A 223,729-nucleotide genomic window follows, 5' to 3' on the forward strand; every position below is an offset into this window, starting at 1 on the left:
AATCGTTCGCTTGGTCCTTCATTTCGCTCCATTTTGTTTTCTTTTCGTCGTGCTCCATTTAAACTTTCCCCCCCCCCCCCCCCCGGGAACCCAACACGCAGTGGCAGTAACGAGGAGTAACCCGCGCGGTAGAAGGTATTTAAGGTCATTTAGTTTAATTTATCGTGACAATGGAAGACAGTTTCCTACCGGGACAAGATTTATAGTGACATCAGTTAAAGCGCCACTTGCTGGCTTGGTTTGCTCGCCAGGAGCACACATTCCCACACACACAAGTGCACTGGGCACCGGGCACGAGCGGTATCTACATGACCGGTGAACAGAAGACTCGTGTCGTCCTGCAAAGCTGCACCGTCAAACTAATCCCGTACGGAATGGGTAAGAAAGTAGAGTTCCACCATGCATTCCTCGCTTGGTGCCCGCTCGAAGCCATTTTCTGCAGTGTGCGGACCGAGAGTTGCAGTAGGCACAAAATAGGGCCCCCACCGATTGGTGCGGCGATCGGCTTTCATGCGCGACATGTTGGCTGAAAATTGATTTCATCGATTTCCCTCGCCATTGTCGTTCGCCATCGATTCCCCGGCCCATTCGGCAGGCGGACAGAGAATAATCTACGGCCGGAAAAAGGTTTCGTCCAATCTATTCCGACGTTTCTTCCGCACCAGGAAGTGGGCTGAAATCGATTGATTTATTGAACCACACCGGACCAAACAAAGTCCAGGCTAATCGAACGAAATCTAGCGCTCATCTAGCGCACGTTGGGCTTGAGATAGTTTTCATTCTGCACGAAGTAAATCTACCCATGGATCATATCCACCTGTCGTTTCAAGAGGCACATCCTTAAGCATTCGTCGTACATTGCTCGTAAAACCTGTGCGCGGTTTTGTCATAACTGTGCTTCCGAATCAATCGACCGGGGCCCGGTAATTGGTGAGTGATTTGTTTTCCGATTGCCGTTAAACTGATTAAAATTTCCCACCAAACACCCTGCAACCGGTGCAATCGTTTATGCAAATGGACACGAGGTGTCCCGATTGGATTAATCTCGGTGTGGCACTGTTGCTTTTGAGTCAACCGTTGGGGAAATAGGATTTAAAATAGAATTATGGTTGATTTGAGCTTAATTGCGTGATGATTAAAAAAGATTGTTGCTGTTTCGGAAATGCTTTGAGGCGTAAATGATACATTTGAGGAATGTCTTGGAGTTCTTGAAGTTACTAAAGTATAAATTAACTTAATATCCCTAAAAATACAATCCTTATTTGTTAAATATTAAAAAAACAGAACCTAAAACGACGAAATCAAACATTGTGTTGTGCGTATTGCATACCTTCAGGCGTTTATCTCAAAGGAATCCAATCAACCAAAATATTAGCGCGGAAAAATGTCACATTAAAGTAAATGTTGAAGATAAAAGCCACAATGATTGTTGATTAAAGCATAAAGCTTTTGTTTGTCGATATTAATGCTGCAACAAAAAAAAAGATAATAAAATGAAAGCTACCGAGCGATTGTTCCAGCTATGAAGAATCATTCATTAATTCTCTGCAAGCATTTCCTTCCTTCTTTGTCATTCACAGCAAAAGGCAAAGCAAAAAACACACAGCCCGGCATCACCATTAAGCCCGGAAACGACCTCAAAATCCTCTCAATCAATCAATTGAATTTTCTACATCCGTTGAATTGGAGCCTTTTGCTTCTGGCGGTGTTGCGTCTGCTTAGCAATTCCACTCAAGCTTTGGTTCGCCGGTTTGATTCGAGTTCACGTTTCTTTCGTGCTTCGCCCATTCCGTTGCCTTCGTGTGCACTGCAGCCTTTGCCGCAGCTATTGCAAAATGCAAAAATAGTGAGATCCTTCCTAGGATCTCGGTCCGGCAATGGCGTACCACCGCGTTCATCAAGACAATGGCAAACCGGGGTGGTGAACATTGGCGGACTCCAGGCACGGTTGATGGCGGTCGGCCCTCGACTCGGCATGCGTTGATTTGAATTCCATCGCTTCGATTGGTACGCCGTCTTAATGCGTCCCACTTCTTGGACCCGTTTCGGAGACCCAAAACCCATGTTCAACCGTGGTCGCATCCATCCACGACACTCGGGACACGGAGACTCATTTTCGAATTTAATTTTCCGATCTGACATGCTTTCAATCAGCGGAAGCGCCCCGGTGGCACGGTGTGGCTCGGTTGGGTTGGGTTCAAGAAAAGCCTTTATTTCATCGAGAGTGAATTCGATCGCAGGACGCAAAACCCAGTGCCGGGAAGCGAAAAGAAAGTACACCGATTTAGCATTCGTCATTTGGACGAACCGCAAACGAACCATTATTCCGTCCGTGTCCGGAACGCTGGCAGCTGTGGAGCATTCGCAAAAGGCGTGAATTCGATTTGCGGGTCGATAATTCACCAGAGCTGACGAATCGAATTACGTCGGGGTGACAATTTTTCTTCCCCACCGTGTGACAGCTAAAGAAGTGAAGATTTATCTCCAGTGACTGACAGGTACGATCGGGTTTTTTTGTTGTTGAGTGGCAATGGCACGGGATTGAGTGTGGGTCGTGGGATGGAATGGGATTGAATGGTTGAATGAGAAACTTTAAGCTCGTTGTCGTTAGATGGAAGAGTCCTATGACAATGTACTTAGGTGCCACTAGCTCTCAATAAGCACAATATATATTATTTGAATGTTAAACCGGTTTCGAATAGTTTAGTTACTATTTGCATTACATAAGGAAAATAAACAAACTAATATCGTCTCAGAACTCAATAGTTTCTTGGTTATCAACGTCATCGCAATAAAGGTAGATCCATTTTTTGTTTAAAAGTGCTTAAGTTATTCATGAAAAATATATTAAAATTGGTGACTTTGGAATAATCTTATAACATAAGTAGGGTACACCGTAATTATTAACTTTTTAATAAATAGTTTGATAGTCAAGTTCCAGCAGGACGGTGGGCATGTTATGGCAAATTTTACCCAAACCAGATTTCAGAACAATTTAACTCACTTCTTGGACAAAATTTTGTGGTAGGCCAGGTTCCAGATTTTGACTCCTTTTGATTTTTTATTTGTTTGTATGTCGTGTCGATTCTCCGCGAATGGAAGGTCATTGATTCAAGATTCAAGAGGGTATTATGGCAAAGGCAGTTATATAGTGTTGGGGATTTCTAATTATATCTATATTGCTTTTGTAAACTTATAGATCACGGGATTCATAGTAAATGTAAAATAGCTAACAGGTGTGACACTGGCATCCTTGACAGCAGAAACTTCAAACTCCTGATCTGTAATGAAACATGAAGCTTAAGAGTCGTAATAGTCTTCTGCAGACTTGCACTTTACAGTAGAACTTGCAGATACCAGAAGAAATGTCGAGACCATCAGATCTTCACCCAGTACATAACGATCGTCTTCATAAGAACTAGGGCAAACCATCCAGCAGAACAGATTTCCTGGGAAGCTAATGCGACCGTTGAGAACCACTAAGGATGGAATGCAGTGCAAGATGAAAGTCTGAAGTTGTCAGAAACTTTCGAATAACTATGGAGTTTGTAGACATATTAGTGTACGAATTACACACGATCCTTTCTATTGCTTGCTTCGTCATAGACATCAATCAGATAGACATCAATAGACATACCTCTGAGGATGATTATCGCCAGATTAGGTAGCTGAGTACCACATGACGGTGAATATCTTAATATCCATCTCAAGCTTCTCGCTCTCTCTTGGGAGAACTATTCTAAACTGAGGGCTCCTAACGCTCATCACTAAACTAGAAAGTTCAAATAAGACATGAAATACCAAATAAGCTATGATTAATCTGACTCTTTCGGAGATTTATATGTAGGCATAAGAAAGCCCTGTGCAGATATCCTGATGATGGTGAATATCGGAAGGATAAGAGTGTTATGAATTCCAGTCTGATACCCTACCAGGACAGCACTCGTCAATGCTCCGTTAGAAATAAAAGAAACTAAAAAGCAGTGAGCTCGTAAGCTTTATCTGTTGGAACTCCACCTGTCTGTCTGTTGTGTATCATACCCAACTTTGATTGAAGAACTTTAGTGTTAAATAAATTATACTTTTTGGACATTATTATTTGAGATCACAACTGTACGTCTGCTAAACATCTCATGTTGTTTATGCCAATCACCACAATCACAATCATTTCTAGACTGCTTCCAAGAATTGTAACTTCTTTCGTATCGTACTCTGTATTACATCAACCAAACCAGTAATCTTCATGTTGTTTCAGGAAGAACAAACAATACTTTCGTGGAATCCCATAATACCAAATCGGCTGTACCAAATACGTGTGGTACTATTCTCTTTAAGATACTGCATGTGTCAGCACACCTCAATTTCTTCTCCCACATCGCACATTTCCTTCCAATACGGCAGGACCACACGTGCCACAGCTCGTCGTCCGTTTTAATACCTGCCACGGAGTGAAAGAAAGAAAATGTCATCCCATATTAACGTTACTGGCACGTCCAAACTATAACAATAATCTAATAGCTAATGGGGACATTTGCTTGTACTGCGGGCATCGAGTCATATTCCGTTCAGCTCCTGCCCGCTGGTGTCGTCTCTCGTTTGTTACGTGACCGACAACTGGTACGCTTTGCACCTTTTGATCCTGGGGACCTTCCTTCGGCAATTGCAACTAGCAAAAAGGAATCCATCTTCAACCCGTGTCGAAGGGCAACTGGTTTTGGGGAAAGCGAACGAAACGAGGTTTCTTTTTTTTCGTTTTTGCTTCTTTGTCGCCCTTCACGCTTGCTTCGAATGTCCAACAAGAAGTTAGTTGGTCATCCGATTGAAGAGACCGGAAGAGAAGACTTGGTGGGTTTTTTTTTCTTTTTGCTTTCTTATTGCGTTCCCTCAATCATCGTCCTGGAGCTTGGTCCTGGGCGCAGTCTTTTGTTGCGTTAGTTTCATTCCGCCTGTCACATGTCTTTGGCAATCGTCGTTCGGTTAGCGTTTAGTTTCCTTTATATCAGTAAACATTCATCTTCTGCACGTCGGGCACAAACGAGTGTCATGACGACATGGGGGGGAGGTTTTGGAGAAGGTGGAGGCAGTAATTTTCCCTCCGCCAACAATCCCACCCTCTCCCTTCGTTTTGTGTGGGGAAAAGATTTCCCATTCAACGCAAAGCGAAGGAAGTGTTATCACGTGGAAAGTTCAAAGCTATGACAATCCTGCCAAGGGCGACAATCTTCCCGCAGCGACACAGGCGGTGGTGGGGAAGAAACTTTTCCTCGCCAGCGCGCGTCTTGGCCGCCTTCTTTGGGAACGGAATTGTACACTGCGGCAAAAGCTGGTGCAGCAGCAGGCATTGTCGAGGGAAAAAGCGTTACAATTTATTATGTACTTGGAATTCATGGTGAGCACAAAGCGAACGCGCGTACACCCTTCCCGGGTGGCGAAAGATGGCGAAAACCCGGGCGGAACACCAATGCGACATATGTTTAATGGAGCTCGTTTAACAACGCTTCAGCCACCTTTTGCGACCGTCTTCGATTGCGCAACGGTTTCGGGGGGGGACCAGTGTAACGATAGTTTTGCTCGGTTTGCAGACACGTGAGGAATTTGCACGTTTTCTTTACCCTGCGAGTGTAGTAGAAGTAGTAGCAGTGGCAGCGCTTTTCACCGAGAGCTTTCCGTTCCCCGGAGTACGGTGTGATTAAATAAATATTTACCACGAAGGGTTCGGATCCGCTTTTGGGAGAAGCGTAAGAGCACTAGACACGGTATCCTTACTCAACCCAACCGGTATCAAGCTTTAGACAAGGATAATAGTTTCAGTAAGATGTTTCGGTCCGAACGATGTACGATCCGGTGCACTGTCGGGTTGGGCAACTTACTCTTCAAGGAGTTGGCCGGCGGGTTCTTCTGAGTAGTTCCGAGCGAAAACTTTACCAAGACCCGTCTCATGGTATGGAGCGTTTTTTAGGGTTTGTTAAACTCAAACGCAAGGAAAAGCTCACCATTAGGCAAACAAAACCCGAACGTCCGCCGTTGCCGCCAGCCTGGCAAAGCTTCCGCACTCCCGGGGCCAGATTGCCGACGTCCAATTAGAAAATGACCAAAGACGTTCGTGGGAGTGGATCTGTTAAGTTAGATCCACTTATCGCTTACGGTAGCGAATATACGAGAAGGAATTTAATTAGAGTACACAATCTGGTCCACTGTGTTACGTAGAGCACGCTTCGGAGGTAATTAAACGGTATCACAGGTATATTTGCGAACACTGGCGCACGTGGTACGAGACTATGCAGGACAGTTTACTGAGCTTTACGTAATGCAAACGAACGTTAGGAGCACGGTGTAATGTCGTTTGAAAGAAGCTAAATTGATGGTTTGTTTAGTGCTGTTTCAATTTAATTTGATTATCCGTTTGTTTTAATTTGGTGCGGTGCTAGTATTTTTGTTTCATGAGTCAAACAAGTGATTAAATAAAGATGCATTCAGTATTTAATAAAATTCTCCCCCTTTCAAATAGGAACCGCAAAGAGAGATAAGTTAATAGAAATATTTTATTGTAATGGTTGTAGAGTTTTAAAGCTCAAGCTAATTTCAAGGAGCTATAGAGATGGATGTTAGTACGGTGAAATATAACTATGGTTGTAGGCCAGGACAGATAGGGTTTGACAGCTGTTTGAAAATACTTTTAAAAAACCGATCAGAAGTTGTCGATTCTTTTCATCACGAATATGATGCATTCAGTCATACGTTGTTGATGTCTACCAAAAGGCCAAAATTAACCCAAGAGCTTTGCTCTTTTAATAATGATCCAGTAGCCTTTATCAGTTCATTTTTTGAAAGGTACATTTGACAGTAGATGGAACAGGCTGTAACTTGTTTGAGTGCAGTCTAAAAATCGATTTAAAAATTATAATCTAGAAGTTGTCGGTTCCTTTCGGGGAATGCATACGGCATGAGCCTAAGCTGAACTAAATCATGCACATAATGCAATAATCCATAAGTTTGTTGATGTTTTTATATTTATTTTAAAAAATAATTTAATCTTTATATTTTCCCAAGATAGAAAAAAACTTTATAAGACTCTCATCATTGAGGTTGAGAAACGTGCTAGGGTACTGACTACCGATGAACTTCTCCGTCCTACTGAGAATTCTTGCTAGGATCCGTTGTTCACGTCATGAGAATGACACCGGACGACCCAGCGCGTAAAGTCCTTTTAGGTCGTCCACATTGACAGAGGAGGCTTGGTAGGCCCAAACTGAGATGGAGTGATGGCGTTGATGCGTCCGCCAGAAATTCCGGAATAATGAATCAGCAGACGATGGCACTTGGCAATCATTTTGGGACGCAAAGCATAACTTAGGATTATTTTCTACTTTTGTGGTGACCTAAAACCTGTTAAGTGAAATTGTCCTGCAATTGCTCTCTCACTTGAACTTTATTTATTCGTATAGGACTCGTACTTACTCGTGCATAGGAAGTCTTGCATATAGAGGGCTATCCCAAATTGGATTTTATACCGGTCCTGTTTTGTTTAGATTAGTGATATGCACAACGATTCAGGATGAATGAATGATTCAAATCTCGTGAGAGTGTGTTTATTAAATTTCCCAGAAGAGTATTTATTATTTGCGCTTCAACTCAATCACAGTGAAAATTAAATCATTCAACAAAATTTTACAATTAACTCTTCACGGCGACTTTTAAATTATTATTTAAGTCCTGAGTTAGCTAATGTGTTAGATAACTCAGGACAAACATCATTTCAAACCTTTACGAAAACGAAACAATAATAAATTATCTAAAGCAGCTAAAGCCAAGTAAAATCAAAGTCAAGTCAAATACTATAAACAAAAATGAAATAAAGAGGTAAAAAATACATTTTATCTTTATTTTAACGACGAATACTTTGATTAAAATAAGTAAAAACTAAAAACAAATGAATTAACAACATTGTCTAATGTTTTCGGCATAAGATCTGCCCGTGCGTTTTCCAGCTTAGGGCCACCGCAAGTTTTAATCCACCACGAGATACGATTGTATTTTTTTAAATTTTGAATTAATTTTCATTAGATCATTAATGCCTGTGTGAGGTGTTGCTAATGTTATTTAAAATGAGGTATAACAAATTCCAAGTAGTTCGGAAGGTTCAACAGAAACTCCACCATACCTTAAGGATACTTAAACAAGACATCTCTGCAAGAAAGAAACTACCTACTCACCTGAAAAAAGTAAAAGATATTGATCAGAATATAAGACATCCTTGGGCAGAACTGGTAAAATGTGACTTTTTTGTCTAAAATAAGACGTATTAGTTAAAATTTAGTCTGCCCTGGGGATGTTTCAAGATTGTTTTTACCAGTTTTACTACTTTTTTCTAAACTTTAAACAGTCTTCAGGTATTTGAGTTTGGTTAGGATATCAGTAAACATTGCCTGCATAACTCTGTAACTCTCTAATGTAATTGATCGATATAACCTATTGGCGAGTTCAGCCTTAGTTATACCAAGGACTTTAAAACCGTATAATGGTATAACTTCTTATAAGACTCGGGTCGTTGTTTAGTGAAGTCAAAAGATTTACCTTATCGCAAATTCAACACCCCCAATAAACGATTTTTCTCACGAGACGAATGTTTACCCCGCCTTTTCCACGATTGCGAGCTAAAAAATCAAACTGGAATCATTCTCCTTCACTTCCGTGATAAAGCTCTACCGTGGTGCCCGAACGATACCACTCTGGTTCTGGTTCTCAGCCGTAGTCTCAGTTAGACACACAAACAGAAAGCAACATCCCGTCAGTGCACGATGGTAGCGGAAGGACTATGTTTTCCCCGTTCACAATAAAATAGCAAGAATAAATGCGGCGATGCGCTTTCGGTGTGCAATCTTCCCCAATGGCTTCCGGCGCAACATCACCCGGGAAGGTGATTCAGCGGGCATCCTTTCCCTACCTGGCCAGAATGGTTAACAAAAAGCGCGGGGGAACAAATGGTACAAACTTGCGGAAAAGGAATAAAACGCTACTTCTGCATTGTTTTTACACGGTAGCTTTTTTATATTTTCGAACGGATTGCGAACGAAATGAAGGTTTTCCTTCGGGAGGGTTTCGACATTCAATAAATTATACAAACACAATGTGCGCACTCTGCCCGAGCTTTTGGCTACCCGGACGTACGTACACATTCCCTGTGTGCATTTGGTGGAAAAATGGACGGGTGTGGAGTTTTGGACATACACCACCCAGTTTTCCCGGACACTCTCGGGAAAGTCGTTAAGCTTTCATTGGGAGTTGTTTTTGTGTTTGAAAAAAAAACAAACCTTAGGGAACGAGAGAAAGAAATCGCTCCGAACGAATGGTGATCGAGACTTGGGCGAAAAAAAAAGCACACTTCCAGTTCAATTATATACCGGCGTGGAACATCGTTCTTTGTTTGGAGTCTGTTATCCCCGCCACATGGATGGAAAAAGTGGACAGTGGTTGATTTTTTCGCGAAAATTTTGTTCAGATATGAAGTTAAAATGTGTGGCTGTCGAAAGCTTTAATGGAACATTACTGCTTTGGATGTTTAAACTCAAGAAGGACGTACTGCAAACTGTATACAATTCGAACAACTCTCCAAAACATTAATTCTAGAATGATTATATATTCCGGCCAGTCATGCTTATCGCTTCCGTTTTCCCATAAATATTTGTTTTCCTCTCTCATGTCCGGTAGTGTCCAGGAACGGTTCCAGAAAAGTTGTTCGTTCGAAACAAGTTGTTAAATGGCTCGTTAGAAGTTTGCCAGCGATTTATTTCCCCGGAGAGTGTGCGAGAAAGGTCCAGCTTAACAAAAGGGTCAATATCGCCATTTCTGGCGCGGCGAGCATATTCTACAAGCAATCGTATAGTTTCGCAACTTTTTGGGTAGAACGGCATTACGTTCGCCCTGCTCAGAACCAATCAGGGACCAATCGAGTTTAAGCAAGACCTTAGCGACGATGAAACGTGTACTTAATACTTAAAATTGTTTAAGATATTGAGTGCCATATACGGAACATTGAGTAAGTAGCTCATAACTTTGTAATATACAAACTTTATTAGGATAAATGTAGGGAAAAATATTATCTACTTCAGAAACTTTTCTGCTAACTCAAATAAACGGTTTTTACGCTAGGATCTCTTGCTATTTTCGACAACCGCTATGAAAAATCCATTTCCGAGCCTTAGCAACCAAATGCTTCAGCTTCCGTCATGTGATAATATATTTCAGGCGCATAATGTGCTTTAGGTGGTTTTCGGAGGCTGTACCGAGCCACACCATGTATACGGGAACATCCTTCCACACACACACACACAGACACACACCAGCACCGCTTTACTAATGCGCTGATGATGATTGCATTTTAATACAACACATGCCTGCTCGGATCCCTGGAACGACGTCTGGTGAGATTGTGTAACGAGGTTGAGTTGCTCCGAAAATGGAAGTGCCAACCAAATCCATCCACATTTCCTTTTTTGGCACGTGAAACACAAAAAAGTGCACAAACGATAGATACCACGTGGCATGTACACGGGGTACGGTTTTCGCTTAAATTAGGAATTTTTTTTTGTCCTACTATTCATACGTAATCGGAAATGTGGCGCCAAAGATGCTGCAAATTTTCGCATTTAGGTCATGAAGAAGGCATTGCGTTTTGTTAAGAGAAAACGCCCAAAATATTACGCCTGCATATAGAATTTAATGATTTTCTAAATTTTCCATCTTACAAAAAACTAGTTGCAAGGTATTTAATAAGAAAAATTTAAATACTAGAGATCATGCATAGAATTATGTCTAATATGGTCATGTTTTCAAAACACAGAGTGTTGAATAGTGGCCAGAAAAATTTATTCAATATTGAGCTCAAATCTCAGAAGTCATTGATCTTCAACCATAATAACGTCGTAGAGTCCAATGAGAAGAAGTGGAAATCTTTACTGGCCGAACATCACACACCTACAGGTCTAGTGGGGAAAAATGTTTCATTAAAATATTGTAGCTTTCGCTTCCATTTTAATATTCAACCATTTGCCACCATTTTACCATTTTTTTATTATTACATTTGCCCGGTACGACCTGCCCCGGATGCCCAGAAGGGTCCTAAACGCAGAAAAGGTTTCGCACCGCGGAAACCCGTTTAAACAGTGCCGTGTAAAATGTTACATTTTTTAGCTATTATTCATCCCGCCCGAGACGCGTTCCAGCCGGTTGACATTTTGCGCGAAGGCAAGTGTAGACATTGCTCCCACCGAGTCCGGGCGGGATGGTATAATTTTTAATAAGCTCCTTCCGTAAGATTGTGACAAACGGTAGCTTTTTCATGGTCCAATGAAAGTAAACGTGCGTCAACGATTTCTCGAGGTCGACAAACGAAACCAGAAAAAAGAAGCACAAGCCGCCTGCCTCTTTGAAACATTTCCGTGCCAGTTTTGCTCGTGTGTCATCCCCACCAGACATCAACTGCTTGACAAGGGAACGACTTTTGCTGTCGTAAATCTGCCCGGGAAGCTGTAAATCTGCTGTTCTGCACTCCCGTGATGGAATTACCCGTCACAAAGCCTCCCATTTCCCAATACACAAAACCCACCGTGCCATACTGTTCCCAAACCCACGGAAAACATAGAACCATTCCTTTGCGGGACATCCTTGAAGAGCGTCCTCTTTTATGCCGCCTTTTGTGGAATATCAATAAGACAGGTGTAGGAACATGCGGCTTGCAATGTCAATGATAGCAACGGTTTTTGAGCGATACGGAAGCCTTGTAAGAGGCAGGCTCATAAAATTTCAATTTCGCAATACACGGGCAATACCGTAACGTACGCTGTTCACGCTTAGTGGGACGCATTTTTCACACCAGCCATTAATGGGTAGATAAATAGAACCGCTCATAAATTATGATGATTCTTCTTTAGGCAGGCATGTCTACACATTACACCTGAGCACGGGTTTTACACTAATCAGTATTTTCCTGGTAACAAATTACTTCCTTCAAACATTTAAAAGAAATATCGTCAGAGACAATCGCCATGGCCTCACTCATATGCGGCAGCCATTGTAAGATTAATTTACCGGTTATTTTTACTATTTTAAGTATATTAATAAACTTCATCACCGACTAATTGGATCTCAAGATAAAAACCTTCCTACAACCATTGCAAATCAACACAATGACCGCTGGTGGGTCGCTTCTTCACACATGAATATCTTATATAATGTTTGGGGATTTAAAACTCATTGGATACATAACGATGACCAACAGCAAATATTAGTTATACAGAAGCTTGAAGTTGCAAATACTGAACCAACCATGTATTAAACCATCCTGTTTCAATCGATTTGTTTTTTGCCGGCCATTTTGTATAGACCAAGATAGCTAAAACTGGGTAAGTTGTAATAAAACTTAAGTCGATCAGCAACCACCAGAGTGTGCAGGCTCAATACCCTGTATAAGCTACATAAACTTATGTACGTCTCAGATAAATGGGCACAACAACTTGAAAACTTCATCAACTTCGTGTGTAATTGAAGTTCTGATGAACCATCCGGTTAAGAATTGATTAGCAGTTCAAAATGATACTGGACGACTCTGTCCGTTAAGTATCCAGATAGTTCATATGGAAGAAAGGGATAGTTCTATCATACAATATGGCAGCTATATCTATAGCCAAAGGAACCTTCGATACCTTCGTAAATGGAAAACCTATCCTCGCTCATCGTTTTGTCAGACAGAATAATCTCGGATAATCGGATTTTTCTAATCCATCCTGGACTTTGGTACTCCGATACTCTAAAGACCAGAATTCAAATTTATACTAATGATCAAAACTTTTTGGAAAATGCCTATTAACTACAACTTGCTGGGAGGACTGAGTACTACATCGTAGATCGGCATCACGCTAACTGCAATAGTAATAACTATTTCTCATAATGTTCTACCTAAAGTGTTAACCTTTATTCGATATCGACGCTATCACCATTACTAGCTCACAGGTAATGATCCATTCACCCTGCATTCACTCTTCCGCATGCAACTCCTCGTAGCCCTCGATCGTGTCAGTTATCCAGCAAGCAAACTTCGCCACGTCCACATAAACTCCCGGCGCATCAGGTTTGCCACAATCCAACCCCCACGAGGTAATGCCTGCCAAAACATAAGACCCATCTTCCTTCGGGCAAGCCATCGGTGTACCGCCATCCTTATCACACGTATCCTGCAGGTCTGCCGCACGCGCACACATAGAACTACGATGCAACCGGAAGGAACTGTCGGCGTCTGCCACCTGATACAACGTCTGACAAAGTGCCCGTGGTACAACGATCAGCTCGATCCGTTTCATTATAGGTGCTGGCTGCTTGGTTCGTACGTCCAATCCCCACCCGGTCGCGATGCAACGCTGACCATCGAATACATCTTGTGGGCTTGGAAGACACAACGGTCGAATGTGTGGCGTGTAGATCACGCTTTGCTTCAATACGGCTAGAGCTATATCGTTCTCGGGAGTGCAGAGATCGTGGAAGGAAGGGTGCAGGATGTGCTCCTGTATTCCGATGTCCTTTAATCGCAAAGAGAAAGATATGTGCCTCAAGGATGCGTTTTCAACACTCAACGGCCTGACTTACCTGCGCTGGATAGATTTCCGCGTCAGACTTTATATTCCACTCACCAAACCGAGCTACATATCGATGCGGTTTCTTCAGCGTGTGAGCTGCCGTCACGACAAACTTCGGATGTATAAGAGTGCCTCCGCCTACGTATGTCAGCACCATATTTTTCAATGAGAAAGATATTTGGAAAATAGCAACAGTCCAAAGAAACTCGGCATACTTCGCGTACGTAAGATTCGATTCCACGTTGTAAACCAATCCCTGAGGGTTGGACATTCCACACTCCTGATCAGCTTTCGGTACAGCGTCATTTGGCACTGGGGTCTAAAATGATAATGATCTCTCAAGTTTTTTGTCGCTTTAAAGCATCCGAGTGAAAACATTTCAATTCCTTTACCGATGTGCTATTAGCAAGGGATGATGCTGAGCAGCAGATCTTCATGAAATCTCCACACTCACTCTCTTCATCAACCCGTAGTGTAATCGAATCGCTTTGTCCAAGGGTTGGGGCATCTTCCACACTACCGGTAGGACAGAGATGCTTCGGCAAACAGTAGCCACTGTCACACTGCTGAGTAAAATCGTTAAAACAACGCAAATCAGATGAAGGAATCTCATTTTTAATTACATAACTATACTTCTGGCTGCCTTACGATGTTTGCTCCTGTATTGTGTATAGCGAGGCACAGCAGAACGATTGCACTTGGAAGATACATTCCTGGGCCACAGTACTTGATACGATGCCTGCTCAAGTAAAACTGGAGGTGCTCCGAAAGGCTAGCAAGACTACATTACAGCGGTTTGTTGGCTAAATTGATAACACACAGGAAAGTCAGTGGAACACAGTTCCACACAGTGTGGAAGTCTCGTGTGCGATTATTGCTGTTTATTTACAATTAATCGTGCCATGCGCGTATCACCTCACGGTTAAGATCACAAGAAAGATCATGCGAGATCGATAGCGCTACTGCAACCTTTATATGTATATGGGTGTGTTTCTGTAGTGTATTTGCAACGAAAGGAAAAAATGGTAGTAGTGATCATGATTCAAACGCTACGCACGGTAAAATGATGATACGAGTAATTGTGTGTCAATTTTAAATATTTGTATTCCTTCGGGTTTTTTGACACACACATGAGACAATATTAAAACATACTCGATGCTGTATCTTTTTTTCAAACACTTTGTAGTATCAACAAATTAATCAATATGACATTTTCTACTGTTGTTGAATATTATTCAACGGTTGATTCGTTCGGCTTCGGGCGTTTGACAGTAGAGGGCGCTGCATCGAGAGGCGAAATCGATCGAGCCGAGGATACCCGAGCAGAGAGCGAACAAAGCGGACTCGATACGATCTTACAAGGCGAACAAGGACGTTAGTTTTTAGCTCCTCTAAGTAGTCAAATCTGAGGCATCCGATTTGTTGGATGCTAGAATAGCTAAAAGTCCTTCAGTGTATTTTTATTATGTTCGTGTAGTTGGTGTTATAATGTAATATTAAAAACGCTGTTGCAACAACTGTATGGTTAACAGTTTCGACGCACCGTACTCGGTGACATCTCTTGCTATGGAATGCTTTATTCGCAATATTTCATGTAAGTGTATAACTGTGTATTAATTAAATCTATCACATTGGCACTTGTATATGAAAGTGCCAGTTCGAACTATTCTTACAGCCACTCTTCGTATTGGCTGATCGAGGTCTGAAGCCAACCAGCAAATTTCGCCACATTCACAAACACTGCGGGATCATCTGATTGATCACAATCCAACTGCCGAAGAGCTAGTCCCGCCAATACGTAAGACCCATCGTCTCTTTGGCAAATCAAAGGTGTACCGTCCTCTTTCATACACGCGTTTTGATCCACTTCTGCGATCGCACACATCACATTGGGTTCCTGCGGTATTGCTATATCTAGCTGCTGATACAACATTTGGCAACGTCTACGGTGAACTACTTTCAACTCCATGCGCTTCATGATGGATGCCGACTGCCCGGTTCGTGCGTCCCATCCCCATCCAGCAGCAATGCATCGATTACCAACGAAAACGTCTTGTTCGCTTGGAATACAGATCGGTCGAATGTGTTCCGTGTAGGTGACAGCTTCTTTCAGAAATGCAAGAGCTATATCGTACACGTGTCTAAATTTTCCTCCATACCCCGGGTAAAGGCAATGTACCTCTACTTCAATATCCTTTGTGGTGAAGAGATCGAACGAGTTATAACATTTATAGGGTACTTTCGATTTAATCCTTACAGCGTTAAGGAACTTCACTCACCTGTGTCGGATAGATCTCCGCGTCTGACTGAATGTTCCACTCTCCAAACCGAGCTACATAATGATGCGAGTCCTTCAACGTATGAGCTGCCGTCACGACAAACTTCGGATGTATAAGAGTGCCTACTCCTACGTATGTCAGTTCACGTTGTTCTGATGAGGAAGTTGTTTCTACTATTGCTACAGTCCAAGGAAACTCCGCGTATTTGGCGTAAGTCAGGTTCGACCTCACTTGGTACACTAATCCTTCCGGATTGGAAATTCCACACTTGAAATCAGTCGTATTCTAGATTGTAAATGAATTCATCCTTCTCAGAATTGGAAAAATCAACAAACGAGAATAAGTAAACTGATTTACCGTATTGGTATACGACTCCTTGCAGCATATCTTCATGAAATCTCCACATTCGTTGTCTCCGTCGACCTCCAACGCTATTACACCATTTAATCCAAGATTTGCTACATGATTAGCCCTCCCCTGTGGACACAAATGTTTAGGCACACAATATCCGCCAACACATGTCTACAGACGAAATATAATAAAATGTTAAATGAATCTCACTCGCTTATTTTACTAATAGCGCTTGCCTGATTTACTTCAGGTATCTGAATAATAGTTTTCGATTCTGCACTGAGCACGGCTGCGAACAGAAGTATGATTATATTTGGGAAATTCATCGTTTTTGACTGCAGCGCAACACTTCACACAATGCCGACTCAAGTGATACTAAAATTATAGTTACTTGGCAATATTGATTCTTACGAGATCACATGAGTTTATTTGTAATCATTAACCAACACATCTTTCACTATTCCGCACGAGAAAAGCTAATCAAACCATTGATTGCAGTCAAACGAAAATATGAAGTTGAGCAAAATAGAACTGATAGTAACGATCCTCATCAAACTGCGAAATAATGTACCTGGAAATGTAGTTGCCCAGCTCAAAGTATCTAGCAAAAACAACTAACAACAACAGCCTGTTCCTGGAAAACTTAAATCAAAGCACATGCGGAAGGCATTCTGATAATCATAACATCTCTTGTGTGAGTGAGTGTGAGTGAGAGGTGTGACAAGCATGAAATTTAGTACTTCAACTTCGGTCGTTCCGTTCATACGAGCAGCTCCAGCTTTTGGCGTCTTTTCCGATCGTCCGATTAACAGTTAAACAGCATAACATTCTGCGTTCCTACAACGAAGATTGGGATGTTTCCGAATATACCATCCATTAAGTTTAAGTAATATAAAAATAATATAAAAATCAATCTTAGAAAAAACATAAAACACAGTTTTAAAATTCCACATACGACCACAATTTACATTTCTTTCTTTCGATCGTAATGCGATAAAAGCATCAAAAAGCAACTATCGCAACTCTACTTTCTGGGAAGAATAACGCATGCAGCGCTGCTTTATTTTAAACACGATCACTGTCATTTCTCACTAGCAACGTTCTATGTTTCCATCCAACAAACTGGACCGCTCTTGCATGGCCTACTACTCGAGAAATCTATTCCTGCCAAAACGTACGACCCATCGTGCCTTTGGCAAGATAAAGACCCTCCATCTTTGGTGGACATGTGTTGGCCTTTCGATGCCCTTACACTACAAAGCATCCTTCAGATATCATTCTCAATCCCCGAACAACATATTACATATAACCTGCAGTGCAACTTTCAACTCCATCCGCTTCATGATCCAGGCTATCCAGTTCGTGTGTCCCATCCCGATCCAGTTTCGATGCACTGATGATCATCGAATACATCACGTGTGCTTGAAAGAAGCTCCGATAACTGATAAGTAGATGACCGTTTCTTGCAATAAAGCAAGAGCTATATCAGATTCCAGTGTTTATGTTTCTTCATCCAAAGGAAGGGCAGCGGATATGTTCCTCTAATTAAATGTCCTTATGCGTGAACCTAGAACCGAAAGAGTTTATGCATTTGTGCCGCGTGATTGAACTCTTATACTTAAATATGACTCCAGTCCAGATATATCCAATGTTGGACAGATCTTCGGTTCTTAATTAATGCGCACTCTGCAACGTACAAGCTGCCTTCAGGATAAACTTCGAATGTATAGGAGTTCCTCTGCATATGTGGGTCCGCCTACTTGTAGCATTATTATGTCATTTTGTTCCAGAGTTTTCAAATCATTATTACTACCCGTTGGGCATAAATGTTTCGGCACATAATATCCACCATCACCTGTAGCCATGTGATCGACAATATCGAAAAATTGTAAGTATCGCACTTCCTCCTTCATTAATATAACCATACTTTATAAAGCTGCTAGATAATCTTGAACATTAAACAGGGTTGAGAACAACAGAAAGATTAGAATTGCGAAATACATCGCTAAAGAATGGAGCACAGTTCTTATCACGATGCCAGCACAAATGAAACTAAAATTAGAATTGCTCGAGTGTGAGATGGAATGTGGTTATTAGTGTTCAATAAAAGATGCATCGATCACGGTTAGGTACAAAGATAGAAACACATAACATTGACTGTTCCATTTGCTTTATTTCATTTCAACCGTTCAACGTGTAAGGAAATATGAAGCAGCTACTGATAGCAGCGACTGGAGAAGTGCGTTAGGTCAGTTTAGTCCAAAGCGTCAGAGAATAAAGCTACAGCCACAGTCAAACAACACCCTGGAATGTAGCAAAGCTGGAAATCTCAATCAATTCTGAACACTTGCACATAGTGATAACTTCATTTCTCCGAACCAAGTGATGAGCAGATTGAACGCAGCGATTGAAGCATTCAAATGGAGTGCTTTGGCTGTTGGTTGACTACTACTATAGACGTTCATTCATAGACCTAGACCAAGGTCTGTGTAGGATAGAGGTCGAGTAATATAGAGCAATTTGACAAGTAGCCAAAAGTTCGTTACACGTGATTTGACGTTTGGACGCCCTTTTCCATTCAAATGTTTTGTGTGTAGTTGTATTGATTAATCGGGCCGGTCATAGCAACAAGATTTTTATTGTTTTAGATTTGGTTGGAAATTTGTGTCGCTGTTTTTCGATTTTAGTCCGGAATAATATCTGCGGATCTTATTGGCGATTGGTGTTAGGTATGATAGATGTTCAAAGCAGGTGAAAAGGCAGGGAATCGGATTTTGTAAAACGATCATTTGGCAACGAGTAGGTGAGGCTCATCATATCTTCCGGTTCACAGTGCGACGTGAAAGTCAGGTACCGTGTGATCAACCCTTGGTTCAGAACACTAGTAGGTCATGACCACACACCACTTTATAAAACCATCAACAGTTTGCTGTTTTAACTAAAGGCATACAAAACGAAGGAAAACTTTAACGACCAGGCTAACAGGCAAAGAATCTTACACGGGCGACCAAACGCCAAATGAAATCCAAAATGGCGAACCTCTATCTTGACTATTACTCGACCTCTATCCTACACAGACGTTGGGCCTAGACAATAAACTATTTTGCATTTTCTATTTTTTAAGTTTTTTTTTTATTTTTGTTAGTTATTTTTACAACTGACAGAATCGGCATTGATTCCATACCCTTTTTTCCGTTATTAGTTATATGACGATACAACTGAAACTACGTTTCATTGACTGTCAAAAAAAAATTTCATAACAAATCGATTCAATCAAGAAACTTGTCTTATTACGCGATTGTGTTCCGAATCCAAGTAATATACTTCGTCAAATCCACATAAACACCCGGTATATTAGTTCGACCACAATCTTTTCCCCCGGAAGCTATTCCTGCCAAAACGTAAGACCCATCGTTTCTTTGGCAAGCTAAAGGTGACCCTCCGTCTTTTTGACAAATGTTTTGAGCCCCGTTCGCACAAATGTTTTTGTGATACTCGCCCAGCCCCGGATACCACATGCAACAAATCAAACGAGATGTGATTTTCTGCTTCATCCGCTTCATATAGAGTGCTGGATCTCCAGTTCGTACATCCGTTCCCCATCCGGTGGCGATGCACTGCTTACCAACGAATGAGTCCAATGCGTGTGGAAGGCAGATCGGTCGAATATGATCCGAGTAGGTGACCTTTTTTTTCAGCATTGCAAGTGCAATGTTGTCATCGGCAGAATATACGTCTCCATACATTGGGAGTATGACGTCCTCTATTGCAATATCCTTATGCGATGCAGAAGAATAGAGAGAATTGGTTTACTTGTGGTGTAACAATTTCAAACTTATACTTCAGGACTTGTGACTCACCTTGTGTGGGTAGATCTCCGCGTCTGACTGAATGCTCCACTCACCGAAACGAGCTACATATTGATGCTCACCCTGCACCGTATGAGTTGCCGTCAGGATAAACTGTGGATGTATAAGAGCTCCTCCGCCTACGTGTACACCTTTGTTCGACGAAGTACGTTTGAAAATGGCAACAGTCCAAGGAAACTCGCCATACTTCGCGTATGCAAAATTTGGTTCCACTTCGTACATCAATCCTTGGGGATTGGAAATTCCACACGTTTCGGTCACGCTCTAAACAGTAAATGAATTCCGTCGTTTAAACAATGCAAAGATGTAAAGATGAAAAAGATGAGATAAGTAAACTATTTTACCGAACTTGCGCTGGACCCCATGCAGCATAACGTCATGAAATTTCCACAGTTGCCGTTATCCTCATCTTGTATGAGGCCATTGAGGCCCAGGTACAGTGCACCATTGGGTCTCTTTGTGGGACACATCCCTTTCGGCACACAGAATCCACCATCACAACCCTGTAAAATATATTACAAACGTCAAATGAATCACACCTTCGTCACTTTACTAGCTCTGGTTTCTAATTTACCCAATTTGCTTCTATAGCGTGCAAGGCTACGAGCAGTAGAACGATTACGCTTGAGAAATACATCGCTTGTCACCGAAGCACAGTACTTCACACGATGACGGCTCGAGTGATACTTATTCCATAATCGCTTTGAACAAACTATTTATTTCTTTTTACGATCAAATATTGTCAAACGATCATACTTCATCGTACTACTGAACAATCACGGTGCTGGAAATCTTAATCAATACTACATCAGAAAACTTCCAGTTAATCGTAACTGCTCTTCCCAGAATCAAGTGATTAAGTGTTTACGCGCAACAGTTCAAACATTAAACAAAACTGATAGGGCCGTTTTGCAAGTGAACCACTAGAAATATGTTACTCCGTGCTTTCTTAGAATGCTAGGTCGTATGCTTCATGAAAATATTACTTATAATCTTCTATGTAGCATTAACAGTATCTTAGTACAGAAGTTACGATCGATGGTTGTTCCCTTTAAGATATTTCATTCTGCTGTTTACTTGAAGTATATCCGTTAAATGAGCTAAATCTTTAAAGATCTTACATTTACGATCCGGTTCGCAGAATTTCATGAAACCCTTTCAAACTGCCAATGAAATCCTTTAGACGCTACCAATATACAATTTAAAAGATATTGGTTGCTGAGGTGATGTCACCTGTTGTCACCGAGGTGATCGTCTATGCCAGTTTATATCCAAGACGTAAATACCCGAAGTATTTAGTTATTTTTGTTTATTCGGAACAGACGGCCAGGACTATAAGTTTAGATATATTGCGGAAAAAATGTTCGTTTTAGACGAAAGAATTCGATTTGCTTGTTTTAAAACAAAAAGTTTCCCTCGGCATGTATTGGACATTCAATCCATACGATTTTCACAGATATTGTAAAATTTCATAGACCTCCATCCAACTTGAGTAGAGCTCGACATTCCCAAAACTACACATCAAAATTTTATAAATGCGAAGTTCCCACAGCTTATTCATATATTCATAACACAAGACAATAAACAGTTTTGCATTTTCTATCCTTTGATTTTTATTATTTTATTTTTATTAGTTGCTTTTAATAGCTGAAAGAATCGGCAAAATTATATCGTATAGCTCGATTGTTTGACGAATCCATGTAATATACTTCGCCACATCCGCATAAACTGCCGGTACATGAGTTCGACTACAGTCTATTCCCCCGGAAGCTATTCCTGCCAAAACGTAAGACCCATCGTTTCTTTGGCAAGCTAAAGGTGACCCTCCGTCTTTGTAACAAATGTTGTGTTTCCGAGCCGCAGTCGCACACATGTAATTAGGAAGCTCCTCCAGCCCCTGATAGCACATATTACAAATCAAACGAGAAGTGATTGTCTGCTCCATGCGCTTCATATAGAGTGCTGGATCTCCAGTTCGTACATCCGTTCCCCATCCGGTGGCGATGCACTGCTTACCAACGAATACGTCTTGTGCACTTGGAAGGCAGATCGGTCGAATGTGATCCGAGTAGGTGACCTTTTCTTTCAGCACTGCAATAGCAATGTCGTTCTCGGGAGAAAATGTTCCTCCATAAATGAAGACGTCATCTATTGCAATATCCTTATGCGATGCAGAAGAATAGAGAGAATTGGTTTACTTGTGCTGTAACAATTTAAAACTTATACTTCAGGACTTGTGACTCACCTTGGATGGGTAGATCTCCGCGTCTGACTGAATGCTCCACTCACCGAAACGAGCCACATATTGATGCTCATCATCCACCGTATGAGCTCCCGTCAGGATCAACTTTGGATGTATAAGAGCTCCTCCGCCAACGTGTTCATTATTGTTCGAGGAAGAACATTTGAAAATGGCAACAGTCCAAGGAAACTCACCATACTTCGCGTATGCAAAATTTGGTTCCACTTTGTACACCAATCCTTGAGGATTGGAAATTCCACACTTGTCGGTCACACGCTAAACAGTAAATGAATTCCGTTGTTTAAAATTTGGAAAGATGTAATGCTGAGAAAGATGAAATAAGTAAACTATTTTACCGAAATTGCGCTGGACCCTATGCAGCATAACGGTAGGAAATTTTCACATTTGTCATTTTCCTCATCTTCTATCGGTATGAGGCCATTGAGGCCCAGGTGTAGTGCATAATTGTGTCTCTTTGTGGGACACAACTTTCTCGGCACACAGGATCCACAACCCTGTAAAATATATCACAAACATTAAATGAACCATACCTTCGTCACTTTACTAGCTCTGGTTTCTAATTTACACTATTTGCTTCTATAGCGTGTAGGGCTACGAGCAGTAGAATGATTACACTTGGGATATACATCGTTTCTGACTGGAACACAGTTGCACAGCACTCGATGCTGGTTCAAGTGATACTTGCACTAAAATGGCTTGGCATATATTAATTTATGGGCAATCAAATGATTTCATTTGTAATCAAGATTGCATGCATCTCTGATAAGCGATGATTCGAACATCTCTTCTCAGAATCAAGAAAGAGAGATTCATTATAGAAGCGTGAAACGGAATCACTTAGTTTTCTAGGAAAGACATCAAACTGTAAGCAAAACGTTTTGCGTGTTCGGGTAGTATGGCGATTTTGTTGGCTGGTACATAAGTTTGGTACATAACTAGTAAATGTGTATTTCATAGGTTCAATACCGCATCCACTCGAGCGGCTCGGAAATATTTTATTTCGATTTTATTTTTTGAAAACTTTTTTTTTTGCGCGTACCATTGAAGAATTACTGAAGATTATATTTGACCTATTAGTGAAAAATAAGTTGCTGATAGTTTACATAATAAACTTTTAAGTAATGTACATCTATGCCTTAAAGACCATAACGAACAGTATAGTTGTGATACGAAGGGATATCTGAAGGATGGATTTTTATTTATCAAAAACTTATTTGAACACATAAATTATTCCATTCATAGTCCAGTGCTTCATACAAATTTGTTAGAAGCGTTAAAACTAACATAGATGTGTAAAATTAGTATTGCTAATATTATGAACCATTGTTACTATATAGGTAAACCTAACTGTAATGTTTGGATTAAAATAAGTTTGGGGTGGCCCAATGGTAAAATTGGTAATTGCCGTCGATCTTCACACGAAAGGACCTTTACAAAATCTCATACATCTCTGTAAAAAAGTCAAAGAAATCCAGAAATAGCAGTTTTGCCTGTCGAGACTGTTGCGTTAGTAAAGGAGAAAGAAGAAAACCTATTTTTTAATGAGGTCTTTTAATATATCTTCTAAATTGCCTATATTTAAATTAATATAAAATTGAAGACAGTTAACTACATTAGGCTAAGTAATATAGCATATTTTGAAGGTTCTCATTTCTATGGAAAATTAAATGAAACTTAATAACACTTAAGTCTTTTAATTATTTATTTTCGAATATTGCTGGTATTAGATTGTTTATATTATGGGAAACGCGAACTCCATTCGGTACCACCGCTTGGGGCCCCAGGGCCACTCCACCTCTTCATTCGAGCATAACATTTTATCGTTTGATCATATTTATTGTATATCTTTCGAACAAATTCAAGGCATGCTGTCAGAATCTACAGAAACTCTAAACTTAATAACAAAAATCGTAAATAAAGGCACAAAAAACACTCGTAGAAAGTGATGTATACGAGTATAGAAGTATTTAAACATCTTGCGGATGGCCAAACCACCTCAGGCAGATGATTTTGAATGCTCGGCCATATGTTGCTACTGCAATAAAAAACTATTTGGATAATAAAATATAATATTATTAATAATCTACTGTCTCATTATCCAAACTAGTCGCGCTTCATCTACCATTTGTTTGGATCAATTCAGAGAACCCTCTACGGTAGTTTGGCCAATATAATCACAAATAAGCTCGATTCGTTCATTGAATAGACGACAATTTGTTTCAAATGAAAATGTTCAAGTTAATTGCAAGTAAAGAAAAAGGTTCTTGATGGACAACTTTTTTCATTATGAACTGTGTTAGATTGTATAAAATCATCTATCAAATTTTCTAAATCAAAACTACTGGAAATTCACGTGTACACAAAATTCCGTTGACCCAACATTATTCAAATAAGGTTATACATATAATTCTATAAACCGAAATGAATAAACAATTCCCCAAACTCTACGTTTTTGCTGCTATTTTATTAAACCCTATTTATGTACAACTTTTCAGATTGAAGGATAGCTTACAGTACGATATGATCATCTAAAATTAAAGGCATTTTTTCTATGCTTTCTGGCGTGTTGCTATGAATTAAACTACCTTCTGTTTGCTTTCTGCACTGCAGTTGATTTTTATGTTCTGCTTGCAATTAGTCAAGTTCGTCGATTATGTCCTTTATCCAGTGAGAGTACTTCGCTACATCGACATAAGCTGCCGGTAAACTCGGTGAACGATAGTACACAACCCACGAAGATATTCCAGCCAACGCGTAAGACCCATCGTCCCGTTGGCATGCCAAAGGAGCACCGCCATCTTCCATACACGTGTTCTGGTATTCATTCGTGTTTGCACATATTAAACGATCCTTCGGTAGAAACGAAATCCTCATCTTCGTAAAGAAAAGCTCACAGTCGTATTGTGACTGAACGTTCATTTCAATCCGCTTCATGACGGACGGTGGCTGCTCCGTTCGTATGTCCAAACCCCATCCGGTGGCAATGCACCGCTTTCCAACGAACACGTCTTGTGCGCTTGGAAGACACAGGGGTCGAATATGATCCGAGTAGATGACCGTTTCTTGCAGTATGGCAAGAGCTAAATCATTCTTGGGTGGTATTTCATCCAAGTAGTCAGGGTGTAAGATGTGTGCTTCTATTTCAATATCCTTCGTGATAAAGAGGGAGAGACAAAGTTAAAGTATAGCATCGTAACAATTAAACGCCGAGTATGTAGTGGTACGAAACAAGATGGCACATTAACAGTTTTAAGCTTAATGATCTGACTCACCTGCGATGGATAGATCTCCGCATCTGAATTCATGTTCCACTCACCAAACCGAGCTACATATCGATGCGGTTTAGTCAACGTATGAGCGGCCATTAGGACACACTTCGGATGAATGAGAGTACCTGCTCCGACGAGTGTCAGTTCGGAATGGTCCGAGGAGGAAGATTTTTGCAATATAGCAACAGTCCAAGGAAACTCCGCATATTTCGCGTACGTGAGATTCGATTCCAGATTGTACACCAATCCTTCAGGGTTGGAAATTCCACACTTCAGATTTTCCACCTTTCCTGTGACATTTGTCTGAAATAATAATGGCCCTCACGATTACTGGTTTTAAGCTGCATCATGTGACAAACTCTTACCAACTTTTTAGCTGACTCCTTGCAGCATCCTTTCATGAAATCTGCACATGCATTGTCTTCGCCAATTCGGAGCGTTGGAATACCATCATCTCCCTCGATTCCTGTAGAGCAGAGATGCTTCGGCAAACAATGGCATTCCTACAAATCAAATGGAAAAAGCAGTTCACTTATCACACTTTCGCCTCTTATTTCACTGACAGCAGTATACCTCTGGATCCTGATTTATACTGTGCGATTCCCCATTGGCCAGCGCTACGAACAGCACGATTACAATTGGGAAATACATCGCTTGTGACTAAAACACAGCACTTCACACAATGCCCGCTCGAGTGAGACTGCTCTATCTTTTAAAGAAAGAGGAATACGGCTTCGAACGTTTCGATTTGCTATTTACATTGAATGGTTTGAAAGTGTTTATATTTACGTGTTATTTACGAACTTAATATAGGTGCATTTCACATGAGGCATAGCAAAACTGATAGTAGCGATGATGTTTTACCCAGAGCGTTCTTGGAAATGAAGATCTCGATCAGCGTTGAGTGATCAATCAAAGATGTTCAGATAAGAAGATGTTTGAGGATTTATTCTCAGAATCAGTAACAACTGTCGATGTCGTATCTCCTGCATCATCGTATAGATCTGATATAGAACGTACAACTTTTCTTCTGGGCGTACTACTCCTGTTGACTTTGGGTGAATTTCAAATCCAGAAAGGTTTTTAAGGAGTATTTGGTTTTGCTACAGTATATTGTAACACCTTCGCTACTCACTACTGTTGACGATTACGTTACTCTTGATGGTCTCGATCGTGATGTGCACCGGTTGTTAAAAGCCTTCATAACCTGTGCTGAATAAACCTCTGCCTCCAACCATTCCATGCTCCAATTCGAATGAATCCAAGTCAGCCCAACATTGGCTGCAATGGCATAGGGTAAAATGGCCACAATTCAAGGATAATCAGTATGCTTCGCGAGCGACTACCATTGAAGTTTTTGATGTGCCGCTAACGTCTAACTCACTGATTTATACTGGACTGTGTTGCATACATTTCTTCTCCGAACGAATATGCAATTCAAAATCTCATCTTCATCTCTTTCAATACGCTTAAGAGTATTCTATATTGTGTTGCTATAAACATTCTAGCCACAAAAAATAACAGAACTTTCGACTTATAAGAACTTACGAATGTGAAGATATATTGGATAAGGCACTTCAGAGATCGTCATGGTGATCTTAAAGAAGCCGTATTTCGTAAATAGTTATGTTGTGTGAAATTCGACTTATCCATAACGACACGATCATAACATGCACTGTTGAATGGCAACATTCTTCTTTTGGTCTGAATATGTGTTTGTCTATTCAAGATTTCAAGTGCTATATTTTAAAAACTGTTTTTCAAGCATTGCGAAACTTATTTAGCGTGACAGGATCCATGATTTATTAAAGAAATTTTTTCCTGTGCTCGGTAATGCTCGCGATAAGATTAGAACTAACCCTTATTGTTTTTGTTACTTAAGTATGCATATAGCTTCACTTCATCATCCACACTTAAAGCATTGATTTCATATGATTCATCTGAATCATTCTGTGCGTCGATAATTTCATTTATCCAGCTACTAAACTGCGCCACATCCACTTGAGCTCCTGGAATTTCCGATCGACCACAATCCAACACCCAGGATGTTATTCCTGCCATCACGTAAGATCCATCTTCCCTTTGGCAAGCTAACGGTGACCCTCCATCCTTGAAACACGAGTTCTGCTCCCCGGCCGGTTCCACACACATAAAACTGCTGTGGAGTTCGAATTTAAAGCCCTGGTTCCAAAACATCGTACGACAATGTTCACGTGGGATAACGTTCAGCTCCATCCGCTTCATAATGGGTGCTGGTTGCTCTGTTCTTATGTCCAATCCCCATCCGGTCGCGATGCACCGCTTACCATCGAATGAGTCCAATGCGTTTGGCAGACACAGGGGTCGAATGTGCTCTGAGTACAAGACCGTATCTTTCAGAACTACAAGAGCTATATCGTTCTCTGTTGTTAGCGCTTCCCGATAGGATGGATGGAGAATTCGTTTCTCAATATCAATATCCTTTTGCAAAAATAAAGTAACATGTTGAGTCAGCAGTTTAGGTAACGATTGAATCTTTACAGAACCTGACTTACCTGCGATGGATAGATCTCTGCGTCCGATTTCATGTTCCACTCTCCAAACCGAGCCATATATTTTCCTATTTTCGCCACGGTATGAGCAGTCGTCAGGGCATACTTCGGATGTATAAGAGTTCCTCCGCCTACGTGCGTCAGTTTGAGATTTCTGGATATGTAGTACTTTACAAAAATGGCTACAGTCCAAGGAAACTCGGCATATTTTGCGTACGTTAGATTCGATTCCACGTTGTACACTAAACCTTCCGGATTGGAAATTCCGCACTTATCAGTCACGCTCTGAAAATGTTAACGAAATCTTCAGCTAAAGTTTGTAAAAGATGCTTCTAACGAGAGCAGGATACCTGGTTTTCCGAATCAGTGTTGGACACCTTGCAGCATATCTTCATGAAATCTCCACATTCGTTCTCCTCGTCAACTCGTAGCGTTGTAAGCCTATTTTCTCCTAGGATTGGTTCATCATTAAATCGTCCCGTTGGGCACAAATGCTTCGGTAAGCAATATCCTCCTTCACACGTCTACATATTAAAAATATTGAAAAGTTATTAATTATTAGTATCACACTTTTCCTACTTATTTCACAAAATTTATTATACTTCAAGTTTCTGCTTTATAACGTTCGCCTCGGTATTGAGCAAAGCCACGAACAGTAGCACGGTTAAGGTTTGGAAGTACATCACTTATTCCTGAAGCACACTTCTTGATGAGCTACCAGCTTAAGTAAAACTGAATTTAAAGTGAAACATCCTACCTTTTTTATATGGAAACAAGCGTTATGGAATACTCTCGTGCGATTATTCATGTTTATTTACATCTCGCAATCAATGCATTTATATTGGGTCAAGTTCTTCGCCAAAGCCTGACGCCTAATAGATGGCCGTGAGCGAAATCACCAGCTGCTTGTACGTGTGCATTGTTAATGAGAAACAGTGCAAAATAGAAGTGATCGTAGTGATCAGTGTCGCAGTATGACCATTGGTTAAATATAGTCGGTTGTCTTGGCTTCACTGTCATCTCTAGCTACTGCTAAAGTATACGAGGCATTTTCCAGCAATCAAAGGTCCGCAGGTCAAAGCCTGATCGTATCACCTAGTTCATGAAAGATCACCAATATTGATCACCTAAATCAGTATCAATGTGCAGTGTCTAGTATCTCTCTGTTAGCTACGCATTCCGAGCTTTGCACCGCAAGAATTATACTCATTCGTTCAAAGGGCCACCTGGTATAATGGGTCCAGGTAATGGATATACCAGGATCACCAGGTTTTCAGTTTATGATAAATTTATGCAATTCTCGACTATCACAAAACGATTTGTAGTTCCGGATATTTAAAACAGCACCAATTTAGCTAAAGTGGTGTGAGTATTTTTTTTTATTCTTATACATTAGTTCTTAGACACCTTTTTGAGGACATCGGATTCGTTCCCAGAAAAAAAATCCTTTGATTCTAAATGCTTTAGCAAGAATACTATAACCACTAAGGGGCAGGGCCATGAGAGTTGACAAAATGCTGACAAAATGCTGACAAATTTGCTGAAAGTGACAAAATCAGCTTGTCAACTGCGAAACACCTCTATACCGTTGCCGCGCACACAATTGCACTCTTTGACAAAGTAAATTGACAAGAATATCCACATGATCGAAGCAGCTGTCGACAATTGTTACCAAAAAATAACAGATTTCATATTTTTATTTTTTGTGTAAATATTAAGAAATTTGAGGAATAATGATAAAATATAATTTATAGTTTATTCAAAAATCAAGCTTATGTATTTTAAATGCAAACGAAAATTTAATTTTCCGATAAAAAATAAATTATTTATAATATATTAAAAATGCTGCTGTGTGCAGCAGCCCTGCACCTATTTGTAATAAACATACAGTATGAAAATATCAGCAGACATTATAAGATTTGTTTGAATAATTAGTCAATGGACCACATTTCCATTAAATTTCTTCGTCTGATTTTGAATGCTCCTCCTGTTGATCGATCCTTTTCTGTAATCAGTTAACAAACTGCATCACGTTCATATAACCACCGAAATATCTTCTTAGCGTAACTACCTTCTAAAGTCATGCCTGCCATTTCTGGCTAACTAGATTTAATTTTACCACGTAGCCGAATAATCAAGTTCTTGCTACGGTGAATTGCTCAAGACGGAATTATATCCCAGTCCCGTCGTGTGCAGACCTACGCTACACTACACTACGGTCGCTTTCGGTGGTGCAGGTGGTCGTAGAAGTTTCTATTTAAAGAAGAAACCACACACATCGACGGATATTTCCCTGCGACACAGCATAAGACACAACTAAAGCATACACTATTCTTCGACCATTTGCCATTGTCCATTGGCCCTACACGTATGCTAACGAGCATAATTTATCATGCCGTACTGAGCCATTGCCCGAATTAGACTGAATTAAAATGACATAAATCGTGCTGCTACTAAATGATGCTGAACATAAGCGGTCACAGTACGCTCTAGCACATCGCGTCTGAAGAAACCGAAGCAGAATTGCTAAAGATCTTCCACGTGCCAATCGTTTGGTTTGGCTTTATTTATGCTTCCACTCGATACGACGGGCTGGTGAATTTTCCGTTTTTTCGGTAGAAGCATTATCGGAGAGCTGCTCGCCTTAAAGAGGCTTAGCACAGCGGGCCACTTCAAGTCTGTTTTATTATTTTTGCAAATGTTCTTCTCTTGTTATTATTTTTCATCGCACAATCAGCGAAATTAAATTGCACAGCAATTAAGACGAACCTTCCACCCGGTTTGCCACAATTGCATTCCGTTCGGTTGGCGTTTAATGATTCATTAAACAATTACCCAAAAACGAAGCCTTCTTGTTTGTGATCGCGAGCATATTGACGGTGCACTCCAGTCTGCCGGTTGTTTTGGCCACTAATTCACCAAACACCAAAGTGTCGCTCATCACAACACCTCAGCTACTGTACAACGTTCAATTTTGTTAATTGATTTATCATTCCTCGTCTATCTAATGCCGAACGCACACGGCATCCCATCGCTCACGCGCTGCTCACCGTACAAGCAAAGTGTCGCGCTACTTCCGACAAGCACCGACAAACGTCGGATGCGGTCGAATGCGGCCTAAAAACTTGTAATTAAATTAAGAATACCAGACACTGCTCATCTCACCTCACGCACGGCACGTCCCTGTCCAACCCCCGTCACGGCAGCCGGGGCGTTAAAAGCAAACCCGAATAAATTCCAATTAAGCAGCATCCCGGTACCGCGTCGAAAGTAGTCAATTTATCGATGGTGTCGATAAGCGTATCGAAACCGTCCTAACTCTCTCCCACACCCGCACATTGGCGAGCGATCTTTCGGCGGCACGGACGTTTCGTATGGAAATTAAATTGTTGCTGCGGGAAAACTGTGTTGCCCATCGCGCGCGTGTTGGGAGTACGTGTCGTACAACATTACGCAGCAACAACAAGCGAGCATTATCCTTGACGCTACCGGCGCTGGATTAAACACGACCAGCTCATCAGTTTCGTTCTCCCCAGATGCGAATTGATGATAAATGATCAATTTCCACACCTTGGTGCGCGTTCGTTCCGTTACAAACGCGCTTGGTACGGTTGTAAAATGTAATGCGCTAAATAATGGAGTGTTGCTAGCATTATCGAGTAACGGTATACTAATTCTCCAAAGAGGAAAATTATTTCAATATGAAGATGTAACGAATTTTCTTGTGAAATGATGCCATTATCAAGATTTAAGGAGTGAATACCTGTACAAGCATTAAAAACTCATTTATTCGAATACTTTGTGTAAAATTTAATTGTACAAAAAATGGAATTGAAATTGAATGCACTCAAGTTCATTAATTACTAATAAACGGGAATAATTAAGGGTGGGTTGCACGAATAGAGAAACTATGTTACAGGAGAAGTATAACGTCAGATTTCTCCTCGAAATAATTCCTTAACTAACAGATAAATAAAGTCAAATAAAGCCAGAAACAACAGATTTAGGATTGAAACTAGACCTTAAAGTAGTAGAGTCACTAAAGAAGAGATCTCCTCATTTACCCTTGCATTCTACTGGACCTCAATCAACTATGATTCAAAGCTCCTCCAAGGATAATAGAGATTTAGAGAGACCTTGCAAGCAACCATCAACATTATCGTATTGGGTCGAAAATGAATCCGAACGGGGAAGCATACGATGGTTAGGATACAAACATTAACCTTGGGATCATTTTCTTTTGTAACAGGTGGGCTGATGATTGTTTGGCCTATGACAGTAAAACACTGTTTTTTTTTGCAAAATTATTTTTTTATTCAACGTACATACCTTCAAGGGTGATATACCGATTTTAGCGGTCTTTAAATTTTTCGATACCTTTTTTTGTAGTAGTATTTCCCCTTGCCTCAAAAAAGGCCTCAGTTTCGGCGAACACCTCTTTATCCGACGAAAATTTCTTCTCAGAGGACATGCTTCTGAGGACATGCGATCTGAGGAATGGAAATAGTCATTGGGAGTCAGATCTGGGCGATACGGTGGGTGGGTAAGCAATTCGTGGCCTAATTCATGAATTTTTGCCATTGTTTTCACTGATTTGTGGCACGGTACGTTGTCCTGATGAAACAGAACTTTGTTTTCGTCCTTCAAACGCTCCAATAACTGGATATAGTAGTCGCTGTTAATGGTCTTTCCTTTTTCAAGATAATCGATGAAGATTATTCCTTGTGAATCCCAAAAACCTGATGCAATAACCTTTGCCAACCGATTGTTGCGTTTTCCCCTTGCTTTGGTGCAAGTTCTTCGCGTCCAGTCCACTCGGATGACTGTCTTTTGGACTCTGGAGTGGCGTGGACAAGCCAAGATTTATCCATGGTAAAATATTGACGCAAAAACTCGGATTTATTTCACTCAAACAGCCCCAAACACTGCTCCGAATCATCAATTCGTTGTTGTTTTTGGTCAAATGTGAGCTCCCGCGGCAGCCATTTTGCACAGAGCTTTCTCATATCCAAATACTCGTGAAAGATATGTCCAACACGTTCCTTAGACATCTTTAGAGTGTCAGCTATCTCGATCAACTTTACATTTCGGTTGCTTTTACTAAATTTGTGAATTTTTTAAAAGTTTTACTCAGTAACCACCTCTTTTGGGCGTCCACTGTGTTCACCGTCCTCAGGGCTCATTTCACCACTTTTAAATTTAGCATTCCAATATTTGATGGTTGATTTTAGTGGAGCAGTGTCCAAAAACTATTCATCAAGCCAATTTTTGGCTTCAACTGTATTTTTTCCCTTCAAAAACCAATATTTTATCATCACGCGAAATTCCTTCTTTTCCATGATTACTCAAAACACTAAATGCCCTAGCCTACTAGGTTATTGTCCGATAGCTGTCACATTTTGACAGATCTCGTTTGAAGGTTGGTACAAACGAAATATGATATGGATATAAATCTTCTAGCGCGATCTATGTGTTAGGCCAAACAATTATTAGCTGTTACGTTGCAAAAGGAAGTCAAATTCAGTCTTACAAATAGTGTTCTAAGAGCATCACAAAAAACACCTTACATAAGCCGCAAGAAATGCCTTTTCTCCATTTAAAAGCTCAAGTCGGCTGCAAATAAGATGTGGAATTTTTATCAATTTGACGTACTGTTGGGAACCATTTAACATTCGAATTTACCAAGGTCCACAGGCCATTAACAATGTACAACCTAGCATCATCATCATCTTACATACTAGTATCAACATAATTTAACAAAATTATTCGAAAAGAACGAAAAGACACTACCATTTCTCAGATTGTTTTGTTTGAATTTGCTGATAGAGGTGGCGGTAAACTTAATTGATTGTAAACACTAATCTAAAACAAAGCCTTACGTATTTTCCAAATATAGACGGGAAATATAAAAAAAAAACAACAGATTGGTCAATCTTTTAATTCTCGCTCCTGTAAGCTAAACTAATTAAAAAATCTTCATAAGGCACAAAACAAAAGCAAAATATTCAATTAAAATGACCAGCAACAAAACTGAGAAAATCCTGCCTTGCGATCATTTATTCATGCAAAGCGCTGCCCGTATCGGTACGTTGTAAAAATTTAATTAAAACCCATCACACTTTTGACGCGCTCGTGCGGTCCATCGAGAACATGATTAATAATAGAACTGTGCATTGAAAATGGGCAAAGTTTTTCCAGCAACAACGCAATCGTCGCGTCACTCAACATCGGTTTACTAAACATTGGACGCTACAAGGACTGGGCGTACGCACCCAACATCAGGAAATGAGTTCATCCGCCACAGCCGTTCGATTGAACCATTCCGGCAGCTCCGGGGATCACGTGTTGGTAACTTTGGGTTTTGCCGAATCCGGCTGAACGGGAAATCAAGTAAAACATAAATTCGTTGCCGTCAGCAGGTTTTGATTTTGTCACACAGATTCCAAGCACCTCCTTGGCAGGAATGGGCTTTTTTTTGTTGCTGTTCTTCTTTCGCTTGGTTCGGTAGAAACGTTCATGGCAGCACACGTCCCGCACACACACACACACTCCCACTCCCGCTGCTTTGGGGAACCGAACCCAAAATCCAATGGGGCTGATAAATTATTCAGCACTTTCACGTTTCCGCTTCCGTTATTCATGAGTCTGTCATTTTTCTGCCACTGATTAATGAGCCTCCCTATCGGTTTTTGGGGCTCTCGGCGGCAACAAAATGTTGCCCTGGTGCGCCTTCGTGAGCCCCTTTGTTGGATTGTGGTGTGTTCGCCTTGGGTGTTGGAAAATTCGGAAAACATCGTATTGGATGTGAATTTTAGCGTCATCATCTAGAGAACCTTCTATTTGCTGTATCCTTGAAGGGAAACAACTTTTTTGTTCCAAAAGATAAGGAACACGGAAACACACAATACGATACAATAAAGCATGCTATAATAATATAGATTTAAAGAAAAATGTTCATTACTCAAACGTTTTGCAGCGCCGCCATTTATGTATTATGCAACAACATTCCAGCAATTATCCCGTTGCGCTTCGTTTGACAGGGTCATAAAGAATGGAACAACGGCGAACGCATACATCACGCGCACCAATCATAACGTGGATGGCATGGTTTCGTGTTGCATTTTCATCCCCTTTTGTCCAACCCCCTGTAGCCAATCTCGTTTCAATCAACTAGACCCCGGACGAAGGTGTTAATTCATCCGTCCCGTGCCTGGAACGGGCCAACTCGCATGCATCGACTCGAAATGTGCTTCCGATACATTTATAAACCGGTGTGCGCTATCACTCATTATCATTAACGACATTCTGACAATTTTCATAATTGAAAAATGGAGAGGAAAAGCGGAAAATTTATTGTCTTCAATGCGTTGGTTGGTTTTTTTATTATTTCGCTTCCGGTCTACATGAAATTGATTAAAGTGGTGTTGGAAAGAATTTTTAATTACATTTCAGCATTCCAAGCAGCTCAACTAAAAGTATACAAAAATTGTCACAATATTGTTGGAAAAGTAAAATTTTTTGAGTTTAATAAACAATAATGTTTAAAGAGAGTTACTTTAATTTAAAAATTCTACAGTGAGTTGCTTTTATGAGTTCTTATATAGTTATATTTATGGAATCAATCAAATAAGTTTTTAGCGTTTACTTATTAAGTAGGAACAGAATCTTACTGCTGAAGGATGATTATAGACTAATAAGGAATAACTTTGGTTAAACTTAATAATTTCAACTAGATTTTATAATGTTTTATTTAAAGAACTTTTTCAAATAAATCTAGGGATTAATGGAAAAAGTGCATAATAATATCTAAAACCACGGAGAAACTATAACGAACAACAAACTTTCACATCGTGGACATGGAAATTTTCAAACCCTAAGGAAGAGGACAGTGTAGTAGTACTTGTAACTGGCAAATAACCCCAAAGAAACTTTTAATATTTGGATAACAAAGAATTTAAACCAACTACGCTCTACGAGCTTTACGACGAATTCACTGTCGCACAGCGGATTAGACTCGCCAGGCTTCGTTGGGCTATTCACGTCATGAGAATGACTCCGGACGACCCATCCTGTGAAATCTTTTCCAAAACTGTTTAATACTGTCGTACACTTTATTCACAAGTGTTTCTCACTAGCCACGAAGAGGCTCGAATGAACGCCGACACGTGCTTTTATGCTCTCGGTCGTCAACCCAGCCTCTCCGGTGCAGCGATGCTCCAACGCTGCTTCAGGCTTCTTCGGGATCTACGAGTCGACGGCCGCGCTCTCTTTTGAGAAACACCGCAATCTCGATCGGCTGGGTATAATTAATTAATTGATTGATTTATTTTTTTATTTATTTTTTTACTATTTATGTCAGTTTATTTATGTATATGTCAGTTAATATGTTATATGTCAGTTTATTTATGTATTTATTTATTTATTCATTTATTTATTTATTTATTTATTTATTTATTTATTTATTTATTTATTTATTTATTTATTTATTTATTTATTTATTTATTTATTTATTTATTTATTTATTTATTTATTTATTAATTTTTTTATTTATTTAGTTATTTATTAAATTATTAAAATACTAACTGTATTTTTTTGTAACTGCCGAGGCTGAAACGAAACCCCAATACTGACGAAACCCGCGTTCGAGAGGAAGATGCTCAGAATGATTATTGGCGCCGTATGTGTGGAAGGACAATGAAAGAGCCGCTACAATGATGAGCTCTAGGAGCTCTACGACGAATTCACTGTCGCACAGCGGATTAGACTCGCCAGGCTTCGGTGGGCTATTCACGTCATGAAAATAACACCGGACGACCCAACCCTTAAAATTTTTTTAGATCGTCCACATGGACCTTAAAGGCGTAATAGGTTCAAATTAAGATGAAATAATGGTGTTCATGCGGCTGCCAGAAAGGCCGGGATAATAGATTGGCAGACGACGGCGGTCGGCCGGTTGTAGCGTCGGATAAGTAAATAAGTAAAGATATGTCTAATGTTGGAAACATTACATTACACAGTAAAAAGTGCTAACAAGTGTCCGAAATCTTAACAATTTAAAGTCTTGACCTATGTCTGAACATATACCTCTCCTCAAAAATCGAGTTCCTGCCCAACTTCCCTTAAATAAGAACAAACATAAATGCGAAAAGTATCGATTAATGGTTGACGCAGTAGATGAGCTACCATTTCTAGCCACCAGAGAGCTGTCATTTAATTGTAGATACGATAAAGGAGACATAAGTATATTTTATGTATTATATCTATCGTACACCTTCCAAACTTGAGGGAATTCAACTCTCTATCGCCATGTCAGGATTTGCTTGATATAAAAAAACGTCTTCACAAGTCAATGGCTTGCACCTCGAGGCCTTTTGCCTGAAGTAATGGATTGTTTATGCTAATTAATTAGTATTGATTTGTACGCACTAACATTCCACCAAACCTGGTATCTTGGCCACGCTTGCGATACGCTAACCGGCAACTAGTTAACCCCGATCGGCTTCCGTATAATTAGCGCACACCCGGCAAAACACTATCGAAAACCGAAGCGAACCAAACAAACAACAGCTCAGAATTAAGCTTCTTTTTTTCGCAATTTACCAAGCACAGATAGAGAGCGACAATGAGGAAACAAAAAACAAAACTACAAGAGCATAAATTTTATTCCCGCTGTTAATTAATAGGAATCATTACTTACCCAAACCCCGTTAGCGGAATGCTCCGGTTTGGGATTATGCTAATGATTTTGGGTGATTTTTTTTTTCGTTCCTACTGAATTCTCTCCTTACCCAGATTTATTCCCCAAGCGGGCGAAGGTTTCATTGGCCCTGTCGATTCCGGGTGGATGCCCGGTGAGACGAATAAAGACATTTATCTTTTTGCGATTCGTAATCGTAATTTTCACGTTTAAAACAACCGTAAAGCTTGCTATTTCGGAAAGGTTCCGCTGAGGATTCTGCTCGAATGTGATAAAGTGGCCATTTGTTTTTTTCTGTTCCATACTGTTCGGTTCAGTTCATTCTGCTTGCTGGACGAGTTTTGTTTGATTTCGTAACTAGTTCGTAACCTTACACTGGGCAAATATTAGCATCATCATAACGCTACGTGGATGCGGAAAGGTCCCAGGTGGTCGTCAATATTGGAACAGTCCACACAGTCGTACGTTCGTTTGCTTTCCATTCTTTGGAACAGGGAAAGATTGTTTGCCGTGCCAACCGAGCCATTTTCAACGCCCTAGCAAGGTAGTTCGATTTTTAACTTCGTTTGAATGTTCGTGACCTGTTACAATGTTTAGGACTTAGCTGAAAAAAAATGAAAATAAATGATGCATTCTAACTTGATAATATGATTCAAATTGTGTTAATTCCCTATATTTTTTTTAATCATTTGTTTGTACAGCATCCGACATTATCAGGTAGTTGAACATTCACCAACATGTTTCCTAGTTCCTAATGCTGATGAATGACCAGCAGCAACCTCCCCGTTCCCGACAAACATGGTACAAGAGATTAGCCTTTTCTAAATACGGTGCTTAAGCGGGACCCGTTTCAACAGATTAGCACCCTAATGAATTCGAGCTGAGCTTTTTCGTTGAGCAGGGATGAGTAAAAGTTTTGGCTGGTATTGACAATTATTCTACTGCTGCTGTGTGTGTATGTGTGCTCATTGGTGATAAAACTTTTACACACGCAAATCATTTCGCTTAGGATAATCCTTTTCGATCAAAGTTTGCTGATAGAATTTATTTGCGTTTGCTGAAGGATATTTTCGGCAACATTTAGCTAACTAAAGATTGATAAAAAGATGGTAAACGTTCGTCATAATCGTCGAGAGAAATAGTAACGTGATTTATTTGAAGACATTTACAAAACAAACATTTTAAAAACATTAAAAGATAAAGTTTTTTCTATACCCTTATAAATATAAAAACTTTATAGCGCTATAACTTAATGTTTTAGTCAAAAGGTTTGGCTGCTCACTTAAATTGGAAGATGATTTATATTATACATCTAATAGCAATTTTTCAAATTTTAAAGCTAAATGGAAAAAGAGCATCAAAATATGTTATTTAAAGCTTTGTTTAGAACCTTTACTACCTTTTATATATGTATAGACAGTCCCTGAGATACGCGGATTCGGAGATACGCGGTTTTTGAAAATTTGACAGCTGAACAGGTTTATAGCACAAAATCTAAGCAAAAAGGTTAAAAAATTGGTCTAAAATACCTGTTTTTGTCATATAAAACAATTCTTTCTAACGTATTTTAATGTATTCTTTATAAAAATCACCTGATTCGCTGAATAATTCAAGTACAGAGAAGGAAACCGACTCTGTGACTTTGAAGTATAAACGAAATTTCACCAGGATTCGAGTTACGCGGATTTTTCCCAGATTATAGCGGTCCGCTATAATAGCACATCTCGGAGACTGCCTGTATATTCTGTTTGGTATAAAACTGAACGCAATTAATTAAACAGTATTTTCAATTTTTAGTAATTTATCGTTTTTTTTTTATTCTATACTAAACATAATGCCTTTGTGCGCAAAGCTATAAGTACAAAGAACTGAAACATGTTTAATTAATTACTTTCATTCCCATCTGTACCACAAATCTGCACCGACTCCACCGCATTGTACGCTTATCATCTGCCAGATAAGCACTTTGCACGTGGCACAAGCATTTAATGCCTCCAACAAACAGTGTGAAAATTTTGAAAATTTACATTCTAATAAGCTTTCCTTACCCATTCGTTACAGAATCCAATCATTTCCATCCAATCTTTGCTATCGATAGCACGCAAAAATTCGCTTTTCCCGCTTTCCATCAATTAGCCAAAACATTGCCATCAATCACAATCTGCTTAATTAAGCAACGCACCACACGATTCCAGCGACGGTACCAACGCTAACGCACCACTCCAAAGCTTAGCGCGTGCGGCAAAAACTTTCCGAGCCTTTTCCCGGTATCAGTGGAAATCAGTGCTGGAATTACTACGGCACCATTTTCCCTGCAAACAGCGCGAGCCGTACGCGAGACGCGTGGTATTTACAACCCGTGCACCAGCCGATTCAGGCCGGAAAAATGAAGTTCGTTAATCAAAAGCAAACATAATTATCGGTATCCGGAAACAAAACGAACTTTCGATCCTTCACAAACAGCGTATTGCTTTGCGTTTGATTTGTGGAACAGTGGGCACATTAGGAGGCATAAATTAGATTTATTAACTCAATATGCAGCAAGCAACAGCAAAGGAAGTAACAGTTTAGTAGTTGGTCTTTTTAGAAAAAAAAGATATTTTTAACATGGAAATGAAACAAATTATGTGTAAATTAATTTTTTGTCTTAATGATTATAACAAGAAAAGTTTGATAAAGAGCAGCAGTTATTTAAATAACAAGAAAAAATATTTTGTACTTAAACGTTTGTTCCGAAATCCTTACCATAATTCTCATCTAAACTGGATGTAATATTATAGGATAAAGTTTATCAAATTTAATCAAAAACGATTGCTATAATTTAGAAAAATTTCTTTCTGGTTACAAATTGCTGAGTTGTTTAATTCTTGTAATAAAACTAATTGAATTTAGTGCATTCAAAATAAAACCTTTATTCAATACATTTTATATCAAAAATAAAACAAAATTCTCAAGAAAGTTTCATTTTCTATAACAATTTAAAATCAACACTACGCGTATAAATCGAGTGTCATTCATGTTTTCTAAAGCATATTGAAAATAGTTTTTTAATACAATGTATGATTTAACGAAAATAAAAATGGTTTTACATTTAAACGTTGCGTCAATGAATTAAATTATTTTTCCTGAGTGATCCTGGAGAACTGAAACAAAGATAGTGGATAGTTTTTCATTATTTCTGTACATATTCCCAAAAGAAGGTAATTCATTACTTAAAATTCGATAAAAACCAATCATTCTCACCTTCCACACCGAACTATTCCAACTCCAAGAAAGATACTTATTTATTCGCTTCACATCCACTGCAGACACCACCATGGCGAGGCGTTTATGAACTAATTTTCCATTCAAAACGGCAATCATCTAACATTTCCACACTTTCCACACAGGAAATCTCCCGTTTTCACTTTTGCTTCACCCGCATCATATCGGTGCATTGTCCTCGAACGACCCGGTACATTTCAAGCGGAAGAATTTTCCCGGAGAATGTTTCAATGCTTGTGTGAGTTGCGGATCCACACGTCGCTACACAGATTGGGCAACCAGCATAATGGTACCGTGCCAGTTGCATCCACATCCGGAAAATCAGCTCTACCTTCCCGGCTTATTCCCGGTGGGAGTAGAAAGAAATTGTGTTGTTTCAGAGCGAGAAAACTTTGCTTTTGCGTATGAGCTTAACCGAGCACGGAACCTTGTGGGGTGAAGGGATATTATTAAATTACAAAATCTTTTCCACCTTCTCGCAGTGTACAATTCGTGTTGTGTGCCTGTTTGATTTGCAGTGTGATGTTGTTGTGGTAACTAAAGCAATTTATTGCTCTCGTTTTGGAATTTCGGGAAAAGGATGCATCTAGCAGGCACAATAAGGGTTGATTTTCAAAATTCTAACTGACAGTTGGATGTCATGTTTGGTAGTGTGGCTGTCATAATTTATTACTGTTTGTTAACTTGTTACTATTATCAGACCATTCCTTATACTGTAAGGACTATATTTTTCCACAACTCGTTCTGCTCTACCGCATAGACCCATAAATCTACCATAAAGTATTTTCACATACATATATTTAGAAGATAAAAATTCGGGACCCCATTCCGAGACTATATTCGACCGAATGAACGTTCGATAATTTTTAATTTCTGCTGATGGAGAAAATAATTGTTGCAAACGGTTGCGCACTCAATCTACCAAACCCATAAATTGAAGTACCTTTATCGCCCCGTCGGTAGCTTACCGGAGATGCATCTCCACCCGCGCTCCAGTGCGCAACCGAAAGGGAGCACGATCCGGGAGCAATATTACATTCCACCTCAAAACTTCCCTTAGACACGGTTTAAAACCGAGCATTATATAGCATGCGGGAAGTGTTTGGGCCAACGAAGAAGAAAAAAAAAACACACACGAAAGCACTGCCAATGGGGAAAAACTACGGAACCGTGAGATTGGCAATAAATTACCTGAACACAATTAGCTCCCGCATTCACGTCAGCCGAGTAGAATTCATTTCACTTATATTCTCAGTTCGTTACTGAGGTTTTCGTGTATGGCGAAAGCGTGTATGGGGAGGATGTGCTGGGCTGTTTTTTTGCTGCTGCTGCTGCATTCATTTTACACAATTTAAGATTTAAACACTCCATTTTCGGTAATGCCTCGCGGGAGCGCTAGAACCAGAATTCATAGCGACGTGCCGCAATAGATCACTCCGCTACCGCGACGGTGCAATCTGTAACGTGCTGTCAGGTAATGTGCAACTTTAAAGCACAGGGTGCAATCAAGCGCAATGAGTTGGTTGGAATAATGGGAATGTGTTTTCTTTTTGTGTATTTGGAAATTGCATCTTGCTTCAAAGCTGCTACATTCGATTAAAATAGTAACAGAAAACAATCAAAAAGCATTTGCATTTGGACTAATGAAAAAGGTCCTTTCATTTGGTGAAATAGGTTCTAACGATATATTATATTTTTATTTTAATATTAGATTAATTAAACATTAACCCAACTACATGAGGACAACCGATTGAAAAAGGAGCGAGACATTGAGATTGATAGAGCTATTAGTCAAAAAATATTCACAGCCTCAACTGAAGAAGTTTTCAGTTAATATGTCAGGACATTATAGTATTAGGTAATAGCTTTTCTTATTTTGCAAAAAAATTGTCATTGCTGAACCGAAAGAATAGTATTATTCTTCCTTTTTTAAGTTTATGCTGAAAGTTACAGCTCTACGCAGCACTTCTTTGTAAAGAACATTTTAAACGCCTAAAGGTATGCAATGTTATGTAACGTGAACGCTAGATACGTATCCAACCGTTTTACGCGTTTTTTTATTTTATTTGTTCATATATTTACTTTATAAATAATTTTGAAACACTGAAAATAATGTTTCTGTAGTTTTCGGAGTCCTTACAGTACAATAGATCAGAACATTATATAACGGCAGAATAATTTAACTCCAAAAATTGATGTGAATAAAATACAGCGTTCAAGCCAAAATGGTCGGTCCAACAGTTCTAGAGTGAAATATTCAACTTTATGCATAACAACGGGGTTGTCAACCGAGATCTAAAACTAAAGCCCTGTCCAATTATCCTTAAGCTCTCCTAATTAGCAAAACCGCACAGCCGTCATCCACGAATTACATAAAAGCAATCATATTCATGGTGATTGCATACTGTCAGGCGTTGTCATAACGACGTGTAGACTGATACACTTGCGTCCTATCTGCTTCAACAAATTATTTGACGCAGGTGTGTAATTTAGCCACTTTAAACACGTACAAAAGAAATATGTAAACATATCACACCATTTGATGTTTTAATGATGTTAAAAAATAATATGCTAATTCAGCAAATCGGATGACACGTTAGTGTGGTAAAAATCAATAATTTATTCCACTTTTCTCAAAGGATTCGGGAAAACCATTCCTCAAAACAGCTGATATGCCACTCCTAATCCATTTCGCACAAGTCACGAACACTAACTATTGTTAGTTTGGGCCATAGTGAAGTCACCATGCTCTACGACCCGGTCAGTTTGGTGTGAAAGTTGCACGTGAGCACTACAAATTTCCCGGCCCCGAAAATGTCAATTCGGGCAAAGGTAATGTCTGCCAAAGTTGGCGCATTGTTTGAAGAATACTGTTCCGAAAGTTCGGTCCATGGTGTGCGGTTTTTTGTTGGCAACCAGAGAAGTGCCTGTGTTAAGTAAGTTGAGACAAGCCACGGGTAGGGACAGTTTCGAATGATTATTGGTAACATTTTGTGTACTCCACGCTTGTGTATTCTGCAGACTAACTTGGTTGGGTGTGTTCATTCTCTCGCTCGTCGGATGTGGCGTAATGATACAGCAAGCGTACAATAAATGGGACCGCACACCGGTCATCGTGACGCTCTCGGAAGTGCCAACGCCCGTGTGGGACATGACCTTTCCCGCCGTTACAATCTGCCCGGAGATAAAGGTGCTGAACACACAGTACAACTATACGCGTGAATTTGAAACCCTGCAAAGCGAGTGGTACCGAAACAAAGGCAAGCAGAACAGGACGTATACGGTAACCGAGGAAAGGTGCGTATTTTTCTTCGCCTGCATAAACAGCCGAAAAACTAATCATGAGATTGCTTCGGTAAAAATAAAAACAAATCAGTATCGGAAAGATGAAAGCCATCATCCATCACTGTTCGGGCATTTACAAGAACGAGAAGAACTTCATATTTAACTTCAACCACGTGCCCGAACCGCAGCTGGTGGACTTTCTGAAGAATGTTTCGCTCGGCCGCCGGAGCGTGTTCACCATGTGCAGTTCGACCAGCGATGCCCGATGCACTAGCTACATGCAGGTGACAGTCACGAACGAAGGCATTTGCTACTCCTTCAACATGATCTCGCAGCAGCAAATGTTTCACCCGGAGGTCCTGCACAACGAGTACAAATATTTGGACCGATGGGAGGACGAAGCGTTGGGTGGTGAAGGCCCAGCCGAACCACTTCTAAAAGTGGCCGGTTCCGGCCTGGATGCTGCCATTGGCTTCAACCTAATCCATTATCCGCTCAAAATTGATACCTCTTGTGTGGTAAGTAATATCGCGCAACTATTTCTCGGGCGGCGTGTGCGTTTACAACCTCCTTGCCATCTTCCCTTCTCGGCAAAGCGTGGCCGTGGCTACAAAGTCCTCATCCACGAGCCGACCGTGTATCCCGATCTGTCCAAGCGCAACATACGACTGTCGGTTTCGCAAACGCTTACCGTCGTGCTGAAGCCCAACATTATGATGACCGCACCGGAGCTGTCGAGGTACAGCGCCCAGAAGCGCCAGTGTTACTTCGCACACGAGCATCCGTTGCAATTCTTTCGCCATTACAACCAGGACAACTGCGAGCTGGAGTGCTTAACGAATTACACACTGCGGCGGTGTGGTTGCGTCCATTTCTCCATGCCACACGCAAACGGAACGCGCGTGTGCAAGTTGGAGGAAGCGCACTGCCCGGCCGATGCACGCGGCGTGCTCTTTATACGCAAACAGCATCGCAACGGTACGGAAGATTACTTGCAGCAGTGCGACTGCCTGCCGGCCTGTTCCTCCGTACGGTACGATCTGCAGATTACGCAGGATTCCCACACGGAGGAGCGGGAAGTGCGTACCTCCATCGAGACGGAGGTGGAACTGCAGGCAAGGCTTCAACTGTAAGTAAATTAATCATTCTATGGCTCTTGAACTATTTCGGGGTGGTTTGGGTGTAACCATCGAAGCTCTGAAAGAGCTTATCATCAAATATTTGTCATGTTTTAACCGGCGCTATAAAACGATAAATTTGAGGAAATTAAAATAATGTCTAAATTGGACTTGGACATTGAGTCGGGTTGGTACTTAATGCATACAGGCAGTTCCCGAAATACATACTTACCGATTTATTAGGCGCTAAATCGCTACACGGTCTAGCGCTGTCTTCTGCCAACCCATTATCCCGTACGCATTTACGCCATCTTTTCATCTCAATTTGGGTCTACCACGCCTGCACTGTCCATTTAGAAGACCTAAAAGGACCTTACGTGTTGGGTCGTCAGGTGTCATTTTCATTTGGCTTGGATTGGACAAAGCCCATGTCAGTCCATCAGTTTTGGACAAAGTCCATGTCTCAGAACTACATACAAATCTTACAAATCTCTAAATCTCAATGGAACTATGACTAAGTCTCCGAGATACACTATTATAGCGGACCGCTCTAATCAAGGAAAGATCCGCATATGTCTAATCGTGGTGCAACATCATTTATACTTCAAAGTTGCAGAGTCGACTTCCTTCTCTGCTCTTTATTCGGTAAAGTGTTTGACAAAGGAAGGCATTTTCAATCAATTTTTCACATGTTTGCCTAGATTTGGTGCTATAAACTAATTCAGCTGTCAAATCTACAAATCTAGAATACGTTAAAATTATTTTAAAACAAATGTTTTATAAAACAAAACATGGTTATTTCCACCAAATTTTCATTTTTCTACTTAGATTATGAGCTATAAACCTGGTCAGCTGTTAAATTTTCAAAAACCTTGTATCTCCGTATCCGCGTATCTCAGGGACTGCCTGAAAATTTGACAGCTGAACTAGTTTATAGCACAAAATCTAAGCAGAAAGGAGAAAAATTGGTCGAAAATACTAATACCTGTATCTCTGAATCTGTATCGTGAATTTGAATCTGAAGAAGTTTCGTGTGTCTCGGGGACTTAATCAGCATTTCAGACATATTATCCTAATCCGTTTTATTATGCAGTGCTATAAAATAGTACCACTCATAACAAAGTGCAGTGTTCAGTAAATTCTAGTAAAAATTCAAATTTGCTAATAGCTTTAAAATATATTAACAAATGACAATACATAATTAAATACAAAGAATTAATATATCGAGACAAAAAAACACCTGATTGTTCTGTCTTTTCAGCCCAGTGTACTCAGTGCTTCAGGTGTACTATCAAGACACTCACTTCATACCGGCACAACGGTCCGAGCTGCACGGACTAGTAGACTTCTTGGCAAACTGTGGTGGTCTGTTGGGGCTGTTTATCGGCGTCAGCTTGCTGAGCATAGTGGAAGCAATCTACTACATTGTAGTGCGTCCAATATCGTTTCGAAAGCGTAAAACAGACAACGGGGAAGGCAACGAAATTTGCTGAGGGAAATGAAGGAGAAGCATTAATCACTTGCACTTTATCAAACGATAATTCGTATAAAAACAGTAAGCAGTAATAGTAATTTCCATTTAACGTCCGAAGGGACCTTAAAAACTCCCAGTAGTTGGAGAATATGCAAAATTTTCTGAATCGTTTTATTGTTCTGAATAAAAACAAAACCAATGGTGATTGCATTTAACGGAACGCACTTTCATTGATCCGTTAATTAAATGGAAATATCGTTCATGGTGTACCTGCTTGTTAATAGTTTATATGCAAATTTTATGCAAACACAATCATCAACTACAGTTTCCTTCTGCCTCGGTGGTAGTTACATATCTGTTTTTGCCGGTACGAACAGCTTATTACGTTCCCCGCATCGTGTAGCTGCTGTAACAAAAATAATTGCTACCTGGTAAGGACATTCCAGGGAACGCGCATAAGGACATCATGATATGTAGAAACATGAACTTGCAGGTATTTACACCAGATAGGTTCCTTGGACGGATTCTCGTGATTAGTCCGTTGGTTGCCGCCATCCGAGTGCGAGTGCATTCGTGTGTTCCGTGTCCATATGCGAACCTTTCGCCGAAGGTTGCGCCGCTCGGTCAGGGCGGAGGTGTTTCAAGAGTACTGTGCCAACAGTTCCATCCACGGTGTGCGTTACTTCGATCGAGATGAGCGAACTACCTGTGAAAGGTAGGCGATTCCAATGAGAAGTACCCATTGCCAACGTCTTTACCGTGTGCTCCGTGCCGTTTCCGTTCCCCTTTCTCACAGATTCTGGTGGCTGGTGGTCTTTCTGCTCTCGATGGCCGGATGTGGCGTAATGATTTACAAGACGTACGTGAAATGGAACCAGGTTCCAATCATTGTTACCTTTTCGGAGAAAACCACACCGGTGTGGGAGATGCATTTTCCCGCTATTACCATCTGTCCCGAGACGAAGATATCGATTGCAAAGCTCAACTTTACGGCCGAAGTTAACGAGCTGAAGGGAATGTTGCATTCTGAAAACAGTACAACAAGTGAAGATTTGTAAGCATTGAGTGCGAACAGTGTTTTTGAACAGGTTTGAAACACTTATACCTCTTATTCATTAGAGTCGGACAAATTAAAGCTGTGTCGCAGCTGTGCAACATTTTTTTCCATGACATCAACAACTGGATAAAGTACATCAACGGCACGGATGATAATGTGGTTGGTATATTAAAAAATTTATCTCTGACGCGAAGGGAAACGGTCGTACTTTGCCTTTATGGGGATCAGTACACGTATTGTCTAGATTATATAACCGAAACAATTACGGAAGAGGGCATTTGCTACACCTTCAATATGCGGCCGGAAAGTGAGATATTGCGCAAAAGCTCCCTACATGCCGAGTACAACTATACGGAGGATTGGGACTATTATTTGCAGTATATAGAACGCGACGAACCGCTGCCACTGTACGCCCGAGGTGCCGGATTGCATGCTGGGCTTGTACTGTTTCTAAGGCATTCTAAGCAGAACACCGACTATATGTGCACGGTATGTACGAACAGTCGTTTGGCCGACGTGCGGTTTTGCCTTACGGCAACCTTCTTGGCACCTCTCTTCACAGGGATTCTCGCAAGGATACAAGCTGATGATACACGACCCGGACGAATATCCGCAGGTGTCGATGCGCAACATGCGCATACCACTCGGCAACGAGATCTCGATCGCGCTGAAGCCGCAGATGATCGTCACCTCGCAGTCAGCCGCTGACTACAGCTGGGAGAAGCGGCAGTGCTTCTTCAACCATGAGCGCCACCTGCGCTTCTTTCAGATCTACAATCAGCCAAACTGCGAACTGGAATGTTTGACGAACGTGACCCTCGAACTGTGCGGATGCGTACGCTTTTCCATGCCGCGTGCTAACGACACGAAGGTGTGTCCACTGTCGTTGTGGCGTTGTATGAACAGTGCGAAATGGTTCATGCGACCGGTGAATCAAGAGACACGGCCACCCCATAATCCAATCACAGACATGGTCGAGAGATGCAACTGTCTGCCGGCCTGCAGCTCGGTGCATTACGATGTGGAGGTTACGCAAACGTTGCTCGATATGGAAAATTTCTTGCGAGCAAACAAACACCTAAAACAGGACATGTTCGACGAGTATGCACGATTAACCCTAGCGTCCGGTGTGCGTCAGTAAATGTAACAAAACTGTACATCTTTCCGTTGCAGATTCATGCTAACCACGGTGGCAATCTACTTCAAGGAGTCGTACTTCATCACATCGAAACGGTCGGAGCTTTATGGTTGGGTTGACTTTCTTGCAAACTGTGGCGGACTGTTGGGACTGTTTATGGGAGTGAGCATTCTGAGCCTGCTGGAGATATTTTACTTCCTCACAATACGCCCATTTTCGGCACGCAAGAAAATTCACGCTACTGAGCAGCGAAAGCCGAATGAGGTCCACAACTCCTTGCTTGCCGTTGTGACGAAAATAGATTAGGACGAGAAAGTGTGTTAATTTAGTGTGCATTTTAGTACTTACTACTATATTTCACTGCACTTGAAATGAACTGCAATAGCCTCATCAGTAGCCTCACATTACAAATATTGAATTATTAAAGCTCCGTAAAGATTCATACTCCAATTCGAGTCGGAAGAAAATTTCTTGAAAGTTCATGGCTTTAGATAGTCTAATAATTCACAATTTTTGAGGTTTTTACAACAAAATGGCTTAATAATTGCCTCGCCATTTTCCTTGTTAAGCTGATGTACTACAACTTTACGATAAATAAAAAGATACCACAATAGCAGCTGTCGGATATTTCTGGTTTGTTATCAAGTATCAAGTCAAGATTCCAAATTCCAGTAAGGAAACTACAGGATCTCCGGTGTAGTTTTAATAATATGTCCATGCCGAAGGCGTATGGATAATACTGAGAATTCAAAAGTCGAAAGTCAACAATCTAAGACATTTTCTATGATTGTGGAGATTGCCTTTGATGGTGATAGAAAGGAAGCTACGGGCTAGGATGTCTGATGTAGTTCTCATAATATGTCTGTTCCAACGGCGTATGGACGATATTGAGATTCTGAAGTCTAAGAAATTTTTGTTGATGCTTGTCGAAGTTTTCTTTATTGAGCTCCTTCATTATCTTCCTCAAAAAGATTGTTTAGACATAAAATCCTCCAGAGCAAAACTTGTGTGATTATGTACGTGTTGGATTCAATGAACAGAATATAGTTGAAACAACTATACCAAGAGTTTGATGTTGAACTACATCAAAGCTCCGGTACCATCATTTTCAGTTTGGAGATAGATCTATGATCTCAAAAAAGTTGTAAACCAATATATTGTGAATGTGCCTTAGATTCCATGTCGTCAAGGATTTCTTACCTTTTCGTTAGATTTGCTTGATTATTGGGATCTTTATGACAGGTAGAACACCTAAGTACTCCAGTTCCTCAGAATTACTGTGACGATACAGTATTTTGGACTATCCTGCTCTCCTCTATTGACTTCTTCGTTTGAGCAATGTTTGCCATCTTTTAAAACAGAAAAAAAGATTGTTCATTACCAAACATTTCGGAAAAGTACCGAAGAAAGTTTCAAAAACAAATTCGATCATCCCAAGATGAATTTGAAGTGTAATATTTTGTTACAAACGTTTATTTCCAAGGGCAATCAAAAACTACAGAGTTTAATCTACCAATATGACTAGCTTATCAACTGTACTGCCTTTCGTTATCGCTTCTCAAACACAATTCGCAACCCATCTTTGGGTTGGTAAACGAACGAACGCGGATCAATAACTATTGGTTTATCGTTCGGACCAACCGTAACACGATAGTGTAACAGCAACTTCACCATTGCCAGCTTCACCTGCGTCTGGGCAAACCGCATTCCCACGCACATCCTAGGCCCTTCGCCGAAGGGCATATATATTGCACCCGAATGCATCATTTTCCGCTCCGGGCTGAAACGTTCCGGGTCGAACTTTTGCGGTTCTGGATAGTACTTGGGATCCCTGAAAGAAAGTTTCATAGGAGCAGTTTTGTAATGATTTCATAAAAAGGAAACTCCAAAAAAGCGCTCACATGTGTATTGCCAGTACGGGTATTAGGATTGGTGTTCCCTCGCGCACATATATGCTCATATCGTTCCCATTCTCGTCCCGAAATCCTTTGCGCATGATGTACTTCTTGGTGCAAACTTTATGCATCGTTGTTGCTGGTGGGTACATCCGTAACGTTTCCAGCAGTACCCAGTCCAAGTACTCCATCTGCTGCACCACATCAAAGTCCAGCTTGCCATCATTGGCCGCGATATGTTTTCCTATCTCGTCGTACAGCTTTTGCTGCGCCTCAGGATGTTTGGCAAGCTAAAACATTCACAAACACCTCGATAATGTTCAAGCTTAAGCTCTAAGCGATTGTGACCTACACTGTGCAGGGCAAATCCTAACGCCGCGCTGGAGGTTTCAAAGCCCTCGATAAAAGCAGTTAACGCTTGGGCAGTAATTTCCGTTTGGTTGGTGTCTAAAATAAATGCGAATAATAAATATAAATTCACAATATGACCAACTAAACTATTCCAGACTCACTATTTTTCTCTCTATTCTTGAGGAACGACTGCATCAAGTCTTCCTGTAAGGAACCTTCCTGTGCTGTGGCTGATCGTTTGATGATCAGGTTGGCTACCAACGATCGAATCCATTCGTCCACCTCCTTTAGAAGAAAGCTAAAAATAGTTGGAATACAAGTCATCTTCTACTACAGAACTCAAAAAATAGTTCGATTTACTTACGGCGCTGGAATCCATTTTGCAATCATCGGCAGAAAAACGACCATAAAAACCTTGATTGTGGCCATGTGTGATACGTCAAAGACTCTCTTTCCCATGCGTCGGAATTCACTCTCCTTCTCCGAGAAACAATCCGCATCGAGGCTGAACGTACAGGCGACCACATTTTGAGTGGTAAAACGTACCGCTACCTTCGGCGTCAAAAATGGAAGCAAAGCAGCCACCACAAAGCAAGATTAGGATACATCCGAACGAGCTGATAAGTTTATCCAGGTGCTAGTGCTCTTACCTCTTTGGCCTCGCACTCCTGCGCCACATGACGTCCGATAAATGCGACAAACGCATCGGCTACCGATTGCATGACCGGGAATAACTGCTTAATCTTCGTGCCGGTAAATGATGGCGTCAGCAAGCTCCGTGATCGCTTCCAGCGTTCGCCTCCCACCATGAAGGGATGATTGGCAAGCAGTGGATCGTACTTGACGTCAATTGGGAAGTCATTGTTCGCAAAGCATTCGAAATCGCGCATCAGTATGTTCTTCACGAGCACGGGATCTTTCACCATGATGGCGGGTGTGAACATTTTGAAATATCCCACAAACGGTTTGTCTGGATAGGCACTGAAAGCACAATACGATCAACACATTAGGGAACAGGTGGTGACTACAACAACGTGGTTTACGGTACTTACTTGTACCAATCGCTTGCCAGCTCGCAAATGTGTTTCTTCAGCGTTAGCGTAGGGCCCAGGTTTCCCGTCACCAGGGAAGGTTTCGGATATGGTACCCCATCTATCTCCCAAAACTTGTAGTTATGTTTCACCAACCAGTAGAGAAGTCCCACAAGCGCAAACACGGCCACCCCGATGAGCGGATTGTAATAAAACAGCCCCGATAGAAGTAAACTGGTCACGAACATCATACAGCGGAGTCTAAACACAAACTGAGCGTTACGTTCACGAATACCGGTTACGTGTGCGCTTAATTTTTGCGACCACACAGATACTGACTAGGTCGAATATTCCGTGTGATATAAATAGAACACTTGATAACATGGCAAACACAATCTCCATATATTATCGCTACGCATTCTATTAATTGAAGGCTATGATAAGAAATTGAAAACAAAGCCATGCTACGAATTGCCGTTCGTGTTTTTTTTTTATTCTGCAGTCCATTGCATGCAAGCTGCAGCCAAAAATTGGCGCTGCTTAATGTTTGAATTTTTATCGCAATGTTCCAATTTGATCATTGTTATCTTTCAAGTTTAATGCAAAAACAACATTTAAAAGAGAATATAATCAATAATACAAATCCAATAATTACTTCAGGAACTCTGTACATCTTAAAATTCGATTTCAAACAGTTAACTCAAATATCATGCAATCATACAACTATTGAAGAACTGAACCCTGCAATCAAAACGCAATGCAGTACCAGAGCTAATCCCACAACGGGATTGCTTTTAAGTTTGAAATACTATCATTTCTTTTGTGATTTACTACCTTTAAAACAGAAATAAATTTCTCAAAGTCTTATTAAAACCAAGTACTTAAGTGTAAAAGTTGTTTTATTTTAATAACAAACCAAAAAAAACATACAATTATAAAATTTGTCAAATAAAATTTACCGCCGACGTCCCACTATGCGTACGGTTTGTTATGATTTCGTCTACAGAATGTTTTCGTGCTTCGCCAGCTGATTGTTTCCTGTTGTGCAAATTGTAAATTTGGTTCGATTATGGTGCATCGTCGATATTAATTAGTGCAAATGAACAACGTTTCGGTGCTTATGCAAACGAGCTTAAAATAGAATTAGTGCTGTTGATAGCTTGGTACTAGCAGCGTGGGTTTCCCGATTGTATTGCTGGCGAATCATTGCTTTTGGTGAGTTATTTACACACATGTTTTGCAATAAATAGGGAAAATAAGTCTTTCAGAAAGTAAAAAAGAATATTTAGTAACCAAAAGTATGCCAACAAAATGTGCATCTTTCCTTCATTATAACTTAAAAACACAGCGTGTACTTTCTTGCGATAGAATAAAAAGGTCTTGTTTTCAAGCGGCACGCAGACACAAACGAAACCTACCCCTCATTAGGGAAAGCATAAAGCATTCTTATCGGGATTTTTACTGAACCTTTTCCTTGCCTCGCGTTTATCCTTCGATTGCGGAGGGTTTTTTTTATGATGCCGCTTCACTGTCAACCAATCCACCGCGATCAAACGCTTATCGATCGAAGAAGGAATACGAAAACGGTATGAAATGTGAAATTGTTTCTCCCATTCTTCGCCGATCGTTCATTTGTGCCATTGTCTCGGGTACGATCGGCACCACCAAAGGAAAAGCGAAAGAAGAAAGGGATCAAAAAGTGCATCGATCGGAAGCGCAGACACCGTTGGCTGTTGGCTGTTTTTTTTTTTTATTCGGTCAGTTAAAATGCATGTTCTGTTCCTTTTTTTTCTTTCGGGTCTTAATTCGTTCTTTACCGAGACACACTGCCATGTGTGTCTGGAACGTAATGCGATGCTTCAGTAGACAGGAAATGGACGGTCAATAAAAATTGAAACGTACGATAAATGCATATTATTTGGGACAGCAACACCGTACACCGGACCGGAAGTGCAGTGCAGACGTGACGATGGCGGTTCCATTTTACGACGGGAACGGTTAAGGTCACTCAGTGTATTTTTGTTTCGTTTGCTTTATCGGAGCTATCTTACAGTAATGATTATTTTATTATTTATTTTTAGCTAAAAGTTTTATCTCGCAGACTCTGCTTTAAAAACACCACGAGCGTATGAGCGAGTACACTGAATCCAATAAGGTTAAACTAGGCCGAATGAGGCAACACACTTTTTCGCAGATAATCAAAATAACGGACCGAACCCATTTAGGGCAAATTATCACACAAAACGCGCCAACCACAAATTGAACTGTCACGATGTGACGGTATGACTCCAATTCCATCGCAAACAGTTCGCATCCGCACCATTTATCCGATACCGATCGATTCCGCCATTCGTTACGATGCTTCACAGTAAGCAAATAGTAGCCACCATCGGGGCGAAAATGCACCGCACGCCGGATGGATCTGGTTGGTTGATTGTGGGCAATTTGTTGTGGCCTGTGACGACCATCATTTGCTTTGCCCTCCATCGATCTTACCGTTCTGCTATTCCGAGCCCGTGCGACGACCTTGTGCACCTTGCTCTAGAATGCTGGATGACGGTACCGGTCGTGGTCACCATCACTTGGAAGCTTTCACGCTGAGTTCAAGATATCACTCGAACTCTTCAGCATATGGCACCCACCAAACCACTTTCGTCGGTGAACGTAACACTTCATCCTGCTTGTCCGAGCCGTTCTTTCCATTCCGAATCGAGACGAACTTCAAATTATGTTCCCGATGATTGTTCCACGTGATAACACACGCTCACACAATCCCCGACATTTTGGTCTGGATGGTCGGGATCAGAATGGGAATTGGAGGAGTTTCTTTCCTTTTTCTCTTCCACCGCATAATAATCCATCGCGGCCAAGCAATCTGCTCCTTGCGCGGAAACGATCAAGGCCACGAAAGGGTAAGGATATCCAACGCCATTTGCAAGCGAATGTATGTTCTACAACGTGCTTCTCTTCTTTCAGAGTGCAATCGACACGGATGTAAATCATTTGGCCACCGATCGAAGAGATCATCTGGAACCGTCGGGGTGGTAAATTATACCCAACGTAAAATTATCACCTCATTCACAATTGAAGTGCAATTTGCATTTTTGTCTTACCACTTGCCTGATTGTGTTTGGTGTCTTCTAGACCACAAAAAACACTATGAAGTTGGCACTTTCGCTAGGCTGGCTTTGTTGGGATTTATGTGGGTTTTTTTCTTGTAGATTTCTTTAAAATATTACTACTATTTACACAAAACTTCTACACGTGGTGGAAACATTCCTACTTGCATATAATAGTTCGGTCAAGAACGACCGGTTTTTGTTTTGTTTGCACTGGAAGCATCTTTCTCGATGGCATTTTTCGAACAGTTCTTCAGCTCTAGCATGCTTCAACCAATGAGCCTTTTAACGAGCAAGCATTTATCGTTTGTTGTTGCGATCTTGGTGGAATCGTTTGCGCTAAGTGTAGAAACAACATTTGTCCTGTGATTGTGCGCACTGCTAATAACAGTGGCAAGTGTTCCTGCTCGCTTCAACAGTGTACTGGAACATAGAATGTTTCTCTTTTTTTATTTATTTGGTTTTTGCGGTCTTTTTTCTGCTGTGGGTGACGATGTTTCAGTGACATATCATCACGGTGATTCATGTTTAACCTTTTGCATTTAACATTATACTTTGGATGTCTGTTGTGGTAATTCAAAGTATTTAAAATATTATACTGCACATACATGATAATATATTAAGTATTTATTTACTTGTAATTGTGGTTAGATTGAAATATTGGTTTAATATCTTTAGTTTTATATTACCATATCAATCTTTCGTTTTACCTCCAAGGCATCACAAAATCATAAAGATATTTTTCATTATAATCATTTTATTTGTCTTGTATTCTAACCGTTTTCATATGATTTATTTTATTCCTTATGTATGTCACCTTTTTTTGTAGATGTTGTTTAGAAGTTAATATTATTTGCTTGTCTAAAATAATTTCAGATTTTTTTATTTTTCGAGAATATTTTTTCGAATGTTCCATGATTTTAATTAATGATCAATTGAAGTCAAATAAAAAAATTAGATTGTTTTTAAGTTTATTTTTGTTATTATCGGCTATGCCAAAGGATTTTCGATCCTTTCTTGCGAACTGCTGAAATATTCGATTTTCAAAATCTTTTCATGACTCTCAATACCTTTTCACGAATCTTAATTAAATTCCTCTTTATTTTTTTCGAATATTATCTTATCTTCGAATATTATCTGAGTCTCCCTGAGTCACTCATGATACTGAAGTATTGCTCTAATGGAATACATCGCCAATGTTACCCACTTCTGAACGTTTCTGATAAATCATTAGTTCGAATAGAGAACTGAATGAAATATTTTTCCATACGGAAGCAACTCATAATAAATGATTTCTTGCCTGTCCCACCAGATACACAGTAGTACCTTCCAATTTGTTAGTCCACTATTTTACCTCTTTTAACCACGATAGTTTTTACACAGTATTTTCTTTTTTGCTCGATTTTCTTGTCCCCAGTCAACATTTTTTCAAAAAATTGATTAAAATCTTTTCTTTTTGCCAATTTTTAGCTCTTTATACATGGTATACCTTGTAACATGCTGGTCAAATTTCACTGTTTACATGATTTTATCGACTTTTTATTCCCTAATCTAATGTTTGTTGCATATTTAGTTGCTTTAGTGCGGTACTTATTATGAACTTTCTTTCATTAACCTTTTTTTGTTAACCATTGTTTTATTGTAATCGTGAGGCCATGAGGATAGTTTTATTATTATCATGAGGATCATGCCTGTTTTACATCTTTGTTTTACCAATATGTTTTCCGGACACTAGTCGTTATCAGCATTAAAACCCAATATAGTAAAACCCTGTTTGGGGCCTGCAAAAACGAAGCGAATTTCTCGAGACGCCCCATCCCGAACCAATCCCGTATCATCCCCAAACCTCCGATAAGCCGTAAATCCGACCCAAACCCGTCAAACGACCGGCAAATATTGTCCATTAATCCGACACACGGAACGCGGAACGACCGACCGTCGTCTTGATTGTGTGCGTTCGTGCACCTTCCCAAAACGGGTGCTCGGGTTCGTCGTGGCCGCGAGGAACAATTTCCGACTGTCGTCGGTGTGCGTGCGTTTCGTTGTGGAAGCGTTCGGTGAAGTGTTCCAACCGCTTCGGAACGCTTTCGGTCCGCTCAGTCGCAGTCCGATATTGTTCCGATCCGGAGGTCAGGTCGCTGATAGTGCGGTGCGTTACGACGGTTACGAACGGGACGCGTTTTGCCGTGCTTTTTTAGGGTGATCTCGAATGTTTCTGTTCAGTTTGAATATTCCGTTCCGGGTGTTGTGTGGTGATCGTGCCGAACCGAAGTAGGCCACCAAACATTGTACGTATAAAGGTGGTTTGAATAATTGTTGCCAAGTGCCGGTAATTTCCAAACGAAGTTTGTGTATCATTACGTATTATAATATCGTGCCAGCGGACAACGTATGGAGATCTTTCAGTGAGTGTTTGTATTTATTTGTATGCATTACCATCCAATGTGATAAAGCTGTAGAATATTTAGTAGAAACTCCCATAAAGTTTACTAAAGTTTTTTTTCTAATATTTTTGGATTGAAAATAACAATCTATTCATTCGTTTTCGTTCGAAACAACCAGAGAGATTATAAGCTTTAATTTATTTATTTTTCCCAACATTACCCAAGTGATGCAAAGTTACAATACTGTTTCTTTTTATATCATGGTATTGTATAACAATCATTTACTGCAAATAACTTCTTTTTTTGACAAATTGAGTGCTTTTCTCAATTTTATTTTATTTCTCAACTCTTTGTATCAACAAAATCCAGAAACCGTGGATAAAATAGTTGATGTTGATATTTCTTTCTGTGCGTTGTTCATTGAGTGTAGATTGTTGTATGTTTAGCTTCCCATTGGCAACTTCTGGCCATTGTCCGTGCACTCTGTGGCAATGAATGCGCCTAGATAGGATTTTACTACTGCCTCGCCACGGATCTTGCGGAAATGAAAAGAAACAAAACAAGGGCGCGGACCAGACGCGAGATGGGAAAAAAATAAGAAACCCTTGCGATGGAAAGACTCCCAAAGCGAACTCCACTGCGAACGGGGAGCAAAATGTGTATACTTACAAAAGCTTCCCGGTTCTTGCCGGTGAACGATAATAATCTTCCTCTTGCGCTGTTGTGAAACGCCATTTGCCCGGCGCTGGCGAAGGGGCAAGAGTAAATAATATTTAACATATTCTGCGTCGGCTGCCTGGAACCTGGCCTCCAGGTGGTGTCTCCATATATTCTGTGGCTTACGCTGATCTTGAGCTGCGTCGTCTGATCTGTGTGCTTCCACCACACAAACTGCCATTTGTCGTCTTTGGTAGAAAACTCTAGGAAGCTGCACACGGATCGCTACTTCTCTGCCACCGCCAGCATTTGGCGCAGGGGTAGTGCACCGCCGTTAAAGACCCGTACATCCCCAACGGAGCACACAGAACAGCTGAAGCAAGTACAGCAACTTTGCCGTATGCCACACTTCTTACCCATCCAAAAAAAACATATAAGGCTTTGCCGTGGAGAAGAGTTAAACAACGACAGCAAAAACAACAAGCAAACTGGAAACGCTCAATCCGTAGCGCAGCGGAGGAAGAAAAAAAAGGGCATTAAATCGACCATCGGACGACTCGAGCGGGATGGAGCGACGACCGTGGTTTTACTGCGTACCCGTCTATCACCCTGGAGGGTGATTGGGTTCGGTGGTCTGTGTTGGACCGCAAAAACGGGGTCCCTGGGCGGGAGCAACTTTGGCATTGATGCGAGCGCAGCCCAGATGATTTGTGTTGTGAAGTTAATAGCCGATCACTTTTGACAGCACTTCGGCAAAAATTCTTTGTGGAACCTAATTGCATTACAGGGAACGGTTTCGTTTACCTCCTCTGTGCAAGGATGTGCATCCTCTTAACAATGATCAAATCCTAGTGTCAAATAATAGCAATAGACGAAAAACAAAGCTTCGAGTTGGCAGCGTGTTTAGAATGTATTTAACAATTAATTTAAAACCCTAAAAATTGCTGACTAAACAAAAATGGCTGCATTAAATTAATATTAATTTTTCTGACAATTCGAATCAATTTTCTTAAATTTAATTTAAATTTAAAAGAAAATTTAATTTTGCCAAAAATGTTTTTATATGTTTTCTATGTGAAATATTTATTTTAAACAAAAAGATAAAAACAGAACTGATAAATTTAAAAGAAAATTTCATTTTTTTAATAAATATATTTTTATATGTTTTCTTTGTGAAATATTTATATTAAACAATTAAACTATAAATTCTTCCACAAATCGCTCGAGCTTATCTTATCTTTTTAGCTCTTATTTTTTTCTTTTTCTAATAAATTAGCAGTTATTTACCTTAACTTTATTATTTATTTTAATAGAGTTTTTTTCCATACCAATTAATGATAAAATTTTGTAATAATTAAATTTTGAATCAAATATCTTCCAAGTCTCTGGTTACATGCGAGTCAAAATGAAACTCATCCCTCCTGGTGTTCTTTACCCGTTTGGCGATGCACTCGCTGGAAATTTCAATGCGGCGCCAAGCGAGAAAAGCCTTCATGTTGACTTCTTCCCATATCTGTGCTCTTCACTCGCCACGGCGACACTTGCCTAAGGTGGACGTTACGTTCTGGTTGTTCCTTATTTTGTTTTACTTCCCAAGTACCACTCTGGCCACTTGGAGCCCGCTTGACGGGGAGGGCCAGCATTATGGGCATCATATAAAATAAAACACATCAACCGCACGAAGCTCTCGTGCGCACTGAGAATGCAGCTTCCAGCGCGATGCGATGCGATGCTTCACCAGCCACACGTGATGTGATGGCTCTTGTTGCACCGCAATTTATGCGCGACAACCACTGGACGTGGATGTTGCGAGACAGGCGACACACACCACACTAAACTCCGGCTGCTGCTTCAAGTGATGCCACCTCTAATCTCGATGTGAGCGTGCGCAAGGGTTTTTTTTTTGTCACAACTGTTGTATTACTGTTAATATTTTGCGCCCGTACCGTGGAGATTTATTTGAGGTTAAACTTTTGCGGCGGGGAGAGGTATTAGTTTGCAGATTTACTATCAACCGGTATCAAGCTGGTCAAACACGATCACACGATGGCAGAGGCATTTACCCAACTTTGATTAAACACTTCTAAACGATTTTCTACATTTTTTTCTCTCTTTCTCTCCTTGCTTAATTTGATAATTTATAATAGCAGCAAAAGGGGGGAACAGCAGCAGCAACAAAAAAATGTAGAGGAAACAGCAGAAAAACGACTTGCGCAAGAGAACAGTAATGGAAATAACTAATAGTATTATAAAAATTAGTCAAGCTCACGCGGAACGCTCTTCTCAGCCGGCCCGTGTTCCTATCCGAAGCGTCGTGCCAGTACAAGCCCGGAACGGCTCACGGTGCAGTGAAATATATATTCGCAATTAATCTTAGGCTGGCAATCTTGTTCCACCACACAACAGGCCACGGTTCGAGCTCTGGCCCCGGTGGATCTACCGCGATCGTCAGCGTGGTCCGGGTGTTGTGCTGCAGTACACAGCATCTTCACCGTGCCCCCCCGGTTTCGGTCCGGATAAGACAAAAAAAACCACACAAAAAGAAGCACAAAACATAGCTTCCACGGTTGCCTACACGAGCGATGACCGTGCGCAAGGCAAAGCGCACAAAATCCCAGCTTGCCCCGCGCAAGATATCAAGCACGCGTTCGCGCCGGGAACCCTTAATTCCTAGACGAAGCACCAACAGGACCCAACCAGGGGGATACAGAGTGCGCGATACTTTATCGCGTCCGGCGTATTGCTGTTGCCCACCGGTTCATTCCGCCTCGGTATATCGATGGATTTTTAAACTTCCATGCCCATGGCGCACGGCCCACTATCGAGCGAGATCAGCCTTGTAGAGCCACGGCCACGGTCGCCTGCCCTGATATCGTGTCCCTGTTTGCTGTTCGGCGTGCACAATAGTATCGACCACGGGATGGGGCGGATTTTTAATGGTACGGATTTAATTCCGTACCGCCGTGGCAACAGATCCGCAAGCGCCAATAACAGTTGGGCAGACCGCACTCCCACACCGCGACGCGAAAGAAGATCCCGTGCATCCCGTCAACCGTTCCGTTCCATTTAGTTTTATGGGCCCGAAACCTGTGTGCGATCGTTCCCTCGACTTCCTGCTCGCGTTTGGTGGACGGACGCCCCGGGGGAATGGCGTCGAAAAAGGGCGAAAGAAAATCCTAACCGAAAGGGGGGGCCTTTTTTCCGTTGCTCTCTGCGCTTTTCTTATGTTGGTGTGATCGAATGTTCCAGCGCGGGTAACAGTGCATTTCATTGTTGGCATGAAGCGGCACTGGATGCACTCACTCTCTCTCTCTCTGGTACGATCCACCCATCCGTGCGGTGAAACACATTTACGACACATTCCATCGGGGAGGATATTTATTTGCTGGTCCAGCGTGATGGATGGAACGGTACGGTTTATCCGTTCATGTACGGATCTATGTGAGAATGTTTTCGAGTAAATAGTAATGATGGCAATCAGTGACACTGGGCCAATTAAATGGCGTTACACCACCTGATCCGTTGGTTTTTAGTTAAATTTTATAGTTTTATTATTTTAAATTTCTTTTGTCAGGTCAAGCTGGCCATAACTGGCTTACTAGAATTATTTTACTTCCTGCCCGAGCAGTTAGTTCTTGCTACGGGGGAATTGCCGGAAGGGAATTTCTACCTGGCGCTATCAAAATAAATATATTACTTATTTATTATATTGTGATAATACGGCGAAAGCCGTCATCATGGAATAAATAAAATAAAAATTTATTATATTGTACTATTATAAAATTTATTTTAATTAAAAGATAGGGACGATTAGTTACATATCGTATTTTTAACCAATTGTTCATTTGGGAACCATAATGTTCATGAGCCACAAGTTCGACGTTTCGATGTGTAAATTGTGACGCAATTTAATTTAAATAAATTAAGCTTCCCTTAAACTTTATACACAATTTGGAAAATGATCACAAATAATTTTGAGTACACTTTGGCAAGATCTTAAAAAAGAATCCTTTTCTCAGAGGTTGCATGGTCGTTTCGCGTTGGGACGTGAGTCTCAACATCAGGGGTCGCCAAAGTGCGACTTGCTTGCCAAATTTTTAGAAGTCGCAATAGAAAATTTGAAAGACCTCTCATATCTGTTTGAAAGACAAAACACATCTGTTAAACATGTGTCATATTTGTCCACCTTTTTCTACTTAATTTATTTGGTCGTCTGTCACAATGAATTAATTATTAGCCGATCAGAAAGCTTACTAAAGCTGCTTCAATGTGAAGTTCAGAACGCATGCGGTAATGGAGACAATTTTGTTTACGAGTTGTTCCTCGGACAAATCGAAACCTAATGACTTAAAGAAACTATTATCGGCGTCATGTTACAGCGCTTGAGGATAGCAGAGTTTGGTCAATGATTCTAAAATCCAACCACTCAGTAACGTTTTAATGTACTTTGCGTAGGTATTCAGTAACATTGTCAAGCATAAATCTAAAGGAAAAAAGTGAAACATTAAAAAAGCACTGCGGATAATATGACACCATAATTTTGAAAACAATCCTACGTGCACTCAAGCAGAACCAATTCACTAGAAAAATGTATAAGAAAGTACGAACAAGGTCTTTACGATTTAACCTGTGTGATATCACACCATTTCATTGGTTTAAAATTTTATTTGGGCTGTTTGGGCTGCAGCTTCAGAATTGTTTTATTTTCTTCCTATCTGGCCCTATTCGTGAAAGGTGTGCCGATCCCTGGTTTACAGCATCCCTATCACGTTGACAGCTATTGAAGGCTTGAAGCAACAAACTCCATTAGTAAACTAAACACATAAGTTTCTTTTTTTACTATTCATTTCTAATATGTAATATGATTTTACAATTGAAAATTTTAAAGAAAACAGCTACAACATGCTTATTGCAAAAAATGACGTACTGTAAAACGTTAAAGTTCAAGGAACGTATTTGAACGGTCTGGTCTTGTAAGAATAGCGTGGCTTATGTCAAACGATATAGTTATACCTTTCTGTAGATTTATTATCGAAATAATTACTGATTACTTTCAAAGTCTCCTAACGACTTATCAACAAACAACAATAATATTTGTTAATGTTAAGCAATGTCCCGATGAAAGCAGATCATGCATTTTTTTTTGGCCATGTGCCAATATATCTTTGTTCTCACTCTTCACAATTTGTTCAATGTTTAAAAATCAAAACATTTTATTCCTCATCATTTCACGTTCCTGATTTCAAATTGAATATTGAATAAAATTTAAATGTACAGTCTGTAAAGGCCCAACCGTGCCTGAAATGAACACTCGCTATTTTAGCAAATGGATCGAATCTCTCAACACTATTTTTACTATTAATGATAAATGTCATTGCTATTGCTGAACAGCATATTTACAAACATGATTCAAAATCAATATTTAAAATTGAATATATCGAAATACAAACGAAGCTACCAACGAATTCCTAATATTTGTTGTATAGCAGTGACTCATGGTCTCGTGACTCGATATTCGGTCGAATAAGCATTGGACTTCAACTATAAAAGAAGCTAATATATTCTCCAAAGCACAGTTTATAGTACTAGTTTGATTTCCATTTGGGATTATTCGTTTGACAACTACTAGAAATTTCTTTATGTATAGTTAAACAAAATACCATCACTAAATTTTAAGTTCTAAAGCAACCATCATATTTTAAACTAATGTTGAAGTTATTATTGGATAGGAACCAGTTCAACGAAAGATAGACGAATTTTTTATGTTATATAAATTTTGTTTTAGTAATCAAAATTAATGCATCACTATATTGTGCATTGTACACCACTGTAAAACATTCTTTTATTATCTTATTTTTTATTTTTATAACTGAATTTTGACATAATTGTTATCAACTGAATATTTTGTAAGAAACAAACGACTGCAATATAATACGTGTCTTTGACGGCAGTTCATGCTTACCCTGATTCCTCAATATTGATGATGTAGTTAAAATGTCCACTACGTTAAAAAGAACCAAAAAGAACGCCGCTGACCATTCTTACCGATTGCAAACTCCAAAAATGCTCGTTGCACATTTATCGCCAGTGAACCGTTGCGCCCCGGAAATGGTAGATGTTGTCGAACGAATTGTGGACATTATTTAAATTGAATCCTTCCGATCCGGGCACCTTCTAATACCGGGCGCCGTTTTCGACCGTTGCATGCACAGTTTGCTGACGGAGCTGACCCTCCACTCTCGTCGTTGATCGATGTGAAAGCGTACTCGCATGGATCGGAAATGTCACTGTCGGCGATGAAGATGCGGCGGGCTTGTGATTAGATGTACGTGATGTTACGGTTGATTAAAATTTGCGACATTTCTCACGACTTTTTGAAGCGTTGCCATTTTTGCCTTTCTTCGAACAAATTGTGCATAACACGATGCTGTCCCTGCTGTTGGGGCGTTTAGGTTTTCTCACCAGTTAGAAGAAAGAAGCTATGGGTTTTTGCCGGTCAGGACTAGGTAGGAAAACGTTTGTCAAGAACATCCTTGCGATGTTATCGTACGATGCGAGTGTGTGTTCCTAGCAGTAAACTAGGGGACCATAACTGTCCAGCGAAACGACCGCTTCAGCAGTGTTAGCTTTAAAATGGGTTGAACTATAACTTCTGGCCGAACCCAGCCTATGCCAGCGCGCCCGTACACTGGAGGCGTGTGAAAGCGAGAAATGTTAGCCATCCGCAGAGAGCAGAGCCCGTAAGACCGTTCCCGGCTGACCTGGTGCAATACGATCGGAAATTGTTTCATTTTCGTTCTTTACGGTTATACCTTTTGCGGATGCCCGGTGCAGAGTATCGTATATAATTAGTTCGTTAACTTTTTTTTTGTTGCTTTTTTTTCCGACGGTTTGGTGTATTTATGGGAGAGTAATTTTGTTCACATACACACCAAAACCGGCAGAAAAAATGCCCTCCAGCTCGCGTTGCAGTTATCGCCGACGGGGTTTGTTTTGATTTTGAGCTTATTGTAGCGGGGAAGGGGGCAGTGGTTGGCGCGAAATGGAAATGGAAACGCCAGTAAGAAGTGTAATGAAACCTACTGCATGCCGGTGTACAGGTCTTGCCAACTGATGCGTTTGCCCTTGAAAAAGTCATCCAATGTTATGATGCGAAGTTTGTTTACGAATGTTTTGTTCTTCTGTTTTTTAATTGTTGATTCACCGCAACTAATTTACTAAGTGTGTATCGGTTTGAATGAAAAGGTTTTTGTTACTCTTCATGTTGTTGTTTATTTTATTCATTTGTATATTTTCTTTCTGATTGTTCTTTCATTATTTTCTGTTTTTTGGACTAAATTTTTGTATCTTTTTCTGTAGCTAAGAGTTGTATGGTTTTGCTTTTTATTTTATTTATTTTGTTTCTTTTTTTGTATTTGTCAGATTTTAATTACATTTTATTTTAAGCTCCTTTTCTGAAAGTTTGTTTTTATTTCTTTTGTTTCTTGTTTATTATGTATGATTTTTCGTTTTGTTTACAATTTTGTTTATATTACTACTTTTACTTTTCCTTCAGTTTGATGTTGTTTTTCTTTCTTTTATCTGTTGTTTATGATTCTTAAATTTACTTAAGTTCGTACCTTTTTGTTACCTCGTCTTACATTTCTTTTATACAAAACGCATTTGAAATCATTATCATGAAGGCAGTAATATAACATTTTCTTACTTGATCTTGTGTTTTTTTTTGTTTGCCTGATCAATTTATGATGCTAAACACACAGTACAACCTTTTCGCTATGATTAATGTTGTTAATAAAATTACACTCACTGTACACATCTCTCTGGCCGCGTCTATTGCCTGCAGCTCTGAGGTGGAAGAAGGAAGTAACCGTCAACTGCTTGCAAGCGTTTGGACGATGACGTATGGCAAAAGCTGGTACGGTTACGTGCTTTGGTGGCGTCGGCCCCCCTTTCCCTGCAATGCCGCCGTGTACGTTTGCTATCTTTGGCGCTTTGTGTTTTGGACGTATATTTTCGCAACACAAAGCCGATCGCGCACAACACACGGTTAAAAAGATCTTCGGTTCAAGATATTGTTACCATCCCGCGTTTGCGCACGTGGTTTTGCCACCACAAAACTTGCTGCTGAACGCAGCAACCTTCCGATGGACGGGACACACCGAAGCACTATCCCACGGAGAGAGAGAGAGGAAAAAAAAGGTTGAAAACTTGCGCGTACGGCTGACAGAAGATTACAGCGAACGCGCATAAAACCGAACGACCCAGCGCGAACCACAGAGTGCATTCGATGCACTTCACACCGCGAGGGAACTCATTTAGCTGGATATATGCAAGAAGGTGGCTGTGACGGTGAGGGAACAGTGGACCACAAGCAACAACAAAAAAAGCACTCGCGGCAGACGATAATAATGCGCGCAAAGTAAATGATATTTCATTGCCCGTATGGACCCCAACTATGGGCCGAGGCTCACATTTCGCATGGTCATAAAACATGCTGTCATAGTCCCAGACTCGCGTCCAGCAACGTGCGGTTCGCTGGGTGTGTTAAAGCACCTGGAAAACAAAAAAAAAGGGAAATAAAGCAGGAGGGTAGCTTTGTTTTCCCTTCCGCACATCCCAGATTTGCTCTTGGCACCACCCCAAGTGCACCGACGACACAGCTCTGCCCGTACTAGAGAGCTGTACAGGTTTTCTGCTGCTCTTGCCTGGTGGAATCATTTTTTATAATCATTACTATTATTACGTGAAATCATAAAATTATAAACATGAGAAGCAAACAACGCGAACGTGCGCACGTACACCCCGAGTACCGAGACCGCGATGCTGTGCCGTCTCATATCCCTGGTAATTGGGTGAAGGAAGTAACCTTACCGGCGTGGTAAATGATGCCCGTGTCTTTTATGTTCCTTGTTTTTGTTGTTTCGTTTTGTTTTCGACAATTTGTGCACACGGTGTGAATCATTGAGCGGTACCACAGTAAGGCGAGGAGGATCGGATCTTCTCGGTGCGGAATTAGGATAAATAGCATTGGAATGCATTGATTTTTATCGCCCCACCGTAGGCAGTACTGTTAGATGGCATTTTATTGCAAATGTCCAACACGGTTTGATGGGAAAGCCCGACAAATGACTCAAAGAGCTTATGTTGAAAAATGCACTTTTTATAGCGACAAGACATTTTATTTTTAATTAAATTGTGTTGGTTACCATAGGTTAACTGCTTAAGCTTATGCTTTCCTAATCCATAAACTTAGGAAATTTAAATTTGATGACTTTGCTGAAAGTTTTTTTGTAAAATATTGCTATATTTGCAAAATATCAAATGTTAGTCTACGTACTGCATAGTACCATTATCTGTTTTTCTGCATTGTTTGCCTTCTTTTCACCTTTTCGACCCAAAAATCTCGGGCTTTTCGGCACAAAAAGCGACAAACAGTTTGGGGGGATATAAAAATGTAATATTAATAATTTTAAATTAATCTATCCTACGCACGGAAGTTGAGATTCAATTAGATACCAGAGCCGTTACTAGCTATTCAAGTACACGCTGTTTTCAAATGGTGATGTTATATATGGGACGCCCGATGGCATGATAGTAGCTGGGCCGGTCTTCACACGAACGGACTGGACCAAAATCCCATCCGGACCAATCCCCCGTAGCCAAGGACTATTCAGCTACGTGATAAAATAAGGCTAAGTAAGCCAGAAGTGACAGGCATAACCTAGTAGTAGTAGATCGTTACGCAAAGAAGAGAGAGAGAGAGAGAGTTGTTATATTGGAACAAATTCATATACAGTCAAGTCTCTCTAATCTGCAAGCTTAAGGGACCACTATTTTAAAGAGACTTGCAGCTCTGGGAGACAAACACACTTAGATGGTAACACTTATATATGGCAAAAGTCTTCAACCATACTCTGTAAACGCAGCCATCGCGAGCTGTCACTGGCAAACACCAAAACATGGCTACCTTAGGGAGCCATTGGTGTACTAACAGTATGTGCAGCTTAGAGAATGCCATGTTAGCGAGACTTTGCAGTTTTGAGAGACATCAAATATTATTGGAAATGAAGGGACTTCCAAAAATATCTTAGAGAGACTTGCTATCTTTGAGATATACTACCTTAGAGAGCCTTGACTGTATTGTATCATTACCAGTGTTGAGTGAATGCGATTCAGATTCAAAATTCAGAATGAATCTATTCACTAATTAAATAGCTCTGAATCACTTTTCTGAAGATTCATGACATTCTCACAGATTCTTCAATTCCATAAAATCCAGGAATCCTCAAAGACTTCTCGAAAATTATTGAATTGTATGAATCTCTAAGAATCTTCCAAGATTCTTCTAATTCTTGGGATTTCTTTCCTAAATTGCTTGAGTTCTTTCGAATTCCATAAGATTTTGGAATTATAGAAAGGATATTGTATCCCCAAACAATCAAAAATTTTAAAAGATTCATAAACTGCTATTGATTTTAGATTACGGAGGTTTTGATTTTGTTTTTTTTTAATATTTTTTGAATAAACAATTAATATTTTGATGAAATAATCCAAATATTAACTCATTTATCTTTGGTAAATTGTTAAACTTTGAGGATTTATCCAATTTATGTTGGTATTCGACTCATGATTTAAATGAATTTTATTAAAGCGATTCTTTAGAAACAACGCTAATCACAACGAATTCGAAACGAATAATTTACTTCTGCGTTACAATATTAAACTACACCTCGCAAGCAATAATTGAAAGCATTACTCAAAGAATATTTTGCCCGGCCAACGTAAGCGATAACGCCACTGGTTACTCTCCCACAGGCAATGGCCATTTACTTGCTTCTTTCTTTAAAAACCATGCCCCCAAATCGTGCCTGAACGTGCGTCGACTGACAACAAGCTGACAGCAAACATAGAACAATCACGAATCCATACACGAGCACATGATTTTGCAAATGAAATGCAAACCGTATCAAACCTTCTCGGCACCCGGTCTCCCTATCAACCTATCCCACTATCCCACCCGGTTCGGCTTTGATTTTTCTCCCGTCCCACCGTAAGTGCCGAAATGCGAACTGGAGAAGTCCGGCCTCAGGTCCGGTAGCTTTCGAGCAACACCACACCACCAGCGCGTTGGTGTCCGCTTACCAAAATCGACTATCGGCATCAATCGACAATCCTGGCCGTGTCGTCGTAACCCGATAATGTATTCTAATGAATTCCATTTTCAATTTCACCGCCGTAATGTTTAATTAACTCTGCTGCAACTGGACAGAATGTGCGTGTGTGTTTGTCGGTAACTTAAGACACTCGCCATACGGAACGAATATATTAATCAAATATGTAGCCCGTACTACTCGTCTGCCCTCACCAGAGAGTCCAGGTAACTCTGGTACCGATCGACTCGTTTTCGACGCCCATCGACTTCTGGCGGTTGACCACTTTCAAATGTTCTCCCAACGGACATGATGAACTTGGCGATTTGCTTCTCACAAGCTCCAAGTACTCCTACTGGACAAAAACATCTGCTTCTAGCTGGACGAATACTACTGGGACGAGGGCTTGGTGACGTGAAACCTAACCTTATGTCGACAATAATCTCGAACAAGAAGGGTGATAAAAAGCTTATGCGAATTAGACAAAATAACGTATTATTGTTATCACCGGACCACTTTCGCTCGCTTCCGTTATCGCGCCCGTACATTCTGCCCGGTCTAGCTTTATCATTGCGTCCACTCTGGACCATCCCTCGGGCAACTTCTTCGGGCTTTCGGAATTGATCTAATGATGGCGCCAGTGTTGTTGTCGTTTTTTTTTTTTTGCTTCAATTCCCGTTCTCTCCCGTTCTTTAGACACCTAACTTGATTGGCCAACCCATTCAGTCCAATCACATCAAACCCGCGCCCGGTGTTGATAAGATAACAGTGCGCACATGTACCCACCACTCGCCGTGCGCAGCTTCCGCGCATAGCCCCGTGTGCGTGGAGCACGTGGAGATTAGCCGCGCCCTGGAAAGTTTGACCGATCCGTTCGGTTTTGCCCAACAGAGATCTGGCGGGGGAACACACGGGGAAAAGGCGATCGCACTCTTGCTCCATTAGCCTCACTACAATCGGCTACGGTTGCGCCTTTTGATAACGTTGGCCCGCGTTTGTGCTCATCATATGGGCCCGGGGTAGGGCGCTTATCAATCATTTCGGGAACAAAAAAATCCGTTCCGGGCTACAGTCATGGATTTTAAGGATCGCGAGAAGGTTACGATCAGACGAATTCGTAATCGTTTCCCCCTTGCGGGGGAACAATACATGCCGATAGAGTATATGTGTATGTGTCTGTATTTGTTCGTAACATAAAGAAGTAACAGAAGTAAGGTGAAATCAAAATATTTTTTTTTTTAGTTTTTTCATTCATCACCGATCATTAAGTAAACAAATCCTGGTCCAATCAGTGGAAAAGCCAAACATAAATGTTGATTTATAGTAGTTGCTTCTTCGCTGTATGTATGTAGTACTTGTAGAGTCATCGAACATTCAAAATTAAATGTAAATCGTATGAAAAGTCGGAAATTTATTAACTTTTCACAAAAAAAACTAATTACTATTAGCCGTTAGTCATCATATTGACTATCTGTTCAGATAAATTAGGAAAATTAGTAAAGATAAAACATAGATTTGGAAGTGCTTACTATCTTTTTAATGAAAATAATGATGTTGATGTACTACAAATTAGATTTGAGATGGAAGGAATTATTAAATTACGGATTGTTTTGCTCGAAAAGTAGAGATATCGAAGATATCGAAGATATCATCTAAGAAACGTCAACAACTCTCGCATTCCTAGTGCCATTTTAACCTATTTACCTGATCTGATGATGATCAATCAGTATCATCAATCCTCCAGCGCCCTTTTTTATACAGTCAGTCCTCCAGATATATATATAATAGATATTGGATCACTATTTCCCGAGGCACCACTACTTAAGATCTTCACATATCTGAAATCTGACAAGTTTCCCTAAGGATCAGTAGTGTCTCAATTCACTCATGAAGCTCTTTAACTACTCGCATATGATAAAAGTATATGAGATTAAAACGTCACATACATGTGTCACATGGTAGTTTTAATGTAGTATAACATTATATTCAAAACATAATATATAAATAAATAAATATAAGCATAAATAAATCACACATGAATCGTTTAAAGTGGCTGAAGTTTATGCTAAAATTGTATTCAAGGTACTTTCGAAAAGTGATAATAACAAAAATGCAATATTTTTTGAAAATGAAACGTACAAAACGTTAGAAAATTATAGAAAGAAATAGTGAGAAACGTTATTAACTACCAAAAGTAATCAAAAATTCATTAAACGTATTCTCATCACTTGACGTAAATAAATATCTGGGTTATTTTGGAATTCTAAAATTCTTAGTTTAATATTTATTAGACGTATTCTCATACGTCATTAATTCAAAATTAATAAATTTCTGTCTAAAAAACAGATTTTATTTAATCATATGACATTTTTTGTTATTGTTATTATATTATATGTTTTATATGTTATATTTTATATTTTTATTAAATATATTTCTATTTCTATTTCTTACTCTTTACAGATATATAATGAGACAATCCTATTGACATCGGTAAGGTACGATCGACCGGCTGATCATCCCATCCGCATTGTGAGCGCTTGCCAGTCAGCTGAGCCTCGAAAATCGAGTACGTCCCGTACCGTCGAGAATCGAGAGTGGTGGATCGTGTGTGTAGCAGCATCCAAGGAGCAGGCAGCTCTCAGCAGCATCCCATCTGTCCGACCGTGGAGCGTATTCGCGGGGTATTCCCAGTCGCTCGAGCGCTCAGTCATCCGACAGCATCGTCCGGGTGAACATCGCTCGGTCGCGTGTGCTTCACAGTGGTGGAAAAAACTATTCGATCAAATTAAAACGAGTGAAGTGTGAGCTAGTGATGCCAAGAAGAAAGATATTTAAAATCGAATAACCGTCAAAAAGAAAAACAAAAAACCCCGATGTGGAAAGTGAAGTGATGATCGTACAACACTTGCAGACAACGCGACTGCCTGGACTGTTGGCCGATTAGGTCGACCAGTTTGTACAATTTTATGCGCCTGAAAGCAAACTGATAGAAGAAGCTACTATCATTGCTGTTTGATATATCTTCTTGGGTGCTTACGGTTAGTGGCTGATAGTGGACTGATTAGATGCTGAGATTGAAGGTGGGTAGTGGTTTATGCACATAAGTGGAACAGTGCAGCGCGGAGTGTTTTTGTGAGTCGGGGCAAAATATAGTGTGGCAGTGAGTTTTGTTTCCTGGTACCGATTACGATCGTTCGACAGCGTTTATTTCGTTTTTTTTTTAATTCCTCCGGTACCGCGGTACAGGGAGTGGGTGCCTGTGCAGCTGGTTGATTGCAACGTGAGTGATCCGATTGATTGACCGCATGTAAGCATTTTTGTATTACTTATTCACTGACGTATCCGATACTCGTTGTGGCTTTTTTTGCTATAATTCATCTTTTTAAGTTCATTTTTTAAAACGTTTTCTTAACGCTGCTAAACAATATCTAACGCGATTGCGCGTCACTTTGATGTAAGCAGTGGCGTTGCACAGCATCAGATTAGATCTGTGTAGTTCAAACTCATGCTCAACATTTAATCGAAATATCTAGCCATGATCAGGGTTTGCGTTTGCGACTCCACTGGCAACAAGCTAGAAGACCACAGGCAAAGCCTTGGCAAGAATCGTCGGCTTTATCTCACATCCGCACTACTTTCTTGCCTGCTTTCTCAACTCTTCCGGGATCGTGATCATCGATCCGGCTGTACCATGGAACCAATATATCACCACCCGTAGGTATAAGAGAAGCAAAAGCACATCTCCTTGCTGCCTCTATTCCACGTACGATTAGTTCGTGTCCAAAATCGCTTCCCTCCCTAAACCAACGAGGTGTAACTATAGCAGCCAAGCAGGCCGAGCGCACAATTACCCACCTCAGCTCTGTGCCAACTCCAACTCCACCGCGGTGGGCTCGACAATATCCACTCACGAAAGTGCAGTTCAGGCCGGGTCTGATTAATGAAATAGATTGAAACCGTTCAATTCGTACCCGTTTAATTAGTTTCGCTTTGGCGAAGGCGAAGATCTAGGTCGAACCGTTTATCCAAGGTATCTCTGGATTGGCACAAAGTTCGTCCACGTACTTCATCGGGGCCCTGTAGCGCGATCCGTAATGGCAGATTGATGAAGCACTGCCCGAAATGCGCCTGGCGGGAGGATCGCTAGTGTTTGGAAGGTATTCAGCAAATGAATAATTACCATACTGTGTGCGAAAAATAGTTATCTTAACGAATCTTCGCCGATGAAATGCGAATTCCTCGCCGGGATCATGATGCGCGCCCAGGTTTGAATGCCATGTCGTGCCATGTTCGGTGGTTTGTTTTTCCTACACGTAATCTAATGTGTATGGTGGTGGTAGAAGTGCTCAGCGGGACAAACCCTTGGCGTGGTTCAGCTGGAAGGTTCAGGTTCCATCAATTTAAATAATGATGACCGCCAGTTTGCAGGTTCTGTCGATAAATCTTCCACCTTTCGGAGTATGAAGCCCGCTTAACGAGTTAGAATTCTTTGTGTTGGAATTACGACATGGGTTCGCTTTCTAACCAACTTGTTCGCTTTCTCCAAAAGTTCGAGTGTTTCTTAACAATTTGTTGCAATATTATTTCATTTCAATATAACACCTTTTGCATCGTTGAAAAAGTCTTTCCCCTCATCCTCTCACTGCTTAATGTTTCAATGCTCGCGCCTGTTTGTCATTTGAATCGGATTTATGATTTATGGATTAGTTGTTCCCATTTGACGCACCTTTCCGAGGGCGCGGAAGATTTGTAGCCCCTCGGGCAGAGCATCAGCATCATTCGTCTTGCACCATACCAAGCGCTACAGGTGGTCACAACAGTTTATCGAAAAGAACCCAAATCATTTCTCACTACTTGGACTCAACTGCACCGGGCATGACTCTACATTATGTACACTTTTTAATTGTTAACCGATAAAGCGCAACGAGTAATTAATTTAAAAAAGAACTTCATTTCTAAACGTTGGTTATCAACATTGTGGTTGTGGTTCTTTCAATTAATCATGGCTCTGCGGGTGCCGTGCCGTGTGCCGTTTGGTTTGTTTTGGTGTGTGGATTTTCACACACAATTAAATTAATTTCATGATCACATATCGGACGCGGCTGCGATGTGCAATTAATAATGGGATTTGTAACCGATCATTAGCAACACCGAGATGATGGCCGGGTCTTGTCTTAAGGGTGGCGCTATTAATTACTGTTGCCTATGGGGTTTCACGTGACATTACATTCTCCGGTCGCATATTTGCATTGCAGATTGCAACGCTAACCATGTGGTGTTAGCACTTTGATTAGTTCCTCAACATATTTCAAAATATTCAACTGTTTTCTAATTTGATTTGATTTTTTAATTGTACTGTCGATATTGAATGTTCAATTTATTGTTTAAAATCAAGGTCTGTGTAGGATAGAGGTCGAGTAATATAGAGCAATTTGACAAGTAGCCAAAAGATCGTTACACGTGATTTGACGTTTGGACGCCCTTTTCCGTTCAAATGTTTTGTGTGTAGTTGTGTTGATTAATCGGGATATAGTAAACAAGTAGGCTAGACGCAATGAATCTTACACGTGCGACGAAATGTCAAATGAAATCCAAAATGGCGAACCTCCATATTGGCTATTACTCGACCTCTATGCTACACAGACCTTGGTTTAAAATTATTGATGTAATTTGAAGTAAGAATGCAAGTAAGAATTCATCAAAATATTCTTGTCTCAGTAACAAAAGATGGAATCGATCCAAAATCGACGCTTACTGTGGTAAGACCGTGACAACTTACCTCCCTAACGGGCTCGACATTTGCTACTAGGATCAGAAACTCAGGAGAGCAGGCGTAGAAATGCTCAAGCATTATTTGTTGCCGGTGTGCTATGTGGCAACATTGATATATTAGAAAAAATCAACCTAAACGCTACAAGAACTGCAACACGAAACCGACTGATTATCTATAGAAAGTTTAGAAACACGCAATACGATTCAAATGGCCCAATATTATCGATGGCTAGGGAATTCAATAGATTGTCTGAGCAATTCGGTTATAATATAAGCATAACATCATTCAGAGAACATCTGCGGTTTGATTTATAGCAAATTAATATGTTTGTAATATGTCACTTTAAAATTAGTTCAAAATTTTTATAAAAAAATATTAACTAATCTAAAATTAATATAGAGCCCTGTCCTTTTTAAATTATGTCCTGGTGGACTTTGTATTTAATAAATATCAAATTAGTAAAATCAGCTTGATATATTTGTTGTTTTAACTTTAAGGAATCTGTAGAAAACTTCGACTAAACCTACCAGGCTCTCTTTAGAGTTTTGCAGGGTTTTTAGTACACTTTTGGAATATTCAACCGTTTCTCAATTTGTTACATAATCAAGTTGAAAAACATTTGCTACTTTATTGATCTTTTGATCATATTTTCATCAGTTCTATACATAGCTGTCACATTCAACACTTCAATGTGCAAAATCTCAAAAAACGACCTCAAATTCCGCACCTAAATTCAACAACTCTTTCATTTTTAGCTTTTACATTTAATAAACTTTGCTTTAATTTTGTGTTACTTTTTGAAATATTATACATCTTCCTCACTGTCTTGTTTATTAATGAAGATGCCTTAGTATTCTAACAATTTCCATCACAATAGGGCTCAATCCGTTGCCCTGTTCCTAGCTTACCAGCATTGTTCCCACCCAGAGCCTCAGAAACGATCAATCCCCGCTTTAAGCCAGCAAAATATGCCTTTCCCTATCATTTTCGTCTCACTTTCAACACAGTTTAAGACAACCCAGAGACAGACGCAGGGTGGGCTCACCGCCTTCCAAAACAACCTATAATTTCTACACCTCATTACGTGGTTCGTTTTCTACACCTCACCTCATACATTCCACTGTCGAACATAACCTATTTGTTCTAGCATTGTTGTCCGACTGTCTGTGAGGGAGAGACATTGACAAAACAAAAAAAAACTAACCCCGACTGTCGTCCGATTAGTTATGAGCATGATCGACACACGAGAGTACGAGTGCCTCGTGTTGCAAATTGGTATGGAAAAGCAAACCTGGCAGAGGGAATGAATTAATGATAACAGCTCGCCCTCTTGACGCACCGAACCCTGCCTGGAACGGCAAATACCTCAGTGCCGCTCAGAGCGTCTCACATCGCATCTGAAACTATATCTGAGACATCTGACATGGGCACGTTTCATTACCGGCGACCAACCATCATGCGGGGTTCCCCGCTGCTATTGCGCCACCAACAGTCTAACAATGCCTGCGCCAGGTCAGTGGGCAAATTTTGCACAACAGTGCACGCGCACCGTCAAGAGAATGCTGAGATGACAGAGAATTAATGCAACTGCTTCAAGCCCCATTCCCCCAACAATGCACCGACATAAAGGCTCGAATGGAGCAACGATGATGGCCGATGGGTTTTGTCGTTGGAAACCCCTCACCCAGAGGGATTGGGACCGACATGGCGGGTGAAGATTTAGATAATGACTTACTCAGTGCTTACCGTCTGTAATTAGCATTTTGTACGATTGATACTTTATGACGACATGGTCTCATGATTAGCCCACGGGCAAACCGGACGTTCGATCCTGGGCTCCGTTCGAAAGCACGAGGTGCGAATGGTATTAAATTTGATTTTCGGCACTCCCACACTCGTAAAATGTGACCATCACATAGACAAGCGAGGAAATTGATATGCAAAACAGATATTTACAGATTGCATCCTTTTACGGGTGGAGGAGTTTCCCTGTCGGAGCTATGCTAGACTTTTATGTGTGTCATTTGACACCGAATGTCCGTCATCTTCGAAGGTTTACGAGTACACGTCAATTAGGTGCACGATTGGATAATCTATAATTGCTTCGTCGGTTGTTATTTGAAATGGACATCCGAGATAATAAGTTCCACGTATATTTCCACAATCCTGTTTTATTAGGTTGTACTATAAATATTTTTAATCTTCCCAACACTGGACATCATCATTCCGGATGTTACTCCCGACATACGATCATCATCAATCAGCCACTCTTCTGCCCACTATATATATCTCTCTATCGCAGGCTAAATGTTATTAAATAATTAAAGCATCTTAACGATGTATCCAAACACCTAACTCCATTTCCGAATGTGTCGCCAGCATAGCGCAAAAAGTTATTCAATTACGGTTTCCATACTGAGTGCTGATGCTGCTGCCAATTCGTGTGCGGAATGGTACGATCGTTTTAAAAAAGATGGTGATGATCATGATGATGAAATAAATGGCAAGCAGTTAATCAAATATAGCCTTAATTGCTAGCGATCTTCTTCTCAACCAGCGAAACGAGACTGAGGGCGGCTACCGTGCTGGGTGCTGGGAAGATGGAACGCTCACAATACTCGCAAGGTACCCTAGAAATGGGTGGCAAATTCTTGTGTGTGAAACAGTTACCGTGCGTGTAACGTCTTTCATTGCATTCCTTGTGATATGTTCAGTTTTCTTGGACGATTTCTCTCTCGTTGTTTTTATTGTTCGCTTCAGAGACGATTAAGACGATCAGGAGCTACAGAATGTGGACGCTGTATCGACATTAATTAAAAGTGATGCTTACCGTCATCTAAATTACTTTTACTGGTGAAGTAGTATCACTATTGATGATCTTATATTTCGTTGTAACGCGAGAACAGTAACAATTTCACTTCAGTTTATCACTTTCAGTTTAGTCTTCGGTGTACCTTAGGATAAAGGATCTCCTCTTAGGACAAAGATCTACTAGCTCTCCATCTTGGACTTGCAAGTCTTATCAGATAGTAATACCTTTAGTACTTTTCACTGTCGAGTCGGTCTAGGTGAGATTCGATCCACGACCTACGAAATACTAGAATCACCAAATACTGATCACCAAAATGCAAATGCGTGTTCTTGAGGAACATCTTAAAAAAATGTAGAAAGTATTATTCATCGTAGCAGAATATCATAAGAAAATTTAATTTATTTAGGATTTTATTAAATATTATTTATTTGAAATATTTGAATTTATTTGAAATAACATTAATAAATCTCTGCTTGAAGTAGTCGAGTCTACTGTAACTTTAACCTATTCCTGACGATCTTTCTATCTAGTTCAAAATATTCTCTTTGTTTAAAATTCAAGTGATTAAAATAACTCAATATTTATAGATAATCTGTTCAAACCAACTTTTATTGCTCTTTTATAATAATTTTTAATTCAAAATAAAAAATAAAAAATTATTTTATAATATTTGACTCTTAAGCTGCTAACTAGGCAGTTCACCTACTTAACTGTGTCCTATATCTACTGCTGATGATGGTTCTCTGTTGATTTACTCATGTGTTATACGCAAATTAGATGTAAATCTAATGCTACTTTTAATATTAAGTTATAAAGTTTTAAATTCATCAAATCGATACAACTGCAGATAATGTATAAAATACTTTAATAATAACCAAACTCAATATGACATTGGAAACATTAAATTTCGCATGAACATTACCATAATATTTACCTGTTCAATTCTAAATCTAATAATAAATAACATACTGCCTGACACATGGCTCCCGGCCTTGCTAATCATCTCCATACATATATCAAACGGCTTCTCCACTGATGCAAAACAATCAACATCGACTAGAGGACTTGTTATGGAAAATGAAAATTCTTTCAATTGCCGGCTTACACATTGTTGCACATTTCGCCGTACTTCCAGTGGGACGAACGCTGCGACGAATGCAATTACACACCAACGTGGTGAAAGAATGTTGATTGCGTCGGCAAACCAACAATGCACTCATTTGATCGTCGAACGCGAGGACCGTCGAAGGACGTCGACGACGTAATGATGTGTGTGCACTGTTTGTATTGTGAGCTGACGCTGGGACGTTGCAGCAAAGCAACAACCATTAGGACGCACCTTTTTTTCTTTGCTTCTCCGAACGGATTCGGAATCGATCATACTTCACGATCACCGACAGTCAGCTTTTGACTTGCAGCTTGTATGTGGCGTTATCTTTGTGGCGAGGAAAAGGAAGGAGAAACACCCGGTGAATTATGATTCCAAGCTGCACAGCAATCTTCCCATTCATTGCGTTGCATTGCATAGTACACTACTGTCGCGACGTTTTGTGGCCGGAGTTCCGAAACTGAAGCTTCCTTCCATAGCATTGTGGCGCAGAAGCATACGAATTATCGCTCAAACAAGCAGAAAGGAAACTAACTGTGGCAGTGGGATTGGGGGGGAAATAGGCTTCAAATCAGCTCACCGCCAAATGGCGTGTGCGTCGGCTTGGCGTTGCCTGCCTCTGCAATGAAGTTGGTTTATCATTAATCATCCATCATCATAGGCGAGGTGTTGCTTCAGGGTTCGACAAGAGAGTCCCGGAGAGTGAAGAGTCGGCATTCATACCACGGTACCGTACCCGTCCGATACCTGGACAAAGATAGTTGCGCGGCTCACATTCGAGCTTTGGAAGAAGCAGAAGGAACGGACGGAAAGCAACCCGGCGGCGGTAAAAATCACTGAATAGTGGTATCCCGCGCGGTACATCCCGCGTATAATCTCTATAATTTAATCAAGCATCAAAACGCAATATGACAGCTTTTGGATCGTCGAAGGGTGCGCCGCGGCTGTATGACGCGTTGCGTCGAAGACAAACCACCTCCCGGGTATCTTCTCCTCCACCAGGACGCCACTGGAGCATAAAATGTCAAAAAAACGGGAAAAGAAGCGGCGGAGATGGCGGTTTGTCGTCGCCTCAATAGCGAATGGGGTGGATTGATGCGACGACCTCGCAGGTGACTCCGTTTGCATCATCATCATCATCATCTTCTTCTACATTGCCCAGTGTGTCCCGCACACTCCCTAATGTCCAACAGCATGAATGATTAATCAAAACATCAAATCAAACCCAATCCAAAACAAACTGTGTGAACACCATCACGCCGTGTCATTCTGTTTTGAAGCCTTTCCGTCGACATACCCAATCCTTGGGAAGTTGCCGATCGTTGCCGTAGATTGGAAATAAAAGCGTCACCATCCGTCAAGATCACTATCACACTCGCATTAAAAAAGGACTTTCTCTCGTCTATTTTTTCAGATTTGCCACAACCACCGGAAGTGAATCGAACGCTCGAAGGAAGTTTGTCAGTGGTTGCTTTGTTCACGCTGTTATTTATATTTGCCCATCCAACACAAGCACACACGCGCAAGTCGTCGGCGGCCGGCTCTCCATCATGGTGCTGGTACTGAACGGTGTGATACAGGATGAGCGCCCCATCAATACCCATGCACTGTTTCTCGAGCATCCCGTATACCGTGAAACGGCCACACAGCTGCTGTCCATACCAACCAAAACGGTAAGCTGCGCTTCTTGTTTAGTTTTACAGGGTATTCCACAATTTTTTGACAGTTTCCCAAGGTTTTTTGATTGCGTTCCACATATTTTTGAATTCTTCTCGAGGTTTTTTGACGGTTTCGCAAATAGTTCTGAATGCTACTTTAAATAAATTTAAATAAATGTCATCTTTGAGGCAAAAAAAGTTTAAAGAAAATTGACCGCTGCGAATGAGGTGGTTGGTTAACGTCCTAACAATCTGCAGAGACCGTCAAGCTCATTACCAATGCTTGATTCACCTTTAACATCTTTATTTTTTGTGTATCGGCACAACAACCTCAAAAGGGCCTAAGCCTATCATTTCTGGCTTGTTTTGTCTCTATTTATCCGTAGCCGGATAGTCTGTCCTGTTTACAGAAAATTGATCTGGATGGGATTTTGGACTGGTCCTGTGAAGACCTGCGCCGATACCTATACATCACCGGACCGCACTAATCAAAAATCCTCGAAACGAATTCAAAAATATATGGAAAACCGTTAAAAAACCTTGGGATTCAAAAATATGAGGCACGCAGTCAAAAAAATGTGGGACGGATTCAAAAATATCTGCAACGCAGTCAAAAAAATGTGGGACGGATTCAAAAATTGATGGGAAACTGTCAAAAAATTGCGGGATACCGTGTATATGATTTTTTGGCGATTTTAGTGAAATTATTTTTTAGAGAAAAGGACATTGTTAAACGTATGAGAGGCCTAACACCAAACGCTGTAGACAGAAAATTAAAACAATGACCAAACTTCACGAAAGACTTTGCAAAACAGGTTGTGATACTTCAAGAATAACAGAATGATGGAAGATAATCTATTAAAGATCCTAGACATAGATGAACACCAAAAGGCAACACCAAAAGGAAGAGAAGAGTGCCTCAGAGCACTTTCAGACGAAGGAAGATTATTATAATTTGCATCAGAAATTACACCCAATATTCATAAAAAATAGTAAAACTGAAAGATAAAGAACATTTATTGGATATTCATCCTATTTTCCCCCAATAACAGGTAGGTGCTCCGGGATTGCTGTACGTTTGTCAGCGCGAAATGGCCGCGGTGGCACCACACGACCGTAACGTCAACATTATTGGATCCGATGATGCAACCACATGCATAATCGTAGTCGTACGACACTCAGGTATACAGCTTTTCAATGGAAAGCTCATAAATTAGTTCCTTTTACTGTGTGATGTTTGAACTGCTCTTCCTTTTTCCTTTTTTTGCAGGATCTGGAGCGATCGCCCTGGCACATCTGGACGGTAACGGGACGGACGAAGCCGTATCGGCAATGGTGGCCCGCGTACAGGAACTTGCATTCGGCTATCCCGAAGGGCGCATCGAGCTACAGCTTATTGGCGGCTTCAGTGACCCGCAAGGCTACGCGGAAGATCTCTTCAGCAACATTATGCGTAAGTGTGTTTGTGTGCGCCTTCCCCTTTTTGACATCTGCTAGAGCCATAAAGTGTTTTGCAGTGTTTTACAACCACCAGGCCCCGCGAAACCGAGCGAAACGGTTGGCCCGAACGAATGACAGACAAAACGCCGGCTCGAGTCGGACGGTCGCACATTTATAGAAAAGGTGTGGAATTTGTCTTCCGAACCTTACTCGTGGAGGTGTGCAATCTTTCACCTGAACCAACCAAACAAAATGTGCGGAGATCTTCTTGCGCGGTCGGTCAGAGGTTGCGAATGGTTTTGGCGTTTAGTGCCCGTAGAAAATCCTCTAAATGGGCAAATGGGACTGTCGACAGAGAACGTAAAGCGCACATCGAGTCACTTGCTCAATGATTCACTATTGGACACATCACAGTGCGAGGTTAGGCTATAATTATGGAATCGGAATCTATTTAAAACGATCAAACGGCCGACGAGCAAAAGGGTGAACCGACCAGAGGTCGGGTTTCTCTTCGCTTTCCTTTCCTTACGTTCGGCGGGGCAACATAAAGCTTGATCGTCCATAAATGTGATGTGGTTAACAGTACTGGTAAATGGGTGGATTACATTTCTACCCGAAGCGGTATACATCACGCGGAAGTTACGTCTATAAATCATCATAATATTTATATTCGCAATATCCATTCGATTCGGAGTTCGAGATGTTGCATGGGTATATTTTTTTTTACAATCACTAAATTGAAACCAGAAATCGCCACAGTGTCGCCACATAAGATATTGTTTCAGCAACACTTTACGTTTCGGATGTTACGTTATTATTATCAATTATCGATACGATTTGCTTTGTCGTCTAGAAAGAGGACTTAGAGCATGATTGCATGTGCACTGTCCAAACAAAGACTCCTGCCACTGCTGACGGAGGAAAGTTACTCCCCAATAAAGCTTAGTCAAAATTTAATGACCGTATCAGGATGCCACATCGGTAGACGATCACATTGAAGTATGGTTTGAAGCCACAAAATCCTAAACCGTTTCGAATATTCTCTCGACACCCTCCCCAGGGCGTGCATGCGCATCGTCACATCGACCGATAAATCCCAACGGAGGAAGCAGGGCAGCAGCTTTCTAAAATTGATGATAGAAAAAGATTAGGTAACACCATTAGTATTTCTATTTTTTTTTCCTCCCCCCGGTTCTCTGGGTGATGCTGTGCCGGGTTGTGGTGCTTTGCATCCTTGCCTTATAAACGTATAAGCAATCCAGTGATCCAGGCGAGAGTGTGAGAATACTGGCCAAACGTACCATCCCATAGCAGATTCCGAGAGTGCTGACCATTTTCCGTTTTCACCATTAAAGGGCTAGACAAATCGTCTAATGTTGTCCAACATACTCGTTCCTCGCTTTTTTATACTCCCCTAGGTGGCGTTTGATAAACAACCTTATCGAATTGCTCGTACGAGATATTGGAGGATTTGCTTAAATAATTGGTGTTTTTATTCCGGGGAAAATAAAGATACCCTAAAATAATGGATAACCGAGTGGTGTAGTGACCTTATGTTGGAAAAATGAATACCTTCTGATGAAGCAAGGCCTCATTTATTTTAATCATAATGTTTCATAATACTGTGGTAAATTTGCATATTTTGACTAATTAATATGTTATCCTTTTTTAAGATAATTTAAATTGTAAAAGTTGTTGATATTAGTTATTGATATTGGAATTAACAAAACATTTTCTAAGATTTTTGTTTTTTTTCTAAATGAAATATTGATAGTTTTAAATTAAATCTTGATAAATCCATTCTGCTTATATTATGTAATATTTTTAAGAAGCAATTTTCATGTTGCCTTTGGTTTGTAAGTCCTTGAATGGTGAATGTTTTATTCTTCAATCAATATAAACTAACATCAATCAAATAAGGAGTAGGATGAGAATTTAACTATACTCCAAACTTATTCATTTTTTGTATGATAAAGAAACCTTTTTTATTTGGTTTGAACAGAAATTTATGACTTTAAAAGTAAAGGTGTTTTACGGTCAAAATTATGTTTTCTTCAGGGACTATTAAACATCAGACATACTAAAATTAAGAACTCATTTTTACAGGTATTGGAACAAGGTTGTCCGGTGGTGTATTGGTAACGGCGCCGGTCTTCACACGTGAGGACCGGCCCAAAATCCCAACCGGACCAATTCCCCCCGTACGCTGGATTGATGATCCCGCTACGAGTAAATAAAATCAAAGTAAGCCAGTAATGGCAGGCCTTTTCTAGACTTCTTGAGGTTATTGTTGTGCCTTAGGAACAAGGCCAAATTATATAAATCTGTCACTAGAAAAAGAGATTACAATGGTCACAAACGACTTAGACAAAGTGGACTATAAATTATTATTTACCAAGGCATAAAGTGGTCGTATGTTACTGATCACCATCGCAAATGTGTTTTTGATTATCGTCTAATTGTAATTTCATTTCAATTAAATATGTTTCATTTACATTTGTTTGCAATATGATCCATCCGAAGGTGTCCACTATTGGGCAATGGCATACGTAATGCATACGCTAATCACCCAAGTTTACATGCGACTTAATACGCTATTAAGTCCTACCGACACGATATTTATTGCACGAATCAAGCAACCACCCCCGGAGGGTTCTCGATACCCATTCATCATTCATCTCGACGGATCGTAGCACACGATCGTAACGTCCACCCGGGTGGTGGTGCAAGAAATTTAATTATAGTGATTGTAACATCTCGTAAATTATAATTGACCGCCGGAATGGGACCGCTAGAGCCGAATGGGAGGGAATATATCACCCACGGCGCGAGGATGCCTTCCACGATCATTTATGCATGCCGGTCAGCATGTATGCTGGTGATTCTAGGACACACAAAGAGACCAAAAGAAACCGGTACCGGAGGCTAATTGTGACAACAACATCACAAACCATAAGGGTACGCGTACAGCCGAGTTCCGTGAGGAGATTATGGTTCTTAAGAAGTGTTAATCACCCACGAGCTAGCTGGTTGGGTGTCGTGTTCCGCGCGACTTCAATCCCACTCCAAACATCCATTACGTCCATTACACGGCACTTTTGCCTCGCATTAGTCACGCGTCTCCTGAGGCTTTAATTGAATGAAGAATAATGCATTTAATTGAAACCGGTTGAGCGTAAGAGAGATCGAATGGAAAGAATGAACGTAACGTACTTTAGATTCGATCAAGTACTCGAAGAAGCGTATGGGAGAAAACAAAAGTCCCTTTTTTTTCTTGCGCCTTCTCCTTCTCCCAATCAAATATGAATGAACACTCTGCCGGCCACCCATCCACCCCTTTTCGGTGATAGCACTTACCCTCCATATTCTAATGGCCACTTAATTCAATCAAGTGCAAACTACCGCTACTGGAGGAGCTGCCAACGGTGGCCGGTGGCTGGTCAGCACAGTTGACGGCGAAAAGGTCAATTAGAAAATAATTAAATAAAAAAATTGACACCAATCGAGCACCATTCGCTGAAGAGAACATCTTCCAGTTTGGGAAGGGGCGATAAACTGATCGTTCCGTTGAGAAGATGCTATGAAAAATTGGATTTTTACTGTGGAACTTCAAGTTGCAAAAATGAAAGTAACAACTGTACTTATTTGCATTATAATTATGGATTATCAATTTAAAATGGTTCAAACGGTTCTGAAATAGATGCTCTGTTATTAGAAGCATTAATTTCGGGGTTGACAAAACTGTGAAGCTTCTAGTAGACTCTTGTAACACTACAATTTCTAATTTCTTGGCCTATCATTACTGATGTTGCTTAATATTTTTTAAGAAAACTTTACAAACTCTTACAATACTTACCAATTATTGACCAACGTTTTGTCAAGGATTCAAATATCCAGTACAACTTCGCTTTTGAGATCTAATTCATTCCATTGATGCCGAACTGTTTTGTTTTTTTAGTTGTTCCGCGTTGTACTAATCCAATCTACTCCAACTCGGATTTATTGTGACTTCGTAGATTCAATGCTGATCCAAGTCTGTCCAATTGAATGCAGGACTTTTGAGATGTTCGAACAACGCAAGCGTCTACCACCACAAGCGCAGTGCTCATGACATTTCAACGGCATTACTAAACACCACAATCAAAGCAGGCATACTCCAATGCAAGCACATGATATCACAATCGCAGCGCAGCTTACCACAACACCAGTACGACGGTAGGAGTGAAGTACGATCCGAGGAATATAAACGTATCTTTGGATGGATTTTCACTGCCAGACGATGGTTGTTAGTAACATTTACTGTATTTTTCATGACATAAAGCATATTTAATTCAATACATGCAGTAAATATTTCTTCGGATCAAAACAAACATCATTTAGCTGTCAAAATCCTTCTCAGAATGCGTTTATACTGCTCGGATTGTACTTGGCTGAGACCGTCATGATACCGTTTTGTGATAAGCGGCGCTGCTATTGTGATATCATGTGGTTGCATTGAACTATGCCTGCTAGATGCTATGTGATGCGCTTGTGGCGATTGGTGCTTGCGTTGTTCTATCATTTCAAAAACCCTGTAAACCAAGGAACATATGAAAGCATTATTGTTCCTCTCTCACTCTCTTTTAAGCGTAACGACCAAGGTCTCTGTAGGATAGAGGTCGAGTAATAGCCAATATGGAGGTTCGCCATTTTGGATTTCATTTGACATTTCGTCGCCCGTGTAAGATTCCTTGCGTCTAGCCTACTTGTTTACTATATCCCGATTACTTAACACAACTCCACACAAAACATTTGAACGGAAAAGGGCGTCCAAACGTCAAATCACGTATAACGATCTTTTGGCTACTTGTCAAATTGCTCTGCATTACTCGACCTCTATCCTACACAGACCTTGGTAACGACCTTTTAGGTCATGCTTGTCATTTCTGGCAGGACTACTAGACTCAATTTTATAACGTAGCCGGATAGTCAGTCCTTGTTACGAGAGATTTGTCCAGATGGGATTTTGGACCGATCCTGTCTTGTGAAGACCATCGACGTCACTAATATACCACCGGCCGCCCCTAATTATTGTTCCTTTTTTGTTTAATAAAATCACTGTTCAGGAGAATTCACTTATTATGTTTATAACTATTGATTATAGTTGTTTATGTTTATTTACTATTTGCCTATTAATTATTAATCGAGAGACAGATTATTAATGAATAGACCCCAATAAAGCTGAGGACTCGTTTAATGCCAGATGTTAACGTATAATAAACATATTATGCAGACCGTCCATAACAAACAAAATACGATCTACTTTAAGCCTTCAGTTTATTTTCCTTATATCTAAAACCATATATCCCTAATTTATCGTAATCTATATCAACTAATTTCTTATCTTTAACATTTCAGAATCATTCCACAAGCATCCACTGGAGATTGACCTGACACAGTCGTGCGTCGGCGAGCTGAACACAATCGTGCGCGATGACGTGAACTGGCCAATCATATACGGTGTCGGCGTGAACATTAAGACGGGTGAAATCTTTCCCGCCACCTTCCCGGACAAGGGTCCGGATCTTCCGCTGCGAATGGCGCGACACTTTACTGGTAGCCATCAGGTGCGTATAGGCCGCTGGTACGCTTTACAGTACGCGGTACAATAATGGTGCGTATTATTGCAGGTGCTAGACATATACGATGCGGCGGTAGGCATGTTACGGATCGGCCCATTCAATTACGATCCACTGCGCGGCGTTGATCTGTGGTTGGCGCAAAGCGATGAGTTTATACTAAAGCATCTCTCCACCAGCCCGGATGTGGAACCGCCCCACTTTGCCATGCAAGTGAGTAGGAGCAGCAGTGGAATACAGAACAACAAAACAGATTAATAATAAAATATTTTGTTTTCTCTTTCGTCTCAGGTCCGTGCCACACTTAGATACATACAGGACAATCAATTTCCGGCAGTTACCGTGTTTCGCAACAACAATCCACACTACTTCCGGCGGGACGAAACGACAGGCTGTTGGGCACCGGTTCGATATTGAGCAAGGCGTTATGCGTTATGTTTTGACTGGAACATTAAATCATAAGACAAAACATGCGACCGTGCATGACGAGGACCTTGTCCCTAGTAGACCTATTTCCTTTTCCTACAATCCCATTGATAGGACCCCAAAACAAAAGGTGTTGTAAAAAGAAGGAAAACTCAACCTCTCTATGTATCCATCTCTCGCTTTCTCTATTTTTCGCTTCCCATATTTATCGAAGAAAAAAAAACTATCGTGCCAATATACGAAGTGGTGGCTATCGTCGTTGGTTGTCAATATTATGCTCACAGTTTGTTACGTTACGTTTACTCTACTTTCCTCTGGACTTGGATAAATAATTTTAGTGCCTTTTTATTTGTTCCGGTAGCTCACATTGGCTCCCGTTTCGCGCATTGTTAGGAGATAAGCTAGAGAACAAGGTGCCGCACAGTGTGCAGAAATAGGGCTTCATAATGTACCGCATGGTTTAACTTTTCCTTCCCTCCCCGATACAATATTGACTGTTGCTGTGTGTACTGATGGAAACAAAAGATTAAACAATACGCTCCTACACACACATAAATGCTGTAAACGATTGCCCTTGCTCGGTATTGAACACTACATTGCGCAGTGATTGCAAAGCTATTTAACAAACAATAAATGAATTTAAGTATGTTTCATTAGGAGGATTGTGATACTGTGGTGTTTTTTTTTTGTTGTAATAAGTTTAATGTCACATATGTAACTGAAGATATTTTTCTGGAGTGAATTAATTAATTTTCTTGTTATTCTTCTTTTAGGTCCTGTAGGTCCGACAAGCAATAAGTTCTGACTAATGTGCCTAGCTAAGACAATCTTTGTCGTAATATGGAATCAGAAATTCACGCGAAAGAACCATGTGCTAGTTGAGCTATTTGGTGGAGCAGATATTCGTCAGCATGAACTCAATTAAGAAGTGCATGATTGTTGGATCAAAAGCAGCCGAACCTTTAGGCTGTCGAATATTCTGTTATGGACTGATATTTTACTTTAACTAACTACTTTGATACTTTGACTTAACTTAGAACTTAGATTTTAGGAACTTTAAAGACTGTCCAAATTATTATTAAATTATATTATTAAGAGACTTATCCGAAAAATGAATGACTTGTTCGTTGTCTAATCTAAAAGTTCTTATGTCTGAAGTCAAGTCGACCATTAAAGTAAGTCGTCATCATTAATTTATTTCCGTCATCATTATCATTAATTTATTTATTTTTATTAACTCAAGAAATCAAATCATTGCATACATTTCTATCGCATGAAGAGAAAAAAACACACTAACATCGGTTTTAAATATTATCGTAATTTTATTCGGCAACGGTGTGTTATACAACGTAAGGATCATTATGATCGTCTCGTACATCATTGACTAAAACAACACATTTAAATTAATCACGGACACGGACACGCGCACTGCCACCGGGCTTGGTGGCCACAGAATGATCACATGAAGCATAGAATCGTTTCAGTAAATTGTGTAATGTTGCTATTGCGTATTTTCCACTTGTGTCCGTTCATGGAGACAAACCAAAACACAAACTCTCGCGTGTACCACCAAGCGGGTTAATAATTTAAACATTTATAAAACATATTTTAAATATATTTCTACATCCATTCGTTGCATACGGTACTGGGATTTGCCCGATCCGGTGGTCCGGTGAAACAACTCCGCAAGTCACAAAAGGCACAACGTATTTCGTTTGACGAAATTACACTGACCGTACCGGTGTGTACAAATAAGCGCATTCTAAAGCAGAAACAAACAATTATTTACAACAGGTCTCCCGCTTCACCACTACCCATCGGCGCTTCCCTTCGGCGGGAGCACTGAATGGGGATGGTGCGTAACGTATAAACGATTAATTGCACTTGATCCTGCGAACAGACTGGGAACGGATACGGGATGGGGAAGTAAGGGAGGGGAGAAGGGGACGGGAACGGGGACAGGTGGTAGTGTGTAGCTACTTTTGTTACAGGCGTATGTGAGAGTGCTTCCTCAACCTGCACATTGACACTCGCGTGGAGAAAACCATGGGAAGACCAGGATTAAGACTGCTTCATTCCAAAGCGTACGCCGCCAACCCGTAACGGAAAGGCATTCGGTCTGCTTCCACAACATCCCGGAACACCTGCTGAACACCCTAGAACATGGTCAGCATTCGTGCAAGTGTCACCGTAATGGCGGTACACAGGAACACTTGCAGTGTGGCGGCATTTACCCGGAAGGCGGCACCTGCGGAGGAAAAAAATCAGGAGAAAATGCATGCATCAAATAGGAGTAGACCAATCAACGCACTCCCAGTTGGGCGTTTAATGGAAATGAAGCCTAAAATATTAATGCCCGATAAAAGCCCAAGCGAAGGTTGATTGTCAATGTGTGAAATTTTCATTAATGTTAAGTCTTTTTTAATTAATGTTGTATATAAAGTATAATTTAAATATTAAGTGATTATTTACTCTTGTGTTTAAATATTAATTGCCGTTCGAATCTTCTTTCTACTCTCGATAGATCACTCGCTCGATATATGGTTTAAAACGTTGAGACTAGTCTTTGGTGAATCTGAATCAGATTAATGAAACTGAACGAATATTTATACTGTGAAAAAAACGACTCTGCAAGCGACTCTGAACACTTTGTAAATACATGAAATAACTCAAGTACTGCTATTGCTTCGATTGCATAGACAAATTAAGCTAAATTGTATTTTCCCTAGCGATATCTACGAATTTTAAACAATAAAAGTTAGCAAAAAAAAGCTTCTTTATGTCGCTTCAAAGATTCTTCATTAAAGATTCATGTAAATTATCTTTTTTCACAAAATTCATCAGCCCCTAGCCGCATCAACCATGTGAATTTTTATGTACTAAAATTAATTACTTAATGTTACTATTATCGACACGAATTTCATTTTGATTAAATTTCCCAGATTACTTATAAAAAAAAATGTACACATATTACAAATTTCAATTTGAAATGCCAATGCGCTGGTTTATTTGTTGATCGTGTGTTTCGCAAACGGTTGCTTCACATTATGTTGTTTGTTTCTTCGTCCGAAGACAACTTACCCTGATAAGGCATACTGCTGTGCAGCGTGTAGTCCGTTGCCGGTATCGTCACATCGCACTGGAGCTCCAGGTTTTTGTCCGGATCCGGTAGGATGTACTGTACGGAAACGTTGTAATAGCCGGTATATTCCTGCACCTGCTCGAAAGCCACCGCATCCGACACCCGTTGATCGTCAATGCTAAAACGGAAAGAATGTTACCATTAGCATGGTTCGTAAATGTAAGATAAAAACTTAAGCAATTAATTCTTGTCTGTCTGAGGTGGAGCATTAAAATTAATTGAAAGTTAACTAATTAAATTTTGTTAAAATATTAAACAACCTCATAATACACGTATTATGCAATAAAATTAAAATAAAGTTATTCTAAAAAAGAGAAGAACACAAAAGCTGCTACGCAACAGTGAAAATTATTTTCGTAGTGCCGCTACTCGCTAATAGATGGCGCCACACAAAAAAGCTAGTTCAATATGTCAGTTGTGATGATTGTACTTTTCGATTGCTTGTATTCATACCGAATCAAGTGAAATAACGATTTATAAAGAGTTCCCTGCTTATAATATGCAATGTATTCTAAACGTATTACGTATTAATTCATTTCAAATATATAAAACTCACCGCAAAGCAACATCCGGCAGCGGGTATATTTCTCCCACGTTACAAAACACCACCGTACTTCCGTTCGTTTCCCGCTGGAAGCCCAACGAAAAGTCCGTCTCCGGTACGATCATCTGCAGGTGGGCGGTGCTCGATACCAGCTCTTCAAACGTCGACACCTGGCACGTGTAGTTGCCGGTGTAGTTGGCCATTGGGTTGATGAACTTTATAACACTGTGCTTGTGGAGCCGATCGTCCGATTCGGAGTAATCCAGGTCGATGTGTCCCTTGAAGGAACTCTGCAAAAGAAGAGCAATTCCGTGTTTGAAGTTCCTTTTTTTTTTGTTTGGAATACAAAACATACAAACACGATCGGATTTCTGGACGGTATCCATTGGTAAAATTGCAGATCGTTGTGTTTCCACTTCAGCACGAATCCCTTCGATGAATCATCGTCGATGTCGTAATCACAGCCGAGTATGAGCGGTTTACTTTCGCCTTCCTCGCGCGATATGCTGTACGACGATGGTACGCGCACTTTGGTGATTTTCAGAGCGGTAATAACTGAAAAAGAAACCACAGAAACGTTAAAGAATCGTTGAAACAATTAAATGTAATAAAGAATAGTTCTAAATATAAAACTATGGGGAAGAGCATAAATACACATACGAAATCCTGATAAAACTGGAATTATTATAATTTTTACTCAAAAAAGAGCATCAAAAAGAGAGAAGGACGAAAATGAGAAAGTGTTTAAACAGAGTTTCCATAAATTGCAATGAAAATTCGAGGCATTGTTGATAAAGGTGGTCCCCGAGATACGCTATTACAGTGGACCGCGCAAGTCACTAAAAGAAATTAATACTAAAAATACTTAAAATTACACGGCGAGCTAAAAAGTTACCAAAACATTTTAGAACAATTGTCCTAAACTAATAATGACTAATAAATGTACTTAAAACGCCTCTGACATCCTGAGCACAAGGTATCAAATATTTCTATTATCTAAAAAGATTAATAGAGAAATGCTTTACAACATTTAACTAAATTAATTATTTTTTAAGTGAAACAGGCAAATTTTGAGTTAAAAAAAAATTCAATTTTGATCCACTGCCAACAACAAATGTTCCGTACCGTAACTGGCTGTAACGCTTGAAATTTGAATGAACAAAATACCAAAAAACATCTTCATTGCCAGCCCGGTGTATTGGTGCGTTGCCGTACAGCTTTGCACTGCAGAAACGTTTGAAATTCGTGCCAACAATCAGCGGGCCGTTGTACACAAACAAACGCTATCTTGAAAGCAATTTCTAACCTCTGGCGTTTCAGATCTCTGCGTTGTCCACCCGTTCGCTTCTTGCCACGCTTGTCACCCCGCTGGTCTATTTTCATCAACGACCACCACTTGAGGTTTGTACAGGATCAGGGCAAAATCGAACCCATATGCCTTACTAACAACGACGCGTTTGGAAAATAAACTGTCCATTGCTTAGAGACGAGACGTCACGCGGTATTTTGATAATATACCAACCACCACCACCACCATGCAACGGCCACAGGCGAACACACAGTCAAGCAAAACGATGAAACGTTGCGACAAAAAACACAACACCACTACTTTGCGTTACGGCAGTTAGCAGTGGTGAGGAGTATACCGAGTACACAGCATTCAAAGTAGTAACATTTATCGGTCCAACAACATCCGGGGCCGGGAAGGTTGCTAATGGATGGGCAAATAGCTTTCGGAAAGCGCGCGAAGCCAAAGGCATAAATCAAACGTCATAAGACGTCAACGAGGTACTGGGCGTTTGATGCTACTTGTGCAGGTAGGGTAAAAAAAAATATCCAAAACTTTTGATAAGTGGTAAAAGCTTATTGCTTCCTTTTAAAGTGATGTTTCATATGAAAATTAGAGAAGCATCCAAACTACAACGAATGTTATAAGGTAAATGTAAAAACATACCTACTTTACATGAAATAATAAAATTTATTGAAAACAAAGATAAAACAACGCAATGATTACTAAACAAACAAAAAACAATAATTGATAAAAATATTCGCTTTTGATATAATAAATAAATAATGATAATAATAAATAGACTAAAAATAATAAATAAAAAATCAAACTAAATAAAATCATATAAGAAACAATAATAACAAAGGATGTGACAAAACTAGATGTCTACATTAAATTTAAATATTCATAAAACAGATTATTTCCGGAATAAGGCAATTGGATAGGAGGAAATGTCAAATAATGAATTTATTATCATTTTGTTTCGCTGGAACGGCCTGGACGTATCGACTTATTTTATTGTTATCGACTTGCTACGAGAAATTGGCCCGGATGGGATTTTGGTACGGTACGTTCGTGTGAAGACCGACTCTGTTACCATCATGCTATCAGGCTGCCATTAAATAATAATTTCATGATTCTAAAAATTTGATCAACTTAGTTGTCGGGCTAAGTCCGTATAGACCATTATACTTGTAAATAAATAAATAAATAAATAAATAAATAAATAAATGAATAAATAAAAAATAAATAAGTAAATAAATAAAATAAAGTCGAATAATTATTTTATATTTTATGTGTTTTTTTGCTAATCCCAACATTTTGTAATGTTTTATTTCGATATGTAAAATTATTTGTATTGGTTTTCTTACGTTTTAATAGATTTTGTAATACTTTTTAAAATAATTTTTATCTTCAAGAAAATTTTCATTATATATAAGGATTTGAGACGGTGTCACGTGAAACACCAGGCAGCTCCATCGCCAAACTATCCTTTGAAACAATAAACTTTGAAAATTAAAAACTAATAAAAACTACTTAAATGAACTACTACAAGGAGCTGACAGCATTTATGTTTAAGAAATCTGAAAAGGTGTATATATATGTAATTTGTTTATAAATAAATTTCATTATTGCATCTTCCCATCATTTTGCAAAATTTCACTTGAATCGAGTTTTATAAAGTTTAAGTGTGTAAAGCAAATTTCTGTTTTCCCTTAATTTATTGTGTTTTTTTATAATTTTACAATTTAATTTAAATGCTGAAATAAACATTATTATGAAATGTGACGATTAAAAATAGGTCGCCAGATGAAACACCAGGCAGCTCCATCTCAAATGCATCCCTTAAACATTGATATCTTTAACAGACGAAAACTGTGTAATATTAAGTTTCCATCGATTTTCAGCAATCTTAATGCTTTAGGATTAAATGCAACTCTTAGTAGAAAATAGAAAATTACTTTATGCCATTTCTTACCATCCTTATTTCTCCTCTCTTATCACTCAATCCACGGACTTCCCGGACCGAGTTGGTCACAATGCAAACCACCCCCTGTTGTGGGTGGAAATTCTTAACGCTCCCCGCGTTGGTATATATGTACCGGAAGCTTATTCTTCCTTAACGCCAGTCGCACAAGTGTGGCGAAGCAAAAACGATAAATTAAGGTCACGCAAACGCACACCAAGAACCACCATTTTAACCACCATTCATCCATTCGCTTCTTACCGTCGGTCGCGTTGTAGAAAACCAGCTGAGGCTGAAAGGCGTCATAAATCTAATTTCAAAACATGATTGACGCGATGCGCATCGGTTCCCGGTCAGGACGCAGCAAGCAACGTTTCACCATTGACCGGTATTTGGGTGTTGGTGGCGGGAAAACTGTTGCTTCTGCGGCTGGTGGAAATCGATTTCCACGGAAAGTGTTCCGCACCCTGGGGGGTGTGTAATAAAAAAAACCGGGGAATAAACCACCACCAGGTGTGCCATTACCTTCAAATGTGCCTTCTCAAAAAAGGGATTGGCCACTGCAATTAGATCACCCATAACTAACGGCAGGGGAGGAGTATTACTTTAGTGCTTGTTAGCGTTTCGGGAAAACCCGATGCAACGGTGCATAGCCATTTATCATGCCGCCTACTTTTCCGCCTTGTATGCGATTCCGTTGCAGTTCGATGCATCTCACGTGCATCAATAGCAATGCTAGCAAATAACGGGCCTTGGACGTTTGGAGGCCACATTTGAAGCATTGTGTCACGATCGTAATCTACTGTGATCGATGATGGATGGTCTCTCTACTTGAAGGGATATGCAAATTCGTTGCAGTACATAATAAATAAATTTTAATTTTCTCTCTCTCTTTTTTCTCTCTCTCTCTCTCTCTCTTTGTCTCTCAAGCACACCAAAGCAACCGATTGGACTGGTAGGAAGTTTCTAAAAATAATCATCCCCCAAAACGACAGTGGAGTGTATGTGGTCGCTCCAAACCATCTTCCGGTCAAAGACACTCGACACGACTGTCGCGGCCAAAGACAAGTGGCGGAAAATGTGTGCCAAAATTTTGCCCAACACCCCACTTTCCAGACCGGGGTTTTGCGCACTCGCGGCGCGGGCGTTTATTTTTCTAGCCGGGCCGTGTTTGCTGCATGGCAATGGAAATAAACCGCTTTGGATAGCTTCACCAACGCTGGCATATTTAAAAATAGTGCCTCGTGCAACGTTGTTGGGGGTGTTGGATGGTTGTTGAATTTTAAGATATTGTTCTTAATTTTTAAAACAAAGTTTCGTTGTAGTTGCCTCAGATGTGCTGCTAGAAAAATAAATGATCTCACTTTGTTTTTTCATTACACTGCACAAAAGATGATGTCATTGGGGGTTCAGTATATTAGTAAATATGTTTTTCCCCTCTGTACTGCACAAAAATCAGCATGTGTTTCACACTCACACTTGGCAATTATCGTCACAAGTTTTTATTATTTACCTGTAAGTGGTTCACAACAATTATCATACGGATATGAATGTTTACTTTCACACCACGAGGATAATGAGAGACAATAAGTACGAGAACACTTTGTGTGAATAGAAAAACAGTGACATCTTTATGAAAAATGTATGATGAAGGTGAAGGAAAATGGGAAAAGAATACAATAGCTCATGTCTATAATACTCCAGGGGTTGTGAAATCTTAATCCAAATGACATGAAACTTTGCAGTCCCAAAATGGAGGACTAGCGCAGACTTTAAGTAATGTTTATATTCACCATAAATTATGGTCCATTACAGCTCCTTTGACGTTCTAGTTTGGCATTGATTATGACCATATAAACAACGGCTGGTCATTTATTTGAACAAACAATGGTAGATTACAGGCAACTGCTGATACCTCAAGCGGGTCAGATACCACATTCGTTAAGGTCAAGAAGTACGATTATTCGCATCGCAATACGCACTCAATTTCGAACAGCATTACTATCGAGAGAGTGGAAGAATGTTCGCCGGACAATGTTTTCACATGACCTAAACTCTTGCGGTTTTTAGTTGTACTTTGCGCTCAACTTCAGAATTCAAGGATTTATTTCTGTCTTCAAGCAATTCGTTCCACTCACAACACTTGTCGTACAATCTTATATACATTTCACCTCGGTATATATAGCACGTTTGACGAACTGGATTCATCCGACGTAATTCCAGAATAAAAAACGAGTTCCAGAGAAATTTCACACAAATGGCCAAAGAGCTCACTGTTATTCGGAAGGACTTCAATAGCTGCTGCTGACAAGGCAGACTTGAAATTTTAATAGTTAGATTATTAAAATGAGGGACAATAATCGAAATAATATTTCATGACAGATAAAATCTAACATCTGTCATCTGTCATGTCTGTCATTTTCCGTTACCTGTCACTAATTACTTTACCTGTCATCAAAACTAGCTCAGAATACACGATTCTGAATCGGTCCCACCAAATGAGTTATAAATGTCGTCCAGTGAATAATCAATTTATCTGTATTTGAATGCTGACTAACTTTGTCTCTACATGGAATTAGTTGCAACGAGTGATCCTTAAACAAGATCGTCAGCTCAGGAAAAAAAGTCGAAGAAGTCACTAGAACTTTCCAGTGCACACTGTTGCAGTTTTTTTTGCGATCTAAAAGAACCTCTGAAGTCTTGCTAATCTGCCATTGCTGGCTTTATTTCACATTTATTTTTGCGTAAAGCTGAATAGTACAGAATAGCTGTACCACAGAGCAGTTAGTTCTTTTCCGGAACAGCAACCTCAAGAGCTCTAGACCTGCCATTGCTGGTATTCTTTGACCCGTAGCGGGATAGTCTTTCCTGCGTATTAGGTTAGAATAGCGCCAATTCGTACACAAAGTTGTGTTTTCAATATATTTCCCAGCAAGTTGACACATATGTCCAAACAAACAAATACCCCCAAGAAAATTAACCTAAAGAGTAAAACTTCTGTCAAATCTTACATAACTTATAACACTCAACATTAAAAAACAACAATAAACACCAAAAACCTCTACGTCCTTCCTCCCTAAACACACGCGCACGTTAACCTTTCACGCGGATCAACCAGTTCAGCGAACTTGAATTATTACGAAGGTTTTTCCACGCTGACAGACTACCCACACTCACCCACCCGGGGGTGAAGCTTACTTCTCACCGAATGCGAACTAATTCGGGGAAAATAAATGACACCCTGTAATAGTTACATGACCTCTAGTAAAAAAAAAACAAAACAAAAACGAGCACTATTCATATTACCTTGCAGTAGGAAAAGGAGTATTAATCCGGTTTTAAAAATAAGTCCACGCTGCTTATCCATTTGCTCGATGTCCGCTGGGCTTCGGTTGTGACGATTAGCTCGACGGACCAGTCCTAGTGTAGTTGGCTAGACGGTTTTCCGCGCGTAAATGATGATACGGGCTTACGGTGCAGCAGCTCTCGTAAACGTCACACGCACTCACACATACGCGCGCACACAAATGCACACACTATACGGAACAAACCAATAGACACGGTTAATCCAAGTAAACTGATCTGACGCAGCGGTTGAAAGGTATACAACACTAGGAAGGGATATAACATAACAATTTCACTCGTATGTGTGTATGTGTATTTCTTTCTTTTTTTTGAGTTCTTCTAGCAATATATGTTGTTTACTCGATACACATACACATGGTGCGCTATTTTGACGGTTGATGGGTTTATTGTTTTCGCTTCTAAACGCGCGGGATGATATCGCTTCCTCTTGTCACCGCGGCGTGATCTCATCGAAGGCCAATTATGTGATGGTGATGGTGGTTGGTTGGGTGTGTGCATTTGGGTGGTATTCTTTACATTCCACACGCGCGTATATTGAATTCACGTCCGGCACGCCGTGTCGTGTTGCCGAAAATAACACACATCAATAAAATGCTTCATGCTCGGGCATTATGATCGCCCGCACCGCGATCCGGAATTTCCCGGTCGTCCTTTGCGTGCCCTTCCCCCCCTCCAAACCGGGGGACACTTTTTCTTCCCACTGGTGGATGGGGGTGTAGTAATGTGAAACTGTTATTTACTATCCGTTCAATCTTCGTCCTGTGAGTTTAATACTTTGCAGCGAGATTCTGTGCTGGCAGTGAGTGCCGTTTGTGTTTGGCTTTTCACTTTTCCTTTTTCCTGGCACTACTCGTGTACATACATATATATACACATACACACACAGACAGATCAAGGTCACACAAATGATGCGCGGAGTGGATAACGAATTTTTTTTGTTTGCTGAAAGCCGACCGAAATAAGGACGGAAATTATTTGCTCGTGCTCGTGCTCGATTTCTTCCAACAGCAGCAAATGCAATCATATCAAATGGAAACCAGACAGAAGGAAGCTGCCTTAGAAAAGGTAGACAAACAAAAAAGCAACTGTAGCTTCCAATAGTGAACTTGGTTAAGGGAGAAGTACACTGTAGCCACCGAAAAATATATAATTTTTGAATTTTATAATAATAATTGTCATAAAATATCGAATTATTACAATAAATTCTACTGCCTTTTTCTGAATTTACAACAAAATATTTTGTCTGGGCAACCGTTGGGAAACTCCTTTGAGCGGTACCATTATTTAAAACGTGTCACTTCCTCTCGATCCGCGGACATTTTGGAGGACGAAAACGTTGAAAATTAAATAAAACCAATATTTTTTACTTATTCTTTAAAAAACTTCCTGTCATCGTACGTGGGATTGTTTGATTAGGTTGAAAATGTTGAAAAACAATCAACATTGAACATAAAAAGCTTACACCAAAGAGCCTTTTTTGAGGCTAATAATGGTCTCTTTATAACAGACGAAGATAATAATGGGCGACACTTCAAGCAGTTTTTGAATGATAATGTCCGCCAACTCGGAAAACTTGGGTCTTTTTGAATTTCTCGGTCTGTAAGTTTAAAGCTCTTCCTAACTTAAGTACTTGTTTCAAGAACATCAGGAATAGAGTCGTTATTGTAATACACTCTAAATTATTATTTAGGTCAAAATAAATGATTTTGTTTAAATCTCGCAGAGTGTACTATCCCCTTAAACGGAGGCTCTCACTATCTCCAATCCAACGGCACACCAACTATACACACACACACACACCAACGGACGGGAAAGCAGCCAGCGGAAAGATGAAATCACATCACTAATGATAATAAAGGTCCCGAGTGCAACGTTTAATGGTTTCAACACGCTGGCTGGCACATCGGGCTGTCCGATATTTTTAGTACACACAATTCCAACCCCACCCCGAGCGCGCGTGGATCCAAATGAATGGGAGGAGGGGGGAGGGAAAATTATCGTCACACAGCCATACACACACACACACACACATGGGCGCGCGCGGGCGTGCTCTTGCACAAGGAGGAAACACTACCACTTGTTGAGAGAGCAAAAGGGCGGTGAAATATTCGCAACGGTTTGCAAAATTTTCTGCAACTGCAACTGAGTGGAACAAAAAAACGATCGGAAAGAAAGGATGACGATCACAAGATGTGATCGCGATCTTCTCGAGTAGTGTGTCACACAAGATCTTAGGAAGGATTTGACGGCCGTGATCGTGTGATGATATGCGCTCGAAAACGATCACCATTTTTTTGTTATTTAATACACTTTTAATCACTTTTATTAACAGATGATGCAGAAATCTGCGTTGAGCTTAAACTCGGCTTGTTCTTATGACTTTAGCAACATATCGACATAAAGAGGATCACTAGGTTTTCTATCTTATTTTATATTTTTAATTTTCAAGTCACTTTTCCACATTTGTCATCTAAAAAGCACTTCGAGGCTTAATTTGAGCTTGTTCTAGTGTGCTTCTGTACATCGAGATCAAGGCCAAAACTTTAGCTTTCCTCCAAAGAAGGAATATTCTATCTCCCCACAACCACACACACACACATCGCACTCACGCATAAACACGCACGGTTAACGGTTGATCCGATCCGTTTGAACTCCGCCAAGAAACTGTCGGCTGGCGCAGGAACCAGCAGCTGAACGTTATGCCAGGCGGAGAGTTTCCTCGGCCCCGGGGGTACGCGCACTCGGTCTCTCGCGTTGGGTGAAGTATTGGATTTGGTTCTCTCATTATCTCTCTCTCTCTTTCGCCCTTCTTACCACGGTTCGAAGGAAATCAACCCTCCCCTAGCAGCAGCAGGAGCTCAGCCGTGAAGGCAGAAGCCACTACCCACCGTCGTCAACATCAACCCCCCCGCTCTGTCCGGAGACAGATAAAGACGAAGGCACCGGTAGCGCACATACAGCACTTGAGTTTCCCTTCCTCGTCCCCGTGCCTTCCCTCGCCCTTTCCCGTCACTTCCTTCCGGGAGATCGCCTCCCCGGCTTCCGAATCCACCATCCCGCAGTCGGTTACGGTGGATGACGACGGTGGTCTCGTACTAATCATATACGCGACGTCGATGGTGGTTCAGCATTTTCTTTATTTTCCTTATGCCCCGTTAAAAATTGTACACAATATGCTTGTTTTTTTCTCTCTATCACTCTGTCAATCTCTCTCTTTTCTTGCTTTCTTTCACTTATCTACCACAGGGTAGTAGGACGCTTTATGATAGTGTGTGCGTACTATCTTACCGATACTGATTCTTCCTACCGTAGGCATTTAGGGGAAGGGGGGAGCGGGGGGGTTGGGGTTGATGAAAAAAAAAATAAAACTAAATCCCCCACATTTCACATCACGGACACCTGCCGTTACTTGTGCCCGTGTGTTTGTGTGTTTCGGTCTGAAGGCAAAAAAAAACACAGAACGAAACGCAAGGACGGGAAACACTCACGGAAAATCAGCAAATTAAAGATGACACATATCCAATTGAATCGAAAGGGGAATTGGAGGGAAAAGAGGAGGGGATGATGGGTGCAGTAGGGGGTGGTGACGATAAAAAATAAATAAAAAAGCAGCAAAACAGCGAATGGCGAAAAGGATATTTTTAGAGAGAGAGAAGGAGGAAGAGAGAGAGAGTGGGAGATGCTAAGCATTACCGTGAGAGATGCCCCAACATTCAAATGAAATATATTTTAATCACTGTGTTTTTATTTCTTTGCTTCTTTTTTGGTGCTCTGTTTTTTTTTCTTCATTATGATGGAGTGGGTCTGTAATCTTCTATTTATTTCTTTTTCTTTGTATTTTGCGTTTTGCTTGCGCTATACTCACTCTTGCGAACATTAACTGTGAAGGTCATTTTATTTTCTTATTATTTTTGATAAGTTTAATAAAACAATTAATTATTACTTAATATTCATATAACAAACAAACATCTCATCAGAAACACAGTTGTCGTCAATATATTAAGATACAAAAGGATATAAAATAAATAAAACAAGTGTGTAGTGTTAATTAAAAAACACAATTTAATCAATTGGCAAATAAGTTTTACAATATAACGAATAAACAGATTATTTTTGTGACAATTATGATGGCGCTTCGGCATAATATTAATAGGCAAAATTAAATAAACCAAGTATTTAAAAACAATTTTACAACTATAATCATAACTAACGGAAACAAATAAAATTATTACAAACAAAAGACAAATCATTAAAAATTGTTTAAAAAATTAAAGGTAAAAAATATAGCAACCAAAAGAAAAGGAAACATATAAAATCATTAGCAAACAAAAACTTACACAATGAATATGTCTCATATAGAAATCATACATCCCAATATCATCATTTCATCACGCATTTCTGGAATTAACATTTACGTATTTTTGCCTGCACGCCGCTGTTGTTTACATTCAAACGCTTCATCACACCAAAAACCAAAAACTTCCCTTTGCACCAGCCCGATACGGTCTGATAACCAAATCACCATCAACGCTTGACGCTAACCGCGATCAAACGCCTAGCAACTCGGAGCCACTTGTTGCCGAGATTGAATGGCGGCACTTGTGCGCTTATTTTTCCGCTCGACTCGATTGTACCAGCACGTGCCATCGGTTGTGAGAATGTAACATTCGGGCGGGAAGAAAAATTAATCACGGCCCATCGTGTGTTCCTGGTGTTGCCTGCAACCGTGTCTAACGCCAAAGGCATTCCGTTTTCAACGCAACAACAGAACGGTTACGAGAGAGAAAAGGCAATGAAAACAAACATAATGACCGGTCCACCGGAATGGTGGATAAAGGCGCGAATGCACCGGGCAACATTCGACACATCTTGATCGAAACGTGACGAGAGATCGGCTATCGCCATATATGATCGTGTTCGTGCGAGGGTCTCCCCATTAGCTTGAGGAGAAAATTCGAAATATATTTGTTTTCTTAACGATCCGAGTTATTTAATTTTTTACTACTATTAATCGCTCTTTTTTGCATATTTGTTATCCATTTGTTATACATTTGTTATATATTTGTTATATATTTTTTATATATATTTGTTATAAAAATAATATTTAAAATTATCTTTTTTTTTTGTTATTGGTAAAGTCAGGCCGTATATCTCTTTTAAATTATCTATTAAACATAAATTCAATTATTCAAAACAAATATGAACATAAAGTAGTAGAGTAACAACAAAATCCATATAGTTAGTAGAAACGGCATTTAAAATAAAAAACATCCTTCAAATATCATGGACTATTGGAAATGGTTTTTCGTTCTTTAAAAAAAAACATTGCCTAAACTCTTCTAAGCAGTTACGTAACATTCATGCCTGAAGGTCTGATGCTATAAATTTCACTTTAAGCCACAATAAGCCCCAAAAGCTGGTTGTTGCTATTCTTTACCAAACAAACACCCTCGTTTAATCTCGCGCAGCAGAACGAAACATAAAAGAAGAATAAGATAAATAATTCAAAAAAGGGGAGGGGGGACCTATGGCTAAGAAGTCAGATGGGTGATCTGCCCCTTACGAAAGTATTTCGAAATCAGCGAAGCATTCGATCCGTAAACTAAAAACCGTAACCGTATAAACCTAAGCCAAATGCGATACGGGCCGCCGCCTAAGCTGGACACCTCCCGGGCGGCTCACTTTCCAGCCCACCGTCACCGTGGTAAGCATTGGGTACTGCTGACGGATCTCCATCCGACGAATGCTCTCCATCGTGGATGATCGTTCTTTTCACCTACACGGAAGCATCACATTTCCGCGTGTGCACGCAACTTACGCGACTGCGAGACGTGCACTTGAACAAAACAATTGGAAAGCAAACAGTGGGCACGATCACTGCGAGTGACGTCATCTGTAATGAGCTCTTTAAGAGGGAGAATGGTTTTCAAAGGTGCTAAAAACCGTGATCTGTTTGATAGGAACAATGTGATGGGACAGTATGAGACGTATCGTGTGTGGTGTGGTCATGATGGTCAAACGATGGCCACTCTTTACTCAAAGCATGCAAAGAAACGGATGGGAGTTAGATTTTTTTTTTTTTCGTTTCGTAACGCACCTGTGTCAACTGTCCTCATAATGAATTCATGACTCCAAAACAAATATCTTGTGCCTTACGGGGAATAACTTTGTCCAAATAACCATTCCCTGCACGTACCGTCAACACCTCCACGATCAATAAAGCCAGAAATGCCTATTACAAACTCACTGTTCATACGGCGTTGAATGGCAAATAAAAATCACATCACAAAACTATTCACCAGAAGTAGGAAAGAAAAAAAAGCAAATCCCCATTCCACACAGTTTTGGGAAGTAAAGTGATGAAATTGAAATGATTTCATCAGTCGGCTGAGCATTGGGCTGTATTGGGGCCGTTCGGGCACGAAATTCGTTGCATTTATTTTGTGATGATGCGTGATGCGTGATGAAACTTCCATACATGACGGCGGCAATACACCAAATAAACAATACACGCGTGATCGACCGAACAGTGATCGATGTCTGTCTTACATCATTTTATTCGGGATTTTTATTGAAATGTTGAGTAAAGGGAAATGAGAATGCTGAGCATAGCAGCGAATTTCAGCGCATGAGCTCCCATATGATCTAAACTGTCAGTAACATTACAACACACATTTAAAAGATCGGTCATTCGGGATCTTACAGATATAATAAGACACAGTTCGAAGTTCCATCCTAAACAATGACACTGAAGTAATGGTTAGAATTATACCTCCATTTTTTAATTCCAGTTATAAGAATAGAGACGGTAGATGTTCTGTGTAGAATACCTACCAATTTCTAAACCAACTTCTCAACACAATTACTCGAAAAAGAGAGTAGGGCTCTGAGTTGAGAATGTTAGTCAGTTTCAGAATGTTAGCAGAGAAGCATGAAGTGTTGGGGCTTAGTAACTCATCAATTAAGCGATCGCTTCTTGAATGACAAGAGTTCAAAGTCTAACCACTCAATCTTTTAAGTCCCAAGGACTATCTCCATCCTACTTTCAAATCTTTCATGCAGAGGCCAATCCTGATTCTAATATACTGTACAGATATCTTTCATTGCCAGCTCTACTACAGCTCTCTACCACAATATCGACTCGGTGTCCATCGAGAATGTTGATATGTTTTTCACAGAGGCGATCATTACGTTCGACGAATTACGAGTCGTTTAGTTGAAGATGTATTCTTACTCATCAATAGCCAGACGGAAATTCATTAGTTGTTGATATTTATAGGGTCAGATGACATCAAGCCTCTAGTTCGCTGAAGGATCAAGTATATCAAGGTGAGATATGAAGACCGTGAACTTATTTAAAACACTTCCGAAACTCATAACTTATTGAAACAGCAAGGGAGACCTGTTAAGGTGGTTGGAAAGTATCTCTGAAAAATCAGATCACAAGAGCTGAAGTTACTTACTGATTCGCGATTTAGCAACTCGTCCACGTAAAAAGACATTCATCGTGATGTTTTCACTTTTCCTTTTTGGATTGTCCAAGGAGAGAATCTTCATAGAGGATCCCACTCAAGGGAGCCTGCTCCTATGCAGGAGGCACTTTGCCCAGGGATCTGCTCGATTCGCCGAAGTGCCTGCGGGTTAACAACTCTTCAAGCCTCAGAACCTTTGCCGGATGGCCCGGATTGGACAATCACGTCAGCGATAGGCCTTCTGGATTACATTTCCCCAACGGGAAGATGATCGCAGCTATGAGATGATCACTGCTATGACTACTTTGGTTGACCGGCTATAGACTTTGCTAATTGTTGAAGGTCTTTCGATGTAGTATAACACTCATCCGCAACGACAGCTCGTGGTCCCAAGGTTCCATATACAAAGTGACTGGGGTAGCCTAAGTTCAATAAGCCACCACTACGGTTTAACGCTGTATGGTAACCCAAGGGCTTTCCGATACAACGACAACCCCAGACCTAAACGCGAACTCCAACATTACCAGTACTTCACCAGTAATTGTTCCAAACTTTCTTCGCGCCCGCAAGTGTCTCAGTCACTTGACTCTGAAAATACCAAAAACCCATGACCAGTCAGGAATTGCGTAAGCAAGAAGTCCCAGGTTTCCCAGTGCATTTTTCTTACCCAATATCCAGTGTCTGGAATGAGGCTTTGAGTCCACACTTCGGGCTGCGAAGTATCCCATTCTTGTTGCCAGCCTCGGAGAGTGACCTCTCGCTCGACTATTGATTACATATGTGGATAAAGATGAGATATCAGAATTCATCTTATTCTACTGTCAGTCAGGCTAGTCGTAATGATTCCATACAGAAAATGAACCTTGAATCTCAAAGTACTTTATGTAATCTTCTACTACGGGCTTCTAAAGGTGCAAGCAACACCTTCAGACAGAGGATCCTAATTCAAAGCTATCGCCATTCAGCATGGATTCTATTTAATCTGAGCTTAACCTCCATAAAAAATGACTTCAAGTGATCTCTAATGGATGATTATAGTTTAACCTTCAACAGCATCATCCAAGCGTTAAATTAAATAATCAAAATGATGCCACCAATATTCACTATTCACAAACGCTATGTCACGGTCTATTCAGCAAAACAAATAATGCCGATATTTACCTGAATGAATAATTTACCGCACAGCATCTAGCATTTTGAAGAGACATCGAAAAAAATCACTTCAGTACGGTGACATCACACAGCAAAGCGCAATCGTGCCCAAGCAGGAAAGAAAAATATGGCCCTAGGAATAGAACCAAGGCAAAGCGTGCCATGTTCTGCAGGAAAAGCGACCATCACGCGTAGAACCTAGCGATTGAAGCGATGAGATCATGCGACCATTTCTCTCCGCCATTAGTTGGTGGACCGAGTTCGCTCGGCGTTTCTCTCTGTTGGCGGAGTGCCAGTGCCAGTGGAAAAAAAACAACTCGCCCCATGTCAACTCGTCTACCCGCCGTTCCATCAGCTCCATCTGGCCATAAAACTAAACCCATGGAGCAGCCCGGTACCCGCGTGATGTCTCAAAATAAAAATTCATCTCGCACGGTAACGCCGTACCGTAACGCCTCTGTGGCTGGCATTTCCTTCGAGGACACGGCCAAGCGGGGGAATCGATACCGGTTTCCTACTTCCTCCAATGTCAAAGTCAATGGCACATCCCGATGTGCCGGGCGATGGGTGGACCCTTCTAATCGGAAAATCTCCACCCATTCCACCGAAAAAAAAACCGTTGCCAAACGGCGACAGAGGATCGCGGTGTTTGCTGGTGTGACGATCGTGGACATAACAACCATAAAACATACTCCTCCCGATTCCTAATCATGCTGGGCCGTCGCATGTAGCATTTAATATTCATTTTTAGACACACGAAACGATCGACGGTTCGGATAACGACAGGGACACACAGCTGGGACCGATGACGTGATCGAGTAAAAGTAAAACTCACAAGCAAAAACACAAAACATTCTGCAAGGCTTGAAATCATGACGACCTTGTACGCAACGGTAAAGCAATCATTTAGGTGTCGTAAATAATTGCTATAGTTTTTGGGGATTGGAAAATGTTTGACAAATAAATGTGTTAGTTACTTACTTGCGCGCTTGCGTCATTATTTAACTGCGATCGTTTTTTTTCATCGTCATCCGGTGGCAACAGATGGTGAAGTTTGTTGAGTGACCTTCCTCTCGTGAGTTTTCCACCATGTTTTCATAACCTGTGAATAAATAAATAATATGTCAGAATAAAAAAAAATACTAAAATTTTAAAACAATTTTTGAAAGAATTTTTTCACTAAGGTAAGGCATCGCTGAATGTCCCTTTATCACAAATCAATAAAAATGTGATTTGTTTGGGAGTAATTTTGTTTAAATCTTCATTATTTATTTAATACAAACCATGCTAGAACTTTCGCGCAGGCAGTACACATAAATTTCCCACCAGGAGCCCTGCATTTTAGGTGATCTTCATTTTGCTCACTTTACCGCCGCAAAAAAAAACATTTCCCACCTTAACATCTCTATCGCTGGCATTCCTGCGATATGACGTGCTGAAAGTTATAGCGTCAATAAACACTCATTCCGAACGCAGTTCGACACAGCACATGTTCCGCTGTGTGTGTGAGTGGTTTTTGTTTTATTTTCGCCGCGTGTATTGTTGCGCTATGAATTTTACTTAAAAAAAAACGCATCATGTTGAAGATGTTGGTTTATTGAATTTTAAAGGTTATCACGTAGAGGTTTTTTAGTGCTTTGGTTTCGGCGCTAAAAGTTTGTTGGTGATGATTAGAGATTTTCGAAGCACAGTAGAACCGTTCTCGAAGGAAAATACAGAATGTTAGCAATCATTAAATATGGCTTGTTGTGTTTCAATGTCGCTCCGTCAGAGATGTCAAACACTTAAGTGGGATCGATCATATTTGGTGCACTAGAGAACATGTGCTTATGTTATCGTATATTAGTGACTTCACAACTTCAAAACGCATTGATCGTATACGATAATTAAAGACGATAAACTGGACTTGCTTCACTTTCCATGCTAATGTTTAATTGTTTGGTGGGAGCGGCTTAGAGATATTTATTGTGAGCTTATACAACTAGGCGCAACCACCAGAATAGCACTTCATAGATATTTTCTTTTACTTGGATGGATATTTTGAAGTAGAAGTGCATTGTTTCCAATGTTTTTTGACCAATTGCGTTAGCTTAAACACAACGTCGCGAAAAGAGTTTGTACGAACACGTGGAAAATCACCTCAGCATCAGGTGCTGACGGAACCAATTTGTCTCATCATGGATCCCCAGCAACTGTTCTTCACCGCCAAACACAAATTTGATGTCCAGAGGAATTAAGGTAACAGAATCCTACAAAGTTTGCCAAGAAATGTTTGATTTGGCAAGCGATCTATTCTTGTGCTCAAACAGAGTAGTATGCAATACAACCGAGACTGTAAACGGGAAGATCTACCTCAAGGAATGCCTGCAGATGGCTGCTCAAAAAAGTCAAATCTTCAAATAAAAAAAATCAAAGTCAAAGACACGATAAAAAATGAGTTTAAGTAAAAACGAAACTGCAGACAGATATTTACAGATTCTAAGAGTAGAGCGAGGTGCGAGGGTACGGTTAAGATATTAAAGTTAAATGAAATTAATTTGCCAAAATCTTACGTAAAAGTTATAGTTTATTGTGTGAAAGTTTGGTAAAGATCGGTCAACTAGCTAATTTTACTATTTTACTTTACTTTACTTTACTATTTTTACTATTTTCAAGTTCAACCGTGATGCAATATGATGCGATACACCCTGTACTGTGCATTAAATTCAAATGAGTTTTGTATTTGTATTTTCAATAATAGTCCGCCAGATAAAGGTCTCACTCGTCTTATAATATTAATCTTCTTAACATCTAGGACTTGCACAGTGTCATTATTCCGAGTATCGTATCCGTTGCTTAAACATATGTGTGCCCTTATTAACATCGAAGTAGTATAGCAGGAGCGTCAATATTTCCACACAGAACGTCAGCAATAAACCGTGCTTGAACATTTCTCCGTCCGTTAGAGAGTGTCTGTAACCCTAATAACAAACGGCGTGATCGATAAGGCGGCAGTGTATTGCGATCACTCCACTGCATTCGTCGTATAGCAAGAAGTGTGAGTTTCCGCTGAGTCCTTACTATTATTTAGCTAGAAGTTTCGGCATAAGGACACCGGTTCGGTTTGCTTGTTGAATCACGTCATTGTAATGCTGCCTAAAGGACAACTTCATGTCAGGTAACACACCTAGATCACGTATCTCAGTTTTATGGTGAAGTAAACAAAAAAGATTTTGGTCTAAATTTTAAGACATTTTTAAAACTACTACATACTACATGCTTTTAGTCAATACTCCTTTTATAATTTTATACGACGACATAATACAATATATAGGCAAATTTCAAGAAGATAATGCCTTGTACAACTCATTGTGCCCCCAGCCCAAAAAAAACCATCAAACTACAATAATATAATGATAAAATTATATAATCTTCTTCTTTGGTCTCACCTAGATGACTTACGTGTAGTTCTAGTTGATGGGATTTATAAATAATTCAACAAAATGACCAATCGTTCGTTTCGCGGTAGCTTCAAACCCAACTGAAGTGGGTTTGATTGTTATTGTGATTTAGATAATCTGGAGTATTTAGAAAAATTGTTAAAACATATCGAATGATATGCTCCCGCGATCAATAACATTGCCTCTATCCAAGTTTCAATTTAATTTTGTTTTGCAATTAAACAAAAACCAAATTTCTTATAATTTTGTGACGCACTGTATAACACAGTAATAAAAGTATCAAATATAAGAAAATATTAATCTATAAATAATAAAAAAAACTAAATCAAAAAGTGTTTGCAAAATAAAACAAAGTGTTTTAACAAACAAACTTAATGCAGTGGAAGAATAAAAATAAGATAAATACAAATGAATGAAATTACGCGTTAACAATTTCATTTGCAAATTGCCCAGTCTTACTAGCAGCTTCTATCACACTAATCGACGCCAATTTGAAGCATCCATGTGCTAATCTCTTTCCTTCCCAGGCGCGATCGCTGCTCTTATATGGTGAACCATACATAAAAAAACTGACCTTCACCTTCATACAACCACGTCCAAGAAAAAGTGGTCAAAATCATTCATTATAATTGACGCTGTACGAATAAGAACGCCTCCACGCATACACTTCAAAGCTTGAAATCTAATCTATTTACACGCACTAAGCATACCGAGCTAACGAAACCTATTAAGTGCTGCCGTAACATAACCACTCATAAAAAAACTCACACAAACACACACACACGCCTACCAAAGCATAACCCCCCCAAGGGGAGGTGGTGAGCGATCCAAACGAGGCAAATGCCTGTAGAATGTTTTCTTGTTTTAGTTTGTTGTTTTACCGTCAAAAAAAACACATAAACAAACAAACAAAACAAACAAATCTTTTAGTACAAAGGGAAAGGAACTACCGTCGCACAAACGATCAAGTTACCAGTGCAGCATGAACATGGTTTCATTTGACACCAGTTAGCAATACCATTTCTCCAGCGTACACAGTTTCGCGAACAGCACACTGCCAATGAGCAGTCGACCCGGTTTTCGATACAACGCTTCCAGCGGCAGCGTAACATTTAGTACAAACCGTGCACTCTACCGTGCTAGGTGTCCGTCCGTTGCAGTTTTGTAGCGAACGGTCGTGTTGTGGAAGGGGGAACCCGGTGCGTCATCTCTAACCGAGGCCGTTGACATATTTGTACCGCGCCTTACAAATCGATCCGAACGTGTGCGTGTGCGTTCTTCCTCCAGCGAACCGAATCCGTACCTCGGACTCGGATTTCTTCTTCACAACCGTTGACAACCTGTTACATTTTACCGGCATTCAACATGATCTTCCCGATCGTTGACGTGGTGCAGAGCTACCTCTGGCTGGTGCTGCTTTGCGTCGTGCTGTATCTGCTGTGGTTCGTGACCACCACCGGAACACGATACTGGCAGTGCGTCCATCTGCCGTACATCGAGGGCCGTCCAATAGTGGGCAACTTCCTCGATGCGGTGCTGATGCGCAAATCCATCTTCGACCTGACGGACGAGCTGTACGTGGACGAACGCGTACGGGACAGTGCACTGTTTGGCATCAGCAAGCTGATGACACCCACCCTGGTGCTGCGCGATCCCGAACTCATCAAACAAGTACTAATTAAAGATGCCGCATTCTTCTGCAATCGGTAGGCGCGGGGTTTGAGCTGGGATTTAAGCGTGGAAGAAGTATGATTGTTCGATCATTCCGACCGATCTCTCGCGTCATTGCAGCTCCATGTGTACCGATCCACATGGTGATCAGATCGGGTACTACAACTTGCTGATGATTAGAAATCCAGCTTGGAAGCAACTGCGCTCCTACCTTACACCGTCGCTTAGCCTAAGCAAAATTAAGCAGATGTACCGACTAGTCGATCAGGTAAGTCCATTAACGTTAGTCCATAGTTTATTGATGTAAGGGATTAAAGAGCTGTTGAACATAGCAAACCAATGGAGGATGGAGACACCTGGTCTTTTGTTTAATAATCACAACTTGTCTTGCTTGTGACGTTTGAACGAATCTTTCAGTATTTTAAAGAGCCTTTTCATAAAGATATTTTAGATGTTTCTTAGAGAATTTTTAAGAAATTCTTCTATAATACACACATGTGGGATCCAGTCATCTTCAAGTACTGTCTGAACATACGTTTGAAAGTCTTTTAAGCATTTCCTTCAATTCAATTGACATTAGAGCATATTATTTAGATGTTTTTACAAAAAATAATGACATAAAAATGAAAAACATTTGATCTACACCCCTAAACGGTCGATTTCATACACAGAAGAACTAAACTCTGATTAATATTGAAGAGTCCGAATGAATCTTCAAACAGAATGAATGAATCTGAAGCTCTAAATCTTCAAAGAATCATGAATCATTCCAGATTTATGACTTCAACCTCTGTGCTTGTCCGACATATAGATGCTCCTCCCTTCATCAGTGGCCAAACATGGGCAAAACTATCATTTCACTTTAGGCCTTTAAAGGACATGATCTGTCTCTCCTCCTAAGGATTCATGAATCTTTTGAGATTCGGTTCCTGATTTGAATGACTCCTCACTAAAGTATCACCTGCGTCACTCTTCTTAAAAGATTCATTAGAATTCATTAAAGATTACATCTAATCTTATCTGAACCGACTTAAGTATATCAATAAATTATATAGCAGACATGAGATCATCTTGCAGATCGTTAAACCATCTTGTGGATGTTAAACTTGTAGCTAGTGCCAACTCAATATCAAGCTACGCCACTTGTTGTTCACCCGAATTAAATTATTTGGGGCATGCAGGGCTGATCGCACCCATCCTGATCCTGATAATAATTTTTAGACATTTATCTGAAGATAATTCCTTTGTATCGCTTATCGAAAGACTCCTCACTGATTCCCCGAAGGACTCTTCGTGAAAGATTCTTTTCAAAAGATTCATTACGCACATCACTCATAATTTAAATGGGATATCAAGATTTTAAGTTTTCAGTCAGTTCAAATGAAATCCCCACAATTACTAATCAATGCTAATATCTCACGTAAACTAACATCGGAGTGGGATATAATAGAGTTAAAAATGTTAAAATACAAGCTACAAAAGCTCGTAAAGCAAACGGTAAATAAAGTTAGCAATTCATGTCCTTGGATTATTCGGTTGTAGTGCTTCAAGCACTGCAAAGTTCCACTAAATTACTCACAAACCGCTTACATCATGACTCAACGTACGTACTAGTGATGGGAAAAACGGCTCCGGAACCGGAGCCGGCTCCGACCGGCTCCAAAAAATTTCGGAGCCGGCTCCGGAGCCGGTTCCGAACCCACGGCTCCGGAGCCGGCTCCGAACCCACGATAACTCCGTAGGTGCTTTTGAACTAAAAGCATCAAACTAAAGGGTCTGGAGCCGTTTCCGAACCAAATGAAATGCATGTGCTTTGCTGTACAGAGCATATTTACGCGTTTGCTTATTTATTTTTTGTGGAAATACATATTGTGTCTTTACTTTCAACTTTCAACGATATTTAGTTTAAGCATGTAGTTTCCAAACATGTAGGTACCGTAAATCGACCAAAAATTATGATTTTGTTTGGATAATTATTTCTGCAAGTGCACACTGGTCAATGGCAACAAAACTAGTCGTCAGAACCAAGGAATCCAATCCTGAAAAAAAAATCGTCCATTTATTATAATTAGGACGGATAACTACTTTTATTTGCAACTCATTGTTCTTCTCAACTTTTGTTCGACCAGTAATAAATCCTTTTAGAAAGTTTATTCAGAGATTTTCTATGCCTTCACGTTGTGGTAGTTGCAGTTGCAGTTGTGTGTGTCGCCACCAGACGCTACCGTACACTAACACCGCAATATAACACCATGCAACGACAAATCTGTGATGTCATCACTTGCGATTTGGAACCGGCTCCGGGGCCGTGGGTTCGGAACCGGCTCCGGAGCCGTGGGTTCGGAACCGACTCCGGAGCCGTGGGTTCGGAACCGGCTCCGGAGCCGTGGGTGCGTTCCGGAGCGCACATCACTAGTACGTACAGCAAATGAGTAGTGTTCAATCCATAGTCTATCTAACTGAGTAGATCCAGAAAACAAACAAGGTGAATCCGGCCGTGTCGTCAGCGCAGCAGGTTAGATTAGAGCGACAAGCAATCTAATCGGCCCAATAATTCCCACGTGTATCTGAATGCACTAACGATTTTAGACATCAATTGACCTCAATCGGCTCAGAAACATGCACACAGCTGTCACTGTATTTCGGTGGACTTCGGCTTAACTCGTTATCAGCAAAGCAATCGAACAATAAAGAACATATCGCAGACATCCCTAATCGTAGCCGAACTGCTGCATTATTGTAGCACACATCAGCTCATTCTGCAGCGTCCGGTGATTAAACCCGGTTCAGTGTACTCAGTTTTAGTAGCCATCATGCTGCAGCTGGAAGTGAGCGATATTCTCTACACACTAGTGGCACTGTTGATTGTTTTCCTCGGATGGCGAAAGCATAACTACTGGAACCGGGTCGGTGTGCCGTACATTCTTGAAATCCCCGTCATCGGCAACTTCAGTACGATCTTCCTGCAGCGACATTCCAGCTTTGAGTACATCCAGCACATCTACCATCATGCCCGTACGCGGGCAAGTGATTTTTTCGGCGTCAACATCTTCACCCGTCCGGCGCTGGTGATACGAAACCCGGAGCTTATCAAAAAGCTGACATGCACGGATGCGATCCGCTTCACCAATCGGCAGATGTGTGCGGATCGATTTCACGATACGATCGGGTACTACAATCTGATCATGATACGGGAACCGCACTGGAAGCAGCTGCGTGGTCTACTCTCACCGTCCGTAACGAGCGCCAAGCTGAAGCGAATGCAACCGCTTATCGCGCAGGTGTTGCACCAAACATCTTTCCTTTTTGCTTCTTGCACTAGACGTTGCTATCTCTCGGGAACTAATCCATGCGCGTATGGTTACAGGTTGGTGCAGACATGGTGGCCTCACTCGATGCACTACCGGAAGTACGGGCTCGCGTGCGTGAGACGGAATTTAAAGAGCTCTGTGCGCGCTTCACCACCGACGTGATTGCGAGCACATTCTTCGGCATGCAGGCCAACTGTCTGAAGGACGAGAATTCCGAGTTTCGTTACTACGGTCGAAAGATCTTCGATTACGGTCCGGCACGTGGTTTGACGATGGCATCGTTCTTCTTCGCACCGGAGCTGGTGCCTTACCTACGGTTGAAGCTTTTCCCACGCGATACAGAAGCATTCCTTAAGGCTATCATCGAGCAGGAGATTGCAAGGCGTGAGAAAACTGGTGAAAGTCGGGGAGACTTTATCGATTCTATGATTGCGCTCAAAAATAACAACGCCACACTGGGAGTTACGGAGAAGATACGTTAGTAACTTAGCAAAAGAATTCTTGTGCACCCAAAAGAGATTCAAGTAAGATTTTCCTTTCTCTTTCTAGCGATCAAAGGTGATATACTTGTGGCACAGGCGGCAACGTTCTATATGGCCAGCTTTGAAACTACCTCCTCGGTGTTATCGTTTGCTCTGTACGAATTAATAAGACATGTAAGTTACAGAAGTACTTTCCAGATTCAAATTCTTACAACGTGAAAACTCCCTATACTAATTTCAGCCAGAAATTCAATCCCAACTGAGAGAAGAAATACGCCTCATTATCCGTAAATATGGGCAAGATATTCCCTATGAAGCTTATGCCAATGAGATGCCCTACCTTGGTACGGTTATCTCGGAAACGGCTCGGCTTTATCCAGTACTACCATTCATCGAGCGTAAGTGTACATTGCCGGAAGGTAGCACCGGGTATAAGCTAGAACCGTTCCACGACTACATCATTCCCAACCATATGCCAGTGTTGATCCCCATTTATGCAATCCATCGCGATCCAAAGGTAAGATCAATCGTACAAAACCGTCTCCAAATATGAAATCTTCAAACATTGCTTACCTTCTATTCCATTCCAGTATTTTCCCGACCCGGAACGGTTCGATCCGGAACGATTTTCCAAAGAAAACCTGGACCAAATACAACCCTGCACCTACATGCCGTTCGGTGTTGGGCCACGCACCTGCCTTGGATCGCATTTTGGGACGCTGCAAATTAAAATTGCGCTCGTGAAACTACTCGCCAAGTACCGCATCGATCGATCGGCCTCCACGCCGGAAGTGTTAACTTACCGCAAGAATGCGTTCACGCTCAACTCCAATGAAGGTCTGTACGCGGAACTGGCGGATGATCCGCTGGGAATGTGAATTACACCACAGTGCGGACAGCAAGACAAAACCAGATCTACTTGTTGTGTGGAATTTTCTATTTTAATGCTATTAAAGCGTAACAACGAGGTGAAACGACCGGTTCGAACAGTTTTACCAGAAAGCTACGACCATATCCACATTCTCTCAGGTACAGCAGTCGGTCCAGCAAGATTAGCGTTTCGATTACCGGTGCAAACTGTTGCCGTACAAGATAGAACACCTTCAGCTGTTCCAACTCCACCGCAAAGCGGGCTTCCAGCTCCAATAAACTTTCGTCCGTTAGCGTAACACTCTCCGTTAGTGCTAGCTTGCGAATGGATTTTCTTACGTAGTCCACGAATCCGTTGCACTTGAGTCGTCCGACCTGGTGGGATTTTTTCTCGCCACACTCTAGAAATATCACCTGCAGCAATGCTCGATATCCGAGCTTGTCGCTCGGATTCTCGCGATTCGTGCAAGCTCTTTCGATCGATTCAGCTGCCAGATTGCGCGCATTGCGTCCAAGGGCGAAGCAGCGTTCCTGCAGATATTTGCTCATCGGGAAACCATACCCGGGATTGTCGGGTGCTTTTGTTGGATTGTAAAACTCATCGACAACGAACTGCTCCTGCATCAGATGATAACAACAGCCAACGTTACATATTCCCCGTATCGTTGGGTTTTGATGAAACAGACGTAGACAGTTCGGGCCGAGATTACCACACGTGTGGAGACCACACAGACAGAAGGTGCTGTGATTGCCCTGGGGAAAGTATGCTGCGGCCAACTCAATCAAGTTTGTGTTAAAATCGATTAGCTGTGTAGCCGTTCGGTACAGTGTGTTTAGTGTGGCTTCCTCCTTAACCAAGTTGGTAAAATATTCATCCTCTTCCAGATTGGACTTCCGGACGGCTTTGGGAATTTTTTTCTGCGAAAAGGAGATTTACAAGAAGCTTTATGAGTCATTCAATGTATGAACAATCAACCATTACCTTCAGACGCTCGAGACGCTTTTCTGCATTGCTAGTATTTTCCTCAGAACAATCCACGCCGAGCACTTTAATTCCGTGCTCTAGAGCAATTCTCGACGACAGATAACCTTTCCCATCGCCCGCATCGATGACTAAAATATCTTCCAGCTTTGTCGCACCGTTTGCCGATGCCATAGCCGTGCAAAGGGACGCCACGGCAGCAGCAGCAACCTCAACCTCGTGACACTTTTTCACATTCATCAGTTCCGTCATTTTCAAGCGGGTGTCCTTACGATAGTCCGACAAAGCATCTTTAAACTCGTCCAGTGTCAGTGCCAGCTCATTCTCTTTGCTTCCACCCAACCGATAACGGCGCGTATTATCGATAAATGTTCTCACGCTTGGAAATCGATGCTCTCTTTCGTACGCTGGTTCAAACTGTCCCCAGAATAATTCCTTCGCCTGCAGATAATCATCAACCGTCTGCAGCTCATGCTTTATCGCTTCCGGCACAAACCGTTTCCAGTGCTGCTCCGTGAGATAATCCACCATGTGGCAGTTGATGAATGCCATGTTCGGCTCGAGAAAGCGCACAATCGCATCCACCTGCTTCGTGATCCGATCCATCGTGAAGCGCTTAAAACGAAAGATCATTCGTTTGCGTGTACTTAAACGGAACCTTCAGCAGCGCACAAAGCCGTCGAAATTTGTTCCGGATCTGTTGCAAATTGTGCAACAAATCAATGTTCGGATCGTTCGCGTGCGGATACTTTTCCAGCGCCGTCAATACTTCCTGCAGAACGCTGTGGGCCTTCTCATTCGCCGCTGTTTCCGGTTGAGTAGCAATCTCGTTCACAATGCTGGTATAAAATCCAACTTCTTGTCCAATTTCGGCTCCTTTCTTGAAACCATAATCTTCCGCCTCCCGGACGGATTCCTCCAGTCGACCGTCTGCCAAGCCTTGGTCGAAATGTTCACCGATAATACGTTCCTCGGTTAGAAAAATGTCCTCAAACACATCGTTTATATCACCTTCTTCTGCATCTGTTTCCGCACGGTTCAGCTCAATTCCCGAGCTCGTCATAATGCACACGCAATTAGAGAAAATTGCTCACAGAATCCACGCGATTGCATGTTGCTGGTAAACTTGTAAACAAACCGAAACACCGGCAGCTGTCAAAACCAACTGAGCAACACCCATATGGAAGTGAGCTACAAACATTCATGCTTTACTTTCAATTATTTTACTCAAAAAGAGATAGTTCAAATTCCTAAAAGCGCCGCATTGTATTTATTAAAGATTTTGCGACATTTATTAATGAAAATAATTGCAATTAAAGTTAAACACAACCAAATGCCAGCTTTGTTATACATCATCCGAGCGCTCAGTTTGAAACTGTGCTACTTTCCAGAAATTACCACCTGTCAAAACTACCCCCATTCGGTCGTGTTTTCAGTCTGTGTTTTCCTTTTTTGTTGAGCACCGCAACAAAAATCGATCCACAAAGCTGTGCCGACGACTGCTGCAAAGTGTTTTGATTTCGGTGGAATTGCAGTGAATTTCCCACGTGCAAGAAGAGTACCTTTTGCCACCACATTCCGTTACGCCTGGGAGCAGTGTTTGAGACCAATCTAATCAATCAACACGGTTGCTATCGAAAGTGATAAGAGCGAAATAAAAGGTATGGTGTTGATAGTGAGGTTGAAAAATTGATAAAATTAAGCTGACTACAACAGGCGTAACAGCGCCACGGTAACACGGTGCTTTAACCGATGCCATCAATTGCATGTGCTTCGAGTGCGTTCAGTGTGGTTCTGGTGCGATTTACATAAGACAACGTACGACCGAAAGAGCCAAAGTTCGACAAATCAGCACCCCAGCCGGAACAAGAATTCCCCGCCGTACGCGTCACATAATGGCAAAATATTATGAAAGTGCTACCATCTATAACTATTCCTGGGATCAAGTTACGCAGGGCTTCTGGAACCGGTACCCAAATCCGTACAGGTAAGAAAGGCTCCCCAGGGGTGCCACATTTCACCATCCACCGTCATCATGATTTCGTAGTTCAAGTACACTCATCCTCTGTTCGCTCGGATGATGTTCCGCTAACGCGGTGGTCAAAAAATAGCTGCAATTTAGGTTGCCGCACTCATTGCCGTGATTTGCAATCGTAGCCAACTGCGATCCGCAGCATGCTTTCCCATCGAGACACACAACACACGGGTACGCGCTACCATCACTACCAGCACACAATCATTATGTAATGCGTAGGCGCGCACACTGCGATCGCGAGTTATTCGCTACATCTCATACTTCCGACCCATGCATGGAAGTGTGTTCTGTGTGCCGGTTGTAACACGTTTTAATTTCTCTCCTTTTTTTGTTCTATTTTTATGTTACCACACACGCGACCCTGCGCCTCCATCAACACCCAACCCTCGGGGATGCCGCTGCATTATTGCCGGGACGCTTGTTGACATATATGTGTTGCTGAAACGCTCACTGCACGCTACGCTACAGCTCGCACGTACTCTCGGAGGATACGGTCTGTCGGGAGATACGGAATGGCAAGCTGCATAGCAAACGGCTCCTAACAAAGACGAACCATGTGCCGAAATGGGGCGAACGATTCTTCAAAGCTAAGTCGGTGAACATCGTGGAGGAATCGGTGGTAGACCCAAAGGAAAGGACACTCGTGACGTACACCAGAAACATTGGCTTTAATAAAATAATGGTAAGATTCCATCCGGATAAACTCTCTCTCTCTCTCGACCGTTCTCCTAACTCTTCCTTCCCTTAACCCCGTTTCAGAGCGTGGTAGAAAAGGTCGTGTACAAATCGCTCCCGGATCAGCCCGGCAAAACAATCGCGATCCGATCGGCCTGGATCGATTCGTCCGTGTACGGGTTCGGTACCGCCATACGGGCGTTCGGGTTGGAGCGGTTCAAGAAAAATTGCGCCAAAACGGTCAACGGTTTCAACTACGTCCTGCAGCACATGTTCCCAAACAATCCGGTCGCACTGGTGGCGGTCGCAGCCGCCAACAAAGACTACCAGGGTTCGAAGGCACAGAAGCTGCGCGAAGCGGCAAAGCACGCGTCCGACCACGTGAAGGCACAGGCCGAACATCTGGTACAGAACCTATCCGTCAAGGGCTAGAAGTCGGGTGGGAAGAAGGAGACAACAGAATGACTTGGCTGGCTCCTTGAGAAACCGATCATCGCTCACCGTATGTGCGCCGTTCGTATAACCGGACCGGCATATAATTCCAGCTTTAGTATGCGTTTTTGCAAAGGAATGCAGAGTGCAGATATCCTTTGTACCGCGGTACCGCTTTATCCTAAGAACTGTTTTAGTGAGGCAACGATAGCAGAGTTTACAAAATAGTCATAAATAAGGTGTCCTCGGCATTGCTCTGGTATGGGTGCGTGCGTGTGTGTGTGAGATACCAAATCCTCATCTAGCCTTCCTAGTTATCCCGATGGCCTTAAGGCAGCCAGATTCATCTTGCTTCTTTCCCGCTTCTAGCAGTATTTTCGTGGTGATCGTGTGGCCCATCCCAATGTTCGAAGGCTGGTCCATGACGCTTTATGCCACACGAGACACCATTTTGCCAACCGGTCCAAGGGTGATGGTTGGGAATTGTGCAATCGACCTCCATATTACACGATCTATTCGATTTGTTGATCATTCCACGTGATTGTGATGATGTACCGTGCGGCACACACGATCATTTCCACTAGCACCTTGCAAAGTCTTTAGTAAGCAGTCAAACAGCAGAACCTACTCTGTTTGCAAGCCTGCCTGCCTGCTGCTACAGGGAGATAGAGAAAGCACACAAAAGATACTGTTAAAGTTAGTTAAAGATTATGCGCAAAACGCAGGCCATTTGACAGAAAAGGTGCAACACTTGGGAAATTCCCTGGAAATGTGTGAGTGTTTGTGAAAAGTTAGATTAGTGGGCAGGATAATAGTTGGTAACCGAATTAGAATATTCAATTGTAAATGATAACGTAATAAATTCAATTTAAATTAATACAGCTTACGTGCGTTTGTTATGAAATTGCGCTTTTAAGTGGTGATGTGTTATAAGGAGATGGTCTATTATTTTCCTCGAATTTTAGAGTGATATGATTCTCATAAAATAAGAAAATAGTAAAATTCGTACGGTCTTCGTAAGGGTTTGAATAGAGCGGTATATCCCTCCTCAAGTTGTTTTGTGTTTTAACTGCTGCATCGGGAATCTTTCGAACGATAATGCTAAAATTATTTTAAAACAAAGCAAGACCCGTTCATATACAAATAGTAAAAAAACACTGTTCGTCAGTTTGTCTTTTTTTATTTTTGAAACTTTTCCTGCTGTATAATTCCTTACACACGTAGCTGCTGGTCAGGATATGCAGTAAAACGTGTCTCAACCCCCGGGTTTGAAGTTAGAAATTACACAAAAAAAAACAACGATTGTTACTGTTTTTTGAAGCTCTTTAGAATTGGATAGATGTTTTCAAATGCATCGTAGATCTCTTGCCGCACTTTGGCACCGGTGAGCACAACTTTGCCGGACACGAAAATTAACAGTACGATACGCGGTTTCACCATACGGTAAATGAGCCCGGGGAAAAGTTCCGGTTCGTACGAGCTGAACCGTCCGTGCGTCAGTACTAAACCTTCGAGCCGAATCGGAAACCGTACGTCACAGCTGCCGACCATGTTTTGTACTTTGAAGTCAAGGAATTTGGCCTGCAAAAGAAGAAATATGTTAAAGCACCCGGTACGGGGTTTCTTTTCCTATAATGGATGCATACCGTAAAGCCGAGCTTCTGTATGATACGTGCGTATTTGCGTGCTGCGAGCCGGGAATCGTCTTCACTTTTCGCCCCGGTACAAACCATCTTGCCGGATGAGAAAATCAGTGCTGTGGTGCGCGGTTCCCGAATGCGCATAATTACTGCAGCGAAACGTTTCGGATTGTACTCGGCGTTACGGGCGTGCAGGGCTATCTTCTTGAGATCGAGCTTGCAGCTTAAGTTCACCGTCGAGACGATGTTTTGCAGCTGGGGCAGAATGGCCGGTTCGCTCGGTGTCATTGGCGTCATCGGTGTCGCGGGACCCATGGTTTGGTGGATGTTTACACTGCCGATGTTTTCTGGATCCCGGACGCTACCACCGCTGCCCTGCGTTTGACTGGGGGTTGCTGCTGCTTTCGATTCCGTCATCGGTACCATCGGTGACATTAGGCTTTGCTGTGGAAATTAAACGTTCAGAATTGAGCAAGCTTTCGGGCGGTCGTTTGCTTTGCTAACACAATGCTTACCGGCGTCTGTGGTTGGATCATGTTCTGCGGTGTGGAAAAGCTGGGCGCATACGTATGCATGCTCTTGCCGGACGATGCACCGATAGCCGGCATTGTGTAGTTGCTAGAGCTAAGGCCACCCATGGGTGTCATGTGCGGCATGGATTGTTGCTGCTGGTAGGCATGGGGGAGAATCTGCTGATCCTCTTCCGGCTGGTGCAACGGTGTCCCGATGCTGGGGATTGAAAATCCCGGACTAGGTAGCATCTGATCCATGTTTGTGCTGAGCGCTATAGTACCGCGGTAAACGGGAATATCACCAGCACGCCGGGTTTGACTTCTTTAGTCTCACGTTCTTCACTTCGTACACTTTATATCAATCCTTTTGTGGTTTGCATGCATTAATTGCACTCTAATTGCACCTTCAAAAACACCAAAATATCGTTTTAAAACCCTTCTGACTGCCAGATTGCGTCGCTGCGTCCAATTGTTTTTTAGCTTTTCTTGAAAACAATTTTGACAGTTCCATTGTAGGACGCACAGTTGACAGTATGACAGTATGACAGTTTTACATCTGTGCACAGTGGGCGATTCCGATGCATCAATTTTAAAAATTCTAAAGAAGTTGGAGTTCTAGTTCTGAACAAGACTGACTTTATTATAGTTCATATGCCGTATTTATATACATACAACAAATTGAATAATTCCAACACTCTCCCTCTGGGGCGGCCCGGTGGCATGATGGTAGCGGAGCCGGTCTTCACACGAACGGACCGGACCAAAATCCCATCTGGACCAATCCCCCGTAGCAAGGACTGACTATCCTGCTACGTGGTAAAATAAGTCGATACGGCCAGGCCGTTCAAACGAATAAAAAAAACACTCTCCCTCAATTTTTGAAAACTTTCATTCCCAAACCCATTCTAAGTAGAATAAATGATTTAGCGGGTAGACCCTTTGTCATGATATCTGCTACATGTTCATCTGTCGGTATATACTTCAACTCGATGAGGCCTCGTTGAATTAGATCTTGCACAAAACGAAACTTTATATCAATGTGATCCAAGATTCAGTGGGCTATTTCCCCAATCAGCATCTGAGTACGCTTCCATAGCTGGGGAATCGTCATTGCCTTAGAACTGTAGCCCTAAATCCAAAATACCGCGAATGTAACGCAAACTATGCTTCAGATGTTGCCAATGCTGTTCTGTCGGGCAACTTTGAAATTGACTAAAATAGTTCACCGCTGCACATAAGTCCGGTCTAGTAGTCAAACTTGCGTACATCAAGCATCCAATTACCTTGCGATACGCTTTATCTGTACGGTTACACTCATCACCGTTCTGCAGTCGTGAACGATTTTCCATAGGTGTTGAATCCGGTTTACAGTCTTTAATGTTAAAACGTTGTATCAATTTCTCGAAAAACGCTCGTTGGCTTGCATGAAGAATGCGTTGTTCCGGCTTTCTTTGGTTCTTCATAAACTAACTTTGGTTTTATAACTAAACATTAAATATAAGTAAGAAAGATCACGATCATGAGGGGTCTACATTGTTGAGGGTAAAAAATCATTCGCTCTTTAGTGGTGTTATTAGCCAATAAAACTTGTATTCCTTCACTAGTATTATTAAAAACGTAGAGATAACAAAATAGTTAGCTGATAACGGATTGTAATAACCACCCTGTAACAGTTCTGCCATAACGGTACTGCTGTATGCTATTATCGTGTGCGTGCTTATCAGTACATGGCGAACCTTATGGAACGAATGCGTGTCATCTATCTCACTTGCACTAGCGATCGCTCTCACGGGTTTGATAGTATGCAATGCAATACTGATGGACAAATGTATTCCAAGCTGCAGGTGTTACCTCTTGATAAGCATGCCCTCTTTGTATCGGAAATCTGAAAACAATTGTGTGCGCGGCAACGGTATAATGGTTTTTCGCACCTGATTTTGTCACTTGACAAATTTGTCAATTCTCATGGCCCTGCACCTATTGATTCACGAAATCAATATTGATTTACACTTCTTGTCCTTTTACTAGTTCATCAGAACTTTCGCTAATTGATGGTGCAACAGAAGTACACTCGATCAAATCGTGTTCTTCAAGCACAGAAGAAATTCTTAATTTCCAAGAAGGATATTTCGTCTAATCGAATAACGGAAGCAATTGTTCACTCTTTTTAACACTTTTTGCGCTCAAAGCTTTTAAACTCAAAGATGTTTAAAAAGAGGTTTTCTTCCCAAGTGATGGACGTTGTTAATTTTATTTCATTTAGTTTCATAATTTGTCAAATTTCATATCGCCCGAGATGCCATGGCTTGGATGTAACTTTGGCTCTCTTAAAAAAAACTATTTGGCAACGCATATTCCATGTCACATAGAGCTATTGTCGTTATTTTAGGGTTTTACAGACATTGAGCCTTAGCGGCTTCGTCTCTTAGTCTGAGATAGCCATTTGTCTGATCTGGACATCTAGCGTCGTGTTTTAGATACTTGGACATTTTAGTTTATTAGTCCCAGTCCCAGTGGTCAGTTATCACGAATGAAATGTATCGTAAAAATATACGACACATCCTGTTTGCGTTCAGATCCCACCAGGACTGTGATGATCATATGCAACATATCATTTTAACATGAGTACTCTAGTAAATTACACTTAAGCAGTTCTTAAGAATCTTGCGTAAGATTATACCCCCATCTCTTATCCTGCTTATCCCCACTGCACATAATTTCGTCGAAAGCCGACGTCTTTCACATTTGGAAAACTGCAACTGATTCCATATCTCTAAGGTCAAGTAGATATTCCCATTCAGGTATCAGTCAAGTTTTTATCTGACTTTTTCTTTAGATACCGCAGCGGCGGATCAAACGGTAGGTGGAGTAGGCGGTCGCCTAGGGCCTCGCCATGTTGGGGGCCCCAAACAATTTGTGCCGTTTGTGCGAGATTTGGAAATTTAGCAGCAGAGTTAATTTATAGCATAAAATCTAATTAAAAAGGAAACAATTTGATCGAAAATATCCTTGGACGGTACGCAGCTGATTATCTCAGTTGTGCATACACACGCTACACATAGCCAAACAAGGCGATCATACCGAATAGCAAACAGTTCCCCTCGCCTGAGTAAAATGTGGGTGTTGCCCACACACACGCAACACAAAACCACACAAGGCGATCATACAAACAAAACAGAGCAAACAGTTCCCCTCGCCTGAGTAAAATGTGGATACAGATCACACACGCTACACATAGCCACACACGGCGATCGTATCGCTCGAATGGTGAGAGCGAGATCGGCTGCCGATGCTAAATGCGAGCACCGCGTGATAAGACTCCCACGTGATAAGACAGGTATGCGAATGAGAGAGAGGGGATTATTCACCTTGAAGAGAGCGATGGTGTGCGATGCAGGGTTTGCGTCGTATGTATTGACAAGTCCAGCTCTGTGTTGCTTTGTTCGGGAAAAGCTATAAGCGTTGACAAGTTCGGTAGAGCTATCGAATGACCGTCAAATGTTGTTGCTGGCAACGATAACTTGCCAATGACTATATTATGTTATATTATATGAGATATATGAGACAATTATATGAGATATCAAAACGAGCCAAACAACATCACGCTGAACATGTCAATATAGTCCCCAAAAACCCTGTAATAATAGCCAACGTGTGAGAAACTCTTCTATCACCGGCAATGTTAACACGCGTGAGCGGTTCAGCTATATGCACGCTGCAGGGACATACATGTTACCTCCTGTTTTGGATGCTCTCTTGGTGTCGAAAATCTGAAAACGGCTGGTTTTGTATGGAATTTTGTACTGGCCGACGGCAAGTTTTTACGCATTTTTTTGCATCGACTGGTGGAGATTTGAACGCATGCGCAAGACACGAAAATAATGTACGTGGAACGATCGACATGGTGCGGATAGAGTTCTTGAAACAGAATGTTCAAAAATAACCACGTTTATCAAATAATACACCCCCATTATACTTACGTATTATTTTATCAATAAAAATACTTTCGGATGGTGCTTGTTGCGAAACGAAAATCGCGAATTTAAGAGTCGAAAGACAATAATTAATTTGCATTGCTGTTAGTATTTTCAGTTGTGTTTCATTTGTTTGTTTGTTCGTTTTTTTTATTACACTCTTGCCTTTACAACAAAGTATGTATGGTTTGTATGGAATTTCGTATCAGACGGCGGAAAGTTTGAACGAGATGAAGGATCCGCCCGCAATGATGGTCCAAGGACAATGCGTACGAAAGATGTTTTGTGGATCGATCGATCGACGCGCGACAGGAACCGACTCTTGCACCGGGACTATCATAGGAAAATTGGACAAATGTGGTTGCAGATCATTTCAAGCGCCTCAATGCCCTCCCCGCCCCCTCCTTCATCGTTTTTAAAATTAGAAGCCCCAACTATAATTCCGCCCTGGGCCTCCAAGGGGATTGATCCTCTAATGAGATACAGTATAGTTGAGTCATGCCTTTCAAGTAACAGCTCATGAAACAGTAATATCTGATGGTAAAATTATGAAGAATTACAGCGAATCAAGCAGCAAAACAGCTTCTTAAATACCTATATAATATAAGATGCTGTAAACATGGTATCCTTTTCTATGCTGCTACCTTTGTGGGTGCAATGGTCATTTCTGGTCTTGCTTGATTTTTATTAATCAGGATAGTGAATCCTGAGCTCACTTGACATTTGGAAGCTTTGGGGCGGCCCGGTGGCACATGATGGGGGCATTCTCAAATTGCTCGTCTGTGGATACGTGTAAAAATTTTATCCATTAGGTAAAATCATAGTACACATGGAAAAATAAATTGTTGGTGAAGTGATCATAGAAGGCGTTGAAATAAAGGAGTTTAAAGAAGAGATGTGAAATAAAAACTGCTCCACACAAAAAAATGATCCATGGGTGTACAAAATAAGGTAACTGACTTTATTATAGTTCATATGCCGTATTTATATACACACAAGAAGTTGAATAATTCCAATAAATTTCAATTTAAAAAGAAAATCATTGAAAAATTGTAGTGCAAAATCAAATATCACTAGGAATTCGAATGGTATAGGAGTTACTAATTTCATTTCTATTCTTGATTTTTTTATTTCTTTGTTTATTTATTTATTTATTTTAAAATGACGTCAAATGATATAGCCTTTACATAAATAGATATTTCGCGTCAACAAATTTATGTTTTAATATAATTATGTGAAGTAGAAGCAGAAAAGCAATACATAATCCTTTTATTTACTAAAGTAAATTAACCCTTTGAATGCTAAGAGAAGATTATTCAGATCAGATCCCATGCGCATCTCGCAAAGCGTGTCATCAATTACCAAATTAACTTACCTTATACAAAACAACCATTCAACGCAACGCACTAAATAATACAAAAAAACATACATAGTAGTGTTCACCAAAGAAAAAAAACTTTACTCCCAAGGATAAACACAAATGTACAGAGTTTCACAGCACTAAATCTGACAATAGACGTTAGTCTTAAAGAAAACACAACAAAATGTTTGTTTCGTTATGTGGTTTTGGGCTTTTGTCTTTTTGTTTCCTCGTTTGTTCTCCTATTCCTCCTTTGTTCGTTTGTCTTTAAATTTGATTTGGGTTTAAATGATATTTAACGAAAACAAAATAGTGTTGCTGTCAACTATTTTCTACATCTTTGTTTGATTTGATTCCGGTTTATAACACTTAAAAGATATTCGTTTAATCGTTCAAATTGCATAAGAAAGGAAGTACAGGGAGAGTAGTTTGTTTCCATGTTGAATTGGTACCATTTTATCTCTTTTTTTGTTTTGCTTTCTTTTATTCTTTGTTCATGTTTAGTTTTCGTATTCGTACAAGTCACTGTAGTTTTATCCTCTAAACGATCATCCAAGTGATTAAGTTACGAGCTGGATTGTGTGTATTTCTGTTTTTCTCTTTCTCTCTCTCTCTCCCTCTGTACGTGCTTACACTTTTCGTCCAAACGTCCAAAATTCCCAAATTGGAATGCCTTACGCACCACAAAACAGTTTCGCGCACAGAAAGTTAGTTTCTGACTAGTTTCTAAAATATATAAAGTTGCAACTGTAGCCAAGCCGTCGATTTGATGATTCGGGGTTTTATACCTTCATTTTGCCTCTTTGAAATCTTTCCTCGTACGATGAGAAGAAGCTGTGTGTTCCGAGTGTGTGTGTTTGTTTGCTAGTAGTTTTGTTTTATTTTATTACTTTCATGAACATGTTTTGTTTGCGGCTTTACTAAGTGTTGGCGTTTGTTTATACCTTGCTTACTTCCAGTTGAGTGGTGAACAACTGCCACTGGTAGAGCACTAACAGTTTCGCTTTTTTTCTAAAAAGGACAAACTTTTTATACTTGGAAAAAGGACTGGAATAGCAGAGTGGGCTTGTATGAGAGTGTGTGTATGTGTGGGGGATTTTTGTTTATAGTAATTGTAGCGATAGTAAGCGAATCCACAATTTATGGTACTAACCCTTTCAACAAGACACAGAACACAATGCAAGAGGAGGCAAGGAACTAGGCAAGAGAGGCGCAAACAACACGGCTTCTCGATGTAGGTGCTCGTTAACTTCTTTCACGCAAGGGAAGATACATCACGTTATTAAAGGTATCAAACAAAAGAAAGTCTAACGATATACAAAAGCAAAAAGGGACAATTTAAAAACAAAACTACGCAACGAGTAGTAGTAGAGAGTGCTCTTCAGCTGTTTATTAATTATTATATTGTTACCTCTTCTCTTCCTTCGCTACTCAACACTCTTCCTCTTCCCACACCGTCCTTTGCTCCACTCACCCAAATATGCAAAACTTCTCCTTCATCCTTTCGCCCTCCATTCGCCTTCCCAACAACATACCTGTTCCCTTCTTTGCTTGACGACTTCTAAACACACACCTCTTCCTTAGCCCTTCTCTCTCTTTCTATCTCTCTCTCTCTCTCTGAATGTTGGATTTTGTTTCGGTTTCTTCTTCTGTCTGTGTAATGCTTAGAGAGTTAGTTGCTTTTACTTTCAACTGCACAAACTAATCATATACTAACACGTGCTCGGAGGCGCGCGCCTGTACGCAACGCGATGAAGCACTTTACGTACGGGATGCACACACTAATATATGCATACGCACATACACAAACACGCACACACGCACACTCGCACGCACGCACGGTGATGGTGTTGAGTGGGTGGTTTGGTGGTGGAATTACAACGCCTTTGGTGTGGTAGCGATGGTGGGGATTACTGAGTTCAAATGGGTGTTTTGTGTGTATATATATATATATATATAGGTATATATATTTTTAATTAATATATCTTCGTTATCTCTTCTTTGTTTTTTTTACGCTTCTTTCTCTGTAACTCTCTTCGCTTTTTGCTTGTTGTATTATCTATTAGTGTATTTTTAACTTACTTTGTTGTTTCTTTTTTGTTTTGTTTGCTTCTTACTTTCGGTTAATGCTACAAACCCCACACGCGATTTTTTTTTTCTTTTGTTTGCTTTCCATTGCTGCTTGCTCACGCCTGGCTTTGCATTTGCGCTGCGTTCTATTCGTGCAATAATTTACCAAACACAACAATTACTTACTGCGTTCTGCTGCTCGCCTTACTTTTTATTTGCTTTGTTTTCTTATGCTGTTTTGCTCTATCAAATGTTTCCTTGCGCACTCTCCCCAATTGCATTCCATGTGTGTTTGTATATGCGTGTATTGGTAAGTGTTTGTGTATGTTTGTCTGTGTATGTACTGTATGTGTGCAAGTTTTCTTCTTCTTGTATAGCAGTTATATATGTTTGTTTGTTTTTTTTGTTGTGTTATTTGTTTTTATTCGTAAGGTTTTTGCATTTCAAATATTTCCTCAACTAACAAACGCGACAACGACGACGAAAGAAAGAAAGGAAGAAAAGGAAGAAAATATCTTTCATTTGGATTTCGCGGTTTTACATGTTTGTTTTCTTCTTCTGCTTTGTTTGTGTTGCTTTTTGCTCTCGCACGCACGGGAACCGTTTCATGTGGGTTTTTATGTGTAATCGTTACGCAAACGCTGCATTGTAACAGGTGTGTGTAAGGTTTTTTTTTGTGTTTTTGTGATTGTATTGTTCGTGTTTGCTCTTTATGTACGTGTGGTTTTCATCATAAACGGGGTTTTTTTTAAATACATTCTCTCTTTCGCTTACGTTTCTGCTTGGTAGTAGGTTCGTTTAGTGAAAAGCTCTTATTTTTATCAATAATGTTTTTTTTTGTGTTGTTTTACTGCATTTACTATCCCCTCTCCTTTGCGGGGTTCTCTTCTCTTTGTTTCGCTACGATTACACTGATGTTATGTTGTGCCATTTTTTTTTTTCATTTTGTTCTACTCATTTCTACTCATTCCAATTGTTCCAACTGACACGGTATTTATCTGCATCCTTTATCGACGGGTGTTAACTAACATTCTTCTTATTAAATCTTAAAGCAAACCCTCTTTTTTTCGAACCGGCTATCGTTATAGCGTAGTACTCGCTGTTTAGTTTCGCAAACTTGGCGCTACACGGCGTAGAAGAGAGTGGCGTGTGTTGAATACGTCGTTGCTATAAAGTGAATGGATTTGCGCAATCGTTAAGATCCTATCTGCTGCCACACAGCACACTACAATGGCAACCCTTATAGGCAGAGAAGAGAGTTTCTCCCTTCTCTTTTCTTTAATTCCTTTGCAAAGCAAAATTTGCCAACCTTCAGGAGGCGTTGTTGTATTGGATGGTTTTACGTATGCTACACGCAAGTAATGTTGCTAATGTTGCCACACGTTTGCGACAAAGAGAGATATCAATCGACTCTATTTACTGCGCGATGTTAACGATAAAGATAAGCTGCTGGTCTTGCGCTGCTGCTGCTGCTGCTGTTGCTGCTGCCGGTTTTGCCGCTGCTGCTGCTGCTGTTGCCGTTGCTGCTGCGGCTGCTAAGGCTGCTGCTCTGCTTCCGCTGCTGCTTTGCTACTGCGACTGTTGAAAAACTCGTGCTTCGTGTTACACACACACAGCAATGGCGAGACACACACACACACACTAAAATAATCGAACGGGGTTTTATGTTAGAATGGGTTCATTAACATTATATACAACGACATATAACAAAACAAAAAAATAGTACGCTGCACTACAACCAATCTTCACTTATACTCTCCCGAAACCAAAATCAAATAAACCATTAACAACCATTTTGTTTTCACAATTCTTTTCCAAACCTCGTTAGCAAACATATGATTCAAATTCGGAAATACTCATAACCAGATGAACTCCTCAAATATGTCCCAAGTCTTTAAGCGAAAAAAGTGTTGCGTAGTGTAGTGTCGTTTGTTGGTAGCGGGAAATGCGGGACAAATGGTGTTGTGGGTGGGAATGTTTTGTTACTTGCGCAAAAGGGAATATTCTTTCCAAGCAAACAAAAATGTCCTTTTCTGTACCAACAACCAACAATATAAAAGGCCCTGGTGCAAACGTAAAGCAAATCCTCCTGCAAGTCATCCCTGTTGTAGACCCTACAGAGTACTAAAACTTATAAATCTACAATCTGCAACATGTCATTTACAAAACTGTCTAAATATCCTGTCCTTCTCATTCATTCTAAACTGAGGCTAGCTCCCTTTTCGCTATATTCTGTGCTGTGTGCCAAAAACAAAACAAAACTTTCAACAAACTTTTCAAACGTTTTTCTTTCTGCAGGATCTTTTCCGAAAATAAGGCATAACCGCACAACTCTACCCGGTTTGAAAAACTGCCCTAAAATGAGTGTTTCAACTTGAATGCAATAAGGTATTTTCGTAGATTTTAGTTGTTTTTATTTTTACAAAAAAATGTACACAAATAGATTAAGGATAGTGTTTAAATTTAATTTAATTTAACTTGTTTTCCGGTGTTGCTTTCTCGCTAATTCTGGCCTTTTTCCTGCTAACCATATAGCCTGCGCTTGCCTTTTTCCTTGCTGTTTTCTCGCACTCTCTCTCTCTCTCTTGTTCTATAGCTGAATAATGAAACAAATGTAAGCTGCACGAAGAGAGGTTGTGGTGATGCAGAAGAGTTTAAAGTGTGGTATAGAATGTGTCGTGTAGAAGTAGTAGTAGTAGTAATAGTAGTAGTAATAGAGTATAGAGTGGACACGCTAGAATTTTCTTCTTTTTTTTTGAGTGGAATTGCGCGGTGTTTTTGCTGTTGTGGTTTGTGTAGTTTGTTAAATAGCTGCTGTTTATATATATAGTTAAAGGTTCGATTTTCACCTTGCCATTATTACAATTAGGAGTTGATTGTATGCCCTTTTTTTGTTTTTCTTTCTTTTACCATTTTTATTTATCTTCTTATTTATAATTGTGGTCGTTACAATTAAAATTTTTTAAGTTATATGTTTTGCCTTTTTTTCTCTGCCGACTGTTTGTTCCTTTCCATTGTTTATCTTTTATTATTTTTTTTTTGCAATAAGGATTTCGGTTTTTTTGGAAATGAGAATTTTACCTTTTTCTCTTTCTTTCATCTGCGTGGGAGAGAGAGGGTGTGTTGTGTCTCTTGTGATGGTAGTAGTGGTGATTGAAGATGTTTAAATATAGGTTATGGCTGTTGTTGTTCCTGTTGCTTCGTTTCGGTTATAGTTGTTAAAATATAGCTGTTGTTGTTGTTGCTGTTGTTTTTAATTCTGTTGATGTTCTTCAAAGCTGTTGTATTGCTATGCTTTTTTCACTGCTTTTTCCATCATGATTTCACTGCTGTTTCTTCTTGTATTTTCTTGCTCTTTTGTTTGGTATTTTTCTGTGTTATGCTTTTAAGTTTAATTTAATGTTTAGCGTTTGCTTTACTCTCTTGCATGTTTTTCTTTTTCTTCTTTACTGCTTTGCATCTTTTCCTTCCTTTCTTCGAATCATCATCTTGCTTGTCTCCACTCTCCATTATCCCACGCTGTATCTTCATGTTCTTCCCTTTTAAATCCAAATCGATAGCGTTGCGCAGCTGTTGTTGCGCGTGGCTACAGTCTTCTTAATAAACAAATAGAAAGGCGCAATGTATCGACCTGTAGCTCACTTCGATGTCATCATTGTTACGAATTCTGGAATGGTCAAAAGAACAAAAAAACAAAACAGTAAATTAGTGTTGAACGAAAACTAGTCGATCGAACAGTTATTTCTTAAATTTTAGACAATATTTCGATTGAAAAAATCCCTAAACCACGTTTGGTAATGAAACTAAATGTAATAAACACAACTTCCAAATATCCAGGCATGCGAATATGAAATACTCAAATCAATAGTAAGTAAGTTAAGTATCTAATATGAAGTACTCATATGTTTTAAATCGGGAGCAAGTTGTACGAATAAAGAAAGATGTTATACTACCGCACAGACATACGCTTTGTTGACGCAAATTGTTTGTGCTACACTTGGATGAATATATTAACAAGTTCAGGTATTTGAACGCTTCAAGCATATGTGCGCACATGTGGAGTGCGGCAAAAAACTAACATTGGTTCAACCTAATGTGTATATGCGACGACGTCTTGTACGTTTTTATTCGATCCAAGAGTGTACAATTTACAATTTTCTTAAAAAACACAGAATATTGTTAACTTAACAGCAAGTTCAAGTACAAAGCTGATAATCAACAGAACAATACAAATTTTAAATCGTACATTATTATTAAAACCGCACATAAAATGATTATGATAAAATGGTTATAATAAATCCATAATTCGATGAAATCGCGCCCCTGTGCAATTTTTACGTCTACTCCTCCCTGCATCCATGCCCAAACAAACATGAAATACTAAAGTTATATTAAAGGCAATAAGCGGAACACGTCACGCCGTCGTCCATGTACGTTTTAATAACAACAGTGCTACAGCGCACCGTCAGCCAAATAACCGCAGTATTATCTTTATGGCAGGTATAGCCCCGCGCAGGTTTCTCTCGTTTAATACTTCTATTAAAAACGAGCACACACAAAAAAGAATGCTACATTATTATTTTTTTCTCCAACCATACACTGCTGCTGCTTTTATAGTATGCTATTTTGTTCTTTTCGCACTGGTTTAGATGATTATTTACTGCCTTTGAATGTGGTTCTGGTTATAATCAAGCGACTGGAAACGCGGCACCAACCTGGGTGTTCTTGCACATCCACACACATCCCCCGCCAGGGGCTGGCCTTCTCTTGGTGTATCGTTTTTCGCTAAGCGTTCCGTCACCTTTCTATAGTGAATTCGAGATGCATCGGGTGTCGCCGCCCCGTGTGCGCCTGTGACGTAGATCGGGGGGCTCTGCAAGAGCATTCTCATTACGGCTTTACAAAGCAAGACACACAAACCTCCGTTTTGCCATCGCCGTCGTTTTGTCGCGTATGCGCTCCTACCGTGTGTACATTGAGGTAGTAGTCTGTAGTCGGTTAGACTACACATGGAAGATAAATCTCCACACATTGGGCCGTGTAAACAAAAACCTATATTATACCGCGTGCTGAGCGCGACTTTCCCCACTGTCATACTGTCGGACCGACCCAGCCATTGCGTCGGTGTTTAAGCAAAGCCAACCAGCAGCAGCAGCAGCAGTGCAGCCATCCGCAATGAAATTATCCGAGCGCAGAGATTCGACAAATGACGTTGGCTTTGGCTGCAAGCAATGTACCGGAGTGGATGGGTGGTGGTTAGCGTTGTATTAACAAGACTATTTGTACAACAACATTTGGGGTCATAAACAAATCGTAAGACGGAAGTGCGCAAAGTACAGTGTTGCCATAAATCTATTTAGGTGCTTACCGGACGGCACCACCATCTTTCCCCAAAGCAAGGGACAACTGCATACGAGATACAAGCCTCGGTTGTTGCACAAACTGATGATGATTTCAAGCGAAATTACTAAAAAAATCCTCCTCTTTAGTATGAATTGTATCATCTATTCTACTATACGATGGAAAAAACAAATCACACGACCTATTATCCCGTGACTCGATCAACATGCTCAATCATTCCTGACCACGCTCAACAAAACAGAATCAATAAAACCGGTCCCGTGATTTCGGTTATAAAAAGATCCTTCTGTATGGCTACAAGCCATAGCTAAACCATTTACACACCATTAACTGTTTGTTGTTTCAGCAGCTCAATAAAAACACATTCGAAGAGCGCTCTGACTCAATCAGCTCAGAGATCACCCCAGGCAGCAGTAGTGTTCACCCCCTTTACTTTCACCGACAAGGTCAAGCGTAACAGCGTTCGATTAACAACATCTTAGCTGATGATATTCGCCCAAAGATCAACGATCGTTTTACTTATGTTTTCATTGTTACAGAAGCACCCTTCTCATACTCCCGCGAATGGCTCTCACGGGTGGGGGGGAAGGCCCGTACGAAAAGCGCAAAATAACACCTCAGTATTCTCGTGTCGCGAGTCACGAGCAGCGCCTCATGGGATGAGTAAGAGCCGTGAGTAATTCATTCTCTACTCGATTTGTCGAACTGTTTGTAATGACACAAACACAAATGGGAACAAATGATGACGCTTTCCGTGCAAATAAAACACGTTTGCGCTTAGCTGCAGCAACACAACTTACGAAAATACGTGAGAACTCTGTTATGCATAATTTGAGTGTTCTGCGGATTCTTAAAGTCGGTGTGTATCATCCAGTTCAAATTGTAGTATGGTTGAAAAGTGGAAATACTCATGCATGAAAAGTGCATAAGTGCAAGCCAATCAAATACACGTTATGGGGAAAAAAACCTCTACAACCGTGCTCAAAACTAAAATATACACGCTGCAGAAATAGGATCCTGTACAATAGTACTTAAAACCTATCTACCCTTGGGCGTTCGTTGACTTCCGAAGCGATTCGAAGGGCACAAAACAAAAATATTTTAATTTACGATTAAATTTACGGTTTGGTAACCATTTTCGATATTTTTTTTTAATACAACACGTCAAGTGACGGCTGTTGAAAAGGTTGATGTAGTGTACCACTCAATCCTTTCAAAATATGTTGCTTATTAAATTTTTTTTCAAATTATAATATAAGTTATAACAATATAAAGCCAAAATGTTCACAAACGTAAATATACAGTTACTAGAAGATTGCATGCAACACGCAACGTAAACTATGCGCGAATGCAATGTATCAATATCATCACCGATGGGGCAACGCTTGTAGCTACTACGACAAGAGCTGTCCAATTCGCAATCAGTTGCAACATCGCACACCGTTGCAGGGAAATGTCATAACAATACGTAGTAGTAGCTAGTTCAATAATACAACGGATGCGGTTTGCACTAAGGTAACAGAGACAAGGTAAACTTTTCCACAGCACGTGCAAAATAATGAAAAAAAACTGCTGATTGATGTGCGCAACACAACCGCCGTTTTTTCGTGTATTCAAATCATCACGTTGGGCTTTTCATTGTAACAAATTTAATACTCCTCTCTCTCTCTCTCTCTCCGCACAACAAGGCGCAACTTGTTCCGTTTTGGAATGCACCGAAACATAAAAAAGTCTACCAGGTCAAACACATCGTCTTTCATTCAGTGGCTGGCTTTGAAGATATCTTCAAAGTTATACTAAAAAAACCTCTTGCTTTACATATATCCGCGCACGTAAAGCTCTTCCGTGCTCTTCACTGAGCGCTGTTAAAAAAAAACAGGGAAAAACCGCTCCAAAGCTGTAGGCTTCAATGGCCAACAGGGCCCAGCAGCAGGAGAGAGAGTTCGTGATGAACAATCGTATACTTCAAAGACATTCTTCTCGCGATAGCTGGCAAACGCATGGGGGAGAGGCGGGCAAACGGAGACCACAGAGCAGGCAGCAACTAAAAAACAAGTGAATGGGAAAGTCAACAAATGATTGAAATGCAACTTTCAACAATCGTTCGGTAGCAGCGAACGGCACACCGTCGAACAAACAAAGAAACAGCCAACGTGGGCAAAATGTTACAAAAAAATGAACAGAACAGATGGTTAAAAAAAACCGTAGCCATAGTCCTACTATTTCTTTCACACATATCTAAAATGTTCACGAAATACAGTTCCCATCGGCAGGGCAGGTGTTTGACAACACCCATGAAGTAAACACCAAGGAGAGCACCTGGGGACGCGAAAAACAAAATCAAATCATGACCCTGACAACACGATGGCGCAGTATTATTCTTTTGCCACCTCCCCCCTTCGCTCATTTTCTTTCGCCAAAAAGGGGTCCCTCCTTCTTCATGCCTAGGGAGTACTGCTCTGCTAAACGCTACTGCTACTTGCCACCAACATTCCCGTCATATCGATCAAACGAGGTTCGATTGATTTGCACCCTCCTTCTCTCTTTCTCTCCCCGTACAAAGTGTGCACAGATATTATATTCCACAGAAAATAATACCAGGTGGGGTGTTGGTGTGTTAACACGCATTGCGGGGGGTTGAATTTTTAATTCTTGAAAATCTTTGTAAATAACGGGGACTTTGAAAGTTCCGTCTAGAACGTTCCCAAACGACCCCTCATTAATGCTTCCCAACCTCTTTCGCGCTTCTCTCCGTTACGTACCTTCATAATTAACCTGGCCATCGCCATCTATATCGGCTTCACGGATCATCTCATCGACTTCCTCGTCTGTTAGCTTCTCGCCCAGATTAGTCATGACGTGGCGCAGCTCAGCTGCCGAAATAAAACCGTTGCCGTCCTTGTCGAAGACTCGGAATGCCTCCCGGATTTCCTCTTCACTATCCGTGTCCTTCATTTTACGAGCCATCATTGTTAGAAACTCGGGGAAGTCGATCGTGCCGTTACCTGGAAGTTGTGGAAGAGATAGTTTAGAATTAAAAATATGTCTTATTTTACAATCAATATTGTTTTTAGCAATAAAATAGAAAATGTAAGTAACATTCTATTCATCGAAAAAATAATCTCCAAAGCCTTCAATGGAGGTATGTTAAGACATTCAGGTCAACAGTACATCACATGACTATAGAGATTAATAATTTAACATTCTATTCTGTGTTCTTATGTATTGCCACATGCTGACTAACATAAGGAAAGACAAAAAAATCCCACCACGATTAAATTGTACGCACATAAATACATTGAAATAATGTGTGCTTCATGAGGGCCAAAGATTCCTCTCTTTCTACGCAACGCAACAAGCGGAACGCAACACCTTAACAGTGAATGGTGTATAAATATATTATAACCTTCATACAACGAAAAGGAAAAACTTTAACCAAAGAAGTCCCACACCGTTGCCACTCGCTCCACGCAAACTAGGAAACGCGAGTTATGTCTTTTTCTTGCATAATATCGATTTTTACCTTACATTGAATTGTATTGCCTTTTTCTTACATTCATACACATACACAACAACAGCATGATTTCACAACAAACTAAAACTAAATCACAATTCCCAAGCTTCTCACCAAAAAAAAGAAAAAGAAAGGGGCATATACGTAGAAGTATTCCCTACCGGGCACACCGTCAATTTGGGGCGTTGGTAAAGGTGTTTTCTGTTTGAAATATTAATGAACGTACGGTAAACTGATTGAACCATCCCCCTTACATATTTTAGTTTCCTGTTCACCTTGTACGCCGTCACCCCGCCATTAAAGGTAACTCTTGTGGAGTGTGGTGTCCTTCCAGAGTTGACTTGTTTGGATTTGTATGTGTGAGTTTTCCACCGCTAGCTACTATTTTTCGTCCTCTTTTTCAATTAAATTGGAACATCCTTGACAATTCAATTAATAATGTTAACATTTTCATTATTAGTATTATTATTTTGCTCCTCAATAATGAGGATTTATTAATGAAATTGATGCTAAGGCTATTGCCTATTAAATAATTACTTCCACACAATTACAACACTCAAGTAATTTACGAAAGGCCTTTAAAAGGAACTCGTTCCGTACGAGAATAAAGCCGGAAACAGGATAAACAGGAAAAAACTATATCCCCCCCTGACCGGATGAATAGAATCCAATTTGATTTCTAATCTCGGGAAAGGCTGATATTTGTACTATTTCGTACAACGTCGTCTCGTGGTCGTAATGGACGACCGCCACAATCACACCACGAAATAGGTTGCCCAGTGTGTGTGTGCGCCAAGCGCGCCCAATAGGACCTTCCCAACAGGCGGACAACAACCCAAAAGCAGAAGGACAACAGCAGCAACGTGAAGAACCTTTTTCAATGGAGTACACCATTGACGACGACGGCAACGACGACGACTAACATGATTGGCAATGGAGGTCATAGATAAGCGGGATGGAAGAATGGAATGGGGGGGTGGTATCACCCCACCCACCCGTCTCATTGGAATGTTTTTTTTCTCGTCACCCCCACCATCCCCCGTTCGCAAAGTGAAATAGGGCTTTTGCCTAAAATAGTAGAGTTCAAGCACAATATGCTTGCTTTTGCCCCACCACCAAACTTTACCCATTTGGCCATAAAATCCAAAAAACCCCGGACCAGTCCCGCAGACACGTCCATACTCTGGTTACGGACTATTGCTTCTCGTGCTTGGCGCACACAACAAAAGTGTTATTGCAAGGACTTCTTTGCGGAGGGCTTCTCCGTGTACACAAGTGGGGGTTGAATTGATTCATTCGCTCAAGTCCGCGCGCAAAAGGGCACTATGGATGGTTTTTCCCATGGATTGGGTGTGTGTGTGTGTGTAGTATTATAATGACTTGCCCACCATCTCCCGAAAAACCACGCGGACACGCGGGGAACACCACACACCGCACCAAAATTCCGGGAAGGAAAATTTATTACAATGTGTTTTGTGTATCGTATGGGTGTTTGTGTCCATCATGACCAACCGATATGAGTGGGGTAGGGGGTTAGGACGTATCAGGGGACGTTTATGTCAAACTAGCGTGATTACGGATGAGCTTACACAGTAAAAGCTATGTATAGATCGTCGTCGCTTCGAACACCACACCATATCTCTCGGGAGGGTTCACTTTTTGTGCGTGTTTAGGTGCTTTTCTGTATATCATTTCTCTCCAGAAGCTTATCCTTGCTCAGTTTTGTCCTATCTTTTGTGTGTCGATTCGATGGATTGATAGGAAAGTAAAAAAAGAGCTCATTTCAGGCTTCGAACACATATACCGCACGGGTCTCTATCGCTAGTTTACATGAAAAGGATAAAAAAGAATTAAATAAAAAACAAGTTAAATCCAAACTGTCAAGCATCATTGATGGGACACACAAATTTGTTTACTGCGCGAATGTTTCTTCAGCAGCGAAGGCAACATTCTATTGATCTCGAACGGAAGACCGCTAACCAATAAAACTAACCGCTGACGCTAGCAAAAATATTACGCAAACCAAAGTTTAGCTATCGTGACAAATTTGATTCCCCTTTCCACTTTACTGTTGTGGTGAACGGATGCACACAATAGAAAAGTAGTGTGCAAACGAAAGGTAGACAAAAAAATGAAACACATTCCACATAAAATAGTTTTCTCCTCCTGAGAAGGACACGAAGGACATAAAAAAACAACAAACTTTATTCCACGCCACATCGCTTGTCGCTACGTAAAAAGGGCAATAAATATTATTCATTGTATCTCTATGGTAATCGGATCGAAGCTCCGACAGGAGAGGACAACACACATCGCAACGACAACGTTTGAAGGAGAAGATTAACCACCCGACGGTTGGTGGTGCTGCAAAGGTACACTCACCCACCCACTCTCCCACGCATCAACAACAAAAGGAATCATTGCGAGGAAAGTCTTGCGAGGCGCGTAAATCCCAAACAAACTTGGAACGATTTACGAACCACCGTGTGTCATGGAAGAGTAGTAGACCTGTTCCGCGACAGAGCACGCGTATTGTTCAACAAGAAGGCGAAAAAAAAGAAAAAAACATGTCCAAAAGCTTTATCCTCCTATCGTCAAGTATAGAGCCCTTCTTTCACTGTTGATAGTCCTTATGGTGCGATGCGCGCACACACACACATTTGGGGGAATCCTTTCCAGCATGTCATGCCATAACAAAAATACCCTTTCGGTAATGCGCACCACCACCGGGAGCCAACCACAGAAGAAAATGTATAATACCACAATAAATTTCATTGTTATCCTTCGTTTCGTCATATTTACTGCCCGGTTTTTCGATTATTTATGGCCCCATTTTGACCGTGTCCTCGCATTTTTTCGTACATGTGTGGGTGTGTTTGTGGGTTCACATGTCTTCTTCCCACTCGTGTCGCGTTGTTTTGTGGTGCAATGGTAAGGTAATTGCCGTATTTTCTCGCGCATTTTACCCACTTCTCATCGTCCTAAAAATGGCATTCAAAAAAATATGAAAATATTGCATGAAATAACGAAGGTACGTGAGAGTAATAATTTAAAGAATTTCTTGCAAAGAAAAAGGAAAACACAGCCCAAAAGTTCACGCTACAACGATATCATATTCGACGACTCTGCATGATGATAATCACACAGTGGTGTGTTATGTGCCTGATGTTTGGAAAGAAAATTAAATTCCTCGCGATCCAGCTAGGTTAGGAGTATGACTAGTTAAATCATTCAGCAGTGGAAAAAGAACAAGACATTTTCGATTCTACCAACAACCGTTCTTCAACACAGAGAGATACCCCCAGAAGCGACAGTTCAATTTTCCCCCAATTGAATGTTTGTTGCAAATAGCTTTAAAAGCACTGGCACAGAGAAAAAGGCGACCAAGAGAACCAATCTTCGCAAGTGCGCATACCAATGCAATCAAGGACAAGTAACGGGGGCAGGAGCTATTTCGTTAGATGTGGATGCTTTCTGTGTTCCGTTTGCGGACGGAACGTTTATACCCCCCGGGGGCCGGGGGATAAGAAATTCCTCAAGTTCAACTATCCACAATTGTGCTGCTGCTGGCATTCCCTCTTTTGATGTGTGCCGCGCGACCCCCGTGTTTCAAATAAACCGAAAGATCATGTCCTTTGTACGATTGGAGAGTTGGTTTTGCTTATGCGGGAGATATATACAAATATGTGCACAAATGATTGATATTCCTGGAATGAAGAAGTTTGTTAAAAAAAAAACAAACTTTGCCACTTTACGGCTATTAATTACAGCATTGAACATTCTTCATAGAATAGATATACAGGCAGTCCCCGAGATACGCTATTATAGCGGACCGCTATAACCCGGGAAAAATCCGCGTATCTCGAATATCCGCGTAGGTCGAATCCTGGTGCAATTTCGTTTATACTTCAAAGTCACTGAGTCGACTTCCTTCTCGGAACTTTATTTATTGAGCGAATCATTCGATTTTTAGAAATATTACGTTAAAGTAAGTTAGAAAGAAATGTTTTATGTGACAAAAAATGGATTTGAGACCAATTTTTCACCTTTTTGCTTAGATTTTGTGCTATAAACTTACTCATAAGTCAAATTTCCAAAAACCGCGTATAAGAGGAACCGCGTATCTCGGGGACTGCCTGTAAATTGTCGTCATCGTCGATAAAAAATCATGCACTACGACAAATGCATACCAAACGAATGGAAACACGATATGTAAGATAAGACAAGCCAAACTGATAAGCAAAAAGGTCTACACCCCTGCCGAACCGGGGGCGACCGACCAGGTGGAGCTTTATCACAAGCGCAAAAGATAACTGCAAACAGTAAACGCACGCAGGCACACACCACTGGGCGGTACATGTTGAAAAAGAGCTAGAAGATGCTATCGTCCATACTTGAGAGGGCCACGTTACATTGACGTAATTCAACGAGGTGTGAAGCAGCAGTGCGTACATTGCATGTTGCATTGCTAATGCACGAGAGTCAACCAATTCCAGTCTTCTAATAGAAATACCACGAATTGTTTTCTCTACTTGATTCCGATAAGTAAAACATATTTAACAAAAAAAACCCTAAAAATATAACAATAATACATACAGAAAGGGTAAAAATAAATTAGTTAGAGCTTAAAGAAAAGGAGCTTTTTTTGAAGCAACAAAGCTCAAATAAGATCGTTGATTTAAAAGAACTATTAACCGAATAAGTGGCCAATATGGATAACAGATACAACAGGTTTTTAATACCACTAGACTAGACTAGACTAGACTTAAACCGCAATATGTACGTATATATATATAAATGTATAAATCAAGAGCTTAATCTTTACACCTCAAAAGATCATGAAATACGGATATTTCGTGATATCGATTGGCCGGGGATTTCTTCCAGGCCCCGAAACAAAATGGAATCATTGTCCTTATACGACGCTCAACAATCTTTTAACATTCTCTTCTTCCCATTGCGGGCTTCCTTTCAAGGATATCCAACAACACGTACGACCATACTGGAAACCACAGCAGCAGACAGAGTATTGCCTCCAGACGAAAGGTTCACTATCAGATTATTATAGTACGTGACCTCCTGTGCACCTTCCCACACAACCACATCCGAGACGGTGCTTCATTGGGATTGGGATTCCACTGAATAAGCGGGCCAGTGTAGTCGGGGACACGGCGCAAAGGACACGCTATAATAAATCCCCTCCCCCTCATAAAGGGTGGTTATGAGCCGACAAGGACACACCACGCATATGGGGGACGACGGCATGCACACAGCATTTTTCCAGCCACTCTTTCTTTCTCTCTCTCTCTTGTCGTGTTGTGGACACGCGGAGTTCCGGACAACCTGCTTTTACCCCATCATTGCCCCTGGTGATGGTTGTGGTGGTGCTTCGTAATGGGTTTCATTTTCCCTGGTGTACACCCCAGAAGCATACCGTTATAACTGGTAACAGTGGCAATATAGGCAAAGAACCAAAGAACCGAAAAACATGTACACGTTTCCGAACGTTCGAGAGAGCAAAATGATTTCTTCAATGACGAGAACGATTCACAAATTGTATTAGAAAAAAAAACGCTATATGTGTATTAGTTATTGCGTGGTTAACTATTTGCCGCCTAAACGAGAGCAGGTTTCATCATTGGGAAATATAAACCCCCGTTCAATGTTTACAATTTCAACCCCATTCTCGCCCGTGCAGCAATGTCGAAACGCGGAAGAGAAGAGCTTTACCTAGCCCACAGCTAGTAACCAGCATAATAATCAGATAACACACACACTCACAGTCCCGGATCTCGCAACCGTTATGGCAAATCATAATTTACATTTTAAATTAATTGTTCTCTCCCACGTCATCCCCTGCCATATACGGTTGTGTGGCCTTCTTTTGCCACAGCTGCAAAGCTCAAGCATGAGACACATGGAGCCGCCCAGTACTTCACAACCGTCTCTCGGCCACAAATACCCACAGTAGCAGCAGCAGCAGCAGCAGAAAATCGTTCCTGGATAATTATTGTAAGCCGTCCGTAATAAAACAACACAACTCATTCAACGATGACGCTGGTTAGTGCAATTTAGCATGCGGTTTTGTCGACTCATGGTGACGTCAAGACCACCCCCCAACACCAGTCCCTCTCTCGCCGTCTTAAATTTACCCATAAAGTGTACGAAAAAGCTTCATAATGAAAGAAAACTATGCTTCTTTTTTTCCCCCCCAGTGGGTAGTACCAGATGTACCCCCTTGTTGACTATTATTTCAAACCACATCCGGCAGTGAGAGCATGTACTTTGCATTCGTAATTGCTCATGCGGAAAGTGGGCGAGTTCTCCCTCCCAACTTGATATGCACACACACACACAGCTTTCTTACAAATGAGATCTCGTTTTTCACTCTTCTTATCACATGTTGTAAATTACTCTCCTTGACAATTTGTTACCGAAGCGATTTAAACGGTTACGGGGCATCATTTTTCGTTCCACAACTTTGGAAACAAGGAAACGATCTTGATAAAATATCATTCTACTACCTACACGCAACATTTCACGGGGCTTTGCTCTATATCCGTGGGGGAATTGGATACTCGGGGGTTCGGGATACCAAAAAGGTTCATCCATAATAAATTGACGTTACACATAAAAACAGGAAAAGAATTACAATCGACAATTTTTCCCATGAGGAGAGCCCAAAATAACCCCACCTATTGACTTCTGTCCATCGGCGTTACAACAAAAAATTTATCCTCGTCAAAGGATCCTCTACACCACGGAATTACATCCAATAAAGCAATGTTTCTGCTGGTTCGCATCTTGTTTTCAAACGGCAAACAACTATCTCTGCTGAGTGATTTATAAGAAACATCATGAAGCCTTGTTTCCTCCACCGCACTCACATATTTGACAGCTTTGGTAACCGCACAATGGGGCGGTGGTCTGAAGGGGAACATAATAAATCGGCTTTCGAAAATTGATGCCAAAAAAACCAAACAAATCCCCCAGAGAAAAAAGCATGCCTCCAAAGGGCCTCTCTGTAGGGCACTCTCCAATCATTAAAAGACAACAGAGCATCGCTAGACAACAGCCCCCCACCATTCGGCGATGCTTCACAGGAAATCCCTGGAAAGGAGCCGGAAAATCAATAGCTGCCATTTTTCACGGTAACCTTCCGATAAAGAGAACACGCGCGCGGATTACCATGAAACTCTCGATTGCCGAAGCTATGAAAGCTACCAGACGGGACCGGGAGCGAATAAAAAAAAACCCCCCGTGGAGCAGCACATTCCGCGGGCAGGAACAGTATTTGTCTTGAAACTCATTACACACCGCACACGACCGGGCCGTGGCCACACATAAAGGAGGGCGCAGGCCAGCGGGGGAGTCAAAAATTTGGTATGATTCCCAAAAAAACACGACGAGATTGTTGACACGAAATTCGAAGAATGACAACTCCTTGAAAGCTTTTCCCGCTGCAAAAGGATGCTAAATTTATCGAACAACGCGGCGGTGGCGTAACGATGGGTGGGATGGATGATGATGCACAACCACCACAACACGCAAGAGTGGGGCTGTGTGTGCTGCTGCTGGTGGTGGTGGTGGTTGGGAACGGGTTTCTCACCCCTTACTACTCTCGCCTTCCTATTTTTTATCGACCCAAACAAGCATACTTCTTCGGGTGGGTGGACGATTTTAATGGAACTACGACGACGATGACGATGGGTAGACGCCAACACGATACACATCAAGGCAACTGACGCCCAACATTGCTCATTCCATCATCACCAGTCCACCCCCAAAAGGAAGCAGCAAGCTAAAATGGATCAGAAAACTGGAATTTGAAGCCAGAATAAGGCCACACAGAGAAGGCCCCGTGTCAGGATTAGATAGAGGAGTGTGTAGAAAAAAAATGACGTCACCAACACTCCATCATCACCCCAAAAATGCTGCCATCGCCAGCAAATGAAGTCTAGGGTTTGGAATTCAGCCTCGCTCTCTCTTTCTCGCTCTTCAGACATACACCACTGAATCGTGTATAAGCGCCCCCGCTTGAACATTCCGTTGATAATGAATTGGTGTATTACTAAATGTATTTTCATTTCGTTTCTGACCTCCAGTTTTAATGTGAGCCTAAAAAATAAAAAATAAAAAATAAACGTTTGTATTATCACTAGGAGAGATTGGGGGTTTGCTGTTTTATTGCTGCTTCTCTCGATGACTTACAGCCGATGGAGGCGCCTCGTAGTTTACGACACGACGATTCTTCCGCCAAAGGGGCAATTGATGTGTGTGTTTGACGATCGACTACTTAATGCACATTTTCCCATTGCTGAACAACAAAACCATCTGTGTTAACGGTTTACGAGATACGATCGTTCTTTTTTTTGTGTACTTTAACATGTTTTTTTTTTCTCGCAGAGGATCTTAAAGGGAATAGGTGCAAGGAATTAACTCGGGTTGTTCCGAAGCAAATCCTGACACACACAACGGGGGGTTGGGGTGGTGATGGAAGTAACAAATCTTGCCAAGTTTTATCACATTATGGAACCCTGCTTTTCCCCCATCTCGTTCGTTAATCAAACGGACGTGTCATTTCCTGTTCTCCGTGTGTTGTTCACAAAAGCTTCGCAACAACCACCCAAGTCCTGTTTCCTACGGGTGCTTCCGTGTGTGCTGGGCGGGCTAAGTGCACCAGGAGCAGCACCACACACAGGTTTAATTCCACTGGTGTATGTGTACCTCTTTCTTAATGCGCAGAACCAATTTCCCAATCCCTGCACTGCTCCCCGCATTGGGGTCAGAGAGCATGGTTGACAAGCAATCCTGGAAGCGGTTTAAGAATTTCCAGGTGTATACGACGACGTTTGCCGCATGCAACTCCCCGCCGGGACGGCTGTGTGCGTCTTTCAAGCGACTACACAACACACCCAGGTTCCCATGAAGACGAGCGACTTTCGGCAAACCGAAAGCCCAACACGGACGCGTTAAAAAAGCTGTAGTACGAAACACATACAGAAATAGCAAGGATAGCGACCTGTTTTGGTAGTGACTGTTCTTCTGTTCTCTCTCTCTCTTTCTCTCGATCTCTAAAACACACACAAAAGCGCTACACACACCATCATTTGGGTTGTAGTAGTAGTGGAACCTTCGGTGGAAAAGCTTTTTCCGCAGAATTCTCCGGGGCTGAGTGACTTTCCCGGCACCGGCAGTGGTTGTGGTATCTTTGCTGGAGATCTTTACTCAACACACACACACACACACACACACACACACACACACACACACACACACACACACACACACACACACACTCTGTTTGTTGGCCTTTTCGGTGTGTTTCGTAGCAGATGGGCGTGCGCACAACACAGCTCCTCTTCGTTGGTGGTGGCTGTGCTAGGAGAGGCGTAGTTGTGTATGGCTTACACATAGCAGCTACTGTCAGGCTACTGCTGGTTGACTTCGTTCCGTTGCTACCGCTGGAAAACGGATCGATATCTTGTGCGCCCGCAACTCTCCTTTCGCCGTCCTTTCCTCTTATCAGCGCGCAGCGATGACACACTGTTGCTTCACAGAGAGCAAGAACCATTTTGGGCACACGCCAAAAAGCTACCACCCGCTGTCATTTGATAATTTTTCGAATGGAACGTTCCACAAGCGCTCGGAAACATTTCGTACGCGCTCGTAGCGCGCTCAACAGAAAAAATGCGTGCACCTGAAACTGAAAGCATAGCAGATTCCATTTGAAATTCTTTGCATACCAGCGGGACAGTCCAAGAGGGAATTGATGCTACACCGAGGATCTGCCCATTACGAAAATTGAAACAAAACAACACATACCATACAGGCACAGAGAGTGAGAGAGAGAGCGCGCGCAGGCGAGCTCTTACCGCGCTGAATTTGCATACCCTTACATACATACACACAACTCGTCTCGCAATAAACAAGGGCGGTGGCTCTGTAAGCCCGCTTTCCATTAGCACCAGCCCGTATTTCAATTATGACAATGGTTAGCACATCATGCGAGGGTTTTGTGCAGCAAGTTCGCTATTATTATTACACAACCACCACCACTCATCAACTCTCAGCACTGCTACTCCTCTTCGGTCAAAATTATTATCCAACGATAATCCTAAAAAACATATTAAAATAAGACAAAATTATCTGGTGAGTAATAGTTTCATTTTAGAATATAACCACACGAGATCAACTTCAATACACTAACAATGTTGTTAGGTGTATACACAGAAGGGACCAATTTCCTAGTTTTACCTCAATTAATTTGCTGATTCGTAGTAAAGGCGCAGCACGGGAGGCCGCCTGATACTAATGAGGCAAAAGAAAGCCACGAAAACACACCGGGGGCGTATTGGAGAAATATTGATAATTATTGATATCGCTTGCACACGATCGTCGTCGCGGTCACACAAAAGCATCAGATGCTCATTATGGGGCAATGTTTGGTTTATGGATCGAATATCCCTATTAAAGGATGGAAGAGATAAATTTCCTCCCTGGAACCATTTTCAAAACTTTGCAATTCATAACGCTACTCTCATTACACCATTGTACGGCAGGTCGTAATTTTAAACAGCTATGTTTCATTTAGATGTTTCGCAGGACGGATATAATAAAGTTTTTATCATTAATTAAATAGCTTACAATATTACTTTTTGAGTAATAAATTCTCAAAAAATAGTAATCATTTTCAGAATTAATTTGGCAGCGGAGTATTAGATTCGTTTGTTCCAAGAATCGAACAGTGTTAAATTGTGTTTATTTTGGTAAATTTTCAAAAGTTAATCAAAAAATTGCAAAAGTTTGCAAAAGCAGTTAAATACAAGATAATGTAGTATACTCGGAAACGTTCATTCTTGTTTGTATAAATATAAAACCTTGAGGTTTTTGCCAAAGTTAATTTTTATTTACTGTCATGACAACAAACAATACTCATATTTACAGCTAGACATATTAATAAGAATTATTATAAAATCCTACACAAATTCCAAAATATATTGCACAAGTTAAAAGAAAGAAAAGTTATCTTTTTTGACACACACGAATGATTATGTAGCGCAAAATGTTCAAATATCATATCCCTTCTTCCTTGTTACTTTACGGCCGTTCTTCAGGTAATTAAAAAAACCTTTTCACCATTAATGGATGCAATAAACTTGATATTGGTAATACTTTTATTACAAACGCCCCAAAAATATTGCTTGGTTAGGGATAGGGAGCGACGCACATTTTTAATCGAGCCAAAATTCTTCTCCCATGCAACAAATGAATAATTCATTACGATAAAAACAAGCTATTTCCCTTTTTGCTTCACATAATCCCACCACCACCCAAAGAGTGATGTGCACTAGGATTTCCTTTCATCCCGAAAAAGTTACAGTTAGTGTAGAAGGTTGTATGTAAGGTTTGACCTTTTTCCTATTCAAATCCATTTAGTTGGATACCACCCTACCACCACCACCTCCTCGGCAATGAAACGGGTCTTTAGAATTATTCCAATCAGGATATGAAGTTTCTTCGAGGACGTCGATGTACATATAAATGTGTAGGCGGCGGCGGCGGGCACAAAACCAGTTTACAAAACCCAGAGCGCGCGCTCGTATTACGGATGATCTCATTTCCTCCATACATATATTTGATGTTTCGTATATAATCGTTTCATACTCCCTTCTTCCCAGACACACGATATATGCAAGTACTGGCTACTCTCGGGCGAGTGAAAGTGGATTTGTGTTAACATGAAGGACACATAGCCGTACACAAAGACCATTTGGTGGAAATCCAATTAATGACCCGGTGGGTGTTTTATGCTTCTCCAAGCTTTCTCTGCTGCAAATGAGCTTGCTGCCACCCTTCAAATAATGCTGCTCCTGGCCGGGTGCGCCCAACTTCCCCTTCCCCCATTTGTGCTAAACTGGCCCAACCGAAACGGATCGATAGTTTTCGAAACTCAGTTTCTCTCAGTTTTTCCCCCCGCAGTATAATGATACACACACACACACACCAAAAAGTGAGTGGTACAGGTCCGTGAACAATGTGACGATGTAGTAATGATGGTCGTCCACCCAAAATGCTACTTCCCTAGGAATTGTGCAATTCCCCATCCAGGGTATAGTATATCACCGGTAACACACCACCAAAAACCGGGTACAACCCACCCTCACATCAAGTCACACACCGTGTTCAGAAGGCATTTTACTAATCGGAATCCTTATATGTGACCTTTGCTCTATACCTCGCCCAAATTTGTTCCTAAATAGTACTTGCCACACCCCACCACCACCTTTCTTGCTTCACATCATCTCTATCCTTCCTCCGCTCGCCCAAGCAAACCATTATCGAAGGTCACAATCAAAATCAACATCATTCATAGTCATCGTACTACAACACCACCCATGCCCCATTAGTACAGAGACGTCGACGGCCACCACCACCAAAAACCATGAGCAGTGTGTGCATACCGAAAAGCTCCCTTCTCTCCTGTCGCCGTCTACCGTTTCACAAGTTCTGGAAAATAATTCGAATCTGATTGCGAAACCTTTTCTGAGTGGTGATTAATGCGCCGATCGCGTGCCAGTTTACGACGAAGCACCACCAATCATCCAACTGTAAGTTTTCCAATAAACAAAAAAAAAAGACTCAAGATGCTTCATCACAGTATTGATGCAACAAAATCCGTACTGACGGAAAAGGGGGGTGTGAAAGGACTGATCAACTATCCCAACTTTCAGTCCTTGAATCGAACAACAGCGCGTTTCGTACGTACTCTACAAAGTAATATGAAGAGAGAGAAAGAGAGAAATTAAACATTAGCATAATCTTGATGAAGGATTATGACAGATTTTTTGTTTTATCAAATTAAGATCAATTTGATAAAGCACAGCAAGAAATCGAAACATTGTAGCAAAAAGTTGTTACACAACAAGAAAACCTACATTTCCATCAACGAAAGACACGTGCTGCTGGCTCAGCTGCTGTCCCGGAATATGTCAATGATTAGTGGACATCTTCCACTATAAATATGAAACCCCATTTCGCATTACTTCTTCACCCCCACACGCGCAGACGACGGTTTCTAAAGGGGCAATATATTGATCGTATGCATTACATTGATGCGAAGCATCATATCTCCTTCTTCCCCCTCGGATATACGGGTTTACACACACTCGTCGCGAGGCACGGTGAAACCGGCCACAACACAACCCATTAAAACCAAAAGCAAGGAATTCTAACGAATGTCCAATTAAACTGCAAACATTCAACACTTACCGTCCGCGTCGACCTCGTTGATCATGTCTTGCAGTTCTGCTTCTGTGGGGTTCTGACCTAGCGATCGCATAACGGTGCCTAATTCCTTGGTCGTGATTGTGCCATCGCCGTCCTTGTCGAACAGCGAGAACGCTTCTTTGAATTCAGCGATCTGTTCTTCCGTAAGTTGATCGGCCTGCAAAAAGAGTAATTGAAATGCCGTACATGAGGACGAATGTAGGTGGTTTAAATCGAACTGTTGCATTTTTTTGTATGGAGAGTACAATTAATAACAATAGGGGCTAAACAAAACCGACACTAGTAGAAGACTCCAGCATCAAAAGTTAATAATGGGGAGTGTAGTGTTGTGCGCGTCATCTGTCACTGTTGGATGTAAATATTTCTATCGTACCATTAATTTTTACGGAAACAGTTAGTACGTGCCGAATGATTACGTTCGAACTATCTTCTAACAAGCTGTGTGTAGAAAGTGCCCCGCCAAGCACTGGGGCATGCCCGCACATATATACATACATCGATTGGGGTATTGATAGGTTTCTGCTTTTCCTTGCCTCATCAAACCCTTCTTCTACCTGTGGAGATTGATTGATTGGAGCAAATTTATAACACGTTGTACGGACGGATATGTTCTTCCTCCCTTCCTCTTTTTTTTATTGCACTCTAAACCCATTTATCAACAAGATGAACACGGAGTAGGTATGTTTTGAAAATATGGCTTTAATCTCTTTTTCAGTTTATGGGAAATGTTTTGGATCCGGTCTAGGTATACAAAACCCCAAACATAACTTATTGCCTTTCACTGCCTGGGCCCCAAAGAGACATGACCGACCTCGAAAAGTTGTAAAACCGAAGGCATAACCAATGCGATTATTGTGGTGTGTTCTTGGGGGGAACGGGGGAGAGTAGGAATCAAAACGTGGAACTGTCTCACGCTTGAACGTGAGAATAAGATTAATTTCGCAAACGCCGACCTTCCAACTGAATCCTACACCATCCAGCAGTTCCCATCATTGCACGCAAAGTTAACCTTTTAGTTGTACTTTAGCAGATTTCTGTGCTTCCGTTTCCATCAATGGATCGTAAAATAATCATGCACCATTCGCAAACAAACTCCAAACAAACGATGTCATCAATCAACCAACATCCACCCTCTCCTCACTGTGTTCTTCAAACGGGGAAGAATCGTTTCTTCTATTTTGCTACTACAATCTCTGCTACTTAGGCTTAGCTCCAGAATGGAAAAGAAAATAGCAAAGGTGCTGCTATAAAACCTTCCACACACAGTTGGAATCAATTTAGTATATGTTACATCCTATAAAACCTGAAAAAAAACGAGAGACACGTGACACACATGGAATACGGTGGTGATGTCCGCACACGGAGGAGATGCAAAATGCCAATGACCACACCACCATCTACCGAAAGCGGTGGGGTGTAACCGTACCGTTATGGTGTGGTGGCAAGTTATTCGAGAATCATTAAACATTATTTATATGCATGTCGTACCTTCGCGCGAATCATGTGGCTGTGTGGTGGGCGCTTCCACTCGGCACATGTGTGCGCACACATTCGTTTGATGTAACACACACCCAAAACACATGATGGCTTTATAAAACCTTTCTTTTCTATCAGCACCACACACACGTGAAGCTTTCTTTTTGGGGCCATTTACACAGCATTTATGACAACATCCACTGTAACGTTGTGTGTGAATAAGAGGAATCAAAATTCGATAGATCTAATTCGACTTGACGTTAAATCGCTCGGCGATTAACATGCTGCTGCCGGCTTGCCGAGGTTTTACGCATACATACATACGGGGGGGGGTTCTTCTCTCCGCGTACATTATACTCTCGGACGCACTCTACACACGCAACAAAAACCGGCGCAAAAAACCGGTCTGTAGGTGCTGTATTCCTTTTGCTGTTACTACTACTATTACTATTACTGGCCATTCTGGTTTCCCCCAGCAGCACAAGGTAGAGCTCATCTCTTCGCAACCGCGATGCTCGGAGGAAGAGCATCATTAATGCATCATTTGTTTTGCCAAAACGAGCCCAAATCTGCCATAAAGCAATTCTTACTGAAGAAGTACAAATGGTGTGCAAATCCAACTGAACCTGAGTGAGCATACAGCTGAGTTATCATATCTTCAATGAAACAATAGTACCGGTGTGTTGAATAGAATGATAACAGACCTTGAATGAACAGCCTTGAAAGAGTGTGGTCGAATCGTCGGCATGACGATTCACTTTTTTTTTTTGGTTGGTGCTTTGTGCGATAAAGGATTATTAAATTCAATGCAATAAATCTTTCTCCTATGCCTTGCCTCTCTATAGTTCCGTACACTTTCCACTCCAGCGCTTCCGGACATTAGATGTCAAAACATGGCGCTCATTAGCAACCTACATTCCAAACACGAAGCGAACACAGAACAACTTTTACCCTCCCCCCCTATCGATGTGATGTTATTTTGACACTTCAATAACATTCCAATATTTTCTAGCTTTGGCCCTCGGAACCGCTCGGAATCTGTTGCACATGGAACATACTAATCCATTATCTATTGATTCGTATCACGTTGATTGTGCCTTCCTACTTGTTTTTTTTTTGTTTTTTGCTACCTTACATTAAATTATTATTCCATACGTAATTTATTGTGCTCCATTAGCAAAAGAGCTGGAAACATATGCTGAACAATTCCAACCTTGTGGTGTGAGTGTGTGTGTGTGTGTGGGACAAAAACAACAGAGAACACTTGCCAAGAAATACACACCACCTTCGGGGGTTTCGCTCGCCCGGTTTTTACACGCAAGGCAAAAATCGGCCAACAAACAAAATGCATGGACAGCACACACCGAAACCGCAACATCAAAAGCGCGTAAAAAACCGTAATGCCTGAGTCAGCGAAGAACAGGGTGCAACAGGGTCTCTTCTTTGGTACCCTAGAAGCAGCACCGGTGTACCGCGAAAGCAAGAGAAAGAGAGCGCGCGTGGTCCGAGCCGGTGAAAATCGAAAATACATTTCCCAAAACACGGACCGGACCGAAAACCACAACGCAAGGGGTGTGTAAGGTGCCACATACATCCCGCCGCCGTGTGCTCCACACCAACGCAACCCCGGGGACAACACGGGGGCTTAATGGCGGCACACTAACCGGCCCCGGAGGAAGGAACCCGGCGCATACACCGTTATATACCGAAACACCCGAGAACACCGAACAGACGGCAGAAGGTGTCCCAAAAATAACATTCCAACACATCGCGCGCGCACACACCGGCCGGGGCGCGGTGGTGCGTTGCTGCTGTTTTGTTGCTGCTCTACGGTAGTGCACGGGGTGCGGTAGAGAGTGTGTGTGTGTGTGTGCCGTGTGTTGCCCCCCCGCCTAACACCACGAATGCAACAAAAACACAGCTCCACACAACACAACAGCAAAAAACGCATCTGCAACTGCAACCAAAAGGGATGAATAGAAAAAAAAAACAAGCAAACCCCCAAACTCGAAGTTTGCGGCTTTGCAGTGCAAATCGACAAGTAGCAGCGCAGTATGTGTACACGCCATCTCCGATTTCGGAAACATAGTGTGGTGGGATGATGATGGAGAGCGAGCGTGTGCCACGTTGTACGGGCGGCGCAGCAAATGCAAATCTTTCACAGGGCAGCAGTACACACACAGCAGGTCAAATTCGGTGGTTATGTTCTCATGCGGAAACATACACCACACCGTACAGCGCGGCTTGTCTCTTTTGATGATTCAGATTGGACGATGATATCGGTTCGATGATCATATTCGGCTTTGATTTGCATAATGCTTTTTCTTCAATTTCTTCCTAAAAAATAATATAATACAGTCAGTGTTCGATATTCACGTTGTTTCCTTAATATTATTCCACTTAAAGAAAGTGTTAACTTAATAAAATAAATTTAACGTAAGTTCAATCTTATTACCCTACAAACATAAAGAGATCTTTACCCTTACTGGAACTACAACTTAAGAAAGTCTCGTGATCTGTATATTAATTTTAATTTTAAGTAGTTTAAGCGATTTTCAGAGTTGCAGGTTTATCCGCTTCTTGTTTTCAAGAAAAAACAAATTAACATGCGAAATAATCTTTAGGTCCAAAAGGTCCAAAAGGTCGAAAAGGCATTTTTCTTGCTGATCTTACCCAGTATGGGTTATACATTAAAAATGTATAAAAAATTATATTGTACAAAAATTAATCTAATTTCAGTTGATTTTTTAATATTGTTGAAACTCCATCTCCACGAAAATTCTACAGGAAATGACTACGACATGGTCGATTAGCATAACTGCAGATCACAACTTCCAAAGAAAATCCAAGATGAACATTCATTAGCATGATATAACCTAGTATCCATACATCATTCAATATTTGGACAGACACATTGTGACGAATTAGGTTTTCTAACTTAAGATAGCATAGACCACAGCATTTCGGGGGGTTTCTTTGACCGAATTTACTCGTAGCTGGATACTCACGTCCTGCGTACTGGGGACGCCTACCACCCCTAAAATCCACTACGAGCTGAGACCATCCAAAATTAGGTCAATTATCGATCTTAGTACTCTGCATTTGAACACGGCAGAGTAACGTCCGAGAAAATGAACGAAGAAAGACGTAGACCTTTCCAAGGATTGCTGGACTTATGGTTAAGATCATCTCTCCCAACACCAACATTCATTCCAAGGACATATACCATACCATACCCATCCTTCTGAAAACTATTTGTGAAGAAGACATCGGTTCACATCGACTCTGTGACACTGTGAGGATCTCAAGCCCCAATTCTTCCGCCTAAAACACGGCGAACTTGGGACGTTTGCAGTTGAGCTAACACGAGGAGGGTTTCCGACGCAATCAGCTCCATGGCCAATCAGCTCGTGAGAAAAGCAGTAGGGAGTTTTCGAAAATTTGTTTGCAGCAATTACCATCCTGGACAACACCACCATCCATCCATCCATCCATCCATGGTTGAGGACACGCACGCACACACGCTTGACACGTACACGCAGGAAACATTCTCCTGCTCCACATCTCATGGGTGTGTGGTGTGGGGAGGGTTCTAATTGGATTTTGAAGGCTGGTTAAAATTGGTTATGGAACAGCGATCTATTCCGGGCGGTGGATGGAAAATTGTGGTTGGAAGAAACAGACTGGTGTGTGCTGTTCGACCTAGCGCTACAAAAACCCGATTCTGTTAATTGTCACACAGGTGACATATGTGGGGGGAGCTATGCTACCTGTTTCGGGTATTCATTTTGTTCAACCTAAAACGAGAAGGCCGTTTCCTAGTAGCACCCAGGAAAATATGGCATAATTGTAATCCTGTTTACCTAGTGCCATTCAACAACCTTTACCGACCTAACACAGGGCGGTGTTGCTGAAGCATATTTGGCTTCCTTCTTGCGTACATTTCAACACAATAGGGTTAGGACACGGCAGACAAAAAAAACAAGAACCAGGGTGACTTTGGAATGCGGTTGGGGAGGGGTTTTAGTTTAAAAAAAATCGTTGCATAATACACGTTTAAAGCTTCGTTGAAATACAATACTCAGGAGGCTCCATACGAATTCTCCAAACGCCAAAATTGTACGCGCACAAATCGAACATTCATCCCTATTGTTCGGAGGAGCATGCGATAAAAGGTAATCCTGCTGTAAAAGATAGATGTAACCATTACCATTCTTTATAGATACATTTCTGTTTTCTTATCGAATGATAAAAATTCACCCCCTGTTATCAACACGAACCGAGGGACAATACAACATTATCAACCGGTCTATATAGCAAATGTGGGAAAACAATAAAACAACCCCTTTTTTTTTGTTCCTGACTGATTAAAAAACCTTCTTAAGCTCGCTCTCCCTCTCGCGATCTCTTTATTCGCTCTTGCAAGGAAGTAATTTTCGAAAATTTAATTCAAACGGCCATAAACGGCCGAAGCAAGTTTTCGAGCGAACGCTCCTCTTCAAGTAAACCATTTTCACGTGAATGTGAGATCATTCCGGCATGGTGCGTACGAGGAGCGTGTGTATGTGTGTTTCAAGCGCATTCTCTCTCGCTCTCCCGGGCACAGTGCGAGAGAGGAATTTACCCCTTTATTTCAGAGGAAGAGCACGACCCCCATATACGACCATCACTACAGTGTAGCCGCATCCAAGCAGGCAGTTTCTACTCTTCCATTTCTGGAATTCCTATTGTAGTTATGGCAGTTGTGTGTAAGGCCGCAGCACAAAACACTGTCAACCGTCAGCATTTCTATCAAGATGTTGTTCTAAAGAGACGCTGAGCTGCGTTCCCTTAAAGAAAACCCTTGTTCTAACTCATACTGCACACTTTCCTTTCCTAATTGTGCCGGAAACTAATTGCATACACAGTGGAATCCTTCAGATGGTCAACATTTTCGCAAACGTTTCACAAAATAGAACGTTCGATTTCGGTGTCTCTCTTTCTCACCATCCTTAGTTTACCTTCAAACTACTGGTTTCCTATTCTTTTTAATCAACAAGATGATGATCAATTGAGCAAACGTGCGATGCGCGGCCCAAGCACACACACACACACAAGGAGGGAGACCGAGAGACAAGGATGGAGAGAGCAAACCGGGACATGGGAAAAAGAGCAGCGAGAAAAAAACCCGCATTGCGGTAAAACCGAACCTGCTGAGCGAGATACGCGAATTCGTACACACGCGCGCGCTCTCTCTCTCTCTCACCTTCAATCCCCTTTCACAACATAGGGGGGTTGTTCTTCGTTCTCCCGTTTCCATTGCACCCCTAAAAACGCGCGTTGAGAGTTGCGTGTTTTCTCAACTTCAATGTCGCAACCCTGGGGTGACGGGGAGGATCGTGCCATGCGGTGCAGGACGGAAAGAGAGAAACCCTCTAAATTGCGCACGTACATTCACTCGCGCACACACACGGACGCACGCCCACAGTCAACCGTAGAGAGCGATACGGCGGAAATGTGTATGTGTGTAGGTGAGAAAATGTGAAGTTGAGAATTTTGGTCTCAAATCCCCATTTTTTTTCCTCCCGATTGGCTTTATCCCATTCTGCCCCCAATATGGGGGGCACTTTTTTCTCCCAATAACGCGGCACTTTTAGATAAATGACAGCTCTTGTAAAGTTTCCAATAAAAAAAACGTATATCCCGGAACTCCCGCGCGCGAGAAGCAATTCTACAACCCGCAGGCGATATTCCTTCCCCAACTCGACCACTGCACACACAATTTAATTCCCGTATCATTAGCAGTTTTTTTGTAATTCGTTTCGAACGTCTAACTAGCATGTATAAACGGATGGGGAGTTCAGTTTGACTCACGAGCTGAATTGTGCGCAAAAAAGTGAGGTTAGCACGCAAAGCCTACACACGGAGGGGACGACGATGATTCACACACCAGAGTTCGCATACTTTGATCGTTTTCCTTTCATTATTCTTCTATTGTGTGACAATCTTCACGCAAATGGGCACGGAGAGAGAGAAGTGAACGTCACCGCGCCGTGCACCGTATCCCATTGCCACATGCACACAAATTTGCACAAAAACACACACACACACACACATGCACGTACATCAACGTTTCACACTGCGCGTAGATGGCCGTCCCGGATTCCATTTCCTGGAGAGTTTTTCGTAGAGCCATTGTTCTGCTAGGTGTCCCAATTATTCCTGCTACTGCAATTACCCTTTTTGCATTAGGTTCACTTTTTCACAACTTCTAAAAACGTCCCTTTTCAATGACCGAGAAGTCCAGCAACTCCGGGTCCTCATTCCGATGATACACGGTTCTGACGCTCCGGGCTTGAAATGTGCCGTATTCACAGTGATACAGAAGAAGCCACAGCCTACTAATTCGCCAAGAAATGAATAGCTGCCGAATGGGTTTTGGGCGTAGAGGGTAGAGAAGGCACTCCTAATTTCAAGCTCGATATAAAACTTGCAGATGGTAAGCTGATGGCGGCCGGGATTCACACTGCACACTATTCCCCACCACACATGCATGGTGTGGCCCAGCATTCCACTCACTTTAGCGGCGCCACCATTTGCTTTGCTAAAACCAAAAACCAAAAAGATTCCCATCGGACGCCATTGAGGTTAGGAGCAGCCTCGTTACGCGGCGACACACACTTGACACATCCGGATTCCGGAGGGTTTGATTGAAAAAAAAAGAAGCTCGAACAGATGCGCGCACACACGTATTAACTCGCCGAAAAGATAGAAAAGGGAATTTGTCTGTTTGCTGAAATGTAGGGTGGGAATTGCTGCTTTTGCGTATAATTACCATCTTTTCCTGTTTAAAAAGGGGTGGTGTTGCGCTGCACGAAAAAAACTAGCTGACAATGTAGACACAGGCTCTGCCTTTTTGCACACTGCTTTGCTGGCTGGCTGGCTGCTTCCGTGTGGCGACGCTGGGCTGCGAACTCGACGACAACTGCTAACTACTGTGGCTTACAATTTACTGCTGCCTGCTGCTGCTGCGGCTGCTGCCTCTGCTGCTTGCTGAGCGGATGGTGCCACGAACTGTCGGTACTCTCTCGCACGCTCTGCACTTACCGTGCTCGCTCACCCACTCTCGCACCGCGGCTACACAACGAAATGGCGCGCGCACACGAAACTGTTCGCTCTCGCTCTCACCGTACCTTCCCCTGACAAACTCGCTCGCGTTGATGACGGCGGGTTCGTTTCTCCACTTCCGGGAGATGAAGTTCGTGTTTCGCTTTCTCGCTCTTCGGAGATGCAACGCGGTGTTTTTTTATTGTTGCTGTTACTTTACGCTGTCAAATGCGATACGCACACTAACGCACACGAAACGATCTATCGCGCGCACTCACACAACCACAACGCCGCTGCGAAACGCGTGTACACACAACACCGCGGTGGTGAAAAACACGCTAATAAAACACCGCACACACAAACACGCCGCAAAGGGTGGGAAAAACGACACCAAGCGGTAGGTTACAAATTTTCACGCGACGAATTCGTTTTTAACCAGCCCGGAATGGTAACTATGGAGAAGCAGATAGGTATGAAAACAAAGCACAAAACATTAAAATTTGATAAATAGTAGGTACGAATCGAATTTCGTTTCCGGTGGCGAAGAGGACGGTGTCGGTTTTGTATCTCTAAATGCGCTTTTGAATCATATTTTGAAAAGCTTAGTTTTAGCACACCTGTTTTCCTTCAAATGAAACAACTTGAGAGGAAAACAAAGCACGCAAAGATTTGCAAATTGTGCGAATTGTGTGGGAAAACCCGTCAAGATGCTCCCACCAACAAGCCACAATTGCATCCAGCGCCGAAGAGATACGAAACAACACTTGGAAGTCCGTCCAAAGCAGCAAGAATAGAGTTGCGCACCGAACAAACAAGACTCACGTCATAAACCCACGGGGACAAACTCGTGTGACGAGGTGAACTGCGTGTGTTTTATTCCTCAGAACCGTTTACCACGACGACTCAAATCCAACTGCTCTCGAAATGCTCAACCACCTCGACAACTAGATCTAGGCGGGCAGAAACAAATCCGAACATATACCCGAGTGTGCTCCTGCATTTAGGGGGCCCACTGCTGTCATCCGAATTTCCCAGAGTTTCCACTGGCTTGTGTGTGTGTATGAGTGCATGATTCGCTGCCATGGCGATGTGCCATGTTGGAGCAAAAGCTCTCCCTCAACAAGAACGCCGCAGTTTGCTGCTAGAACCCTGCAGGATATCGGATCTGCCTACCAACACCGAAACACAGGAGGTAGGTTAAGCAAGCATCGTATACTACGATCCTCCACTTGTCTTCGCCTAGGAAAAAACATCCCTTTAAACGTGTTGATGATGAGAGAGAGAGAGCGCTTTTGCGAGAACACTGGCTGTATAGAACACAAGTTTCGGCACTTCGCTCACCGCGAGTACTTCTGCCCGGTAAACTAGTATGCGTAGTATACCCCCGCGCTAGGACGGCATAGGACAGTCGATGGGTTTCGCCTTCGTATTACTGCGCAGAAATGTCGCAATGCACACAAAAGTTCGCTTCCTTCTTTACATATTCGATAAAACAACGCGTTTTTGGGGCTCGTCTCGTACGCTTCGCTTCGCTATTGGGCGCCTCCATCGATCTCCACCGCGTAAGGATTCTTCGTCCCTCCCCTCCCCTAATTCCCGCAACAGACTTCCCATGGGGGTGGGAAAAAAACGGTCAAGTCCGATGGGGCCTCAAATTGCCCCATCAACAACCCATGCCGGGTCAAACCCCAAACGCACACACACATACACATACACACTAGCAGCTTTCACCCTCGCGCATAATAAACAACCGTTTCTCGATGCTCGCTTCGCGCATATAACAGTGTGGCGCAGTTTGTCCGGGAGATGGAGGGGTGGCTTGTCCGGGCGGGTGAGTTTTTGTTGTTTTTTTTTTGTTGGTATGTTTTATTGCGGTGAATTTTGTGCAGTTGGGTGCACCCACGCACCCACACATACGCGGCACTCACGCACATGCCACTGACCGGGATGGTTCTGTAACGCCTGCCTGTGTTTGCTAGTCCCAACCGGGTTGCGCACACCGGTCACCGCGTATTTTGGGTTGGCGTTTATGTTTTAGCTCTTTTCATTTTGATTTTGAGGTGAAAAATGCTGGCCACCGTAACGACTCTGCAGTAGCCGCACCGATACTCACGTGTTTTATCTTCTCTTCAGCTTTTTTCTTGGTTGCTTTTTATTTATCTTATTCTTTTATCTTGCTGGGCTTTATTTCTTTCCTACCCGATCGTAATAGGCGCACCGGTGGAATTGGTGGTGTCTATTAGGCGGTTTTAACTGCACGTTGCATTACCGCGTGTCCGTGTGCGTGTCCGATTGCGTATGGTTGGGCATTTCTGGGGTTTCACGTGTTTCACCTTTTACTGGCTGCGAGTTCCGAAGTTTCACACACAGTCACACGGTTGCGCTGTGTTAATGTTTCATGGTCATCGCGTTTCATCCGGTTTCACACACCGGTGGCAACACTTTGACCTGGCGGGTGCGCAAACCATCATTCGGTTCGAATTTACTGCAAATACGCCAGCGCTGTTGTGCGGCGGGGTGCGGCGCATGTTAATGTAATGTGATGTACTTCTTGTGGCCTTTTATTTACTGCCTTGAAAACCTTGAAATTGCTTCAGATGATCTGATCATTAGTACAACTCACGAGTTTTGAGGCCATGGATCATATAGATGCACGTAATATTATTCACTTACTTTTTTTTTATTTACTAACACCGTCTGGTAACAATCCGAAATTATTTTATAGGTTTCTGTTATTAAAAAATGTAGATAGGTAGGTTTTTGATTTAGGTATAATGCTGTAACTCGGCAATTTAGAAAATTTTACCAAATTCGAAAAACAAATTCTTTGGGAATTCATGACTCTTTGATGATTTATGAATCTATGTAGAATCATAAATCTTTGATGATTCAGAGTCGTCATGAGAAAACTTAAATCTTTGAAGATTCATGTACCTTTGAGGGTTTAAGAAACTTTGAAGAATCATAAATCTTTGATGATTCATGGGTCTTCATGAGAAATCTTAAATCTTTGAAGACTCACGAACCTTTGAGGATTTATGAAACTTTGAAGAGTCATAAATCTTTGATGATTCATGAGTCTTCATGAAAAATCTTTAATCTTTGAATATCCAAGAATCCGTGAGGATTTAGAAATCTTTGAACGATCATACATCTTAATCTAATTAATCGAATTCATGAATCGTTGAAGATTCGTGAATCTTTGGAATAGAGACTCAGATTCATTCATTCAGTTCAAAGATTAACGCAGATTGTTGTGGTGTAGATTATGGTGGTGAGTATGGAGTGCACGTGCTTGAATTCGGCCTGTCACTTTTGATCGAGATGTTTCATGAATTTCATGTGAAGTATGCAAACACAACGATTTTGTTAACATTTTGAAAAAAGATTATAACAAGAAAAAAATGGTTTTGCAAGGTATTCTATTCCCCTACCCGAACAACACTAAGGGGAATGTAATTAAATTGAATCTTAATCGTTTTATTACATAATTTAATCGTAACAGTTTTAAATTATAAATCACGTGTCAACCAACTACCTTGGCCCAAGCCCAGCCAAGCGTACAGGCGATGTTCGCCATACGCTAAACGACGAACCCCTTTTTGACACCCTCCCAATCGGACAGATCAGGTGCACGTTGGATCGCAGCGCTTCGATAGCGACCATTATCAGCGTTGCTCGAGTCTAACTCTGCAATCAATTAGCTAATGGCGATAATGAGCCGTCGTGAGTTCACACACAAACACTCACTGACGCAACTGGCCTGGCACGGCGAGAAGCGAAAACCAAAATGAATGGCTTACATCGAATCGGAGCAAAGCACAACAGATTTGGTGCGATTTCGTATAAATTTGGTTTATTAAGAATTATGTTACATGTTGCGTAACGAAACGACCGTTCCATTCTTCACTATCACTGTGGATGGCTCACTGTGGTCATCGTTGAGGTAGCTGCGGCAGAGCACGGGAAGGATTGGCGTGCTGATAAGCAATCCCCTTACGACGCTTTGTTTGTTCATACGTTTGATGCACAATCAAAGATAAAAGAAATCCATACACGGAGAGTGCTATTGTTGGGAAACGATTAAATTGGACTTACACATGACAAATCGCCGTTTTTAAAATTTGTACTTAACATTTAATTGTGATTTAAAAGCTTTTTAAACTTTAATTTCAATTTTAGAAAAAGTAATTCTTTGTTTTGTTAAATGTTTCAATATGTTTTATTCAATTAACTATTTATTATATTTTGTTTTGTCATTCTTGTTTTTTTCTCTGCTATTGTTCTGTTTTTATTAGTTTTGCTGTTTTGCAGTTATACATTATTAGTTTATTTGTTTGTTTATATATTTAATTATTTAATGATTGCTGTATTTATTTGTTTACTCATTTGCTCATTGTCTTACTGATTGTTTGATTTGTTTATTTGTCTATTCGCTTATGTTCTTATTTATTTATTAAAATACTTTATTATTACTTATTTATTCGTTTCTTTTGTTTTGCTTTGTTCTACACATTATATTTGTTTAGTCGTATGGTTAGTTGATTTTTTATTGTTTCCATTTTATTCAACATTACTTAGTTATTAGTTCTTGGTAATTGGAATTTTATAGAATTATAAAACCAGCTTGGCTGTAAACTGTAAAATTCCACACCTGACTCTTCTGTCCGTGTGTATGGCTTTAAAATACTGTCCACACAGCGTTGTCCGGTGTCATTTTAGTCACATGACCCACCTATCGTAGCTTACAGAATCTAGTTCGTTCCCCAATAGTGAGGTCATCGTACCACTCATAGTACACCTCATAGTGTAAGTCTTTGTTGATATTCTACTTGAAACTGAGGTACTGAAGCGCAGCACAAATATTATTGACCTTCAAAACAACTGACACAATATTGATCTCACACCCCAGTTCGTCCGTTGTCAATCTCGCTCCGAACGAGATTATTGTACTTATCAGCAAAAATAAAACTGAAATGATACACTTCACATTCATTGATAAGCTGTAAAGTGCATTTCACCTCTCCAACACCGCTGATTGGCCAATAACCGCATTAATTGAAAACGTTTTTCATTTTCTTTCCGAGCTGCTCGCACCACTTAACGGGTGAAGTGACCGTGCGAGTCACTTTCCTCTTTATGGAACTTTACGGAATCCCCTGAGGGCCATTTGATTTGCTTTCCGCGTTTCCGCGCAAAGGAAAGACAGATCATTTTGTAATGAAAGAAAAATAAAATCGACTGTTTGTGGTTTCAAAAGAAAAACACTTCGGAACAGGAAGCGACATCGGAAGCTTTCATTTTCTTTCTTGGTAATTATTAAACAAAAGCTTTTGTAAAGGGACCAGTACTATCGTCTGATAATGGGTCGCGAACCATAATTGCTGTTATCTTTATTACAGGGGATTTTTTTTTCCTTCTAAACGGCTAAAGTATAATTGAACCGTACCCGTGCGCCCCTGCGGGGGGATCAGGCCCATTTGGATGATGATATTAATATTTATGGCTGACGAGGACGTCCCGGACATACCCGGGTATTACCGGGGGTATCTCGGCATCCTTCGGTGGTGGTAATGATTGGTAGACGATCATTATCTGCGTTCCCTGTGAGCGAACATTCGGTTGAAGTCGTTATCAAAGTTTACACTCCCTCAAGCAAGATTGGGACTTCTAATTTTTAAGGTTAGACACTTTATAGCAATGAAGATGTTTGAGTTCATGAATAATGGGTCAATTTACTCATAAACTTCATAAAATTCAGTAAAAATAAATTCCATTATCGAAAAAATGACCGACAACGGTAGATCATATTTCACACCCGAACGACGCTAAGTCTAAGTAGGCTTTGTCCAAGGCTGTGCCTACTATATTATGGCAAGCTTTCGTCCTCGAGGGGCAAAGGGCGGCCCATTTCGCTGGCTCTAGCAAAATCTCACAATTTATCGTTGCTTTTATTAACCTTTCCGCACTACGCACTACGGCGGTAGGTTGTCGCCCTAACACTTCCAGGATCTCACCAGGGTCCTCGAACTGTCCTGCCATCTTTGCAGCATCCTTTACACGCATCGCGCTGATTACACGCTCGCGTATCGTACCGTGCGGTCTCACATCCACATGAATATCGGACGGTGTGCTCGATGCAGGGCGATACAAGCGAAAGAGATGAAAATCCGCGTTGCGAGATCGGATTTGTGCGGATTGGTGACCGACTACTAGGAGAGTAGCTTCCGTGGCGCTTAGTCATCTTTGTCGGTTCGGTCCGATAGTCGGGGAAAAAAAGGCAGCAGTTCTGCGGGCATTTAGCCTTCTCACCAGCAGCTTCCATCAACAACAAACCAACCGGGTGTGTGTGCGTGTGTGTGGAGGGGGTGGGGAAGGTCCTTGGTGCAGATGGAGGAGTTAGCGGATGAGCAATTCTCCTCGGGAGCGAATGTAGTTTTTTTTTTCGTTGGAATATTCATTACTCTGACGTTTAAGTGCTCGGGTAAGAGAGTTGAATAAGGGTTGCTCCTCCGCTTCTCGCTCCCTTGCTTGTGCTCCCCGGCCACCTACACACCAACACGCGTAATAGTAATTGTTACAAACCAGCAAAGGGCAGTATCTACTAACTCACCCACTTCGCTCACTTTGCTCCCGTGTTTTTGCTCTCGGGCCAAACAACTCGCTATCGCAAAACTCTCCCGCGGTTTGCTTGGATCGACGTAGTCGCGTCGCGCGAGTTTTCGTACATTTGGTCGGACGCGCGCGCGAGACACCCAAACCGGCTTTTCAACTACTGCGTCCGGCGGCCGATGCGTGCCCCAGTAGTGTGTGTTGGTGGCACCGAACCGGGCGTTCCGATTGGCGCAGCAATACCTGCAATGCGAAAAATCGTCTCAACCACGCCGAGTACAATCGACACACACACACACGAAGAGTAGTACGGGATCATCTTTTACTACCAGAGCAAATATGTGCGTGAGAGGGATGAGAGAGGGAAGGGGGGATGGGGGATGATACAGTAGGGTGGAGCTTTCATCAAAAAGCGGAACGATTTTTGACGCGGCAAACCGAATCAAATCGGGCGCCAACGCCTACACACATACACACCGCGTTTTGGTGAGAAGATTTCCCCGGTATTCGTTGCTTTTTTTTCCATCCCTTGCCGTTGTTTCGGAACAGGTGGATGCCGTTTTGGCAATGCAGATAACGCTGCGCTGTGACACATACACGCACCCCCCCACACGGTTGGCGGTGTGTGCGTGTGCGAAGGTGCAGGATGTTTGGCAGGTGGATGATAATTTTATTGCCTTTCACACTTCGTGACGTTGAACAACATTTTGCGCTGCTGTTGTGTGCGTGTGGGGATGCGGTTTTTCCCTTCATTTTACAGTGGCATCATGGCATACTGGATGCTGCATAGTACGCGTACACAGTGAATATACGAGATGTTAGTGTTGGGGGGAAATGTTTTTTTTTGTTTCCACCGCGCTAATGACAGTGTAGATGACAGTAAACATTTCTCCTGTCAAGCGGATGTTACCGCAGCGGTTCGCACAATTCCAGCGCTTGTTTTCCAGTGCTTCTTTTTTTTCTTGTAGCAATTGGTCATGCTGCAGGTGTGTATTTTGTTCTGTTTATCATTCGTCCCCAGCGATAAGTGACCCATTTCCTTTCCCCAAGTAGCGTTTTTAGCCCTGCTTTTCTCCCCACTTTGCAAAGTGCCCGTTATCATGGATGCTCGTGCATCGAAGCGGACTATCAACTAGTGCGGACCTGGTTAGAAACATAGCCTTATCACCGAAACGTGCTCCCTTTCGGTATTGCTTGTTATCGGCTGTAAACTGTCTGGTCGTATCTGCCATAAACGACACTCGGCGGTCGATCGATCAAAACGGGTTCCATCGGAATCGCGACGATGCCCACGTAATTGACCAATAAAAGATGCCCCGGGGGGGAGGGAGGAAAGGAAATGCTTTTGATGGAGGCGCCCAGCACGAATCGAACCAGCTGAATGCTCCGATCCTGCAGTGTAAACGCAGCGCAACAGGTCAAACCGCGCGTGGCATGCTCGCGATGCTCCGTCCCATGGGCCGTACGCGCGTAGGGGAAAAGCGAATTTTCCCAACACCTTCCAGATGAATTATCAAACACCCCGCACCGTTCGCATCACCACCGCGGTGGTTACAAATTGCTGACGCAAAATCGTCCAGCTCCAGGCGGGGAAAGGTTGCCGTGTGATAACCTTATTTTAGATTCCAGGGCAAGGCACGCTCAATGACATACATATACACGCGCAGTTTTGCATCCGTTGTATGCCACGTACAGTGAGGGGTGTTCCCTGCCCACATCCAAACACCTCACCTCCACTCACCTCTCCCCTCTTTGGATCCACCGAGCAGGATCGGTAAAACAACACAACACAGCTCCAACCAAATGCCCCAAACCGAGATTCGCATCTCCGCACTCTGTTGACCAGAAAGCTTAGGCGTTTTCTCTCCAACATCGGCTTATGAGCTGGGTTTGCTAACGGTGAGCTGTTGGCGAATAATGAGCGAGCCTTCTTCCGGTGGACGGTACTGATGTAAACAATTCTCACGCGAGTCCCGCGCCCCTTTTACAGCACATGCACATGCAAACTTCCAATGCATTCGGTTGGCGAACGCTCCTATTTTGTATAGGGAAAATGTTTTACCGCTTGTAAAGTTAAGTTATGATTAACTGTAAAATTCACACAACAATGACGCAGTAACAATAATGTTCTTTATGGGGATTATGGTAACATCCATAAGCCCTTCATGGTCGTAGTAAAATGCCAACCTCCATAATGGAAGAAACACACTCAGAAGCTGTGAAAAGTAGCTCAGTAATAGTAATTTTTTTTAATAGTAACATTTATTTCATGTTCTCAAAAGAACTGCCTTCATCAGCATTGAATTGTACGTTGAAAAGATTGTAAAAAAAAGCTTCGAGCGATTTGCGGAGAAATGGTAAAGTTGGAACCATTTTGAAATTCTTTTCGCGTTGAAGTGGAATTTGCAGAGAATATGTAGATGTGAGGAATTAGTTATGGAATATGCACAATTGGAATCTATCCAGGATCCTGGAAATAGCCCTGAATATCCTTGAAAGAAGATACTTTGTAAATTGACGCACCAGACTTTAAAAAGATTTAATTTGCGACGTAATTTGCCTACAAGACACCAACTGGATAAAAATCTTCTGACGCTAAAAATTTCCAGAGAATCAGATATTGGGTTTCAGGAGAGCTTTTTGGGATTTCAAAAACTTTGACGTGAGAAAAACAAATCGCAACACTGAATAACATGTTTGCCTCAGGATATTCCTCAGGATATTGTCAAGTTTTTAATTAATGTACCATTAAGTTGATATTAAACGATACAGTGGTTTTTAAATAATATCAGATTTTTTTTTAATTTCAAGAATTCTCAGACTCAACTCTGACTTGCTGACGACTCTTTCTTCTTCTGGGCACAATAAGCTCAGCCATAACTGGTTGATTTAAGTTAATTTAAGCAAGGACTCAGATATTTAGTCATTCGTATGCAGGAACGATTTTGAGTCTTTATAGTTTATAGCATTATAGCAAGTAGCTTTATAGCAGAGTTTTTTTTTTGTAAAATATAAGCGAATAGAGTGTAAACCGAGAAGAATTGAAATCAATTAAATAAAACCCTTGATGTAAGACGAATATAAAGTAAACAAGAAGTGCCGCTTTACGTAACATAAATCCACTTTAATTTTGTGATTACATTAAAGCATTCCTGCCGAAAACTGTCAAACACACTGGGCACAAAACCATCCACCATCATCATCCAGACCTCGCCACGAGCTGACGTGTACCTATCGTCGGCAATCGTTGAGCAAATCAAAAACACCTATCCTAACCTTGAGGATGACAAGGATCAAGTGCAGGCCTCCGATGGTTGCGGCATCGGGTGGCATGGGACACGGAGTCTTAATTTGATTAGTTTGCAAACGGGGCCAACAAACACCCTTCGGCAGCAGAAGCAGGCACGTAACAGAACAGCCTGAACCGTCCTAGTTCCTGTACTATCTCCCACGACCCTCCCTCCCATCCGATGGAAGACATATCGGCCCTTGCTGCAACATACGCGCCAGTCCGGGGCGTATTGCAGCAGACGTGACGCTACCATTGCGGGAAACTTTGCGGAAAATGCAGAGCACCCGGTACGGAGACGACGCAACCGACCACGCCAACTTGGGTGGGGGGGCTGGTGATTGGGTGGGTACCGTATTCCCGGTTAGGACAGGCGCGTAGCAAACCGAATTGGCTAGTAATGTGCCCTGTTTGCCGTTATCCCGTCGTTCATTCACGCCTTTCCCCCGCCCGGCGTGTGCATTCTTCGGACGGGACAGGATACGCGTCAGATGTTGTCAATGCAGCAGTGTTATGCGGTGGCCTGTGATGCTCGTAATGCTGCGGCAAATAAAAAAGAAGAACGATGTTTGCACCGTCCACTTTGGAATGTTGCTTTGTTCCACCTTTCGTTCTATCATTTGCCTCCTCGCTGCCGCTGTGGGTAAATGCTGTGTAAATCCTGTGCCATTTCTTTGAGGAAAAACGTGATCTTTCGGTTGGAAAATCCTTTGCGAGAATGGTGACTCTGTTGCCAACATTGCGATGGGACCTTTACACCCTTAATGCCCTCCACCAAAGCCAATAGCTGGACCGAAGGGTTCGGGCCACCAGTGGACGAGTGGACACGCGATAAAGAGAGGCTGCTTCGCTTTGCGTGGCACTATTTTTAGCGCAGCTGAACATTACTCCGTAGAAAAGACGCAAAGCAAAACAAATCAGCATCATCCCGTGGCTGGAACGCGTTTTCTTGCCTGCTGTAGCAGCAAAAAAACCCCAAGCAAACGCGCTTTTGGGGACGCTATAGGGCGCCATCGGTTTTGTGCGCATTCTGGTGCGCTAACGGAAGCATTGGCGTAATGTGACGAGGCACAAGAACGAGGAAGAAAAAAAAAAATCCGGCTACCGCTATGCTGTCGACGTCATGCGCATTTTAGGTGCCGTTGGGTAGGTGCCTCCCAACATACGGCACCGACGCATTCGCCGGACTTGTTTGGGGGGGGGGGGGGGATGGTGGTAGGAAAAGGGGAGGTGGTTATTATATTCTCCAGGGGGAGAACTTGTTGATTGTTAGCTAAATGGTGTTTCCAATCACCAAAGAAAGCACGTCATTGCGAAAAAACGACGAGAATGGGGCCTCCTGCTCAATCTGGAGGAGAAAGTGTTGTGCGTCAGGATCAGAGAGCGGGAGCGCGTTCGAGCCGTTCGGAGAGCATGAGAGCCTGTGTTGGCAGAGCCAGAGCGAACGAAGCCTCCATTTTTTTTTGTTATTGTACGAACCGAACAGATTTACGAAAAGGCTCCCGGGGATCCTTCAGCGTTTGGATGGCACTAGCGGGAGTGGAGCGAGTTCAACAAAGTAATTTCGGGCACCAGCTCGCGAGTATACTGCATACAAGTATCCCTCGCCACTGTTGGCCACACTATTGCCCACTGCAACTGCGGCACCAAAATCGGGAATGGCGTCCAGACGCGTTGCGGCATTTATGCTGCGTTTGGTGCCTGCTACCTGCTACCAGCACGACGCAATTGCACTGACCTCGAACGGGTGGAATCGCCACAAACACCCGGCTCCCCTTCACTCTCGGTGGAACGCTGCTAATCCGCTTCCCCGCCGGGCTGGGCAGTGAGCATTGCAAGGCGACCGTGCCTTCCAAGTGAATTTTCTTCCAAGGTCCGGGGCGATTTATGGTACCGAGTGGCCAACTGGGGCCACGGTGCACGGTGGGCCTGGCGTCAACGGGCCGTGATCGCATTATTATGTTAAGGAGCAGACACGCCGGGGTACGCACTGACAACCACGACCCGTTACTGCTGCAATGCTGTGGCAATTTTGCGCAATCGAAGCCATACATTGCAGCGGTTGAATGTTAATAAAATTATCCTACCAGCAGTTGGGCGCCTCCATTCTTGGGCCAGCTTGTGTCGAACTGGGTGATGTGCCGACATTGTCCGCGCGTGTGAAGGTGTGTGGACGATCATCTGTGTGGAGAACAAATTTAATTTAATCATTTAATTAATGTACAGGTACCAAATTAAATTACAAATCTTACACACGTTTCGGTTGAAAGGGAAATTGAAAGCGTAGCTTACATTTCATGTTTATATTTCATTTTTCACGTTTTTGTTTTCTGTTCAAAGAAAAACTCGATCGATTATTTTGACATTCAAGCATTGTACTAACAACTAGAATGGCTGCCAACTACGCTAATTCGTCATATAATCTCTAATTTCACTAATTGTGTAAATCGTAGAACCTCGAACAACATTCTAGAAACAATCATTTTCACAATCAGCATTCACAATAAAATATACGTAAACATCTCTGCCTTTACAAAATATTGCATAATGACTATGTTTTCAAGTAGAAGCTGTTGTGCACATCAATTATATACATGCAACACGTGGTGATTTGCCGTTAAATACAAATTTAAATGTTCAATTTCGAAAACATCTACACATGTTCGAAAATCGATTCATCGAATACGAAGTATTTGACTGCACGTGCTAAACACACCCCTAACCAAACGGCCGTTTTGACAGTTCGGACGAATAGAAAAAAAAGTGAAATTAAAAAATAAAACATTTAGCCAAGGTCCGAAGCAAACAACAACAAAGAACGGGCTGAATATTGATTTTTCCAACGCAGGGCAAATGCAAAAATGCATTCCGATAGTGTTTACCGGCTCGTTGACGAGCTGGTCGAATCGATCGGGCAGCAGTACCGTGCGCGCGTGGACGTAAAAACGGTGAAAAAATGTAAATCGCGAGCATTTGGAATACTGCTCGGGAAAGCAGATGCTGTTTCCGGCGGTGTTGAACAAACCGTGCCAACCACTGTGACGGAATGCGTTCCGTCCGATCCGCTGGCAATGCTGGAATGTCATCACTTTGAGATGCAGATAACTTCACGCTACAGGTACCAAATTGAGCGTTGTGAACGTTTCGGGCGGTTGTTGGATCAGATCCGCACGCTCCAACCCAACGGTGGTCCCGAGCTGCACGATACGGAGCGAACGTTGTTACAGTTTTTACTGTCGTTGAAAAATTCCTCCACCGATTGCAGTGACATCCTTGCGGAAGTATGCTTAGAAAGATGCGCAAAATTATACCTATACTCATCTTTACAATCTATTTTGCAGTCACCGTTTTTTGGGCACAGTAAAATGCCGGCCGCCCGGTACGGTCCTTATCCGATCTTTCTACCCGAAGACTTCCGGATGGATGAACGATTGCTTACCGGATGCTACGATCAAAAGGCCAATCCATACTTGTTTCGTACAACACACGGCGTGTTTACCACAAACATTGCCAATATAATGGCCAAAGAAGCGGACAGACAGGATCCGCTTCCGGTGGAGTGTTCCTATTTCAGCGACAAAATGGCATCCCTGGGCCATTACCAGGGTCCGTTTCGTTACAATCTGCTTCGAGCGATCCGGCAGACAACCGCTGAACCTTACGAGCTGTTTACAAACTTCGACATCGTCAATGTCGGTAAGCGTGAGCGAGCGATCAAAGAAGAATCGTTAATTTTCGGCATGAATTGGGAAAACCTTGGCCAACGCTACATACCGGGCGAGAAACCGTTCGCCTCTGAATGTCCCGGTGCGCTGTTTCGATTTACTGCAGCGCAAGAAAATGCCCTGGGACACAAGCTTCCAGAGATTAAAGTTGTCTCTCGGTTGAATTTTATACGCGATATTAAATTTCTCATCAGTAAGTGACAACCTTTTGGGCTTGGTTTAAGGAGATAATAATTAAGTTCTTTTCTGTACAATTGCAGCTGGCGTTAGTTCTAGCCTGTTTCAGTTCGATGAAAGTAATCGTTTTCGGGCACTTGCCAACATTACCATTGAGGACGTCAAAATCGAATCGATTCAAACGTTTATCAATCAAGCGCTAGTGATCGGTACCTGCTTCCGGCGTCTGCTGATGATGACGAGAAAAAATCCTTACACGCTAGAGCTCATCATGGAGGGTTTCGTTTTTAGGGCATTCTGTGAAAGTGTGGAAAACTTTCTATGTTGCTACCGGGTGCTCGTAAACAGCTACGCGGGTGAATCGTTGCTTCAGCTGTTGCAAATGCTTTCCCCGGCGAATGAACAGTTGCTCTCGATGGCTAAATTGTGCAGCCTTCATCCGGGCAATGAGAGCGATCGTGAGTTTCCAACCGGTTCGTTACTGCTCGATCATTTGTACCGTGAGCTGATTCAGATTACGCAGCCGAGCGTAAGCGTCTTCCTGCTGGCAACGCTGAGACGCTGCTGTCTCGAGTATTTTGCGATCTTTCAACGATGGTTGTTTCACGGCCAGCTGCACGATCCTTCCGGTGAGCTGTTTGTGCTCTTCGTCGACCATTACCGTTCGAATACGAAGCATTTCTTCGACAAGGCGTATTTTATTCGGCGGAAAAGTGTGCCTGGCTTTCTTAAGGGATACGCTGAGGACATCCTACTGTGCGGAAAGTACGTCATGCTGCTGAGAGCATTCCGACCATTGGTGAGAAATATTGTCATTTAGTCTAAATAGTTCATTGTTTGCTATCGATATTCTGAACGTAATTATACAATTTCCTTTCAGCATCCATTATTCACTCTTCGTCATCCAGAATTGAACGTTTGTTTGTCCTTTGACGAAATCTCAAAATTGCGCTCGAAATGGTTGCGGTACGTTGCACAAGCACGGCAACTCTGCGGACCAGCCGTTTCCGTGCGTGAACTGTACGAAACGAAACAGAGCGAACGGGTCGAATTTTATCGCCTGGTCGAGGAAAACTTCCGCACCTACATGGACCAGTGGCGGGTGGAACAGGAAACGGAAGCGCAAGAACAGAAGCGACGGAAGCAAAAGCAGATGGAAGATTTATTGGATCACTTGAACGAGATTCGTGAAAACAAACTCATGGCCAAGCGGAAAGAACTGCAAGACGAGTTGCAACTCGAGCAGGATCGGCTAGAGATGGAAAATAAGCAACTATTGCGTGAAAACCTGGAGCTAACCGATCGTGTAAAGAAGTACACGGCACTGAATACCATGATGGACGCAAAGCAGGTGGGATTGCAAGCTGCCACGGTGGAACTGAATATTGTGCCCGTGGTTACAATCACTACGGATGGGACGGATGGAGCGAGCGATGAACCACCGTTTCAGAGTTGCCGTGATAGCCGTGCCAGTACGGCAAGCGTTTCCATTTATGAAGATGCTCAGAAATCACCATCGCTGAGTGTGGATTCATCCCCGTACGGTGCGGACAGTACGAGCAGCTGCAGTTCGGCTGCCAAAGGGGATCTTTCAACTTCCGGCGCAGAGTATCACGATTGTACGGTCGTTGAGGGTCCGATTGTTCCAAAGCTTGACACAGCAACGTCAACAATGCTGGATAGTGACCGCATTAATTGCAACCTCCCAATGGTAGAGACTGCAATGAGCGAAGGTGAAAGAAACCGAGCGAAAGTACTGGGATCAACGGTGGGTGCATATCTGAATGAGGACCATGCTAACGCGAACGTAGAGCAGCTTGTAGTAGCAACGGCAAGTGCTGGATTACGCAAGCTGACTGAGGCGCAACGTAACAAATTGAAAATATTATCCCAAGAGTTCGAAATTGCTCCACCGGAAGATGCAATCGGCATGGACGTTAATAGCAACCGGTTGGCCGAACGGCGCAAAAATCGAGAACGCATACTGATCAGTGACTACACGAGTCGCGTGGAGACAAATGTCGGGCCACCGGTCGGCCAAGGTGAGGGGCAAGAGCTGACGGAACTGCAGAAAAATCGACGCAAAATTATGAGTCAAGAATATAATTTGCTCACCGATCGCGGCGCACCAGATGGTACGATCGGACGTGACCCAAATCAGAAGCCCACGATGTATTTGAATCTTGATTCGGATCGCGCTAGGAACCGTCGCCGTATATTAGAGTCGGAGTTTAACATCGCGACCGGTGCGGAAAACTTTCCCGCCTCACCAATGTCGGTCGATAGTGATACGGTCGACGAATCGACAAGTCCTTCGGTTGCGATGATCGCCGGTACAGAGCCCGAATTGCAGCAGGATGTTAATGCCAATCCGGTCACGCAAAAAGTTGGTGGTTTGAAGCTGGACGTACTGGCAGCGGCTGATGCTGCAGAAAGGTTTGCTATTGACAGACGCTTTGGTATACCGGATACGGCTGCACTGGCACTCGAGACACCGGTCAGTGCGATGAAAGCGACCGGTGAACCGGCAGATGGGCTTGACGGTGGGTTTGATTTTACCCGTGCGAAAGCATTGGAAAGAAGGGAAGGATCGAGTGCTTGTACGAGTTTAGTTCCAGCTTCGGCGGTTGTTAGTACAGAAGAGCCACAAGTAGAGGAGGAAGACGACGAAATTTACCGTGAATTTGTCCTTGCGATGAAGAAACAAAGTGCAAACTTCTGTCGCTTAGCAATACCTTCCACGGAGGAATCCGAACCGGAGCGGGATTCCAAGGGTGAAGCGCTTGAAAATGAGCTAAACAGTGTGGATGTGCTTACCATTACGCGCTTCCTGCAGTACTCGTTGGTAATACCGCTGAAAGCCCACATGGAGATAGTGAACAATGAGATATTGAAGATGTATCTGTACGATCTGGACATACTGGGCCATTTCGAAAGTCTGCGTAACTACTTCCTGCTGATGGATGGTGAATTTTCGACCCACATCTGTGACAATTTGTTTAACCGGTTGGAAACAGTAAGAACTCCGGAGGAACTGCTTAACTACCAGACGCTTCACTCCATACTGGACGGTGCACTGTACTCGAGCAATGCTGGAACCGATGGCAACGCCAACCGTCTATCGTTCATTGTGTCTCAGGTGCCGGAAAAGTTTGATCTATACTCGCCGAACGTGTTTAGCATGCTGAATCTAAGCTATCGCGTCGAATGGCCCCTTAACTTGATCTTCTCGATGGAAACGATCGAACAGTACACGAACGTGTTTAAGTACTTGGTTAAGGTGCGCCGGGTGAGTTACGTGCTGGAGGATTCCTTTCAACTGCTGAAGGAAGCTAGCAAGCGCGTGGGAAAACCTTTGCTCCATTCCCCACAGTACGCACGCGTACAGCTTATTCGGCACAAGCTGTCCCATCTGGTGAACGCACTCAAGAATTACATCACCAGCAGTGCACTGCACGCATCCTGGGAGGCGTTCCGGGAGGATCTGCAAGATTCCACCGAAACCATGGAAGATCTGTTCCGGAAGCACCGTACATATCTGAAGCGGGTGATTTTCCTGTGTCTGCTGAACCGAAGGAGCATCGAGTTTTATAACAACATCGAGCAGATCTTTCGCGTTGTGCTTCGGTTCTATCGCCATCTGCGTTCGAAGGAGTGGCGCTTGCAGGAACCACCGGTTACTGGCGGCATGCAGTATTACGTACATCCACGCTACCGACAGATTCTGGATGATGAGCTGGACTTTGAGAAGCTGATCAAGTACACCATCTTCCTGGGCAACAAGATGTACGACCATGGGTATCAGAAGGAAATATCCGAGTTCCTGCATGTTATCAATATTAATGGTTATTACGATGATGTGAAGCCTGTTGTTAGTTAATTGTTGTACAACTTGTGTCCGTACTTGGTTTTCCATTCTTCCACCGATAACTGAGGGTGTCAAAAGAGATCTGAAATGTTAGTTAGGCAAAAAAACACTAAAAATCCTGTAAATATATAGTATTTTTGTCATCTTCCAGCATTCGTCTGTCAACGTTCAGGAAGCAGTAGCTTGAATCGGAGAAAAAGATCTATTTTGCTTAGGATTAGTAAACAAATTTCATTACTGTTACTGTTTGTAATTTGTGTATTTATATGTACAGAAATAAATTAAATGTTCACGTGTACTACGTATCTCAACGTATTGGTAGGGTTATATCAGGTCGAAGAGTGGTTTAATAGTGCTAGTGGAATCTGAAGTAGCTGACCCGGGGAATCCCGCACTATTCATCAGACGGACGATGGTTTACAAACGCTGAAGGCAACCATATCCAGCCTCCTCTTACGTGTTCGTCTTTTGAAGATAACCTCCCAGTTAAAGAAGGCCTTAAAAATGCTATCACCGAGGACTTGCGTCAGGGCGTCGAGCTCTGCAGTGTTCTAGCGATGATTAGAAGCAGATACTTTGGGGATCGGGATGGGGTTTGCGGTATTCCTACGAGAAAAATGCTTACCAGAGGTTCGTGTTTCTTCGAATTGGAAATTAATGAGGCAAAAGCCAAAATAGTGGCGACGCCATCAGCGCCAATAGATGTCAACCCACTCAGGAGTACTGTTCAGATAAGTGAGCGCACTAGTGTGATGTTAAATGAATCTTTTGGGAAGAGTCATTCATATGAATCTTCTAGGGAGGAGAAATCAGGAATCGAATCTCAAAAGAGTCAGAGCAGTGGAGGATCCCAAGCCCATTGAAGGCCTTAAATGAAATGGTAGTTTGGTAAAATAGATGTCCGGTAGGAGTGAGAGACAGTGTCCATAACGGACAAGCTCCTTGCAGGTGAATAGTCTGGGATCTTTGAGGATTCATCTGAATCAGATTTACCCGTTCGCAACCAACTCGGATCTATGTTCAGCTGATCGTGTGAACTTCAACTAACCCTGCAATACATTACGCAATTTTAAAAATATAGCTGACACACTGTTCTTATCAAAACACATCGTGCAGTGGTACATTTACACAGCAAACTGTACCAATGATGGCATTCCCTCGATAGTACAAATTACATGCATTGCAGTGCAAATTTCCGGTAGATTTGCATCGTTACGCTTCCGTCCGTACGGACGCACGTGTACGGGCATGCTCCGCCGTTGTGGAATTCACCATGAAACACTTTCATTTCAGATGAATTTCATTCTCCTAAATACGCCTTCATGATGATGTTTGGAGGGGTTGGAGGCTTAACAGCTCCACCAGAAGATGATTACAGCATCGTAAAGTTAACGGCTCTACGGGGGCTAGGGAAGATGAAAAACCTACGAAGCATGTTAATGTCCGCAGTGACCTAACGGTTATTACTTTTTCCCATTCTTTTCCCATTCGGTGCCCTTCCACCAGTACCTGGCGTGACGTTTCACTTTCGATTGGTCCGGCGTGTCCAGCGTGTGCATCCGTTCCGTTCGATGCTCGCTGCTGACCATGAACCTCTGAGGCGCACCACCATCACCACGCTTCTTGTCTGAGAATATGGCGGAACGCCACTGCCCGCCGTACTGCCGGGAACGTGCACACATTCCCTTTCGTTTGCCTGATGGTTCGATTCTGGCTTCACTTTCGTGATTGGAACATCTATAAACGGCCCCCGTCCCGTTCGGACGAACTGTACACGCCGAAGCGGTCGAAGTGGTCGAACAGGTTCCGGTGGGACTCGGGGCCGAATCGTCGTCAAACAGACCTTGAGCGCTACACAATACCGTTAGTAGTAGAGGCACGTTGTAGCGTTTTGTTATGATTTCGATAGTGCATTCGGCGTGGATGGAGAACAAGAGGATAGCTGGTATATAATGAATGTTAGCTTTAAGGGATCCAAGAGCGGGTTCGGTTCACCGGTGACGAGCGCGTTTGCCCTTTCGTGACGCATTCACCTTCAACCGAGCCGAGCAGTTGTGCGTTTTCACTTCGGAATATTTTACTATTTTAATATCAGTTCATCTGAATACGGTAGAGATAATTTCTGACGCTGTTAAGATATCTCTATTGCGGATGGGGGACTGCAGCTAAGATTAACGTAAATCGCCGTTTCGTGATCATTTTCATTTGAATAAGTCCCTGCTTTCTAACGAGTATTATTAAACAATCTTGACCGGTCTTTTTAAATGGACAATTTGTAAGTAATCCTTAACTCTTTTGCTGTCTTGTATTGTTTATTTGCTGTAACATAAATATCATTCGTACTCGCACAGCTGCACAGATCGAATCGTAGATCGTGATCATTAGCTTTCCATCCCTTTACACTCGCGGTTTAGCATACCCCCCACAGCCCTGAGCATCGCTGAGGTCATTATCGTGCCAAAGGTGCAGCAAATGGGGCTTGTTCGACCGAGCACTTCGACTGTTGCACCCCGACTCCAACAATCAGCAGCTGACAAACTCCATACCGGCATGAAGCAATGCAAAACTAACGACAAACTGCAGGAAAAGGGCATCCGATTGGTAATAATTATGTGCTCATCGCTACCCACCGTTCCATCGGAAGGTGATATTAGCCGTACTGTTGAGTACATTTTTTGCCTATCGGTACAGCGTTTTTCTGGCTGACTTCCTCCAAGGACGATCGATCAATCTTGTTAAACTCATTAGCCAGCCGGTGCAGAGTGAGTATGCATCGCATGGAAGGGCTCATCGATGGAGATTAAGACATTATTGGTTGTTGAGGTTTTTTTGGTTGTTTGGGTGTGATGAACTTTTTGCAGTTGAGTTTTATCATCGGCAATTTGAAACATAACTCAGTAACTTTAAAAGAGATACGTAGTTGAATCTTGATTGAAGTGTGCATTAATTCTTGCATTTAATTATTAATAAATAGTAAATATAATATGGGAGTTATTCACCAACTCCTCTAAAAGTAATCTAATATCTTATATAAATGAAAGGAATTTAATTGTTCGATCATCATCCAAATGTTAGTATGGTGAACTTCATGGCGGGTCGTCAATAACGTATAGCGTTATTACGGTTCATTGGAAGCTCTTATTCCCACATTAATACAAGGACTAAAGTTCTTGTTACATCTGAATTAACTGTTAGAGCGTCAATTAGAATATCCCTAAAACTATAGGGATTAATTCTAGAGATGTGTTTAGTAATCGTAGATGTAAACTAATCTTCGTGATGACTTTCCTGTTTGCTTTTTAACTTAACTCAGAGTATTTTTGGGGAGCTTAGTATCTCAAAGCTCATCTTAAGGAGGATCGTAAGGAAGGATGTAGAGGAGTTCTACTAGCTTGACACGATCGTAACTTCGGATAACATCCTAAGCAACGAAAACCGCAAGGGCATTGTAATAGGGAATCATGCCTACTTACGCTCCACAAACTCCTGAGATCCAGAAGACTTCAACAAGACGTCCAGTGACTACTGGATTGGTCTTGAACGCTTCGAAACATTAGTGGCATTTAAAAATATGATGCTCAATTCTCCAATATTGTTGAGGATCTTGTGGATTTTTGTCCTGGTGTATAGTGATGTACTACTGATGTATGAAAACGAAAATACTAGTGAATTTCTCAAGACTCTATTGTAGTCCCGTGCATTACAAATGAAATTCCTTGAAGATCTTTATGCATCCAAGTATGCTGATCCCTTATAGCTTAGGGATTCCTTCATCAATCACACCATTATTCTTTCGAACACTTTGAATGATACCTGTAGATGAGAGCTTCCCGAATTGAAATTGTGGAGCATGTACAACAGCACTGATCTCTTCTACTTCTTCTTTATAGACACGAAAACCTCAAGAGATCTGGGCCTGTCATTCTCTCTGACTTAATATTAGCTGGATGGTCAATCCTGCGTACGGCGGGTTTTATGTTTTTATGTGTTATAAAATAGTGCATCAAATCTTAAAGGTACCTGCTTTAAAGTACTTTATACACTTAATTTTCCTATCTGCATTGAAATAAGGTACTAGTGGAACATGCCTCCCATATACAGGATAATATATTACTACTAGTTTACTATACATTTGCATCTGCTAGTAGTCACTGAATATGTGTAACATGTACAAGTTATATTATTATAAAGAATATACAATCGATGTACTAAAAAAATGTAAAATGCTAGCAGTAAAATTAGTATCGATTTAAAATAAGTAATGCGTCACGTGCCCTAATTCTAAAACAAATCTCTTCGCGGGACCTATTGGGAAAAAATGCATTGTTCTGACAAAAAAAAAACCAGATGCACTCAGAAAATCATACGTTGTACATTACCATTTGATCCCTATTGTCAGCAAACTTCCATAATCAAATTTTCTGTCCGTTCATTTCTCACGCGGTCTCACCTTCATTGGCAGGGCCCGTGAGTCAGAACACATTCAGACGAACCGGCAGCAAAAGGGTCGGTTTTTTTTACGGAGGCCAGCCCGGTTCAACCTTTTCGCCACCGTCAGCATCGGAGCAAATGCGAACTGTTGACGATGTTATCTACGCTTCGCAAACGACCGGAACTTGACCCGCAAGCTTGTGCCGTGGGGACGAAAGGTGCGATAAGCGAGTGGTGGCGCGACTGTGGTACCACAAACGTGTTTCACACATCCCGCGAAACGACTTCCTCGTCGCGGTTTGCAAGCCGAGACATATATATATACGTGAAGCATCGTATTTATTATTGCAACTAATGTCCGCAAATTATGGAGCCGTGCATATATTCCCCTTTTTGCCAGCTAAGCAACTTTGGCGCCGCAACTCGCCATGTGGCAAGCTGATAAGGGTTGGGTTTGGTTTTCGCGAAGACCCGCTGACACGCTGCGTTTATGCATTGTGGATGTAGCCATATATTGCAACGCTATGTGTGAGTGCGTATGATGTGATTGTGATGACACAGCATTACGATGACCTTGTGGGTATGGATATAATTTCGATGAAGCCGTGACCACTGGGCGGAATGTGGAAAACTGCAACGATAACAAACTTAAACATTCTACGAACCGAACGCATATGGTGTTGCAAATCATTGCTACATAACAACCGTTAATCAGTTACCAATTGTTCTGAGAAATAAACTGTATAAATAAATAAATTACCAAATAAATAATAAACACCTAAAGCAAATCAATTAATAATTTAAAAAAATTAATTGAAATTAACAAAATAAATAATAATTGTAGTACATTTGGTAGTGCATTAGTTCAGAAAGAACAAGACTATTTAAGGATACTCGGTTTATGATTATCAGTCTTTGAAGTCTTTGTCCCACAGAACATCGGACTCAAGAACCTCTTTTATAAAGGATACACTTCTGTTTGGTCAGTCTGACAATAGCCATTTCTTAAGACTAGAATGCAGATTTGCTATGTGCTCTAATAAACCTCTTACGCAGCTATAAGTACTAGAAGATATCTTGTGGCGATACGGTGGTGTGTTTGGTAATGGCGCAGGTTTTCAAACGACTGGACCATCATCCCAATTCGAACCAATTCGGAACCTCAATACGGAAAGCCGAATATCCGGCTACGGGTAAATAAAGTCAAAGAAGGATAGAAATGGCAGTTCTGGACAAGACAACCTCTTGAGGTTGACGTGCCGATAATGTAGAAGTAGAAGACATCAGTGCTGACCACATACTCCACAATTCCAATTCGGGAAGCTCTCATCTACAGTTTGAATAGCGTCATTCAAAGCGTTGGAAAGAATAATGGTGTAATTGATGAAGGAATCCCTAAGCTATAAGGGATCAGCATACTTGGATGCATCAAGATCTTCAAGGAATTCCATTTGTAAGGCACAGAGCCACAATAGTGCCTTCAGAAATCCACTAGTATCTTCGTTTTCGAACATTCTTCCATGGAGTTTGACCCATGTTAGGCTATAATCGCTTTCCGATCTTGGCTTACAGCTGGAGTCCTCGATATCGCTCACGATCGAGCGCCGTCATCTGTCAATTCCTTATCCCGGTCTGTCTTGGGTACTAATAAACGCCATCATTCCATCCTAATTTCGACCTACCATGCACTACCTCTGCCATGTCGGCAACCTAAAAGGTGGTCCGGTGTTATTTTCATGACGTGACAAGCCCACCAGAGCCTTGTGAATCTAATTAGTACGGTAATGAGTTAGTCGTAAGTTCATAGAGTTAAACATCTCTCCGTTTGTCAGGTGTAAGAACTTTGAAGCTTTCTATTAGTCGAGATCACTTTTATGGAACACATAAAACGTAGTTTTGGGCTACTAATTTGGTTTCTGCTGATTTGATACAACAAGACTATAAAAAGAAGTTTATAGATGCAAAAATAAACAAATTAATGATGACTCTAAAATTAATTAATAACATCGTGTAAAAATATTTCAGACATGTGAGTCACTGTGTCTCAATATTACAACACATAATAACATACTGTTATTCTAGATTCTAGATACTAAAACTCCACCCGAATTCCTCCACAATTCAATGATCACCTCCTGCCCCTGCTGCCAGCAGGTCTTAATCCCAGTATCTTATCTCAAACGACCATTCATCGCTGATGATACATTTTCCTGCCGCAGTCGATAGTAAAACCGAACGGGCGAGCAAAAGCAAAACTGAAAAGAAAACTGCACACTGCACACGCAGCCATGCATCACTTTTCATGATCACCATGATCAACATGTTTTCGCTTTCCGCCACAATCTCACACATGCAGGCACGCAACATTATCCAAGCCCATCGGAGGCCCCGTGTGGAGTTTCGTAATTTGTGGCCGCCGGAAGGTTCGCCGGAGGGTCGCTACAACATCGGGCCCATTACATGTGTTCGAAAACTGGACGTATGTAACTTGCCTCCTACCGGTTCACAAAACCAACCCAAAAACCCCACCGCCGGAGCATACCCGCGCATATGGCGGCAAATTGCAACGCTGTGATCACTTGCCGCGAAGCGAAAGTGGGTCCGAAAGGAAGGCCAACGGAGTGGGGTTGGCTGGAAAGTGGAATCTCCGTCTCTCTTGTGGATGAAGGTGGGGGCATGGTGGTCGATGCCAACCGAGTTTTCCATCGTATTGTATAATCATTAACCGCAGTGAGTTAGGAAGAGAGGTTGGAGCAGGGTTACCGTTGGGAGGCACCGGAAACAATCCCCCCATTGTAGTATCACCGTAACAAATCATATTTAAATGAAGTTACTGCATGAAAATATATGAATCTGTGAGTGTACTACCACTGAGAGCCTTTTATCCGTGTAAATTTACACCCGTTTTCGGTTTATCCGGGCTACACGGAAATGACAGCTTCAAATACAATTTGACAGATCAGCTACAAAACTGATGATGACAAAGAGTAAATACTTGATGCATTATTGTTACCTACAGCATGTAAGAAGCAGAAATCATTTTAATTATGTAGTTTAATATTCGCAATAATATACCACAAAGCGTTTTTTTATATATTGGATTTAAATTTCTCTAAGTTGAACTTGGAAGTTGAACAAAGACTCATCTATTGACTTAAAGTTAAAGCTCATTTAATATATCTTGTAGAATATGAACTTGGTTGTGCTTGCTCCACGAAGACATCCATCATGCAATAAAGCTCTGCAGGTATACTTCTACTTGATAAGATTCGAATAACATTGAGTTACCTTCCAAAATTACCCCTAAGATCGCCTCAGCACAAGATGCTGACGAAGCCTCATTGAGTCATCACGCTGGATTCGTGTACTGTAAATGGGGGAGATCTATCTCAAGAAGTGTCAACAGACGCGTCTGCTTCCGCTGTAAAATCAACAAGAGGACTCTAAGATCCTGTAATCAATCACTGTTTAATTTATTTTCTGGAGTACTACTAACTACCATTCTATCTTGTAGCTCAAAATTAGTTCAAGATTGACGTAGTTTACTTAGACTGAGCCAAACGCTGTTCAAACCACACGTACCAAACCACGTCCGATCGAATCAGAGATCATTTTTTATTTAAAATTGAGAGCAGGCAGCAGACTATGCCATAATCCGACGAGTTGTTAAACTATATGTGTACTTTTGCTGTTGTATTTTCGAGTCTTGAATGACAGAACAAATTACTTACTTTCCGTAGTCTTGCGCCATAAAAAAATTCTCTGAATAGTTTAACATATTACGATAGTGTTAATAATTGCAGTAACTTTTAATATAAAATAACTATTAAGAAGAACAGTTAAATATTAACAAAATATATAAATAACTAAGGATTCCTTCCCTATATTTGGTAGCTTATAGCACAACATCTAAGGAAAAATGTAAATAATTGGTCTAAAATCCTTTTTTTGTCACATAAGGAAGAGAAAGGAAGTCTAAGGAAATTCGAGTTACGCCGGATTTTTCCTGGGTTGTAGTGGTCCACTGTAGTAGTAACAGTCTCGCAATTGTCCGAACAATGGAAGCGCTATAAAACACATGTTCCTTTTACCCGTGATGTCGGGTAATCCGGCTTTCGTAGTGTCCCGATAAGCGTTCCGTTGCATTTGTGCAAATTACACGGCAAAATCAAATAAATAACGCATACAACTCAGCGTACTTTGACATCCCCCCAACCGAAAGCACTAAAAACCCGATTGCACATAATCAATCATTGTGCCACTTAGTGTTTTGTGCAATAATTTTATTCCATCTGTATTGCTCATCGCTCTGAACGCATTTTCTGTTCGTTTTCGTGCTGACCGTAGAGGGGTTAAGTGCATCGGAGTGCACGGAATGAAGAGCGCCACCAATCATGCCACCGTTCCACCACGTGCTAGACCGTCCCTGAACTGTAGCTGCACGAAAACAGAGAAGCGAAACATAATAGGAAAGCTCCGCGCCGAAGATGCAATGCGGAGATGAGCGCATGAAATAATGGGAGAAGAAAGTGGTCGTGAAAAACGAAAGGGCAAAACAGGGCCCGGGCTCGGTCCCCACGCGTTCCCCCCTTAGGCGTTTGGTTTTCTAAGCGCCCGACGGTGACGGAACGGAATCGGATGACCGGGGGGGTTATTTTTGCGAGGAAAGGCATTGGGAAACGTGTGGAAACGAGTGGTTCTGCCGCGCATGTAGAGCTTTTTACGGCAATTACACCTTCCCCCGTTTGATTGCGAATGAAATCGAAAGGGAGACATGGGCTGCCCATTCGTCTAGGGTTTGCTGGCACACCTGAAGGGTCTTTGGGGTTTCCACTCCCCACATCAGGGTCTCGGTTGGTCTCGCTTCCTGCTTCGCCTTAGTTGGCATGGCGCACGATGTGCTAAGATAAACACAACCGCGCTCTGTGCGATGGGTGTGCGGACGAGGAAGAGAGAACGAAACTTCAGGTTTTTTTTGTGTTGTTTTCTTGCGGTCTGTACACCCTTGCAGACAAATCGCCCGTCCAACCCGCCGAGGGCTCCAATTTGAAGTCAATTCCGTCTTCCGCCTTCCAGGCGAATTGCCATCCATTTTGCACGTCACGTCAAACTTCGATACATGCAGTGAAAATGAAAGTGAATCAAAGTGGTCCCCCCCCAACAAGGGGGTGCCCTTGTTCGCCGGAGCTGCCGGATTCACCAACGGCCAGGCTCCCGCGCCAAATGTCGCACGTGTGACGCTCAATTTCTTGTGCCGCTTCCATGGTTGCGCGAGTTTCCTGCATGATGCTACCCGGTTACATATTTGAACTCAATTTCATTCAACTCCCCCCGGAAGGTGTGAAGCCCGCGTGATCGAACGATCGAGTTTTCGGCACCACATTGTGAGGAGGCGCAGCCATTTCTTTCGTTTTTTTTTTTGGGTGCGATCTTGCCCGAGGAAATGGGTTTCGGAATTTACGATCAAGCCGCATATCTGCGCCGTTTTCGCCGATGAGGTAAGAGTTGACATTTAGCGAGGTGACATTAAACGGTTGAGCTAATAGTGATGCGGACCTGGACGGTTCGGGTCGTAAAGTTCCTCTAAATCTATTGTGCTGTATTACAAGCAGCACGATGCACCCCTACGATATGCAATGAAGGTTTGCCGGGGCCGCTTTATGTTTAATCGATTTATGATCGTTTTGCTCAATAAACATAAAAAGGTTGTCGCGTTTTGCTTGGGAAACTTTGCTAACGAATGTTTACGATTGTTTGTGTTGAGGGTTTGAACAAAAGGCAGTATATTTTAGTGCTGTTAGACAGGTTATCTTGAAACAATATGAAGAAAGATCACTATTTAGGATCTTTTTTTCTGAATATTTCATAATAGTTAAGAGCATGATTAAAATTAAAGGTTATACCAGGGTCTCAGGGATTTCCGGTAATCTCAGAATCTCAGAAGTGCAAGATCTCCAGCTCTAGATAGATCTCTCATAAGCAAGATGTCTAGAACAGCAATTGAAGGATATTCATTCAATGGCCATTCAAGAAAAATTCCATAATTACTCGGAAATTTTTTAAAGCTCTTTTCTGTGCAAAGTGCCTTATGTCACCAAGGAGTTAATTTCGCTCGGTATCTCTTTAACCTCGCTCTAAATAAAATACTTGGGGATTCACAATACATACTCTGGTGATATAGACATACGGTATACGGTTAATTTTGTCAAAGAATGAACAAAAGAGCTCTCGTATGAGATGCCACTCCAAATCATGCTCGTATCTAAGAAGTCGTGCAAAACTTCTTCTATTTTGAATTATACAGTAAGCAGCAACAACTTCGCAGGCACGTATGGGGTTGTTGATTACCTGAGTCAGTCGTATTTTAACATCAGGAAATTCTAAACAAATGTAACGAGCGAAGTCCTTTAAAAGTGCACTTGGAACTAACGAAGCTGCTATAATAACGATCTTTATGATCAGTATGATCCGTTGGGTTGGTGTTGTTGTCATTAGAATGACACCGAACAATCCGGTTCGCAAAGAATTCCTCGGATAACAGATGCATGAAGTCTTCATTTTAGAAAATTGGTAATATCCAATATCTCTCATAAAAAAAGTTCAAGACCCTCAGAAAAATCCTATTAGCTTATTAGCAAATCCAACACAAATAAATATAAGGTCCCTCTTCCACTATTTGCCATCACAATCTCTTCGCACCACCACGTGCATATGACAGCCTTATAAAACAATTAAAATTGACTCTCCCACCAGCGTTACGCCACCCATTCAGCCATGCTAATGGTAGCCAACTAATCACATTGTTGCGGTTATAAAATATCTTAAGCAGTATGGTTTTCTTCGTACCACACATTTATTTAGACCTCCCCCATGCCAAAACGTCTGTACAATTTACTACACTATTACTGTGTGTGTGTGTTTTTATGGCTCCAATAACCGTTAGCTTCGGAAGCTAATTCCAGCGCTGGAATGTCGACAGCCCAATGTCCCCAAACCGGTCACCGTCCATTTATGCTGGGCAATGCCAGCACAACCACCAGCCTCAGATGGATTACATCCGTTCGGATTTGTTCGCATGTTAAAGCATAACAATCGCAAGAGTTGTCACATTCCGCCGAGTCAACCGCGGTCCAGAGCATGCTGCCCCTTTTGCATCCCTGCCTGGTGGACAATCTCCGAACGGTGCAGCTGTCAACGGCCACCAAGTGTGTGGTGCAACAGAAATCGTTCGAAATATGACACTCGGAAGCCGCATAAATTTCGCAATCTGCACTCACCTACACACTGGCATGGCCGAACCTCGTGCACATACCGTGACACGCACGCACGCGAAGGGTGACATGAAGGGACATCGGGCAGATCGGGCGCTGAATGGCAACCATGCTCTACGAGCCGGGTATGTTGTGTGAGAGATTTTTCGGAAGTCAAGTGTGCCGAGAGGTCTCTATTGTGTCATCTCGAGTTGACGGTTGAAGTGAAAAGAAGGCTTTATTGCACAAGCTGAGATTTACGATTGCATGAACAGTTGGTGGAACATGTTGTCGTACAACGGCATCAAAGCTTACAGATGCATGTTTAAACATTGACAACTTTATAGACTCGGTTGCCAGACAATGAGAGAATTTGTTCCATTATTGCTGGTACAACTACTTTTAAGAAAAACAAACAAAAATAATCAAATGATTGTAAGACTTTTCAGAATATGTAATAAATTGCAGCCAATTAAATAGTTCTATAAAGAGTTATGCTATAAAGAGTAAAAGCGAGTGCTATAAAAAGTGTACTGATACAAACGATTTTTATACTAACTTTATACAAGCAGTCCCCGAGATACGCGGTTTTTGGAAATTTGACAGTTAGTTTATAGCACAAATTTTATGCAAAAAGGAGAAAAATTGGTCGTAAACAGCTTCCTTTATCTTATTGAACAATTGTTTTTATTTTATGTTATTGTAATCTTTCAAAAAATCACCCTATTCGCTGAATAAATAAAGCACAGAGAATGAATTCGACTCTGTGACTATGAAGTATAAACGCAAAAATTGCACCAGGATTCGACTTACGCGGAAATTCGAGTTACGCGGATTTTTACCGGATTATAGCGGTACGCTATAATAGCGTATCACGGGGACTGCCTGTATATTCTATTACTGTGTTTTAGTGCTAGTAACTCGAAAGAATTCACAAAAGACTCTCAGCTACTTTTCAGTTCACCATAAACGTCACAAAATTGTTCATATCTCGCTCGCGTACACCATTTTTTGGGAAAAGCTGACATTGGAGGTGCGTTTCCAAGGAGAAGAAAAATACTATAAACAATAGCTTCGCTTTCGTATCGCTCACAATGTGACAACCCAACTCTTTCCTTTTCATCCTACCCGTTACACAGACGACAAGCTATTCAATGTTGAAGTCGTTGTATCTCCAAAAATATGACACTGACAGCAAAATGTCGCCCCGGCTCTACCAACTCAACAGGGATGCAAATGTGCATCCGAATGTGAAGAAACGGCACGAATTGTGTCTCGTAACAGAGCAAGGTACCCCCGCGAGCAGCAGCAGCACCAGCAATAGCTGCAACAATGACTGACTCTGCCGAGTGACCCGTTACTAAGCCGTCAAGATGAACGATGTGAATAAACTGCACATTTTGTGTGGCCTTAGCGCGGTGCCGGTTGGTACCGATGGCCAAACTGCACCGTACGCCCGGTGGGTGGTACGATAATTTGCATCCGCCAGCTTTGTTCGGTGTCGCCCTGAGTACCTTTCTGCCTAGTGCAGCGAACTGTACCACCGTACCGTTGTTTCACTTTCCATTGAGTCAGCTGCTGTTCCATGCCTTTTTGTGTTGTAAATTGGACAGCACAAAAATGGGTATTTTTTTGTGTGTGTGGTATGCGGCACATGACAACACAGCAAGAATCAATCGAACTGTTGGTCTATATCTGCGAAGCTGAAAGGTTTTTACATACGTTTAACGTTTTTTAATGAGAATTATAGCTTAGTCAGTGTAATTATGTTTTCTAAAAAAAACATATACAACCTTCAAAGCAACCTTATTTATAAAAAAATATATTACAAATCATGAAAGAGTTAAATTAAATCATTATATGCTATAAAAAACAAAACATTTAGATTATCTTTAAATAAAGTAAGAAAGTTACTGAAATAAAGATATTTTTCAGGCTCTTTTTATTTCCTTCATTATTATTTTTTTATGCCTTTACTTTCGTAAACTATCTGTGTAACATAATGAAACAGTAAATAATTAAATATAAAGCCCTCAAATATATTTACTATCCGAGACACACGGTTTTTTCCATTACGCGGTTTTTGAAAATGTCACAACTGAATTTGTTTGACTGTGCCACTACTGAATTAGTTATAGCACAAAATTTGACAAATAGGTTGAAAATTTGTTGAAAATATCTTCCCTTGTCATGTAAAACATCAGTATTAAATTTTTGTTAATGTTTTCTTTTAAGTCTTCGCTTGAAATGCCCATCAAATCAATAAAGTGCAGGAAAAAAAGTCGACACTTCAAGTTTGAAACATAAACAATAATGGATTCGACGTATGAGGAGATTCCAGATACAGACATCTCTAGTGGATTATAGTGGTCTACTATAATAATGTATCTTGTATTATAGCATAATACTCTTACTATGAAATTTACTAACAAAGCTTTTATAGAACCATGTTTTATTATGGCAAACTGTATTCTTATCACAAACTGTATTTTAAAAAGAAAATCTTATCTTATTGCAAACATGAAATTCAAATTTAATTTTCAATTTACGAACGCCCAGTATGGAAGTGAATTATCCATAACATAAAAACCAAATAAATACAGTGGATTAAATTCCACAAACCATCTATTTTAATACCAACAAACCATTTTAGTTTCGCGAATCTAAAAAAAAATACTAGAAATAAAATTGATTGTTTCTTATGCAAAGGTTTTCTTTGTGCTTTATCATTTTATGAGAAACTGCTAAACATTGTTATTAAAAACTAATTTAGCAATTTTTCCCATCGGTTGTTTCTTTTTTCCATTTTCTTCCCTTGAACACCTACACCGACATTGATGCTCAACCACAACAGTGTAGTGAGTGCCCGGTACGGAAAATCAGCAACAGTAGCGGAACACTAAGGAAATTCCATCTCTTCCATTCACCCATCCAACCTTTTTTCCCGTCCCAATGCCCAACCCGTCATCCGGTTCGCTTGCGTCGTTGTCATTGAACGTGGTTCCACAGCAGCAGCAGCAGCTGCGGTACACTATTACGTTGATTATGCTAAAGATGTTACGTCTCCAACCGAAGCCAACGCTTTAGCCCGACTGCCCATCATCACGAACCACGAGCAGCTCCGGTGGCTTGTCTCTCGCTTTTACATCTCTGTCATTGTACCGGTGGTGTGTTGCTTTTTGTGGACGCAGACGCGAGACGAAACATAAAACCTGTGGCGCACTGATGGAAGATTGATGACGTTGAGACGCGCTACTGCACGCCAGCACACCGGAGTGAATGCACACGCCGCAACGCGCTGGCAACGGATGCCCTGCGCGATGGACACTTTTGGGGGACAATAAACTGGCCACCCTCGGTTTGCCTTGGCCTCCGAGGCACCGGGGTGCCTGGACGAAGGGCACGAGCCGTGGGTAAGTACCGCCCTGCCGTGTGCCCTTTAGCAACCGTTAGCGCAATGCTGGGCAGGCTGATTGCTTTTTCAGCGACGCGCAGTGGGCTCGTAAGCCCTAGGCTAGGGTAACTTATGAAGATAGCCTTAATGTCTGCACACACGCTGGATGGATCAACCGATGCGCACCGAATGGTCATGCAGGCTGGCGAATGAGGTCCGCTGTCCTAATGCTGATGCACTTGCGCACTAACGGGTTGGGTTTGCTGGTTTGCAACTAACGTTCTTCGGCGTAACTTCGATTGTGGAACGTTACAAGAATTGCCTAAAGCACCTCACAGCGAAGAAATGTTTGTACGAGTCTTGCACTAGACAGTACCTAATTGCTGTCAAGTGTTGTAAATGAATTTTGATGTTCCATTTACTAATTAGCTGAGTGTGTTTTATGGTTCTTCATAATTATTTTAATTGTAGGACATAATTTCCTGTACATTATCTTGCATTTATATCATAATGCTCGGTACAAATGGTTAATATAGACTGTCATCTTGAATTACTTGTAGATTTACCTATTTCTACAATTACTTTTATATTTTATCATGTTTACTTTCATACTTTTATACTTTTTAACTCGAATTGAATTTTTTATGGCACATTTTAATTGTAATCTATGTGCATTAGTTCATCACATCGTTCTATTTTTTTTTAAATCATTTATTTACTCACTTGATTTATATTTTTCCTTTCTGTTTTTATCTTCTGATTAAATTCATATTTTGTTATAATTGTATCATCTCATTTGTTTTAACTCGTTGTTTTGTTGTTTCAGTTAAAAAAATCATAATTTCGCATTTGCATTTCGCAAAATTTGACACTTTTAATTATTTCCACTTAATTTTACTCGTTTATTTTTGTATAAATCAATTTTAATCCATTCCTTTTAACCTTTTATTATTATCCTTTTTTTATTTACTCATCATACTTGCTTTTTGAAACCATTATTTAATGTTTTTAATTAATTTATTTGATTGCTTATTGTACTATATCCTTTAGGCAGGAAAACCCACCTTTTTCAAACAATTTCTGCTTCACAAGAGCATAAGAGCTGCCAGCTTAGGTGCTAGATACACACATCGAACATTTTCCACATTCCGCGAAAGTCGCAACTCAGAGGCCCCACTCCAGAAGGTTTCATTGAAAAGTTTCGATAAGAGGATGACTTTACCGCGCTGGCAACAGCCATCGGCCATGGTAGAGAAACAAAAGCCAGTTGCTTAAACCACTTATGGGGCCACTAATTTTCTTCACCTTGCAATCGACTAACCTCCTCCAAAAGTGCCCACAAATTAGATCGGTCCGAACGGTCATCGATATGCTCAAGCTGTGTGTGGTTTCTGCCCCTGGTCAAAAGTCAAGAGTGTACCGCGCAGAGTGCACGAATCGAATCGTTGTGAAAGTGAGAGTGTTTTGTCCCTCATCTGGTTCGGTGGAGAATCTGCCTTTTCTAGCAGGCATATGTCTACCTCAGGTGTGAGGTGTGTGGCGATCGGGTGATGAGAATGACTCACCGCAGTGCCTTTGGCACGAATTGACTGATTTATCGAGGTCTGCTAGTTGTTGCTGGCTGCCTAATGTCAGGCTCCACCTAGCGCCGGGGTGCTGTTGCGCCAATGTGCCACGATTCACTCGAACAAATGGACGCTGTAGCTTTTCTTTTTCGCTTCCACAGAAAGAAACCCACCCCTACTGCAAGCGTTGTGTCTGTTTGGACCATGGTGAGGAGCTCAGGAGTTCATTATCTTTCGCACTGTTATTTATTTATTTTATGATACTTAACTTCCTAACCCTTGCGTCTTCTCCGGTGAAGCCACAGCTTAATGTATGCTGCTTTACCGGCTGCAACGGCTAGAGACAACCTAAGGGTAGGTGTGTTTCAGACGACTGATGACCGAACTGAGGCTACGGTACGGTTTTGCGGTTGCAAAACGGCACAATGATCCTTGGCTGGCAGATCGTTGCGGTTCGTTGTTGGTTTGAAGCGTCTGAAGCTCGACAGTGGGGAGTCGATTTCAGCCAATGACAACGAGAAACCAAAACAACGCTGTACGATTTTAGGATATCTGTACACGATATCTTGAATGCGTGTCAATATGGTTAGTAATTAAGCTGATAGATGTTTGCTATCAAGAGCCTCGAAGTAAATGTCTACCCACACTTGAAGAAGTTATGTGATACCTTCGATTCCTACCTTGTTAGATATTGCATATAATTTATCATTTAATTTCATGGTCTCTACTGCCTGCCATTAAACATCCAGAAGAACTCCATAATAAAACTATCAATTCACCGTTTTAGAGTAATGGATATACAAGAGTAGTACAGATTGGAGGGTTACCAAACAACAGCTTGTATAACACTCTTCATTTATGTCAGGGATCTCCAAACTTTTCAGTCCACGGGCCCACGGATGAAGCTACCGTAGATGGATATATCTACGATATCTTTTACAAAGAATATACACGACATTGGCTGGGTTAATCAAATAGTGCTTTCGGAATATTGAAGACTTCTTGACTCACCCGGTCTGGGTTCGAATCTCCTCTACCACCTTACCTATGGTGGTACCTTAACCCTCTTCATACGTTTTCTATTATGAGCAGTTTATATTTCGAAAAGTCCTTCTATTAAAGTACTGGTTCAGTTGTACAAACATAAACTCACCTAAGAAGATTAACTCAACATGGTAAAGTCATTTGTATGTTGTCTAATATCCTAAAATCCTTGAACACCTATAATATCGTGAAGTTCCTAGAATCCCATTTTACGCTAATATGAGAAATCTTGATTTACTCTGTAAGATGTCTGTTTGCTCAGTACGATCTGTTATCAAATTGGTGTGTGTTGCTTGAGCTCTTGAAACTGGGAATGTGGATATGGAATATTAATTCTATCCTATTCTTGAACCTCCTTTGATGTAACAGATTCACTTCAAACCAGTTTCAAATGAGATTATTGCTACCCTTGTCATTTACTTCACCAGTCATCTCTTGTCTACCAGTCGGTTCCTACTCGTCGTTTATCATTCTAAACTCTAATAGTCAAATGGCTAAACTACTTTTTTTATATGCAGGACTATTATTAGGGAAAATAAATGAATAAATCTCTTGAAAACTGCTCGATCTAAATATCCCCCGATCTCCCTCGATCTCCTCCATATATGTGGACTGACCTTTAGTGACAGATGTAATTTATTCTTTGATTTATTTTTGATTTCAACATTTCCTTATCTGTGTTCGGTTAACGTCTCCATTTCTTTATCGTTTTTTATTCTTTTCAAACAAATTGTACACGATATTAAAAAATTCATGTTTAAGTTCAAGAAACTAAATAAACAAACCCAAGCGAAAATAAGATAAGCAAATCAACGATTAAATACTTACATATGTAAACTAATGAACAAATATCTACACTAGAAAGTCGCTATAAAGATAGTAAACATTACATTAATTATGCTATAATCTTGGAATCTGTCAACAGCAAAATCATAGGAACAAATCGTTTAGCTTGGTTTACTGTTGCTTGTTGTGTCCCAACCGAGACGTTTATCAAACATTTGTCTGGTTCTAATTCAACATTTATCAAACTGCTGGTGTATACAGCTTGTTCAACTAACTAATCACCTAAGCAAACACACAAATGTGGGCCACACAACACAAACCAACACGAAAACACTTCATTTCACTTGATAATCTCAAATATCTTCATGCCCCGTGGTGGAAGCGCAGTATTTGTCCACTGTGGCAACATAGCAAACCCCGCGCACATGTTGTCCTTCGAAAGGTGATAAAATGTTAAGATTCAGCACAAAAAGAAAAGCGAAACGAATGACGGGCGATCGTATAACGCATGGTAAGATGATTGAATGGCCAACCAGAACGATGATACGTTCCCAAGAAATACTCCGCACAGCCGGTCCCGTGCCCGATGGCATTCCAATTTCGGTTTTTCCTTTCCGCACTCAGAATTGCGCTGCACTTTTCACGCCGTCACAAGGCACGGGACGGTTTTGCTTATCGATGCATTTGGGGTTCAGTTTACATCGCTCTACACACTATCGTTGGGTTGGGTGTGTTTACACAGGACAGTGGACAAAAAGGCTCACATCTGGTTAAGCTTTGCCCGTGCCGGCGCGCAATGTGGATGGAAATTGGATCGGATCAGCACATTTGGATCGAGCGTTCGTTTATCACTGACGGAGCAAAACTGTGATACTGGGGTGTTGAAAATGGACGACAATGATTTACCGTTTTGATGTCTTTGGAATTTCCAGTAATTGTACATTTTTTGTACAAAAAGTATGCATCAATGTTCGCTAATTTTATTCTTATTTGCTATAAGGGTAATCGTAATCCTGCTAATTAATAGGTGATTGAGCGTTTCATATAATTAATCTAAACTTCTTTTATGTCCACACACGATAACTGTCAAGGATTTATGAGTTTCACTCAATATCATACTAAAGATTTTGTTATAGCTTGTTTTGACACTTTTAGACCTGCATTAGTAGATTTTTAAATAAATTGCATACATTCAGGCTATCGTATCCATGCAATCGACTGTATGCACTTCTTGTTCTTAATAAAGAATGTTGCAAATAGACAAAAATCTAAACCTCTACGATAATCCTCAAAGATTTATGAGTTTCGTTTCATTTTCAATTCAATTTCATACTAATTTTTTTATGGCTTATTTTGACACTTTTAGACCTACATTAGTAGGTAACTTTAAAATAATTGCATACATTCAGGCTATCGTATCCATGCAGTTGACTGTCTGCTCTTCTTATATGCATTTTGTTGTTAATAAAGACTGTTGCAAATAGATAAACAAAGTGATTATTTTTTCTTGAAGAGTTCCCCAAACATTCAACTGTTAAATTGTAGCTTAAAAGATTCGCACAAAGCAGCCATTTTGTAATGCCAGAGTCACGCGTTTTTTTTAATGCGATGCGTAATTTCTCACCCAAACTGGACGGTACAGTTGTGCAATCGCGTCACCACGAAGACGCATTTCATCGTTTACCCAATGCTGGAGGCAAGGCCGGAGCTGGAACCCTGGCAGCCCTGCGACCGTAACAGCGCAGTTACCAGGACGATAAAGCCGATCGTTTCACACTATCAAAATCCCAACGTCAAACAATTAATGTGCGCCTGCTTCGATAGGGACCGGGATCGGGACACGGGCGAAGCGCAAAAAGGGTTGGGTGCGGTGGTTTCGTGCTGACCACTACTATCTCCACGCAGTGTCAGCTGGGTTGAAAATGAATGCCTACCCATTCTACTGCGGGACGCTATCGGCAGTAACGCCGATGATAACGCACCGAAAATATTGCTCTGGATTATATTTTTTTCCTTCCTTCCCGTTTTCGGCTCGTTTTCCCTTTCCCCGCGGCCGTGTTTGCCCATCGACGGCTTTCGAGGGTCTCCGGACGCTGAAGGTCCATAAGGTTGGTTGTTTGTTCAACTGGGTCCTGGGGACGAGATATCGCGCCCGGTAAAGGTTCGCACTTGAGCAAACGTGAACCATACCGGAGGTGGGAATAAAAAACGGTCAGCGTGAAACACAATCGTGAAAAATCGAAAGAAAGTCAGAAAGAAACGGTTCGTTCATCGTCGAATGGGACCGACGCTGGTTGCACACGCGATAAGACGGTAGAAAATGTCAACAACATTCCCACCGGACCGACGGACCGACTGACTGACTGATACGACATTAAGGATCACGTCATGTAATAAAAAAAAAAACGCTCTCGTCCGCTTGAAGTTGTGTCAACTTCAGCATCTTCAAGTAAATAAGTCAACAGATTTTTATTCCCCTCCCCATCCCCACTGGTACTTTGGTGTTTTCTCTTCCGTTTACCCAACCAGCGGGGCTGAAATCTTCTACCCTACGCGAGCAAACAGCCGTGGTGCTATCGCCAGAGGGTCAATATTTAAGTCACCGGAAGGCTTACACGGAAGACCCCATAATATTGTTTAGTGCCAAGTGATAGCCGGGTCCGGGGCTGGAGTATGGCAAACGCGAGGGCTGATACGCTGAAGGTACGATAAAGCGTGTATGCCGTGGCATCCATTACCAACCAACCCGGCCACTTATAACCCTCCCCGAGGAGTCGCGGTCTTATCGGGCGTTGATTTAGAATCGTTCCTTATTCGCACCGGGATGGTCCCGGTGGCGGTACGCTTATCGGGCGCAGTCAGCATGATAGATGGGTGATTGTATTTTTTAAAGAAGGGTTTTCCATCCCTCAAACACACGCACCCAGCACCCATTTCCATGGGGACACAAGGTTTCTTTAACATAGAATCGTTTCATTGCGCACGGTTTTTCTTTGCATGGCGAGATTCAATGTTTGACTGGGGAAGAAAAAAAGAGGCGTAGTAAAGAGGTTTTCTTACACACTACAATTGAAGAAATTGTTCATCGCTCCCCTTATTTTTTTGCATGTAACTTCTGGTAAATGATCCCTCTTGGGCGCCACTCCTGTTCGTTGATTGATGCCATCGATACGCATTCGCACGTGTGTGCTGGGTGAGGATCATCGATCATGTTTATGATGCGAGAAGGGTGTAGCTTAAAAGGGAGGTGCAATGGTTTAAGGTGTTAAATTCAAAATCAAATTCAAATCATTTGAACTAAAGAAGATAAGTTCTACACAAGCCTCAGTCTGATCACCTCAATCAATCTCTTCTCAGTGGTATTGAGCATTTTAGAATTTATGGTGAATTATTATCGATTTATGGTGATCGATATTCTAAAAACGTCGAGGAGTTCCCAATAGCTTTGGTGTAGGTTAATTTATCTGAGGTAATGTCTAATGATACGAATAGCTTGAAAAACTTGGAATCTCTACTATAATGAAGAGATCTCTAAGTAGAATTCCTCCTAACATTTTCCTCTTAAAGGAGAAGTGGAGGAAGTCGAATGTTTAGGTTTTATTCAACTTCGAGTAGACTTTTTCCGTCTCTTTTGTATGAGTCTCCATAGTTTTGTTGATCATACAACCTCAGGAGATCATGGTTATGACTACTTTTCAATACCTCTTGTATGACTTCTCAATCAGTACTACATAACCAATATTATGTGCGACCAAATAGATGCGTATAAGATTTAGTACTGTTCGTGGCTTATGGCAAGACCCCAATGGCAATGACTACAAAACCTTAAGGCCACTACCTCACTATTAGGGTTTTGTTAGTTCAATTCTTTTGGAGATCCTGGCATAACGCAAGAAGAACTCATCGTTCCTCAAGGTATTAGAATGTTCCAGTTAAGAATGATCTTCTTCTCAGGAGTAACTTAGTTAGAGGGTAAGTCTCATAGATATAGACCTCGGACGCGAGGTTCTTCTCAGGAGTAACTTAGTTAGAGGGTAAGTCTCATAGATATAGACCTCGGAGATAGTCTTCTCCTATTATTAGACCAGAGATACTAACAGTAATTACGACTAACTTCATCGGAGTTCTAGAATAACTTGACATCAGATCATACGGTTAACATTCAAGATCAGTCAGGATAATCATATTCTCAAGATGAGGATTCCCCATGAGGATCTTTTCTTAGCTACTGCTTTCCTGCGATCCTGAAGACCTTCAACCTACATTTCCACTCTTATTATGCATGACACATTTGATTGAAACGTGAACCGAAAAACCATCTGTCCAGCGATGTAGATCACGCAAACATCAACAATGTTCCACAACAGATCGCACCCGGTTCCTTCTGCGATCGATTCAATCACACGAAACCATCGTCCCTGACCCAGTTCAAGTTGTTGCAGATTGGCGAAAACCGATCCACACCAATGCAGTAGCTTGGGACGTCCGTCACCCGGACCCGTTTGACAACGCGCGGGGACAAAGAACGCCCTGACCATCGAGATGGACAAAAACGCAAAACAAACCGTATCGGCGTCATCACCTGCAGCTGCATCATCAGCGAATACTTTCGCGTCATCCGAGGCGTGAATCGGCTGATGCGTCCCGAATGTCGCGGTATGCTAACCAATGGGGCAGCATAACCTATCACATGCGGCTACGGTACGGCTACAAACGTGAATGAAACTGAAACCGGGCGTTACGGTGGGACGGAGGCAAGATGGAACGCCTTGACCGAACTGTTTACCAAACAAAGACGCAGCCGCCGGGAAGCTGGTCCCTCAGCGTGCTGGGGAAAATTAGTAACACCGATGCGACCATCCACGAACAAAGCATCGGAAATGGGAAACGCGAGCAAGTCCATTTCACGGTCAGACGGTTTGGGTGTTTTGGGGGGTGGTGGTGTGCTCCAAACAGAGGCCAACCAGCCCTGGTCCTAGCACTGCGTCGAGAAGACAACAAATAGGAAGAGAGAGAGAGCGAGAGAAAAAATGAAAGAGGTACACGGTAATGATAGAGTACGAAAATAGATGTTCCATCTTTATAGCACGATCGTGTACGCCGCCACCCCGAAGACGGTAAACTAGGAATATTTTTAGCGGGTCGTGTGATTTATTGTAAATAATGCAACTGAAACGACGCGACGCGCTTTTTCGAACGGCCCCCGGGGGGGTATGGGTAGGGAAGGGGAGGCCGGAGGTCAATTGGAGCCGGTGCAATGGAGGGCTTCCTGTTTGCATCTGAATCTTCACACGTATGGACGTGTGGTGGTGGATTGTATGCATGTCGATGGTAGCAACGAGTTTGTTTTTTACGTTCTTCCATTTTCCGTTTGTTTCGGACGAGAAGAAAATATCAATGACCGATCGAACAGAGTTTAAAAAAGCAAAGTAAAAAGAGTGGTGTTTCAATGATTCGCTGCACAAATATTAAGTTTCCGTTTCAGAAGCAGAACAGAGGCGAAACATACTCTTTGGAGTTTATTTGCTAAATTATTCATCAGGAGCGTCAATAAAAGTAATGTTGATAAAAAAAATATTCAAAATTGCTCAAAAATAATACATTTTGAGAAGTTCTGTAGCACACTCGAAGTTTATATTCGAAAAAGTAAAATATCTAATCTTATAATAAACCGTTAAACTAGTTTACCAATTTCTAAATATTTGTTATTTCTTTAGTTTTGAGAAAAGAAGTGATAAAAGGCAACAAAAATATTTAAATGTAGCACTATACCGTTAAAAATTAAAATTAGTAAGTGAACCATAACAAAATAACAAAACAAAAGAAATGCAATGATGTAAATATAACAATAAAAATTAAAAACATACTCATAATATGCTGTATCATCAATTTAATATTAAAAAATAGAGAGAAAAAACCTCAAACCTTGTGAAATATTTTTATTAAGTATTAAGTAACTTAAAGAACTAAACTGCTATAACGTATAACATTACAAAAAACGGTTTATAATAATTTTATAACAGAACACTCATATGAATTTTATAAATATATATAAAAAGATAAAAAAATGGTCAAAAGATAAACATAAGCTAAAAAATTAAATTATTTAATTAAATTAAATTTAAATTATTATTAAAAATTATTATAATGATTAATTCAGTTTTCTTTCTTAGTAATAGAATATTTCAACTTTAATAAAACTATTATAACAAAAACGACATGTAGAATAATAGATTAGCATTATTTAAAGAGTTTTGAGTACGGGTTTTTTTTTAGAATTCAAAAACAAGAAAGGTTTTTAGAAAAATAAACATTTTAATGGAATAAAATAAATAATTTATCGTAAAATGTTAAATAAAGCAGTACAATTAAAGTTTATTGAAAAAAATGCTTCAAAGTCATAATTTGATTAGAATCTTAAAAGGTGGAGGAGAAAACACATCCAAATGAAACTAGAGAGAGATAAAATAATCAAACAAATGCTTTAACAATTCATTTATTTAAACCGCTAATACTAAATCAACTGCCGTGCACTGACAACTGGATTCTTGCTAGCGCCGAATCAAGCCGAAGCTCACTTACTGTTATTATTCTAGTCTTGGATAGAAACATCAAAATAAACTGCAGACTTCGTCTCCCAGTGTGCCATCCCGTTCCGTACGTCTCCCACCCGGGAAGACACAGAATTTGACTAATTTTAGCATCCCAGCCGCAACCGATCCGTGTGGAAAATTTGTTTATTTTCGTGGACCGCCATTGCCCATAGCGGCGTTTTGCCGCGTCTATTTTCACGGCCTCCCGATGCGGTACCCTGGCTCGGGGTTTTTCCTCCAGCGCCGACAAAAGCCGACACTGAACCGGCGGTGAGCCAACGTGAACGACCTCGTCGTACGTTTGCATGCGATCGGGCCACCCGGTCATAACCTGTGCGATCTTTTGTCAATCTTACCGTACCCTCGGGTGAAGGAAGTCCTTTCGGATGCCGTTCAACCCGTACACACTTCGTCACCTTCCGCGCAATGGCGTTCAATGTCAATGTGATGTCGCTCATTACTCACGATGCGGTGTCACGATGCTAAATATGGTCACATCGGTCGACTCATCGCACTTCCGGCCCGATACCGGTGTTGCGCTAACGGAGTCGTTTGTCGTTCGGCAGGGGGAAAACCCCCCGGCTCGGAAAGATGCCCGCTGTCCGCTGGGAGGAAGTGTTTGAACGCATCAAAACCGGACACACCGAACCAAAAACGGAACTAGCGTAAAAGCTCCACCCGGTTTGCTTCCGGTCGGATGCATTTTTCAAACCCCTTCACGCGCCTGCGTTAAAGAGTGAATGTTAAACTGTGCACACTTTGGCGTAGCGAAAACACACCTCCAATTAACCGCTTAGCTACATGCACATGCAACACCTGGTTGGGTGTGTGTGCGCAAGAAACCCATTTGTGGTCGATATCGTATCAAAACAAAATGGAGCGATTCCGGTTTTTCCCGCGGCGTGTGTGTGGAAAAACGCCAGGAAGTAAACGATGGACCGTAAATTCACACCCAACGCGTGTTTTCCATTGCGCTTGATGCTACGGTTTATGGTGCGAAATGGAAAGGTTTCCGCTTTTCTTTCCTCCCCTGGAGTGAAGCTCGCTTAGCACGGGCAAATGTGTGGCAAGTTACGTTTGGGGAGAAAGGAGTTTTCTGCTTACAAGATGGCAAATTTGTAATCGATGTTTTGAGGTGCAATTGTAATTCTAGCAAGGCGACCAAACCTTTTGCGAGGAAATGAAGGAAAAAGATATTTTTTAATGTGTATCTAAACTTTGAGGAATATATTTTTCGATGACTATTTAACTGAACAATTTCGACACATGAGACACCAGATTTGTGACAAATTTCTTGATTTCCCTGACGTTTACTTTCAAAGGTTTTCAGCATTGTTTAAATATATTGAACACCTTCAAATGTAGCTCCAGACAACTGATTCTTCTTATGTATAGGTACAACAACCTCAAGAAGTCTAGGCCTTAAATTTCAGGCTTTATTTAAATTTATTGACCCGTAGCTGGATACTCAATCAAGCGTACGAGCGATTGATCCGGATGAGATTTTGAGCCGATCCTATCATGTGAAGACCGACACCGCTACTTATACACCTTCGGACCAAGCTCCCAACATCAGCAGATTATTGCTCTTTGTTCAACTTTTCTGGTCAATTTTCTACAATTTTTCATTTATTGTTTGTGACGATGACTGTAAATGAGCTTATATTGTTCTAAAACAATACAACAATAAAAATAGAACGCTTCCGTGGAATTATTAAAAAAGATTAGATATCGCCTTATCGTAGGAAATTATCAAAAACGTAAAAATGTTTTATGTTTTTATTACGAAATAAAATTTCTATTTAAAAGAGTATAAAGTTACTGTTTTGTTGTACATTGATAAGGAACACTATGATGATTGTTATATTGATTCCGTATTTAAAAACGGCAAATGATAATTTCATTATAAATACACCAGAGCGTCACCCGTATTTAGGGTGACATGGTACGGAACGTGTTAATATTGAAAAAAAAAAACACTTCAAATAACATAAAAACTTTGTGAAAATATAACAAACTGAAGTTTAAATAGCATATCTAAGGTTGAGAGTACAATATATTTGGGTGACGCGTGAAACAATTCACGTCACCCATATTTAGGGTGACATAGAACGGAACGTGCTAAAACTAGAAAAAAACACTTTCTACATTATAATAAGTTAGAAAAAATGTAACAAGCTAAAGTTAAGGCACAATTTATAAGATTTTGACCACAACATCTTACAAATTTTGCTTACTTTATGGTTAAAAACGTGTTGAGCCTGTACACATACACAAAAGACAGTTGCTATGGGCAACGATTTAAACACGCCAGAATCAAACAGCATACTTAGATTGACACCAGACTACCGAACGACGATATCAGCCATGATGAGTGTTTATTAATTGTTCTACATTTAATTAAGCATAGCAATTTGCTCGATAATGCAAATCAGTTTGTTTGCTGTAGCGTATTTTCAAGATACACCTTTTTTTAATAGATTTAAATATTACACATTCTCCTCGTTTTGAAGTGCATTATACAGTGTAAGAAAACCATGGGTATTGAACAGCAAAATGGAATGTAGCTGTGCAGGTTTGTAGTATGCAGATGAGAACATGAATGGCGCCTCGAAGCTAAACTATCCAATGATCGCGTGAATTATTTATCACCTTAAAGTTTATCGCATCAATAGTTTGTCTTTTCCATCTGGCACCACTGGCACCGATGGCAATGGGGATAAACATTTTTATTGGTTATTCAAACATTTGCTTGGCAAATTTTATTACTATTCGCATCCAATGATTGAGGATGTGAACGGAAACTTCTCCTATCGCGTACCATGCACTCGTGATCGTGATGGATTAGTTTTTTTTTCATGAACATGAACTTGCGCTGCCGCGGTATGGGTCACACACTCTATCTCCCCAATCTCCTGGGTCTCCGCTGGACGAGCACCAGAATGCAAATCATCGCGAACCGCTTAATTAAATGGTAATGAAGTCTCCATCGGCTTTTTTTCCCAAATGACGTCACGGTGCTCTGTTCCACTGCTCCCATAGCTCCCGAGCCGTACTCCGAGGCGAAGCGTGTGATCTCTGTGCGATATTTACGATCGGGGCAAGTGAACGCCACCGCCCTCCAAATGATCGCTTATTATACAAACACTCGCTTGCAGCTGGCTGGACCTCATACACCTCATCTCCAGCAGCCGGCAAAGATCGCACCGATACTGTGCGCGATGCCCCGTCGGCAAATGGGCAGTCCCCCGTCCGAATGGGCACGTGGAGCAACAGCGGGCATCAAAAACGTTCAATACCTCTCTGCCTGGCAAGCATATCGCTGGAATGCGCAAGTAATTAAACGAACTACACTTGCTTGAACATTTTGTTGCGGTTTTTTTCTTCAATGTTTTGCATCGTTGTTGCTGTGTGTTTTAGAAGTTGCTTGGGAAATTGGGATGATGAGAAGATTGCATAGGTGATGCACAGCTGAGTGCAGCTATTTTCACGCCTCAAACATTTTCTATTTACACATTTACGTTCAGCGCGTTAACGCTGATTGCTTTATTATACGCGGCAGCTGACATGACATGGAAGTGGAGGAAAGAATGATGTTGATAACGCAACTTATTACAGCATGTTTATAGCGTGCAGTTTTTTAAATACAGTATGTTTTAAATAGGTAATTTACTTGCTTCTTTTAAATTAGTTTGAATATTATGGACAATACATTCCTTGCCTGAATAAAAATTAACAAATCTGCAGAATAATAAAAATTAATATTAATTGTGAAAACAAGATGATAAAAATTAAAACATAAAAATTATAAGACGCAAGATATGATTTTGAATAGAATATAACGAGTGATTCAATAATAAATAAGCTAACAGAAGAACTAACAAACAAGGAAAAATATATCATAAAGGGAAAAGTAAACAATTAAAAGAAAACAGAAATAAAAACATTTTAAAACATTATAAACAAGACGTAAAAACAAATGGAGTAGAACGTAAAAGTTATGATTTAAAAGGTATATATTATGAAAACAAAATAAATAGGCAAAATCTAGTATGTAAGTAGATGATGATAAACAGTAGGAAGGAAATCATAACATAATAGTTAAAATGCAAAAAAGAAAACACTAGATAGACAAATAAAACCTATTTTATTTATCAAAGAATGTGTATCGAAAAATTCGTAGTAGAACAAATGAATTTTAAATTATTTTTTAAATATCAGAAATATTAAGTAACATTTCTTACCTGCTAGTTTAAATCACATAAAAGGGTAAATACATTACACAAATTATTAAAATAATGCATAAGTAAATAGAAAACTATAAAATATCATTAAAAGAAATTAAATTGACAGAAAAGTTAACAAATCTCCCAACTTGAGCTTTATCATTTAACTAAAACGCTCTACAAAATCCTTTCAATTCTACTCCATCTTATTAAAATGATTAATTTTTATTCATTTATAAGATTTCTCACTTCCCTTGACACAAGATCTACAACGGCCGATGTGATCCGACTCGGTTTGAAGGAAGGCTGTTTTAAATATTTCACTTGTTAATAGCGTTTGTTAGTGTTGATTTCGATTCGCACATTTCATCACTATCTGATCCATATTTCATTGAAATCTATTCGCCTTTCTGTGCGCCCGTATCGAAATCGATTGCCAAACAACGCCGGCCGCACCGAAACATGTGTGAAAGCGGTGTCCGAAATCTTCCATCCGAAGATTGTCCATCGCAGATAAGCGGATGGTTCGCGGTTTTAATGGTTTGAACTCGTTTTAAGTATTAATTAGAGCTTCAAAAACATTCTTAGATTTATTCCATCGTTTTGGTTCACCTGTTGACAACCCACACACACGCAACAACGCCAACATCGACAGCATTAGCGAGTTTTGTACCACTGTTTGACTGGGGTGTTGTGCAATTGTGGTCGAGAAATGGGGGGTTTTGTAGACTGAGGAAAAAATCGTCTATCAAATCAATTTTCAACCCCCGAATTTGCGTGATTTTTTTTTTCACTCCTTTGTCTGGTCTGTCTGCACCACCGAAATGTCTACTCGTTTTGGTCGATCCATTTCACACCAATCACCAACGTTGGCAGCAAGTCCTCGCGAATCCAAATGGCCGGATAACTGATTCGCGCCTGGGGCGGCAGCGCCCTGAAGCTTTCGATGGAGATTACGCGAGTGCGCTACGAATGGCAAGCAGAAGGAAGAAAACCGCTCCCATCGCATCAAACATACGGCTCTCGGCGGGTCGTTTAATAAATACAGCTGATTTTTTATGCTAATCCAATAAGCCGTCGAGCAAGTTTCGATCGCTGCTGCTGCCGCTGCTGCGCAAGCGTCCGGTGGTGGTGAAATTTGCATTTTATTGGATGCCTTCCACCAGCTGTCGCACCATCCTCGAAGGCAAACCGAACCGATCGCACGATTAAGGATGCATGATAAAACTGCAACTTTATGGCACATATTTAGAAAAGCGCGATGTGTATCCTACAGGGATCCACCGTCTTCGGCAGTAGGCATCGGTTTCGCGCAGTGAACAGACTTGGGGTTTTTTTGTTTGTTTGCGGTCAACCTCTCGTGAGGATGACCGTGTCACCGTGTACACGGGGAGGAGACATTTTTAATACACCTCTAAACCTTTAAAGCTGCGCCTCATTCGTCGTGTCCCGACGATGCAAATTGCGATGGCTCGAAGCGGATGGCTTCGGTGTTACCTAATCTCTTCATGTCCAAGCCCTCCTGTTTTGACTACTATTTGTGTTGTCTTTCCCTCATGGTCACAGCCATCGGCCGTATAATCGTTCGAACGATTGGAAATATAATGATAAAAGCAAATATAAATGCACATAATCTCCCGGACGGCATTGTCACTTTTACAGTGGTGACCATAAACAATATTCGGCGATTCGCGGCAACGCATGGAAATAAATCAATTCCAATACAGAAGAGTGATAAAAGTGCCGTGAGATAAGGATAAAAAAACATAATATGAGAGTCATTCGTCCTGAGGTTTAACATGGTACTTTGACCATTCAGTATTGTTCTAAAGATCTGAAATCAATCTCCAATCTCTGAATTTCAGGGTACAATGTGGCTGGTTGAGGGTCAACATTCTCTCAAAAACCTCGAATATCAATACTGCTGTTGATGCAGCTGAGAGGCGTCTTCATATTTTTGGATACTGGCTCAGATTCTCCAAGGATGAAGATCCAATCAAGTCTAAGGCAATAATGTATGTCAAGATCTGGAATACTAATAGAAGATGGACCTCCATGTTTCCACCTTTGCGTCTTGAATGCTCCTCTGATGATGAATAGACAAGCAGCCTAGGGAATAGTCATGAAAACTCTAACAAGTTTAGACAAGTTTTTCCTGGATTGAAAGTAAGTACGGATATGAAGTCAAAATAAAGGGCTACTAAGCCAGTAGTCGCCAGTAGTCTGGAGGACGTATTAACGCCATTATTCCATCTTGATTTGGGCATACGACGCCTCCATTTGGACAACCTTAAAAGTCTTTATAGGTAGGGTCGTCCGGTGTCATTCTCATGACATGACCAGCCCACCGGAGCTTGGTGAGTCTAATCCGCTGTACGACAGTGAGTTCGCCGTATAGCTCCTCCATTGTCCTTCCACATATACGGGGCCAAGAATACTTCTGAGCTCCTTCCTCTCGAATGCGGCTAAGAGGACTTCGTCAGTTTAGGACTAAGTCCATGTCTCTGAGGCGAATGTGAGTATTGGAACTATATAAATTCTATAAGACAGTAGTCGATATGTCTTACTTCTGAAGCTGTTGATTATAATGATAAAGATATTTTGGGTGGGCAACAAGGTGTTTGTATTCCAGCACATCATCATGGGATATAGAATTGCAAGGCTCTATCAACAAGTCATGCTGTTCCATCCCCTAGTAACATCATAATCAATTTCCTGTTGCAATACTGCGCCTTTACGTTTGATAACTTAAGCAACTATTGCTTCCGTTCCGGTAGCCTTTGTTTTTCTTGAGATGAATAATTGCCGAGCCATGACTTCATACATCACTGGAACCCAAAGTTCATTACCTCAGATGCAGTAATTATCGTTTGCTTTACGGTAAATGACACTTAACGCCGTAGACAAACGGTACCGTATACCGATGAGAAACAATATCGCTACCACGGTTACTTTAACCAAGCAAAACACGTCGTGAGACGATATTGACGTCTGTGACTGACCATTTGTTGATTGTAAACCTTTTGAGAAACTAATGAACAAAAAAAAATATCACCCCAAGAACGTGTCGCAGCTGATGGTTCAGGGAAAACGGTGTCCCAACGGAAGAGAGACAGCGGTCCAGCTGGTGGGGGGAAGGTTGAAGGGGAAAGCGTCCGTCGATGGCAACGGCTACGAATCACCCTTTAAGCACGCGCTTGGCTCCGGATTTGCTGGCCCTACGCGCACTTCTAATCAGCGACCGTACCGATAGCGATAGAGTGCGTTGAGTGTTGTGCGTTCCCCCCTGCACCTTTGATAAGATAAGCCGCTATCGTAAGTGACCCAAAAAACAAAAGAAATGGTTACGTACTGTAATGGCGTTCGACATCACTTTGATGGGTGATTTGTTGCGTGTCCCCCCCCCCAGCCAGCCAGCGCGTTTTGTGTGCGTTAGTTCTTGTGGCGTTTCAGGGTGGGCACAAGTTTTATGGATGCTTCTGGTGCAATCGTTTGATTGTAGTTAAACGTGGTGCTGTCTTATCGGTGTTGGGGGGGTTTTTATGTGTGTTTGGGTTTTTTTCTTTATTAATGTTTGACCAATTGACCGTTGGCTTTGAGAGAGGAGTGGTTTAATTAATAAGCAATCTTCATGATTCAGCAATACGAAGAGCTATAATTTTTTATAGAAAATGACATTTTTTTGCCAACAATTTGGAATTGCATTTTGATTTGGAACACAACAACAATAGGAACTCAAAAACAATAAAAAGTTCAAGCTACTCAAGTAAGCCCTGTTTATAGCAGAGTTTTATAGCGGAAGATCCTCTACTGCGGTGTCTTCTATTAGACACTAAGTCCAAATATTATAAAGTCCTCAAAGACACGAGTATTGTTATGGGACTATATTAGACGTAAATGCATCTTCCATAAGAACCAATAATCAGACGAGTGGTATCGGACTCTTCATCAAAGAGCGGTTGTGATGACTGAACAGTCATCAAGTGAGTGAGTGAGTATTAACAGAAAAGACCTGACTGTATAAAAGTGCTTGAAAGATAACAATCATTTACGTAGAAAAGTCTCTTTATTGACTTCTAACAATAGCCTCCGTGCACTAAATACACAGGGAAAGCTAGGGGTTTGAAGTTCAAGTTTAAGCCTGTTTAGTGCGACTGATATAAGTATACAAATAGTTGTGCATATTTTTTATAGCACGTATTCTTCTGTTAAATTAGTTTGTTCGACAAACTACTTTTACTCGTTTATGTTGTAATTCTACAAGGTTTTGCTAATTGTTTATGCTTTTGGTCATGAATTTATTCTGATAAAAAGTGTGTTGTAAATCTTTCCTTATCTATGCGCATATAAATAAACTACGAAGACTTGGTTGATTGATTAGGTGTAATAAAAGATGACTTACCTAATATTGATAGGCCCTCTTGCTGCTCTATTTTGAAGCCTTTTCTGCACATCATCATTTCAATTCCTAATTTAAAAAGTTTGACAAAAAAACAGTAACCTAATCGACCCGGTTTCAGCCTGGTTTGCAAGCTTCTAAGAATGAACAAGTTTCACCGACGCGTAGATCTTTCTCTCTCGCCCTGTGTTTGTCCTTTCCGGACAGCTCGTTCGTTCCCCCATTAGTTATGGTTCCGTGAAGGTTTTGCAGTTTGTCTTCTAACCATTGTTTTTAAAGCTACCCTTACACATACCCTAAAATTGGTCCCGCATTACCCAGGTTGGAAGATGTAAGAGCACCGGATCATCCCCGTACCGGTCGGGTGTATATACCTGTGTCCCGCCAGGTAGCGACGATTCTCGGAAGGTTCGTGCTAAGATCTCATTTCATGTTGTTTCCACCCTCAGACACCCGTCCACACCCGGGTTGCTCAGGTTTCAGCTTGGAAACCGTTAATGGTTCTCGCTTCCAACACGGCCTCGGAGCTGGGTCCCGTAGTTGCACCGTACCCACTGTGGGAGATGGCCCGAGGAACTGCCACTCAGGGTCATTCGGCGCACGAGGGCATTTATGGTGTTTTTATTGCCTTCGCACTGCGGGTGGTTTCTTTTCAGCTTTCCTTTTTTATTTTTGCATGTGCAGGAAGTTCACCAGGATGTCCTTCCTAGTCGCAGGTCTACGGACCCCTGTCGTAAGTGCGGAAGCTTCGTCGAAGCTTAAGCTTTAATGAACTCTGACAGCATTCGGGACCGTCTTCGGCAGAAAACCTTGAACAGTGCCTAGAACATGCCGGGAACGTCCACCGCAACACGATCGATCGATCATGGATGTTCGACAAATCGACAATCGATCTTTTGGGCCGTTTTTGGAGTGACGATCGGAGCAACAACCTGCCGTCAGTATCAGCTTGATGTACAAAAAAGGCCTAACACTCGCGGGTCCCTTCCAGTCCGGAGTTTGGAGCGTATGTTTGGAGCGTTCTGAGCGTCGTCTTTGCCTGTGTACCAATGACGATGGAGAAGATGCTTATCGGATTTACAAATTTGAAGGCGCGTCACACTGCATGGGCGAACGAGAAGCGGATTTTTCGGTAAAGGTTTGGCATCCCCTCCAAGTCCCAGAGGGGCCATTCTGGTCGCTTTCATTAATCTTTCGATCATGAAACATCCGTTAGAATAAAACGAAATGGCATTTGATGGTTAATAGTGGTTGGTCTTCGGTCGCTCGAAGCGTTGCTGGATGTTGTCTCGGAGACCGTTGACCTTCGCTTAAAGGTCCAAAAAACGGGCAGCTCGAAGAACGGAGTCTTGTGTTTGATTATTCAAAGTTGCTGAGTTGCTATAAATGGCCTTGGTGTAATCGAAATGATAGTCACTGCGTCAAACACAGCTGAACCTCTGGTTGGTTTGCCATGGAAGATATCACACACTACCGTTAAACGATCGATCTTAAAATGCAATAGAACCAGCTAAACGAAACCATTAAAACACCTCGTAAACATTGGCACCTGAACGGGTATGAAAATAAACGCAAACATCCGGGCATGGGGAGAACAAAAAGCGAACGTCCTTCGAAAGCTTGATGCCCGTGTTTTGCAACAAGCGGTTGACGTCACGACGTTCAAAAGCTCCCAAGTGCCCGCTCTCGATCGCGGAGATAGAAGTCGTGGCGGCTCGTCATACGTTTGCACAAAGTAACATTTAAATATTAAATCAAAAGCAATCGTTCACATCAAACGGGAAAGCAAACACCCCGAGCCGTACGAGTATGACTTTATCAGCGACGGCGTGAGGGATTAGAAGGACATACATTGTAAAATGGATGGGAATGATCTGCATACAGGTTGGCCGTGCGGATACAGGCAGATAACGCATGATTGATAGCGGTGGCTGTGCTCTTCTCAATATTTTAAATGAATTTTTCATGCGCCAAATCACAGTTAGTTGCAAAACATGTATCACGCTTTGTTTTTGACATCAGATTTACACTCAATACGAGAACAAGTATTGAGAAAAAAAATAAAAATAATTCGAAATTGAAGCAATATAAAAAAAATAAACCACATAAAGTATTGAAAAATTAATCTTGTATATATATAAGTATATAAGTGAGTAAGTATATACATATAGAAATCTGCTAAGTGCAAAAGAATGTTTTTTTTTGTAACACGTTTGGCTAGTTAGAATGGTTATGGTTACTGGTTATGTTTCCCATTTACTAAAAACAATGTACTATGTTGAACTACACGTTTGAGCTACTTTATCGAAGGTCGCTGTTCGAACCTTATCAAAATTTCCTTCTTCCGTAGCATGTAATGCCTATCAGTGTATGATCATATTTTCCAATAACAGGTTAGTTGTCTAGATCAGATCATGCACAAGTACAGAATTCACAATTATTTTATAACCCAAAGACACCTTCGAAAATGTGTTAACTTAACTGAAAATATCCGTCTATTAACTTTGAATTGTAATTGGAAATAAAAACAGTAAATTCTACAACAGTTAACTCAAAGTCAAATGGACATGACAGCTGAGATAGTTTATAGCACATATTTTAGGCCTACGCTGATTAAATATGACAGCTGAGTTTAGTCATAGTCCAACATTTAGACAAAGAGTTAAAAAATTGAATGAAAATTCCTGTTTTTGTCATATAAAACAATTGATTTGAACTTTTATAATGGTTTTCTTTCAACAAATCGCTTGAAATGCTGAATAAATCAGGAGCAGCGAAGGAAATCAGTCTGTACTATAATAACAACAATGCTCCCGGGTTCGACGTATGTGGAAATTTGAGATACGCGGCTCTTTCGCGGATTATAGCAGTTCGCCATAACAGTATATCTCGAGAAATACCTGTACTGTGAGTCCCTGGGATGCACTGATTCGAAAATGCTCTTTTTTATAATTTGACAATTTAGTACGTTTATAGCACACAATTAAAGCAAACAAGTTAAAACAAAATGAGGAATTACAAGTTACTAAAAACAAGATGTTCAGCTCATAATTTTCAATTATACAAGATTCTACTACAGGATTCGAGATATGCGGAACTTTAGTAGATTATAGCGACCCGCTTTAATAGTGTACCCAGAGAACGGAATGTACTAAGTACACAGAGAAGGGTTATGATAATTTGAGTATTTGGTATCATTTTTTTGTATAAATTTTGCTATAATTTTAAATTGGTAAACACTGAAACGCATTGAGTAATATAATTTTATGCATCTTTATTTCCATGATTAATTGACAAGTTTGATAGCTACGTGGATTCTTATCTTTTCCACTTACTAAGTACTCCAATTGTGTGCAGTACCGTACGATACAATTCGTAGGCAACTGTGCACAAGTATTCAAAACCATCCTCCATCAAACACCTCCCAGTGTCACCCAATGTGTGGGCTGCATTCGTCAAAAACCACGAATGAATATGTATTAAACTCGTTAGAATTAAATCGTGTAAACACCAATGGGCGCCATGGGGGAATTTCTCTCTGCCAGGGAAGCAAATGCAAATCCCGAGCGCAATATGCAACGCAACTATTCTTAGCTCCAATGAAATCAACAATCAAAAGCAATCTTGGTTTCTGGGTGGCAGAAACCTTCGACAAAAAACGTGGCACACAGTAAAACATAGCACATCCTTGCCGGTCTTAGTGATCGTAGTGTAACAATTTGGTTCTTCATCATTCCCGGGACGGTTTAAATATTGACAAATCGAACGTGAACATGTGATTCTCCTATTCTTCCCCTTTTTCTATATTTCGCTACGTTTAATAGAACGATCTTTGGGCCAATTGACTGACGAGGCAATCAATTAATCGATCCTCGATCCCGATCGGGGGGAACTGTTTTGATTAGCACCCAACGTCCACAAATCACTAAAACGGGGAAAGGAATTGTGCATCGAATGGTTTATTGTCGCTTTGATTATACGCAACACATTAATGTCGTCTCAGTGTGCCATGATGAGTGAGGTATTCTTCCGACGGTACACTGAAGAATGATAGGAATTACGTTCCACGATGTTTGTCAATCCATTTCCCTGTACAGCGAAATGATTAAAATGAGCAATATATTTCTACCCAAAAGAAACGAACGGGACGCAAATGGCAGGTAAGTTAATAAATGGTATATTTTATAGCAAGCATCTGATTCTGTGTGTGTGTTTTTTTGTTGTTGTTTCGGTGGGGTCTGTTACTCTCTCAACACCAAATAAAACACCGCCGGTTGTGGTGGTGGAGCATTCAGCGGTTTCTCGTTCGTCCGAATCCGAACCCGGATTTCATTTTGCGAGCCGGATCCGGTTCCAATGACGGTTTGGTTAGCAGTAGTCCTTGGGGTGAAGTTGTTGTTGACAGCCGTGTGGAATCTTTCCGCGTTCCGGTGCGCCGTGTTTGATCGTGGAATCATCGTTAGCCAATAGAATGTAGGGTTATTTTTTATTTTATTATGAGCGCAAATACAACCGTTTTATGAGCTATCGCTGCTAAGGTGGATTTAAATATTTCGTTGCTATTGACCGGATTGACCGCAAATAAAGAAAAAGCAATATTATTATCTAGTAATTTAAATAGTGAAAAGACCACAACCTTCACGCATCGCGGTGAGTTCATCTGTGACGTTGGTGGCTCAAGGTTAACCACTGATACGGATGCGAAAACGTTAAGGGTCTTTAAAATGATGATGCTTTTTAAATATTTCGACCCAGCGCGGAAAATATCATTTAAACCGGTTGCTTATTTTTAGCCTGCCGTTTTAATGAGCTCGTGGGAAAAGAGGAAGGTATATTTTAATTGCAATAATAAATTATTTGCAGACCTGATGAAAGAATACGTTTAATGAAGTTGCGACATTGAGAAATAATATTATTGCTGAAGAACGCGTGTCGTGTCATAAAATTACGCCATAATAATTATATTGATTAGTTAAAGGATTATTTGTAAAATTATAGTAAAATAAGTTTCTGGAGAGATAAAAAACAATTTTTAAAAGAAAATTGGGATATTATAGGATATTGGATATTAAGTATTTCCATAAAAATAACTCCAAAACAAAGGGACAAGATCCCGACCAGCACTAGCAAATGGTGTGCTTAATGAATATCTCAACTCCTTCGGTCATCAGATCTTCAAGTTCTTTATTCTGGGCAAGTTTTTCCTTCTGTATGCGTTATTTTGGGCATCTGAAGCTAGGATGAATCTTAAAGATTCATTCAAATCGCCTGAATGACCTCGACAATCTTTTATACCAGAAGCCTCTATGGTTGGACGTCAATGAGAAGAAGACGAAGCATCTTTTTCTTCTTCTGAAAGTTCTGACTGTGATAGTTCCTAGCTTGACATTCGTCCTTAACCGGAACGATCTTGAGGTAATAAAAGAGTTCTGCTAACTTAGTTACTTATCAGGCGCTACAACCGGACTTCGAGGACTTGGCGTCCTGCAGGAGTCCTCTAAACCGCTCAGGGTGGACCGCCTTCATCTGCCAATTCATAATCCCCGCTCTTTCTGGACGAATCAACGCCATCACTCCATCTCAATCTGAGCCTCCTCTGTCCATGTGAACGAACGGCCTAGGACGGGCTTGGTGGTCTGGTGTTATTCTCATGACGTGACCAGTCCACGACAGCCTGTTGAGTCTAATCCACTTTACGACACCGAGTTCGTCGTACAGCTCATAGACCTCGTCATTGAAGCGGCCATTTTCCGATATTGATGAAGTCGACCCTTGAGTGTCACTCATGATTCGAAAACTGAAGATTCATGTGAACTATGACTCTCAAAAGATTGTTTAAAAACAACACTCTTCAGGGTATAACTTCACTATTTGTTACAGTGAAAATATTCGTTATAACAAGTTTTCCAGATATTACTAAAACATTAATTTAAAAAAAGCCCCCGATTTGGCAACTCTGCTGACTCAATAACTTTCGAGGATTTCAATAAACGCCATTCTACGGTGTAAAGCAATTCGGAAAGAGCTCTAAGTATGGAACTCTTTGTATGGTGCGCGATCGCTATTGCTAACCACACCGGTTTCCTTCACTGGCCCGCGATGGTGTAAACGTTTTGTAAACAGCGTACAACACAGTAGCTTCCTCACCAATTACCGTGCCCGTGCGTCACGCAATCGCCCAAACGTTCGATTGGTAAATGCATTGCATTCACCCCCACGGGCCCTTCCATCCTTTTTACGCTCGATTACTCAACACCTTGTCCACCGTGAGCGGCTGCCGTGTGTCGAACAAGTGAAAAAAATCAACACGAAGCGTTGATGGCGGATCTATTTAGCTAACAATTTAGCAGCCCCATTTCGATGGTTCGGACAGAATCATTTAGCGTCTTTGGTGATTGAAGACGAATCATACCAACGAAAGAAAAAAAATAATAAATCCGTGATCGCTTGCCTTGTTGCGTAATCAAATCAATCCTTGAACGGTTTTGATATATTCCCTTCAGTTATTGAATTCTACGACACACGTTAATGGGTTCCTAAACGGTAAAACTAACAATGCATGTCTTCATTCGTAACCGTGCATAGCTCATCAGTAATGGAGCCTTAAGAAGTCAGCACTCTTGATTGCGAAGCTTTAATGAATTATACATTGCTACACGGTAACGATGCGCAAAGATTGTCCTCCAATTAACTGCCTACAGTTGGCTTCTTTATAGTATAAGAATTTTATTCTGACTTTTTTTTGCCTTTAGCCTGTAATAGTGCTGAAAAGCAATGTTTATTTAATTTTGATTACGTTTCAAATATGTTTTATTAAAATTTAACTGTTAAAAAACTTCTGGAAGTCCAAGATATCTATTCCACGAGTAAGTGTCAAAAGCACTAAACCACTCTTTATGATGAGCTTACTGTGCGTAGTTGAATAGTGTAGCCGGTAACGCTCGGTCTAACAGGAGAAGCTCGACCTGGGTTCAATTCTCAAACTGTATCGTGTGCGTCTCATGGAGGACGTTTTAGAATAGATAGTTTTAATGCAGTTACGACTACTTTAATTTATAGATAAAAACACTCATCTCTTGTACAGAGAGTTACACAGATGATTGCTATAATAATACATCTGAAATGCTCCAAAATGTGAAAGTCTTCAGGCATTAATTATCATGTGAGCTTTCTTCATATAACGTTAAAGTACGCTCCCAACGAGTTTTTGCCGTTGCTTACCTAATCTCACCAACTCAATCGACAAAAGAGTTGAACTAACCCCCCTCAATCCGTTCACACCAGGAAGCATGACGTTGTGTGCTTCCTCGAGTGTCTCTTTCTACCAATGAGCCATAAGTCCAATAAGAGCCAACCCAACAATTGTCTAGAAACCCGAAGTGTGCTCTAACTATCCATTACATCGCAAACAGTTGAGTGACTCAACAAACAAAGCTAACCACAACGCACGGGAACAAGTTGGGACAAGTGCCAACCTACTACCTCATGTGCCAAGTGTACCACTGTACGTGACTAAATGAAAACTAACCAGCGTCCAGCCGAAGGGGTATGCTCCCGCCGCTTTTTTGATGCACAATGGATGAGTCCGAACGCTTCACTTCACCTTATGACGATTGCCTTTGGCTGCAGTAGTAGTGCGAAGACGGGACGGTTAAAATTCACGTGCTGCTGGACCCTACATTCGTGTGTCTACCACTTTGCCTACCACAGTGACACGTTTAATGGCGATATTCTTATCCACTATATTGGAACGATTCCTTATTGAACTCGGTACGTGACGAGCAACAAAACTATGCACATGTGTGACGGTTATGACTAACCATGACCATCTACAAAATGGCCTCATTAATAGACACTACCGCTCATTCAACCGCTTGCAATCGATGAAGAAATAGCAGAGTCGTCCATCATAATCGAGCTATTTGCACGCTGGGAACGCGTTGGTTCAATAGATTTTTTACGTAAAGTCGAGACCATTCGGCTCGTCGGGAAATCCTTTATCAAATGGACAGTGTTTTGGCAGGAGTTGTCGGGTGTCATTCTCGTTACATGACAAGCTTATTGAAGTCATTGCGAATTGGAAACGTACCATTTAGAGGATTCATAGATCACCTATGACATCATCAGCTATAGACGAATATAAGACATGTGTTGATTTCATCCTATCCCTAAGTCAAGAGTTAATTTCTAAGTGTTTCTTTCTAGCACGCTCTTGGTGGTATGAGGTACAACGATCAATATTACCAGTACGACTAGAATGACAGTAATCTTAAGACAGGAAGTTAGGTATAAAGAAAAAAGGAAACAATTAATATCATAAATATCTAAAGCATAACCATAAGAAACAATTAGAAAGATGAAATAAAAAAAACAATAACCATAAGAAAAGTAAAGGAAACCAACGAAATTAATAAAGACAACAGAAGAAGAATAAAATAAAAAAATATACATGAAAAAAAATAGTGAACAAATATAGTATCAAGTAGAAGAATTCTGCACTTGCGAACATTAAGATCAGTTAAAACACGGGGTAAATGAAAATCGTTCAATCAATCAAGTAGGAAATACAAAATGAAATAAGAAAAACAGTTAAATGAAAAAGAAAAGTAGCGGAAATATAAAGAAACGAAGTAAAAACACAAAAAAAAACAAAAAATTAACAAAAAGCAACTATAAAAAATCATCAAATTGGTGTTGAAAAAATGAAAATTGACCGAAAACTGAATGTAAAAATAAAAAAAATTGATAAAAAATGAACTAAACTAAATGTAAATCAGTTTTGTCGAACAGACGAAAATCTCATCGAATTAACGCTAAAACATCAGCTAAAGAAATTATCGCATCAATGCTTACCAGGATTAGATAAGCTTCTCGTTGTAAGATAAGCACCTGTAAATGCTCAGATTTTATTATAAAACTGTTCTCCTGGTTACACTTCGCTATAAATGTCACTGCAAATGACATAAAGCAAACCCCCGTTAACGCAAAGGCACCGGCATTTTAGCAAATCTACTCCCCTCCCGAACCGGAACTAAGGGGCGAAATTCCGTACACTTCCCGGGCGCTCTGGATCTTTGCAGCGGACGGATCGCGTGTTGTTTTTTTTTTTCGGCGATAACCTTAAACCCACGAATGCGGCGGCTGCGAAACAGCAAAAGATTGTGAAAGTGTTCAACAAACCCGGATTGATGTAATGAGAAGGTTGTTCGCAGGGAGAGCAAAACAAAAAAAGAAAAGACAAACGCAAACAAAGCCACACGACAGCCGAAACGAAGCAAATGAAGGTTGCGCACAAAACAGCACATACATACAGCGCAAAACAAAAAGGCTAGACACATCATGAACGAATGATAGCGTTTGAAAAAAAAGTTGTCAAAGAAAACAAAAAAAAAACGCAATTCAAGTATGTAATTATTACGAGATATTTTATTTGTTCTTAATAAAAAAAAACTTCTATTCATTTTGCATTGTTATTTTTTCTCATATTCCTTTCCATAATCACACTCCCCGAAACTAAGATGTTGCGTATGGGCGAATCGTCTGTCACTGGGTTGTTTATCAATGTATCTTTTTTACTATTATTTGTACACTTTGAAGTGACACACGCCGCGGCTCGTGTTACAGCGTGTTTCCATGGAAAACTGTGTTGATATTTGCTGTGAACTTTTAGCACTTGCATGTGCGCGATTCATCACCGAGGTTTTGTTCTATTTGGTTTAAAGTAGGCACTGCTTGTGAGGCACAAGATATTGCAAAAAAAAAATTGTGACTCATTAATCAAAGCAACCTGTATTACGTTGATTTTGGAACCTGTCATACTTTAATATCAGAACACGCGACTCACTTGAGAGCGGTGCTAAAAAGAACATTAAACATGAACCGTTTTATTGGTAGTCTGGGTTTGATTGTTGTGAGCGTGTGAGGATTTTGTGTTATAATAAATAACATAATTTATTCTCTAGCAAGCAATAAATTACTAAAGTGTAGCAAAACGTGTAACACCAAAAGCAAACTCAAAAACCGTTGTATTAGGAGATCATGTAAATATTTCATTTTATGCAGCTTTTGTGATAAAACCTATCCCGCTTTAAGTATTAGTTGGTTATATAGAGTGTAAAAAAGGGTAGTGCTATTGTGTAATTTAACCGTTACGACTGTTTCACTGTTTGGGAAAATACATATAAAATATTACTATTATTTCATTCCTCAAGGGATCGATCCGAGACGTCAATCAACGAAGATGTGTTTTATTGTCTTTTTCACAGACTCATGGTAGGTTTGACACATTTAGACACAAAATACCTGGCGAATTTCCTCTTTATTTAACGTTGATACACCGTACAGGTAAGGCGCAAATAACACCCGATACCGGTGACACCGCCTCATCAAAGTTAAAAAATAAACATGGCGAATAGAAAAAAAAACCCCAAGATCTCCTGAAGTACTTTGAAGCGTTACAAAGATATTAAAAATATAAGATACGACTTTAACCCCATACATAATCATTACTATTACATGAAGAATCGCTTGTTCTCAAGCTCTCAAGCTGTAATGAACTCTCGTTGACACTGAAAAGAAAGGGAACAATTTACAACTAAGCAACATCTACTTCTT

At 41.3% G+C, this 223,729-nt stretch overlaps 16 protein-coding genes and 1 pseudogene across 17 annotated transcripts; 6 read left to right on the top strand and 11 right to left on the bottom strand.

Moving 5' to 3' along the window:
• Nucleotides 1–12,955: 12,955 nt before the first annotated feature.
• On the bottom strand, nucleotides 12,956–14,339 carry LOC128297817 (inactive CLIP domain-containing serine protease A8-like). Its single transcript, XM_053033518.1, has 4 exons — nucleotides 14,262–14,339; nucleotides 14,036–14,194; nucleotides 13,639–13,947; nucleotides 12,956–13,571 (listed from the first exon to the last, which is right to left on the bottom strand). The coding sequence occupies exons 1-4, from the start codon at nucleotides 14,337–14,339 to the stop codon at nucleotides 13,032–13,034; spliced, it is 1,086 nt and encodes a 361-aa protein (XP_052889478.1). The 3' UTR covers nucleotides 12,956–13,031.
• A 958-nt stretch (nucleotides 14,340–15,297) lies between these two features.
• On the bottom strand, nucleotides 15,298–16,584 carry LOC128299261 (inactive CLIP domain-containing serine protease A8-like). Its single transcript, XM_053035168.1, has 4 exons — nucleotides 16,504–16,584; nucleotides 16,265–16,429; nucleotides 15,908–16,192; nucleotides 15,298–15,822 (listed from the first exon to the last, which is right to left on the bottom strand). The coding sequence occupies exons 1-4, from the start codon at nucleotides 16,582–16,584 to the stop codon at nucleotides 15,298–15,300; spliced, it is 1,056 nt and encodes a 351-aa protein (XP_052891128.1).
• A 5,173-nt stretch (nucleotides 16,585–21,757) lies between these two features.
• Nucleotides 21,758–23,018, bottom strand: LOC128299272 (inactive CLIP domain-containing serine protease A8-like). The gene is made up of 4 exons (XM_053035179.1): nucleotides 23,004–23,018; nucleotides 22,735–22,884; nucleotides 22,373–22,645; nucleotides 21,758–22,288 (listed from the first exon to the last, which is right to left on the bottom strand). Exons 1-4 carry the CDS (start codon nucleotides 23,016–23,018, stop codon nucleotides 21,758–21,760), a joined length of 969 nt encoding a protein of 322 aa, XP_052891139.1.
• A 2,006-nt stretch (nucleotides 23,019–25,024) lies between these two features.
• LOC128299280 (inactive CLIP domain-containing serine protease A8-like) lies at nucleotides 25,025–26,310 on the bottom strand. Its single transcript, XM_053035193.1, has 4 exons — nucleotides 26,233–26,310; nucleotides 26,025–26,162; nucleotides 25,663–25,944; nucleotides 25,025–25,540 (listed from the first exon to the last, which is right to left on the bottom strand). The coding sequence occupies exons 1-4, from the start codon at nucleotides 26,308–26,310 to the stop codon at nucleotides 25,025–25,027; spliced, it is 1,014 nt and encodes a 337-aa protein (XP_052891153.1).
• A 1,203-nt stretch (nucleotides 26,311–27,513) lies between these two features.
• On the bottom strand, nucleotides 27,514–28,873 carry LOC128299289 (inactive CLIP domain-containing serine protease A8-like). The gene is made up of 4 exons (XM_053035205.1): nucleotides 28,793–28,873; nucleotides 28,541–28,714; nucleotides 28,194–28,475; nucleotides 27,514–28,119 (listed from the first exon to the last, which is right to left on the bottom strand). The coding sequence occupies exons 1-4, from the start codon at nucleotides 28,871–28,873 to the stop codon at nucleotides 27,514–27,516; spliced, it is 1,143 nt and encodes a 380-aa protein (XP_052891165.1).
• Nucleotides 28,874–43,965: 15,092 nt separating this feature from the next.
• On the top strand, nucleotides 43,966–47,047 carry LOC128298056 (pickpocket protein 28-like). Its single transcript, XM_053033787.1, has 5 exons — nucleotides 43,966–44,087; nucleotides 44,173–44,448; nucleotides 44,528–44,954; nucleotides 45,033–45,565; nucleotides 46,816–47,047. The coding sequence occupies exons 1-5, from the start codon at nucleotides 43,966–43,968 to the stop codon at nucleotides 47,045–47,047; spliced, it is 1,590 nt and encodes a 529-aa protein (XP_052889747.1).
• Nucleotides 47,048–47,618: 571 nt separating this feature from the next.
• On the top strand, nucleotides 47,619–49,529 carry LOC128299298 (pickpocket protein 28-like; annotated as a pseudogene).
• A 1,178-nt stretch (nucleotides 49,530–50,707) lies between these two features.
• On the bottom strand, nucleotides 50,708–52,748 carry LOC128309912 (probable cytochrome P450 6g2). Its single transcript, XM_053046411.1, has 7 exons — nucleotides 52,522–52,748; nucleotides 52,120–52,450; nucleotides 51,834–52,021; nucleotides 51,631–51,767; nucleotides 51,471–51,565; nucleotides 51,125–51,408; nucleotides 50,708–51,054 (listed from the first exon to the last, which is right to left on the bottom strand). Exons 1-7 carry the CDS (start codon nucleotides 52,746–52,748, stop codon nucleotides 50,772–50,774), a joined length of 1,545 nt encoding a protein of 514 aa, XP_052902371.1. The 3' UTR covers nucleotides 50,708–50,771.
• A 19,538-nt stretch (nucleotides 52,749–72,286) lies between these two features.
• Nucleotides 72,287–89,293, top strand: LOC128310574 (protein N-terminal asparagine amidohydrolase). The gene is made up of 7 exons (XM_053047246.1): nucleotides 72,287–73,117; nucleotides 80,918–81,176; nucleotides 82,214–82,343; nucleotides 82,432–82,614; nucleotides 87,999–88,207; nucleotides 88,271–88,432; nucleotides 88,511–89,293. Exons 2-7 carry the CDS (start codon nucleotides 81,054–81,056, stop codon nucleotides 88,634–88,636), a joined length of 933 nt encoding a protein of 310 aa, XP_052903206.1. The 5' UTR covers nucleotides 72,287–73,117; nucleotides 80,918–81,053; the 3' UTR covers nucleotides 88,637–89,293.
• Nucleotides 89,294–89,953: 660 nt separating this feature from the next.
• LOC128296885 (uncharacterized) lies at nucleotides 89,954–99,085 on the bottom strand. The gene is made up of 5 exons (XM_053032402.1): nucleotides 98,892–99,085; nucleotides 92,687–92,886; nucleotides 92,344–92,621; nucleotides 91,727–91,905; nucleotides 89,954–90,893 (listed from the first exon to the last, which is right to left on the bottom strand). The coding sequence occupies exons 1-5, from the start codon at nucleotides 98,950–98,952 to the stop codon at nucleotides 90,802–90,804; spliced, it is 810 nt and encodes a 269-aa protein (XP_052888362.1). The 5' UTR covers nucleotides 98,953–99,085; the 3' UTR covers nucleotides 89,954–90,801.
• A 13,295-nt stretch (nucleotides 99,086–112,380) lies between these two features.
• LOC128298849 (cytochrome P450 6g1-like) lies at nucleotides 112,381–117,357 on the top strand. Of its 2 annotated transcripts, XM_053034646.1 has the most exons (6): nucleotides 112,381–112,721; nucleotides 112,807–112,954; nucleotides 116,054–116,474; nucleotides 116,547–116,653; nucleotides 116,721–116,996; nucleotides 117,070–117,357. In XM_053034646.1, exons 1-6 carry the CDS (start codon nucleotides 112,381–112,383, stop codon nucleotides 117,355–117,357), a joined length of 1,581 nt encoding a protein of 526 aa, XP_052890606.1. The 2 variants fall into 2 exon arrangements, with proteins under 2 accessions (XP_052890606.1, XP_052890607.1); XM_053034647.1 differs by lacking the exons at nucleotides 112,381–112,721; nucleotides 112,807–112,954 and adding an exon at nucleotides 115,142–115,967.
• A 58-nt stretch (nucleotides 117,358–117,415) lies between these two features.
• LOC128298851 (probable methyltransferase-like protein 25) lies at nucleotides 117,416–118,964 on the bottom strand. The gene is made up of 2 exons (XM_053034648.1): nucleotides 118,332–118,964; nucleotides 117,416–118,267 (listed from the first exon to the last, which is right to left on the bottom strand). Exons 1-2 carry the CDS (start codon nucleotides 118,962–118,964, stop codon nucleotides 117,416–117,418), a joined length of 1,485 nt encoding a protein of 494 aa, XP_052890608.1.
• Nucleotides 118,948–119,417, bottom strand: LOC128298852 (protein LTO1 homolog). Its single transcript, XM_053034649.1, has one exon. The coding sequence runs from the start codon at nucleotides 119,392–119,394 to the stop codon at nucleotides 118,948–118,950; it is 447 nt and encodes a 148-aa protein (XP_052890609.1). The 5' UTR covers nucleotides 119,395–119,417.
• Nucleotides 119,418–119,890: 473 nt separating this feature from the next.
• On the top strand, nucleotides 119,891–122,340 carry LOC128310584 (protein preli-like). Its single transcript, XM_053047265.1, has 3 exons — nucleotides 119,891–120,318; nucleotides 120,835–121,048; nucleotides 121,126–122,340. Exons 1-3 carry the CDS (start codon nucleotides 120,098–120,100, stop codon nucleotides 121,471–121,473), a joined length of 783 nt encoding a protein of 260 aa, XP_052903225.1. The 5' UTR covers nucleotides 119,891–120,097; the 3' UTR covers nucleotides 121,474–122,340.
• Nucleotides 122,341–122,675: 335 nt separating this feature from the next.
• On the bottom strand, nucleotides 122,676–124,093 carry LOC128310465 (uncharacterized). The gene is made up of 3 exons (XM_053047113.1): nucleotides 123,629–124,093; nucleotides 123,120–123,557; nucleotides 122,676–123,054 (listed from the first exon to the last, which is right to left on the bottom strand). The coding sequence occupies exons 1-3, from the start codon at nucleotides 123,881–123,883 to the stop codon at nucleotides 122,779–122,781; spliced, it is 969 nt and encodes a 322-aa protein (XP_052903073.1). The 5' UTR covers nucleotides 123,884–124,093; the 3' UTR covers nucleotides 122,676–122,778.
• A 4,939-nt stretch (nucleotides 124,094–129,032) lies between these two features.
• LOC128310467 (calmodulin) lies at nucleotides 129,033–162,669 on the bottom strand. The gene is made up of 5 exons (XM_053047114.1): nucleotides 162,579–162,669; nucleotides 161,485–162,208; nucleotides 153,177–153,351; nucleotides 139,153–139,395; nucleotides 129,033–134,696 (listed from the first exon to the last, which is right to left on the bottom strand). Exons 2-5 carry the CDS (start codon nucleotides 161,485–161,487, stop codon nucleotides 134,668–134,670), a joined length of 450 nt encoding a protein of 149 aa, XP_052903074.1. The 5' UTR covers nucleotides 161,488–162,208; nucleotides 162,579–162,669; the 3' UTR covers nucleotides 129,033–134,667.
• Nucleotides 162,670–174,518: 11,849 nt separating this feature from the next.
• LOC128310189 (gamma-tubulin complex component 6) lies at nucleotides 174,519–179,665 on the top strand. The gene is made up of 4 exons (XM_053046768.1): nucleotides 174,519–174,938; nucleotides 174,999–175,575; nucleotides 175,643–176,358; nucleotides 176,440–179,665. Exons 1-4 carry the CDS (start codon nucleotides 174,519–174,521, stop codon nucleotides 179,437–179,439), a joined length of 4,713 nt encoding a protein of 1,570 aa, XP_052902728.1. The 3' UTR covers nucleotides 179,440–179,665.
• The last annotated feature ends 44,064 nt before the right edge of the window (nucleotides 179,666–223,729 follow it).

Source organism: Anopheles moucheti, chromosome 2, assembly GCF_943734755.1.
Source record: "Anopheles moucheti chromosome 2, idAnoMoucSN_F20_07, whole genome shotgun sequence".
Classification (NCBI taxonomy): Eukaryota; Metazoa; Arthropoda; class Insecta; order Diptera; family Culicidae; genus Anopheles; species Anopheles moucheti.

What these genes read in the sequence shown, in the direction of transcription:
- LOC128310584 (XM_053047265.1), top strand. Translation starts at nt 120,098, where the DNA reads ATGTGCTTCGAGTGCGTTCAGTGTGGTTCTGGTGCGATTTACATAAGA. An exon ending in CGGTACCCAAATCCGTACAG is followed by an intron (nt 120,319 to 120,834) that starts GTAAGAAAGGCT and finishes GCTACGCTACAG; the next exon opens with CTCGCACGTACTCTCGGAGG. An exon ending in TTGGCTTTAATAAAATAATG is followed by an intron (nt 121,049 to 121,125) that starts GTAAGATTCCAT and finishes ACCCCGTTTCAG; the next exon opens with AGCGTGGTAGAAAAGGTCGT.
- LOC128299289 (XM_053035205.1), bottom strand. Translation starts at nt 28,873, where the DNA reads ATGTACTTCCAAACCTTAACCGTGCTACTGTTCGTGGCTTTGCTCAAT. An exon ending in ACACTGATTCGGAAAACCAG is followed by an intron (nt 28,476 to 28,540) that starts GTATCCTGCTCT and finishes TAACATTTTCAG; the next exon opens with AGCGTGACTGATAAGTGCGG. An exon ending in CAGAGATCTATCCATCGCAG is followed by an intron (nt 28,120 to 28,193) that starts GTAAGTCAGGTT and finishes TTTTTGCAAAAG; the next exon opens with GATATTGATATTGAGAAACG.
- LOC128310189 (XM_053046768.1), top strand. Translation starts at nt 174,519, where the DNA reads ATGCATTCCGATAGTGTTTACCGGCTCGTTGACGAGCTGGTCGAATCG. An exon ending in CGATATTAAATTTCTCATCA is followed by an intron (nt 175,576 to 175,642) that starts GTAAGTGACAAC and finishes GTACAATTGCAG; the next exon opens with CTGGCGTTAGTTCTAGCCTG. An exon ending in TGAGAGCATTCCGACCATTG is followed by an intron (nt 176,359 to 176,439) that starts GTGAGAAATATT and finishes ATTTCCTTTCAG; the next exon opens with CATCCATTATTCACTCTTCG.
- LOC128310467 (XM_053047114.1), bottom strand. An exon ending in CAACGAGGTCGACGCGGACG is followed by an intron (nt 139,396 to 153,176) that starts GTAAGTGTTGAA and finishes CACAACTTCCAG; the next exon opens with GTAACGGCACGATCGACTTC. An exon ending in TGGCCAGGTTAATTATGAAG is followed by an intron (nt 134,697 to 139,152) that starts GTACGTAACGGA and finishes TGACCATTCCAG; the next exon opens with AATTCGTAACAATGATGACA.
- LOC128309912 (XM_053046411.1), bottom strand. Translation starts at nt 52,748, where the DNA reads ATGTTCGTGACCAGTTTACTTCTATCGGGGCTGTTTTATTACAATCCG. An exon ending in GCAAAATGGATTCCAGCGCC is followed by an intron (nt 51,768 to 51,833) that starts GTAAGTAAATCG and finishes AACTATTTTTAG; the next exon opens with CTTTCTTCTAAAGGAGGTGG. An exon ending in CAAGAATAGAGAGAAAAATA is followed by an intron (nt 51,566 to 51,630) that starts GTGAGTCTGGAA and finishes CATTTATTTTAG; the next exon opens with ACACCAACCAAACGGAAATT.
- LOC128298851 (XM_053034648.1), bottom strand. Translation starts at nt 118,964, where the DNA reads ATGATCTTTCGTTTTAAGCGCTTCACGATGGATCGGATCACGAAGCAG. An exon ending in AGCGTCTCGAGCGTCTGAAG is followed by an intron (nt 118,268 to 118,331) that starts GTAATGGTTGAT and finishes TCCTTTTCGCAG; the next exon opens with AAAAAAATTCCCAAAGCCGT.
- LOC128299280 (XM_053035193.1), bottom strand. Translation starts at nt 26,310, where the DNA reads ATGTATTTCCCAATTGTAATCGTGCTGTTCGTAGCGCTGGCCAATGGG. An exon ending in GTATAAATCAGGATCCAGAG is followed by an intron (nt 26,163 to 26,232) that starts GTATACTGCTGT and finishes TTTGATTTGTAG; the next exon opens with GAATGCCATTGTTTGCCGAA. An exon ending in AGGAGTCAGCTAAAAAGTTG is followed by an intron (nt 25,945 to 26,024) that starts GTAAGAGTTTGT and finishes GTCACAGGAAAG; the next exon opens with GTGGAAAATCTGAAGTGTGG.
- LOC128298852 (XM_053034649.1), bottom strand. Translation starts at nt 119,394, where the DNA reads ATGACGAGCTCGGGAATTGAGCTGAACCGTGCGGAAACAGATGCAGAA.
- LOC128297817 (XM_053033518.1), bottom strand. Translation starts at nt 14,339, where the DNA reads ATGTATCTTCCAAGTGCAATCGTTCTGCTGTGCCTCGCTATACACAAT. An exon ending in GCTGCTCAGCATCATCCCTT is followed by an intron (nt 13,948 to 14,035) that starts GCTAATAGCACA and finishes TTATCATTTTAG; the next exon opens with ACCCCAGTGCCAAATGACGC. An exon ending in CGGAAATCTATCCAGCGCAG is followed by an intron (nt 13,572 to 13,638) that starts GTAAGTCAGGCC and finishes TTGCGATTAAAG; the next exon opens with GACATCGGAATACAGGAGCA.
- LOC128298056 (XM_053033787.1), top strand. Translation starts at nt 43,966, where the DNA reads ATGTCAATTCGGGCAAAGGTAATGTCTGCCAAAGTTGGCGCATTGTTT. An exon ending in TATACGGTAACCGAGGAAAG is followed by an intron (nt 44,449 to 44,527) that starts GTGCGTATTTTT and finishes AAAACAAATCAG; the next exon opens with TATCGGAAAGATGAAAGCCA. An exon ending in CTGCAGGCAAGGCTTCAACT is followed by an intron (nt 45,566 to 46,815) that starts GTAAGTAAATTA and finishes CTGTCTTTTCAG; the next exon opens with CCCAGTGTACTCAGTGCTTC.
- LOC128310574 (XM_053047246.1), top strand. Translation starts at nt 81,054, where the DNA reads ATGGTGCTGGTACTGAACGGTGTGATACAGGATGAGCGCCCCATCAAT. An exon ending in CGTAGTCGTACGACACTCAG is followed by an intron (nt 82,344 to 82,431) that starts GTATACAGCTTT and finishes CTTTTTTTGCAG; the next exon opens with GATCTGGAGCGATCGCCCTG. An exon ending in TCTCTTCAGCAACATTATGC is followed by an intron (nt 82,615 to 87,998) that starts GTAAGTGTGTTT and finishes TTAACATTTCAG; the next exon opens with AATCATTCCACAAGCATCCA.
- LOC128296885 (XM_053032402.1), bottom strand. Translation starts at nt 98,952, where the DNA reads ATGGATAAGCAGCGTGGACTTATTTTTAAAACCGGATTAATACTCCTT. An exon ending in ACTCCTTTTCCTACTGCAAG is followed by an intron (nt 92,887 to 98,891) that starts GTAATATGAATA and finishes TTTCTTTTTCAG; the next exon opens with TTATTACCGCTCTGAAAATC. An exon ending in CAGCAGTATGCCTTATCAGG is followed by an intron (nt 90,894 to 91,726) that starts GTAAGTTGTCTT and finishes TTTCCTCCGCAG; the next exon opens with GTGCCGCCTTCCGGGTAAAT.
- LOC128298849 (XM_053034646.1), top strand. Translation starts at nt 112,381, where the DNA reads ATGATCTTCCCGATCGTTGACGTGGTGCAGAGCTACCTCTGGCTGGTG. An exon ending in GCCGCATTCTTCTGCAATCG is followed by an intron (nt 112,722 to 112,806) that starts GTAGGCGCGGGG and finishes GCGTCATTGCAG; the next exon opens with CTCCATGTGTACCGATCCAC. An exon ending in CAATCCATCGCGATCCAAAG is followed by an intron (nt 116,997 to 117,069) that starts GTAAGATCAATC and finishes ATTCCATTCCAG; the next exon opens with TATTTTCCCGACCCGGAACG.
- LOC128299272 (XM_053035179.1), bottom strand. An exon ending in TATGCTGCATAGGGTCCAGC is followed by an intron (nt 22,646 to 22,734) that starts GCAATTTCGGTA and finishes TTTACTGTTTAG; the next exon opens with CGTGTGACCGACAAGTGTGG. An exon ending in CGGAGATCTACCCATCCAAG is followed by an intron (nt 22,289 to 22,372) that starts GTGAGTCACAAG and finishes GCATCGCATAAG; the next exon opens with GATATTGCAATAGATGACGT.
- LOC128299261 (XM_053035168.1), bottom strand. Translation starts at nt 16,584, where the DNA reads ATGAATTTCCCAAATATAATCATACTTCTGTTCGCAGCCGTGCTCAGT. An exon ending in CTATTATTCAGATACCTGAA is followed by an intron (nt 16,430 to 16,503) that starts GTAAATCAGGCA and finishes TTTCGTCTGTAG; the next exon opens with ACATGTGTTGGCGGATATTG. An exon ending in CGGAGATCTATCCGACACAG is followed by an intron (nt 15,823 to 15,907) that starts GTGAGTGAAGTT and finishes TTCACCACAAAG; the next exon opens with GATATTGAAGTAGAGGTACA.
- LOC128310465 (XM_053047113.1), bottom strand. Translation starts at nt 123,883, where the DNA reads ATGGATCAGATGCTACCTAGTCCGGGATTTTCAATCCCCAGCATCGGG. An exon ending in TGATCCAACCACAGACGCCG is followed by an intron (nt 123,558 to 123,628) that starts GTAAGCATTGTG and finishes TAATTTCCACAG; the next exon opens with CAAAGCCTAATGTCACCGAT. An exon ending in TACAGAAGCTCGGCTTTACG is followed by an intron (nt 123,055 to 123,119) that starts GTATGCATCCAT and finishes CTTCTTTTGCAG; the next exon opens with GCCAAATTCCTTGACTTCAA.